Genomic DNA, 288,358 nt, shown 5'->3' on the forward strand with positions numbered 1-288,358 from the left:
CCTAAACTCACTTATATTTCTGGGTTCAGGCCATTATGCCGCCCCTGTTGTAGGCCCAGACCTGAAAACTGGACCAAATTACAGAGACAGCCAGGGGCCTCTACCAGTGAGAATGGCAGCTGGTTTCAAGGCCTCCTGGTCGCTGTCCAAGAACAGGCCTTGGTATAAGATATCCGTGACCCCCTCAATCACCTGTCCAAACTATCTTCAGCAGCACAGTGTCTACCTCCTCTGCACTCTGAATACTTCTGTGCTGATAATTCACTAGTTGTAGAGGTGCAAATGACAGCAAGGAGATGAATTCCCATGAGGGTTATTCCAATCTTTTTTGCCATAACTTTGACGGCACAACCGTGGAAACCCTAGGAAAACAGCGTAGATGCTGTTTACACCATTTTTCCGGGGTTTCCACTGAAGTTATGATGGATGAACAGGAGAACCCCCACAGAAATTCACCCTTTAAATGCTGGCACCTGGTATAGTAGTGGCAGTTGTATGAATGTCTTTTGGTGCAGTGTGTGATGGAATTGTGCCCTGGAGTTTGGCCGGTTTGTGGAAAAAACACAAGATTGGATAATATTTCATTACAAAAGTGCAGTGTACTGGTAGTGTTCAACTACTGCGCACACGTATATTATTGCCATAAAGAAGCCCAATTCTTAATACAGAATACACTTCTTATCAAGTGACATTGTCACTGGCAAGTACACTCATTTTGACTTCTATCATCCTTCTCCAGACTTTCCATTTCAAACAGTTCCATGACAGCTTCTACAGGGAGTATCAAAGCTTTGATCTCCTGTTCCCCACCATCGGTAGTATTGTGTTCCTGACAATTGAAAGTTAGATTTTGTTTGGTTTTCTTCTTTTATAATGACATCGCTTCCTGCCTTCCTCCCACCGTCAGATGGTGAATATGATATTGACCAAGCTGGTGATCTTCTTTCAGACTTGCCCTTCTTGTATGTAGATTGGGGGCGGGAGGGGCAGGGGGTGTGCACCAGAGCTTAAGATTAAAATCTTCCTGACCAGTACTTCTTACACAATCAAATTCATGACTGTAGCAATGAAATGTGCCTTTCTCGTTCACTTTCAATCGTGGATCTAAAATTTTGCTCAGCACGCCTGTACTGGCAAAAAGTTCATTTCCTGTGGGTGTCAACGGATTCATTTTCTGTTTGTTAAGGTGTTAAATTGTAATAATCACTAATATGCTGTGATTGTTTTAAAGCTGTTCGCTAAACTTGATGATCAGAGAGCTGAGAGGAAACTTTAGCATTCCTACCTGCTCCTAAATTCTTCATGGTTGATGATAATAGGTCAGTTAAAGACTCAAATCTCTGTCATGTGGCATTTCCCTTCCAATCTGCAAAATAAAGTAGACCCTGAGGAACTCATATGGACCAACAAATGACCAGATCTAAATCTGAGATCAGAAAAGATCTTGGTGAAAAGGTGTTATACGAGATATAATACATTCTAACATAGAAGGCTCCTAGATCCTGAAGAATTTAATAAGATTGAAGAAGCTTCATGGAATGGAAATCCTCAGGAATGAAACTTGCAAAAGTCTCTCTCAGAGTTGAGGACCACCAAGTAAAACTTCCTTCCCTGTTATCTTGTTAGCTGGTTCTGTTGCTCCACTTCATTCATTTCCACAGAATGAAACTGGCTTCTCAGCCAAGACAATATTGATGAACTCCTCGTGGGTACTACTTGTCAAGATGGATGTTGAAAGAACCTGCTTGGACTTGTCCAACTCTGCGAATCTTATTACTGAAGACCTAGCTAGAGGATACCTAGAGAAGACTCTTGACATATAATCTTGTACAGAATTTTCTCCACTGTTAGTCAGTCAGTCATTGGTCATATCTAAGTGGACTACAGATGTCACAGGACCTCACAATCTCATTCACACTTCTACTACCTTCCACAGTTACCCTTTGCTATTATTCCATTTAAGGCTTTTCATGTGCAGTCGCACCATCTCAGAATTGGCTTTCCCTTGGTACTTTTCACAGCCACTATTGTAAACAAATTGAAAAATAAGCGAATTATTTATTTATTTAAAAAGAGAGTTACTGGAGCCAAAATTCCACAGGGATATTTATCTGATGGTTATTTGGGAATCAAACCCACATTGATCTTGCTGGGTATGCAGGAGGTAATTTCATTTGCATGAGGCTGGCGGGCATCCGTGCCAATCTCAGGCACCTACCTGCCGCAGGAGGTCTCAAAATGTAGCATTGGTGGCTGGGCCTGTCAGGGCTTTCTTGGAAACACCAGCCTATGCCCCTAGTAGCCCCGGTGCCAAGAAGGCCATTCTAGCAATTTTCCGCTTACCTCTTCTAAAGAGATCCAGCCCATAATCCCAGCCTGGACCCCCAGTTGGGGCCTACTTCTGCCCTTCAGGCAGCTAGTACACCACTTCTTACTTGGCATATCAACTTCCAAATTTAAAACAGGTTTCTGTGAGGCCAAGGATGCAGAAACTCGCATCTTAGGGAGATCTCACCCATGGCCCTGTCCCTTCCATGTCAGTGGCATTGTTTAGGGTAGGAAGGAGCTCTGCCCCCAGACAAAGCCACAGGAAACTCCTGCACAAGTCCAGGACCCAGTTTGCAAGTGGACTTCCAATGGATTTACAGCAGGAGAACGGCTAAGCAATTTCGGCTCCAAAGGTTCTAAGGATCTAGACTACTAATTTTTTGATTTTTAAAATTTTTCTTTGAAATTTGAAATCAAGAAAATGGTTTTAGTTATTCAGAGTTAATCCAGACTACATTAGCAGAGGACCTGATCTAAAAGATAAATGCTACAAACAATGGGTAATGCTGGAAATCTGAATTAAGTGATCAGACAGTCAGATTGTCCAATTCCATATAACTTGAGTCACTGTTATTTGATACCATGGATGGATTGCACTGTTTCGACATTATGAATTATTTTTAAAGATGATTTCTGTTCCTTAGATAGTCATTTAACAGAAAGTGCTAAATCTTTAAACTCCAACAGCTGTTTCCATGTGCTGCAGAAAATTGCATACTAAACAAATCTTTCCTTGGCAACCACAGTAACATCCATCAACAAGATAGTCAAGATAATTTAACCAATTAAAATAGTCCCTGCAGTCGCAGCCAGATCAAGAATGACAAAATCAATGCTTTTAAAGCCACTTTGGGATTAATTTATGTTTCATGAAAGCACTACATATCATGGCATCTTAAAATCTACCTCTGATATAAGTTGTAAAACAAATTATTTGTACCCATTTCAGTTTGTACTAAGGGTTTAAAACAACCCAAAAAGTCAGAAACCTGTTGGATACGGTAATTTTCTAAGAGATTGACCATAGGTCATAACCCAACAAAAGTAATTTTGTTGTTTCTATGTTATTTGGTTGGATAATGGATCTGTGAAGCATATGCTCTATTTATGACACTCAAGCAGAGACAAAAATTATATTTCCATTGAAATGATGTCACAATGACAAATCAATACCACAAAATAAATTCAAGTGATTTGCTGAAGCTCTTTCAATGGGGTTTGATTTTCAAATTGCTGCCAGGATATAAAACTGGCGAAGAGGATCAGCCACCCGTTATAGAAACAATGGAAATGAAAATCAGGCAGTTTCTATAATGGGCGGCTGGCATGCAATGCCAGTTTGACATTTGGGCGGCAACTTGAAAATCTACCCCAATATCACCACTTGTCACTTTGTCATTTGTGAGTTATTTGGCCAGCTTTGCCAACTTATATCATGCTGTTGGTTATGATATGTCCCTTATATACATCTAATAGTTAGAACTGGTCTATTATAAAGTGCTGCTACAGATACATGTAAAACATTATGGTACTTGAGCCAAAACCTTTAATGGCGTATCATATAATGGTTATGATAGATTTATATGTTCTTATAGATGGCTATAATACTCCTGTGATTTTATAGATGCAATGATGCGCCTAAATGATCAGGACCCTTGTTTGTGCAAAACTCAGAAAACATGCACGTAACTACCTTAAATGCAAATTCTTAGTCAGAAAGCATTCTTCTCCATGGTAACTGTCATTAGGTTATAACACTCAAGAAAGCATATAAAACATTTTATTCTCATTTTTTAAATAATCATATTCAGGTTTGAGGGTTCAGCTTCAATCAGTTTCACAGCAGTTGTGTTTTACATCTGCATTGTTTTAACATTTATTTTTTCCTATTGCTTTACTGTTATATATAAGGGAATTTATACAATTGTACATGGAGGTACTTACTTTTGCATTAGAGTATTTATGACTATTTCCTTGGGCTACAAAAGTTCAATTAAAATTCATTTTTCATATTAGAAGCATACTTCAATTGCTTTGCTCAAAAATTACATGCAGGAGTCCCGCTCATCAAAGTGATGTGATAAATATTTTCACAGTCCAGGCTAAACTGGGCTACTCATTGGTGACAAGGTCAAGCATGGATTATGGTCACATTACAGTTGAAGATATTTATCACATTATAAGGTTGGACATGGCATAATATCCTATTTATGAATTAAAATTGAAAAAACCTGAAATGCAAATAGCTTAGAATTATAGGCCATGAATTTCCTGGGATTGAGGAAAGTGCAATCCTGGCAGATTTTGGATAATATACATGGGATGAAATCCTGACAGAACTGGATTCTGACCTAAATTCTGTTCCTTCTTGGGCAATCCACCCAGTTTAAGCCCTGGTGCCTGGTCAGAAGTGATGGAGCAGACCAGCATCTGATTCATACTTTGACAGATGCTGAAGTCAAGGTGATTGTCATGTTTCAGGATTTTTTGACCATTTTTCCACAGAAAGGATTGTGGGAAAAGGAGTTACATTTAAGGGTTATGTTTTAAAGCAAAGTGTATTTTCACAGTAAAAAAAAAGAAACTGAGATGAATGATGGAAAGAATGCTAATGAGCTATGTTTTGATGTTGTTTCCCCAAAGACTGTAAACGATAGATAATTCATTAGTCCATCTCAGCAGTAGATGAATAGCTACACCAATTGTGTTTGCAGGGCCCAGGCATTCAGCAGGAGTTGTCTTGTGCAGACTCTCCTTTTAGGTTGTGAACACAGAAAGATAAAAATTCAAAGATGGAGACACAGAGCAGAAAGCTGTGAGGGCAAACTTTGGCCAGCTTCAGAAGGAGCTGCAAGAGGGTAGTGACGATTTATTTTACTTAAGTTAAACAAGATGATCCACTGACGTGAGGAAACATAGTGTGTTCATTATTTTTGTTATATTATATGAAGACAAGTTGTACTGATTGAATTAAGTGAATCCAACCATAACTGTTGCTCTGTCTGTTCACTTGCTGTGAAATAAAGCAACTTAATGGATCGTATCTGGGCTATCTTATGAGGTGTTTTCTCAATCACCTTTCAAAAAGATTGCGGCAGCACATAGAAACATGTGAAAGACACAAATATTTGTTGCGTATCACAATGGGATACCATTGTTATGCCCTTGTGTTCATTATTGTGTAAGGAGGGATTGTACAATATCAGTCGATCTGGCTGGGATCCAAATTATTATTTTTTATTCATTCATGGGATATGGGCATCACTGGCAAGGACAGCATTTATTGCCCATCCCTAATTGCCCTTGAGAAGGTGGTGGTGAGCCACCTTCTTGAACCGCTGCAGTCCATTTGGTGAAGGTACTCCCATAGTGCTGTTAGGTAGGGAGTTCCAGGATTTTGACCCAGTGACGCTGAAGGAACGGCGATATATTTTCAAGTCAGGATGGTGTGTGACTTGGAGGGGAACGTGCAGGTGGTGGTGTTCCCATGTACCTGATGCCATGCAGATGCAATACAATATTGGAAAATGTGAGGTTATGCACTTTGGCAGGAACAATCAGAGAGCAGGTTATTATCTTAATGGCGAGAAACTGGAAAGTACTGCAGTACAAAGGGATCTGGGGGTCCTAGTGCAAGAAAATCAAAAAGTTAGTATGCAGGTGCAGCAGGTGATCAAGAAGGCCAACGGAATGTTGGCTTTTATTGCTAGGGGGATAGAATATAAAAACAGGGAGGTATTGCTGCAGTTATATAAGGTATTGGTGAGACCGCACCTGGAATACTGCATACAGTTTTGGTCTCCATACTTAAGAAAAGACATACTTGCTCTCGAGGCAGTACAAAGAAGGTTCACTCGGTTAATCCCGGGGATGAGGGGGTGGACATATGAGGAGAGGTTGAGTAGATTGGGACTCTACTCATTGGAGTTCAGAAGAATGAGAGGCGATCTTATTGAAACATATAAGATTGTGAAGGGGCTTGATCGGGTGGATGCGGTAAGGATGTTCCCAAGGATGGGTGAAACTAGAACTAGGGGGCATAATCTTAGAATAAGGAGCTGCTCTTTCAAAACTGAGATGAGGAGAAACTTCTTCACTCAGAGGGTGGTGGGTCTGTGGAATTTGCTGCCCCAGGAAGCTGTGGAAGCGACATCATTAAATAAATTTAAAACAGAAATCGACAGTTTTCTAGAAGTAAAGGGAATTAGGGGTTACGGGGAGCGGGCAGGAAATTGGACATGAATTTAGATTTGAGATTAGGATCAGATCAGCCATGATCTTATTGAATGGCGGAGCAGGCTCGAGGGGCCGATTGGCCTACTCCTGCTCCTATTTCTTATGTTTTTATGTTCTTATGCCCTTGTCCTTTTGGGTGGTAGAGGTCCCAGGTTTGGGAGGTATTGTCGAAGAAGCCTTGGCGAGTTGCTGCAGTGCATCTTGTAGATGGTAAACATTGCAGTCACGGTGCGCCAATGGTGAAGGAAGTGAATGTTTGAGGTAGTGGATGGGGTACCAATCAAGCGGGCTGCTTTGTCCTGGATGGTGTCGCGCTTCTTGAGTGTTGTTGGAGTTGCACTCATCCAGGCAAGTGGAGAGTATTCCATCATACTCCTGACTTGTGCCTTATAGATGGTGGAAAGGCTTTGGGGAGTCAGCAGGTGAGTCACTTGCTACAGAATACCCTGCATCAGTCCTGCTCTTGTAACCACAGTATTTATGTGGTTGGCCCAGTTAAGTTTGCGGTCAATGGTGACCCCCAGGATATTGATGGTGGGAGATTTGGCGATGGTAATGCCGTTGAATGTCAAGGGGAGGTGGTTAGACTCTCTCTTGTTGGAGATGGTCATTGCCTGGCACTTGTCTGGCACGAATGTTAATGCCACTTATGAGCCCAAGCCTGGATGTTGTCCAGGTCTTGCTGCATGAGGCCATGGACTGCTTCATTATCTGAGGAATTGCGAATGGAACTGAACACTGTGCAATCATCAGCGAACGTCCCAACTTTTGACCTTATGATGGAGGGAAGGTCATTGATGAAGCAGCTGAAGATGGTTGGGCCTAGGACACTGCCCTGAGGAACTCCTGCAGCGATGTCCTGGGGCTGAGATGATTGGCCTCCAACAACCACTACCATCTTCCTTTGTGCTAGGTATGACTCCAGCCACTGGAGAGTTTTCCCCCTGATTCCCATTGACTTCAATGACAGGAGCTACTGATGTCACTGAACCTGAGAAGACATCTAGCGCAGTGGTACTGCATGAGTTGGCTATGAGGAGAGTTGCTCTCTGTGCTACTCTGTGGCACCATTCCCATAGGATCACATTGCAAGGAGGTGGAGCCAAACCTCAGGCCACAACTGACTGCTACTGGGTGTCCCACCCCTATGCTGCACGGTAGCCGTAGGTATCCTTGCAGCAGAGAGCATAGGTCTAGGTCTCTGCTGTTGTGGATCCTGTGAAGATGTTTCTCTACATTCATAGGTGTCTCATGACCTGTGGAAATGAGTGGCGGCATTTTGGTAGAGATATTCTGACTATTGGGCAGCCTGGCACGCCTCCTTTCATGCAGTGTTACTGATAGCATGATGTACTGTGATTGGGGTGCTTCTAAGGAATCATCCAATGTTATGTTTAGTGAGGCATTCACATAACTTAGTGGTACCGTTGGATCTGCTGCACCGGCTTCTTTTGGGAAAAGGAACCTTTGCATCCACTAATCACCTTCCAAAGCAAAGTTTGGCTTCCTCTGTCTATAGATTCAGGTGTAAGAGTCCTGATGGGTGTGCCCGAAGCACCTCTTGTGCAGCCTGACCTCCATGGCATTCCTCTGTGGCCTCATTTTTTTCCAAACACATCAAATAGGAGGATTCCCATTGGGAAACCTATTTGTGCCAGTAGTTGTGCTGTGGAGAACAATTGGCACAAAGGCTCAAGAATAAAAAAAATTATGAAAACAGCTAAAGTTATCTGAAGTATTAATGATTAAAGTTAGTAACCTGGGACCTTTAAAGCAACTGCCACCATAGCTAGTGCAGTAACGTTCTTGGATACATGTTTCCAATGGGCGCTCTTAGACTTGCCATCTTGCGTACCTGAATGTCAGGAGACATTCCCATCCCCAGATACTAATATTGATGAAGCTCCCACTTGATTGAGGTGGGCCCTTCCAATGCTACTGCTCATCACCCTGTAGAAAGTTTGTTGCGGTGAAAACTGGAACCCCTTCCCTTTTTCTGATATTAGTTGCCTGATTAATGGCACTACAATGGGCAGCTCTAAATATAAAACCCAGGCTGTAGATTTTATTGTGTTTCTAATTGTTGATTTGTGATTATTTTATCCCTCCTGCACACAGCTATGTGTTTGTCTAGCATATTGAGTTCCACATTTCTCCAGTGATCAAACATATTACTCCTTGTCAAGTGGCGTGACTGCAAAAGTTTAAACTGATAAAAAGTGGGGGTGGAGGGCGAAGGGCAAGCCTGGTAATATCAATACATTCCTGCAGGAGAGCTTACCACAGCCAACAGAAAGAAATTAGTCACCAGCCTTGACCCGCTTTAATTTCAAAATGCTGAATGTCATCAAAAATAAATCTTCTCAAGGGCTTGCACAGTAACATGGTACAATGCTGCTTCAATGTGCTGTGACAGGGATTGGTAGATTGCAGATCTGTGCCCGCGATTCCTCATGAGAAAGAATTTCTGAGTGCAGGCTATTCTCATGTACCTCATAGAGCTTGAACAAAAGAATCATTGCCAGAGGTCTGAGAGAAAGTCACCTTCCTGACCCCTGGCAAGGGAATAGTGGCTGTAGTAGGGAGACCTAAAGAGGAAGAAAATAACATAGAATAACATTAAAAATTAGGCAAAATAATGATCATCTTGGTTTAGGAAATGCAGGGAGAAATGAGTAATGAATGAGCTTTAGCTAACAGAATATTCCTCTGTTTAACTTACAGTCCATTTATATACAATAGATAAGTTAATATCTTTTTCACATTATTATATCTTTACTAAACTAAGCATTTGTTTAAACATTTGATGTTGACTTACCCTGGTGGAATTTTACTGTGCTAGACAGATATAAAGTTTGCATCTAATGTATGCAGTGCGTGTATATACTTTAATGCACTGCTACTGCAATATTTTCATTGCATGTAGGTACATTTTTAATGCTTTGAAGAGACTTTTTATAGCAAGCGAACTTCACAGTGACTTAAGCTGAAGTCATATTACACTACTGGTCTGAGATTGGTAGCTGTAGTGAAAAGGAAGCATGAGTTGTATTGTGGGCTTCATCTGCCTGTGACTTGCATTCTGTGCTCCAAAAGAGAACTATACACAAGGATGCTTATACAAAAGCTCGTCAGCTGTTTTTTAATGATAGGAGAGAGCAAACAGCAGCTTCTACTTTCTCATAACATTAAAAAGAGTAATTAATAAGAATATTCTCTGAGTTGTTCCTGCTCTGTCACTATACCTTCGCTGGAAGTGCAATAGAAACTCTGTTTACTTTCCACCACATTTCCGGCGAAGTTATAGCAATGGAGCGGAAGCAACCCCAAGGAAATTCCCAGCCTATAAAGTGCCCAGGTGGTCCAAGAGACCATCTGCGCACTTCTTAAAGCCAGCCTTCACACTGCAAAGTTTAAACAGTGTGAGATGGCCTTAATATGCTCAGGGATCATACTGAGACCTGACTTGAGTTGTCCTATCATTTTTTGCACCAATGCAAAAAGGCAATATAACTGCAGCCTTAAAGTGAGCCCATGTAAACAATTGCAAAAAAAGTGATAAAATGAAATTCTTTAAAATGACTAGCATAAAAGACTGTTAAAAGTAAAAAAAGTTTAAAAAGAAATGTGAAAAATCTTTATATATTACAAATACATGTGCGGTAGCTAACGTTTATGGTTTCATCTAAATTATTTGATTACATTGCAAACAATACATCCATCTCTCATATATCTGTTACTTTATGTGAGTGATCTATTTCTATATTTTTGAATATGACTCTGATTTATCACCCATTTTCCCCTCTTTCTATTCTCCCCAATCCATGTGCTTCCTGCAACTAATATGACAATTATCACAACCTATTAACAACATTGTTCTTAATTTGATGCTAAGAGGTGTGTGAAAGCAGTCCATTGATGACCCATCATCTAATTTTATTTTCCTCTTCCCAATTGGGAAATTCCTGGCCTCCACTTGGCATCAGGCAAGCAGCAGAATGGGAGGAATGAAAGTTACATCCAATCATTTTCTGGCATTATTTGTTGGCGTTCCAACACAAGGCACGAGTATTTCTTCCCTATATTTTTATTTCAGAGCAAAAATGTTCCTGCTGCCCTGAGTAACAATAGTTACTCCACTTTGCTGTGGGAAGCCCTGAGGACATGTTGCAATAAATGCAAGGTTTATTTTTCCAATTTGACTGTTCCAATGGGCAGTGCTTCTGATGTAATTTGCGCATGGGAAGCTGCTAGAACCTATAGATGACTGTGGTGTGAATGGCCTTACATTCAGCAGTAAGATTCAGGAATGAACATCTCACAAAAATCATTTTAAAATTAAGCACTTTGTAGCAAAAGCAAATAACATTTTGTCAATTTAGACAATTTATAACACTTTTATTTTTCATGATCCTTAAAAGTATTTATTAAATACTAAAGGTAATAGTTTGCTGCCTAATATACTTTCTGCGGGAACAAAATGTAGTATTCAAATAAAATTATGTAATTGAAATGGCTTGAGACACATCATTTATCACAGCATTCTTTTTGAAGGCTCTGCTATAAGTACAAAAAGGATGAAGTATGTTGACGATATGAGAGGGAAAGCTCCTCAATATCACAAAGGTTGAATGAGTGTGCTGACTACATGAACCATAAGTGATGGAAACAAGTGAATTGTGTCAGTGGTCAGGAATTGAGTATTTCTGGTGCCCAAAGTTCTGATGGGCTGGCTCTGCTGGTTGAAATGTAGCAGAATGGAACTGCTGATGTGGGTAACTCAGTCCCTGCAGCACATTGAGGGGGAAAGATAATTTGAATAGTCGAAGCGGGCAACCTATGCCCGGAACAACACATGAGCAGCTCCCACCTGGATCTACTGTTGGAGAGTAGAGTGCCCCAATACTGCCTTGCTAAGGGATTCCAAGGCCTTCCAGTGATAAAGATTGCAAAAAGTAAATAAATTTTCAGCTCATAAAAGGGCTTATAGGTGTAAAAGCAAAGGTAATTGATCCTCTCTAGGATCACTTATATTAGTTTAGGCAAAGTCTGGGGCCTCCACAGAACTCTCAACTGCTGCCAGCCTTATTAGGACGTACCAGGTGGAATTCCTGGGGCACCCTGGGAATTCCCCCTTTGACATGGGGGAAGGACAGAAGACTCAGTTAACTCCCCCTACCACCCCTGCCCCGTCCCTCACCACGCCCCTCCCCACCACACTGGAATTTAAGATGGGACCTCAACAGAAGATCTGCCCTCTCTCTACCATTGGACCCGATTGGGATTTCGGGGCTTTGGTCTTCAACACTTCATATTCTAATGTTACAACATTCCTGCCACAGTGCACTTTTTGTTTTCAATGTGAGTATCCAGCACTCTGTGATCTGGTCAGCCGTGCTCCTATGTTATAATACATTGCTCGCATCTAGTCTGTTTACGCTATTTCTCCAAGGGATCCGCCAATCTCCCATCGACGTTATGGCGTGAGATCAGGAGAATTCTCATACAATTTCCAGGCCTTCTTGCTGTTGTAAAGCAGAATCACTTTGTATCAATATTACTGTAGTAGTGTACAGGAAACATTATAGAATAAAACATGATGTGCTGTTGTATCGTGTGACTCAAACTGGAACAATACTGTACCATTTGATTTGAACTGCAGTGACATCTGAAATTATTTTACTATGTTACAGGGGAATGTATGTTATCTCTACATAGAATAATACAACCCCCAATTCATAAATCCATTTTGTAAGTTCTTTCCAGCCCAGATAGAAATTACAAGTGAGGAAGAAGCTGAAGACAAGTCTCAATGTTAGAAGTTCCTGAAGTGTGATGACATCATGCAACCTGTGCTGGCCCTTCCTGATTCGTTGCACTCAAAATGACAGACCTAGTAACGTAAGGTGAGGAGTTGTGTGAATTTTGTTAAAACGTTATTACAAACATAGCATCAGCCATATTAAGAGGGACACTAGTGAATTAATCTTATGAGTTGCTTCCAAAAATGCAAGTCTATTTTTGTGAATCTTATTCTCAAATACAAGTATAACTTTTAAATTATTTTTAGAATCCATAAATTATCCATTTATTTTGAGCTTGAATATACATATAAAATTGTAACTTTGTACTTTCGATTCTAATTCAATTTAAAGTAAAAATTGTAGACGACTCAGCATTTTCATTGCAAGAATTGCCCACAATAAAGGATGTAAACGGTTTGAAGCGGTAATGTCACCATTACCATTGATACACCATTGTTGTCACAATATACACAATTGTGATGACAACATTTTCCTTATGTAACGATGTATTTCAACTGAAATTATGTAATTTTGTTGTGTGACAAACACATGAAAAACGTTTTGACAAACATTTTTAGAGGATGATTTCCCTTTAACACAAACAATGGGCTCTATTTTCGTACCCGCGATCGGGTGCGTTCGTGGCGGGGGGGCTGCGAAAATCCCGGAGTCCCGGGGCGGGTCCGGAGCCTGGCTCCAACCCACCCCATTTCAGGGTTCCCCAGTGACGCGCTCACATGCGTGCGTAGCCCCCGCATGTGGGACTCCCGCCGGCAATTAAAGCCAGCGGGGTGCCACTTAAAGTACTCGAACAGGTACTTCAGGTTGTTTACATACCTGATTGACCTGATATCTTAGGAGGGATCGGATTTTGCAATTAACTGAGACTGTTTCCCGTACTGGGGGAAACACTCCCAGTTGAAATGGACGTGTTGCAGCCACCAGCCTGTGGCAGCTGCAAAGGTCCATTTGACAGGTGGGGAGGGGAGACCCTCACTCATTGCAAGAGGCCACTCTGTCACTTTGGACAAAGTTTGGCCTCCACCACCCCCCTCCTAACAATAAAATGCATAAACTTGCACACTTACCCCGGTGCCCAGACACATTTACCTACCTTGCGGATCCCCTCAAATGTACATCTTCCGGACGGGGGCTGCCATAGCTGCAGTCATGACCTCCTCGGAGGGTGAACAGCATCACCAGCCTCGCCGGCCACGCCGTCCACCTCTGACACGTGGAGCTCCACAACACAGTGCTGTGACACATCCACCTGCACAGCAGGAGGGAGGGCAACCGCAGAGAGAGATGCTTCGCAAAGGGCACTACCCTCGCCACAGGGTCCACAGACCGAGGCTCAGCTTCCGTGGACATGTAGTCGTGGACATCTGCAGCCTCCTTCATGCCGAACTGCTCCCGGCTGGTCTGAGCACTACCTGCTTACCTGTCGCCGTCAAAGTCACCACTGCCCTCAACAACTTCTCCTCCGCATCCTTCCAAGGTGCCACCGGGGACATCGCCGACGTCTCTCAGTCGTCTGCACAAAAGAGCCCTACAAATACGCCTACACCCATTCTTCAGTGACACAATGGGTGGTATGAGTTGTGGGTCTTCATAGTGATCCTCAGGAAAGGGCATTATTGCACAAACCAGACAAGATTTGAAAAGACGTGGCAGCAGTGGTGAAAATATAATATGTTATGTGAGTTGATCAGAAATCAAATATAGGTAAACATCATGACAAACCCTCAAACACCCTTCATGCTCACAGCTCGTTTGCCTTACGCTTCCTACTGCACATAAGTGATGTATGCCCTGTGGCTGCAGCACAGATAGTGGCAGGTTGAGTGAGGCTGACTGTGAAAGAGATGCATGAGAGGGTGAGTATGAGATAAAGCCATGAGATTGTATGAGGATTGGGTTGAGTGGTAGTGGTGGGATGAGTACTGGCAAGGTGAGTAAGTGCAGGTAAGATGAGGATGACCTTTGATTGGGTGTGAGGGGTGATGTGATAGAATAGTGTTGGCAGTACAGAAGGAGATGTGGGGTGGGGGCGGTGATGTGACAGACGGAGTGTAGGGGAATGAGTAAGTGTACTCACTTCTGCTGACCTACTTACGTGATTGCAGCGCCTCCTGCACTGTATGCAGGTGGGCGATATGTTGGTGGTGCTGGTGACCTCCTCTGCCACCTTGAGCCAGGCCTTCTTGGTGGCAGAGGCAGGCCACTTCCTCCCGCCCGCCGGGGGGAAGATCTCTGTCCTCCCCCCACTCCTCACCCCATCCAATGATACCTGGAGTGATGATGTGGAGATGCCGGTGATGGACTGGGGTGGACAAATGTAAGGAATCTTACAACACCAGGTTATAGTCCAACAAATTTATTTTAAAATCACAAGCTTTCGGAGATTATCCCCTTCGTCAGATGAATGAGTGAAAAGGTTCTCAAATCGCATATCTTATACTAGGCTGGGACAGCATCACACCAATCAAAAGGTGTCGTTGTTATTCAAACAGGCCAGTCACGGAGAACAGCACGTCCCAGTACACTGGATATACATTGTGTCAATTACACAGACAGACAGAAAGAAACCCAAATGGCAGAGAGAGAGAGAGAGAATATTAAAAACATAACTTTTTTTTCCCCTTTTTGCTGGTGGGGTTATGTGTAGCGTGACATGAACCCAAGATCCCGGTTGAGGCCGTCCTCATGGGTGCGGAACTTGGCTATCAACTTCTGCTCGACTTGTCGATCGACAGTTCTGACGGGCCACAGCGAAGAATCACATAGACCTCCTCAGAAGACAAACACGGGACGCAACCAACAGAGTACCCTTCGTCGTCCAGTACTTCCCCGGAGCGGAGAAACTACACCATGTTCTCCGCAGCCTTCAACATGTCATCGATGACGACGAACACCTCGCTAAGGCCATCCCCACGCCTCCACTACTCGCCTTTAAACAGCCACCCAACCTCAAACAGACCATCGTTCGCAGCAAGTTACCCAGTTTTCAGGAGAACAGCGTCCACGACACCACACAACCCTGCCACGGTAACCTCTGCAAGACATGCCAGATCATCGACACAGATACCACCATCACACGAGAGGACACCACCCACCAGGTACATGGTTCATACTCCTGTGACTCGGCCAACGTTGTCTACCTCATACGTTGCAGGAAAGGATGCCCCGGAGCATGGTACATTGGCGAGACCATGCAGACACTGCGACAACGGATGAACGGACACCGCGCAACAATGGCCAGACTGGAGGGTTCCCTCCCAGTCGGGGAACACTTTAGCAGTCAAGGACATTCAGCCACCGATCTTCGGGTAAGCGTTCTCCAAGGTGGCCTTCGAGACACACGACAAGGCAAAATCGTCGAGCAGAAGTTGATAGCCAAGTTCCGCACCCATGAGGACGGCCTCAACCGGGATCTTGGGTTCATGTCACGCTACACGTAACCCCACCAGCAAAAAGGGGAAAAAAAGTTATGTTTTTAATATTCTCTCCCTCTCTCTCTCTGCCATTTGGGTTTCTTTCTGTCTGTCTGTGTAATTGACACAATGTATATCCAGTGTACTGGGACGTGCTGTTCTCCGTGACTGGCCTGTTTGAATAACAACGACACCTTTTGATTGGTGTGATGCTGTCCCAGCCTAGTATAAGATATGCGATTTGAGAACCTTTTCACTCATTCACCTGACGAAGGGGATAATCTCCGAAAGCTTGTGATTTTAAAATAAATTTGTTGGACTATAACCTGGAGTGAGGCATCATTAAACCTGGGAGCAGCCTTCCCCCTGGGCTGCTCCATGCTGTAACTTTTCCTATTTTCTGCAGCATCAGTCAGTGGAGGACTGCCCCTTTAAATAGGGCTCCTCCAGCTGACAGACCTTGCTGCGCATGCGCAGTCCGCCCACCGCACAGCTTACCAGCGGGAAACACGGAAGCACAGGTAAGCACCTTCAATTATCCTGTAATTGCGTGCGGAGCACCCCGATTTCACCGGGCACGTTACCCATAAGCCCAGTCGACCCCCCGCTGAGAACCCGCTGCCCTGCTAATATCGAGCCCAATGTGTTTTGTGGAATGAGGAAAAAATCGGGATGGAGTCTGATTCACTTTACCTTATAATCCCATTAAATTTAGTTTGAAACTTTGTAGTTCTGGGGCCATTTCATGAAGGAATAGTTCTTTAAAATAAATGTTCAGAAATGAAATCTTGTTAATGTGTAGAAATATATTATGGGCAATATAACATAACGAACATTATCTTTAAAATATTATGCAAAGAAACATTTTAAGAGTAAGACAAAGCCAATTTGAACAGAATAATCTATTTTTAAAAAATGGGAGAATATCAGTTTTTCTTATTAATTAAGGGGTCAATCCCGCTCAGTGATAGCACTCTTGCCCCTGAGTTTGAAGGCTGTGGGTTCAACCCCACTCCGGAGACATGAGCACGAATACCAGGCTGAGACTTTAGTGCAGCACTGAGGAATTACCGCACTTTCAGAGGAGCTATTTTTCACACGGGATGTCAAACTGAGGCCTGTTTTTCAGGTGAATGTAAAAGATTAAAAAAAGAGCTAGGGAGTTTTCCCAGTGCCCTAGCCAACATTTATCCTTCAACCAACATCACTAAAAAGAGATTATCTGGTCATTTATTGCTCTTTGCGGGACCTTGCTGTGTGGATAAGAACATAAGGAATAGGAACAGGAGTAGGCCTTATGGCCCCTCGAGCCTGCTCCACCTTTCAATAAGATCATGGCTGATCTTCGACCTCAGCTCCATTTCCCGCCCGATCCCCATATCCCTTGATTCCTTTAGAGTCCAAAAATGTATCAATCTCAGTCTTGAATATACTCAACGACTGAGCATCCACAGTTCTCTGGGGTAGAGAATTCCAAATATTCACGACTCTCTGAGTGTAGCAATTCCTCCTCATCTCAGTCCTAAATATCCGACCCCTTATCCTGAGACTATGCCCCCTAGTTCTACACTCTCCAGCCAGGGGAAACATCCTCTCAGCATCTACCCTGTCAAGCCCTCTTGGAATCTTATATGTTCCAATGAGATCACCTCTCATGCTTCTAAATTCCAGAGAGTAGAGTCCCAATCTGCTCGATCTTTCCTCATAGGACAACCCTCTCATCCCAGGAATCAATTTGGCTGTCACATTTCCCTACATTACAGTGACTACACTTCAAAAGTACTTCATTGGTTATGAAGCGCTTTTGGACGTTGCCAAGGGTGCTATATAAATGCAAGTTCTTTCTTTTAATGGCATGCTTAAAAAATTTAACTCTAAGAAATCCCATTTCAAATGCATGTTTCTCTGATTTTGTTAATGGGTTGTTAATTGCAGAGGAAAAGAAGCATTCAACAACAACAATGACAACTTGCATTTACATAGCATTTTTAAATTAGTGAAATGCCCCAAGGCGCTTCACAGGAGTGTAGACAAAAATTGACTCTGAGATATCAGGATGGGTGACTAAAAGCTTGGTCGAAGAAGTAAGTGTTAAGGAGCAAATTAAAGGAGGTGGGAGAAGTGGAGAGGCAGCAAGGTTAGGGAGGGAATTTCAGAGTTTAGGGCTTAGATGGCTAAAGGGGTGGCCGCCAGTGGTAGGGCGAATGAAGTGGGAGATGCACAAGAGGCCAGAGTTGGGGAATGCAGAGTTCTCAGAGGATTGTAGGGCTGGAGGAGGTTACAGAGATAGGGTGGGGTGAAGCCATGGATGGATTGAACACGAGGATGAAAATTTTAAAATCAAGGCATTAAGGAACCAGAAGTCAATGTAGGTCAATGAGCACGGGGTGATGGGTGAACGAGATTCAGTATGAGTTAGGATATGGCCAGCAGAGTTTTGGATAAGCTCAAGTTTATCGAAGGTGGAAGATGGGAGGCCGGCCAGGAGAGCATTGGAATGGTTGAGTATGAAGGTAACAAAATCACGGATGAGAATTTTAGCAGCAGATGAGCTGAGGCAGGGCCGGAGTTGGGCAATGTTATGTTGGTGGAAGTAGGCGGTCTTGTGATTGAGAGGATATGGGGTCGGATGCTCAATTCTGGGTCAAATGGGACACCGAGGTTGAGAACAGTTTGGTTCAGCCTGAGACAATGGCCAGAGAGAGAAGTGGAATTGGTGGCCAGGGAACGGAGTTTGTGGTGGGGCCAAAGACAATGACATTGGTCTTCCCAGTGTTTAATTGGAGGATATCGTGGCTCATCCAGGATTGGTTGTCGGACAAGCAATCTGGTAACACAGAGGCAGTGGAGGGATCGAGAGGTGGTGGCGAGGTAGAGCTGGGTGTCGTCAGTGTACATGTGGAACCTGACTCATGTCTTCCGATGATGTCACAGAGGGGCAGCACGTAGATGAGAAATAGGAAGGGCCAAGGAGAGATCGTTGGGGATTCCTGAGGTAATGGTCCTCCTATGTTTTTGTTGGAAGAGGAATTTTGAGCATATGCATGATATTATAAATATATATTGAGGTTCAGAGAACATGGGTAGACATCATATTTGCAGTAATGATATCATCTGACCCCCTATCTCCCACATATATTTATATAATGAAAGTTGTCCCATTGCTGGTGTATTACCATGTTTGGCAGGACCACTGGAAATCTGTCACATCAGCAACATTTATTGGACTGCATTGGTGGATAGTGTCAGGCCCTGCACCTATGGTCGACTGAGTACTTTGGAAAAAAAAAGTTTTTAAAAAAACTATCTGCAACAATAAAAGTGCTGATGCTTCATTGCTGTTGTGTTATTCACTCAGGTCACCAGTTCTAAACAATGGTATCAACTGACAGCCACCAGCTGTCCTCAGTACACACGTTAGAGGGCACACAGGATATTTGGATCCAAGGATGCTGCCACGATCGTCAATTATTTTTTTTATCCATACAAATGTCCCGATTGCTGATGAAACCTCTCGCTCTGTTATTTGCATAATCGATTACCATCACTGTTATCCTCCTTGTTTTATTCAAGCCTGACTTGTATCAGGGACTGGGCAGTCTGCTGACAGCGATTCTGGGCTATAAATCATGTGGCCGCCCCGATTGCATTATAGTTTTGTGAACGGATTGAAATGTAATTTTTTTTCCTGCCCGATGAGCTTCACTGACGTCAGGAATCGGGAGCCTCTGACTGGACCGGGGCTTGTGGATATATTAAAAAAAAACCTGTCCGGTCCACAGTGATCGCTGACTCTGCCGGACGTGCCCAACAATAACAGTTATTTCCTCGGCTATATAACAAGCACACGGGTGAAACTGACGAGGAGAGTAAAGTTCACCGCTTCGTATCCCTGGCTGCTGCTGCTGGATTTTACGCTCTCTGATCGGGGCAAAGAACCACAGCGGGTTCAGCTCACTTCTAGTTTCTTTGTTACTCGGGTCGAAAGAACTATGAATAAATCGCGTTGTTTGCTCCCCGCGTTTGCTAAGCTGCCGAGACAACATTGATCATGTAAGTTTCACACGCCGGTTCGGTAATGTGCAGTGGGGTGTGTTTTTTTTTTAGGTTCCGTTCCATTATATTCGGTGCAAAGTCAGGCTGGATAGATTGATCTCAGGAAAAGGCAGCACAAAGCCCCAAAGAGCTGCGTGCCGCGTATTGCACGGGAGATATTTTCAAGGCTGATGCTAGGCTGGGGCTGTTCATTGACTCTGTGTGTAACTTCTTACTTGTTTAGGTCGGTTCGTATCGTGGCTTTAGGGAACGAGAAAGCGGGCTTTGAAGATAGCCTACAGCAGCAGGATCTGATCACCACCTATTTCGGCAGACATGCCATTATTCGGCACATCGAAGAGAGGCGGTTGCTAAGCTTTGCCACCCACATCACATTTCCTGCCTTCGTCGAGTACCAAGCATATGTCTTCGGGAGAGTCCGAGTGCAGATTCACGACTGTCCCAGTTGGGTAAGGGAGCAGCACCAAGTTACATGATTCACGAATTCCCCCCTTTGGTCTTACAGAATGGGGCTCGATAAGGATCACCTGAAATTTAAGAACGCCATGTAATTTCTGTGCAGCCACCCTTATCAGATCACTTAAGATCAATAGTGTCCTTTTTCTGCTTTGGAAAAGCCAGTTGATGATCTACTTAACGGAAGTGACAGTGAGAATACTGGCTTTGAAGTTTGCAATTTCAAAGAATGCGATTTTATTAGAAGCTCGTTAATTGTGTAGAACAACAGAAATTCTCCCATTTGTCATACTTGTGAAACATTTATTTGCATAATTTCTCAAACATGTTGTTACATATTGTTATATATATGATATATAAGCCATGTGTCCAGCACATGGCCATGACGTCTCAAGTGTCACACCTAAGGCTGACACAAATAACACTACCATTTGTATTATTTTTAAAAGGGGAAGAAAGGCAGTCATTTCCTGCTGCTTCTTTTAACCTCAAGGCCCTCAATCCAGGATGTATAAGGAGCTGCCAATCTTCAGCAATTTCCCTCAACAATTAGTCTTTAATTGACCTTAGGAGGTGCCTATTTAGACCACTTGCTCCCCATGGAGTACCTGCACAGTTGTGTTAAAGGGACAGGCCAGGGTGAACCAAGCTCCATCTTACCAGATAAATATCACAACTGGGCTTCATGTCCCAAACTACCTGAGTGCAATGCATTATGTGGAGATGCCGGTGATTGACTGGGGTAGACAAATGTAAGGAGTCTTACAGCACCAGGTTATAGATTCCAAATAAAGCTGTTGGACTATAACCTGGTGTTGTAAGACTCCTTACATTCTTCACATTAACAAGATTTAAGTTCTGAACACTTATTTTAAAGGAATTTTCCTTCAGAAATGAGCTCCCAGAGATTGAAATTGCTAATAAACTATTTTCAAATTAACACCCAGAATTATTTTTAATATTCATAAATATTAAAGTTTTGACTAAAGCTATCAAAGATAATGGAAACAACATCGTTTCTTCCATGTATATTATATTTCCACATATTCAGGAGGGAACATTGTGCATTGCATGTTTCAGTAATTGTAGTACAGACAGTGTTTCTAAGTATGCAGATCACTTGTTCTTGGGTAGTGACTATTTAGAAGTAAATCAATCAGGATGTACTGTTTTAGGAATTGCTCGGGGCATCTATTATTAGCTTGTGTTAATGAAGTGCGAGTTTTATGTAACAAACTGCAGGATCATTTCAATAACAGTCATTGTGCGAGTGTGTTACCCTATTAGCAGCAAACATAGTTGGGGGAGTAGTGGTGTTCAAGCTTTATTGTGATGGCATAAAGGTCTTCCCGAAAAGGAAGAGTGTAAATGTTAGAGGCAGTATGTGAATGGAATATTACTTTTTTGATGCACTGCTAAGGCTTGGAAGCTGGCATGCAGGTGGCGATCAGGCCTGGTAACTGAGCATTCGGGATGATGAGCAGCACAGAATTCTGATCACATGAGCTTCCTTGGCAACAGCTTGGCCACGACACTTAGGAATGAAATGGGACGAGCTCTGCCTCAATGGAAACAACACCAATGTCACAGCATTTTAAAGACATGGTTGAGAGCTGTAAATATACAATTGAAATGTGAGGCAGCAGATGGTTGAGTAACAAACATTTTCAAGAATTGGACCAATAATTGCACCTTTACATTGTATTCAATGGCTAGTCACCATTTTCATATTATAGAAGAATGAATGGAAGTACTTTCAATGCATGCTGCTCCACTGTTAGTTTCTCTCTGCAAACTTTTTAAAAACCTTATCTGGTACAAAAATGGTTCGTTTCAATGTCCCCCTTAGGTTCATGGAGGAAAAGCTCAACTGAATTTCAAAAACAGTTGACACCTAATGGATTTCTTCCAACAGAAAAAATGATAGATCCTCAATGATTTAATGGAGCTGTTTGGAAGGAACTTAATTAAATGCATTTTAAAAATTTGAATAAATCAGTCACATTGGCCTTCAACGGCAAAGCTGTGATATCTTCATGAACATCTAGGAGGTTGCTAACTGATGTAAATGGTCATATAATATGGCCCCTGTCATGGTCTCAAAAATGTTCTCTCAACTAAACATGGAGCAAACTGATCAGTCATGTCCTAGACCATTCTTTACATTATTTTTAAACTAGACGTTAAGAAGGAGACTCTTTCAGTGAACACACTGAACAAAAAGGCATTCAACTTAGGTTGTGAACAGTATTAAACTACTTCATTTAATATTAGTGCAGCAATTATAGGTTGATTTGGCCGAGAGACAGATATTTCGAGCGCTTTGCTTACACTAAGTAACCATTTTAACTTTTTTTAATATATTTGTTCTCTGGATGTGGGTGACATTGGCAAGGCCACATATATAGCCCATCTCCAGTTACCCTGAGAAGATGGTGATAGGCCTTTTTTCTTATACCCTGTGCTACGCCTCTTCAGAGAAATAAAGTACTATTATTATCCCAGCCAGTCTGCAAAACACTGACAAATTCCAACAGTAAATTGTGCTTTGGTTTTTATATAAATATATGAAAGTCCAAGTGCAATCTCCACATCTGTTGATGAAAATATAAGAGTGCATAACATCAATTACAGTGATTTTTGGATGCCTGCATGCATTTTCAAATGCATTTTGAATGATTTCAAAAAATACATATTCAACACTTTATTAGAGGATTGGATTTCTTTCCTCTGTTTCCTATTTTACCTTCTCTTTCAGTATTTAGGCACTATATTTATTCATTCATTCTTTTCTACTTTTAATGTTTCCTCTTTTTCTGGTTGTTTGCCTGTTTGGAGCAGTTTTACTGGATTTACTTGATATGAACTATATTCTTGCAACTTCTGACCTTAAATCACTGTACTAAGCACCAATAAAAACAGATACTTTAATTTTCTCTGCAGTTATCAAACACTTTTTCATGTTGATGAGCTCCAAAAACTAGCAGTGTGACTACACTCTTAATGATCATGCTATATGTATTTGTCACATAGGGAAAATAGAATCCTAGAAAGCAGCATGGCATTGTTTCATGCACTTAAAAGCTCATGGCACCAGTCATCAGAAATAGTATATTCAGGCAGGAGAAACCTATTTACAACTCTAGAATAAAAGGAGGAGGGAAGAACAACAAAAGAACAGATGTGCTAACTACATTCACAGAGCGACAGCCAGAGGTTTTAATAGCCTGTAAGTTAATTTTAAAATGTTGAAAAATGATGTAAATTTCTGAAAGCTATACAGCGGTCATCTCAGGCATTTGAAAGCACATTGAAAAGACAGAGGGTGAATTAGATGTGGCTCCAAAATGGAAGGGAATGCAGCAGAATGTGATTTGAAAAATCCAGCAGGAAAATTGGGCAGGCAGTTAAGGTCTGAAATTATTGGAGTAATTTGAGCAAACTCACTGATCCCGAGCTGCCAGCGGGAACCTGTGCTTGAGGAGAACGTGGGTCAAAAATAGGCCTACAACCATATAGTATCGATTCTCTGATCTGCACTCCCCTTAAGAATGGTTCCCAGCTGAGGCGGTAGGATTGATGAATTTATCCTGAAGATCAGACCAGTGGGTTGAAGAATGTCAAAGAGGAAGATGAGTTGTTGATTCTGAAGTTTGTGTTGTGCTTAGTTGGAGCAGAATAGGAGGCCGAATGTGGAAAGGTCAGGGAGAGTATGGCAAAGGGTATTGAAATGATGAGCTACACGGAGGTCAAAATCATGTGTCCTTCTTAATTTGAGTTCTGGCTCTCTGTTCAATACAAAACGTAATTTCCTTTTGACGTTTTCTTATGGAAATTGATCTGACAAATTAAAATTAGATGCTAGTGCTAAATATAGAATTTATTTTTAAAATGAACTGCTTTGAAAAAACCTTGCATTTGAGAATTCATTAATTGAGTTTGAAAAGTCCACCAATGTTTACTATGTACATGTATTGTATATATCACCCCTGTGCTCGCTGACCTCCTCCAGCCCTACAACCCTCCGAGAACTCTGTGTTCCTCCATCTTTGGCCTTTTGTGTATCCCTCACTTCCTTCGCTCATTGGCTGCCATGCCTTCAGCTGCCAAGGTCCTAAACTCTGGAATTCCCTCCCCAAACCTCTTCGCCTCTACATCTCTCTCCTCCTTTTAAGACGCTGCTTAAAACCTCCCTCTTTGACCAAATGTTTGGACACGTTTCCAAAGTCTCCTTTCTTGACTCAATGTGAATGCTCCTGTGAAGTGTCTTGTGATGTTTTACTACGTTAATGGCACTATATAAATGCAAGTTGTTGTATGTGTTGCATATCTATTATATGTTTCACAAACTTCTGTGACGTGCATCTTTGGCTTTCACTCAGATATTACTACTGACAGATTGCTGTCTACTAAAGATTTTGAGAAAGTTAGCACCCCAATGGGAAATTTTGTTTTACAAATTAATGAAGTTCTTCCACAATGGGATCACACCTAGACCATTAGGAATCATTTGTTGTTTGATGGCATAGAATATTGGTTGACCAAAGTTAAGAGTTTTTATCCATGAAACAATGCTATACTGCTTTTTAAGATTCCATTTTTCCTATGTGGCAAGTACATATAGCATGCCTTCTAAGAGTGCAGTTTTACTGTTAGCTTCACCTCTATGCAAACCAGTTTTGGGAGCACATCAACACAAATGTAGTATAACTTGGAAGTCAGTTCCCAATCTGGCTTGTGAGTACACTAAAGCCCAGTTTGTGAGAAACAATCCAGCTGCCCATCTGTCAAACTTTGCAGCTCTGGAGTATTACAGTAGTCCACTGTGAAGCCAGTTTAAAAAGTACTAGGGCAAAGATTTTATAAATTTTAATATTGAATCTTTTTAATGTTATGAGAAAGTGAATGTTACCATATAGACTCTCCTAACTTTTTTTTAAAAAAAGCAGAACTCTCCCTTGTTCTGTGAGTCAGGGAAATACAATCTAGAACCATGTAAATTTTTAACTTTGGACTCGCAGATAACTGAGTCATCTCCCAGTACAGCCAACTCTGAGCATGCTGATAGTGTGCCATTGAGACTTTATGAAGTCTGTCAATAATGATTGTGCAAAAGGGATAATGATATTCGTTGTCCCGTTGAAAGGCATGGAGCAGATCAAGATATATTGATTCAGCTATTGCACTGCTGGATGAATGCTACGAGTTGAATGGCAGTACCATGCAAGGATTGATCATTGTGAAGTTTCTGTAATACTGGTGTAATTGACAGTTTGAAGATTTTAGGACAATAAAAAGGCAATTGCTATCTATTGACTATCCAAAGAATGGAAGAGGTCGTATGCCAACTTTTTTTGTAAAAAGCCAACTAAATATTGGTTGGCTTTTTACAAAAAGCCAACCAATATTTGGTTAAAAGCCAACCAAATATTGGTTGGCTTTTAACCAAATATAACATCATAACCAAATATTCATCAATGGCCAGGGTGTTTTGTAAGGTAGCATTGCAGTTTCCCTATTCTGTCTTCCTCAGGGTACAGGGGTTTATATTGGATATCATTGTTTTTTTTCCTGGGATAGGTTAGGAAAAGGAATATTTCAAAAAGTTGTGTCCATCATTCTTTTGTCGGGCCCCTGGAATTTAAATAACTCCGTTTAACAATCTCGTATGGCTGAATGCATTTGTGTGCAATTTCTAATCTTTCCCATGGGTGCTTAATAGGGGCAATGACTCAGCCCATTCCAGCCATCTAAGTTGATGGGTTTGCTTTGACCTTCTGTTTAAAAAAAACTTTGACCTGAAACGAGAAAAATTCCAAATGATGATGACTGGTGAAGGTGTTTACTTTTGTATTTCTTTAGCCTGAAGGTCCATAAGATCAGTATTTTAAACTGAGCATTAATTTCCTGTTCAGTGGTTTTCATAGATTGCTTACTGTGCTTTTTACAATATGAAGCATTGTAATTAATCTAGCTGAGAATTATCTTGAGTATCACATAATGTCACCTTCAAGGCTTCTGGGATATCATTATCTTTTTAGAACATCTTCATTTCTGCCTAGAGTGACTCGATCTTACTGCATGAAGGATTCATTCATATTTTACTTTGTGATCAGGGGATTCCAACCTATAGTCAGTTTATTCCATGTGGGATTGAAATTAGAAAGTGCTGTTGTGCTAATGTCAGCAGACACTAAGCTTCTACCAAGATGTTCTGCGTAGTCTTTAATTGAGAAATTGCTAGTAACGACACAGCCACACATCTCCTATCATTCTTACCCTCCACTTTGTAGATTTGTCAGTTATTGCGGATGAAGATAATTAAAAAATGTCAGCATGCAGGACTAACAAAAAGCCCAATCAAACCATTTAACTTCATCTGACATCTAGCACTTCCTTCCAAAACCAGATCTGCCACATTTCATCTTTTTTTCCAATCCAAAAGCATATTACTCTTCTTTTCCAATGGAAATGGAAATCTAGACCACTTACCTGAGCCACTATCAAATTGGCACAGGGTAAATCAGATCAGAGAGATGAATGCGTGGCTCAAAGATTGGTGTGGGAGAAGTGGATTTTGATTCATGGGGCACTGGCACCAGTACTGGGGAAAGAGAGAGCTGTTCCATTGGGACGGGCTACACCTGAACCATGTTGGGACCAGAGTTCTGGCAAACCGAATAACTAAGGCAGTAGAGAAGGCTTTAAACTAAATAAGTGGGGAGAAGTTTAGATCGATAGAGAAAAGACAAGGAAGTAGTACAGAAAAGTGATGGGGGTAAAGATAAACAGAGTGTGTCAGGAAGGGACAGAGCATACAAACATAAGAGTTTGCACTAGCAAATGGGGCCAGGGTAGGAAAGAATGGTAAAAAGACAAAATTAAAGGTTCTTTACCTGAATGCGCGCAGCATTCGTAATAAGATAGATGAATTGACGGCACAAATAAAAACAAATGGGTATGATCTCGTGGCCATTAGAGATGTGGTTGGGAGCTAAATATTAAGGGTTATTTAACATTTCGGAAGATTAGGAAAAAAGGTAAAGGTGGTGGGGTAGCTCTGTTAATAAAAGATGAAATTGGTATAATAGTGAGAAATGATCTTGGCTCAGAAGATCAAGATGTCGAATCAATTTGGGTGGAGGTAAGAAATAGCAAGGGAAAGAAATCACAGGGGGCCTATATACTACTCCCACCAAACAGTAGCTACATTGTAGGGCAAAATATTAATCAGGAAATGAGGGGGCTTGTATTAAAAAAAAAAGTAATGCAATAAACATGGGTGATTTTAACTTTCACATAGATTGGACAAATCAAATTGGCAAAAGTAGTCCTGAGGAGGACTTCATAGAGTGTATTAGGGACTGTTTCTTAGACCAATATGTCGGGGAACCAATCAGGGAACAGACCATTTTGGATCTGGTAATGGTTAACAAAACAGGCTTAATTAATGATCTCAAAGTAAAGGATCCTTTGGGAAGCAGTGCTCATAACATGATGGAATTTCACATCCAGTTTGAGAGCGAGGATCTTGAATCTGAAACTACTATATTAAACGTAAATAAGGGCAATTATAAAGGAATGAGGGCGGAATTGGCTAAAGTGGACTGGGTAAACAGATTAGATGGTATGATGGTGGATAAGCAGTGGCAAACATTTAAAAAGATATTTTATGACTCACAACAAAAATATATCCCTGTGAGGAGGAAAGACTCCACAAAAAGGGTGAACCAACCATGGCTAACTAAGGAAGTCAAGGATGGTAACAGGTTAAAAGAAAAAGCATACAACATGACAAAGATTACTGGTAAGCCCGAAGATTGGGAAAACTTTAAAAACCAGCAAAGGATGACTAAAAGAATAATAGAGGGAGAAAATAAATTGAGAGTAAACTAGCAAGAAATATAAAAACTGACAGTAAAAGCTTCTACAAATATAAAAAGGAAGAGGGTAGCTAAAGTAAACATTGGTCCCTTAGAGGATGAGACTGGGGAAATAATAATGGAAAACAAAGAAATGGCAGAGGAATTGAATAGATATTTTGTATCTGTCTTCACAGTAGAAGACACTAATAACATACCAATAATACTAGAAAATCAAGGGGCAAAGGGGAGGGAGGAACTAAAAGCAATCACCATCATTAGAGAAAAAAGTACCAGGTAAACTAATTGGTCTAAAGGCTGACAAGTCCCTTGGACCTGATGGCTTGCATCCGAGGGTCTTAAAGGAAGTGGCCACAGAGATAGTGGATGCATTAGTTGTAATCTTCCAGAATTCACTAGATTCTGGAAAGGTCCCTATTCAAGAAGGGAGTGAGACAGAAAGCAGGTAATCTGTCATTGGGAAAATGCTAGAATCCATTATTAAGGAAGTAGTAGCAGGACATTTGTAGACTCATAATACAATCAAGGAGCGTCAACATGGTTTTATGAAGGGGAAATCATGTCTGACAAATTTATTAGAGTTCTTTGGGGAAGTAACGGGCAGGGTGGATAAAGGGGAACCAATGGATGCAGTATATATGGATTTCCAAAAGGCATTCGATAAGGTGCCACATAAAACATTACTGCACAAGATAAGAGCTCATGGTGTTGGGGGTAATATACTGGCATAGATAGAGGATTGGCTAACTAACAGAAAACAAAGAGTCGGGATAAAAGGGTGATTTTCAAAATTGCAGTCTGTAACTAGTGGGGTGTCACAGGGATCAGTGCTGGGGCCTCAATTATTTACGATATATGTCAATGACTTGGATGAAGGAATAGAGTGTCTTGTGGCCAAATTTGCTGCTGATATAAAGACAGGTGGAAAAGCAAGTTGCAATGAGGACACAGTGTCTGCAAAGGGATATTGACAGGTTAAGCGAATGGGCAAAATTTTGGCAGATGGAATATAATGTAGGAAAATGTGAAGTCATCCACTTTGGGAGGAAAAATAAAAAAACAAAATATTATTTGAATGGAGAAATACAACAAAATGCTGCGGTACAGAGGGATCTGGGTGTCCTCGTACATGAAACACAAGAAGTCAACATACAGGTGCAGCAGGTAATCCGGAAGGCAAACGGAATATTGGCCTTTATTTCTAGGGGGATGGAGTATAAAAGCAGGGAAGTCATGCTACAACTGTACAGGGTGCTGGTGAGACCACACCAGGAGTACTGTGTACAGTTCTGGTGCCCTTATTTAAGGAATGACATACTTGCATTGGAGGCCGTTTGGAGAAGGTTCACTAGGTTGATTCCGGGTATGGAAGGGTTGTCTTATGAGGAAAGATTGAACAGGTTGGGTCTATACTCATTGGAGTTTCGAAGAATGAGAGGAGATCTCATTGAAACATATAAGATTCTGAGGGGACTTGATAGGGTAGATGCTGAGAGGATGTTACCCCTCATGGGGGAATCTAAAACGAGAGGACGTAGTCTCAGAATAAGGGGTCGCCTGTTTTAAGACGGAAATGAGGAGGAATTTCTTCTCCCAGAGGGTCATGAATCTTTGGAATTCTTTACCCCAAAAAGCTGTGGAGGCTGAGTCATTGAATACATTCAAGGCTGAGTTAGACAAATTTTTGATCAGCAAGGGAGTCCAAGGATATGGGGAAAAGGCGGGAAAGTGGAGTTGAGGCAAAAATCAGATCAGCCACGATCTCATTAAATGGCGGAGCAGGCTCGAGGGGCCGAATGGCCTACTCCTGCTCCTATCTCTTATGGTCTTAATTGGTGTCTTTTGATAGCTCAACAATTAGCAATTACTTGATTTGTTTTTCAAGTATATTTGCAAAGTTTGACAAGTCTAATATACATTTTGTAAACTAACCATTGCATGCTCCCAAAATTCACATATGGTCAAATGCTATCTCAATGAAAATCCGAAATTCAGATCAATTTAAAGTCCTGAGCCAAAGGGTGCACAGACTCAACACCAAAAAAATCTACGTGCCTGAAACATAGCTGTTGCTCCTTGTGCCTTCCTGTAGCTTGCTTATCTTTCCCTGCACACCATGGCCACTAGATGGGAACTGTCAGAAGAAATTGTAACTAAAACCAAAAAGTAATGAAAAAAAGGTTTCCCTATCACAAGCATGATGTAGAAGCAGACACGTTGTCCATTTGTCTGGCTAGCTATGAGACTGTTTATTGTCAATCCACTGGATAGTTTATTAATCTCAATAACCCTTCTGATAGCTGTTGATGTTTATTGTTTTAATTTAAGGAGTGTTAATAGACATTAAACAGGACATGAAACATTACATCGTTCTGATGAAAGGTCATCAACCTGAAAGGTTAACTGTTGTTTCTCTCTCCACAGATGCCGCCTGACCTGCTGAGTGTTTCCAGCATTTTCTGTTTTTATATTAAATCTTTCTTAATTGTTTTACCTTCAGCAGCAATAAAGAATTGTAATGCCAATCCATAGTTACTATACAAAGTTACATAAAGCAGCATCACCATTTACTAGTACCAAAAGTGCTCAGCTACCAGGTTGCCCTTTATTTTGCAGTATTGGGGATATGTTACTTCAATGCGTTATGAGTGCATTCTCCCATTAGATGATTGCCAGTGAATTGTACTGTGTGTGTATATTTTGGGGAGGGAGAATGACTAGCAGTGCAGACACTCAGCTGCTAAAAAGGATTCTGAAGGTAACATGATCAGGTGATGTTGGAATCATTCCTAATCCTGTGCATAATCAAGATGGCGGTGTTGTCTTGCAGTATATGCAATGGTTAAGAATGAAGAAATGTTTTGGGATATAACAATACATGGAAAGATTCTAATTATCCAAATCCATTTTGAATTCTCAATGCGACTGATTTCTTGTCATCTCTTTGTTAGGATTTATTCGACAATGACTGGTACAGATCACTGAACGTGGTTGGGCTGGCGGACATCATCATCCTCAAATATTCTGTCAATGACAAAACCTCATTTCAAGAAGTGAAGGATAACTATATGCCAATGATTAAGAGGATACTGAACCAGTGGACAGTTCCAGTAATAGTTGCTGCTGTTGGTACAAGACAAAATGGTGAGTAATGAAGGATTTGCACATATCTTTTAAATGCATAATAGGAAAAAATTGTATGATGGCATGAGTGATTGTTATAGGAAATACATTCTGCCAATGTGATATATTAAATTCATCAGTAATTGAAGAAAACAAGCCACATTCTGTTAATATTCTCTTCTGCTAATCTGTTCTACTAGGCCACTTTCCCAGTGTTTACAGTATTCAAATAGGTTTAAAGAAAACAGATACACTTCCCGCTGATGGCTCAGTAGACAAACGTAGCGCATAGTGTTGTACTAAGTCAAACAGACCAGGAAGGTCTCAGGTTTGATGAATTAGCTGATCTCAGCCTGTATGTGTGTGTGTTTATGTCATTTGAACTTTTCAGAGGCTGCCACTTGTCACAAACTATGCTATGCACTACAAATTAGTCAGTGTCGGTTCCAGGAAGAATCCTGGGAAATTGAGCCCAATTCAGAAGGATAGTTGGAAGTCAACATGCCGATAGTGTTTAAAGCTGCATTCACCATCGATATTTATTTCCTGAGGAAATCTATATTGCACCCAAAATGACAGGATACCTAAAATAATCATTACACAAACTCATTCGTCTTTAAAATTATCAAACACAAAAGTTTCAGATGGTTATATTATGGGGTGCACATTTGGCTGCGCAGCACCTGTGTTTCGGATGCTAAGCCTCCAACATGGTGGGCAGGAAGCACCACCTCCTTACAAGCAGGAAGTGTGCTGCCTGGCCTATTGGTAAAGGCCAAAATATCTATGTGCAGTGCCCACATCTGAAACAGTTGTTAGGCTCTTTGCATGTGCAAATAAGGGTCCTAATGCCTGTTTGAGGCACCTACTGCAAGATTGGTTTGCCCTGAGGATAGCTGGTGCCGGCACCAGCTGTTCTCAGGAAAACCAGGTCTACATGTGACCTTGCAGGAGGTCCTTTTTTAAAGGGACTGCCTGTTCGGCCGTATCCAACAAGATAAGTTTTTAAAAATCTACTTAGCTGAATATGGAGCCAGGAGGAGCATGAGTGCTCCGCCTGAACCCACATTCAAAGAACACAGGACGTTGTTGGTCATTTCCGCCACCCCCCCCCCTCCCCCCCCCCGACACTGATTGATTGCTTTCTTTCTTGCTTGCTTGCTTGCTTCCTTCCTTCCACCTCCCCACCAATAACCCCCCCCCCCCCCCCACAGAGCCCCTCACTTACCTGTGGGCCACAGTGATACCCGCAACGGCACAATCGTCATTCACACTTTGGGGGTGCTTCGGGCCTCACCATTCAGGTGTAGGGATTGCCCCCTGTGCCCCCCGCATGCCCAAAAATAGACACTCCCAAATATCTAGGCCTATATCTGTATGCTTACTAATAATAAGTGATGATGTACTATATCATCTTGTATATAGAATGTAAATTGAATTGCAATTTCATTTTTATTAAATGAATTTTATAAGAACTGTTCTTTTGAATTGTAAAATACAAGCTATGAGGAATATAATTTCATAAAGCAAATGTACAGCACCATTTTGATATCTAAGAATCCCTGGATTATTTACAAAATGTATGGTAGTGAAATGTAGGAATAATGACAGAGCATAAATTATCAATGTAATAATATATTGAAAGGCAGATCCAATAAATCATTGCATAAAATATCTTCAGAGCTTTTTGTTAACCCAGGGAAATGTATTTAATCTGTTCCTATCTGAGAATTTAAGATTGTAAGAATCCAAACTAAATCAGAAATAATTGTACAATGAAGGTAAGAAAAGGACTAAGTACAAAACTGGCAGCTTTTGAATGCTTTCTTCCATTAAATCCCTTCAGTGACACCAAACTAGATTAAGGTTTGACAAAATGTCTCCTGGATGGCATTAAGTTATATTTAGATTTACCCAACTGCTTTCCTTTTTATGCCATTAGTGAAATCTTACAAGAAGTGTAGTTTAATTTAAGACAAAATCACAATTATTTAAGGACAATAAAATAAGTGTTTAAAGGACCATGAGTGTTTAAATGCTACAGTGTTCAGATTGATACTTTTGTCTGAGGATCACACTGTTTCTTTCAGTACTATTGTGAGAATTACAGTGGACTTGCAGTCCAATACCACATTGGATAGCCTATGATTACTGGTAATGACATAAGCTTAACTAAGACTTAATCATAAACTTTTCCACCTGTAATTAGATGTAGCAAGGGATGTCCCACAAACAGCATATAGATGAATGGCCAGTTAATCTTTTTTTGGATGACGTAGGTTGAAAGAGGAATGTTGGCCAGAGTGCAAGGAGAACTTCTTGTTCTTCAAATAGTGATGGGATCTTTTCATGTATATCTGAACTAGTGGAATGGGCAGATGGGATCTTGGTTTATCTGAAGAACAGCACATCTGACAATGCAGTTTTCCTTCAGTGCTGCCTAGTAATGTCAATCTTGTTTATGAGCTCAAACTAATGGTACAGGAATTAAATTGACAACATTCTCACCGTATTGGGACAGTCCCTTTTAAGGGTTTCATGAATCACAATGGAGGAATATTGGGTGCTTTTCAACTTGGCTTTTCCCCGTGGCTTTTGTGAAAGTTGTTCGTTAGTATTCAGAACAAGCTGCATTTTAGCAGTGTCCTTTGTAGCCTTGTTTTTCAGCTGGTTCTCTGCTGTTGAGAAGATCTCCATTAATGTACTTTGTTCAACGTTATGCTTTTCTTTGTTTATGAATAAAGCACAATAGGGGTGAAATTGGTCTTTGGCAGTTGTGCAAAACAGGCGACAGTGAATCAGCATGGAAAATAAAATCAGGCAGGGTGTAAAACAGGCTGCTGATACGCTGTCACCGTCTTGTGCTACTGCTGTGAACCAATTCCACCCCCAGTGTTTTTAATCATTGGAGGACCCTGGAATCTCTCAAATCATCAGTTGTGTAAAAATATGTTTAAACGTAGCAAATCTTTAAGTGGCCGTATGGTATGTATAATTTCACAGTCTACAGCACAAAAAGTACAGCAAAAATAATTACTTTCATATTTGATGCAGCGATTTAAAAAAAAATAATCCTATTCTTCCCATGGGGGTGGGGGGTGTTCTAGGTTTAAATCCCAGTCTCAATTTGACATTTGAACTCTATTTTTCCAAACTGACAAGTTTCACTGATTCTTGGCCAGGCTGTTGGATGGACTTCCAGATCACATCCAACAAAGCACAATTCATACAGACTAATGAGATTGCACACAAGGAATCAAGACCAAATGTAGTCTTCAACTTAAGTGGGTTTATAGGCCGGGGATAATTGGACAGGGGCACACACGTGTGATTCAGTTGCCATTTTAAAATCATATATTCTACCCTTATTTATATTCCTGTTATATACTCTTATGTCCATATTTTCAATGGAAACTACCAGTGTAAACATGTAATTATATTCTTCTGCCAACTGGCAGGGGAGGGAAGGGGGAGGAGAGGGACCAGTTTGAGGGACAGTAAAGTGAGGAGCTGATGAATTTTCCTATTAAGATTCATTTTAATAATCAAAAAGATGTTGTTACATTAACATGGCATGCACTTCCATCCACTACGCTTGTCAATAAATGTGCACGAAAGCAAGCAAAGATGGCTAGAATGTGGGAAGGGGACAGGTTCAGGTCAAAATCCAAATTTAGTTTTTATTTTCAAAAGCGAGAGAATAAACAAGAAGGTGAAACATTCTATAAAAGGCACAAAATAAAAAAAATTACAATTAAACTAAAACAAAATTGCAAGAAAAAGGTCAAAACTTGAAACCAAAACTTGTCTACAGAAGAAATAATATGGTGACTGGAGGCTCTGAAAATATCCAGAGAGGGACTCTGAAGATACTCACAGACTGAGCACAAAGCCACTCAGCAGCCAAACAGTGTAATTACAGTGTTACGAGTTTAGCTGGGCAAAACCCATTAACCTCCCCACGACAGGCGAGAGACGGTTGGGCGGTGGTGGTGGGGGGGTGGTTAAAAATGAAAAATCGGGGAACTGGTCCCCGACCTCCTGTGTACGCGCTTGCCATTATTTTTACCTCCAGTGAGGTGTGCATGTATCCCAGAGAGCGGTTGGGAGCCTGATTTAAGTTTAACAGCTGCCGGCCAGGTTTCCCAGGGCTCGCAAAACCCAGCAGTGAAATAGAGTTGGGAGCAGCCGGCTCCAACAGGTAAGTGCTGTTTAGAGCACTCCTTGTGGGCCAGGAGGAGAAAAGGTGCTTCTCCCTCCCCCTCCACCCCCCCGCCCCACCCCGGACCCAGGCTATTTCCCTCCCTTCCTCCCTCCCTCCCATCACCATTATCGGGCTCTGAACCCCCACCTCTTCCTCCTATTTCCCCCGACTCCCCACTGCCCCCAAGCCCTGATATCTCCTGATTGTAATGGCTATCAGATTGTACAGACACATGGCTGCAAGATGACAAAAGCTGGAACCTGAATGTTCAAGGGTACTTGACATTTCGGAGGGACAGGAGCTAGGAAAAGGTGGAGGGGTAGCTCTAAGGATGACATGCGTATAATAGAGAGAAATGACCTTAGATTCTACATCTTGGTCTTCAGAACTGTTTGGGTAGAGAAAAGAAATAGTAAAGGCAAGAAGTCACTTGTGGGAGTAGTTTATAGGCCTCCTAACAGTAGCCACACTGTAGGACAAGGTATACAGGAAGAAATAATGGGGCCTTGAGAAAGGAGCAGTAATAATCATGGGTGATTTTAATCTTCATATAGATTGGAAGAATCTGATTGGCAAAGGTAGCCTGGAAGATGAGTTCATAAGAGTGCTTTCGGGACAGTTTCTTGGAGCAGCACGTTCTAGAGCCAACCAGAGAGCAGGCTCTTCTAGATCTGGTAATGTGTAACGAGACAGGATTAATTGATGACCTCATTGTAAAGGAGCCTCCAGGTAGCAGTGATCACAATATGATTGAATTTCGCATTCAGTTTGAGGGAGTGAAGAATAGGTCTAAGACTAGTGTTTTAAACTTAAATAAGGGCAATTATGAGGGCATGAAGACAGCTGGCTAAAGTGAACTGGGAACTTAGGTTAAGGGATATGTCAGTAGAGATGCAGTGGCAGACATTTAATGAGATATTTCATAAAACCCAGCAAAGATACATTCCAGTGAGAAATAAAGACTCTAGGAGAAGGACAAAGCATCAGTGGCTAACTTTTTTTTATTCGTTCATGGGATGTGGGCGTCGCTGGCGAGGCCAGCATGTATTGCCCACCCCAAATTGCCCTTGAGAAGGTGGTGGTGAGCTGCCTTCTTGAACCGCTGCAGTCCGTGTGGTGAAGGTTCTCCAACAGTGCTGTTAGGAAGGGAGTTCCAGGATTTTGACCCAGCGACTATAAAGGAACGGCGATATATTTCCAAGTCGGGATGGTGTGAGACTTGGAGGGGAACGTGCGGGTGGTGTTCCCATGTACCTGCCGCTCTTGTCCTTCTAGGTGGTAGAGGTTGCGGGTTTGGGAGGTGCTGTCGAAGAAGCCTTGGCGAGTTGCTGCAGTACATCCTGTAGATGGTACACACTGCAGCCACTGTGTGCCAGTGGTGAAGGGAGTGAATGTTTAGTGTGGTGGATGGGGTACCAATCAAGCGGGCTGCTTTGTCCTGGATGGTGTCGAGCTTCTTGAGTGTTGTTGGAGCTGCACTCATCCAAGCAAGTGGAGAGTATTCCATCACACTCCTGACTTGTGCCTTGTAGATGGTGGAAAGGCTTTGGGGAGTCAGGAGGTGAGTCACTCGCCGCAGAATACCCAGCCTCTGACCTGCTCTTGTAGCCACAGTATTTATATGGCTGGTCCAGTTAAGTTTCTGGTCAATGGTGACCCCCCAGGATGTTGATGATGGGGGATTCGGTGATGGTAATGCTGTTGAATGTCAAGGGGAGGTGGTTAGACTCTCTCTTGTTGGAGATGGTCATTGCCTGGCACTTGTCTGGCGCGAATGTTACTTGCCACTTATGAGCCCAAGCCTGGATGTTGTCCAGGTCTTGCTGCATGTGGGCTTGGACTGCTTCATTATCTGTGGGGTTGCGAATGGAACTGAACACTGTGCAATCATCTGCGAACATCCCCATTTCTCACCTTATGATGGAGGGAAGGTCATTGATGAAGCAGCTGAAGATGGTTGGGCCTAGGACACTGCCTTGAGGAACTCCTGGGGCTGAGATGATTGGCTTCCAACAAACACTACCATCTTCCTTTGTGCTAGGTATGACTCCAGCCACTGGAGAGCTTTCCCCCTGATTCCCATTGTCTTCAATTTTACTAGGGCTCCTTGGTGCCACACTCTGTCAAATGCTGCCTTGATGTCAAGGGCAGTCAGTCTCGTCTCACCTCTGGAATTCAGCTCTTTTGTCCATGTTTGGACCAAGGCTGTAATGAGGTCTGGAGCCGAGTGGTCCTGGCGGAACCCAAACTGAGCATCGGTGAGCAGGTTATTGGTGAGTAAGTGTCGCTTGATAGCACTGTCGACGACACCTTCCATCACTTTGCTGATTGAGAGTAGATTGATGGGGTGGTAATTGGCCGGATTGGATTTGTCCTGCTTTTTGTGGACAGGACATACCTGGGCAATTTTCCACATTGTCAGGTAGATGCCAGTGTTGTAGCTTGGCTAGATGCGCAGCTAATTCTGGAGCACAAGTCTTCAGCTCTGCAGCCAGGATGCTGTCTGGGCCCATAGCCTTTGCTGTATCCAGTGCACTCAGCCATTTCTTGATATCACGTGGAATGAATCAAATTGGCTGAAGACTGGCTTCTGTGATGGTGGGGATATCTGGAGGAGGCCGAGATGGATCATCCACTCGGCACTTCTGGCTGAAGATGGTTGCAAACACTTCAGCCTTGTCTTTTGCACTCACGTGCTGGACTCCGCCATCATTGAGGATGGGGATGTTTGCAGCGCCTCCTCCTCCCGTTAGTTGTTTAATTGTCCACTACCATTCACGACTGGATGTGGCAGGACTGCAGAGCTATGATCTGATCTGTTGTGGAATCGCTTAGCCCTGTCTATAGCATGTTGCTTCCGCTGTTTAGCATGCATATAGTCCTGAGTTGTAGCTTCACCAGGTTGGCACCTCATTTTTAGGTACGCCTGGTGGTGCTCCTGGCATGCTCTTCTACACTCCTCATTGAACCAGGGTTGATCCCCTGGCTTGTTGGTAATAGTAAAGTGAGGAATATGCCGGGCCATGAGGTTACAGATTGTGCTGGAATTCAATTCTGCTGTTGCTGATGGCCCACAGCGCCTCATGGATGCCCAGTTTTGAGCTGCTAGATCTATTCTGAACCTATCCCATTTAGCACAGTGGTAGTGCCACACAACATGTTGGATGGTGTCCTCAGTGCGAAGACGGGACTTCATCTCCACGAGGACTGTGCGGTGGTTAATCCTACCAATACTGTCATGGACAGATGCATTTGCGACAGGTAGATTGGTGAGGACGAGGTCAAGTAAGTTTTTCCCTCGTGTTGGTTCACTCACCACCTGTCGCAGGCCCAGTCTAGCAGCTATGTCCTTCAGGACTCGGTCAGCTCGGTCAGTAGTGGTGCTACCGAACCACTCTTGGTGATGGACGTTGAAGTCCCCCATCCAGAGTACATTCTGTGCCCTCACTACTCTCAGTGCTTCCTCCAAGGGTGTTCAACATGGAGGAGGACTGATTCATCAGCTGAGGGAGGGCGGTAGGTGTTAATCAGCAGGAGGTTTCCTTGCCCATTGTTGAGGACTCCCAGGGCCACTCCCTCCTGACTGTATAAAGAATCACTGGATTGGGGGTAATATTCTGGCATGGGTGGAGGATTGGTTATCTAACAGGAAGCAGAGAGTTGGGATAAATGGTACATTCTCGGACTGGCAACCTGTAGCCAGTGGTGTTCCACAGGGGTCGGTGCTGGGTCCCCAACTCTTTACAATCTATATTAACGATTTGGAGGTGGGGACCGAGTGTAACATATCAAAGTTTGCAGATGATACAAAGATGGGAGGGAAAGTAGAGAGTAAGGAGGACATAAAAAAACCTACAAGGGGATATAGACAGGCTGGGTGAGTGGGCAGAGATTTGGCAGATGCAATACAATATTGGAAAATGTGAGGTTATGCACTATGGCAGGAAAAATCAGAGAGCAAGTTATTATCTTAATGGCGAGCAACTGGAAAGTACTGCAGTACAAAGGGATCTGGGGGTCCTAGTGCAAGAAAATCAAAAAGTTAGTATGCAGGTGCAGCAGGTGATCAAGAAGGCCAACGGAATGTTGGCTTTTATTGCTAGGGGGATAGAATATAAAAACAGGGAGGTATTGCTGCAGTTATATAAGGTATTGGTGAGACCGCACCTGGAATACTGCATACAGTTTTGGTCTCCATACTTAAGAAAAGACATACTTGCTCTTGAGGCAGTACAAAGAAGGTTCACTCGGTTAATCCCGGGGATGAGGGGGTGGACATATGAGGAGAGGTTGAGTAGATTGGGACTCTACTCATTGGAGTTCAGAAGAATGAGAGGCGATCTTATTGAAACATATAAGATTGTGAAGGGCTTGATCGGGTGGATGCGGTAAGGATGTTCCCAAGGATGGGTGAAACTAGAACGAGGGGGCATAATCTTAGAATAAGGGGCTGCTCTTTCAAAACTGAGATGAGGAGAAACTTCTTCACTCAGAGGGTAGTAGGTCTGTGGAATTTGCTGCCCCAGGAAGCTGTGGAAGCTACATCATTAAATAAATTTAAAACAGAAATAGACAGTTTCCTAGAAGTAAAGGGAATTAGGGGTTACGGGGAGCGGGCAGGAAATTGGACATGAATTTAGATTTGAGGTTGGGATCAGATCCGCCATGATCTTATTGAATGGCGGAGCAGGCTCGAGGGGCCAATTGGCCTACTCCTGCTCCTATTTCTTATGTTCTTATATCGCTGTACCGTCACCTCTGGTGTGTCTGTCCTGCCAGTGGGACAGGACATACCCAGGGATGGTGATGGAAGAGTCTGGGCTGTTGGCTGAAAGGTATGATTCTGTAAGTATGGCTATGTCAGGCTGTTGCTTGACTCGTCTGTGGGACAGCTCTCCCAATTTTGGCACAAGTCCCCAGATGTTAGTGAGGAGGACTTTGCAGGGTCGACTGGGCTTGGTTTGCCTTTGTCGTCTCTGGTGCCTGGTGATCCGATGCTAGGTGGTCCGTCCAGTTTTATTCTCATTGTGACTTTTTTTCGCAAGATTTTACAACTGAGTGGCTTGCTCGGCCATTTCAGAGGGCAATTAAGAATCAACCAAATTGCTGTGGGTCTGGAGTCACATATAGGCCAACCAGGTAAGGACTGTAGGTTTCCTTCCTTGAAGGACATTAGTGAACCAGATGGGTTTTTACAACAATCCGGTAGCTTCATGGCCACCATTACTGATGCTAGTATTTTAATTCCAGATTTAATTTAATTAATTGAATTTAAATTCCACAGCTGCCGTGGTGGGATTTGAACTCATGACTACTGGATTACTAGTCCAGTAACATCATCACTATGCTACTGAAGTTAAAGGTAGTATCACATTGAAAGAGAGAGCATACAATTTGCGAAGATTGCTGGCAGGTCAGAAGATTGGTCAGAATATTAAAAAAAGCAAAGAATGACTAAAAGAATAATAAGGAGGGAGAAATTAGAGCACGAGAGAAAGCTAGCTAGAAATATAAAAACAGATAGTAAGAGTTTCTACAGGTATTTAAAAAGGAAAAGAGTAAGTAAAATGAGCATTGGTCCTCTAGAGAGTGAGTCTGGGGAATTAATAATGGAGAATAAGGAAGTGGCGGATGAATTGAACAGATATTTTGTGTCCATCTTCACTGTGGAGGATACAAATAACATGCCGGAAATAATTGTGACTCAAGAGGTGAAAGGGAGGGAGGAACTTAAAACATTTACAATCACCAGGGAAAGGGTTCTGATAAAATTATTAGAACTAAAAGCTGACAAGTCCCCAGGTCCTGACTGACTTCATCCCAGGGTCTTAAAAGAAGTGGGTGCCGAGATAGTAGATGCATTGGTATTAATTTTCCAAAATTCCCTAGATTCTGGAAGGGTCCCATCAGATTGGAAAATAGCGAATGTAACGCCTCTATTCAAGAAAGGAGGGAGACAGAAAGGAAACTACAGGCCAGTTAGCTTAACATCTGTCGTAGGAAAAATGCTGGACTATTATTAAGGAGGTTACAGCAGGGCACTTAAAAAATCTCAATGCAATCAGGCAGAGTCAACACGGCTTTGTGAAAGGGAAATCGTGTTTGATGAATTTATTAGAGTTCTTTGAGGAAGTAACAGGCAACGTGGATAAAGGGGATCCTGTGGATGTGGTGTACTTGGATTTCCAGAAGACTTTTGACAAGGTGCCACATCAAAAGCTACTACACAAAATAAGAGCTCGTGGTGTCGGGGGTAACATATTAGCATGCATAAAGGATTGGTCAGCTAACAGGAAACAAAGAGTAGGCACAAATGGGTCACTTTTGTCCATTTGGCAGGAGGAATAGAAAAGCAGTATGTTATTTAAACGGAGAGAGATTGCAGAACTCTGAGGTACAGAGGGATCTGGGTGTCCTAGTACATGAATCGCAAAAAGCTAGTATGCAGGTACAGCAAGTGATTTAGGAAGGTAAATGGAATGTTGTCATTTATTGCAAGAGGAATGGAATATAAAGGTAGAGATGTTTTGCTATAGTTGTACAGGGCATTGGTGAGACCACATCTAGAATACTGTGCGCAGTTTTGGTCTCCTTTATTTCAGAAAGGACACAATTGCTTTGGAGGCGGTTCAGAGAAGGTTCACTCGACTGATTCCTGGGATGAAGGGGTTATCTTGTGAAGAAAGGTTGGACAAGTTGGGCCTGTACACACTGCAATTTAGAAGAATGAGAGGTGATCTTATTGAAACATGTAAGATCCTGAGGGGACTAGAAGTGGTAGATGCTGAGAGGATGTTTCCCCTTGTGGGAGAGACTAGAACTAGGGGCCACAGTTTAAAAATAAGGGGTCTCCCATTTAAGAGTGAGATGAGGAGAAATTTTTTCTGAGGGTCATGAATCTGTGGAACTCCCTTCCCTGGGGAGCGGTGGAGGCAGGGTCATTGAATATTTTTAAGGCTGAGTTAGATTGACTCCCTTGAGAATCAGGAACTTAAGGTTTTAGTGGGTAGATGGAAAAGTAGGGTTGAGGTCACAATGAGATCAGCCATGATCTTATCAAATGGCAGAGCAGGCTCGAGGGGCTGAATGGCCTATTCCTGTTCTTAATTCGTATGTTCGTATGATTGCTGGAGGCCGACCTTGGCTGCAGCCTCCTGCCACCGGCTTACCCGCCCGGCTGCTATGCAAGAAACAGAAAAAGAAATGAGAATGATGTCCTGCCGAATTTAAAAGCAGGACTTCCACTTTCCCAGAGTTTCCGGTTCCCTGCCCCCAGCAAGAGCACTCCCCCGCCTCCTTGTAAATATTGGGGCCATTATAGACGTGGATGTAAGAATTTATAATGGGAAAAATTGATACAAAATATGTGACAACAAGAAATCAGGTGGTGCAGAGGCAGATAGGAAGTGTGCAGATTTTTAAAAAATATTTTGCTGATAGATTGGTATTGATAGTTAAGGAGTCTGCAATACTGTAAGTTAAAAACAGATTTTGATGACTAAACTCTAAATAACATAATGGGTTAAATTGGATAACTGCTGAAAACGGTATTGTGGTACGTGATTAACCCACGCCCTTTCATAGCGATGCAGGCAGCACATTACATTCATGCTGCCTGCTGTTTTAAATGATTGCTACGTGCAGCCATTGCTACCTGTGCTATTTATCGGCTGCACGCATCGACGGGGCCCGTTTTCGCGAGTGACTCGCTCTTCTTAAAGGCAGCCTGCATGTCTTAAAGGGGAGGTGCATGGTGGCTGCAAGAAGTGGTTGGAGTCATTTCAAAATTGAATCTATGCTGTGATACTTTGAGGAATGATTGCGCCTGGGAGAGGGCAGGCACCAAGGATCTTTGATGTACTGGAGGCCTTTTATGCAAGAGGTTGAGAGAAGGAGGAGCATCTTATATCCGCAGGGGGGGGGCAAGAGGTTCTCCAGACATATGCTCAAGAGGCAGCAGGAGGAAGTAGCGGATGAAGTAAATGCCAAGAACATGAATGCAGTGCAGGAAGAAATTATGGGTTGAATTGAGAAATAGGAAAGGATCTAAGACTATAGTGGGAGTTGTGTATAGGACCCCTGGCAGCAGCTCTAAAGTGCTAGATTGTATAAATGCAGAGATTAGACAAGCGTGTAACAAAGGCACAATGGTCTTAATGGGGGACTTTAACCTTCATAGATTGGGGAAAGCAGACTAGCAACTGTCAGAAAGGTAGTGAATTTCTTCAGTGTGAACGGGATAGTTTTCTACAGCAGTATGTACTAGAGGGCAAGCCATACTAGATGTAGTAATGAGTAATGAACCAGATTTAGTTAACAGCTTAACTGTGCGTGAACATCTATCCAATAGCGATCATAACATGATCGAGTTCAATGTAGTGTTTGAAAGGGGAAAAAGTGAATCAGTCGCTAAGATTCTAGACTTGGGTAAGGCCGACTTCAATGGGATGAGACCGAGACTGTCCACAGTAAACTGGGCAAATCTGTTAATGGGTAAAATGACTGATGATCAGTGGGAAATGTTTAAAGAAACATTTAATGAGATACAGAACCGGTTTATACCCCTTAGAGGCAAGAACTCTACTTGCCAAAAAAAACAGCCATGGACAACTAAAGAGGTAAAGGACAGTATAAGACATAAGGAAAGGACATACAAAAAATGGCACAGATCCTAGCTAATGGGAAAGATACAAAGATCAACAAAGGGTCACAAAACACATAGTAAGAGCTACAATAAGAGAGTATGAAAAGAAACTTGCAGGGGATATCAAAACCAATACGAAGGACTTTTACAGCTATCCCAAGAAAACTAATATTGAATCGGGGACAGGGACTTGATAAAATTAACGTAAGTAAAGCAACAGTAATGAAGAAAATAATAGCACTAAAGAGTGACAAATCCCCAGGACCAGATGGTTTCCATCCCAGGGTTTTAAAGGAAGTAGGTGAGCACATTGCAGATGCCCTAACTATAATCTTTCGAAGTTCTCTAGATTCAGGAACTGTCCCTTTAGATTGGAAAATTGCACATGTCACTCCGCTTTTTAAGAAAGGAGAGAGAGAGAGAGAGGGAAACCGGGGAATTATAGACCAGTTAGGCTAACATCTGTTGTGGGGAAAATGCTGGAGTCTATAATTAAGGATAGGGTGACTGAACACCTCGAGAATTTTCAGTTAATCAGAGAGAGCCAGCATGGATTTGTGAAAGTTAGGTCGTGCCTGACAAACCTGATTGAATTTTTTGAAGAGATGACTAAAGTAGTGGACAGGGGAATGTCAATGGATGTTATTTATATGGACTTCCAGAAGGCATTTGATAAGGTCCCGCATAAGAGACTGTTAGCTAAAATAGAAGCCCATGGAATTGAGAGGAAAGTACGGACTTGGTTAGGAAGTTGGCTGAGCGAAAGGCGACAGAGAGTAGGGATAATGAGTAGGTACTCACATTGGCAGGATGTGACTAGTGGTGTCCCACAGGGATCTATCTTGGGGCCTCAATTATTCACAATATTTATTAATGACTTAGATGAAGGCATAGAAAGTCTCATATCTAAGTTTGCCGATGACACAAAGATTGGTGGCATTGTAAGCAGTGTAGATGGAAACATAAAATTACAAAGCGATATTGATAGATTAGGTGAATGGGCAAAACTATGGCAAATGGAATTCAATGTAGACAAATGTGAGGTCATCCACTTTGGATCAAAAAAGGATAGAACAGGGTACTTTCTAAATGGTAAAAAGTTAGAAACAGTGGATGTCCAAAGGGACTTAGGGGTTCAGGTACATAGATCATTGAAGTGTCATGAACAGGTGCAGAAAATAATCAATAAGTCTAATGGAATGCTGGCCTTTATATCTAGAGTACAAGGGGGCAGAAGTTATGCTGCAGCTATACAAAACCCTGGTTAGGCCGCACCTGGAGTACTGTGAGCAGTTCTGGGCACCGCACCTTCGGAAGGACATATTGGCCATGGAGGGAGTGCAGCGTAGGTTTACTAGAATGATACCCGGACTTCAAGGGTTAAGTTACGAGGAGAGATTACACAAATTGGGGTTGTATTCTCTAGAATTTAGAAGGTTAAGGGTGATCTGATCGAAGTTTATAAGATATTAAGGGGAACGGATAGGGTGGATAGAGAGAAACTATTTCCACTGGTTGGGGCTTATAGGAGTAGGGGGCACAGTCTAAAAATTAGAGCCAGACCTTTCAGGAGTGAGATTAGAAAACATTTCTACACACAAAGGGTGGTAGAAGTTTGGAACTTGGCAATTGATACTAGCTCAGTTGCTAAATTTAAATGTGAGATAGATAGCTTTATGGCAACCAAAGGTATTAAGGGATATGGGCCAAAGGCAGGTATATGGAGTTAGATCACAGATCAGCCATGATCTTATCAAATGGCAGAGCAGGCACGAGGGGCTGAATGGCCTACTCCTGTTCCTATGTTCCTAATGATTTAACACGAGTTGTCAAGGTGAGTGAGTTCAAGTTTCAAGTGGCATATCATACCAACTGCACCCCTAGCCTCACCCACTGCTCACTTCACTACACCCCCATCACCCACCTCCCAACAATCTTTCAGTCAGTGCTCAACCTTTCAAATCATATCATATATCTTATCTCCCCCTCACACACTTAGCACTGTTTCAAGCCTCACACCCACAACTCACAGTTCACACACTGATACCTATTCTACCATGATAGCCACATCACCCAAACATCTTGCAGGACACTCACTGACACACTTCACTCTTTCTTGCAGGGGAAGGTGGCACATAACTGGAGACAGCAAGTGGCAGTGGCTCCATGGAACGTGAACCTGCTGTCCTCTCTCAAGATGCGAGCATTCCCACTCTGCCAGTGCCCTTGCTGTTGCCTGTCAGCGAGCCAGCCCACTCCCTGTACAGTATTGAAATTTTATTCAAGTATAGGAAACCTCCAGAAACATGTACAATTGCACCAGCAGCCAGAATAAATAATCCAGCAACTAACCTGTAACTCCTGTATGATTCCTTTTAAATAGTGCTGGGGGGGGGTCAGTGTCCTTCATGCCCTTTTACGACCTGTTCAGCTGTGCGACGTTAAGGCAGTGCATTGGATGGACTGTGACGATCCAAAACAGCAGTGGTCCCTTTAAATCAGCGTTGCACACTGATTTGTGTCATAATCTCCCTTTACTGCATGCTGCCAGCAGTTGTTAGATGTGCGCGTGCAAACCCCTTTACCAGGATGGCGTCCTGTGCACTTACCATCAGAAGTGTACGCGCGCATCTCAGACCCTATTTTTGAGATTTAGTTGGCCATGTAGCGCCTAAAAAAAGGGTGCTAAACGGTCCAATTTCACCCCCAATTTTTTAAGTTTAAAAAAAATTATACTTATTTTTCCTTTTTAAATATCACCTGTTTTTAATTGAGAAACCAAATTAAAATTGAAGGTTCATAGTGCAGTACCCCGATTGAAAAGCGGCGGAGAGGAGATAAGATAAATCCAGAAATAGTGGTTAGCTGACGCCAAGCTTTAGTTTTAAAAGACCAAAGATAAGGTATGCACAAGTTTTTGGTCTTAGTGGGCTCCCCTGTGAATATTGTGGAGTTACAGGAGCTGCATATGCAATCAATATTTCTGTTAATTTTCATATCTTAAACTGCAGATACAAACAGATCCTAGTGCAGTACTTGATTTCGGATTTATTCAGCCAAAAGGTGACCGTGCTAAAAACAGACCTTTTGTCACCTTCAGACCTGCAAAATTCAAAGGGGACAAACAAGCAAATAAGAAATAGTGCAAATTGGACTGAACTGCCTGGGCTTTGAAGGCCAGATTGCCATGGTTCAGGGGCTGCAGTTTGGACGTACTTGTAGATTAAAGGAGGAAGGGAAGAATGGAGGGGTAACGAAATCCAGTGTTTTGATATTCTAGGGAAAAGTGAATTAGAGAGAGTTAGCGCGATGCATCTGTCTCCAGTGAACCCAAAAGGAAACATTGTGATGTGCTGTTGCAAGCAATATTGGTAAAGAGAGAACTTGCATTTGTGTAGCTTCTCTTGTATCCTTGTGACATCTCAAAGCGTTTAATGGCCAATGGATTACTTTTACAGTGCAATCATTGTTGTTATGTAGGCATATATTGCAGTTAATTTGCACACAGCAAAGTTCAACAAAGAGCAAATGCATGATTGACCAGACAATCTGTTTTTGGTGGGGTTGATTGACAGATGAATATTGGCCAGGCCACCCTGCTCTTCTCCAAATAATGCTGCGAGATCGTACACATCCACCTGTGCAGGCAGAGAGGGCCCTGGTCTAATGTCTCATCTGAAAGGTGACACCTCTGAAAATGCAGCACTCCATCTCCATGCTGCACTGAAGTGTCAGTCTAGGTAGGTAAGAAAGGAGACTGTTTAATTTAGATTTTCATTGTTTCATAGGTAAAGTGGACAAATCAGAGATGATTGACAAAGAGGGATGAAAGCACAGAGACAAGAAATGACTGGAGGCTACTAGGGTGGATGTTTATATTCGAGTTAGTATTTAGTATACCATCAGATCTAAATAGTATTTTAGATGTTGGAGAACATTTCCTTTTTCATTGACCATTCTATAATTAGGTTTAGGACGATACCAGAGGTTAAGAGTAAAAATAATATGGGTCTTTAAGAGTTTAGATGAACAAACTTTGGGGCTGCAGGGAGGATCTAAAAAATGAGCTGCAGGGAGGATCTAAAAAATGAAAGAACAGGTCAAATAACAATTTTTTCAAAGACTATCTTAAGACACATAAGGATGAAATAGATCCTCACAAGGACAAAGGAGAAGGGTAGTGCAACCAAGACCATGTTAAATAAATAAGAATGGCAAAAATAACAAAGTATAAGAAGGAAAGATACAAAAATTAAAAGGAAGACTGGGAGTCATCCAAACATCTGTCAGGGACAGTTGAAATCAATATCAGAACAGAGTAAATTGCATCTTTTGTCAATATACAGCAGAAAGAGGGATTCAAAGAAATATTTTCAAGGGAGATAGGGCCGAATTTCCTTTTGGCAAAGTTCACATACAAACTGTTAATCTATTTATTTTAAATGCAGGAATGGAGTTATTGCCTGCAGACAAATAATGCACACTGAAGATCAATACGAGTGTGTTAAGCATTCAGTAATGAAATTTGACGATCGGATTTTCTACCCTAAGTGTTAAAGGCCACATAAACCCTTTAAGGGATAAAGTAGGTAGAAATTCTTTTAAAAGATCAGGAAATGACAGATGTATTAAAAGTAGAAAAACTCTTTTAGAAATCAACAGAAAGAGAATGAGCAACAAAACAGAAAAGATGGTTAAATTAATCTTAATTCTGCGAGCATTCATCAACCAATTTTCCATGAGATCTCTTGTCATTACCCAGTTCTGGTGCCCAGATAGAACAAACATCAATGAGGAAGCAATGGCAGAGGTTAAAATATTATTTGCTACCTATAATATAAGCTATTGTATGCTTCCAATTTTCTCCCAATCACTGGAACATAGATAATACACTGCATGATTTTCACTCTAGAGATAAAAGGAAAAAAACTGCAAATATGGAGAGAAAAAACTGGAAATACACAGGAGACTGTCAGCATCAGAAAAAGGAAAAGATAGATTAACGTGTCAGGTATGGACCCATTCGTAGAACGGAGTTCTGATGAAGGGTCACTACCCGAATTTTTAACCTGTCGTTTCGACTGTCACTCTTGCTGTTTAATACCATTTTCCCCTTAATTAAATGACTATCTCTTAGCCCATTCTCTCCCAACACATGTCCTGTGTGTATTTACTTCTCTTGGGTTGAAATTAGTGATTAACGCATTGATGGATTCGTATGAAACTCCTTTGTCTGCTGTTTTAATGAAGGTGTTAATCTGTTTATTTAACACGTTTGTTACTAATATCCCACATTGCAATTTCAACCCCTTAGTTTGTTAATATTAAACCCTGATCCATACTTTTATCACCTCGGGACTCAACTTCTCTGACTATCTCCTTGCCGTTCTTCCCACTTTTAAACCTCCACAAATTATAACTCATCCAGGATGCTGCAATCTGCATCCTCGCCTGCGCAAAGGCCTGCACTCCCACCACACCTGTTCTAGCCAAATTTCACTGGCTCCCTGTGCCCCAGCAAATCGATTTTTATCCTTGTCTTCAAATATCTCTGGCTTCATCCTGCCCTAGCTCAGCGATCTCGCCCATCTGCATGCCACTGCGTGCTCCGATGTCTTGTCACCTCCCTCCCTCCCTGGATTTCGAAGCCTCACAAAGACCCTTCTCTTTAACTGTATATACCCATCATTCCCTCTCTTCTTGCTACTAAGGTTATTACTTTTTAATCCTCTGCTCTGTAAAGCATGCTGAGAGGTTTCTTTCTACACCAGGAATGCTGTAGAAATACAAGCTGTTGGAACAGTTTGGGTGTAGCTACATGTTGAAAACCGTTCTACAACCTCTTTGATGGCTGGAAGCTTCATCACTGAACACGAATAAGAATTATACTTACAAAAATATACTGCACAATTAGTACAACACATTTTCATAACTGGATACATACAGAATCTAGCGAACAGGAAAATATCTATGACTATTTCCAAAAGGTTATTTCAGAAACCTGCCTCCTTTCCCCATCTAAGTTCAAGACCGGGTGCAGATAGTGAAAGTCAGAGTGTTGGGAAGTATTGTCTGTCATTTACACAAGGTCAATAGATTACCATTTTAAATATAGATAATAAGCTTCTTTGTGGTATACCTGACTTAATTCCAGAAATTCATTGTGCTAAGCTTCCTGACTATTTGTGACTAAATAATAAGCTGTTGTCATGCAGCCATTAAACAGAGTTCATCAAAATGTCTCAGTTTTACAGTGCTAAATTTCCTCTTAGCAAAGTGGAAAAAATTAGAGGCACCAAACATTTATTACCAGTTTATAGTGCATACCAGGCAATATGCTTCCATAAAAAACAATTTATTACCATAGTATGTGTCACATGATGCCAAGTACCATGAGCTTTTATCTATCATCCTTATTAGCCTTTCACCTACTTCATTCTTGCACTGAGCATGCTTGCAGCTTAATGGCAAAACAGTGTAAAAATTCTAGGACCATATTTCCCTCTCGTTGTTAATTTTAGCAAAAGAGAAGTTTTAAAAGTAGAAAATGCAAATGAACTATTTGACTGTGTTCAGTGCAGCTCTGAGTATTCCTACCCTCCCAAAAATGAATTATTAACAAAAACAAATTGTTTAGGCCTTGATAAGGTGATTAGTGAGAAACTTATGCAACATTCCAGTCAATATTTTACTCCTTTTGAGGCCTGATTTAGTGAGCTGAATGTTATAAGTCTTCCCATTCATTCAGCACAGAAATAACTTAATTGAATAATATACAGCAATTCTTTTAGCAGAGAACATGGGAGTAAGCAGCCTGTCACGTTTTTGGTTTTTACACTAGATAGTTCAGCATCATTGGCCACTCCCGTAAGTGAACCTCGAATCCCCTAAGATCTGGAGTGCCTTACTTTAGGAAGAACATGAAGACCGTACATAAGAGATTCGCTAAGATGATGTCAGGGATGAGGGGCCTCAGTTATGAGGAAATACTAGAGAACATCAGACTCTTTTCATTAGAATGAAGAAGACAAAAAGATAGAGATGTTCAAAATTATGAGGAGTTTTGATAAGGTAAACCCAGAAAAACTATTTCCACTAGTTGGTAACTCTAACTAAAGGGCATAAATTTAAGCTCATCACAAACAATGAAGGGGAATTTTATTTTTTTGCAGTTATTAGGGCATTGAATGCCCTACCAGAAACAATGGTGGAAGCTGAATCCATAACGACTTTTAATAACTAAGTGGATAAATATTTGTCATAGAAAAAAATTAAAGGGTTATGGGGAATGGCACTAAATAGATAGATCTTTCAGAGAGCTGGCACTGGCACAATGGGCAGAATGGCATCCTTCTGTGCTCTGCTGAGTGGTGCTGACTGTCTGCGCTGTGTGGTGCTGGCTGTGCCTGAAGTGTCAAGCTGAACAAATTGAAGCTCCTCTGGTTTGAATTTAGAGTGACTGGGTTCTCGTTGCTCTGTGAAAACAGAAAACTGTACATTCTGAGTAAACCAGCACTGCATTGTCATTACATTCGGTATTATGTGTTTGTGCATAATCACTATGTGCAGGCACGTTGCTTTAATGTATCTTGCGAATCACAGAATATATGAATAATATGGTGCACACCATAAGTTCTGCAATATCCTCAATTTCAGGAGGCCCCACACCTTCCAAACTTTCTCTCTCAAACAACTCAAGTTTTTTCTTCATGAGAGTGAGCTGATTCTTTTCTGGGGTTCTAGCACCTGTGGCTCTCTGTGACTACCATTTTATATGCAGGTTTAACCTTTTAAAGATAAGAGCAGTGGGGAATTGAGGGAGGCTGATTTAGCCCATGCCAATGCCTTCCTACATTTTTTTTACATCATGGCATTAATAGTACAACTGCTATTTTCATTTTACCACCTTGCTTTTACCACCTGACTAACAATGCTGCATGTGAATTTACCCATGTTCACATCCATCTTTAACAACTATTATTTTTAATTTCCACACATATCCTGATAATTCATAGTAATATTGTTGCCTTACATTTGTGCTTTGTTGCATTGTTGGGGCCACCCTCTGCCATTAAAGTTCTACTCAATGCACTCCATTACAGTGGTTACAAGTATGTCCAGGGCCTGGTCTGTAAATCAGGCTGTTCTCCACTGTCATTGAGCCATTTTGCTTAAATATTGTACATTCTACAGCTAGAATAACAAACTTCCCAATCTTCATTCCAGTTAACTGCTCATTAACTGCTTGAAAAGTGTGTTTCTAAATTTAAGTGTTCCTGTGAATTTGTTAATGGGCCATAAATGTTGATTATAGGAGCAATTTATAGGGGCACTATCATGATTCTGTTCTGCCAGTGTGGAGCCTTGCTAATGGTAATTGTGGTTTGGAGAATCTAGCTATCGTGTTATATCTTTGACCCAGCTATAGTGTTATAACCCTATCTTTGAGGTTCATGCATTTAACATTCTCTGTCTATGAAGCCTGGCACCAAATTTTATTAGTGGACGACTCTTTGGATCTAAAAAGATCATCCTGCTTTTCACTGAGCCTGGACAGTCAGTTCAAGATTCAAAAAGATAGGGTTGGCAAACAGTTTGCACAGCCATTGCTTGAGCATTCTGGCTGCACAGTTGTACATACAGAAATGCTGATTAAACAGTTTGTTAGCTGCTTGAGAAGTTTGAAACTTAACGTCAATGGAGCTTACGCACTGATTGTCCGGTTTCTGCAGGGCAAGATTATTGAATTCAGTGAGGCACAAATTTGACTGGAAGAAATCCAAATGCACCTGCCATTTTGATTGGCAGGGCCACCTTGCAGCTAAAAACGGATGAACTTTAAAAATGTTTTCAAATAAAAAAATACAGCTTGAAATATTAAACTGCTGTATAACACATTCCTGTGAGCTGCTTACAGTGAGTCAAAGGCTACCCTGAGGTATCTGAAGTATGACCGATAAAGTTTGATAGGAAGTAAGTGTTTGGCTTACAGAAAGCTCAGGCAATGTCCAGAATTTTTAATATATTGTAGATATGTTATTGCAATAACTATAGATAGAAAAATATATTATAGATTAAAAAAATCCTTAGGAAAGGTGCAGTATAGTGTATTATTTATATTATAAAATAATTTACAAATACAAACCAGTTTGGTAGCTTTAAAGACTATTAAGTAGGTAGATTGCTGGTAAATACAAATGAAAGATTGACTGGAAGGTGGTCATACATACAGAACCAAACTGCACTTAGCTCAATTGCGTCAGACTGGATGGATTGTTAACCTTTGGCCTTGAACATCCCTAAGGAGTATTTGATTTATTCCGACTGTGATTTTATGGAAAATTTTAGTCAAGCAAGCATCTTGGTATGGCTGTTTTGATTGGATTACTGAGTCTGGCTTGCTGTCGCTAATTTTTTTTTCATTCTTATTTGTATGCTAAAGATATTTATTTACTAATGAGAGATAAGATACTTGAAAAGCTATATAGCTGACTTGAAGTAAAAACCATGTAACGTGATGCAGTTTTGCCATCATTTTATACGTCACATTGGTTAAATATGTAATCTGGACACAAAGAGTGACTTAAAAGCCTGAAGACAGTACTAGTATTACTGTACCAACATCAACAACATAACTGCAAATTGTGAAGTATTAATCTACTGCCACTGTATAATATCCTGCTATGAAAATGGGGTATGGGGGGGGCGGGGGCGGTCACAGAACTCCATCAGGAGTCCAGCGAAAGGGCTGCAAATTAGGCCAGGACCAGGTCGCAGCCTTTCCCACCAGTTTTCAGGGGACCTTGTAAGGGTCTGAGCCTTCTCTACTCCAAACAATGTTAGTGGTGTAAGAAGGGGTGTGGCTGAGGGTGGGAAGTCCCATGTCAGGAATTCCAGCACCTATGGGCTGGTAGGATGAGTGGAAGCAGACTTACCAGCTCCATTGAATGGCAGAGGTGGGGCCCACCTGCAGGTTCCAGGTTTGAATCATGCCCCGGACCTCCAAAGTAGAAAAATAAATTCAGGTACATTTCAGGCCATTTACAAAGGGAGCCAAAGCGGCACTTCTGTTTTTCTTTCTGAGGAGGCCTTTGCGTCTGGCAGTTAAAATGACCGGGAAACTATGGCTGTGCCTTGGATTTGATTTTCAGGCGAGCCTGTCAATGGGCGCGCAGCACTCTCTCCCGAAACAGGCAGAAGGCTTCTTGCATATGTCAATCGGGGTCCTACTCCAGTTGCGGCCCACTGCCGGCTGCTGGGTGGGACACCCCTCGAAACAACAGTGACTACATTTCAAAAGCAATTGGCTGGTGAAGTTCTTTGGGAGATTCTGAGGACGTGAAAGGCACTCTAAATGAAAGGTCATTCTTTCTTTTCTTTGAAGTCAAACTACCACTTTAGCAAGCTATGTACTATGTACTGAGTCACATAGCCGAATGCAGAATACAACAGGCACAATTTAGTATGGCTGGATGGCACTTTGCCCCAGAAAATGCATCAGTGACTCACCAGGTTAAAAAAAGTGATAATAACAGGGATCCATTCTAATGAAGCTGCTATTCCCATAGGAAGGAGTTTTCTTCAAAAGTACAATCTGAGCTCCAAACAGCCTTAACATTTCTATAATTAACTGATATCAGAGGAAATGTTTGCTTTTCATTGAACCAAACCAATAGGCTGGTTCATGCATTTATTTTCTACAAAATTACACAGAATACCAACTTTTTAATGTAGTAGTTTTAATGTGAAATGCAAAATGTCTTTTATGAGAATTAACAGAGCCTTTGGGCCTGAAATTGCAGGAATCCTGTTCGATTGGCACAAGTGTGCTGGAGTGGGACTAACCTCTGCCCATGGACCTCAATGAAGACCCTGTCCCAATTTATGGGGATGGGGGTCAATTAAATCCTCGAGGCAGGCAGACCATGCCTGTAAGGGTGAGTAAGGCCGACCTGATGGCACTGGAGAATTGGAACAACGATTAAGGTCCTCAACAGACCTCACGCCAACTCTCAACTGGCCAGTTCATTTGGGCCTAGTAAGGTTGTACTGGGCAGAATTCCCGGGATAGCCCAAGCTAGAAGGACCAGCTGTTTTTTTCCTGTCTGATGTTTTTGTATGTAACTTCCCCCAGATACACTCCTTTGACATAGGAGGGTGGACTGAATAATCTCTCGTTCCCACCTGACCAAAATTTCTTGTGCAAATTAAAAGGGCAGAATTATGGCAGAGCCAGGTTCTGCTCTAAATTCTGATCCTTGGGAAGGTGACAGATCCACTCTGCAACTCCTGTTCTGAATTTCCATTGCACTTTGTGGTAGAAGATATATATTTATCTGTAAATGTTATTGTTGATGATACTGTATGTAATGGGCATAAAAATTTTGGGTGATTTACTGCAAATTATTTCTTGAGAAACCTGTAATACTGAGATCACTTTGTAAAAAAATTGAAGAATATATCAGAGTTTGCATCCACATTGATTTCCATTAACAATGACCATAAACATCAGGAAGTGATATTAAATCTAATTTGGGAATTCAGATGAACATTATATAATCACTCGACTGCTGCTGCTGCTACAAGTTGACATCTGCTGAATCTCACAATTAGATTCTTTATGATCACTCTTGTATCCACTGTTCTGAATATTATGATGCATAGGGCGCAGACAAATGAGAATGCAATAACATCTAAATTACAAAAGCCTATAAATTGCTGCTGGTGCTCTATTCCTGCATTATAAATGCAAGTACTTTCTTTACTTTATTAACTAGGCTGTTAAAAGGTTTCTGGGAGTAACAAAGCTTATTGACTTGTGCACAATTTTGTTGTTTTCAGTCTGTGGGCTAAAATGTGGGATATATCTCCAATACAGCAGACTAACCAATAAAAAGGGAGGAGCATTAATCCTCTGAATCAGCTGGAGCCAGTTAAGCAGCTGAACTAGTAGTATAACAGCAAGCGCAGAATTTTAATGAGCGAAATTGCTGTAAAATTAGGCATTACACAGTGACAGAAAACAGGACTACTGGCCAGGCACTGTGAGGCCTGCAGGGAGCCAGGCAGAGGAGGCACACTTAATGGCATTTATCGACATCCTCTCCTCCCAAAATCACCTGGTGTACCATGAATGGAAAGAGGTGGCAGAAAGTGGGCAGCACCAGCTAGCTATCACAAAGTTAGATATGGTTGACTCACAAGCTGCCATCCCCTTCAGCTGTGCGCAGCCGAAGAAGGTCTAAAGTTTGAGAAAGCTGTCAGTCAAACCCTACAGCCTCCTATTGCATATACTCCTTTTGCTGGGGAATCACTCAGATGATATTGTAGATTAGGTGTTAGACATCACAGTATGAAGGGGAAGCACCATTGCAAAACACACTGGCATCATTCAGATATCACTCAATGCATTCAGTAAATCTGATTCACATGATTATTACATTGTGTTGAGAAGGTTTCTGTGCTTCTGCGTTATAATTCAATATCGTAACAAAGAGGGGTATTGATTGTAGTAGAGGAAGTGCTGAGTGCAGTATTGTGGAAGGAATTTTGGGGCATATGGACAGGAAGGTTCATTAAAGGGGCAGCTCGGGCACTAAGCTAAATATTTTGTGTATTAGTGCCTGTTGCACCAGCCTTCTAGGCTGCACTAGTGTTTCAGGAGCTACTTCCTCATTGTTACTGCCTCCAGTACTTACATACCTCCAAGATTGTGCTTACCTTCCTCCATGGTTAGGCTTCTTTGCAGAGCAAAGCTATGGAGCATTCAATTCAGCACATGATGATGATGATGATTCTGGAGATCTTTGTGCGGGGGGTGTACCATAACATACCCTCTGCTCTATTCAGACATTTGAAGTGCTGCTTCAAAATGCCAATATTATGCTCAATAATGACTCTAGTGGACTTATTGTCTCAGCATTCAGGTTGCTGGGGGCTATCACAATAGTGTCATTAGCTAGGGTTGAATGATATAGCCTTGGAGCCATCCTTCCACTTTATATTCCCCTTCAAATAAGGCTAGCACGGATATTTATTGCAAAATAACTTCTTCTAGGGAACAACCAGGGAACTGTGCATTGGCCTGCATGGTTCTTTCCTGACAATTGCAGTTCGACACAGAGTAGAACCCCATAGCTGGCCTAGAAAGAACAATAAATATAAAAACTGAGGACTGGGGTGACCTTGATGACCACTGGAGTGTCTAGATTGCAGATGTTGTCTGGCGATTTTCTTATGGAAGCTATTAAAGCACAGAGCAGTCTGCTTGATCGGCATCCCATCACCAGCTTAAACATCCACCGGCATACCTTGGCTGCAATGTGTGCTTTCTACAGGATACAATGCAGCAAGTCACCAGGGCTGCTTCGGCAGCACCTCTCAAACCTGCGATCTCCACCACCTAGAAGGACATGGGCAACAGGTGCATGGGAGCACCATCGCCTCCAAGTCACACACCATTCTGACCTGGACACATATCGCTGTTCCTTCATATTCCTGGAACTCCCCTAACAGTTCAAGAAGGCAGCCTACCACCACTTTCTGAAGGGCAACTAGGGATGGGCAATAAATGCCTGCTTTGCTAGGGATGCCCATATCCCAAGAATGAATTTTTTAAAAGTTAATTTGTGTTCCTGTTTAGCCGCCTTTTCAGCCAGTCCCAGATGGTTGCGCCTGGAATAGTACACCCTATAGATAATATAGTTGTGGGTCCCGACAGTATATCTTTGCTATCACCTTGCATCTCTGTTAGCCCTTTCCTGCTAATTTGCCTAGGGCAAGTCGAGTGCTAAAGGAGTACTGACTCCCCAATATGTTTATACAAAGCAACAATATCTAACAATCCAAAAACAACTGTAGTTTGCTGCTCAATTTTCCCATTTCAATGATGCTGGTTCAGCTGCAACACCCAGATTATATGGGCAAAAAGAATGCAGAAGCTCTGCAAGATAGTTTATTGCCAGATCATTGCCAATTATGCCAGCATTATTGCCCCTTATTAAGCTAATGTATGCATTGTGCACTTTAGCACATAAAACCTTGCAATTATCTTCAGCTGTTTCATTAATGACCTTCCCTCCATCATAAGGTCCGAAATGGGGATGTTCGCTGATGATTGCAGTGTTCAGTTCCATTCACAACCCCTCAGATAACGAAGCGGTCCGTGCCCACATGCAGCAAGACCTGGACAATATCCAGGCTTGGGCTGATAAGTGGCAAGTAACTAGACAAGTGCCAGGCAATGACCATCTCCAACAAGAGAGAGTCTAACCACCTCCCCTTGACATTCAACGGCATTACCATCGCCGAATCCCCCATCATCAATATCCTGGGGGTCACCATTGACCAGAAACTTAACTGGACCAGCCATATAAATACTGTGGCTATGAGAGCAGGTCAGAGGCTGGGTATTCTGCGGCGAGTGACTCACCTCCTGACTCCCCAAAGCCTTTCCACCATCTACAAGGCACAAGTCAGGAGTGTGATGGAATACTCTCCATTTGCCTGGATGAGTGCAGCTCCAACAACACTCAAGAAGCTCGACACCATCCAAGATAAAGCAGCCCGCTTGATTGGCACCCCATCCACCACCCTAAACATTCACTCCCTTCACCACCGGCGCACAGTGGCTGCAGTGTGCACCATCTACAGGATGCACTGCAGCAACTCGCCAAGGCTTCTTCGACAGCACCTCCCAAACCCGCGACCTCTACCACCTAGAAGGATAAGGGCAGCAGGCACATGGGAACAACACCACCTACACGTTCCCCTGCAAGTCACACACCATTCCGACTTGGAAATATATTCCTTCATTGTCGCTGGGTCAAAATCCTGGAACTCCCTTCCTAACAGCACTGTGGGAGAACCTTCACCACACGGACTGCAGCGGTTCAAGAAGGCAGCTCACCACCACCTTCTCTAGGGCAATTAGGGATGGGTAATAAATGCTTGCCTTGCCAGCGACGCCCACATCCCATGAACAAATTTTTAAAAAAAAATCATGCCAGCAATATGGAATGGAGTAGAGATCATTTTGGAAATGTGTACTGTTTAGGGAATTCCTTATTTTGTGTGATTCTTGGACACTGGACGAATTGTCAAGCAAAGAAAGTCACCCTCGTGTAGTTTTGTTAATCAAAAGTTATTATTTAATGATATCATTTCATATGAGCATTCATGAAGCAAAATCAAACCATACAAATGATTTTCCTCTATAAAATCCCATTATACACTTAATAATTCGCAACATTATTATGTAATGACTTAACAGTTCATACACACATCAGGCAAATCATTAATACATATACAACCTTTAAACCAAGGATTTTGCTCATCGCACCTGAAGGTTGCTCAGCTCTTCACCACTCTAGGTCCTTTTCTTCTTGCGTGATGCTCAACTCTAGTGTGCGTTCCTTGTGACTGCCGGGTGGCAGTGGTGGTGAAGAGACTGTTCTTTTCTCAAAATCGTCTTTTTATATATTTTTTTGCCAATATGACGTAGGATTGGGGAGTGTCATTCTTATTGTCCAATCGCTCCCTGTGGCTATGCCTCAATCATTAACATACTTCAGTGATTGACAGTTTAGGCTTTGATCATGTGATTGGAGACCTTTTGATGTAGAAAAGACCGTGTGCTTGAATAATGGGTTGCAAAAGTCCCTTTTCCGTCTGTTTATGGCCTTTCATGTAGAGATAGCCCCTTACATTTCAATGCACAGATGTTTTTAATGTCTCCAATTTCGATTGCTTCAATGGCTTCAAATCCATTCCTTAGACCATTTTTTTTTTTTATATTCGTTCACTGGATGTGCGGGACGCTGGCGAGGCTGGCATTTATTGCCCATCCCTAATTGCCCTCGAGAAGGTGGTGGTGAGCCGCCTTCTTGAACTGCTGCAGTCCGTGTGGTGACGGTTCTCCCACAGTGCTGTTAGGAAGGGAGTTCCAGGATTTTGACCCAGTGACAATGAAGGAACGGCGATATATTTCCAAGTCGGGATGGTGTGTGACTTGGAGGGGAACGTGCAGGTGATGTTGTTCCCATGTGCCTGCTGCTCTTGTCCTTCTAGGTGGTAGAGGTCGCGGGTTTGGGAGGTGCTGTCGAAGAAGCCTTGGCGAGTTGCTGCAGTGCATCCTGTGGATGGTGCACACTGCAGCCACTGTGCGCCGGTGGTGAAGGGAGTGAATGTTTAGGGTGGTGGATGGGGTGCCAATCAAGCGGGCTGCTTTATCTTGGATGGTGTCGAGCTTCTTGAGTGTTGTTGGAGCTGCACTCATCCAAGCAAGTGGAGAGTATTCCATCACACTCCTGACTTGTGCCTTGTAGATGGTGGAAAGGCTTTGGGGAGTCAGGAGGTGAGTCACTCGCTGCAGAATACCCAGCCTCTGACCTGCTCTAGTAGCCACAGTATTTATATGGCTGGTCCAGTTAAGTTTCTGGTCAATGGTGACCCCCAGGATGTTGATGGTGGGGGATTCGGCGATGGTAATGCCGTTGAATGTCAAGGGGAGGTGGTTAGACTCTCTCTTGTTGGAGATGATCATTGCCTGGCACTTATCTGGCGCGAATGTTACTTGCCACTTATGAGCCCAAGCCTGGATGTTGTCCAGGTCTTGCTGCATGCGGGCTTGGACTGCTTCATTATTTGAGGGGTTGCGAATGGAACTGAACACTGTGCAGTCATCAGCAAACATCCCCATTTCTGACCGTATGATGCAGGGAAGGTCATTGATGAAGCAGCTGAAGATGGTTGGGCCTAAGACACTGCCCTGAGGAACTCCTGCAGCAATGTCCTGGGGCTGAGATGATTGGCCTCCAACAACCACTACCATCTTCCTTTGTGCTAGGTATGACTCCAGACATTGGAGAGTTTTCCCCCTGATTCCCATTGACTTCAATTTTACTAGGGCTCCTTGGTGCCACACTCTGTCAAATGCTGCCTTGATGTCATGGGCAGTCACTCTCACCTCACCTCTGGACTTCAGCTCTTTTGTCCATGTTTGGACCAAGGCTGTAATGAGGTCTGAAGCCGAGTGGTCCTGGCGGAACCCAAACTGAGCATCGGTGAGCAGGTTATTGGTGAGTAAGTGCTGCTTGATAGCACTGTCGACGACACGTTCCATCACTTTGCTGATGACCGTATGCTGGATGCAATACTATTTGATGTTTTACAAATCCCAGTTCTTTTGAACAGATTACCAGATAGGAATGAGAGGCCCATTTTTTTCCCCACCTATCACTGCTTTCCTGATCCGAATCCTTTGATGTATGTCTTTGTTGCCTTTTCTTACATTACTCCCTGCTGTGTTGAAAAGCTGGTGCTTCTAAAAGCCCATGTGTTTTGAAAGCCTGACAATGCTTTAAGCTCAATATTATCCATCCAGCTTATTTATTTAATAATCTAGATATCTATCCGCAGTACAATATCTTCGATCCCGAAACTCATAATTCTCCAATGCCATCAGTGTCAGTGAGGGGAAAAACAGGATTTGCGAGAACAATTCACCACATTACATTGTTTGCAGATTTTCAAATGTCTTTGTTTTAAAAGGGGTAGAGTTACCCTTTCCTTCAAATATCTTTTGTGAAAGGGGTTTTGAAGCCCACAACTGTGCTGCACTCTCAGGTTTACTGCCCCATTGCCCTGAATTGTAGCTGGCGTAATTCTTTGTGGGCAATAGCTTTTAGGCTGAAGTGTGAGTTTAACACGCTGAATTTTCTATTATTGATTTGGTGCAAAAATTTTACTGTAGTTCTGAAAAAATTTATGACCCTTGGCAGCTGTTCAATTGCTTCCTCGAATGAATACCGCTTGTCTGAGGAAACTGGTGGCATGAATATAAATGTAATGTGTTCTTAACTCTTAGTTGAGGACTTTGTCATAAAGCGTGACTTTCTCACGGGAAAGTTTTAAAAAAAAACTTGCTTCCTTACAAAACAGAACTAGTACAACATTTTTCTTTCAACCGATTCTCGCATAAAGATAGAATGAATCATCTCTGTAACCCTAATTGTACATGTTTTTTTTCCCAGCCCATCCAGGAAAGAATTTATATTAAAATGTTAATTATTTACTTACACCTTCTACTATGAAGATGTACAGCATCTCTTTTTGTATGTTTTACATTAGTAATGTTTTAATTCCTTCTGTACTGGTAACTATTTGAAAGGTGAGTCTTATTTTCTATTCAGTTGAATAGATGACTCAAAATCCAATCCCCATTTGTTATTGTAATCTCTCCAAACTCATCCATCCAGAAAAAATCCTGCTGTTCCCCAATCATGGCATCCAGCTGTTCCATCCAAATCACGTGGCCTCCCTATTCCCATGGTCTCGATCATGGTCAAGGCCATCTCCAATCATTTCCTGTACCCCTCAACACCTACACTGGTGCTACCCTCCTCCAACCCCACTTCCTTCTACATTAATCACTGAAAGGGGAAAAAAAATCCCCCAAGTCACTTACAATTGCACTTTCAAGTTGCCAACTGCCTAGCTTTTTGCTTATATTCACTGAGCTACTTCTGCAGCTGTTGATCTGCTCAACCTCTCCCTCTCTTCTACCTTTTTTGATGCCCTTGCCCCCAGAGAAATCTTTACTCTCTCCCATTCAGGTCATTCACCTCGAGATGGCCCACACCTTTTCTCCCTCAAGTCCAAGGGCTGTAGACGTGAGTGTATCTGGCGAGAACTGGTTTAGCCAGCTATCATCAGACCTGGCTGCATCACATCAAGTGCTAATGGGTCTCATTCTCCTCTGCCAAAATCACTCACTGCTCCAGGATCATCCTGGAATGCATCTTTTCTCCAATACCAACAGTTTTCTTAAACACCTCTCCCCTGCCTCGGTCCACACTACCCTCCAACAACATGCATGAGCAACTCATGGACTTTTTTTTATCACTAAGACTGTGTCCATCCATTCAGCTGCCTCTACTGCTTCCCCAATTTCCTTTTGCCCACCAAACCAAACCAAACCTCCCTCTGGTCTGCCCCCCACCTTAGCCTTGATCCCACATCTTTCTTTAGTTTCATAGTATTGTAATAGGAGGCCATTCAGCCCATCATGCCTGTGCCGGCTCTTTGAAAGAGCTATCCAATTAGTCCCATTCCCCTGCTCTTTTCCCATAGCCTTGTAAATTTTTTTCCTTCAAGTATTTATCCAATCCCCTTTTGAAATTACTATTGAATCTGCTTCAACCACCCTTTCAGGCAGTACATTCCAAATCATTACAACTCACTGCATTAAAAAAATGTTTCTTCATGTCGCCTCTGGCTCTTTTGCCGATCACCTTAAATCTGTATCTTTTGGTTACCAACCCTTGTGCCACTGCAAACAGTTTCTGCTTATTTACTCTGTCAAAACCATTCATGATTTTGAACATCTCTATCAAATCTCCCCTTAACCTTCTCTGTCCTATGGAGAACAACCCCAGCTTCTCCAGTCTCTCCACATAACTGAAGTCCCTCATCCCTGGTTCATTCTAGTAAATCTCTTCTGCACCCTCTCTAAGGCCTTGATATGCTTTGTAAAGTGTGGTGCCCAGAATTGAACACAATAATCCAGTTGAGGCCCAACCAATGTTTTATAAAGGTTTAGCATAACTTCATTGCTTTTGTACTTTATGGGGGCTAAATTGGGCTGTGTAGTGCCCGTTGTGTAGGTGCTATGCAGACTCCTAAGCACGAAAATGGTGTCCGAGATGCGCGCGCACACTTTCGGTGTGATGTGTGCAGGACGCCATATTGGTAAAGGCGTTTGCGCATACGCACTTAACGAATGCCGGCAGCATGTAAATTAGGGAAATTATGCAGTAGATCAGTGTGCAAAGCTGAAGTAAAGGCTCCAGGCAATTCGCTGTCTTAACCTTGCATGGCTGAACAGGTCTTAAACGGCATTGAGGACCTCCCGCCAGTGCTATTTAAAGGGATTATGCAGGGATGAGGGACTTTAGTTACGTGGCCAAACTGGAGAAGCTGGGGTCGTTCTCCTTGGAGCAGAGAAGGTTGAGAGGAGATTTGATAGACTTATTTAAAATCATGAAGGGTCTAGACAGAATAGATAGAGAGAAACTGTTCCCACTGGCGAAGGGTCAAGAACCAGAGGACATAGATTTAAGGTGATTGGCAAAAGAACCAAACGTGACATGAGGAAAATCTTTTTTACGCAGTGGTGGTGAAAGGGTGGTGGAGGCAAATTCAATCATGGCTTTCAAAAGGGACTCAATGGGCCGAATGGCCTCCTTCCGTGCTGTAACCTTTCTATGATTCTAGAATATACAGGTTCATTGCTGGATTATTGCTTCTGCCTGCCGATGCATTTATAACTATTTTTGGAGGTCTCCTATACTTGAATACTAGGATGAGGGGACATAGCCTAAAAATTAGTGCCAGGACTTTCAGGAGTGAAGTTAGGAAATGCTTCTACATGCAAAGGGTGATAGAAGTTTGGAACTCTCTTCCACAAAGGGCAGTTGATGCTAGCTCAATTGTTAATTTTAAATCCGGGAATGATAGATTTTTGTTAGCCCCATATCCCTTAATACCTTTGGTTAAGGCAGGTATATGGAGTTAGGTCACAGGTCAGCCATGATTTCATTGAATGGCGGAACAGGCTCAAGGGGCTAAATGTCCTTACCCTGTTCCTATAATAAAGTTTCAATACTCTACAGGGAATGGGCTAGCTAGCTTACAGGCAACAGCAAAGGCACTGGCGGAGTGGTAGGTGTGGGACAGGAATGCTGTCATCCTGAGAGGACAGCAGGTTCTTGTTCCATGGAGCCAGTGTCACTTGCTGCCTCCTGTTATGCGCTACCTTCTCCTCCTGCAAGAAAGTGGGACTTGTATTGGTGAGTGTCCTGCAAGATGTTTGGGTGATGTGGCTGTCATGGTTGAATACCTGCCAGTGTGTGTGACCTGAGTTATGGGGGTGCAGCTTGCAAGAGTAGTAATGTGTGAGGGTGAGATGAAGCATCTGATTTGAAGAGTTGCATCCTGATTGAAAGAGTTTGTTGGTAGGTGGGTGATGGGGGAGGGGGTGTAGTGTGTGGAGCAGTGGATGTGGCTAGTGGTGCAGTTGGTAGGATATGCCACTTGACAGTTGAAGTCACACACCTTGACCACTCGTGTCAAATCATTGAACTTCTTCCTGCACTGCATCCATGTTCGTGATGCTGTGGGCCTGGCATTGACCTCGTCCCCTACTGCCTCCCATTTCATTGGGAACATATGTCTGGAGGGCCTCTTGCCCCTCTGCGGAAAGAGGATGCCCCTCCTTCTGTCCATCTCTAGTGCATCAACGGAGAACGTTAGTGCATGCTCTCACAGGCCCGGTACAAACTCAGATCGTCAGATTGGTGAGGTCTGGTGTGCAGATTGGAGGACACGGGATGTAGTTATGAGCAACCTTTATTCAATGCTTTGAAAGAACTCAACAGTTTGTAATCATAAGGGCGGAACCTGCATCTATGCTTTACGTGTGTGATTTCTGCTCACTGTTCAGACTCCATTCGGACCCAGGTCTTAATTTTTAAAATTAAGAGTCCTGCAAACTTTGAGCAGCCAAGTTGTTGCTCATTAAAAATTCCAGAGTTCCCATCATCACCATGCCTTACTATATTTCAGCACAAATTGACTTCCACCACTCCCTGCAGCCACAGCACATCTCCCCTTTAAGAGGTGCAGGCTGCCTTTTAAATGGTGCTAGCCACTTGCGATATCGGGGCCCCTGCTGTTGAACAGCCACTCAACAGTGCAGGTAATGCTGCCTGCACGCAGCAATCATGTAAAACAGCAAGCAGCGCCAATGTTACGTGCTGCGTGCATCTCAACGACTGGGTGCGGGCTAATTGCACACTGCGATCCCAGCGCCTGTTTTCAGGGGTTAACCAATTTAATCCCCTATGCCTCTATTAATGAAGCCCAGGATCCCATATGCTTTTTTAACAGCCTTCTCAACTTGATCTGCCACCTTCAAAGTATGCAGATGACACGAGACTCGGAAATGTAATAAACAATGTGGAGGATGGTAACAAACTTCAGGAGGACATAGACTGGTGAAATGGGCAGAGACATGGCAGATTAAATTTAATGCAGTGTGTGAAGTGATACATTTTCGTCGAAGAAGGAGGAGAGGCAATATAAACTAAATGGTACAATTTTAAAGGGGGTGCACATACACAAATCTTTGAAGGTGGCAGGACAAGTTGAGAAGGCTGTTTAAAAAAGCATATGGGATCCTGGGCTTTATTAATAGAGGAATAGAGTACAGAAGCAAGGAAGTTATGCCAAACCTTTATAAAACACTGGTTAGGCCTCAGCTGGAGCATGGTGTTCTTGACATTTTGGAAGGACAGGAAGCTAGGAAAAGGTGGAAGGGTAGCTCTGTTAATTAATGATGACATGAGTATAATAGAGAGAAATGACCTTAGACTTTGAAGGTGGCAGATCAAGTTGAGAAGGCTGTAAAAAAAAAGCATAGGGGATTAAATTGGTTAACCCCTGAAAACAGGCGCTGGGATCGCAGTGTGCGATTAACGCGCACCCAGTCGTTGACATGCAGGCAGTACGTAACATTGGTGCTGCTTGCTGTTTTACATGATTGCTGCGTGCAGGCAGCATTACCTGCACTTTTATAGTGGCTGTTCAACAGCAGGGGCCCCGATATCGCAAGTGGCTAGCACCATTTAAAAGGCAGCCTGCACTTCTTAAAGGGGAGATGTGCTGTGGCTGCAGGGAGTAGTAGAATCAGTATGGGCAGAGATAAGAAACAGTAAAGGCATGAAGTCATTTGTGGGAGTAGTTTATAGGCCTCCTAACAGTAACCACACTGTAGGATAGGATATACAGGAAGAAATAATGGGGGCTTGTGAGAAACGAACAGCAATGATCATGGGTGATTTTAATCTACATGTAGATTGGAAGAATCTGATTGGCAAAGGTAGCCTGGAAGATGAGTTCATAGAGTGCTTTCGGGACAGTTTCTTAGAGCGGCACATTCTAGAGCCAACCAGAGAGCCACTATTCTAGATCTGGTAATGTGTAATGAGATGAGATTAATTAATGACCTCATTGTAAAGGAGCCTCTAGGTAGCAGTGATCACAATATGATTGAATTTTGCATTCAGTTTGAGGGAAAGAGTAGGTCTAAGACTAGTGTTTTAAACTTAAATAAAGGCAATTAAAAGGGCATGAAGACAGAGCTGGCTAAAGTGAACTGGGAACTTAGGTGAAGGGATATGTCAGTAGAGATGCAGTGGCAGACATTTAATGAGATATTTCATAACACTCAGCAAAGATACATTCCAGTGAGAAATAAAGACTCTAGGGGAAGGACGTACCATCCGTGGCTAACTGAGGAAGTTAAAGATAGTATCAAATTGAAAGAAAAAGCATACAATTCCACAAAGATTAGTGGCAGGTTGGAAGATTGGTCAAAATATAAAAAGCAGCAAAGAATGACTAAAAGAATAATAAGGAGGGAGAAATTAGAGCACGAGAGAAAGCTAGCTAGAAATATAAAAACAGATAGTAAGAGTTTCTACAGGTATTTAAAAAGGAAAAGAGTAAGTAAAATGAGCATTGGTCCTCTAGAGAGTGAGTCTGGGGAATTAATAATGGAGAATAAGGAAATGGCAGATGAATTGAACAGATATTTTGCATCTGTCTTCTCTGTAGAGGATACAAATAACATGCCAGAAATAATTGTGAATCAAGAATTCAGCAAAAAAGGACCAAGAGAGGGGAAAAATAGCGTATGAGAGTAAACTTGCAAGGAACATAAAAGTGGACTGTAAAAGCTTCTACAAGTATGTAAAAAGAAAAAGATTAGTGCAGACAAATGTAGGTCCCTTACAGTCAGAAACGGGAGAATTTATAATGGGGAACAGGTTTAATTGCTCTGCCGTTTCCAAATACTTTGGTTCTGACTTCACGGAAGAGGACACAAATAACTTCCCAGAAATGCTAGGGAACCAAGGGACTAGTGAGAAGGAGGAATTAAAGGAAATTAGTAATAGTTTAAAAAAAAGTGCTGGGGAAATTATTGGGACTGAAAGCCGATAAATCCCCAGGGCCTGATAATCTGCATCCCAGAATACTAAAAGAGGTAGCCGTGGAAATAGTGGATGCATTGGTGGTCATCTTCCAAAATTCTATAGATTATGGAACAGTTCCTGCAGATTGGAGGGTGGCAAATGTAACCCCACTATTTAAAAAAGGAGGGAGAGAGAAAACGGGGAACTACAGACCGGTTAGCCTAACATCAGTAGTGGGGGAAATGCTAGAGTCTATTATAAAGGATGTGATAACAGGACACTTAGGAAAATATCAATGGGATTGGACAAAGTCAACATGGATTTATGAAAGGGAAATCATGTTTGACGAACCTACTGGAGTTTGTTGAGGATGTAACTGGTAGAATAGATAAGGGAAAACCAGTGGATGTGGTTTATTTGGATTTTCAGAAGGCCTTTGATAAAGTCCCACATAAGAGGTTAGTGTGCAAAATGAAAGCACATGGGATTGGCGGTAATATACTGGCATGGATTGAAAATTGGTTAACGGACAGGAAACAGAGTAGGAATAAATGGGTCTTTTTCGGGGTGGCAGGCAGTGACTAGTGGGGTACCGCAGGGATCAGTGCTTGGGCCTCAGCCATTCACAATATATATCATTGATTTGGATGAGGGAACCAAATGTAATATTTCCAAGTTTGCTGACAACACAAAACTAGGTGGGATCGTGAGTTGTGAGGAGGATGCAAAGAGGCTTCAAGGCGATTTAGACAAGTTGAGTGAGTGGGCAAATAAGTGGCAGATGCAGAATAATGTGGATAAATGTGAAGTTATCCACTTCGGAAGGAAAAACAGAAAGGCAGAGTATTATTTGAATGGTGATAGATTGGGGAATGTTGATGTACAAAGGGTGTCCTTGTACACCAGTCACTGAAAGCAAACATGCAGGTGCAGCAAGCAGTTGGGAAGGCAAATGGTATGTTGGCCTTCATTGCAAGAGGATTTGAGTATAGGAGCAAGGATGTCTTACCATCCAAGATAAAGCAGCCCGCTTGATTGGCACCCCATCCACCACCCTAAACATTCACTCCCTTCACCACCGGCGCACTGTAGCTGCAGTGTGTACCATCCACAGGATGCACTGCAGCAACTCGCCAAGGCTTCTTCGACAGCACCTCCCAAACCCGCGAACTCTACCACCTAGAAGGACAAGAGCAGCAGGCACATGGGAACAACACCACCTGCACGTTCCCCTCCAAGTCACACACCATCCCGACTTGGAAATATATCGTCGTTCCTTCATTGTCGCTGGGTCAAAATCCTGGAACTCCCTTCCTAACAGCATTGTGGGAGAACCGTCACCACACGGACTGCAGCGGTTCAAGGCGGCGGCTCACCACCACCTTCTCGAGGGCAATTAGGGATGGGCAATAAAAGCTGGCCTCGCCAGCGACGCCCACATCCTGTGAACGAATTTTTAAAAAAGTTATACAGGGCCTTGTTGAGACCACACCTGGAGTATTGTGTGCAGTTTTGGTCTCCTTCCCATGAAAGGATTTACTTGCCATAGAGGGAGTGCAGCGAAGGTTCACCAGACTGATCCCTGGGCTGGCAGGACTGTCGTATGAGGAGATTGGGTCGACTCGGCCTGTATTCACTGGAGTTTAGAAGAATGAGAGGGGATCTCATTGAAACGTATAAAATTCTGACACGGCTAGACAGACTGGATGCAGGGAGGATATTTCCCCTGGCTGGGGGGGTCTAGAACGAGGGGTCACAGTCTCAAGATACGGGGTAGGACATTTAGGACTGAGATGAGGAGAAATTTCTTCACTCAGAGGGTGGTGAACCTGTGGAATTCTCTACCACAGAAGGCTGTGGAGGCCAAGTCACTGAATATATTTTAAGAAGGAGCTAGATAGGTTTCTGGACACAAAAGGCATCAAGGTGTATGGGGAGAGAGCAGGAATATGATATTGAGATAGAGGATCAGCCGTGATCATATTGAATGGCGCAGCAGGCTCGTAGGGCTGAATGGCCTACTCCTGCTCCTATTTTCTATGTTTCTAAGAGGTGAAAGGGAGGGAGGAACTTAAAACATTTACAATCACCAGGGAAAGAGTTTTGAAAAAAATATTAGAACTAAAAGCTGACTAGTCATTAGGTCCTGACAGACTTCATCCTGGGGTATTAAAAGAAGTGGCTGCAGGGATAGTAGATGCATTGGTATTAATTTTCCAAAATTCCCTAGATTCTGGAAGGGTCCCATCAGATTGGAAAATAGTGAATGTAATTCCTCTATTCAAGAAAGGAGGGAGACAGAAGGCAGGAAACTGCAGGCCAGTTAGCTTAACATCTGTCATAGGGAAAATGCCGGAATCTATTATTAAGGAGGTTACAGCAGGGCACTTAGCAAATCTCAATGCAATCAGGCAGAGTCAACATGGCTTTGTGAAAAGGAAATCGTGTTTGACTAATTTATTAGAGTTCTTTTGAGGAAGTAACAAGCAACGTGGATAAAGGGGATCCTGTGGATGTGGTGACCTTGGATTTCCAGAAGGCTTTTAACAAGGTGCCACATCAAAGGCTATTACGCAAAATAAGAGCTCATGGTGTAAGGGGTAACATATTAGCATGGATAAAGGATTGGTTAGCTAACAGGAAACTGAGAATAGGTGTAAATGGGTCATTTTCAGGTTGGCAAGATGTAACGAGTGGAGTGCCACAAGGATCAGTGCTTGGGCCTCAACTATTTACAATCTATATCAATGACTTGGATGAAGGGACCGAATGTACGGTTGCTAAATTTGCTGATGACACAAAGGTAGGTAGGAAAGCAAGTTGTGAAGAGGACGTAAGGAGTCTGCTAAGGGATATCGATAGGTTAAGTGAGTAGGCAAAAATTTGGCACATGGGAAAATGTGAACTTGTCCACATTTTGGCAGGAGGAATAGAAATGCAGTTTATTATTTAAATGGAGAGAGATTGCAGAACTCTGACGTACAGAGGGATCTGGGCGTCCTAGTACACGAATCACAAAAAGTTAGTATGCAGGTACAGTAAGTGATTAGGAAGGCAAATGAAATGTTGTCATTTAATGAAAGGGGAATGGAATATAAAGGTAGAGATGTTTTGCTACAGTTGTACAGGGCATTGGTGAGACCTCATCTAGAATATTGTGTGCAGTTTTGGCTTCCTTACTTAAGAAAAGACAGAATTGCTTTGGAGGCGGTTCAGAGAAGGTTCACTCGACAGATTCCTGGGATGACGCGGTTATCTTATGAGGAAAGGTTGGACAAGGGCCTGTATACACTGGAGTTTAGAAGAATGAGAGGTGAACTTATTGAAACATATAAGATCCTGAGGGGACTTGAAGGGGTAGATGCTGAGAGGATGATTCCCCTTGTGGGAGAGACTAGAACTAGGTGCCAGAGTTTTAAAAATATGGGTCTCCCATTTAAGATGGAGATGAGAATTTTTTTCTCTGAGGGTCATGAAACTCCCTTGGGGAGTGGTGGAGGCAGGGTCATTGAATATTTTTAAAGCTGAGTTAGATAGATTCCTGATTAACAAGGGAGTCAAAGGTTATAGTAGGTAGACGAGAAAGTAGGGTTGAGGTCGCAATCAGATCAGCCATGATCTTATCAAATGTAAGAGCAGGATCGATGGGCCGAATGGCCTACTCCTGCTCTTAATTCGTATGTTCAATTCTGGGCACCACACTTTTTAGGAAGACTTTCAAGGACTTAGGGAGGGTGCAGAATAGATTTACTAGAATGGTACCAAGGTGAGGAACTTCAGTTGTGTGGACAGATTGGAGAAGCTGGGGTTGTTCTCCTTCGAATGGAGATTTGAGAGAGGTATTCAAAATCATGAACGATATTGATAAATAAGGAGAAACTGCTTCCTGTGGCAGAAGGGTCACCGATTTAAGGTGATCGGCAAATGAGCCAGATGCGACCTGAGGAACCACTTTTTTTGCAACTATCTGTATCACACTGTCTGATATGTAGTGGAAGCAGATTGAATAGTAACTTTCAAAAGGTAATTGGATAAATACTTGGAGAAAATTTAGAGAGCTATGGAGAAAGAATAGGGGAATGGAACTGATTGGATAGCTCTTTCAAAGTGCTGGCACAGGCATGATGGGCCAAATAGCCTCCTCCTATGCTGTACCTAACATGATGCTATGATACTACGATTAGGTGGTCAGCCATTCATAGGATTCAAGAGTGTTTGCCTACATAAATGCAGTTGCCACTTACAGTAGGGTTCAAAAACATCTCAGCCTGCCCGCATCCAATCAAGATATAAAGCTGACTATTGAATAGAAAGACACCCAAACAGTTAGGTGTCAAGAAATGCTGCTTAGGAATAACATGTCCTACCCATTCGAATCTTCTTGTAGTAATACACCCTGTTCCACATTAATTCAGTGTTGGTTATTATGTCCTCCCAGCTGAAACAGTGTCATCAGGTACAATGTGTTCCAGAAGTATCAGGGTCCAGCTCATAGCCCCATACAGAAATGTCAGTTAAATACTAGCCTCCTACACTACTCTTTTTGATTACTCTTCATCGACAGTAATTCATAGTCTTTCAAAAATATTTCCAGCTAGAGCAACACATTTCTTCATCTCATTTCTATTTAGAAAAAATACATAAACAGCAATAAATGAATCCTGTATCACTGAACTTGAATGTGATTTATTGAGTAACTGTAATATTAGAATTCTTCAGTTTGTGCTAAGCAGTTAACATCATATTTCAGGCTGATATTTTTCAGAGAGGAAGCGAGGCAGCAAGCCAACAGAATTTGATACTGAGGAAGTTGGTGCGTACATTTGACTAACATGACATGGATAGTGTCATGATAGCAGTCAGTTCTCTGAGTTGATGTTTCATGACATTGAACTCGACCATTATGAAGGATGCCATTTGGCCCATTGCACTGGTGCCAGCTCTTGAAAGAGCATTCCACTTCGGCCTATTCCACATAAACTTTTTAAATGTCTTTCTTTTCAAATATTTATCTGCATCCCGTTTAAAAGCTATTATGGATTCTGCTTCTACCACTGTTTCTGATATGTTCTAAAAACCCTCAGTGTAAAAACGAATTCTCCTGACCTCTACCTTCATTCTTTTGGGTGATAATCTTAAAAATTTATGCCCTCTAATTACCGATACACCAACCTTTTCAAAACCCTTCATTATTTAGAACATCTCTATCAGACCTCCTCTTAACCTCTGTTCTAGTGAAAAGATCCTCGCGTCTCTCTTAATAACTGAAGCCTCTCATCCCTGGTATCATCTTAGGAAATCTCTGCTGTACCCGCTCCATTGATTTGACATTCTTCCTCTGCTCAAAACTTGATACAATATTCTAGCTGCAGCCTAATCAATGATTTGTATAGGTTTAATATTACCCCTGTTTTTGTACGCTATGCCTTTATTTATAAAACTTAGGGCCCCATATGCTTTTCTTATAGCTTTGTCAACTTTTCTTCCTACTGTTAAAGATTTGTGTATCTGAACTCCTAAGTCATTCTCTCTGGACCTTTTAAAAGCTATATGTAGGATTATTTTTGTCAAAACATTCAAACAAAAGATATTGAATGCCACTAATACTACAGTAAATTGGCACTTTAAAATGCAAACAATAAGCCAAAAAGAATTGTTAAAAGACTGATGTCACATTGCATTTACTTAATGCAAATGGAAGTTCCCAGCAGCTACTACTTGGTTATACCAATTTGATCTAGTGTTCCTGCTGTACTTTGTGCACTGAATTCTCGACTCTGCAATTGTTAATATCCATTTGCTTGAAACAATTATTAGTCGCCTTCCAAATGTTAAGTGGTGAAACCATTAGCATGGCAACTGCTGTGGAGGGCTCTCTCGAGCTTTTAACAAACATCGGGACGCAAAGACGCTAAAGATACAAATACAGGCATAAGAACAGAAAAAAGGTCACAGGCAAGAGCTGTGACTATTATTATAAGTGAGTAAATCGGGTGCAGTGGGACAGCTTTGCTCCAGGAGGATTCCTGCAATCCTAATGCTAAAATAGGGCAGAGTTTCATCGTGACCCAATAAGCTTAAATTGGGAGAGGTAGTACTCCAATTGGCATCTTAGAGGTTTAAAAAGTAAAGCACAGGCAAAAGAAAGCTTAACAGACAAATCAAAGTTTATAGGGATCAATAGAGGAGCAATTATGCTGCTGGGTGTATACTATAGACCATCAAATAGTGGGCAGGAGATACAGGAGTAAATTTGCAGGCAAATTACAGGAAGATGCAAAAACTATAGAGTAGTGATAATGAGATTGGTACAGTAACAGTGTAAAGGGCAAAGAGGGGAAGGAATTCCTGAAATGTGTAGAAGAGAACTTTCTTGAACATTGTGTTTCCAGCCCAACGAGGAAGGAAGCAGTGCTGGATTTAGTTCTGGGGAATGAAGTGAGACAAGTGGAGTATGTTTCAGGGGGGTAGCATTTGGGAAACAGTGATCATAATATCATTAGGTTTAGAATAGTTATGGAAAAGGACAAGGAACAATCAAATGTGAAAATACTTAACTAGAGGAGGCCTAATTTCAGTGAGTAAAAAAAGGGATCGTGCCCAGGTGGATTGGAATCAAAAATTGAGGCAAAACAGTAACTGAACAATGGGAAGCTTTCAAGGAGGAGATGGTTTGGATACAGAGTAGACACATTCCCACGAGGGGAAAGGAAGGGCATCCAAAGCTAGAGCTCCTTGGAAGACTAAAGGTATAGAGATTGAAATGAAACAGGTAAAGGAGGCTTATGACAAATGTGCAGTTTATAATACGGTAGAGAACCAAGCTGAATACAAAAAGTACAGGGGAGATCTAAAAAATGGGAATAAGAAGGGCAAAGTGAGAGCTGCTAGTCTATTCTCATACTAACATAAAAGGGAACCCAAAGTCTTTTATAAACATATAAATAGTAAAAGGGTAGTCAAAGGAGGGGGGGGTGGGGGGAACCAATTAAGGACAAAAATGGAGATCTTCCTGTGAAGGCAGAGGACGTAGCTCTGGTACTAAATTAATACTTTGCCTCTATCTTCATTAGAGAAGAGGATGCTGCCAATGTAGCAATAAAGGAGGAGGTAGTAGAGATATTGGATAGGATAAAAATAGATAAAGAGGAGATACTTAAAAGATTGGCAGTACACTAAAGTAGAAAAGTTACCCGGCCTAGATGGGACGCATCCTAGGATACTGAGGGAAGTAAGGGTGGAAATTGCGGAGGCTCTGGCCCCAATCTTCCTTAGGTATCGGGGTGGTGCCAGAGGACTGGAGGATTGCAAATGTTACAGCCTTATTCAAAAAAGGGGCGAGTGATCAACCCAGCAATTAGAAGCCAATCAGCCTATCGTTGGTGGTGGGGAAAATTTGAGACAATAATCCGGGACAAAATTAATTGGCATTTAGAAAAGTATGGGTTAATAAATGAAAGTCACCAGGGATTTGTTAAAGGAAAATCATGTTTGACTAACTTGATTGAGTTCTTTGATAAAGTAACAGAGAGGGTTGATGAGGGTAGTGCAGTTGATGTTGTGTATATGGGCTTTCAAAAGGCATTTGATAAAGTACCAAATAATAGACTTGTTAGCAAAATTTAAAGCCCATGTGATTAAAGGGACTGTGGTAGCGTGGATACAAAATTGTCTAAGGAACAGAAAACAGAGAATAGTGGTGACCGGTTGTTTTTCAGACTGGAGGGAAGTATACAGTGGTGTTCCCCAGGGGTCAGTATTAGGACCACTGCTCTTTTTGATATATATTAATGACCTGGACTTGGGTATAGAGGGTATAATTTCAAAGTTTGCAGATGGCATGAAACTCATAAATGTAGTAAACCATGTGGAGGATAGTAACAGACTCCAGGAGGACATAGACAGACTGGTAAAAATGGGCAGACACATGGCAGATGAAATTTAAGGCAGAGAAGTGTGAAGTGATACATTTTTATAGAAGAATGAGGAGAGGCAATATAAATGAAATGGTACAATTTTAAAGAGGGTGCAGGAACAGAGAGACCTGCAGGTCTATGTACACAAATCTTTGAAGGTGGCCAAACAAGTTGAGAAGGCTGTTTTTAAAAAGAAAAAGCCTATGGGATCCTGGGCTTTATTAATCGAGGCATAGAGTACAAAGCGAGGAAGTTATGCTAAACCTTTATAAAACACTGGTTAGGCCTCAGCTGCAGTATTTGTTCAGTTCTGGGCACTGCACTTTTTAGGTAAGATGTCAAGGCCTTAGAGAGAGTGCCGAAGAGATTTACTAGAATGGTACCAGGGATGAGGGACTTATGTGGAGAAACAGGTGAAGCTGGGGTTGTTCTCCTTACAGCAGAGACGGTTAAGAGGAGATTTGATAGAGGTGTTAAAAATCATGAACAGTTTTAATAGAGTAAGTAAGGAAATTGTTTCCAGTGACAGAAGGGTCGGTAACCAGAGGACATGGATTTAAGGTGATCGGCAAAAGAGTGAGAGGCAGCATGAGGAAACATTATTTTACGCAGCGAGTTTTAATGATCTGGAAAGCACTGCCTGAAAGAGTGGTGGGAGCAGATTCAATAGTAACATTCAATGGGAATTAGATAAATATTTGAAGGGAAAAAATTTACAGGGCTATGGGGAAAGAGCAGGGGAGTGGGACTAATTGGATAGCTCTTTCAAAGAGCTGGCACAGGCACGATGGTCCGAATGGCCTCCTTCTGTGCTGTACCTACTATGATATTATGATTGGCAAATGAATAGGCCATTCAGAAAAATTAAATCGAAAGGGGAGCATCAGGGATAGGAGCCGGGGACTAGTATACTCGGGGACAGGGGTGCCAGAAAATAGAGACAAGGGGGAAAGACTTTTGGGTTGGTTCCCGAATGGACATATTAACGGTGCCTCCCCAAGCAGGCAGGTGGATGGCCCTAACCACTTTTTGGCTCGGGCTTCATTAACCGCTTCCTAGCAAGCTACAGGCATTAAACGGGTACCCCCCACTGCGGCTTGTCGATCTGCTGAGAAGGAAAATCAGCCTGCTACTGGGGGACAAAAATGATGAGGATTTCTGTAGGGCCCAGAAGAGCAGAGCTGAAGATCAGAGTCTAGAAACCTCAATTTCCGATTTTCTCAATCATTGTTAACATGACTCTTCGGCTTGTGTATTATACCATGAAAATGTGCATGCCCACCATGTTTGGAAAACTTGGCTTTTTCGGCCTTCTGAAGCTGCAGCTTAAATAAGTCAAAACTAATCGTACTTTCCAACCAACAACAGCTTCAAATTTTACTCTATTGTGGTATTCCAGTGAGTTTGTGCAGAAATCATGGGTGATATTTTCATTAGAATTTCTTCGACACAGCTTTTACAGTGACGTTTTGGTGGGCAGTTTGAGTCTTATTTTGCCCACAGAAGTAATAATGGCTTAACATCCTACTGGATGTTTCATATAAATTTGATGGTAATTTGGTGCTGGGTGCCACTGATTCACAATCTTCGGGTCTGGATTGAAGAGCAGTGTTAAGGGAAAATCAAAATTGCTATGAATGGCTGGCATGTTGCCTTCGCATTCCAGCTGTGTCAGAAAACATTTGATGAAATACCTCCAGCCCATGTCTTTTGTACCAATGGTATTTTTGTCACACACTGAATACTGAAATAAACCAAAGAGACTGTGATTCATTTCTGTAGACAATGAGGTCTTATTCCACCCACTTAAAAATGGGTCCAATATCACACATCTATTGTGTGATATATCAACATTCGAATCAGTTTGATCAACTGTACAGTCAAACATTTAATCTGCAATATTTAGATTTGCAATGGAACTATTGAAAATAAACTGGGATCATATTTTTTCATGCAAACCTGAATAAATTTGGTGAGATAATCTAGTTTGCATATTGAACAAGTCAGATTGTAAGAAGATTATAGAGCCAATTTTCCTGGACTCCCTTTGCTCAGGCATTAAACAGGAGCATTGCACCACACGTACACTGTATTTATCTAGTCCCGGTCAATTAAATGGTACAGCCCTGATGCAGTCCCACATCCTGGCAAGGCCTTGTGCTGGTATTACGGCTTGCAAAATCAGAAGCCTCTTCGGCCTGCAAATACCTCTCTCTCTCCTCAGTGATCGGGACCTCCTGGCTGCTGATAGAGATTCAAATTTGGACTTTTGGAGGGAACCTTGAAATTTTGTTTGTCCCTCAACTAATATCAGCAAAAAACAGATTAATTGGTTGTTCATCTCATTGCTGTGAGCAGGATTTTGCAGTGTGCAAAATGGCTGTTGTATTTGTTCACAGACCCCGCGTTTAAATAAATAATTCATTGTAGTGAAGTGCTTTGATCAGGTGCTCAGTAAATGCAAATCTTTCTTTCAAATTCCACTATCCACTAGAGGTGAGGCAAGATCCTCTCGTGTCAAATAATAAAGGTTCCACTGTATTCAAAACTCCAAAATCCATTCAATCTACCATTACTCTTGACTTCGCAAATAGTATGTACATCTAATTTGTGAGCTTTATGTAAAGTATTTTGAGGCATATTTTACATGTAATTCATGAAATTTAAATCTTTTCAACAGAGGATGGGCCACCTTGCTCTTGCCCGCTGTGTACATCAGATAAAGGGAGCTGTGTTCCTTTCTATGAGGGAATTGAACTGTCAAAAGAAATTGGAGCAGCCTACCTGGAACTTCACAGTCTCAATGACTTCTATGTGGGGAAATACTTCGGAGGAGTGGTGAGCAAAATTGTAATGTTGTTTTCATTGGGTGGTTTTCCATAACATGAAATTTTAAGATATTATCTATTTTCTTCATATTCTACTGCTAGGTAAAATGATTACAGAAAGAATCATTTTGGAAAGGTTGTTAATGTGCTCTTTAGCCTTTAGCTGCATTGTATTTGCTATTGAAAAAGATAGTGGGGCTGAAATCTATTGGGATCATTCACATGGAACCTCCACCATTAACCCCCCCCCAAAGTTTGCAGAGTTGGAGGGGTCCCTTGTTTAACACATTACGTGTGCATCCAGGGCACAAGCCATGTATTTTGCCACCCTTTGTAAGGATGCTGCTTTAGAAATGTAAAAAAAAATGCCACTTGCCTGAGATCTTTGGAGGTCCAGGCTACAATCTTCTGCCTGGATGCATAAGTATGGCCCGTTCACCATTCAGAGGCCATGTATGATTGGCCTCACCAGGCATACAGCTGCTGATAATTCACCGGATCCCTGTGATGCCAGTGACGCAAGAACTCCCAGTGTATCCATCTCCTGACCTAATTTCTAGTCTTCCCTGGCGAACTTCCATTGGAGTTACAACAGGAATGCATCGGAAGGACTCTGGATTTTCATCCCCGATAGAAATTATTGACTGTGTAAAAGGTTATGGCTGTAATTAAGTTCAAGTTGTTTTGACCTTACAAATAATTCAGTGATCCTGGAGTGTTGATATTTAACATTAGAGATAAAAAGAAAAAATGAAAATTTTCCAATAGGCCTTTCAACAACTGATACGAGAAAAGATTGTTAAAGCTTTATTCCCTCAAACATTTACCTAAGGGTTGCACCTAAAATGTTAACATGCCTTTTCTCTTTTCAGATAATGACAGAGCAGCTACTTGTAGTTTAGCATTTTAAAAATATAATTAGAGGATCAAAATAGAGCAAAAATTACAAATCAATTTTTGGAACCCATTTAGACACTAGAAACGAGTAGCTTTGTTTGCCAGTCAATTCATATTAACTTGTCACTTCAATATCTTAATATATAGAACAGTGCACTTGTGCTCCAACATGCTGTGCAGTGGAGATTTAAGATGCATCTTCATGCCTAAGACTCCTGGCTAGTTGTGAGGAGAAGCAAAACAGAAGTTTGGCACTTCCCCACAGATTGGGGGACAAAGCAGAATTACCCTTGACTCTCTTGCATACTTTCTAACTGCTACTTATTGAGTGGCGCTGACAGAAAGCTGGCAGTCGATCACTTGCTTGCATACTTGTTCAGGATGGTGTGCGATGTGAGGAGATCAAGCAGAGGTAAAGGAAATGAAAAAATAGCCTTAAAAGCATTTAATGAAATTGTATGTAACTTCCCCTTGCACTAATTGGATTTAATCAGAAAATATTGATGTGTTTCTGAAAAAACAGTCACCTCAGTAATTTAATCAAATTACCAGGAGATTGGGACAATCTGGAGGATTGGTGAGCACAAAATGCAACATTTTCATTGGGTTTCCAGTGGTGCTGTCCCTGGATAACTTCATATCTGTTTAGACTCCTTTGAAAAATAAATGTTTAAGAGAAACCTAAAAATACATTTGTGTGTCTGAACAGTAATTACTTACCTCTATCATTTCAAAATATTTCATTAAGCTTTCATGAACCTTGATTCCTTCTCTTCAGAAATTGAATTGATGTAGCATGTGTTCTCTGTATGCATTAATTTGCCACATTAGCAGTTTAAAAACATTTTGTGGTATTTTCGCTAAACTTAAGTGACTTCCTGGCTGGGATTTTCCACTTTGTCGTAATGCTGGCAGAAATGCAGCAAAGTGGGGAAGGGGCCCCTTCTGGATGGCAGGCAGCCAATTTCACAGAAGATGAGCTTGAGGTTTTCCTGCAGACGATGAGGCAGCAGAGGGACAGCCTGTTTGAGGTGTGGGGCAGGAGGACATCGAGTAGTGGCTGGAGCCCAGTGAAAGGATGTGGTACTGGTGGTAAATGCCACCTCCATTACTCCCCTCTCCACCCCCGTACGTCTGTGCAATGCCTAAGGAAGTTTTTAATGACCTTACAATGGCCCCTTTGCTTCAAGCATTGCATCACCCATTACCTGTGACACCTCACTGCCAACCACCAGTCCAGAAACAATTGCTCGGGATTTTAGATAACGAGCGTGAAGAGATCGCACAGGGTCACGCACCGAGCATGAGTTGGCAGTAGGAGGTGAAAAATGAGGTCTCTGATGTTTGCGTGAAGGGTCAAGAGATGTCAGCATTGGCTGATGAAACAATGGACCTTGATCTCATGGGTCCTGCTTTTAAAGGAAAGATCATTGCAGAACATCACATCTATGTGCATGCACTAGGGAAAGTCTCATAGAATCATAGAAGTTACAACATGGAAACAGGCCCTTCGGCCCAACATGTCCATGTCGCCCAGTTTATACCACTAAGCTAGTCCCAATTTCCTGCACTTGGCCCATATCCCTCTATACCCATCTTACCCAAGTAACTGTCCAAATGCTTTTTAAAAGACAAAATTGTACCCGCCTCTACTACTGCCTCTGGCAGCTCGTTCCAGACACTCACCACCCTTTGAGTGAAAAAATTGCCCCTCTGGACCCTTTTGTATCTCTCCCCTCTCACCTTAAATCTATGCCCCCTCGTTATAGACTCCCCTACCTTTGGGAAAAGATTTTGACTATCTACCTTATCTATGCCCCTCATTATTTTATAGACTTCTATAAGATCACCCCTTAACCTCCTACTCTCCAGGGAAAAAAGTCCCAGTCTGTCTAACCTCTCCCTGTAAGTCAAACCATCAAGTCCCGGTAGCATCCTAGTAAATCTTTTCTGCACTCTTTCTAGTTTAATAATATCATAAGAACATAAGAACATAAGAACATAAGAAATTGGAGCAGGAGTAGGCCAATCGGCCCCTCGAGCCTGCTCCGCCATTTAATAAGATCATGGCTGATCTGATCCCAACCACAAATCTAAAGAACACAAGAAGTCGGAGCAGGACCCGGCCACATAGCCCCTGGGCCCTCTCCGCCACCCACAGGGCATTGACCGATCCGAACTCAGCTTCATGTCCAATTTCCTGCCCGCTCCCCATAACCCCTAATTCCCTTTACTTCGAGGAAACTGTCTATTTCTGTTTTAAATTTATCTAATGATGTAGCTTCCACAGCTTCCTGGGGCAGCATATTCCACAGACCTACCACCCTCTGAGTGAAGAAGTTTCTCCTCATCTCAGTTTTGAAAGAGCAGCCCCTTATTCTAAGATTATGCCCCCTAGTTCTAGTTTCACCCATCTTTGGGAACATCCTTACTGCATCCACCCGATCAAGACCCCTCACAATCTTATATGTTTCAATAAGATCGCCTCTCATTCTTCTGAACTCCAATGAGTAGAGTCCCAATCTACTCAACCTCTCCTCATATGTGCGCCCCCTCATCCCCGGGATTAACCGAGTGAACCTTCTTTGTACTGCCTCGAGAGCAAGTATGTCTTTTCTTAAGTATGGAGACCAAAACTGTATGCAGTATTCCAGGTGCGGTCTCACCAATACCTTATATAACTGCAGCAATACCTCCCTGTTTTTATATTCTATCCCCCTAGCAATAAAAGCCAACATTCCGTTGGCTTTCTTGATCACCTGCTGCACCTGCATACCAACTTTTTGATTTTCTTGCACTAGGACCCCCAGATCCCTTTGTACTGCAGTACTTTCCAGTCTCTCGCCATTAAGAAAATAACTTGCTCTCTGATTTTTCCTGCCAAAGTGCATAACCTCACATTTTCCAATATTATATTGCATCTGCCAAATCTCCGCCCACTCACCCAGCCTGTCTATATCCCCTTGCAGGTTTTTTATGTCCTCCTCACTCTCTACTTTCCCTCCCATCTTTGTATCATCTGCAAATTTTGATATGTTGCACTCGGTCCCCTCCTCCAAATCGTTAATATAGATTGTAAAGAGTTGGGGACCCAGCACCGACCCCTGTGGAACACCACTGGTTACTGGTTGCCAGTCCGAAAATGAACCATTTATCCCAACTCTCTGCTTCCTGTTTGATAACCAATCCTCCACCCATGCCAGAATATTACCCCCAATCCCGTGATTTTTTATCTTAAGTAATATATCCTTTCTATAATAGGGTGACCAGAACTGTACACAGTACTCCAAGTGTGGCCTCACCAATGCCCTGTACAACTTCAACAAGACATCCCAACTCCTGTATTCAATGTTCTGACCAATGAAACCAAGCATGCTGAATGCCTTCTTCACCACCCTATCCACCTGTGACTCCACTTTCAAGGAGCTATGAACCTGTACTCCTAGATCTCTTTGTTCTATAACTCTCCCCAACGCCCTACCATTAACGGAGTAGGTCCTGGCCCGATTCGATCTCACAAAATGCATCACCTCGCATTTCTCTAAATTAAACTCCATCTGCCATTCATCGGCCCACTGGCCCAATTTATCAAGATCCCGTTGCAATCCTAGATAACCTTCTTCACTGTCCACAATGCCACCAATCTTGGTGTCATCTGCAAACTTACTAACCATGCCTCCTAAATTCTCATCCAAATCATTAATATAAATAACAAATAACAGTGGACCCAGCACCGATCCCTGAGGCACACCGCTGGACACCGGCATCCAGTTTGAAAAACAACCCTCTACAACCACCCTCTGTCTTCTGTCGTCAAGCCAATTTTGTATCCAATTGGCTACCTCACCTTGGATCCCATGAGATTTAACCTTATGCAACAACCTACCATGCGGTACCTTGTCAAAGGCTTTGCTGAAGTCCATGTAGACCACGTCTACTGCACAGCCCTCATCTATCTTCTTGGTTACCCCTTCAAAAAACGTAATCAAATTCGTGAGACATGATTTTCCTCTCACAAAACCATGCTGACTGTTCCTAATCAGTCCCTGCCTCTCCAAATGCCTGTAGATCCTGTCCCTCAGAAAACCCTCTAACAACTTACCCACTACAGATGTCAGGCTCACCGGTCTGTAGTTCCCAGGCTTTTCCCTGCCGCCCTTCTTAAACAAAGGCACAACATTTGCTACCCTCCAATCTTCAGGCACCTCACCTGTAGCGGTGGATGATTCAAATATCTCTGCTAGGGGACCCGCAATTTCCTCCCTAACCTCCCATAACGTCCTGGGATACATTTCATCAGGTCCCGGAGATTTATCTACCTTGATGCGCGTTAAGACTTCCAGCACCTCCCTCTCTGTAATATGTACACTCCTCAAGACACTCCTGGAATGTGCAGCACCAGTCTAGCCAACTGATGGAGCCCATGGCTAGCATGTGCAGCACCAAGTGGGGTAAATTGCTTTTCAACTTGGAAGTGTGGTGACTGCCTTTTAATATAAAGGAATTGTGGAGGATGGTAAGAAAACGACTATTGGCATGCATGATGCATGACAAGCTGGGCTTTGATGGAGTGGTAGCCTTTCCTGTTGATTTAAGTGATCAGACTGATGAGGGAAGCATGAATGACTATGTGGGTGCCATCTATGGCCAACCACTTGATAAAATTGCATGGCCATCTCATGCTGATGCCAGACCTCCTTAAGGAAACTGTTGAACTGGCTTACTCGAGCAAACAAAGCAGCAGTGACCTGTCTGATGTATCTGTGGAAGCTGCATTAAAATTTTAGAAATATCCCACGAAGTAGCTGGAATTTATCTGTGGCATAAATGTTCCAGTGCAGTGCATATGCTGGCTTCCCTTGTGAAAAGAAGCCTCTTCATGTACAGTTCCTGAGTGAGATGCAGGTAGGAACAGCGGTGTCTGTAAATTCCGGTGTCTGGATACACCCGGGTGGGTTGTTGTGAGACTCCTCCTGTGCCACCTGACCCACTTGCATTCCCTCTGCTCTTTCTCCTGCTCCCTAAGACAGACTGGGATATTCCAAAGGCAATGTTATAGTGCCCAGGGTGGAATGGGTAAGGGTCTGTGAATTTGGAAGTCAGTCAACTGAAGACCCCTAATATTGATGTTTAGCAGGCAGAAAATACCCAAAAAGATCTGAAAGAAATAATTGAGATACAGCAATTTGCCAGTATTTTTAACATGTACATATTGTGACACATTAAGGGCACTTCCAACTTGACCCTTGCACCTTAGCAAGGGGATACATCTGTTTTATACAGACGTTCTTTACGTCAGGTGAAAATGAAGGTGAAATGACAGAAAATGTCTTCATTTAAATACTTGTGTTGCATACGCTTCTGGTGGAAAATCAATTGCATACAAAAGTGGATAGAAACCCAGAGAATGGGCCACAGGCCCATCCCTGAGCCCACCCACCTCAGTTTGCTGCTAGATTGGCATACCAAGAGCAGAAAATGCTGCCCCCATCTGAAACTCATATTTCCTGTTCTAAATTAAAGTGCTACTGAGGTCATAAATATGTCTGAACTGGTGTGTACAAGCACAACCCAGTTTCTTGGGGTTTGGAACAGTTTTAGTAGGTGCAGTAAATATGCAATGAACTCCCCCTGACCCCCCCCCCCCCTGCCATTTATTTTTAGAAATCTCATTCAGTCAGAAGACCTTCTGCATCCCCTACCCCCTACCCCCTCCCCCCTACAAAATATAAAAATCTGATGTTGTGAATCTAAATGCAAGCTTGGAAAAATAAAACCTTTCATGAAGAGAGTCAAGGGAGCCTCCTCAGATATGTCAGGAACATAAATGGTTCATAATCCTACCGACCCAGCACGAGGGAATCATAATTACTTAATTGACAGTGAAATGACGTACAAACTATAAAAACTTAATGTAAAAAAATTTTGTGTGTAAACTACCCGCAGCTGTTGAAATCAGCAGAAATGTACGGAAATGTCAAATATTTTCTTTCAATACTGTTAACAAAGGTCTGCAGCTGCAGAACAATCAGAATATCCTGCTGTGCCTGTCATCAGAATATAAATGATCTGACTTGGATTTTTTCTAATTTGGTCACATCCCCCAATTTGATTACTGCAATTTTAAATCTGATAGCTCCTCTCAGCAGTAGATTGTTAAAACTAGATTATAGTGAATTATTTGTTGCAATTCAGATATATTAGCATAACAACAGGGAAGATATGAAATATGATCAAGTTCACCTAAATATACAAAGCGAATGAAAGAGGACATGCCATACAAATAAAGTATGAGAAGGACAAAGATGATCAAGGGAGGAATGCCAGGAATATCAGAGCCAGATTGCCTGCACCCTCCATAATTCAACAAGTGCACCTGCAGACCACTGTCAGATACTTGACAATAACCAAAGGGATTTTTTTTTTTCTGGCTTCAGGTCAGCAGGGTGACCGTTGCAGAGATGTGCACTGAGACATGTGCCAACCTTCACAGTAGAGTTGGCACCATCAGTGGCAGTCAAGATCACATCCTCCCTCAACCTTTCTGTGTTCATTACGTCTCCTAGCATAAAGATCAGCTGCAGTATCACCCAATTTGCTTCCCACAATGATTTGGCTGATGCATTGTTCGGCAGGGACAGCATTTTCATCATCTTGCCTGCTGAAACGTTTTACTACGTTAAAGGTGCTATAGAAATGCAAAGTTGTTGCTGTTGAATAGCAATAGCACCTTAACACAGCTGCCCAATCTCACCACACTGCTGCATTTCACAGTGCAGGGGGATCACTCTGTATACACGTGGCCATCCCATACCCCAACCTGTAACTGATCACACAGCATGCAACTGGGGCATGCAAAGCATCATTAAGATTCCCATGTGATAAAAGTTTCAAATGTAAGTTGCAGCTTGTAAGTGTGCCATGCTGCTCTATGGCCATGAATGTTGACCATTCAAAGGGCTGTAAATTTCTATAAAAGTTTTGGAGGAATGAGCAGTACAAGAGTATCTTACTCTGAGGACACACTTTACCACATGCATATTTGAGCCAGATACTTGTGAAAGCAGTCTGCTGGATAGCATTATCTTGGCAGTTTTCCTTAGATCTGCCATCTTTTTCCACATTTGTAGCTAGGTCCACTAGGTATTACAGAAAGCAATGACCATTTCAGCTATCTCCTGACAGCCATTTTGGCCATTCTTTGGAGAGATGCTCTCCTTTGCCTCACTACATAAACCAGCACCTCAAGGGCACCATCAGCTCTTGTGCTTTCTGGAATTCTCCATTGGTAAGAAATAGTGTGAATCTTTAAATCTCTTCCTCTCAGTACATGTGAAATGGAAGTTTAATTAAGAGGTTAATTCTCTAATGTCCTTCAGGGAGGGACCTACCACTCCTATCCGGTCTGCCCTGCACATGTTTCCAATCCCACACCACGTGGTTGAATCTTAATACCCTCAGGACATCTAGGGATGGGCAATAAATCCTGCCTTGTCGGTGTCGCCCACATCCACCAAGAACAAATAAAATAACTTATTGACTTGAAGTTGTAAATGCTTCCTTTGTTTCTTTAATCAATGTATCTTTGTAGCTCATGAGGGAAAACCTTCAATAAGATTTTTTTCTACAGTTTGCTCACTAACTGTTTTTCAAACCTACATTGTCATACAAATCTCAGACATAAAAGGATCCTGCTTTTGCAAGTGATTTAAAGCAATTGAAAGATGCTGAACACTCAGCATCATTACATTACCTTAGTACACTGTGTTTGTGATTTGTCACTCTTTAATATAACAAAACTTTATGAATTACATAGTTACATAGAATCTACAGCACAGAAACATGCCATTCGGCCCAACTTGTCTCTGCTGGTGTTTATGCTATACATGAGTCTCCACCCAACCCTCTTCAGCTAACCCTGTCAGTGTATCCTTTTATTCCTTTCTCTCTCATGTGCTTATCTAGCTTCCCCTTAAATGCATCTATGCAATTTGCCTCAACTATTCCTTGTGGTAGTGAGTTCCACATTCTAACCACTCTTTAGGAGAGGTTTCTCCTGAATTCCCTACAGGATTTATTAGTAACTATCTTATATTTATGGCCTGTACTTTTGGACACCCCCTCAAGTGGGAACATTTTCTCTATGGCTACCCTATCAAACCCTTTCATTACCTTTTAAAGATCTCTATCAGGTCACACCTCAGCTGTCTCTTCTCTAGAGAAAAGAGCCCCAACCTGTTCAGCCTTTCCTGATAAGTATATCCTATCATCCTTAAGAATTTTTTTTGCACCTTTTTATAATATAGAGACCAGAACTGTGTACAATACTCCCAAGTGTGGTTTAACTAAGGTTCTATACAAGTTTAATATAACTTAACTGCTGTTCAATTCTATCCCTCTAGAAATGAACCCCAGTGCCTGGTTTGCTTTTTTTATGGCCTTATTAACCTGCATCGCTCCTTTTAGTGATTTGTGTATCTGTTCCCCTACATCCCTTTGCTCCTCTACCTCATTTAGACTCTTATTATTCAAGCAGTAAGTGGCCCCCTTATTCTTCCAAAATGCACCACCTCACACTTATCTATATTGAAATTCATTTGCCAATTACATGCCCATTCTGCAAGTTTATTAATGTCTTCCTGTATTTTGTCACATTTGTATTAACTACACCCCCCAATTTCGTGTCGTTCCCAAATTTTGAAATTGTACTTCTGATTCCCAAATCCAAATCATTAATGTAAATTGTGAACAGTGTTCCCAGCACGGATCCCTGTGGAACACCACTTCCCGCCTTTTGCCAGTCTGAGTGGCTACCCTTAACCCCTACTCTCTTTCTGTTTTGTAGCCAGCTTGCTATCCATTCTGCTACCTATCCTTTGACTCCACATGCTCTGACCTTAGTCAGGAGTCTACTGTATGGTACCTTATCAAAGGCCTTTTGAAAATCCAAATACATTACATCTACTGCATTACTCTTGTCCACCCTTTCTGTTACTTCTTCAAAGGATTCAACAAGGTTGGTCAAGTATGACCTTCCCTTTTGAAATCTGTGCTGACTGCTCTTTATTATATTTTCAGTTTCTAGATGTTTTTCTTTTACATCTTTGATTAAAGTTTCCATTATCTTTCCTACCACTGACATTAGGCTAACTGGACTTGTTCTATCCCCTTCTTAAATTTGGGAATAACATTATCTGTCTGCCAGTCCTCTGGTATGTATGTATGTATGTAGCTGGTCTTATCCTCTCTAAGTTTGATTAGTTTATCAATTATCTCCCCCCTTTCTATCTTAAATGTCTTTATATCTTTTTTGATCTCTTCTTCTAATGTCATACTCACCTTGTTAAATACGGAGGCAAAGCAACTATTCAATATTTCTTACATTTCACTGTCTTTACCTGTGAGTTTATCTTATGTATTCCTTAGTGGCCCTATCCCTATCCTGATTTTTCTTTTGTTATTTATGTGTCTGTAGAATACTTTACTATTCCTTTTTATATTCTTCGATAATTTAATTTCGAAGTTCCTCTTTGCTTTCCTAATTGTCTTTTTGACTTCCTTCCTAACTTCCTCATATTCCCTTTTGTCATCCTCTCCTTTATTGACTATGTACTTAGTGTATGCCTAAGCCGTTTACCTGAGGCATTCTGTCATACCTGTCACTACTCAGACCACATTTATGGACCCCTCCACATGTACTGAGACATGACATAGGAAACCAGATTGTTTTGCTGTTGTACCATCTGCTGCAGGATGAGCTATGAACAGCATCTGGAACAAGAACAACTTTTCCTGTAGAAATGAACATTACCATAGCACAAACTGTTCATGCTATTGATCTGTCTAAGCCACCTACCGGACAGTGCACTTTTGTATCAAATAGATGACACCCCTTTCTCCATGAAAAGCAGGCAATGTTTGAATGGGGGTGCGTGAGTTCCCATTTTAGGTTTGTAACTGCTTGATAGGCCCCACAAGAATTAATGCAAAGTATGCTGACCTTTGCCTTCCCTCTGATACCAGCAAACTTCTTCATTTCCAGCCAGGTGCGAGGGACTTGGATGATTGTATAGATCCATCGACAACCTCCCTTGCAGTACTTTTACAGGAGGATAGTCTTCGGCCCAACGCAGGGCCACCCTCCTTTGGCGCACATTCTTCAGCATCAATAGGAGCAGTGTTGCCCACGTGTCTCCAGTTCGCCATTGTGATCAATTACCCCACGTGTCTCCAGTTCGCCATTGTGATCAATTACCCCACGTGTCTTCAGTTCGCCATTGTGATCAATTACCCCACGTGTCTTCAGTTCGCCATTGTGATCAATTACCCCACGTGTCTTCAGTTCGCCATTGTGATCAATTACCCCACGTGTCTCCAGTTCGCCATTGTGATCAATTACCCCACGTGTCTTCAGTTCGCCATTGTGATCAATTACCCCACGTGTCTCCAGTTCGCCATTGTGATCAATTACCCCACGTGTCTTCAGTTCGCCATTGTGATCAATTACCCCACGTGTCTTCAGTTTGCCATTGTGATCAATTACCCCACGTGTCTCCAGTTCGCCATTGTGATCAATTACCCCACGTGTCTCCAGTTCGCCATTGTGATCAATTACCCCACGTGTCTTCAGTTCGCCATTGTGATCAATTACCCCACGTGTCTCCAGTTCGCCATTGTGATCAATTACCCCACGTGTCTCCAGTTCGCCATTGTGATCAATTACCCCACGTGTCTTCAGTTCGCCATTGTGATCAATTACCCCACGTGTCTTCAGTTCGCCATTGTGATCAATTACCCCACGTGTCTCCAGTTCGCCATTGTGATCAATTACCCCACGTGTCTTCAGTTCGCCATTGTGATCAATTACCCCACGTGTCTCCAGTTCGCCATTGTGATCAATTACCCCACGTGTCTTCAGTTCGCCATTGTGATCAATTGCCCCACGTGTCTCCAGTTCGCCATTGTGATCAATTACCCCACGTGTCTCCAGTTTGCCATTATGATCAATTACCCCACGTGTCTTCAGTTCGCCATTGTGATCAATTACCCCACGTGTCTTCAGTTCGCCATTGTGATCAATTACCCCATGTTTCTATTCCTATCACAACGTCCCGATTAATGGCTAGCTACAGCCCATTATAACAACTTCTTCTCTATGTAAAGTATATATAGCTGAAGTATATCGTCAAAATTACATAATACACAATAAACTGAAACTGTATCACAATGGGGTACACTGTAGCAGGTCACCAGAAGAATCAATGCAGTTTTAAAATGTCCGAGGTTCTTTCTGAATCTGATGAAGTCAACAGCCCCATCAGGCATTGCTCTGTCATTTTTTCCCTTGTTGTTTTGGTTATCTCAAATTGAAGGGTGATAATATTCCAAATTCTAATGTTGCAATTGTTGGTCTTTTTTAACACTTCAGCACATCTACAAGCATTAGTCTTTATCAACATGCACTTTACTTAATGACAATATTGACCTTTATCACTAGTTTGATAAATGTCATAGAGATAAATACTTTGCAGTTTGCCCTTAAAAATATTGATCTATCTTAGGCAAAAGGAGCTATTTTACATAGAGAAGAAGTTGCTGTAGTACTGAAGATCTGAGTTCCAGAACTAGCTGCACCTCTAGCTAAGCTGTTGCAGTACAGCTGCAACACTGGCATCTACCTGACAATGTGGAAAATTGCCCAGTTATATCCTGGCCACAAAAAGGAGGACACATCCAACCTGGCCAATTATCATCCCTTCAGCCTACTCCCACTCGTCAACAACTGTGCTAGCAAGCAGCACTTACTCACCAATAACCTGCTCACCAATGCTCAGTTTAGGTTCCACTAGGACACTCAGCTCCAGACATCATTACAGCCTTGGTTCAAACATGGACCTAGAGCTGAATTGCAGAGGTGAGATGAGAGTGACTACCTTGATCACGGTAGCATTTGACCACGTATGGTACCAATGAGCCCTAGTAAAATTGAAGTCATTGAGGATCGGGGTGGGGGCAGGGGGAACTGTCCAGTGGCTGGAGTCACAAAGCTAGCAAAAAGGAAGATGGTTGTGGTCGTCAGAGGCCAATCATCTCAGCCTGAGAATATTGCTGCCCCAACTATCTTCAGCTGCTTCACCAATGACCTTTCCTCCATCATAAGATCAGAAGTGGGGCTGTTTGCTAATGATTGCATAATGTTCAGCTCCATTTGCAAGTCCTCAGATAATTAAGTAGTCCATGCCTGCAAGCAGCAAGACCTGGTCATCATCCAGCCTCTGGCTGATCAGTGGTCAGTAACAAGTGCCAAACAATGACCATCTCCAACAATTGTAAACAATTTTACAACACCAAGTTATAGTCCAACGATTTTATTTGAAATCTACAAGCTTTCGGAGGCTTCCTCCTTCCTCAGGTAAATGACATTTACCTGAGGAAGGAGGAAGCCTCCGAAAGCTTGTAGATTTCAAATAAAATCGTTGGACTATAACTTGGTGTTGTAAAATTGTTTACAATTGTCAACCCTAGTCCATCACCGGCATCTCCACATCATCATCTCCAACAAGAGAGAGCCTAACCACGTCCCCTTGACATTCAATGGCATTACCATCACTGGGTCCCCCACCATCAACAGCCTGGGACTTATCACTGACCAGAAATTAACTGGGTCAGCCACATACATGCCGTGGCTATTAGAGCAGGTAGCGGCTGGGTATTCTGCAGTGAGTGGCTCACTTCCTGACTCCCCAAATCCCCTCATATACAAGGCACAGGTCAGGAGTGTGATTGAATACTCTCCACTTGCCTGGATGAGTGCAGCTCCAACAACACTCAAGAAGTTCAACACCATCCAAGACAAAGCAGCCCGCTTGTTCGGCACTTCATCCACTCGCCTAAATGTCTACCTTCTCTACCACCGGCATACTGTGGTAGTGGTGCATCCTATCTACAGGATGCACTGCAGCAACTCTACAAGACATCTTTGACAGCACCAACCAAACCCATGACCACCACCACCGAGAAAGTCAAGGGCAGCAAATGCATACGACACCACCAGCTTCAAGTCACACATCATCCCGACTTGGGCATATGTCGCCGTTCTTTCATTGTCTCTGGGTCAAAGTCCTGGAACTCCCTACCCAATAGCATTGTGGGAGCACCTTCACCACATGCACTGTTAACGGTTCAAGAAGACCACCACCTTCTCGGGGCAACTAGGGATGGGCAATAAATGCAGACCTGGTCTGTGCCACCCATATCCCAAGAATGAATTAAAAAAACAAACGGCTGCTGCTTGCCATTAAAGGGGAAGTTGTGATGGGGATAGAAATGTGGCATAATTAAACATGTCAGCAACAGTACTCCCTTTGATGCTGAAGGCATCCTGCTGTAAGAGGTACACCAAAGGAGGATGACCCTATTTTGGGCTCAAAACCACCCTCCTGTAGAAGTACAGGTGCAAACTGCATGGTTTCTTACTCATGAAAATCAAGTTGGTCTGACTTTCAGCTATTTTCAATAATTTTAGTAAAAGTATCTAACTAATCCTGTTTTTTGCATGAGCTGTTACTGGGCTGACAATACAGTCAATTAACATTAATAGGTTAATCCCATTCTCAGCCAGATCCATTTGATGCTTTTCAGGCTTATTTTAAGAGTAATATTTCACATACTTAAATGATTCTCCAACAAACACTGATGTCTACACCAGTGGTTAGTTGCCAGTGTTCCTGCTTCTGGAATATAATGTTGTAACTTCACTATACCTGAAGAGTTTCAGCTAATACAGACATGGGACATTGAACTTTTGAAAGGATCATCCTGTTACAAAATGGGCCATAATGAATCGGCAGCCCGATCTTCTTTTCCAAGACTTAATTGGAAAAGAAAATCGACGGTGTGTAAAACAAGTTTTTGACTCGTTATGGTCACAGACACATTTCCTACTCCATCCAGGGATGACTGCTTTGATGTTGAAATCATTTCCCAGAAGAGAGATGAGCTCTTAAAAGTGCAGAAAATTCATTAATTCTGAGGAAAGTACTATATTAAGCTTTAAATAATGGTATGGCATGGGAAGACTTTTCCCAATGACTTTGCATGAAAGGACAGTGAAGTGCTGAATTCTGAATCCTATCTAAAATTGCCAAATGTGAAGAGCAATAGCGAAGTGCTCTTGTTTTTTGGTGCTGGGAAACAACAGGATAAACTCAACAGTTATGCAACATATTCAGTTCTCCCACTGTCTATGAAAACTGTACCTGTATCACTTACAATTTTTTTTCACTTATGTGTGAACTTCATTCTCCAGTTGTCTGGATTGTTGTGATTCTGATTCTTGTGCTTATTCTGTGCACAATTTTGCAGTTGGAATACTTTATCATCCAATGTTTAAAGCAGAAGTCCTCGCAGAAGAAAAATAAAAGGAGTACCAGACCCCAGATAATCCCGCCGCCTAGACTGCGAGAGCCGGGTAAGAGCAGGGAAGGAGAGTGCTTGTACAAATTCAGCTTATGTGATGGGAATGTGGAAAATGGAAAAATTCTGTTAATTGTCATATACTCCAAGAAAACTTGTCATTTTTATATCATCAAAGATTCTGTCACTAATAGTATTCCATAATTAAAAATTAATGAAGTCACCTCAGAATAAGAGTCAGCCATGGGAATAGGTGGCACAGTGGATTAGAACACTACCTATTTCTGGAAGTTGGCTGTAAATCCAGTCCATACCGATAGGATAAAACTTTCCTTTTTCAACTGGCTGTAAGGGCCCGAATGAAATACGTAAGCCAGTCTCAAATTAGTTCTTACTGGGTTTAGGTCCAGAGCACAAAGCTGCCCATTATTTGGCACTTAGGGATTTAACAATGTATTTTGTAAACACACTGGTTAACGTGTTTGCATAAAATTCCATTGTTTTAATGCAGTATTGCTCAGTAAAACCAAAAGGATGGCTGGTGTGGCAGGTGGTCCAGTAGGAGGTGGTTTCCTAAGGTTGGGACTAAGCCATATTGGGGTGGAGTTTCTCCTGTCAATAATTTTAGGAAAAAATATCAATTAGAGCACAGAATGAGAAATCCTAATTTGTGGTCATGCCAACTTTTTTGCTCAAATTATTGACACAAGGAATTTTGCCCTCATTATAGGGGAGGTTAAAAGAGCTTAGGCCTCAGCAGCGGCTGAAGTATCTGGAGTGGAACAGGCTCAGCACCTGCTCAGCTCTGCAATGTCCAATTTCCTGGAGGGGGCCTAAAACAGGCATTAACCCCTTCATTTACATATGTAAGGAGCCTAACGCCTGTTTTAAAAGGCTGCCAGGGATGTCTGAAAAATGACCTGATCCATTATCGGGTCCGACGTCTTTCAGGCATCTTTTAGCATGGGATGTTGGTCCCCAAAATTGGCCCTTGTTGCGCCCATTTTAAGTCCAAATTTCTACCCTAAGAAATCTGACTTGCAAATTAAAATGAAAGTCCATCTTTCTTTTTCAAAACTCTAATGAAGACTTAAATAAAATTACTGTACACAATTTATTGGGTGGAGATTTTAACATGCAATGGTGGCAAGTCATCAAGCTGGGGTTTTTTTATATAAAAGGAACATACGTAGTGATACTGGGGCTTAAAATGATATATCTACTAGGTGTTTCACTTATCATTTAATCAATGAACAGAAAATCTTACCAGGTTTCTGTTACATGCATAATTTTGGTTTTGTACACAAGTAGGTTATTGGCTCACTGTTGTCTTTTCCTTCTAGTCAAACTACCCTGTTTAAAGATTGAAGAGTCCCGGTACCATCGTGACTTGCTGAACCTATTCTACAGCTCTCCATGTACAGATGTGGTGTTTTCTTCGAAGGATGGACAAGACGTGGCCAGAGCTCACAGAGTTGTGCTGTGCACAGCAAGCCCTGTCTTCATGTTACTGTTTGGTGTGGAGAGTGCCAGTGAACCTGGTGAATTACCTCGGAAGATTGCTCGCAATCTGTTTGTAATAGACCAAAAGGACATTGCGTTGAACTCCAGCCAAGCTTTACTTCATAACAGCCAGCCAGTAAGGGTCATCATTTTAGACTCACTGCTCTGTGCCTGCTACTCAGAGGTCTTGAAGTTCATTTACGCAGGTATAGAACCTGTACCGCTGAGGACTTAAGAAGCAGTGTTACCGTCCTGGGAAGTTATAGATATATTGAATACATGATTTTCTCAAATAGCCATTTTGGAGCAGCTTGTATGTAGTCCCTAAAGTCAGAGGTTCAAATTCTGGTAAAATGATTAAATTGTGATGATAGATGAATCGGGAAACAGCAATGGGTTAGAATTCTAATCCTTCACCTTTGGGACTCAATCAATTCCAAACTAATGGGATAAAAGTCATTCCACTAATGTGTAGCACAGGGTCAGCTTCCTTTTGTGTGCTGCTGATACCCAGCCTTATCTCTTGCCACTACCCTTGCCTTCATGATTATTGCTGAGCTGTTGTACTGCACGTTGGCAAAATTTCTTCCAGCTTATCAAAGCCATCCTGTTCAGTTTCTACTAGAAATTTTGGACCTTAGCACCTGATTCTATCCCCCTTCCAAGCTGCTCGCTCAGGCTGAACTCAACAGTGCACAACTTTAGAGCTTTTGCTTGACCTTGAGCTGAGCTTCAAAGTCCACACCCAGTCAATCAGCAAGAGGGACGATTTCTACCTTTTGAAATATATTCCACCTGTATTCCTACCTTATCCCCAAGGTTGCTGAAGCCCTCATTTACATCTTTGCCACCCTCTGGCTTGACTTCACCAATACTCTCCTTACCATTAGCCATCATCATCTGCATTCTAGAATTCTCTTCCTAAACTCATCCATCTTGCTACACCTCTCCCCATTTTCAAAATCTCCTCAAAACCTACCTCTTTAACTGTGTCTTGTGCTGGCTCTCCTTTTCCTCAGTGTCCATTCTCCATGTCTTGCGAAGTATTATATAAGGTTAAGGTGTTGATGTGATGACTGTAATAGTCCCAAATGAGATTAATTGGTGCAGTCTCAATGCTGCCCCCAGCTGGCAAGAGTTTGCAGAATGCACTTTTTTTACTGTGGTACCATTGGGTGAAATCATGCTGTGCAATATTAGCATAAAAACATTTTAAAATAATGTTAAAATAGTAACCAGATGAATTTCATATGAAGATGTTAATGAATTTGAATGCTAATATTCTATAGCAAGATTTGACCTCACATATGTTTTCCTGTTTTCAGTAAATTGTTGAATTAAGAGAATTTCTTGCGATCGAATGCCTTGGGTGGGTGCCTGCGCCACTAAAGGTGCGTCGGGGACGTCCACCTGCCCCGAGAAGCTATATCTTAAGTGGAAGTGTGCCGGGCTGCAGGACGTTATTAGCCCCCACCCCGGAAAGCAGTCAACACTGCACCTTGTCCTCCTTTTTACAGAGGCTGATATGAAGAAAAAAACTACCTGCTGTTTTGAGAGTCCAGGCCGTGACCCAAACATGGTGACCCACCCACTTCCACCAATTGAGCTGCCAGTATGTTTGGTCTCATTTGGTGTACCAGCCACCTGCCGTCAATCCAGTGCATGATCGGCTGAGGACATGGGAACTCCCTGCCTGGGGAAGCATTCCTTAATATGTATTTAATATAAAATCACTGCTTGCTCTTAATTCCAGAAAATGTTCTTGCAATGGCAGGGCTAATGTACAATTTGTCAGCAGCTTAAATTATATTAAGAATCACTAGATTGCGGTGTTTTAGAATAACTTAAAAATACATTTTGCCTTAAAAGTTTTATTTTCACCTACCAGAGTTGCAGAAAACTTAATATATTTGTCATGTAGGTGAATTGGAGAGTATTTAAATTGTTTGAGCTTTAAGTGTTCCCTTTGTGGCAGTGAGAAGTTGGAAGTATTTTAAAATCGAAAAATTGCCTGACTCAAGTAATAGAAAATAATGCTTTAAGTGGTTGTCTCTTGATTACTGAAGGATCAACTACTTAGAATACGTTTCAAGTCATCAGAAGCTTTAAAAAGTTACAGGAAAAAACATAGGAGGATATTTTCCCTACTTTATACTCATGCCAATGATTTTAATAATAGTTAACGGAGGGAAATATATCCCTTCATTTTATAAAGTAATTTAGAATCTGATCAAAAATAATGCTTTAAAGTTTACAATTTTGTAAATAAGGTATGACAATAAATTACAAAAAAAAATGAATTTGATCTGTCACTAGGCACTCACTGCTGGGATGAACTAAAAACAGTCCTCTGGAAGAAGCTGACAAATCTAGAACAAGTCAGGAACGTGCTGGAAACAGTCAAACTGCTCTTCAGATGCAGTGCTAAGGTATGTAGCCAATTTATATTATGCCAAGAGCAGTAGCACGAAAGTCAAGAATTTTATAATTAAATGCATAGCCAGGAAGTAGAAAGTCTCATTTGTATTCTACTTATCTATTCTTTAAATATAGGGAGGGCAGTCTGGTGGTATAACTCCACAGAGTAGCATGTGCTGCATCGTGGAGTGTTTTATATAGGTTCATATTCCAGATTTATTATATGTTGAACTCTTGATTTATTTCTTTCAGGGAAGAGGTGAGTGGGAGAATGGTGCTTTAATATAGAGATAGGGAAAATCAGTGGATGAATCAATCTAAGCCACCCTTCGTCACCTACGTCCCGATATTTGCGGGGAGGGTGCGGGAGAGGCCGAAAACGGTCGAAGAACCCGTGACGCGGAGGTCCTGCCGAACGTAACCGCAGGACCTAGTTACCATTTTTTTGTTCCATTTCCTGCCCAGCAGCCGGCCAAATTGACAGCTGGGTGGGAATACTAACTGCAGGAGGCCGCAGCCAGGGACCCTTAGGGATGGTTCCCCTCAATCGGGGGGGGGGGGGGGGGGAGGTCTGCAAATGGGCTGGGCGGGTTGGTTGCTGATTGGGAGGGGGGAAGAGATAGGCCACGATAGGCGGGGGAAGAGAGAGAGGCCGCGATCGGCAGGCCGAGGCTTCCTTGAGAGGCTGGGGAGAGCACTCCTGCTCCCCCTGGCTCAGAAGGAGTGCTGAAAAAGGCACTTACCTTGTGGAGCCAGTTGCTTCCGTCTCCCGTTCACTGCCGGGTTTTTCCAACCCCTGGGAAACCCACGCAGCAGCAGTAAATTTTAAATCGGGCTCCCAATTCCATTGTGGGAGCTTAATTTAAATATATTACTTAAGTGTCTCGCCTGTCCACGCCCCGATATCCGCCCCCGTAAAAAAAGGGGCGGGCGTGTGCGCGCCGTGTTGGGGATGTGTTCCCCGTATTTAAGTCTTTAACTTCCCCCACGAACCTCTCCTACCCATCGTGGGATGGTTAATATCGAGGCCCTAATGTGAGGTCATCCACTTTGGACCTAAGAAAGATAAATCGGAGTATTTTGTAAATGGTGAGAAACTGGGAACTGTAGAGGATCAAAGAGATTTGGGAATCCAAGCACACAAATCATTTAAAGCTAGTAGACAGACACAAAATGTAACCAAAAACCCAAATGGAATGTGTGCCCGGGTACAGTCCCTGGGAAATCTCCTCTAGCATTTTTCAATGTTTTTATTTTTTTGTTGAAACATTGGTTGCCATTTTACATTCATAAATCATTTTAGGTCTAAAATTATTTCTTCAGTTAAATGAAAAAAGCATTTCCTGACGTAATTTTATTCGTGAATTTGCAATATATGCGATTGCCTTCTCACAATGTTAAAGCAATTTATAAGAACATAAGAAATAGGAGCAGGAGTAGGCCAATCGGCCCCTCGAGCCTGCTTCGCCATTCAATAAGATCATGGCTGATCTGATCCTAACCTCAAATCTAAATTCATGTCCAATTTCCTGCCCACTCCCCGTAACCCCTAATTCCCTTTACTTCTAGGAAACTGTCTATTTCTGTTTTAAATTTATTTAATGATGTAGCTTCCACAGCTTCCTGGGGCAGCAAATTCCACAGACCTACTACCCTCTGAGTGAAGAAGTTTCTCCTCATCTCAGTTTTGAAAGAGCAGCCCCTTATTCTAAGATTATGCCCCCTCGTTCTAGTTTCACCCATCCTTGGGAACATCCTTACCGCATCCACCCGATCAAGCCCCTTCACAATCTTATATGTTTCAATAAGATCGCCTTTCGTTCTTCTGAACTCCAATGAGTAGAGTCCCAATCTACTCATCCTCTCCTCATATGTCCACCCCCTCATCCCCGGGATTAGCCGAGTGAACCTTCTTTGTACTGCCTCGAGAGCAAGTATGTCTTTTCTTAAGTATGGACACCAAAACTGTATGCAGTATTCCAGGTGTGGTCTCACCAATATCTCCCTGTTTTTATATTCTATCCCCCTAGCAATAAAAGCCAACATTTCGTTGGCCTTCTTGATCACCTGCTGCACCTGCATACTAACTTTTTGATTTTCTTGCACTAGGACCCCCAGATCCCTTTGTACTGCAGTACTTTCCAGTTTTTCGCCATTAAGATAATAACTTGCTCTCTGATTTTTCCTGCCAAAGTGCATAACATCACATTTTCCAATATTGTATTGCATCTGCCAAATCTCCGCCCACTCACCCAGCCTGTCTATATCCCCTTGTAGGTTTTTTATGTCCTCCTCACTCTACTTTCCCTCCCATCTTTGTATCATCTGCAAACTTTGATATGTTACACTCGGTCCCCTCCTCCAAATCGTTAATATAGATTGTAAAGAGTTGGGGAGCCAGCACCGACCCCTGCAGAACACCACTGGCTACTGGTTGCCAGTCCAAGAATGAACCATTTATCCCAACTCTCTGCTTCCTGTTAGATAACCAATCCTCCACCCATGCCAGAATATTACCCCCAATCCAGTGATTCTTTATCTTGAGCAATAATCTTTTATGTGGCACCTTGTCGAATGCCTTCTGGAAGTCTAAATACACTACGTCCACTGGTTCCCCTTTATCCACCCTGTACGTTATGTCCTCAAAGAACTCAAGCAAATTTGTCAGACATGACTTCCCCTTCATAAAGCCATGCTGACTTTGTCCTATTAAATTATGTTTATCCAAATGTTCCGCTACTGTCTCCTTAGTAGTTGTTCTTAAGCTAATTTAAGGGTTAAGTCATGGCAGGAGATCCCAGCGCCGTGTCATGTTCCTCTTGTGGGATGTGGGAATTCAGGGCTCCTTCCTGTATCCCTGATTCCTTCACCTGCGGGAAGTGTGTCCAGCTGCAGCTATTGTTTGACCGCTTGACGGCTCTGGAGCTGCGGATGGACTCACTTTGGAGCATCCGCGATGCTGAGAAAGTCGTGGATAGCACGTTCAGTGAGTTGGTCACACCGCAGATAAAAATTACTGAGGGAGATCGTGAATGGGTGACCAACAGACAGAGGAAGAGTAGGAAGGCAGTGCAGGGGTCCCCTGCGGTCATCTCCCTCCAAAACAGGTATACCGTTTTGGATACTGTTGGCGGAGATGGCTCACCAGGGGAAGGTGGCAGTGGCCAGGTTCATGGCACCGTGGCTGGCTCTGCTGCACAGGAGGGCAGGAAAAAGAGTGGCAGAGCTATAGTGATAGGGGACTCGATTGTAAGGGGAATAGACAGGCGTTTCTGCGGACGCAACCGAGACTCCAGGATGGTATGTTGCCTCCCTGGTGCAAGGGTCAAGGATGTCTCGGAGCGGCTGCAGGACATTCTGGAGGGGGAGGGTGAACAGCCAGTTGTCGTGGTGCATATAGGCACCAACGATATAGGTAAAAAACAGGATGAGGTCCTACAAGCTGAATTTAGGGAGTTAGGAGTTAAACTAAAGAGTAGGACCTCAAAGGTAGTAATCTCAGGATTGCTACCAGTGCCACGGGCTAGTCAGAGTAGGAATGACAGGATAGCTAAGATGAATACGTGGCTTGAGAGATGGTGCAAGAGGGAGGGATTCAAATTCCTGGGCCATTGGAACCGGTTCTGGGGGAGGTGGGACCAGTACAAATTGGACGGTCTGCATCTGGGCAGGACTGGAACCAATGTCCTAGGGGGAGTGTTTGCTAGTGCTGTTGGGGAGGGTTTAAACTAATGTGGCAGGGGGATGGGAACCGATGCAGGAAGTCAGTGGGAAATAAAGTGGTGACAGAAACAAAAGGCAGTAAGGGAGAGTGTACAGAACATGACCGGACAGATGGTCTGAGAAAGCAGGGCAAAGACCAAGGGAAGACTAGATTAAACTGCATTTATTTCAATGCAAGAAGTCTGATGGGCAAGGCAGATGAACTCAGGGCATGGATGGGTACATGGGACTGGGATGTTATAGCTATTACTGAAACATGGCTAAGGGAGGGGCAGGACTGGCAGCTCAATGTTCCAGGGTACAGATGCTATAGGAAAGATAGAGCAGGAGGTAAGAGAGGAGGGGGAGTTGCGTTCTTGATTAGGGAGAACATCACAGCAGTAGTGAGAGGGGATATATCCGAGGGTTCGCCCACTGAGTCCATATGGGTAGAACTGAAAAATAAGAAGGGAGAGATCACTTTGATAGGATTGTACTACAGACCCCCAAATAGTCAACGGGAAATTGAGGAGCAAATATGTAAGGAGATTACAGACAGCTGCAAGAAAAATAGGGTGGTAATAGTAGGGGACTTTAACTTTCCCAACATTGACTGGGACAGCCATAGCATTAGGGGCTTGGATGGAGAGAAATTTGTTGAGTGTATTCAGGAGGAATTTCTCATTCAGTATGTGGATGGCCCGACTAGAGAGGGGGCAAAACTTGACCTCCTCTTGGGAAATAAGGAAGGGCAGGTGACAGAAGTGTTAGTGAGGGATCACTTTGGGACCAGTGATCATAATTCCATTAGTTTTAAGATAGCTATGGAGAAGGATAGGTCTGGCCCAAAAGTTAAAATTCTAAATTGGGGAAAGGCCAATTTTGATGGTATTAGACAGGAACTTTCAGAAGTTGATTGGGAGAGTCTGTTGGCAGGCAAAGGGACGTCTGGTAAGTGGGACGCTTTCAAAAGTGTGTTAACCAGGGTTCAGTGTAAGCACATTCCTTATAAAGTGAAGGGCAAGGCTGGTAGAAGTAGGGAACCTTGGATGACTCGGGAGATTGAGGCACTAGTCAAAAATAAGAAGGAGGCATATGACATGCATAGGCAGCTGGGATCAAGTGGATCCCTTGAAGAGTATAGAGATTGCCGGAGTAGAGTTAAGAGAGAAATCAGGAGGGCAAAAAGGGGATATGAGATTGCTTTGGCAGATCAGGCAAAGGTGAATCCAAAGAGCTTCTACAAATACATAAAGGGCAAAAGGGTAACTAGGGAGAGAGTAGGGCCTCTTAAGGATCAACAAGGTCATCTATGTGCGGAACCACAAGAGATGGGTGAGATCCTGAATGAATATTTCACATCGGTATTTACGGTTGAGAAAGGCATGGATGTTAGGGAACTTGGGGAAATAAATAGTGATGTCTTGAGGAGTGTACATATTACAGAGAGGGAGGTGCTGGAAGTCTTAACGCGCATCAAGGTAGATAAATCTCCGGGACCTGATGAAATGTATCCCAGGACGTTATGGGAGGTTAGGGAGGAAATTGCGGGTCCCCTAGCAGAGATATTTGAATCATCCACCGCTACAGGTGAGGTGCCTGAAGATTGGAGGGTAGCAAATGTTGTGCCTTTGTTTAAGAAGGGCGGCAGGGAAAAGCCTGGGAACTACAGACCAGTGAGCCTGACATCTGTAGTGGGTAAGTTGTTAGAGGGTATTCTGAGGGACAGGATCTACAGGCATTTGGAGAGGCAGGGACTAATTAGGAACAGTCAGCATGGTTTTGTGAGAGGAAAATCATGTCTCACGAATTTGATTGAGTTTTTTGAAGGGGTAACCAAGAAGATAGATGAGGGCTGTGCAGTAGACGTGGTCTACATGGACTTCAGCAAAGCATTTGACAAGGTACCGCATGGTAGGTTGTTACATAAGGTTAAATCTCATGGGATCCAAGGTGAGGTAGCCAATTGGATACAAAATTGGCTTGACGACAGAAGACAGAGGGTGGTTGTCGAGGGTTGTTTTTCAAACTGGATGCCTGTGTCCAGCGGTGTGCCTCAGGGATCGGTGCTGGGTCCGCTGTTATTTGTTATTTATATTAATGATTTGGATGAGAATTTAGGAGGCATGGTTAGTAAGTTTGCAGATGACACCAAGATTGGTGGCATTGTGGACAGTGAAGAAGGTTATCTAGGATTGCAACGGGATCTTGATAAATTGGGCCAGTGGGCCGATGAATGGCAGATGGAGTTTAATTTAGATAAATGTGAGGTGATGCATTTTGGTAGATCGAATCGGGCCAGGACCTACTCCGTTAATGGTAGGGCGTTGGGGAGAGTTATAGAACAAAGAGATCTAGGAGTACAGATTCATAGCTCCTTGAAAGTGGAGTCACAGGTGGATAGGGTGGTGAAGAAGGCATTCAGCATGCTTGGTTTCATTGGTCAGAACATTGAATGCAGGAGTTGGGATGTCTTGTTGAAGTTGTACAGGGCATTGGTGAGGCCACACTTGGAGTACTGTGTACAGTTCTGGTCACCCTATTATAGAAAGGATATTATTAAACTAGAAAGAGTGCAGAAAAGATTTACTAGGATGCTACCGGGACTTGATGGTTTGACTTACAGGGAGAGGTTAGACAGACTGGGACTTTATTCCCTGGAGAGTAGGAGGTTAAGGGGTGATCTTATAGAAGTCTATAAAATAATGAGGGGCATAGATAAGGTCGATAGTCAAAATCTTTTCCCAAAGGTAGGGGAGTCTATAACGAGGGGGCACAGATTTAAGGTGAGAGGGGAGAGATACAAAAGGATCCAGAGGGGCAATTTTTTCACTCAAAGGGTGGTGAGTGTCTGGAACGAGCTGCCAGAGGCAGTAGTAGAGGCGGGTACAATTTTGTCTTTTAAAAAGCATTTGGACAGTTACATGGGGAAGATGGGTATCGAGGGATATGGGCCAAGTGCAGGCAATTGGGACTAGCTTAGTGGTATAAACTGGGCGACATGGACATGTTGGGCCGAAGGGCCTGTTTCCATGTTGTAACTTCTATGATTCTATGATTCTATAATAATAGACTCCAAAATTTTACCCACCACAGATGTTAGGCTAACTGGTCTATAATTTCCAGCCTTCTGCCTACTACCCTTTTTAAATAAGGGTGTTACATTAACAGTTTTCCAATCTGCTGGGACCTTTGCCGAGTCCAGAGAATTTTGGAAAATTCATTTTCATTTATGACTGTTTTAAGTTTTCAATTTAAGGGAATCTTGGCTTAATGAAAGTATTTGGCAAAGTTTTCTCATTTGTTTGCAAGTACATAATGTAACGACACATTGTAAATCACACTGAGACTTACTGTGCACAATGATGTCAGAAGCAAATTACACAGTGATGAGTCTCTGTGATTTACAGTGAAAGTTACACTTGGCTCTTTTGGTTCTTCTCCCTCCCCAAACAAAAAAATTATGCCAAACTCTTTTTTTTAAATGAAGGTTGCCCCTTAAAGTCTTTTTTAAATTCGTTCATGGGATGTGGGCATCGCTGGCGAGGCCAGCATTTATTGCCCATCCCTAATTGCCCTTGAGAAGGTGGTGGTGAGCCGCCGCCTTGAACCGCTGCAGTCCGTGTGGTGAAGGTTCTCCCACAGTGCTGTTAGGAAGGGAGTTCCAGTCTGGAGGTTCATCAAAAAGTACTAGTAATGTTTTTCACTTTCAGTTCTGTAAACTCTCACAAGATGATAGGCACTGTTGTATCTCTACAATGTGGGAACTTACAAACAGTGCCTCATAATCACAGACAATGTTGAACCAACATCAAAAAGTGTATCTAATGTGCCCATTTAAAAAAAATACATCTTTGTCATTATACATCAATAGGTTTAAAAATAACTGCACTAATTATAGTGATTGTCAAACTTCGAATTTGACAGAAAATTTCTACCCATTGAAGTATTGGCCCAGATATTTTCCTCTGTGCGTTCGTTCTAGTGGATTAAAGGTTGTCAAGAAGGATGGGGGAGCATTCTTTCATTAACGCTGCATTGGTGGAATGGATGAACAGTTACAAAGTTCACCTCATCCAAAGAGACATTTCTTGGAAAAATATTAGAAATGTCTCTTAAAAAGTAAGAATGTGTCACCTTTCCTCACCAAACACAGTCTGGGACCCTCAATGGACAAGCAGCCAAACAGATCAGTGGAAGCAAAATTAATCAACATTTTGCAGCAGCACATTCATGGAAATTATCTGTAATTCCCAGTTCTACGCTTGCGGTATTTTGCTGGAATCCCTAAAAATGAAAAAAAATACTGATTTTCGAAAATCAAAATGACCAAGTTAAGAGCTGTTTGAGAAAGCACACATGGTTAAATCTAGTTATCCAATGTTCCCTTTTATATCTTATAGACATTTTGTTCCAGTGATGTCAACAATCAAAGAGCAAAAAGTAGAGGGCAGTCTCAAAGTTGCTGCTGTTCTTTAAGCCTTTTCCTCAAAAATCCTGATTTGGCTGATGTCATCTTTAAAGTACAAGGTACAAAGTTCATTGTTCACTGAAGAAGTAAAATGGCCAGCCTCTGTGGAACTGAACTTGTTATTCTTGGCTTGTGAATGCTCTTAACATTGTGCTTTATTGTAGTGGAGAAATTCTTCTAATCACAGCAATCTTATCCAATGAAACATCAAATAATTCAACTAAATTTCTTTAGACTACCTTAAGCAGGCACATTCCTAATAACAAGCTGGGAATAAAGTAAAACAGATGCAAACACCAATGGTTTAATCATGAACAGCATTTCTGTGGGGAAAAAATAAGAATTAGTTTATTGTGTTGCGGATGGTGAATGTCTTTTGTTTTTTTTAATTTCTCATCTTTCTAGAAACAATTTGTCACCATCAGAAACACTAAATTTGTTCCACTGAAGTGTTCTTTAGAGTGGTTATTTCTCCTTTATCTTGGAGAACTTTATAATGAATAATGCCAGTGTGGCTAGTGTGTGGGGGGGGTGGGGGGGTCGGGTCATGTAATGTTTGTGGTCAGTTATTCATCGTTTTGTGATGGTGGGAGTAAGTAGGGGCAGTTTGCAGTTACATGTAGTAGGGTTTTTTGCATCAATCCACAAGTCCACACTTGTGATTTTACAATTTTGTACATGTTCAGGGAAATTTGAGCAAAATACATCATTACAATTGTTTACAAATGTACAAAAATGCAAATTAATTTTCAAATTTGAAAGATGTAAGGATTGAAGCCTTTAGTTTACTTATTGACATAATTTTTATCCCCTGCTGTAGATTCCCTGCTAGATTCTTTTGTCCCCTTTTGGGAGCTGTCTCACATCAGTTCAGCACTTCCCCGACAGAGTTTTGTTTTCATAAAATATGCTACATATACTGCACCTCGCTGTAAAGTGTTACACCTCACACTTTTTATTTGTAAGCACTTGTACCCAGGAACTTCACCTGTCTTGAGCAGTTTAAATCCAGAGAAAGAACACTACATACTCCTGAGATGTGCCTTTTTATGTAGAAAAACAGCGTAAAATATAAAGCATGTAAGAAGGTACTTCTTGCAAATAAGTTATGCAAAAAACAATCTTGCATAGGGTGATATGTTTTTGAAAATTATGTCCTTGGTCTTTTTGTTGCTCTGATGATACGGTTTCATTGTCTTTATCCATGAAAACAACAGAATGATTTGGTTCATTTGCATCATCAATCCTGAATGAGTTCACATTCTCTCTCTCTCTCTTAAGGTACATCCGTATGTGCTCATAGAGCAGTATTGGTGGCTCGTTGTGAGGTAATGGCTGCAATGTTTAGCGGAAACTATGCTGAAACAAAAGCATGTCAGGTTCCTATTCATGGTGTTTCCAAGGAAACCTTCCTCTCTTTCTTGGAGTATCTGTATACTGATGCCTGCTGTACAGGTAAGGAATCAATTCTGCAGAGATGGAGGGAGCAATTTGGCATAAAAATAACACAGTAACAATTCTATAATCCAAGCTTCACCATTCATTTATAAAAAATCATTTTTAGAAAGAGGTATTCATATCAGCCTGTAGATCAGCAGTTTAGAAATTAGATTGACTGGGTTTCTAAATATAATTAATGTAATTATGGATTTTTTTTTTTTACAATGTGACCTAGATGAGCTGACATAATTCCCAATTTGGCTGTTCAGCCTTCACCTTATTTTCAAGTCAGATTCTAAGCAGGCTCTCAAAATCCAAGCTTGGTGTCACATAGGCCTGCATTTTATCCCCAAAACTGCTTGACTTCAGGCGGTACATGGGTGGTAAACAAAGGAAACTGGAGTGGGAGGCCTTCCAAGCCCATTCTACCCCACCATATCGCACCAACAACAACAACTCGCATTTACATAGCACCTTTAGCGTAGTAAAACGTCCCAAGACACTTCACAGGAGCCATTTTCAAAATAAATTTGACACCGAGCCACATAAGGAGATATTAGGACAGGTGACCAAAAGTTTGGTCAAAGAGGTAGGTTTTAAGGAACGTCTTAAAGGAGGAGAGAGAGGTGGAGAGGTTTAGGGAGGACATTCCAGAACTTAGGGCCTAGACGGCTGAAGGCACGGCCGCCAATGGTGGTGCATTAAAATCGGGGATGCACAAGAGGCAAGGATTGGAGGAGTGCAGAGACCTCGGAGGGTTGTAGGGCTGGAGGAGATTACATTAGAAATAGGAGCAGGAGTAGGCCATTTGGCCCTTCGAGCCTGCTCCGCCATTAAGTGAGATCATGGCTGATCTGATTCTGGCCTCAACTTCACTTTCCTGCCTGTTCCCCATATCCTTTTACTCCCTTACTGATCAAAAATTTGTCTAACTTAGTCTCCACCGCTCTTTGGGGCAAAGAATTCCAAAGGTTCACAACCCCGAGAGAAGAAATTTCTCCTCATCTCCGTCTTAAATGGGCGACCCCTTATTCTGAGACTGTGCCCCTTAGTTCTAGATTCCCCTATGGGGTAAACATCCTCTCAGCATTTACCCTGTCAAGCCCCCTCAGAATCTTATATGTTTCAATAAAATCTCTTCTCATTCTTCTAAACTCCAGTGAGTATAGGCCCAACCTGCTCAATCTTTCCTCATAAGAAAACCCTTCCTTACCCCAAATGAACCTAGTGAACCTTTTCTGAACCACCTCCAATGCAAGCATATCCTTCCTTAAATAAGGGGACCAAAACTGTACGCAGTACTCTAGGTGTGGTCTCACCAGCACCCTGTATAGTTGTAGCAAGACTTCCCTGCTTTTATACTCCATCCCCCTTGAAATAAAGGTCAATATTCCATTTGCCTTCCCAATTACCTGCTGCACCTGTATGCTAATTTTTTGTGTTTCATGTACAAAGACACCCAAATCCCTCTGTACTGCAGCATTCTGTAGTCTTTCTCCATTTATATATTTTGCTTTTTTATTCTTCCTACCAAAGTGGATGACTTCACATTTTCCCACATTATACTCTATCTGTTACAGAGATAGGGAGGGACAAGTCCATGGAGGGCTTTGAAAACAGGGATGAGAATTTTAAAATCGAGGCATTCCCGGACCGGGAACCAATGTAGGTCGGCAAGCACAGGGGTGATGGGTGAACGGGACTTGGTATGAGTTAGGATATGCGCAGCAGAGTTTTGGATGAGCTCAAGTTTATGGAGGGTAGAAGATGGGAGGCTGGCATTGGAATAGTCAAGTCTAGAGGTAACAAAGGCATGGATGAGGGTTTCAGCAGCAGATGAGCTGAGGTAGGGGCAGTGATGGAATTAGGCAGTCTTGGTGATGGAGCGAATATGCAGTCGGAAGCTCATCTCAGGATCCAATAGGACGCCGAAATTGAGAGTGGTCTGGTTCAGCCCCAGACAGTGGCTAGGGAGAGGGATGGAGTCGGTTGCTAGGGAACGGAGTTTGTGGCGGGGACTGAAGACAATGGCTTAGGTCTTCCCGATGTTTAGTTGGAGGAAATTTTTTCTCATCCAGTACCAGATGTCAGAGAAGCAGTGTGACAAATCAGGGACAGTGGAGGGGTTGAGGGAGGTGGTGGTGAGGTAGAGCTGGGTGTCATCAGTATATATGTGGAACCTGATGTCGTGTTTTAGGATGATGTCACCAAGGGGCAGCATGTCGATGAGAACTAAGAGGGGGCCAAGGGTAGATCCTAGGGGGAACTCCAGAGGCAACGGTGCGGGAGCAGGAAGAGAAGCCATTGCAGGTGATTCTCTGGCTACAATTGGATTGGTAAGAATGGAACCAGGCAAGCACAGTCCCACCCAGCTGGACGACAGAGGAGAGGCGCTGGAGGAGGATGCTGTGGTCAATCATGTCAAAGGCTGCAGACAGGTTGAGAAGGATGAGCAGTTGGGCATGGCCTCATTCTCCCTGGTATTTTCCTCTGTTACCATCCCTTTCCTGCCCCCATAAAACATTGTCACACCATAAAGGTGGCAATGTCAGGACTAGTATTATGTCCCAGATGTAGAAAACACAGTAGAGACCATTGCTCAAACTTTGCTGCAAACTTGTAGGTTTTTAAAAGGCTGTATTGGACTGGGAATAACTGAGCCTGTTAATATCTTTGATATTAAAGTTACTTGCAAGATTCCAGTAATTAAACATTTCTATAAATCTTTGGGAAGTTATATAATTCCCGCTTGGAATTCCTTTGTTCCTCGGTATTGAGGAAGAGGAAAACAAGGATATGGAGGAGAGGATGGAAACCAGGAATGTCTGGCATCATGGATGCCATCAAAACCCTTGTCCAAGGGCCTACAGACCAAAGAGGTCATACTTGATTTCTCACACAGGCAGTGGGTGAGGGGGTTTGTGCTTCCTATTGAATGCATTGCATGAATTATGGCAGCTGTTGCTACAGACTTTCAGCTTCTTTTCACCGGACCTCCTCAGTTAGCAGTTCAGATGACTATAGCTCTGATTTTTTTATGTTAGCAATTCATTCCAGGCAGCCTCAGGTCACCTAAGTCACATTAGTCAATCTTCAGTACACCATTGCATTAAATAGGTGACAGATCCCTGTTTGGTGGGCATCTCATTTTATATCCTTCCTGCAGACCTACTAAAGCAGAGAGAGCGAGCACTCAATTTTTAATCAAGTGGCAAGTTTCTCCCCAGTCCAGGGTGCCATTGATGGGATCCATATGGTGTTAAAGGCTCTGTGTTGTTAGAGTACAGGTTCTTATTTAGAATTTACTCCATAAATCAATAAGGTTCTAAACATTGGAAATCATGCATCACAGATTTATTAAGTATACAGCACATGCAATAGTAAATAAGCATACACTTAAAAGGTAATACTTAACAACCAGGCCTAATGATGGTTGGTTGGGAATTCAGTTCTGAGCTCAATATCTTAGGTCTTTATGAATCCAATTACTCATTACAAACAGCCAGTTTTATAAATTTCTCTTACTCCCTCTCTGTGACAATCCACACAATTCTGCATTGCATAATTATATAAAAGTTAAAATACAATTCCATACAAGGAGAGTGTAATTGACTCATCCCTTATCAATAACTTTAGTTTTTCTTACTTAACTAGCTCTTTTTCTCCGTAGAGCAGTACAACTCCCTTACTTTATGTTATCGATAGTTTCATTCTTGTTGCATATAATTGCTATTTTACCAAGTGAAACTTTTAATTATAAATCTGCATTTGATTCAGTACCAGTCAATCTCCTGCTTCTACAGAAACCCCAATTAAAAAGGATGATGTACACCCAGAGGTTTTCCTTTGCAGAACTAACTGTTTTTCTACACTGTTATCAAATGATTCAATGGCAGACTTTAATTAAGCCTCTCATTATTTTATCCTGAAACTGACTATTGGAATCTAGGGGAATCGAGGGATATGGGGATTGGGCGGGAAAGTGGAGTTAAGGTCGAAGATCAGCCATGATTGAATGGCAGAGCAGGCTCGAGGGGCCATATGGTCTACTCCTGCTCTTATTTCTTATGTTCTTAAATAGGGTCAACCCTGGCTTAATAGCCCAGTGGTACTTTAAATTGACTTAAAGTTCCCCACTTAACAGGCAAAGGCTAAAGTTTAACATTACTACAATATAAAGATAAAATCAATAGTAGTATAATATTAGTAGAGGTAAGGACAGTCCGATGATCTCTTTCCTTACAATGTCACCACCACCTCAATTACAAGGGAAGGGTTTTCATTCCCTAAATTTGCAGCTTGTGTGTGAATGCATGCTACACTGGAAGTGCTGCAACTATTTTGTTCTATGGCAATCAATGATACTTGCATTATTCAGCCAGAGCAACTCTTCCGGGTGGTTGCTTGGAGACCAGGGATACCCTCTTCAAGCATAGCTGATGACCCAATGTTGGGAGTTTCCACATCTCTGGCCCTTAAGAGAGACCCAGCATAGCAATGGTGGCAGTACGCCTGGTGGGACAGGGTGCACCAGGCCACCAATGGGTGCATGTGGGCCTCACCTGGGGTCGAGGCTGGGATCCTGGAGCTGGCACCGATCACTTCAGTATGCGTTCTCTGGGGCAAGGCGGGTACCCTACATGTGTCCATAAAGGTGCAGCTGCCTGCCACTGATGCGTAAATGAGGGAACTTCTTTCTCCTTGACCTCAAAGTCTCCTAATCTCAGAAAGTGACCCGGGGTCAGTGATGGAGATTCACAGCTCATGCAATCCTAGCATAATTGCCAGGATTGCAAGCCTGTGCATTTTCAGGGCCATAATCTATTCAGTGGTTAAAAACAGACCTTTATCTTTATACCAAAAGTGTGCGAGAAAATAAACATACTTGCGTTAATTTGCTTTAAATCTGCACACCTTTGTGAGGTGGCTTTCACCTTTCACCAAAGGTGTATCGACATCATAGGCAAGGATTTCTTTTTTGAGCAATGTGTAACAAAATTATGAACCCTGTTCTTTACAAACAGGTTTGCGATTTGGTTACAATTAATGCACAAAGGAAATCACCCCTTATTGTAGTAGTTCCTTAATGACAACTGAACTTAGGAGTTAGAGGCAAATAGTAAAAATAGCTGTTTTGCATTTTCAACTCTGTGACTCATTTGTACTTGGTAGTTTAAACCCTCGACATGATCAAGGTCAGAACTAGCTGACAAAAGTGTCAAGGCAATGAAGGATATCTTACAAAGCTGTCAAACTTTTGTACCATGATTATTGACATTTTTAGCAAAATGTGGTTTATTTCTCTAACTTTTGTTTCTCTAGCCAGCATTCTGCAAGCCATGGCTCTGTTAATTTGTGCAGAAATGTATCAAGTACACAGACTACAGCAGATATGCGAATCATACATTGTCACGCAGTTACAGAGCATGCCCAGTAGAGAACTGGTATCAACCAACCTCAGCATTGTCAACTTGTTTAACAAGGCCAAGGTAAGCCTGTATGTTCAGGTAACTGAAATGTGTCTCAGCCACTTACAGTAGCATTATATCTTTGAAAAAGAAATACTGAAGTAACTCTTTAAAATAGGGTTTGATCTCCTAGAAACCTAACAGCATATAAATTTTGCAGGTGAATCCAGACAGAACACACAATTTGTTCTTTTGGTTGAATGATAAGTAAAGCAGTTAAAAAACATGCACTGAACTGAATCTATCAATTGTACCAACTATTTGTAATGAGGCTAATGATGGCATAAAAGACCGGCATCTGTAGTACAATCTATTCTTGATAATTCAAAGTTACTTTCATGCTAAAGATTGTGAATTATCCAATAATTTGATTTAAACAACAAAGAGCACAGAAAGTTGGGAATTTTGTGTTGACAGAATTTGAAATAGTGAGGCAGAAATTCGACTTGGATGGGATGCAAAGCAGGCAGTATTGCATCTGCCGCCCGTTACATGCCCCACTCGAAATTTAGCTCCATTGAAGTCGATGGAACTGAATATCGGATGGAACCGAATATAGGATGGAACCAATAACGGGCAGCAGATGCGATACCGCCCACTTTGCCCCTTCCAAGTCGAATTTCACCCCCAGTGGCTTTGAACTCAGAGCAGTAGACTGTATTCACTTTACATCAATAAATTGAGTAGTAGCAGTAGTTTGCGACTAGCAGCATGCAGGCTGTAGGCGTTTGACACCAGGTCACCGAAATATCTGCTGATAAGATGACCCCTCATATTCTTCCACTTTTCTTAACATTATTTTCAAAATGTTACTAATACAAACAATCAAAAAAAGAAGAAAGTGCATATACAGCTATGTACGATCATTCAGGTAAATTACAAAAGAACAAACACTGAGTATTTCGTCCAATAAGTTGATAAGAATCCATCAAGCAGGAACAGGATCCAGCCAAAGGACTGTACAGGGACAGACCACCTGGATATGGAACCAAAGTGGGGATCAAAAAACATTCCTATCTTTGGTGCCCATCTTTAACACTTGTCCCTTCGCATCCCCACTCCGAAGAATCAGCTGGATTGTTGTGCGGGAATTTCCTCAGGAAGTCTCCCGATTGGCTGTTGTTAAGGAGATCCCAGGAATAAACCACGTACAGTTTAGAACCAAAGTAATAAATACTTGCCAACACCCCACCTAAAGCACATAACAGAATTACTTAAGCTGCTGCTTTGACGGATGACTCAGCACAACTGCACATTATACAAGCCACAAAATAGAAATATAGAATAACAGAAGAGTTACAGAGCAATAATCTAATCAGAGTTCAAATGATCTCATAAACAATGAGAGCGAAACCTCAGATTTACACCTAAATATTAGTTATCCTACATATGTAGGAGCATATTATAAGAATGTAACAGGTTAGGAGATTTAGTAACAGCAAGAGAGAGTAAAGGTCAAGTGATTTATGATCATTATTCATGATAAGTTACAGCTTTGGACTATACTGCTACTTGTAAAGTCCATTTAATACAGACAAGACCTGCCAGAGCTTTATCTATTTTATGGATATCACAGTAGCAGAACATTTGGCTGAAGACCTTAGTATTTGGCAGATACTGAGAAAGACTGAAGGGGTCATTTTAAAGATTTACACTCTTGGCACAGAGCTTTGCCTTCAGGAATGCATATTAGGAATTTTGTCATGTGCCTCCCACAATAGATGGAAAACAGGAGAGGAACACACCAGAATTCACTATATATGATCCCGGTGGGGGATGCTCCACATTAGGAACACATTCATAAAAATCCTTAAAAATTGGAGGCAGCCTGAGGACAAAGCAGAGGAATATGTCAACTATTATCATAGAATCATAGAAGTTACAACATGGAAACAGGCCCTTCGGCCCAACATGTCCATGTCGCCCAGTTTATACCACTAAGCTAGTCCCAATTGCCTGCACTTGGCCCATATCCCTCTATACCCATCTTACCCATGTAAATGTCCAAATGCTTTTTAAAAGACAAAATTGTACCCGCCTCTACTACTGCCTCTGGCAGCTCGTTCCAGACACTCACCACCCTTTGAGTGAAAAAATTGCCCCTCTGGACCCTTTTGTATCTCTCCCCTCTCACCTTAAATCTATGCCCCCTCGTTATAGACTCCCCTACCTTTGGGAAAAGATTTTGACTATCTACCTTATCTATGCCCCTCATTATTTTATAGACTTCTATAAGATCACCCCTTAACCTCCTACTCTCCAGGGAAAAAAGTCCCAGTCTGTCTAACCTCTCCCTGTAAGTCAAACCATCAAGTCCCGGTAGCATCCTAGTAAATCTTTTCTGCACTCTTTCTAGTTTAATAATATCCTTTCTATAATAGGGTGACCAGAACTGTACACAGTACTCCAAGTGTGGCCTCACCAATACCCTGTACAACTTCAACAAGACATCCCAACTCCTGCATTCAATGTTCTGACCAATGAAACCAAGCATGCCGAATGCCTTCTTCACCACCCTATCCACCTGTGACTCCACTTTCAAGGAGCTATGAATCTGTACTCCTAGATCTCTTTGTTCTATAACTCTCCCCAACGCCCTACCATTAACGGAGTAGGTCCTGGCCCAATTCGATCTACCAAAATGCATCACCTCACATTTATCTAAATTAAACTCCATCTGCCATTCATCGGCCCACTGGCCCAATTGATCAAGATCCCGTTGCAATCCTAGATAACCTTCTTCACTGTCCACAATGCCACCAATCTTGGTGTCATCTGCAAACTTACTAACCATGCCTCCTAAATTCTCATCCAAATCATTAATATAAATAACAAATAACAGCGGACCCAGCACCGATCCCTGAGGCACACCGCTGGACACAGGCATCCAGTTTGAAAAACAACCCTCTACAACCACCCTCTGTCTTCTGTCGTCAAGCCAATTTTGTATCCAATTGGCTACCTCACCTTGGATCCCATGAGATTTAACCTTATGTAACAACCTACCATGCGGTACCTTGTCAAATGCTTTGCTGAAGTCCATGTAGACCACGTCTACTGCACAGCCCTCATCTATCTTCTTGGTTACCCCTTCAAAAAACTCAATCAAATTCGTGAGACATGATTTTCCTCTCACAAAACCATGCTGACTGTTCCTAATTAGTCCCTGCCTCTCCAAATGCCTGTAGATCCTGTCCCTCAGAATACCCTCTAACAACTTACCCACTACAGATGACAGGCTCACTGGTCTGTAGTTCCCAGGCTTTTCCCTGCCGCCCTTCTTAAACAAAGGCACAACATTTGCTACCCTCCAATCTTCAGGCACCTCACCTGTAGCGGTGGATGATTCAAATATCTCTGCTAGGGGACCCGCAATTTCCTCCCTAACCTACCATAACGTCCTGGGATACATTTCATCAGGTCCCGGAGATTTATCTACCTTGATGCGCGTTAAGACTTCCAGCACCTCCCTCTCTGTAATATGTACACTCCTCAAGACATCACTATTTATTTCCCCAAGTTCCCTAACATCCATGCCTTTCTCAACCGTAAATACCGATGTGAAATATTCATTCAGGATCTCACCCATTTCTTGTGGTTCCGCACATAGATGACCTTGTTGATCCTTAAGAGGCCCTACTCTCTCCCTAGTTACCCTTTTGCCCTTTATGTATTTGTAGAAGCTCTTTGGATTCACCTTTGCCTGATCTGCCAAAGCAATCTCATATCCCCTTTTTGCCCTCCTGATTTCTCTCTTAACTCTACTCCGGCAATCTCTATACTCTTCAAGGGATCCACTTGATCCCAGCTGCCTATGCATGTCATATGCCTCCTTCTTCTTTTTGACTAGGGCCTCAATCTCCCGAGTCATCCAAGGTTCCCTACTTCTACCAGCCTTGCCCTTCACTTTATAAGGAATGTGCTTACCCTGAACCCTGGTTAACACACTTTTGAAAGCCTCCCACTGACCAGACGTCCCTTTGCCTGCCAACAGACTCTCCCAATCAACTTCTGAAAGTTCCTGTCTAATACCATCAAAATTGGCCTTTCCCCAATTTAGAATTTTAACTTTTGGGCCAGACCTATCCTTCTCCATAGCTATCTTAAAACTAATGGAATTATGATCACTTGTCCCAAAGTGATCCCTCACTAACACTTCTGTCACCTGCCCTTCCTTATTTCCCAAGAGGAGGTCAAGTTTTGCCCCCTCTCTAGTCGGGCCATCCACATACTGAATGAGAAATTCCTCCTGAATACACTCAACAAATTTCTCTCCATCCAAGCCCCTAATGCTATGGCTGTCCCTTATTGCTGTGTTGTTACATAATATGTATGATGCGGAGATGCCGGTGATGGACTGGGGTGGACAAATGTAAGGAGTCGCACAACACCAGGTTATAGTCCAACAGCTTTATTTGAAATCACAAGCTTTCGGAGCTTTGCTCCTTCGTCGGGTGAAGTCACTTCACCTGACGAAGGAGAAAAGCTCCGAAAGCTTGTGATTTCAAATAAAGCTGTTGGACTATAACCTGGTGTTGTGCGACTCCTTATATTTACATAACATGTAACATGGTTTGCACTGGGACATTCTACACTCGTAGCTTGATACCAGCAATAAAAAGTGAAGCTACAAATGCTGGAAATGTGAAATAAAAACAGGAGCTGCTGGAGTGATCATTTAGCATCTGAGAGAGAAAGATACATTAATGTTTCAGGTGAGACCATTCATCAGATGTTCTCTGACATAAAGTGCATTTAAGAAAGAGCTAGGTACTGTAATGGGAAGATTGTAGGGTTCGTATTCTGGAAAGATGAGATCAAACATCAACTTCAATGTAAAGGAAAATTTGGGTGGGATGTATAACGGGCAGCTGATCCAATACCACCAGTTTTGTGCCCCCACTGAAGTTGAAAGTTGCGTCCGTACCTCTTCCAAAACTGTGTGACAAACTTACATCCCTCCATAGTAAGAAATTTAGGACAAATGTGTGTTCATCAAGCACTGTTAAGTGAAAAATTATCTTTGTGGAGCAGGAGGAGCAGGAATACGCTTCCAGGCTCCACAAGAATAATGTGGATCGCTGCTACCCCGGGCATACATCCACTGAGATTGGTTCCCCTCCCCTGGCCTGCCTACCTGCCAGCCGGGTCGGCTCTGTGCTGCCTGGTATTGTGCTACCTGGAGCTGGGGAGCAGCAGCGGGATGGCCGTTTGCTGCCCGCAGCTCGCTAGAGGCATGGTAATGAGGCCTGAATACAAATTTGGTTTTGGCCCGACGTCGGCATGAATTATCAGGCATTGCGGCCACACCATCAACTTTGTGCTACTTTGGGCGGAAGTGGAATTTCTCTTCCAGCCAGTCTTAGCATGCCCTATGAATTGCCTGTCTTGCTGTGAATCATTTAAACTAATTACTGGGAGTTGGTGGCTGAAATGCATGCTGTGAGCTGTAGCCTACTTTGTTGACTCTCTTCAACTAGGAGTGATGGCTCCAGGATCCCTATTGGACTGGCATCCCAGGTACATGTGGAGGAGTCTACAACTGCAGATCCCAAGGTGACGACGGGCACATTGAAAACATCTCTGGTGTCAATGCACCTGCATTTGTTGACCCCACATGAACACCTCTTCCTCATTTAAATCATGGCATATGATCAAAACCCTTCCAAAGAACTACCCATCCTCATCACTTTATATGGTGCAATTTAAATGGCAGCAGCAACCAAGAATAATGGCAAAGTATTGATAGAAAAAAATCCATACCGCAAGTCTGCATCTTCAGAACCTGCATGAGGCACTTACATGCTGTTTCCATGTATTGATCATTGTTGTGATAGCCTGGGGCTGAATTATAAATGTGGCTGGCTGGAAAGCAAAGCAGTAACATAGCAGAGAATTTTCACCACTTAGTTACTTTCAGACAGGAAGCTTATACCAATAATTTTAGTAGTGAATAGAACCAAGATCAGTGTCTCCTACCACAGTATAATACAAGGCTAATGTCTCCTTTAGGGCACTTTAGTCCCAAGTCAAAAATATAGTAAATGGTGCCTATCTTTAAAATTTACTGGGGTAGGTTTTCAACTTGCCAGATGGGTGTAAAAGTGGCGTTGTGGATCGATTAGCCGTTATAGGTACAGCCTGAAATGAAAATTGGACGATCCACAACATCAGTTTTACGTTGGGGCAGCAAATTGAAAATCTTCTCTAGTGTGTACTTCTCCTTTGTTTTCGAAGTTTCCTTGAGTACATTATGTCCTTAGCCAGCAGTTTGATCACTGTAGTGTACATAAAGTTCTTAATTTGCAATTTTTACTGATTTTTAAAATTTTTCCCAATTTTCATAAATATTGAAGAAGTGAATTCAATCTATTTGTTGTCCTTGATGCAGAAGAATAGGAATATTAGGAAGGTGCAAAAGGAGAAAAAGAGATTTGTGGTAGTTGGTATAAACCATTTTAATTGTAATGCTCATTAAAAGGCAAAGTAGATCACCAGAACCAGGCTGAGATAGAGGCTTAAATTTTAACTTTGAAAATACCTTAAAAGACACATGACATAATCAAAGTTATGGAATGAAAGCAGAAAGATTAAGACATTATTAAATTGCATGCATTTATGTAGTGTGCAGCAGTAAAGGACACATGATTTACTGGGTCAAGAGTTAGAATAAAAGTGAATATATGTGAGGTACAGCTATGAATTTTATTTGCACTTGTGCATGTATTTTTCAGGTCATTCGGGTTTGTTTGAGACATTTAATAATTTTATATGCAGGCTAAATACATATGAGACACAATAATAGTCTATTTTGACCCATAGAGCAAAATGTTAATGGTAGTCCTGTATTAAATTGTTTGTGTCTTTATGAGCAATATTATTGAGACTGGAACATAGAAAGGATGGTTTCAGAGAAGACGAGCTTAGAGTATGTTAACCCAAATTTGAAAATTATACACACAGCCACATAATAGAAGGGTAAATTCCTTGCTCCCAGCAGGAAGCTAAGGGAGAGCAGGTCAACAAATTAGTGCTACAGTGTTGTACCCCTATCTTTGACCTGGGATCCCTTCGGAGCATAGGACCAATCGATTTACCCTGTAGTTCACAATGCAACAATATGGCCAAAAAAGCAGAAAATAGAAAGCACCCAATTTTCATTGATTTCAGGAAAATCAGGTGGTTTCTATAATGAGCCAATCCAGTGTCTTTTTACTCCTGGATAGCAAGTTAAAATCTACCCCCTGATTTCCTGGATGTGCTTTGCAATGGCATCTGCAGATTAGGAAATTGTATACAGGAGGGCCCTGACCCCATTTCCATATTTTAATGGAACACCTGCCTGTTTCAGATGGGAGTTTCTGCCAGGTGTTTCTATGCCAATTGCAAACTTGTAGAGCACAGAATAGATGAAGATCAGTCCGGACTGATTGCTGCCAAATTTCACACTAACTCCCTTGCTGTGTCCATTTCAGGAGGGTAATAGAGACTATTGGTGGTGTGTGCATTTTAATCTGGAATACTTTTATTTTCAGTTCCACAATGCTGCTCGATTGTCTACCTGGTTACTGCATTTCATTGCCAGCAACTATCTCATCTTCAGTCAGAAGTTGGAATTTCAGGAGCTTTCTGGTAAGGCTTTATTTATTAATATGTACACTTTAAATGCTGCTCTTTCATGAATTACATCCTTGCATTGACTTATGTGGAGAATATGTGACTTGTGACTAGGGTGAGTTTCCTAGGAGGACATGCGATCGTACCAGGCTAACAAAATGTTTATCACCGTGCAATGAATACCAAGATGTAGCCACAAGGCAAACAAACAATTTTTCATCTGTGTTAAGTTTCACACTCAGTTTCTCCCAACCAGTTGAGGTAAGTCAACTTTTTTCTTGGCATGGTGCTGCTGCTATTAAAGGCCACAGCCGCCTCTTAACACATCCTACATCATGTATCCACTACTTTCAAGATCATCCCTCCATGATGGGGAAACAGTGCTTCCCTCATTTCTTTCACTTCCTGCAACAGCCGCTCAATTGCCTTGTCATTCAAAGCACCGTGCCCTTTCTGCGACCTACCCTCTTCACTGGCATTCTGTATAATTTGACCCTGCCTTTCCCACTTCTTCCATTTGACAGCACCACTTGTAAAACGACTTGCTGGCACAAAATTTCACCGAAGCAATCCAACGTATTTCCTTACAATTTGATGGCTTGAAAAATATTCACCCAGGCTCTGGTTCACTGTTTCTTCCACAGGCTTTCCCCCAAAACCCTTTAACACTTGGCAGCTTCACTTTATTTTGATTTTTTTTTGCCAGAGACAAAATCCAGGAGCACACTACTGACATCAGGCGCAGCGCTACTTTTGTGCACTGGCCGTGTGATGCACCGACATCTATGGGCTCTAGGAAAATCAGCCCATTTGGCTCAGCTGAATTTTTCTTTAGTACCTGTGTGAGAAAGCACTGCATGAACTGTCAGCAGCCCTGTTTAGATTGAGAATTCACTGCATGAGGAAACCAAGTGTGAACTGGCATCCCACCGCTCTAGTGCAGTGAATTACACTAAAGATTGGCACAGATTCAGGATTCTATTTAATCTGTGGGATTATGAATAAAATAGGTTACTACTAAAATCAGTTTATAACCTGGGCAAACCCTACTATCTTTCACAGCTGCTGCAACTTGATGTTAGTAAGGGTTCAGGTGTTTCAAGAACTAGCAAGGTGAGACATGCATAATTATGAGCAGTGGTTTAACAGAAGCTAGAACAAGCAAAACCAGGCCCAATATCAATACACAGTTGCACATCAAATTTCTTTACTATGTTTACAATTAAAGTTTTACTGTTTAACGTTTTTTTAAAAAAAATGTTAGTTATTAACCTGCTTACTTCTGGTGTGAGACATCAGAAGCTCATTGTGCAAATGCCTCTAATCGTTAGCCACAATAGACACAGGCCAGTAAGAGCAAGAAATGGGGCCAGATCAGGATGGATATTCAGTGAGTGGTGTGAAAGTCTGGAATAGTGGGAAAGAGAGGTTTTAAAGATGACATTTTTCTGGCAGTTTGCCATTATCTGGAGAACTATAGAAAAGTTACAGCACGGAAGGAGGCCATTCGGCCCATCAAGTCCGCACTGGCTCTATGCAAGAGCAATCCAGCCAGTCCCACACCCCTGCCCTATCCCTGTAGCCCTGCAATTTTTTTCCTTTCAAGTACTTATCCAGTTCCCTTTTGAAGGCCATGATTGAATCTGCCTCCACCACCCCCTCCGGCAGTGCATTCCAGATCATAACCACTTGCTGTGTAAAAAAGTTTTTTCCCTCATGTCACCTTTGGTTCTTTTGCCAATCACCGTAAATCCCTGTCCTCTGGTTCTTTACCTTTCCACCAATGGGCAGTTTCTCTCTATCTATCTATTCTGTCTGGACCCTTCATGATTTTGAATACCTCTATCAAATCTCCTCGCAACCTTCTCTGTTCCAAAGAGAACAACCTCAGCTTCTCCAGTCTGTCCACATAACTAAAGAACCTCATCCCTGGAATCATTCTAGTAGATCTCTTCTGCACTCTCTCTAAGCCCATCACATCTTTCCTAAAGTGCGGTGCCCAGAACTGGACACAATACTCCAGTTGTGGCCGAACCAGTGTTTTATAAAGGTTCATCATGACTTCCTTGCTTTTGTACTGTATGTCTCTATTTATAAAGCCCAGGATCTCTAATGCTTTTTTAACCACTTTCTCAACCTGCCCTGCTACCTTCAACGATTTGTGCACATATACCCCCCAGATCTCAATTGTGCCTTCTAGTTTATATTGCCCCTCCTTGTTCTTCCTACCGAAATGTATCACTTTGCATTTTTCTGCGTTAAATTTCATCTGCCACGTGTCCGCCCATGCCACCAGCCTGTCCATATCCTCTTTAAATCTATCACTATCCTTCTCACTGTTTACTACCCTTCCAAGTTTTGTGTCATCTGCAAATTTGGAAATTGTACCCTGTACATCAAGTCCAAGTAATTTATATATTAAGAAAAGCAGCGGTCCCAGCACTGACCCCTGGGGACCACCACTATATACCTCCCTCCAGTCCGAAAAACAACCATTCCACTCTACTCTCTGTTTCCTGTCACTCAGCCGATTTTGTATATATAGGAGCTCTCTATAGGAGTGGGATACAGTGTGGATAACATAATACACTAAGGAGCACAGATTTTCCTGCTCCCACTACCCCAGTGTTAGTCCAGCTCCAGAAATCAGTTGGATTTCTTGCCCTTAGTCATTTGAAATGTTACATTAATGGAGGGAGTTCCAGGAAACATAACATCTTATTACAGGGATCGACAAACCTTTCATTTATTTAATTAGATAATTCTTGTAGAACCAGGCTTCACTGGCTGTTTTAAACAGTTCCAAATGGTAGTTGCATCCGCCAGGACGTCAGATGGTGTAGCAAAACATAAACATCCAACAGCTCGTTGAAATAAGTCTGCAGTGACAATAGCATTATTGATTTCAATCTTTTTATTACATTTATATGCAGAGGAAGAGCAAGCATTTGTGGAAAATCACAGATGGCCCTCAAGTTCCTACTTGCAGGAGCTGACTGAATACAGGCATCACATTCACTCCGGGAGATCTCGGTGTACTCTCATGTAACAGTTCGTCAACCAGTCCTTGGATACCTATTGAGGCTGAAAGATTGGACATTTAGAAAACTTTGTGCCACATTAGAAAAAGAAAAAGAGGGACAGAAGTAAACTGCAGCAGTTTTCAATATTGAAAAGGAATCTGCATCTTCAGCTCAATGGACACAAGTAAGCTTGAAGAAACTTCTGAGTGTGAACACCCTGAATTCATATTCACTACAATATTCGGTTTGTTCTGTTGGCATGCAGTTCCCATGACAAGCCTAACCACATCTTGGATTAAGTTCTGGAATACCTTGCCCTTCTGACATAAAGACAGACAGCTCTACAGTCTTATTTCAGTGGCAAATTTATGGGTCATGCCCATAAAATGTTAAGAATGGTATAAATATATACCTTCTTATCCGTTTTGCTGGTAGGGTTTAGTTTTTGTCAAACAGATCTTAGAAATAAATAGTGATACATATCATAAACATAGCTGATTCTGACTACTTAGACACCATCTCCAAGTCAGATACTGTGATCGATGTGGTAAGTAGTCCATCCACACTGGTCATTGCACCATATGTTGCCTAGGAACTGGGCCAGGCAACAGGTGGCAGGAATACTCAGCTTCAGTTTCCTCATTGAAAATGACACTGTTGTTTTTTTGACATTGTTAGAATCATAGTAAGGACACTATCATATCAAGGTGCAACACTCCTTACAATTGCAATAATGAATATCTGCAATGTTTTACAGAAGTCTGCTTGGGCTGGACAGACTTCCTCTTTAGTTCAGCTAATATAAACCAATAACTATAGAATGCCCTCAAGTCTACATCGTGTGTTATTAAGCCAGCTAGTATGACAATGGTAATTTAGTGTTTACACTTTGATTATTACATCCTTTCTATAGGAGTGTGAAGCCATTGTCGCAATAAAGCAAACCCAATTCTGTTTATATTATGAATAATTAACATTAGACAATAAAATAGAAAATACTGGAAATACACAGATCAGTCAGCATTTGTAAAGAGAAAAATATAGGTTAATGTTTCAGGTATGGACCCTTTGTTAGACCTTACAGGGACTACACCCAAAACATTAACCTACCACAGAGGGACTACACCCAAAGCATTAAACTATCTTCTTTCATTGAGATGGTGACAGACCTGATGTGTATTGCTAGCATTTTCAGCTTTTAATTAAAATTTCTGGAATTTGTCGTCATTTTATCTCTGTCATTAATATAATGCATTTAGCTATCAGAACATCAACAGACTGAATTGGGAAAGACTATTTTCTATACTGAGGGTGTCTACAATGAGGGGTCATCAATTTAAAATGATCAGAGTGAGGAGCGTGTTTAGGAGAAATTTATTTAAAACGTGCAATGGGCTCTGCCTCAACTACTCCCTATAGCAATGCATTCCACTGTTATGCTTTGCTACAGGGAATGCTTGAGGCAAAACAGAATGAATCTTAAGGAAAAATTGGATCTAATATTAGAAGCAGAAGATGCAGGGCAATGGGAAGAAAGCAAAGAAGTGGGATTACCCTTATCCTTACCTTCCACCCCATCAGCCTCCACATTTAACGAATCACCCTCGCCCATTTCTGCCACCTCCAGCATGATGCCGCCACAAAAACATCTTCCCCCTCCCAGTATTCCGAAAGGACTGTTTGCTCCGCGACACTGTGGTCCACTCTTCCATCACCCCCAACGCCCGCACCTCTTCCCACAGAACCGTCCTGTGCAAGCACAGGAGATGCAACACCTGCCCTTTCACCTCCTCCCTTCCCATCATCCAGGCCCCCAAACGCTCCTTCCAGGTGAAACAGTGATTTACTTGTACTTCTTTCAATTTAGTATACTGTATTCACTGCTCACAATGCAGTCTCCTCTAGATTGGGTGATCGCTTTGCTGAACACCTCTGCGCAGTCCGAAAGCATGACTTTGACCTTCCGGTCGCATGCCATTTTAACTCTCTGTCCCACTCTTCCTCTGACCTCGGCCTCTTATGTTCCAATGAAGCCCAAAGGAAGCTTGAGGAATAGCACCTAATTTTTCGATTAGGCACTTCGGACTCACTGAAATCAATAATTTCAGATCAGAACCAGTGCTCCCATTTTTCCAGACAGCAGGTGCTGGTAATGGTTCTGCTGTTGCCATTTACAGCTCCTCTAGTCCCACCTTGTTTCTTTACTTAGAATCGTAGAAAGGTTACAGCATGGAAGGAGGCCAGTCGGCCCATTGAGTCCGTGCCGGCTCTATACAAGAGCAATCCAGCGAGTCCCACTCCCCTGCCCTATCCCCATAGCCCTGCAAATTTTTTCCTTTCAAGAATTTATCTAGTTCTGTTTCGAAAGCAACGATTGAATCTGCCTCCCCCACCCCATCAGTGCATTACAGATCCTAACCACTCGCTGCATAAAAAAGTTTTTCCTCATGTCACCTTTGGTTCTTTTGTCAATCACCTTAAATCTACGTCCTTTGGTTTTTGATCCTTCTGCAATGGGAACAGTTTCTCTCTATCTAGACTCTTCAAGATTTTGAATACCTCTATCAAATCTCCTCGCAACCTTCTCTGTTCCAGCTTCTCCAGTTTATCCACGTAACTGAAGTCCCTCAACCTTGCAATCATTCCAATAAATTTTTTCTGCACCCTCTCTAAGGCTTTCACATCCTTCCTAAAGTGCAGAGCTGGACACAATACTCCAGCTGTGGTTGAACCAGTGTTTTATAAAGGTTCATGATAACTTCCTTGCTTTTGTACTGTATGTCTCTATTTATAAAGCCCAGGATCCCATATGCTTTTTTTAGAACATAAGAACATAAGAAATAGGAGCAGGAGTAGGCCAATCGGCCCCTCGAGCCTGCTCCGCCATTCAATAAGATCATGGCTGATCTGATCCTAACCTCAAATCTAAAGAACACAAGAAGTAGGAGCAGGACCCGGCCACTCAGCCCCTGGGCCCGCTCCGCCACCCACAGGGCCTTGACCGATCCGAACTCAGCTTCATGTCCAATTTCCTGCCCGCTCCCCGTAACCCCTAATTCCCTTTACTTCTAGGAAACTGTCTATTTCTGTTTTAAATTTATTTAATGATGTAGCTTCCACAGCTTCCTGGGGCAGCAAATTCCACAGACCTACTACCCTCTGAGTGAAGAAGTTTCTCCTCATCTCAGTTTTGAAAGAGCAGCCCCTTATTCTAAGATTATGCCCCCTAGTTCTAGTTTCACCCATCCTTGGGAACATCCTTACCGCATCCACCCGATCAAGCCCCTTCACAATCTTATATGTTTCAATAAGATCGCCTCTCATTCTTCTGAACTGCAATGAGGAGAGTCCCAATCTACTCAACCTCTCCTCATATGTCCACCCCCTCATCCCCGGGATTAGCCGAGTGAACCTTCTTTGTACTGCCTCGAGAGCAAGTATGTCTTTTCTTAAGTATGGAGACCAAAACTGTATGCAGTATTCCAGGTGCGGTCTCACCAATACCTTATATAACTGCAGCACTACCTCCCTGTTTTTATATTCTATTCCCCTAGCAATAAAAGCCAACATTTATCCCAACTCTCTGCTTCCAGTTAGATAACCAATCCTCCACCCATGCCAGAATATCACCCCCAATCCAGTGATTCTTTATCTTGAGCAATAATCTTTTATGTGGCACCTTGTCGAAAGCCTTCTGGAAGTCTAAATACACTACGTCCACTGGTTCCCCTTTATCCACCCTGTACGTTATGTCCTCAAAGAACTCAAGCAAATTTGTCAGACATGACTTCCCCTTCATAAAGCCATGCTGACTTTATCCTATTAAATTATGTTTATCCAAATGTTCCGCTACTGTCTCCTTAATAATAGACTCCAAAATTTTACCCACCACAGATGTTAGGCTAACTGGTCTATAATTTCCAGCCTTCTGCCTACTACCCTTTTTAAATAAGGGTGTTACATTAGCAGTTTTCCAATCTGCCGGGACCTTTGCTGAGTCCAGAGAATTTTGGAAAATTATTACCAAAGCATCCACAATCCCTACTGCCACTTCCCTCAAGACCCTGGGATGTAAGCCATCAGGTCCAGGGGATTTATCCGCCTTGAGTCCCATTATTTTACTGAGTACCAATTCGTTAGTGATTTTAATCGTATTTAGCTCCTCCCCCCCACCCCCCCCTAGAACCCCCTGTTTTTCCAGTGTTGGGATATTCTTTGTGTCCTCTACCGTAAAGACTGAAACAAAATATTTGTTCAGCATTTTTGCCATCTCCATGTTTCCCACCATTAATTTCCTGGTCTCATCCTCTAAGGGACCTAACGTTTGCCTTAGCCACCCTTTATCTTTTTATATAACTGTAGAAACTCTTGCTATCTGTTTTTATATTTTTTGCTAATTTATTTTCATAATCTATCTTCCCTTTCTTAAATCAATCCTTTAGTTACTTTTTGCTGCCTTTTGAAGACTTCCCAATCTTCTATCCTCCCACTAAGTTTGGCTACCTTATATGTCCTTGTTTTTAGTCGGATACTATCCTTAATTTCTTTACTTAGCCACGGATGGCTGTCATTTCTTTTACACCCTTTTTCCTCAATGGAATATATTTTTTTGAAAGTTGTAAAATAACTCCTGAAATGAACACCACTACTCATGTACCGTCTTACCCTTTAATCTATTTTCTCAGTCCACTTTAGTCAATTCCGCTCTCATACCATCATAGTCTCCTTTATTCAAGCTCAGTACGCTTGTTTGAGAACCAACCTTCTCACCCTCTACTTGGATATGGAATGTAACCATGTTATGGTCACTCATTCCAAGGGTTTCCTTAACTAGGACATTATTAATTAATCCTGGCTCATTACACAGGACCAGGTCCAAGGTTGCTTTCCCCCTTGTAGGATCAGTTACATACTGCTCAAGAAATCCATCCCTAATACACTCAATAAACTCTTCCTCAAGGCTGCCCTGCCCAATTTGATTTGTCCAGTTAATATAATAGTTAAAATCCCCCATAATTATAGCTGTTCCCTTATTACATGCCCTGACTATTTCCTGATTCATACTTCTTCCAGCAGAGTTGCAACTATTAGGAGGCCTATATACTACGCCCACGAGTGTTTTTTCCCCCCTTATTATTCCTCATCTCTACCCAAACTTTCATTATCCTGATCCTTTGTCCCAATATCATTTCTCTGTATTACAGTGATTCCTTCCTTTATTAACATAGCCACCCCATCTCCCCTTCCTTCCTGCCTGTCCTTCCTGATTGTTAAATACCCTGGCATATTTAATTCCCAGTCGTTGTCACCCTGCAGCCATGTTTTTGTAATGGCCATAAGATCATACCCACACGTAGTTATTTGTGCCATTAACTCGTCCATTTTGTTACGAATGCTACGTGCATTCAGATAAAGAACTTTCAAATATGTTTTATGACACTTAGTTCCTGCTTTTTCCTTTTTTAACACTTTACCTTTTACTCCATACCTTCTGTCCCTTCCTGTTACGCTTTCCTCTCACTCCCTGCTCAGGTTCCCAACCCCCTGCCACTTTAGTTTAAACCCTCCCCAACAGCACTAGCAAACACTTTTTAAACTGTTTTCTCAACCTGCCCTGTCACCTTCAATAATTTGTGCACGCATACCCCCAGATCTCTCCATGTACCCCTTTTACAATTGTGCCCTCTAGTTTATATTGCCCCTCCTCATTCTTCCTACCAAAATGCATGACTTCGCATTTTTCTGCGTTAAATTTCATCTGCCACGTGTCCACCCCTGCCACCAGCCTGTCTATATCCTCTTGAAGTCGATCACTATCCCCCTCACTGTTCACTACACTTACAAGTATTGTGTCATCTGCAAATTTGAAAATTGTGCCCTGTACACCCAAGTCCAAGTTATTAATATGTATCAAGAAAAGCAGTGGTCCTAGTACCGACCCCTGGGGAACATCACTGAACACTTCTGTTCAGTCTGAAAACAACCATTCAGCACTACTCTGTTTCCTGTTACTTAGCTAATTCTGTATCCATGCTGCTATTGCCCCCTTTATTCCATGGGCTTCAATCTTGATGACAAGCCTATTATGGGGCACTTTATCAAACACCTTTTGAAAGTCCGTATACACCACATCAACCCTCTGTTATCTCATCAATAAACTCTATCAGGTTAGTTATATACAATTTGCCTTTAACAAATCCATGCTGGCTTTCCCTAATCAATCCACACTTGTCCAAATGACTACTAATTCTGTCCTGGATTATATTTTTAAAAAGTTTCCCCACCCCCGTGGTTAAGTTGACTGGTCTGTAGTTGCTGTGTTTATCCTTACACTGTTTTTTGGACAAGGGTGCAACATTTGCAATTCTCCAGTCCTCTGGCACCACCCCCGTATCAAAGGATGTTTGGAAGATTATGGCCAGTACCTCCGCAATTTCTACCCTTACTTCCCTCAGCAACCCAGTGTGTATCCCATCTGGTCCGAGTGACTTGCCTACTTTAAGTACAGCCAGCCTATCTAATACCTCCTTTATCAATTTTTAGCTCAACTACATCTTCCTTTACTGAGACTCTGGCAGTATCTTCTTCCTTGGTAAAGACAGATGCAAAGTACATACGAACATATGAATTCACAGCAGGAGAAGGCCATTAGGCCCCTCGAGCCTGCACTGCCATTTGATAAGATCATGGCTGATCTGATTGTGACTTCAACCCTACTTCCCGTCTACCTACTATAACCTTTGACTCCCTTGTTAATCAGGAATCTATCTAACTCAGCCTTAAAAATATTCAATGACCCTGCCTCCACCGCTATCTGGGGAAGGGAGTTCCACAGACTCACGATCCTCTGAGAAAAAATTTCTCCTCATCTCTGTCTTAAATGGGGGGGGGCCCTTATTTTTTTTTAAAAACAGTGGCCCCTAGTTCTAGTCTCTCCCACAAGACTATCCATTCTAGTCCCCTCAGGATCTTATGCTTTGCGCCAGGCAATGACCATCTCCAACAAGAGAGAGTCTAACCACCTCCCCATAACATTCAACGGCATTACCATCAACATCCTGGGGGTCACCACTGACCAGAAACTTAACTGGACCAGCCATATAAATACTGTGGCTACAAGAGCAGGTCAGAGGCTGGATATTCTGCAGCGAGTGACTCACCTCCTGCCTCCTCAAAGTCTTTCCACCATCTACAAAGCAAAAGTCAGGAGTGTGATGGAATATGTTCCACTTGCCTGGATGAGTGCAGCTCCAACAACACTTAAGAAGCTCAACACCATTTAGGACAAAGCAGCCCACTTGATTGGCACCCCATCCACCACCCTAAACATTCACTCCTTCACCACTGGCGCACCATGACTGCAGTGTGTACCATCTACAGGGTGCACTGCAGCAACTCGCCAAGGCTTCTCTGACATCACCTCCCAAACCCGTGACCTCTACCACCTAGAAAGAGAAGGGCAGCAGGCAGATGGGAACAACACCACCTGCACGTTCCCCTCCAAGTCACACACCATCCCGACTTGGAAATATATCGCTGTTCCTTCAACGTCCCTGGGTCAAAATCCTGGAATTCCCTACCCAACAGCAGTGTGGGAGAACCCTCACACAGGCTGCAGTGGTTCAAGAAGGCAGCTCTCCACCACCTTCTCAAGGGCAATTAGGGATGGGCAATAAATGCTGGCCTTGCCAGCGACACCGACATCCCATGAATGAATAAAAAGAAAATAAGATCACCTCTCATTCTTCTAAACTCTAGTGTATACAGGCCCTTGTACAACCCTTCCTCATAAGATAATTCCCTCATCCCAGGAATCAATTGAGTGAACCTTCTCTGCACCGCCTCCAAAGCAATTCTGTCCTTTCTTAAATAAAGGAGACCAAAACTGCACACAGTATTCTAGATGTGGTCTCACCAATGCCCTGTACATCTCTACTTTTATATTCCATTCCCCTTGCAATAAATGACAACATTCCATTTGCCTTCCTAATCACTTGCTGTACCTGCATACTAACTTTTTGTGATTCATGTACTAGGACACCCAGACCCCTCTGTACCTCAGAGTTCTGCAATCTCTCTCCTTTTAATTAATATACTGCTTTTCTAATCCTCCTGCCAAAGTGGACAAGTTCACATTTTCACACATTATACTCCATCTGCCAAATTTTTGCCCACTCACCTAACCTATCTATATCCCTTTGCAGACTCCTTATGTCCTCTTCACAATTTACTTTCCTACCTACCTTTGTGCCATCAGCAAATTTAGCAACCATACATTTGGTCCCTTCATCCAAATCATTGATATAGATTGTAAATAGTTGAGGCCCAAGCACTGATCCCTTTGGCACTCCACTTGTTACATCTTGCCAACCTGAAAATGACCCATTTATGCCTATTCTCTGTTTCCTGTTAGCTAACCAATTCTTTATCCATGCTAATATGTTACCCACTACACAATGAGCTCCTGTTTTGTGTAGTAGCTCTGGCTTTAGTTGGCCTATCTTCATCCCTCATGGGAATGTACCTAGGCTGTACGTGAACTATCTCCTTAAAAGCCGCCTATTGTTCAATTACAGTTTTGCCTGCCAAGCTTTGATTCCAATTTATCTAGGCCAGATCTGTTCTCATCCCACTAAAATTGTCCCTCTTCCAATTGAGTATTTTTACTTTAGAGTGGTCCATGCCCTTTTCCATAGCTATTCTAAACCTTATGATACTATGATCGCTGTTCCCTACACTGACACTTGCTCCACTTGGCCCGCCTCATTCCCCATGAAAGGTCATTGACTTGAAACGTTAACTGTTTCTTTCTCCACAGAAGCTGCCTGACTTGCTGAGTATTTCCAGCAGTCTCACCTTTTATTTCAGATTTCCAACATCTGCAGTATTTTGCTCGATATTATTTTGGATTGGTCTAGCAAAGAACCAGCATGTACAATATGTCCAATCTGTGCTATAGACTTCTATGGTTCTACAATCTGAATAAAAATTTTTTAATCAAAATATCCATTTCAATTAGCAAAAGTAAGCTATAAAAATATTTTTGTTGTGCCTGAGTGTATTGCTGAAGCATAAGTAATGATTTTCAGCTATGTGCTTGTACAACAATGAGACCAAGAGCTTCTTTGAGTGTTATTGCAAGCACAAACCTACCACTCCATGGTGCTGCTCACTCCTGCATCAGTGCACACCATCATCTGGCTGCCCATGTAAAAGTTTTAAGACTACTTATTTTTATTTGGCAATTGTGAAGGGCAATTTAACATATTAATCTGTTTCTCTCTCTCTCTTCCTCCTGTGTGTGTACGCTCACATTCACACTGTGTGAATTTAAAATGATGTAACAGCTAATCACAATTTACCCTCGTCACATTACAATTTGTAGTGAGTGATCACAACACTGCTGGGAGACTATTCTGCTTGGTAATGTAGGGGTGTTTTTTTGTTTTGAAAAGGTGGCTATATTTTTTTTAATTAAGTAAAATAATTTTCTGAGGGTCTTCTATTCGTTAATGGCTTTCTTCATTTTCTGGCACCAGACTCCTGTATAACATGCAACACAGAGGCCACCTGGAGGTTATAGACTACTGCTACACTGTATACTCAACACGTTCCTGTGTCAGTTCATCTTACCTGGGATTATATGGCACCAATGGCACTCAGCTTGTCTTTCAGCTCTCCGTTTTTTTCCAGCTGCTCAACATCTGAACCACCTCCTACACATTTAGTCCCAATAAACACACGAGGCACCTACAATGGAATCAGTACTGTTACTTTTAGATCAGAAAGGACAACTCTCAGTTTACATTATTAATACCGTTCCTTAACTCTGTTTAGCTCCACCGATAAGCAAGCAATTGGGTTCAGATTGATAGTTTCTATTATTGCAAAAGAAGTAGAGATTGGAATGAGTGACCCAGGTCTAGATGATATCCACTTAAGGGTGATTAGAGATATGGGACAGGTGTTCTGTGAGACCCTTACCCATATCTTCAATAGATTAAGGGATAGTTCCCTTAAATTGGAAGGTAGCTCCGGTAGTTGCATTTTCAAAAAAAGGGGACAAATCAGAGCCAGGAAACTACAGCCCCATCAGCCTGACATCCATCATGTAGGGATCCCAAGATATGCTCCTTATGATCATTGGGAAAGAGAAGGGGCTATTACTTCTCAGCCAAACTCAACACAGCTTCCAGAAAAGGTTGTCTCTTACAAAGTTGATTTGAGTTGTTTGAAGAAGTCACTGGTTTAGCAGATGAGGGAAATCTGGTAGACATGGTCTACCTGGACCTTCAGAAAGCCTTTGATAGTAACCTAGTATGAGGTACTTCACAAGATACAATATGTTAAGTGACATAGAATCTTGTGGTATCAGTGGGAATTTGATATGCTGGATAAGGAATTGGCTCCAATTCCACAGCCAAAGAGTTGTGGTTAACAGGTGAGGACCACCCTGGAACGCGTTGCTGGCTGGTATGGTGTGTGCTGATCTCTGCATACCTTCAAGGAGGGAGCTGGACTGGTTCTTCACTGGGGCAGAGATCACATCATATAGAAGATAAGTGGATTATTGGTTTCGATCGCCTGAGGGAGCCAGAGAGGAATTTTCCAGATTATTTCCCCCCCTCCCATTATTGGCCCTGGGTTTTTCGCCCCTCCCAGGAGATTAGATGGCTGCATGGGCAGGGAGAGAAAGTGTCTAGTTATGATGCTCCAGCCATCATGAGTGTGCAGCAGGCTTGATGGATCAGCTGGTATATTCCTGCCCGTCATTTTCATATGTTCGTACAATTAGAAGTCATAATGAGACTCGAGCTGCTTTTATATTGCATTAAATGGAGTTTTTAATAGCCCAGTGGCTCCTGCCAGATGAGTCATCGGTGGGAACTCCCATACAAACTTTCCGAATTTGCTAAGGCAGCCACCTGGAAGACCCAGTAAAAACAATGGCCCAGATTTACCTGCAACAACGAGATCGGCAATGCACCGTGTAAATTTTGCCGATTAATGCGCCAAGAAGTTGATAACTTTTCTGCATTTCTAATTAGAATATGCCGCAGCGAGCATGGCGGTGAATCAGAAGCAATGCAGCCACTGGCCGTTGTACTTCCCGTCACTCCACAGACAATTCCTGATATCTTCATTTAAAACTGTCCTGCTGATGCCACGGATTAAACATTTGTACACCTATCAACACGCAAATGTTGAACTGTCTTTTTTAAGGCATTTATTTATTCTTTGAGACACTTTTAGCTAAACAAAAGTTGTGAAGTAGCAGATTAGCAACAAAGCTAAAGAAAACCTTATAAAAGACTTTAAAATAAAACACTGTTCGATTGGCATGACAATGTAATGTTTAAGAATCTTTCAACAAGTCCCGATCAGCAAACAATAGCATGTCATATTCCAAATCAGCAAAATGCATTATCAGTTAGCACATCATTTAGATGCAATCAGAGAATGCATCTAGAGTCAATTATTCACATCAATACCAGGTCTCCAGTGCCGTTATTTTTAAGTCTAAGTGGCAGCGGCTTGAAAACTGGCACAAATACGGCAAAATTGCAAATAGCGTTGATTTTAATAGAGGGCAGAGCTATGATAATTACATAACAGTTTTTGGCGAGGTAACACCAGAAAAGCCCCAGGCAAAGATGGAGTGGCATAATTAATGGTATAAGTCACTTACTCTCAAATTTCCTCTTTCTATTATGTTGATCAAGAGTCCCTATGCCATAGATGGCACAAGCCCCCAGGAAAATCTGGGCCAAAATAAAAGCAGCTTTAATGTAGTGGAGGGATGAGTATTGATGGGCAAAACGGTCTTTTCTCATTTCAAAATTATGTTCTAATTGACATTAGTGACTAGAATCATAATGTGATTCTGCAAACAATCTTCCAACTAACAATTTTCAAACGTGTTTTGAATTAGATTATCACTCCAACTACCTTGTCAGGCCTACCACTATTACAACAGTCAGAATGAACAGACTGCAGCTTTATATTCCAGGCAAACTATAGCCAGAACCTATTTCAGGAGAGGTTAACCAATGGCTCATGAGCTACATGTAGCTTTTCTAAAGCCCGACTCTTTGGTCTGCATTCAAATTATCAGTAGTGCAGCTACCCCTCACTGATTACTTGAGCTGGCATAAGCATGGCCTCTTACTCATTAACAGTCACATCAGGTGTATGTGTAGCACTGAGGTGCATAGGCAGGAACAGGGAGAAGGAGCATCCAGAGAGGAGCGGAAAAGAATTGGAAGCAACTTCCATACAGGAGCATCAAATGGGAAATGGTAGGAAAGAAATGGTGAGGCTGTGTTGAGTGGTGAACAAACGGATGAGTCAGGACTATACAAAGCAACTATGTAAAGCAATGAAACTTTCATTGTCAAGAATTTGAACAATAAAATGCAGAACTGTTCCTAGAGGATGATAGAAGGGGAAGACTGAAAAAACATGAGTGCAAGTCCCAGGCAAAATTACTCAAGTGTTTCAAGTGAGAATCTTTTTCGAAAACCTTCAATTTTCTTGTCAGCATAGAGATTCTCAAGTAGAGTGCCCTCCCTACTAGGCTCTCTGATGTGCTCAAGAGTTGCTCCATTGCATTATAGAGCCACCAGAATTGGGAAAGTGTGCCATAGGCTAGAATATGCAAGACACTTCTACCTTGATGGAATATCAATCACAGATTCAGTCCTTGCCCACCATCACCAATGACGTCAATAGAAGTGGCTGTCACACACAATTTCATTTTCTACCGTGTCAGATTTGAAAGGTTAGCCACCACTGACCCAATCTATGGGCTGCCAATTGAGTGTAACAGACAATAGGGCCAGTTTTATGAATGCACACTTCTGGCTCAGGCAGTGTCCTAGACCCAACCATCTTCAGCTGCTTCATCAGTGACCTTCCCTCCATCATAAGGTCAGAAATGGGGATGTTCGCTGATGATTGCACAGTGTTCAGTTCCATTCGCAACCCCTCAAATATTGAAGCAGTCCGAGCCCGCATGCAGCAAGATCTGGGCAACATCCAGGCTTGGGCTGATAAGTGCCAAGTAACATTTGCGCCAGACAAGTGCCAGGCAATGGCCATTCCAACAAGAGAGAGTCTAACCACCTCCCCTTGACATTCAACAGCATTACCGTCGCCGAATTTCCCACCATCAACATCCTGGGGGTCACCATTGACCAGAAACTTAACTGCACCAGCCATATAAATAATGTGGCTACAAGAGCAGGTCAGAGGCTGGGTATTCTGCAGCGAGTGACTCACCTCCTGACTCCAGCCTTTCCACCATCTACAAGGCACAAGTCAGGAGTGTGATGGAATACTCTCCACTTGCCTGGATGAGTGCAGCTCCAACAACATTCAAGAAGCTCAACACCATCCAGGACAAAGCAGCCCGCTTGATTGGCACCCCATCCACCACCCTAAACATTCACTCCCTTCACCACCGGTGCACAATGGCTGCAGTGTGTACCATCCACAGGATGCACTGCAGCAACTCGCCAAGGCATCTTCGACAGCACCTCCCAAACCCGCGACCTCTACCACCTAGAAGGACAAGAGCAGCAGGCACGTGGGAACACCACCACCTGCACGTTGCCCTCTAAGTCACACACCATCCCGACTTGGAAATATATCGCCGTTCCTCCATCGTCGCTGGGTCAAAATCCTGGAACTCCCTAACAACACTGTGGGAGAACCTTCACCACACGGACTGCAGCGGTTCAAGGCGGCGGCTCACGGGCAATTAGGGATGGGCTATAAATGCTGGCCTCGCCAGCGACACCCACATCCCATGAACAAATTTTTTTTAAAGTGCATAGTGGGGAAAAAGTGGGTCTGCTTTGGGTAGCTTGTGTATAATTTCCTGATATATACTCCCGGGAGTATATGCTTTGTGCTAAAATAGCAATTTCATAAAATTGGTCCTAATGTGACTGTCAGTCCATCTGATCTGCAGCAAGATGAAACCAAATGCATACGTGACTATTAAGTGCCAGGGAAACAAATAATTTTTTTGTTGCACAGATAAGAGTGATCTGTGACCGGTAGGATCCCAGTTTTGCAGTGTGTTCAGTTGCAAATGGAATTCCAGCTCAATGAGCAGATCCTTCTTGTTGTGAGGAGCACATCCAGAGGATAACAATGAAAAGTGGAAGCCAAATAGTTGGGAAGATATTAGACTCCATTTCATGCCAAAACCTATGTAAGTTATACCACTTTCTGCTGTTTAAAATACGGACGAATGTTACTTCATCCAACTCAAAGCAGAATTTTTATTTCATGCCAGTCATACTATCCTCAGCTTTTTAGGAGGTAGGGGAGGGAAGAAAGATAAGCATTTGAATGCAACATTCTTCTTGCCGATATTCTCTCTCTCCGGACTTCTTGCTGGGGTACAATTCCATAGGCATCCTTTGGTATTTTACCCACATTATTCACGTGAAATCTGACAAGAGTGTTAGCTGCCTACTGGGCCACAGCCATGCCAAATCTATCATCCCATGCCCACACATTTCCAACAGGATCACTGGACAGCAATCAGGTTGGCAACCCTAGATGATTTTCCCTTCTACTGCTATCCACCTGATATCAGCTAACTCAGCACATACTGGGGATTAAACAGGGGACCCTCCTCGTTTCTCAGAATTTGACTCAGTTGGACCACACTTCAAGCCCCCCCAAATCCACACTTGAATGCATAATCAAGGCTGGCTCTCTAGTAATATGCTACATTACAACAGTGACTACACTTCAAAAGTACTTCATTGGCTGTAAAGCACTTTGGGACATCCTAAGATAGTGAAAGGCGCTATATAAATGCAAATCTTTCTTCCTTATTGAGAAAGTGCTACATTATTGAAGGTGCTGTCCTGCGGATGAAACATAGCCTTTCAAGCAAGTTGGAGATGGGGCAAAAGTTTGAAAGGGAGTGATGGAAAGGTCCAGAATAATTATATACGGATTCAGTGGCACAGAAACGGAAACTTAAATGACTTACAATTTAGGTACTAAGCCAGCAACATCAAAGTAAACTTGCCAGATTTACTAAGGCCGGAAGACCAGTTTTTAAAAATTGAAGAAATTTCATTTTGGCTAATTCGCAGTACCCAGGATCGCTTTAACTTTTAGACCAGTGTGGGTGGATTTTTGAGCTAATCGAGTATATCGTGGGATCTTTCATCAAACGCTCAAATATCCAGAATGATAAAACATCTATGATTTGTTTAAAGCACAGTGTACAGCTCATTTAACCAAAGGTAAAATATAACCCATTGCATTCGCTTTCAAAGCGACTCCGACATTCATAAAAGCGACAAAGCTTCGGTTGATTTTTTGGGGATGGGTCGAGCCTCAGACACACAAGAGACGTCACTTCCTTCACTGGGTCATGTGTTGTTAATGTAGCGACTGCTTCAAAATGATAATATAATGAGAGAGAGAGAGAGAGAGAGAGAAGCCCAGGCAAAATATTTTCATATTGGTCTTCGATCTTTCAGGCTTCTTCTTTACTTACACTGGTAAAAGAGCATGAGATAGAGACAGTAAGAACAGGGAGGGGAACAATTAGAGTGTGAATGGCTACAATGTGACACCGCTAAACCGATACAATCCCATCAGAGGGAGGGAGCTGGCGCCGCTCCGATTCCTTCTGCAGGGCCCCCAACTCGACAATAGCTTAAATCGGTAAAGATAGCAGGGAGCAGTGACCAGGAGCAATGATATACCACCACCCAGGGCTCTACGTTCAGCGCGTATTCAGAATCTAAAATACAAAGTGGTGGTGGGGAGGAGCTCGACTCGGCCATGAGGAACTCAGCAATTTAACAGTTTCCTTTATGAAGAACTCTTCCTCCTCCCTCCACTGCATCAATGGCAGCGTGATTCGACCCGTTTAGTTCTGGATGGCTTAACTTTGAGCTATTTTCCCCCTTCTCCTGTGTTCCTCTTGGGACGTTAAAAGCGCTATTTAAATGCAAGTTGTTTTTAAGATATTGCATGAGTTCGGAATATTAAAAGACCCACCCCGCTAATAAAGCGCCGGCGGGATGGTATTTCATTGCTCCTTGTCAGTGACAACCTTCTTTTCCCCACCGGGTTTCCCGACTCCCTTCAAATGGAAATTCGCTATTTTAAGTAATGACATTACATTCATCCTATACTGAACCCATACAGCATTTTTAACAGTTTCGTTTAAACATCTAAAATTAGATTAGAATCATAACTTCCAGGATTCACACGACCAGAGAGAAAATGTTCCTTAGAACGAGCCCCAAGGTAAATAAACTCACTGTCCTGGCTCCGGTTCTTTTTTGTAAGTAATCTTGGATAGCTTTCATTTCGGAATGGTTGGTAATGTCGTAGATCTGTAGGCTGTTTTGATTGAACTTGTATTTTTTCAGCACATTCTGCGCTAATACACAGTAAGGACAGGACGCTTTCATGAAAAGAACCACTTTATCTGCTTGGATTTTACTGTCTACATAATCCTGAGCCATAGTCTTTCTCTTCGTTTTCCAGTCACCTCGATGACTCAGCACTGAACACAAGCGTCTCTTCTGCTCGTGTCTTTATAACAACTGGGAGGAGTTTTAAGTTAACTGCGTTTTTTGAAATCATTTTGGCACAGCCGGGTACACTGCAAGCAGGAAAGGGGAAGATTGTTTTTTTTTAAGATTTGGTTACTTCCTTTATTTGTTTTCCAATCCTGTTTAAATTATCAAGAAAAATAATCAAAAAATTATAGAAGGTTGTTCTACAATCCATTTTCCTTACAAAAAAACCCATATGCAATGAAATTATCCGTGATCCTAGTACTTCAATGGAAAAGTAAATCGGACAGGATGTAAAACCGGCTGCCGATTCGTTCTCGTCGGTTTTGTGCTTCCCTCAAAGACCAATTTCACTCCCAATAGTCTCCAACCTGGCTCGCTCTATTCCAAAACCAAAATACTAGGGATGCTGGAAACACTCAGGAGGTCTGGTAGCATCTGTGGGGAGAGAAATAGAGTTGACATTTCAGATCAATGACCTTTCATCCGAACTAGAAGATATTGCTATATTGCAGTCTTGTTTTTCTCTTGTGTTAGCCAAACTACTATGGTCAGTCTTCCTCTAAACTTTCATCTCTTGTTCCTCCTAAGGCCAAATATGCTACCCTATGTGCCCATCTCCCCCTGACATTCCCACTGTATTGAAATTATGGACAGGAATTTTTTCCAGTTTTCCACAGAGTATTTCCAGCTTTTTCTGTTTTTCTTTTCAGATTTCCAGCATATGCAATATTTTGCTTTTTGTTCCTCTGTTACCATCCCTGGTTATGTCCAGTCCTCCGGGTACAAGTAGTCAGGTGGGCATCATACTTTCCATGGTTCTTTGCACACTCTCAAAAAAAACCTCCACAAATTGATGGTGCTCAGAAACCAGCCATCTTTTGTGGGCAGTTCCTGGGTGGCACCAATACAAGAACTCAGCACCTGATAAGGGGCCTGTAGCTGGTGCTCTGGCCAATTTCTTTGTGTTCCTTTGCTGCCAACTGCACTTGCTCCCTCATACTCGGTCTGTGTGTTTTACCCTGGGCCTCCCTCTCTAAATCTTACTCTATGTCTTCCTCCAAAGTGGATATTCCTGGGTTGATGCTTGTTGCAGGTTGGGTGATTGGCACTGTGTCTCAAAGTGGACGGGCCAATGAGCTGCTGCTCCACAAGCGGCAATACAGAATAGTGGGGAAGAGCAAATATTGCAATACGTAAGACACTCCCTGTAACACATTTTGGTAGCCAGCACATGCCATGTTATGATGGTGTGGCACCTGGAAAATTGCCTTGTGATAGAATGTTTAAGAAACAAATTAATTGAGGGAAGCATAAGGTGCAAGAATGGTACTAGTCCACAGATGCAGTTTGGCCATCCGCGTGCCCATCTCTAGTAGACTTCATGATGCGTTGGCCGGCTATATCCAGAGTGCTCTCCTCCAGGCAGCTTCAGGCATTCAGGTTGGCGGCTTGTCCCTTCTGTTGTGAGCTTTTTTTTCCTGCAGTCATGAACAGGTTGATGAGTTGCTGACTGCTTCACGCCATAGCTATGCAAGTGACAAATGTGTTTCCCAAAAGAATGCAGGAATGTGCAGCATACAAGTGGGTGTTGGATGAGTCTTTAAAGGCCCCAAATACCATTAGTGAGAGGTTTCTTGTGTGCATAAATATAGGTTGCCTTGTGCTAGTGTTAGAGAACCAAAGGGATCCTCAACAATAGGAAGAATCCCATGTGAGTTTGCAGCTGGTTGAAGTGAAGGTGTGTGCAATATGAGAACACTTCAAAGAAATAACATCAACAGACATCTTCAAGATGTTGAACTTTTTCCTCATCTGGTACTAGGACTACCTAACAGATGCCACCTCTTCCTAAGCATCCCTGACAGGTGGCTTTTGAGGAGGATGTCCCTCATGGCCAAAAGTGGTAACACGATCTTGCTTCACCTCAGCATAATTTCTAGGGCTCCCTTTGAAAAGGGAACTGTTCTTCCCTCCTCCTTGGGCACTCGCAGGCGCCTGGCTCATCCTTCAATCTTTGCACGAAAGCAAGGCAACAAAAATGTCACCCACAAGAAGTGCAGCTGCCTCTTTAACAATCTGTACATACAGTTTTAATCCCCTGCTCTGGATTTCCTGCTTCTCTGGCCTCTACATTCCCAGCAGTTGACTCAGTCAGTGCTGGGAGTACACCATCTTTAAAAATCCCAGGAGACCCCCTCCCCAATCCCATCATGCAGGATGCTCTAGCACACCTCCGATTGCATCATCATTAAGGTTCCAGCAGAAAATCAGCACCATGATTTCTCATGTGAAGCTGGTTTTTAACTTTTTATGTACTGTGACAAACTTAAAGGAGCTGATAACAAGCTAAAACATGGATAAAAATACTTCATTTTTGTCATAGACTTCACTTAAAGGTAAGTGAAGGGAGCAAAAATTGCTGGCTTCTTTCAAAGGGCTCAAAATGAATTTGTAATACTTTGCCAAGACCAAAAGGGAGAGAGGGGGAACAGGGCCGGGGAAAAGATTAAGTGAAAGGAAACCTGATAAAATGGCACAAATGGAGTCTGCAGGCAAACAATGGAGTAGTGCAACACCTGACTCCCTGTTCCACGACTGGTGAAATAGATATGCTGCTGCATGAGGTCATTGTGAGGAAGGATGCCCTTTTTGGCTCTCCAGAGGCCCCTTCCCATAGGATGGCAGTGCACCTTGACTGGCAGGAGGTGGTGGCCATGGGAACAAATGCAGGAGAAGATAGCGCACTTTAAAGAATCTGGAAAGGTAAAATTCCATGTATTGGGTAGATGGCCCAAAATTGCATGCTACGAAGTGTTAGTGCCAACTTGATCCACATTTACTGCTCAAGCTCTTACACAAGCATACAGCTCTTTCATTGCATCTGATACATACCCATATCTCAGCAGGGTATAAGTGAGAGCTTTGCCATACTCAATTCTTCCAAGAGCATCACACTTCAAATCATTGTAACACAACTTAGCTGCATGATACAACTGACAGTCGTGTGTCCAAACATCAGTTTAGCCATATGACTGTCACTGTGCTTTGTGTTCCTTCAACGTACAGCATATCTGCTTGTACAAGATGACATATAATTAAAGGGCACAATCCTGACCTGGAGAAAGGCCTCCCTGATGAAGCATAACTCCCTTGATATGCCCAAGTAGACCTGGCAGGTCTATAGACCCACATACTTGGGCAACAGTGGTTTATTCAGACCACTTAAGATGCAGGTAGATCATCCCTTTGCGACTCCTCATCCTCAATGTCAGTGAGACGAGGCATTCTTCAAGGGATGCACGGTGTAACTCTACAAGGTGCTTCTCCGAAATGCTTCAATTCAAAAAAAGCAAATGAAAAATCAAAATCAGAAGAATAAACAATTTAATTCTTCTTTTGTTTTTGGGATGTGGGCAATGTCGGCAAGGCCTCATTTATTGCCCATCCCTCGTTGCCCTGAGAAGATGGAGGTGGACCCTCTCTTTTAACCTCTGCAGTCCCTCTGCTGATGGTATGGATATTTCTCTTTTGATTTTGTTCTGCAGGAGTTGTTTTACAACTGAATGGTTTTAATAATCAACCACATATTGTGAGACTGGGGTCACAAGAGGGCCAGACCAGGTAGGGGTGGATAGATTCTCTTTCCTCTCAGACATTATTTAACTAGTTGGATTTTTACAACAATCTGGCAGCTTTGATGATCATTTTTCCTGTTGCTAGCCCATAATTTACCAGATTTATTAATTTCAGTGTCTCAATATGCCACGGTGGCCGTTGAACTCGTGACCTCTGGGTTGCTAGTCGAGCACCATAACACCTACACTACCAAACCCATCAAAATGTTAAAAAAGGAACAAAAAAGAAAAAAAATGCAAATATGTGAAATTCCAGCATAATACAGCTATAAGGAAGAAAGTCAAAGGTCAATAAAGGCTTTCTACTGTGACTCCTGTGGCCTAGGTAGTTGCCTTTGCATTTCATGAGAAAACCATGGGAAACCATTGGCCAGCTATATCCATTATTTTTGTAGCCTTAATGAGGCTTTCACTTGCCCGGAGCACAGAGCTGTTTCATCACAGCCTCATGACCTGCCTTAAGTATTAAATGCTTGTTATGGCAGGTTCATTGTAATTAGCTGGCTTCAGCGTGTCCACAGTGACATATGTTTTATGTGAGAATGTCCCCATACAGAAACAGTGCGCAATACCAACATTAGTAGCAGCTACTTATCTGCTTAAAGAGGGCAATTAAAACTTAGGAAGAGCATATCAGGGGCACAGGGGTTGTTTTCTTTTTAACCCTAAATTTGTATTGTTTGGTGAATATTTTGTGTTGCTCATGATGAATGATGCTAATGCTGATTAATAGAATACTATTTCACTTTTAACATCAATGTGTCAGTATCAACCACTCTCAGATCAGGTGAGCTACAACATGAGAAGGCACAATGTAAAGTTCCCTCTATCCTTCTCCAACAATGTGCTTTCATCCCAATGTTAAGAAAACTCCCTTTACAGCATCAGTGATTTTTTTTGTTGCCTACACCAGTCATCCTAATGGCCTTTTTCAGTAAGATCAAAAATGTAGTATTACTACTGCTAAATTGAGACCAGTTTGACCTAGTCCACTAAGAATTGAGCAAGCTCACTTCATATGGGACCTCAACACTGTTAGAAAAAGAGAACATTCCACTTAACTGTACTAGCCTGAGATGTGTTGAAACCCAAGCCCCAGGGTGCAGTGTACTAACCTACTGCCTCCTGCCAGTTCTAGATTACATTAATGTCTACACCTCCATGGTACCTGAATTCCCAACCCTTTAAATCTTTTAATTGTTTGGAAGCCTGGTATCTATGATTCGGGTGTAAATTCAGATTTTAAGATATGTAAGGGAGCATCTGGTGGCTGGCGCTGACAAGGAATGATAGAAAGTGACAACTCACTGAGCAGCAGAACAGCAAACCAAGATTAGAATTCACAATATCCTAGGATCAACATTGGAACTTAGAATAGAAAGATAGGTAAGAACATAGGAACAGGAGTAGGCCATTCAGCCCCTCGTGCCTGCTCCGCCATTTGATAAGATCATGGCTGATCTGTGATCTAGCTCCATATACCTGCCTTTGGCCCATATCCCTTAATACCTTTGGTTGCCAAAATGATTTCTATCGCAGATTTAAATTTAGCAATTGAGCTGCATCAATTGCCGTTTGTGGAAGAGAATTCCAAACTTCTACCACTCTTTGTGTGTAGAAATGTTTTCTAATCTCACTCCTGAAAGATCTGGCTCTAATTTTTAGACTGTGCCCCCTACTCCTAGAATCCCCAACCAACGGAAATAGTATCTCTCTATGCACTCTATCTGTTCCCCTTAATATCTTATAAACTTCGATCAGATCACCCCTTAACCTTCTAAACTCTAGAGTATACAACCCCAATTTGTGTAATCTCTCCTCGTAACTTAACCCTTGAAGTCCGGGTATCATTCTAATAAACCTACGCTGCACTCCCTCCACGGCCAATATGTCCTTCCGAAGGTGCGGTGCCCAGAGCTGCTCACAGTACTCCAGGTGCGGTCTAACCAGGGTTTTGTATAGCTGCAGCATAACTTCTGCCCCCTTGTACTCCGGTCCTCGAGATATAAAGGCCAGCATTCCATTAGCCTTATTGATTATTTTCTGCACCTGTTTATGACACTTCAATGATCTATGTACCTGTACCCCTAAGTCCCTTTGGACATCCACTGTTTTTAACTTTTTATCATTTAGAAAGTACCCTGTTTTATCCTTTTTTGATCCAAAGTGGATGACCTTACATTTGTCTACATTGAATTCCATTTGCCACAGTTTTGCCCATTCACCTAATCTATCAATATCGCTTTGTAATTTTATGTTTTCATCTACACTGCTTACAATGCCACCAATCTTTGTGTCATCGGCAAACTTAGATATGAGACTTTCTATGCCTTCATTTAAGTCGTTAATAAATATTGTGAATAATTGAGGCCCCAAGACAGATCCCTGCAGGACTCCACTAGTCACATCCTGCCAATGTGAGTACCTACCCATTATCTCTACTCTCTGTCAACTTCCTAACCAAGTCCATACTTTTCCCTCGATTCCATGGGCTTCTATCTTCAGCTAACAATCTCTTATGTGGGACTTTATCAAATGCCTTCTGGAAGTCCATATAAATAACATCCATTGACATTCCCCTGTCCACTACTTTAGTCACCTCTTCAAAAAATACAATCAGGTTTGTCAGGCACGACCTACCTTTCACAAATCCATGCTGGCTCTCTCTGATTAACTGAAAATTCTCGAGGTGTTCAGTCACCCTATCCTTAATTATAGACGCCAGCATTTTCCCCACAACAGATGTTAGGCTAACTGGTCTATAATTCCCTGGTTTCCCTCTCTTCTTTCTTAAAAAGCGGAGTGACATGTGTAATTTTCCAATCTAGAGGGACAGTTCCTGAATCTAGAGAACTTTGAACATCCTCTAAAAAGGGAAATAGACTGTGTTATAGCTATATCAGTGGAGAGACCAAAAGTCAGCAGAAACAATGTACCTGAGTGCAATACATTTTTCCCTCTGACTTTCTGCATCTACCTCTTTTTCTGTAGGTAGTGGCTAATTCTAGGATATGCTTCCATTGCACCTCCAGAATACGACCAACCAGTGTTTGCAACCTTTATTGATCTGACCAAAGCACATAATTCAGTTGGGAGAGAAGACCTGTGGAGGGTTTTTTAACACTATGGCATACTGCTGAAGAACCCGTATAATGGTGTGTGGTGGTGTGTAAAGTATGAAGGAAAGGTCAGTGAATGGTTGAACATCAGGAATGGAATCAGACAAGAACATTACAAGTTCCCAACCATGTTTAACATTTTCATGAACTGCGTCATGAAAATTATAGAGAACACAACAGAATGAGGGGGGAGAAGAATGAGAAAGTATGGGAGACAAGAGGATAGTGAAAAAGTCTGGCACACTAACATAAAAGGATGGAGACCGTTAGGAAGGCACCAGGTAGAACCAAGTAAGAAAGTACAAAACTAAAGTAAATGGAGAGCTGCTGTGAATAAGTCTCATGCTATCATGCAGTGGTCAGAAGGTAAACCTAAGTAAACCAATAACGTTAGGGAATAATCCATGACAAAACACATCACTTTATCCTTGTGCCAAGAACTGCTCATAATCATGGTAGCACAAAACCTAGGCAAACAACAATCAGGGTAAGTAGTGTCTTGTGTTCAACTGAAGTAACTCAATTCCATTCAGCTGCGCAGTGTATGGCATCCACAATAAAAAAAAATCACCTAGGAAGCATTTTCATAGACTCAGGTAAGCTAACAATATGGATATTATTTCTATGGAACTAGTTAGTACTTGAAATCATACATCTTTTAGCCAGTTACCTGAGATTCAGGCTCCACTCAATCTCTTGCCTTTCCAGTACCACAATGTGACTTTCAGAGACCAAAGCACGCAGCTCCACCTCTGTCACCTTCTGCAAGATGGAGGAAAATTCATCATGAATCCTACAACAGTCAGTGTGCTTGTTGATATCAAAGGACATAAACCTTTTATCATCTTGAAACACAAATTTGTTCACCATTAAAAACAGTGGATGTCCAAAGGGACTTAGGGGTTCAGGTACATAGATCATTGAAGTGTTATGAACAGGTACTGAAAATAATCAATAAGGCTAATGGAATGCTGGCCTTTATATCTAGAGGACTAGAATACAAGGGGGCAGAAGTTATGCTGCAGCTATACAAAACCCTGGTTAGACCACACCTGGAGTACTGTGAGCAGTTCTGGGCACCGCACCTTCGGAAGGACATATTGGCCTTGGAGGGAGTGCAGCGTAGGTTTACTAGAATGATACTAGAACGGACTTCAAGGGTTAAGTTACGAGGAGAGATTACACAAATTGGGGTTGTATTCTCGAGAGTTTAGAAGGTTAAGGGGTGATCTGATCGAAGTTTATAAGATATTAAGAGGAACAGATAGAGTGGATAGAGAGAAACTATTTCCGCTGGTTGGGGATTCTAGGAGTAGGGGGCACAGTCTAAAAATTAAAGCCAAACCTTTCAGGAGTGAGATTAGAAAACATTTCTACACACAAAGGGTGGTAGAAGTTTGGAACTCTCTTCCGCAAACGGCAATTGATACTAGCTCAAATTTAAATGTGAGATAGATAGCTTTTTGGCAACCAAAGGTATTAAGGGATATGGGCCAAAGGCAGGTATATGGAGTTAGATCACAGTTCAATCATGATCTTATCAAATGGCAGAGCAGGCACGAGGGGCTGAACGGCCTACTCCTGTTCCTATGTTCCTATTTTTCCTGAATATTCATGCCACCAGTGTTCCAGAAGTGCTCTATTAAAAAAAAGGTAATGGAGCCAATAATGTCTCCACATAATGGAATAAAATTAAAGACTTACATTTATGTAGCTCTCTTCACATCCTCACGGCATCCCAAAGTGCTTCACAGCCGTTGGATTATCTTTGAAGTGTAGTCACTGATATAATGTAGGCAAATGTGGCGGCCAATTTGCACACAGCAAAGTCCCACAAACAATAGGGAGAATGATCAGTTAATCTGATTTGGTTCGGGGATAAATGTTGGCAAAGACACCAGGAGAACTCCCCTTTTCTTCAAATAGTTCCATGATATCTTTTACATCCAGTTGAACAGGCAGTCTGGGTCTCAGCTTTAATATCCCATTTACTTTAGTTTTGTGCTTTCTTGCTTCTGCTATAGTCATTCCATCTGAAGGACAGCACTTCTGACTACCTCAGTACAACAGTACAGCCTATACTTTCTGGAGTTTAGAAGAATGAGAGGTGATCTAATTGAAACATATAAGATTATGAGGGGGTTTGATAGGGCAGATGCTGAGAGATTGTTTCCCCTGGCTGGAGAGTCTAGAACTAGGGGGCATAGTCGCAGGATAAAGGGTCGGCCATTTAAGACTGAGATGAGGAGGAATTTCTTCATTCAGAGGGTTGTAAATCTTTGGAATTCTCTACCCCAGAGGGCTGTGGATGCTGAGTCATTGAATATATTCAAGGCTGAGATACATAGATTATTGGACTCTAGGGGAATCAAAGGATATGGGGATTGGGTGGGAAAGTGGAGTTGAGGTCAAAGATCAGCCACGATCTGATTGAATGGCGGAGCAGGTTCGAAGGGCTATATGGCCTACTCCTGCTCCTATTTCTTATGATCTTATGAGCACTCAAGAGTCAGCCTAAGTCCTGGAAGGGACGCAACCAACAGAGTACCCTTCGTCGTCCAGTACTTCCCCGGAGCGGAGAAATTACTCCATGTTCTCCGCAGCCTTCAACATGTCATCAATGATGACGAACACCTCGCTATGGCCATCCCCACACCTCCACTACTCGCCTTTAAACAGCCACCCAACCTCAAACAAACCATCGTTCGCAGCAAATTACCCAGCCTTCAGGAGAACAGCGTCCACGACACCACACAACCCTGCCACGGTAACCTCTGCAAGACATGCCAGATCATTGACACAGATACCACCATCACACGAGAGGACACCACCCACCAGGTGCACGGTTCATACTCCTGTGACTCGGCCAACGTTGTCTACCTCATACGTTGCAGGAAAGGATGCCCCAGAGCATGGTACATTGGCGAGACCATGCAGACGCTGCGACAACGGATGAACGGACACTGCACAACAATCGCCAAACAGGAGGGTTCTCTCCCTGTCGGGGAACACTTCAGCAGTCATGGACATTCAGCCACCGACCTTCGGGTAAGCATACTCCAAGGCGGCCTTCGAGACACACGACAACGCAAAATCGTCGAGCAGAAATTGATAGCCAAGTTCCGCACCCATGAGGACGGCCTCAACCGGGATCTTGGGTTCATGTCACACTACACGTAACCCCACCAGCGAACAAATGTTATCTGTTTTTAATATAACAGGTCATTGACTGTCTTCCTTCTCTCTCTCTCTCTTTTTTTTGGGGGGTTTGTATATTCGGTGGCCTTTTAGGTGACACCTTTCTGTCTGCTCACTGTGATTGCCTTGGCAACGGGCAGTAATCACCAGGCATTGTTCTGTGATTTTCAAATGCGAAGGATTCGAAAATGTCATTTCAATACCGTTCACCTGAGGAGGGAGGAAGCCACCGAAAGCTTGTGGAATTTAAAATAAATTTATTGGACTATAACTTGGTGTTGTAAAATTGTTTACAACAAAAAATCTAGGCCATGAAGCTGCTTACTTTTCAGTGTGAGATACATTGTATGCTTTTAAACCACAATAAATAAATCTTACTCCAAACAAGGGAAAGTTGAGAAGATTTCTTTTGACTGCAAGATAGTCGAGCTGGATTATAAGTGGAAATTAATTTCATAATTGCCAAATCATTCACTGCTGATAAACAGGATTGTAAACAATTTTACAACACCAAGTTATAGTCCAGCAATTTTATTTTAAATTCACAAGCTTTCGGAGGCTTCCTCCTTCCTCAGGTAAATGTTCAGGAGCTCCTCGAAGCCTACGCATTTATACATATAGAACAATACATGGTGTTTACAGAATGCCCCTGCAACTGCCCGTTGCCAAGGCAATCACCGTGTTCAGACAGAGAGGTGTCACCTGCAGAACCCCCGAATACACATTCAACAAAAAAAAAACAGGAAAAAAAACAGAGAGAGGCAGAAACATCCGGAAGGCAGAGAAAGCCAGCAAAGGAGGAAGCCTCTGAAAGCTTGTGAATTTAAAATAAAATTGCTGGACTATAACTTGGTGTTGTAAAATTGTTTACAATTGTCAACCCCAGTCCATCACCGGCATCTCCACATCATGATAAACAGGATGCCAGCAGAGGGCACCAAATACTCATTAAATATTACTCTTGGTAAGGCAACATGAGAATAAATGTCTAGTGTGAAAATGCTTCTTGAAAATTTGTTCTGTACTTTATATAAACTTTGAGTTGACATGGTGACTTTTTAAAACAGAATAAAAACCGAGACATTTTTGGGTCCCAATTAAAGTGGTACTTGCTGAAATTTATCCCAAAAGGGAAAGCTTCTACATGCTATTATTTAGAAAGAACTAGGACTCAAATTTATAAAGGGTTTATCTTCTATTCAGCTAAAAGAAAAACTTGCATTTATATAGTGCCTTTCCTCAAGCTTGCCGCTTTTTCTGGCAATTTTATATTACTCCTCTTTGGATCTAATACTATCCCTAATTTCTTTTGTAAGCCACGGTTGAGCCAACCTTTCCTGTTTTATTTTTGCGCCAGACAGGAATGAATAATTGTTGTTATTCCTGCACATGTTCTTTAAATATTAGCCATCGCCTATCCACCGTCATCCTTTTTAGTAAAGTTCCCCGATCTATCCTAGCCAACTCACACCTCATACTTTCATAATTTCCTTTATTTAGATTCAGGACCCTAGTTTCGGATTCAACTACTTCACTCTCCATCTTAATGAGGAATTCTATCATGTTATGGTTGCTCTTCTCTGAGGGACCCCGCACAACAAGATTGTTAATTAATCCCTTCTCATTGCACAATACCCAGTCTAGGATCGCCTGTTCTCTAGTTGGTTCCTCAACATATTGGTCTAGAAAACCATCACGTTCACACTCCAGGAATTCCTCCCCCACGGTATTATTGCTAATTTGGTTTGACCAATCTATATGTAAATTAAAGTCACCCATGATTATTGTTGTACCCTTCTTGCATGCGTCTCTAATTTCCTGTTTAATGCCCTTCCCTACATCTCCACTACTGTTTGGGGGCCTATAGACAACCCCCACCAATGTTTTCTGCCCCTTGGTGTTTCTTAGCTCAACCCATACAGATTTCACATCGTGATTTTCCGAGCCAATATCCTTCCTCACTATTGCATTGATTTCCTCCTTTACTAACAACGCTACCCCACCTCCTTTCCCTTTTTGCCTGTCCTTCCTAAATATTGAATACCCTTGGATGTTCAGTTCCCATCCTTGGTCACCCTGCAGCCATGTCTCCGTAATCACAACTATATCATACCCATTAATATCTATCTGCGCTGTTAATTCATCTACCTTATTGCGAATGCTCTGCGCATTAAGACACAATGCCTTTAGATTTGTCTTGTTAAGATTGCTAGTCATCTTAGGGCCATAGTGCAAAATAATACTATTTGTTTTTCGTCCTAGCTTTCTCTGCCTTCCACTGTGGCCTAACCAGTATAAAACACTGGTTAGGCCACAGCTGGAGTACTGTGTGCAGTTCTGGTCGCCACACTACAGGAAGGATGTGATCGCTTTGGAGAGGGTGCAGAGGAGATTCACCAGGATGTTACCAGGGCTGGAGCGCTTCAGCTATGAAGAGACTGGGAAGATTGGGTTTGTTTTCCTTGGAGCAGAGGAGGCTGAGGGGGGACATGATTGAGGTGTACAAAATTATGAGGGGCACAGATAGGATGGATACTAAGGAGCTTTTTCCCTTCGTTGAGGGTACTATAACAAGGGGACATAGATTCAAGGTCAAAGGCGGGAGGTTTAGAGGGGATTTGAGAAAGAACTTTTTCACCCAGAGGGTGGTTGGAGTCTGGAACTCACTGCCTGAAAGGGTTGTGGAGGCAGGAACCCTCACAACATTCAAGAAGCATTTGGATGAGCACTTGAAATGCCATAGCATACAAGGCTACGGACCAAATGCTGGAATATGGGATTAGAGTAGACAGGGCTGATGGCCGGCGCGGACACGATGGGCCGAAGGGCCTCTATCCGTGCTGTATAACTCTATGACTCTATGACTCTATTGCTTCTTCCCTTTCTGTCTTTTGTTTCTATCCTTATTTCCCCCTCCTCTGTCTCCCTGCTCAGGTTCCCATCCCCTGTCATTCTAGTTTAGACTTTCCCCAACAGCAGTAGCAAACACCCCCGCGAAGACATTGGTCCTGGTCCTTCTCAGGTATAACCCATCCCGCTTGTACAGGTTCCACCTTCCCCAGAACCGGTCCCAATGTCCCAGGAATCTAAATCCCTCCCTCCTACATCATCGCTGCAGCCATGCATTCATCCTGTCTATTCTCCTGTTCCTATACTCACTGGCACGTGGCACTGGTAGTAATCCTGAGATCACTACCTTTGAGGTCCGGCTTTTTAATTTATCTCCTACTCCTTAAATTCATCTTGCAGGACCTCATCCCTTTTTTTTAAGCTATGTCGTTGGTACCGATATGGACCACGACTACTAGCTGTTCACCCACCCCCTCCAGAATGCCCTGCAGCCGCTCCGTGACATCCTTGACCCTAGCACCAGGGAGGCAACATACCATCCTGGAGTCACGTTTGCGGCCGCAGAAACGCCGATCTGTTCCCCTTACAATTGAATCCCCTATTACTATAGCCCTGCCACTCTTCTTCCTCTCCTCCTGTGCAGCAGAGCCACCCGTGGTGCCCCGAACTTGGCTCTTGCTGCTTTCCCCTGATAAGCCATCTCCCCCAACAGTATCCAAAGCGATATATCTGTTTGAGAGAGAGATGGCCTCAGGGAATTCCTGCTCTACCTGCCTAGTCCTTTTGTTCTGCCTGGCGGTCACCCATTTCCTTTCTGCCTGCCTAATCTTTACTTGCGGTGTGACCACCTCACTGAATTTGCTATCCACGATAGTCTCAGCATCGCGGATGCTCCACAGTGAGTCCACCCGCAGCTCCAGCTCCGAAATACGGTTAGTCAGTAGCTGCAGCTGGACACACTTCCTGCACACACGGTCGCCAGGGACACTGGTAGTGTCCATGACTTCCCACATAGTGCAGGAGGAGCATATCACGGGTGCGAGCTGTGCTGCCATGACTTGCCTTAGATTTACACTGCGTTCACCTCTCAGACTCTCCTCCCGCTCTCGGACTCTCCTCACCTGTGACGTCGCACAGTAGTTTTCTCTTGTTGCAGGTCTGCTGCTGCTTTTATCCCCGTTCTCGGTCTTCTGCTGCTCAGGTCCGCCGCTGCTCTGTGGAAAAAGTTAGGAAAAGCAAGGCAAAGCAGCACCTCCTTCCCCCGCTTCACAGAACTCCCACACTCACCAAACGCTCAGCTGTTCACTCTGTGCTCCGTTGCACCTGGAAAACATCTTTCGAGACCTGAAAGTTCATCTCCAGAACAAAACAATGTCTATTGTAAATTATGTGTTTTTAATTCAAAGATAAAATCAACACACAATGTCTTCCATAATATGTATACTGGTGATGTTTATAAATTTCAGCTATAATGTCCAATGGCAACAATTGTTTGCTGTGTTTCAAATTAATGAGTAAATATCGGATCTCTGTTTTCTGGGATTCTTATTGTAGAAACATCGGCAGTTCAAGCATAGTTTAAAGTCTTCGTCAACTCAAGTTGCTCCAAGAAAGGTGCACATAATCTGCTTTCCAGAGGGAGAGTACACCCTGACTACTCCAGATGGAGGGTCCAGCATCTGCAACGACTTTATGGCTTAGTGCTGAAAGGATCACACATCAGTAGCAAGATCCTACTATGGAGGCCAGAGACCAGTGCAGACTGCTTTCAGGATACATAATTCCTCAACTGACAGGTGCTAGCCTTTCAACATCCCCTCCTTCCATCCAAAACACACTAAAGGGCACTGAACTGCTTTATCAGACAATTTAATATTCTAATGGCACTGCGTAGTCTGGTAAAACCCAGCTGCATGATATTGCAATTTGTCTGGAGATGGTTGGCTGAGGAGGTTGTTGCTCCAGTTCAACTGCTCACCACACTGGTGAGAAAACAGCAACCTGCCTTTTCGAAGTGTGGAATGCAGCAATTCAGAGATCCTTCAAGTCCCATGAATGACATTCTGTGAAGGTTTGCAGGGCCAGCATTCAGTTCTCTGACACATTAACAGGAATACCTGTTTATTTGCAGTGTTTCTGTTCACTCTTCGACATTCATACAGCCTCCACATTCTTTCTATTTCACACAGGAAAATCACTACAGGATGCTGTTCCATTTCAATTTTCAGTTTGAATCTTATGATTTTCCCATCAGCTCTGATAACTCAACTTCACTGACCAGATCCTTACTTTTTCTGCTATGAATCCCATAGAAACATACACTGTTTAGTTCCCAAGTAAAGATTTTGTAATTTTTCAGTGCTTTTGATAACCAGAATTGGATTTCCTTCAGATCCCAAAGTTACGATAGCCACCCTACCTAAATTTTTAATTTTCAAGATAACCAGCTGGCACCATTGCTTTTTTTCCAGGCCTATCAGGTTCTTTGAACCAGTGTTTTACACCAATTTCCTTTAGATTCCTCAGATGGTTTATATCAACATCTAGTTTGAAAACATGATTAGAGTGCCACTGAATCTTCCTGCTATCAGATATCCATGGCTTCTGTTGCCAATCCCATCAACTTGCATTTCAGCACATAGCAGAGTTGCTCAATTTAGGGCTTGCAAAAATTATTCCCAATAATTGTCATATTGTTGAAACTAAACATACGTCAGTGCAGATCAACCTCAGGCAGGTTCCAGTTCCACAAGACCAACTCCAACCCTCAGCTCAGAGAGAGTACTAGTCAGAATGCTCAGCGAAGTAAATCTTTAGGGTACACCGTTTGAGACCTATTCCGTAGGAGCTCATGTGGCTGAGGAAAGAGGGCTTTAGAGCTTCACAAAGCCCTCCAGCATTGGTCACTGTGGTATGACCCAAAATGCTGGGTTGACCTTGAACAATACCATTTTCAAGTGTCACATAACAAAGCACAGCCAGTTTTTTCAGCTAGCCTCTGGACCAGCACCTATGTTAGCATCGTCCAAGTGACAAAGATGTTGATCAACACCCAGGCAGTATCTTGGCTCCCAATGTCTATCAACAAATTTGACCTGGCATATATCAGCATGCTTGGATAAAGAAACAGAGCTCTTAATTTTTGTAGTACCTGTCCATTGAGGTCAGCATTTGTCCAATATGCATGATTGTTTTTTTTATAAAAAGCACAAATTGGACCCTTCCTTCCTGGGTAGACCATTGAACATATTGTTCACAGGAAAGACAAGAATATATGAAGTCTTATGGAGAAACATTATTTCTAAGAAGCTTCATTTTTACACAGAATTTCATAAAGGTTCCCTCAAATATAATCGTAGGACTGTATTATACCTGTCAAGAGTTCAGTTTATGTGCTGGTGTGAACGAGAAACTAATACCCAATCTTCAGAGGGTCAGGGACAGTTACTTTGTCATTGTGATGTCTATCCAAGGTAGGACTCATTAATCTTGAATATGAAGGAGTGTTTCTAAATATAATGAGCTTCTCTCAACTTTAACCAACTGCTATTGGTGGGCACATTTTGCTAATTTATAGCAAAATGTGCCCACCATCACTGAGAAAGGTATCTGGCAATATATATATTTTCCAGGTTAATGAAGGGGATAGATATGTTAGTAGCTATGTTTTATATCTAGCCATACTCTCCCTACACTGTGATTATTTTTATTTTTTGGAAGCAATTCAGGTTTCTGAGATCAATAATGAATCTGAAATACTTTTGACTTTAGGGACTATTAAACAATGTTAGTTGGACATGTGCCACAACTACTAATTTCAAAAAGTGAAAGAGAAAACATCAATGGCATTTTCTCTGAAACAAAGTGCTGCTTTGCTATGGTTTCTTATCCAGAATGGCAATTTATATCCACTAACTTGTTATTGGATCAGATCTGCACACCACCCCTTTCCTGGGATTCCCTGACTCTTAGATTGGCTAACACAATTGCATGAACCCTCCTAAATTTCACCATGATACTGGAAACATTCTTTAAATTTCCTTGCAGGTTTTGGGAAAATGTAAAGTTAACAATTGACTATCTAAATGGCCATTCAACAGAGAGCAAAGTTGATTCTGCCAAGCTCTACAAATATTATATTGTCATATTACATGGGATTCAAAAATGAGTTGCGTGGCAGGAAAGGAAACCCTCAAAAGGACAGTGCTATGGTTAGACTGATATTACCGATGCTACTTGAATCTTTCCATATCAACCAAAATGCTACAAACTAAACTACAAACACTGGCATCTACCCGACAATGTAGAAAATTGCCCAGAAATGTCCTGTCCACAAAAAGCAGGACAAATCCATTCCGGCCAATTACTGCCCCATCAGTTTACTCCCAATCATCAGCAAAGTGACGGAAGGTGTCGTCGACAGTGCTATCAAGCGGCACTTACTCACCAATAACCTGCTCACCAATGCTCAGTTTGGGTTCCGCCAGGACCACTCGGCTCCAGACCTCATTACAGCCTTGGTTCAAACATGGACAAAAGAGCTGAATTCCAGAGGTGAGGTGAGAGTGACTGCCCTTGACATAAAGGCAGCATTTGGCCAAGTGTGGCACCAAGGAGCCCTAGTAAAATTGAAGTCAATGGGAATCAGGGGGAAAACGGTCCAGTGCCTGGAGTCATACCTAGCACAAAGGAAGATGGTAGTGGTTGTTGGAGGCCAATCATCTCAGCCCTTGGACATTGCTGCAGGTGTTTCTCAGGGCAGTGTCCAAGGCCCAACCATCTTCAACTGCTTCATCAATGACCTTCCCTCCATCACAAGGTCAGAAATGGGGATGTTCGCTGATAATTGCACAGTGTTCAGTTCCATTCACAACCCCTCAGATAATGAAGCAGTCCGTGCCCACATGCAGCAAGATCTGGACAACATCCAGGCTTGGGCTGATAAGTGGCAAATAACCATTCGTCCCAGACAAGTGCCAGGCAATGACCATCAACAAGAGAGAGTCTAACCACCTCCCCTTGACATTCAACGGCATTACCATCGCCGAATCCCCCACCATCAACATCCTGGGGGTCACCATTGACCAGACACTTAACTGGACCAGCCACATAAATACTGTGGCTGCAAGAGCAGGTCAGAGGCTGGGTATTCTGCAGTGAGTGATTCACCACCTGACTCCCAAAACCTTTCCACCATCTACAAGGCACAAGTCAGGAGTGTGATGGAATACTCTCCACTTGCCTGGATGAGTGCAGCTCCAACAACACTCAAGAAGCTCGACACCATCCAGGATAAAGCAGCCCGATTGATTGGCACCACACTAAACATTCACTCCCTTCACCACCAGCGCACCGTAGCTGCAGTGTGTACCATCCACAGGATGGACTGCAGCAACTCGCCAAGGCTTCTTCGACAGCACCTCTCAAACCCACGATCTCTACCATCTAGAGGGACAAGGGCAGCAGGCACATAGGAACACCACCACCTGCATGTTCCGCTCCAAGTCACACACCATCCCGACTTGGAAATATATCGCCGTTCCTTCATCGTCGCTGGGTCAAAATCCTGGAACTCCCTACCTAACAGCACAGTGGGAGAACCTTCACCAGAAGGACTGCAGCGGTTCAAGAAGGCTGCTCACTACCACCTTCTCAAGGGCAATAAATTCTGGCCTTGCCAGTGACGCCCACATCCCTTCAACGAATAAAAAAAATTGTACATTTACTTACTAAAGTTACTTAATTTTTAATGTGAAAAGATTTTGCATTTAGGAGTATCTCAATTTTGAGTCTCTTGTGTAATCAGATTGCAGTGAACCAGCGACCTAGTGGAAAGGATAAATAGGGTGGTCACAAGGAATTTAAACTGGTAAATTGTGGAGTGGGGGGTGGGCTCAGGTGGAAAAGGTAGTATAAATAATCATTCTAAAACAAACGAAAAGGAAGAGAGGAGAATGATAGTCAAGAATTATGCTTTGGGCACTACAGGTAAAGGGAAAACAAAAAGATGTAAAGTAATCAAATTAGGAGTGAGAAATAAGAAATGAGACACAAACATTATTAAAGGAGGACAGGTTAGGGTGTGTGGCCCAAATAAGCGTTCTTTATACAAATACATGGAGTATAAGGAACCAATTGAATGAATTGCAGGTGCAACTTCAACTTAGAGGGTATGACACGGTAGGCATTACTGAGACATGGCTGCAAGACAGTCAGGACTGGGAACTGAATGTACCAGGTTATAAGGTCTGTAGGAAGGAAAGGGAAATAGGTAGAGGGGGAGGAATAACCTTAATAATTAAGGATGAAATTACTTCAATGATGAGAGAATATAACAAGAGGTAAGCAGGCATTGGAGACTTTATGGGTAGAATTAAGAAATAGAAAAGGATTTAAGACTGGGAGTTGTGTATAGGCCCCCTAGTAGCAGCTGTGAAGTGGCAGAATGTATAAATGCAGAGACTCGACAAGCATGTAGCAAAGGCAGAGTGGTTTTAATGGGGGATTTTAACTTTCATATTGATTGAGATAAGCAGACAAGCTCACATCAGAAAGGTGCTGAATCTCTTGTGTGTTCAGGACAGCTTTCTGCAACAAGATGTCCTAGAACCAATAAGGTGGCAGGCCATATTTGATTTAATGAGCCAGATTCAGATAACAGCCTAATGATGAGTGAACATTTATGTAATAGCGATCATTATATGATCGAGTTCAACATTGTATTTGAAAAGGAGAAACCCGTAACAGTTATTAAGGTTCTAAATTTAGGTATGGCTGACTTCAACTTGATGAGACAGACACTGTCCACAGTAAACTGGATAAATCTGTTAATGGGTAAAACGACAGAAGATCAGCGGGAGGTGTTCAAAAAAGAATTTAACGTGATACAGAACCAGTTTATAGCCTTAAGGGGCAAAAGATCTACTTGCCAAAAAAAACAGCCATGGACACCAAGAGGTAAGGGACAACATAAAACTAAGAGAAAAAGCACACAAAAATGCAAAAACAAAAGCAGAGATTCTGGTGACTGGGAGAGATAAAGAACAGCAAAGGGTAACAAAACAGATAGTAAGAGCTACAAAAAGGGAGTATGAAAAGAAACTTGCAAGGGATATCAAAATTAACAAAAATTTTTTACAATTAGATTAGGAAAAAAAAGAGGGTGGTCAAAAGCCATGTGGGCCCCCTAATGGTGATATTGTAAATGAAAATAAGGAAATGGCAGACATGTTAAATAATTACTTTGCGTCAGTATTTACAATAGAGGAAGAGGATAGCATGCTGAACATCCTAAGGAAACTAATTTTGAATCAGGGATGGGGACTCACCATAATTAACGTAAGCAAATTAACAGTAATGAAGAAAACAATGGTACTAAAGAATGACAAGTCCCCAGGACCAGATGATCTCCATCCAGGTGTTTTAAAGGAAGTAGGTGAGCACATTGCAGATGCCCTAACTATAATCTTCCAAAGTTCTCTCGATTCAGGAACCATTCCTTTAGATTGGAAAGTTGCACATGTCACTCTGCTATTTAAGAAAGGTGAGAATGAAACCAAGGAATTATAGACCAGTTAACCTAACATCTGTTGTCAGGAAATTACTGTAGTCTATAATTAAGGATAGAGTGACTGAACACCTTGAAAATTTTCCGCTGATGAGAGTGCCAGCATGGATTTGTAAAGGGTAGGTTATGCCTCACGAGCCGGATTGAATTTTGTGAAGGGATGACTAAAGTAGTGGACAGGGGAATGTCAATGGATGTTTTTACATGGACTTCCAGAAGACATTCGATAAAGTCCTTCATAAGAGACTGTTAGCTAAAGTTGAAACTCATGGAATTGAGGGCAAATTATTGACCTGGTTAGGAAATTGGCTGATTGGCAGGAGGCAGAGTAGGGATAATGGGCAGGTATTCAAATTTCCAGGATATGACCAGTGGTGTTCCACAGGGATGTGTGTTGGGGCTTCAACTATTCACTGTATTTATTAACGACTTAGATGACAGGATAGAGAGCCACATATCCAAGTTTGTTGATGACACAAAGATAGGTAGCATTGTAAGCAGTGTAGATGGAAGCATAAAATTACAGAGAGATATTAATAGATTAAGTGAATGGGCAAAACTGTGGCAAATGGATTTCAATGTAGGCAAGTGTGAGGTCATCCACTTTGGACCTAAAAAGGATAGATCAGAGTACTTTCTCAATGGTGGAAAGCTCAAAATAGTGGAGATCCAAAGAGACTTAGGTGTCCATGTACATAGATCATTAAAATGTCATGGACAGGTACAGAAAATAATTAAAAAGGATAATGGAATGCTGGCCTTTATATCTAGAGGACTAGAACACAAGGAGGTAGAAGTTATGCTACAACTATACAAAGCCCTGGTTAGACCACACCTGGAGTACAGTGTTCAGTTCTGGACACTGCACCTTAGGAAGGATATGTTGGCCTTGGAGGGAGTGCAGCGTAGATTTACTAGAATACCACCTGGACTCCCAGGGGTTAAATTACAAGGAGATTACACAAACTAGGGTTGTATTCCCTGGAACTTCGAAGATTAAGGGGTGATTTGATCAAAGTTTTCAAGATATTAACGGGAATGGATAGGATTGATAGAGAGAAACTATTTCTGCTGTTTGGGGATTAGGGGATATAGCCTAAAAATTAGAACCAGGACTTTCAATAGTGAAGTTAGGGAACACTTCTACACGCAAAAGGTGATAGAAGTTTGGATGGAACTCTCTTCTGCGAACAGCAGTTGATGCTAGCTCAGTTGTTAATTTTAAATCTGAGATTGATAGATTTTTGTTAACGAAAAGGTATTAAGGAATATGAGGCTAAGACAGGTATATGGAGTTAGGTCACAGATTAGCCATGACCTCATTGAATGGTGGAACAGGCTCAAGGGCTAAATGGCCTACTCCCGTCCTTAAGTTCCTAAAACTATTTTTCCAGTATGCTGGAGACACTTATAAAATATTAACAGTTGGACATAATTTGCTGTCAGAAACATATCAAGTCATCTTGCTTTTTAAATGCTGACATGCACGTTTCCAGCATTTGCTATTTTTATTTCACAATTCTAGTATGTGCAGTTTTTCTTTCCATCTCTGTTCGCTTATTTGATCCAGACCTCCTAGATATAGGAAAGTAGTTAGTTTTTAACGAGACATACAGACCATCGACCTAGGACACAAATGTTAAATCTGAGTTCACTGACCTACATTGGCTCCCAGTCCAGCAATGCCACAAAATCCTTGTGTTCAAATCCCTTCTTATCTCTGTAACTTCCCCGATTTTCTTCGCCCTAGCATTAGCGGCCGTGTGTTCAGCCGTCTAAGCCTTAAGCTCTGGAATTCCCTCCCTGAACCTCCCCACCCCTCTCTCCTCCTTTCAGGATGCTCCTTAAAACCTACCTCTTTGACCAAGCTTTTGGTCACCTGTCCTTTAGTGGCTTGGTGTCAAATTTTGTCTCAATGCTCCCTGAAATGCCTTGGGATGATGTTTTACTAAATTAAAGGAGCTATATAAGTGCGAATTGTTGTTGAGAAGAATGGACAGCTCGATAGCGCTTCTGGAATTCCAAAACAAACCAATTTCACCATTTTTCTGCTGGCCTGTATGATAGACTACTTTACAACAAGGCAATTCAAGTAACTAGAAGTTCCAACCAATAAATGCACAGATCCTGCTGATTGGTTTCACAGCACCATGAAAAAGTGCACTCTCCCAGAAAGAAAATGTTGTAGGACACAGAAGATGGGTTGTGGGGGGAGGGGAATGTTTCCTTTATGTTCTCTCTAAATATGGGTTAATATGGTCTTGAGTTTCATGGTGTTATTAAAACTGTAAAATACTAGTTACTGTACAGAATTTACAAGACTTAATAAAACACAAGACTTCTCTTATGCAAAGTTGACATTTTAATGTAATTTTTTTTAAATAAACAGCTTACATTACATGTGGAATGGAGGCATTGTGGCTCAAATATTATGTTGTATTTTATCAGCGAAAACACTCCTGCGGCATTTCCAGTTTCAATGGTCCAAACTAGATGGTAAAGATTTACTGTGTCATTCAGAAATCAAAAGACAATCACAACTGCTATAAGAGGCTATTGAGAATCTAACACATTCCAGTTATGTTTTTAATTTCTTCCATTCTTTATGTCATCTGTAGTGTTGAATACTATTCCATATCCTTCCAAAACAGTTCGAACTGCTGGCTTCAACTGCACCCATCAGGGACACACGAGGAAGAGATACAATTAAATTAGCAATTTGAAGACTTCAAAGTATTGAGGCGAAGATCTATCCAACTGGTACACATTAATACAGAGATTATAGAAAAAAAGACATTAAAGGGCAACGACACAAGAATGGAGAGAGAAAAATATCACTTTCCCAAACAAGACAAATACTGTTTTACAAGGAATGAAATTTCACTTTACTAGTAATCCAATAAAAACATCCGAAGCTGCTAGCAAATGAATTAACATCTCAGAATTTAATACTGTGATACATTTATACTAAGACTAGTATTTGTTACTCTGTTTTTGGAGTAGCTATCAATAGTTTTGAACAGGAGAGTAACTGTTGTTAAATGCAAAGTATTTTCTGGATTAATTTGCATCTTTTGCAACTGAATATTCTAGTAAGAATGAGTATTAAACATTTTTATTTAGGGGGTGCATATGTTGCCACAGTACCACTGATTGTTGAAAACAGCTGCACTTGGATTAAACTGATCACAAATTGTCATCCATTTCTTTAATCATTTTAAGTCAGGATTGGGCTTTTTTCTGGAAGAATGATTTCCATTTGCCAGTTAAATGGACAACTTTGATTGTATTCGTTTACATTTTATGTAGTGATCAGAACCAGTCAGTTTTTATAGATAACAATGTATAAAGCTGGACCTCTGATTGCAGCATCTTCAATGAATGCAACACCTTGGCTATAAACCAGATACTTGCAACAGTAAATGTTTGCTTCAACAAAGCTCTGAGTACACCATTTTTACAGTACAACTGACATCCTTCCAATAATTACATGGATCAGATAGTATAAAAAAATAGTATGACAAATCTTCATGCCACTGCACTGCTAGTTATTAAAGAACTGATCACTAAGCATACAAAACTGAATATTTAAGGAAGATTTTTACTATGTTCTTGTTCAAAGTATCAACACAGCAGGTGTTTGCACAGCACATTTTAAATGAATGTAGGCAGCTTTGGTGTAAACAGTGTTTGCAAATTAAATCAACTTCTTTAAAATTTGCTATAACTACTCTGAAATGGCTTCCTAAAATTCTACTTGCTGATAGGCATTTATGCAGTGGGAATATTAAAGCTAATTGTCTACTTATTCTGAAGTCAAAGTTTAGTGTAGTGTGGTTACTAAGGAATAAGTGTTCCAGTACTTTCTGGCTTCAGGTTTGAAAGTGGCTTTGGTCCAAAACTTGAATCCTCTAAATACAAAGTCAAAATTTTAAGACTATGCTAAAAAGGAAAATGGCTTTCCTTAAGCCACCATATATTAGGATGTATATTTAGTGTGCCAGGTCATGTTCCTTGGCTTTACAGAATAATTTTACTTACACTAAAGGAGAATAGATAAGGTTTTGACTTTATGGCCACTCTTCAGTATTGGTGGATCTGGTGAAATAAGTTTCAAGTATGAAAAGGATCTGGGTTACAAGATAAACCTGCAACTATAAACCAGTCTCTTCCCCATCTCAAGCAAACTACCACAGATTTGACAAATACATTCCTACTGTGAGACCACACTTTGTCTCCACTAGGTTACTATGAAATAGCAAAAAAAAGGCAACTCAGTAGTAGATTACTATTCTACTTAAAAAGTGATAGGCACCTTCAAAAATTCAAATTTTTCCAAAAGGGCTCCATTCGTGATTTGGCACTTATCTCTAGTGACTACATTATAAATACTTGTGAATGTGTGTCAATTGAAGTTGAGTTTTTATTTTGCGCAAGGAGTCAAAATTAGATACTGTTTCAGCGTTTGTACCTGAGTAACTTTATAGATATTAAAGGAGGCATGAACACTGCTAATAATGATGAATGCACATCAAAATTAATCTTCAGCTACGTGCTAATTGTGAAATGGGATGGTTTTGAAGTGGACATATATCCAACAGTAACTGCAACATGGGAAATCACAAAAGCCTTACTGTGGACATTAAGTACAATTAAGCTGATTTATATTTTTACAATTATCACAACTCTAGATCAGATGGTTTCATGGCTTTCCAGAAAGCCTGAAAAGTTATGGTGATCCAGTAGGTTGATATTTTGTTGCACCCAAGAATATACAAATGTATCACTAATTGAATGCTTTTAAGACTGGATGAGGTATACAATGCAACATGCCATAACTGGAATCTAATTTATGTAACAATTACATTGCTGGTGTCAAAACACCATCTCCTATCATTGATGCACAGAATTTACCAGTGCAGACAGATCCCAAGTCAGGAGGAGATTTTTTTTAAAACCTAAACTCCTCTAAAAAGTGAAATGCTTTAAAAACTGGCTTCTTGTAGTTAAGGGATCCACAAATTATCAATACAAATGTCATTACTGTAATAATTCTGCATATTTGACGAATAAGACAATTTTGGCTTCATCATGAATGAAATAAAGAACTTTAATTAAGATGGGAATAACCGGTAAAGCACTAATACAAAATGATTGTGAAGTGTGAAGCAAGTTTATAGTCCTTGGTGGATCTCATTCTACTGATTAGTACTGTAAATATACCATGAATAATGCATCGCATTTGGACTCTCCCTCTGACACCTAAACTACAATATTCAAAGTTAGTCTTTGAGATAGGAAGAGCAAGTTTCATGGTTTACAGCATGGCTGAAGATACCAGAATTTGGAGTGAAGCTGGAGACACAGAAATTTATTAAAGATTCAACCAAACAATTTGGCAAACTTTCCAACACTCATTTGTAAACATTATGCTTCCCTTTTCAATTGGCAGCACTTTGAAAAGACAAAAAAATTATATAGAATATTATTCTTAATATTTATCCAAAACCTTGCATCTTCCAACCAAATAATTTAATGTTCCCACATGATAAATTAACTACCATATCAATAGGCATTATACCAACTGAAATGCAATGCACTGGTTTAAGTACAGAGATACTTTATAAATTCAAATGATCTTTGTGCTGTTTGATGGTCACAGTATTATAATTAAATACATCTGTTTTCAGTTATATTCCTGGCACGCAGGAGAACAAATCTTAAATAAACTAGTACATGCAGGTGACTGCTTCTTTGTATATAATTTGTTTTCAAAAATACTTTAAAGTAGTATACAAATAAGTCTCCTACATGAAGGTTAATTTCTTAATTTCCCCAAAACTATAGATCTCTTTCAAATTTTGCACAGTAGCAACATTTCCTTGTTAATAAAGCTGATAAATCACTTGAAATGGAAAGGCTTTAATTTCCATGGAGGAAGTAGTACATTTATAGGAAAATACCTACAACACTCATCAGTTGTTTTGTCCTGAGCATTTGGCTACAGAGAGCAGCTTACTCTCTTCCCCCTCAAGAAGTACATTACAGTTACACACACACATACAGACACTCACTCTCTCTCACACATGCTCATACTAGGTAGGCCACAGTTAGCTTCCCAATTGTATGGGATAGAAGGAAGCTATGTGTAGCTAATGGTCACTATACTAAGTGTACATAAGCAAACACCTTAAGGCAAGGGGCATAGGGGCTGACTTTGTTGTTTGCATTTTTAGCATATGGTTTGAAATTGCAGCACAGTGTAAAGAATTCTAGGCAGTTCATAGTGCTTATCATACTTTTCATTCTCTAAACCCTTTAAAATTTCTATGAATACTTTTTGAAAACGATCTGTGCAAATTGCCTTAGGAACCTTCAACCACTTAAGGCAAAGTGTTTAAATTAACAGAATGTAGAAAGTACCACATACCTTTGTTTATCCAACAATGGATTTGTTGTTAGTGCTATCAATTGTTAATGTACAAATCAAAGACTACAGGAGAGTCCAAGTACTCAGTCTCATGTGATCAGTTTGGATAAACAAAAACATATTGGTAGAAGAGTAAAAAGGAAGATGGAGGTTCATAAAGCAAACAGCATCGATTTATAGGAAACCTGGGGCCGGGGTGGGGGAGGAGGGAGCACAGCATAGGTGCTTCAGGGAAGTAACAGAACTCAAATCATCAAACTTCTGAAAGCTTTCAGAAATCTGAAACCATTCCTAGAATAATGTTTTTCAAAATAAATTAGCTTTTTTTTGTTATTACACATCTCCTTCTGATCATAGCACAATATTGCAAACTGTCCAGTGGGTTCTAATGCCATGATTGTAGCTGTTGCTTGTCATAATCTGCTATTAGTCTCTTAATGTGAGCCAGTTTGTTATGCAGGTATTCACATCTATGTTTCTCTTCATGGTAATTGGGACTATTCTGTAGACACAAAGGAATAAGTGGTGAACTTTATGTAAAATACTTGAATCCTTTATCCTATTTGAATTTATAATCTGTGGCATGGAAAAATATAAACAGTATTACCTATCACAATCAAATACTTAAAATGTCTAATCAATTCACATGGCCATGATGTACTAATTAAAATTTATCGTTACAACAATGGTGGCTAGAGGATAATTTTTCAAGAATTGCATAAAAACATAGGCAGGAACGATACAATGCAACTCATTCCTTACGACTTTAGTACTCCTACCCACAATAAAAACCTAAACAAAATTACTTTGCCTCGGTCAAACACTCCTTAGTTTGAGAATGTATGGAATGACTATTGACTGATATAGTCAGCAGTAGAAACTTGCTGGAAATTTCTATACATATTCCAGGGGATCTGTGCACATAAATGGAATGCACATCATTCCCACCACTTTTCCTACATTCTTTTTAAATATGTTTAATTAATCCTGATCAATTTCTGGCCAGTGATTTTTTTAAATATAAATCTTCATCACAGGCTGTCATTTTCCTTTCACTTTACTTCAAAGCACATGAAAAGTTTATTTGTGTTTTTCTTTTTTTCTTTTAAACAATTGCTGCTGTTATTGATCACAGATAGTAATCATTTTGAAGCCCTGGGCCATTGTGAAAAAGATAGAAGTAACAACATGCAGAAACAAAAATACAATTGTTGTAAGTTACTTAGTATTTTTGGTACTTGAATTTTTGCGTACCTAAAGACCTGACTGTTACCTTGCGGTTTAGCTCACCCTCCAATATTCACTAATTACAGCAATCAAAATCTGCACAAAACTGTAAATGGAGTGACCAAGCAGACCTCTTATGGCATATTTACATTTGAAAATCGTTCTACTTTCAAGATTGCCATAATATCTGTCTATGTGCAGCAAATTGCCATTTGTGATTTCTTGCAGAGGGCCACCAGTTCCCTCCTCCTCCCCTGACCCCATCAGAATGGCTGGTAAGATAATGTACAGGTCAGTACAGGGAGAAAAACACCTCAATGACCTGTAAGTGGTGGGTGTGAGTGTTCAATGATGATAACTTAGAACCCTCTCTGCACTGCACAGGAGTGCCATCCTGTTTCAGGTGTTCAAATCCTGGAGTGGGGCTTGAACCCATAACTTTGACTCAGAGGAGAGACTGTTACCAAGGAGCAAGCTGACTTAAGTACTAACTAGTTCATATGAAATGTTCGAGAAAAATATCTAGTACAAAATTGAACAGAATATGGCAATGCTTTTTAACTCCAATCTAATACAAAACTGGAAGGGACAATAAGCAGGATTCCTGTGAAGAGACTGTACCATTCCAAAACTAATCACTAACCTTTGTAATTTTCCAGTACTCTTGCAAAACTTCCTCATCGATAATCTGCAAACAAGTGGAGATCTGTTACATGAGTCAAAATGATGTCAGGGTAAGACATTACACAGTACTTTTCTCCAAGTTTTAATGCCTCATTGTTTAACATAATAGAAAGTGCAAAAATAACAATGGATAGACCTCTTTTACATTTTCTAAGCACTCTGACTTGCAAATCAATGCACATAAATTACCAGAAGGATGCACACAAAAAGAAACATTTAACTAAGGCAAGCTCTGAATATCTGCTGATTTATTAGAAGATCAGCCGTGATAATTTTGAATGGCGGAGCAGGCCCAAAGGGCCGATTGGCCTACTCTTGCTCCTATTTTCTATGTTTCTATCTGACCTGTAATTTAGTAACAGCCAGTTTACAATTTTAGTGGGATCAGGAATTAAAAACACATGAACTAGAATAACCATAAAACTTGAAAAGAATGTATAACTTTGGAATTTAGGTGGGAGAAAATGTCACAGATTTACTTAATTGGATTGACAAAAATATAGCAAGGATAGAGTAGGCAGACCAGAAACAAGGCTAGAAGGTGGAAATATACTATGTCTCCTCACTGAAGTCGCAGTATTGCCATCCTAGATTCCAGAATATGCATTAAAATGACTTTTTGAGCCAGCATGTAGAAAGTCCTACAAGAGAGGGGGCGGTACTGGACCTAATTCTAGGGAATGTGGCCGGCCAAGTGGAAGAAGTGCTAGTAGGTGAGCACTTTGGTGACAGTGACCATAATTCGGTGAGATTTAAGGTGGTCATGGAAAAGGACAGGGAGGGGCCGGAAATAAAGGTTCTAAATTGGGGGAAGGCCGATTTTAATAGGATAAGGCAGGATCTGGCCAAAATGGACTGGGATCAGCTGCTTGTAGGAAAATCCGCATCGGAGCAATGGGAGTCTTTCAGAAGGGAGATTGAGACCATACAATGGCAACATGTTCCCGTAAAGGTCAAGGGTGGTTCCAAGAACTCCAGGGAACCTTGGATGTCAGGGGATATACGAGAATGGATCAGGAAAAAAAGGAGGGCTTTTGGCAAATACAAAAGGCTAAAGACGGAGGAAGCCCTAGAGGAGTACAAAAAGTGCAGGGGGATACTTAAAAAAGAAATTAGGAGATCAAGGAGGGGCCATGAAATAACACTGGCGAGCAAAATAAAGGAAAATCCTAAGATGTTTTATAAGTATATTAAGGATAAGAGGATGACTACGGAAAAAATAGAGCCCATTAGGGACAAAAATGGCAATCTGTGTGTGGAGCCGGCAGATGTAGGAGGGGTTCTAAATGAATTTTTTGCATCTGTTTTCACTATGGAGAAGGACGATGTAGACATAGAAATACGGCAGGGGGACTGTGATATACTCGAACATATTAACATCGAGCGGGAGGAGGTATTGGCGGTTTTAGCAGGCCTAAAAATGGATAAATCCCAGGCGCGGACGAAATGTATCCCAGGCTTCTGTGTGAGGCAAAGGAGGAGATTGCGGGGGCTCTAACACATATATTCAGAACCTCTCTGGCCACAGGGGATGTGCCAGAGGACTGGAGAACCGCTAATGTAGTACCATTATTCAAGAAGGGGAGTAGGGAAAAACCGGGGAACTACAGGCCAGTGAGCCTAACATCAGTGGTAGGAAAATTATTGGAAAAAATTCTGAAGGACAAAATTAGTCTCCACTTGGAGAAGCAAGGATTAATCAGGGATAGTCAACATGGCTTTGTCAAGGGAAGATCATGTCTGACTAATTTGATTGAATTTTTTGAGGGGGTGACTAGGCGTGTGGATGAGGGTAACGCAGTGGATGTGGTATACATGGATTTCAGTAAGGCCTTCGATAAAGTCCCGCACAGGAGACTGGTCAAGAAGGTACGAGCCCATGGAATCCAGGGTGCCTTGGCACTTTGGATACAAAACTGGCTTAGTGGCAGAAGGCAGAGGGTGATGGTCGAAGGTTGTTTTTGTGACTGGAAGCCTGTGGCCAGTGGGGTACCACAGGGATCGGTGCTGGGTCCCTTGCTGTTTGTGGTCTACATTAACGACTTGGATATGAATGTAAAAGGTATGATCAGTAAGTTCGCTGATGATACAAAGATTGGTAGGGTGGTAAATAGCGAGGAGGATAGCCTCAGTCTGCAGGACGATATAGATGGGTTGGTCAGATGGGCGGAACAGTGGCAAATGGAATTTAACCCGGAAAAGTGCGAGGTGATGCACTTTGGAGGGACTAACAAGGCAAGGGAATACACAATGAATGGGAGGACCCTAGGCAAGACAGAGGGTCAGAGGGATCTTGGTGTGCAAGTTCACAGATCCCTGAAGGCGGCGGAACAGGTAGATAAGGTGGTAAAGAAGGCATATGGGATACTTGCCTTTATTAGCCGAGGCATAGAATATAAGAGCAAGGAGGTTATGATGGAGCTGTATAAAACACTGGTTAGGCCACAGCTGGAGTACTGTGTGCAGTTCTGGTCGCCACACTACAGGAAGGATGTGATCGCTTTGGAGAGGGTGCAGAGGAGATTCACCAGGATGTTACCAGGGCTGGAGCGCTTCAGCTATGAAGAGAGACTGGGAAGATTGGGTTTGTTTTCCTTGGAGCAGAGGAGGCTGAGGGGGGACATGATTGAGGTGTACAAAATTATGAGGGGCACAGATAGGATGGATACTGAGGAGCTTTTTCCCTTCGTTGAGGGTACTATAACAAGGGGACATAGATTCAAGGTAAAAGGCGGGAGGTTTAGAGGGGATTTGAGAAAGAACTTTTTCACCCAGAGGGTGGTTGGAGTCTGGAACTCACTGCCTGAAAGGGTTGTGGAGGCAGGAACCCTCACAACATTCAAGAAGCATTTGGATGAGCACTTGAAATGCCATAGCATACAAGGCTACGGACCAAATGCTGGAATATGGGATTAGAGTAGACAGGGCTTGATGGCCGGCGCGGACACGATGGGCCGAAGGGCCTCTATCCGCGCTGTATAACTCTATGACTCTATGACAAGTTGTTTTCATGACTTATCCAATGTAAAATTAATCAATAAAATCATTTAAATTAATTGATAGTGTAGCTGGTATTATTGTGACTGGGATGTTCAATGTGCTTTTTGAGGGGAGGGGGATTTTTTTGTGTTTTAAAAAAAACAGTATTTTGAGTCCATACCAGCCAATTTCAAATTAACTTACCTAGTCCTTACATGACTGAAATTTAACGTGTGTACAAAAATGTCAGTTGCTTTTTATTGGAAGTAGATGGATATTCCAAATTAAGCCTGGGCATCCTACATAAAGCAGAGTCATCTTTTTATCACTGTAATTACATCTAGAATCAATTGTAAGTTTTTAAACACCCAAAGATATAAAACCAGAATAAAAATTTCAACTTCTTAATTAAGCACAATGCAACTGGCAAATAGTTGTACACAATTTACACTTCCAGTCACTAAATGATTTTATTGACCATTTCAGTAGGCATAGATATTCTGATCATTGTCTTCTCTCCATGCTGTCGTCAACTAGGCCATAGACAAGAGGCAATGCTCCCAGCTGCAAACTGCGCAAGAACTGCCCGACAACAACGTGCCTTCCCACCATCAAATAAAGCTGCTTGGTTTCAGCACCAACCCGCAGCTCCAAGATGCAGAATGAGATTTCAAACTGCTTTCTTCTACTTCCTGGTAACACAAAACTTTGCTTTCTAATGGAAGCTCCAATACATCGTGGTGGGGAGATAGCAGCACAGGTTTGTTCCTGTGAATTCCTACATCCCAGCTGTGCCATTACGGGCAGCACTCAGCAGAATGCAGGTACTTGCTTCGAAAGAATGAAAGCTTGTGACAACATAAACCAGGGCTATTTTTACATTTGAGAGATTTTTATAAAAGTGTAGAAAGACGCTCAAGAGCAGTCACCTGCTTGGCTCCTCAGTTGGGGTTAGGAACCATTGCGAGATGACTAACAGAACAAGTAACAAAAGAAAATAAAAACACCTTAAAAGCTTTGTCTCTTCAGCTGAGCAAGAGTTATAATGCTATGGGAGTTGCAGCTACCTTCTACAATAAACTCATTTGTAACTGTGAACCAGTCTATAAAGTGTTTCACACTTAAAATGAGTACAATATCCCTCCCATAACAAATGTGAGTCTACCTCATCACTAGACGGGGGAGCAAGAGTGTGATAGTTAAAACTGAAGAAACAGTGCAAACGTTTGGGTGTACTCTTTCCCACCCCCACAAATTATGTTGCTTGGTGAAATATACCAGTATAACATTTAATGGTATAAACATTGAACCCTACAAGAATCAAATACACAACAGAATAAATTCAGTTAGGCTGCACTCCCAGCATTAAGACTTGCTGAATCGGAATGAGGCCGTGTACCTGGAGCATAACCTCATTAAATTTACCTTCACGTGTAAAGCCAAACAACATGGAAAGACTATTAAACAATTCAGATTTTTAACTACACATTGAACAGCTGGAAATGTTTCTGCCAATACCTTATACTCTTCAGAGTCAGGAGAAAGACGTTTGCGCTCTGCATCCAGCTGCAAAAATCGCTTGGTTACCCTCTCTAACCTGGCATGCAGGTTCCGGTATTCACCATACTCTGCATTAAAGTCATCTTTGTAGTTTTGTCTCTGCTCATGTGACATAATGGCTGCATATTTGCTGTTGATCAAAAAAGTGGTAATACTAACATTACACATCAAAAATGTACGCCATTACGTTTATCAGCTACAATACAAAAGGATTGTTTTTCAGTAATAAGGATAGATAATTTAAAGCGGACAACAAGCAAGGTTTAAAAAAAAAGAAATGATCAATTTGCATTCCAGATGGTTTCACTGTTTTTTGAAGAAAATTTTTTGCTATCTAACTGAAGAATGACACTGCCAAGGAGACGCATTAAAACATCAACCTGCAGTTGATTGTTACAATTCATTCCTCATACTTGAGTTTCTGATCTATGCTGTGCTGCTAGGAGGAGATGGAAAGGAGACGACGACTTAAGTGGGGAGGTGAATCGTTACCAGATAACTATTACAATATTTGTAGCTCCCAGCACAAGAGCAACATGACAGAAGCAAGGCACAAGACAGGAGTCTAATGAAATACTCTCCACTTGTCTGGATAGGTGCAGCCGCAACACTCAAGAAGCTCAACACCATCCAGGACAAAGCAGTCCACTTCACTGGCATCTCATCCACTAGCCTGGGAAACATCTACCCCCCACCACCATCGGTGTACCATGGCTGCATGTGTACTGTCGACAGGATGCACTGCAGCAACTTGCCATTGCTTCTTCGGCAGCACCTCCCAAACCTATAACATCCATAGGGATAGAGCAAATGGACAGAAAACAGAGTAGGGATAAATGGGTCAGTCTCAAGTTGGCAGGCTGTAACTAGTGGAGTGCCACAAGGATCAGTGTTAGGGCCTCAGCTATTTACAATCTATATTAATGGCTTAGGTGAAGGGACAGAGTGTAATGTATCCAAGTTTGCTGACTATACAAAGCTAGGTGGGAAAGTAAGCTGTGAGGAGAACACAGAATCTGCATAGAGATATAGACAGGTTAAGTGAATGGGCAAGAAGGTGGCAGAAGGAGTATAATGTGGAGAAATGTGAGGTTATTCAAGTTGATAGGAAGAATAGAAAAACGGAATATTTTTTAAAATGGTGAGAAACTATTAAATGTTGCTGGTCAGAGAGATTTGGGTGTCCTCGTACAAGAAACAAAAAGTTAGCATGCAGGTACAGCAAGCAATTAGGAAGGCAAATGGCATGTTGGCCTTTATTGCAAGGGGGTTGGAGTACAAGATTAAGGAAGTCTTACTGCAATTGTACAGGGCTTTGGTGAGACCTCACTTGGAGCATTGTGTACAATTTTGGTCCCCTAATCTAAGGAAGGATATACTTGCCTGAGAGGCAGTGCAATGAAGGTTCACCAGATTCATTCCAGGAATGAGAGGGTTGTCATATGAGGAGAGGTTGAGTAGAATGGGCCCATACCCTCTGGAGTTTAAAAGAATGAGGGGTGATCTCGTTGAAACATCTAAGATTCTGACAGGCTATATGTTGTTTCTCCTGCCTGGAGAGTCTAGTACTATGGGGCATAGTCTCAAGATAAGGGGTCAGCCATTTAGGACTGAGATGAGGAGGAATTTCTTTACTCAGAGGGTTGTGAATCTTTGGAATTCTCTACCCTCAAAGGGATGTGGATGCTGAGTCATTGAGTACATTCAAGGCTAAGAGCGATAGATTTTTGGACTCTAAGGGAATTAAGGGATATGGGGATCGGGCGGGAAAGTGGAGTTGAGGTCGAAGATCAGCCATGATCTTATTGAATGGCAGAGCAGGCTTGATGGACCGTATGGCCTATTCCTGCTGCTATTTCTTATGTTCTCCGGACTGCTTCCAGCACCGGAATCTCTCTCTCTATTCTTTACGACCAGAACTGAACGCAGTATTCAACGTGTGGTCTGACCAAAGCACTATGCAGTTTGATCATTATCTCCTCTGACTTCTATTGTACTGTTTTAACTATGTAAATCAACATTCTACTGACTTTGTTTGCTGCTCTGCATTGGTTGGATAGGTTTAGTGTCAAATTTAAGACCCATAGTCTCTTTCTGCTTCATTCAGATATTTCAACACCTTTCATAGAGTACATGAGTTGTCTATTTTCTATCCTATGCGCAATATAGGCACATTGGTGTCAATGCAATTTGTCCACTATAAATGGTGGACGGTGTAGCCAACAAATTTAAAATCAGTATTGTACTTTTTTTTAACACTAGTTTTGGGAGAATCCCTTGGTGACTGCTTTATCTTAATTTATATACTGTGGTGCAAGAGTATTCCCCTCCTTCCAAATGTAAATTCTGTGCGAGAGCATCAGGGCCGGGGTCCTCGAATACTGCAACTGATGGTCGAGATTCTGGAGCTGGTGGACAACAAAAAGTTGCGAATCACCCCTTCCCCCCAGTCCGAAAGGGGAAATAGTTAACCAGAACGTGGGGAAGTGATTTACCAAAAGCAGAAAAGTTTAGTAAAAAGGGAAATAATCAAATTTTTACATTTAAAAAAAACGCCTGGCGTTCAGAGCAGAGTTTTCATAGCCTTCACAAAGCTGACAATTTTGCAAGTTGCAAAATTAAGAGTGGACTTCTGCAAAAAAAACAGCGGAATGACTGCCCATTCATTACTTTAAAACTACAATGATTCTTTTTAATAGATCCAGGAACAGAGAAATTAAAGCTGATTGTTGCAGCTGATTGAAGCTGCTTGAACGGACTGAAATAGCCGGCCCGCTTAATGCGGTGCCTTTGTAATTGATGCCTATGGCAATAGCAAATGGTTAGCGCCATTTGCCCAACAAAGGTGGCTGTCTGGGATAACGGTGGACAATGTAAGTGGTGGGGACTGTACTTCACACGTGTCAGTCTTAAATTTCATCTGACATTGTTCTGTCATCTTACGTATTTTGTCCGAATCATTCTGCAATTTCTGAGCTGCCCCTCCTAATTTGGCATCATCAGCAAATTTGACCATTTTGGATTGAGTATCTGAATCCAGGTTATTTGTGTAAATTAGAAACCGTTGTGGTCCTAACATCAAGTCCCGAGTCACCCTACTCAGTACTTACCCGCCACATACTCCCATGAGTACCAATTGTTTTCTACCCAGCTTCTTATCCTTGACAAGGTTTACCTTGAATCCCTACAGCTTAGAGTTTAATTAATAGCCTCTTGTGTGGAACATTACCATAAAAACCTTTTGGAAGTCAAGGTACATCATATAAAAACAGGTAACCATAGTCCACTTGGGTTGTCAATTCCTCAGTCATTGAGGAGGTTGGTCAGGATCTTTTCCTTCTGACTCCATATTGACTGTTTGCTAGATTATTGTGCAGATAATCTTCAGATTTGGTCCTGATAATGGATTCCATTATTTTACATGGAATGAAAGTAAGACTAATGGATCTGGAGTTGCCTTGTCTGTCTGGTCATCCTTTTTTGAATATGGACACCAAATTAGCCCGTCTCCGCCCCGCCTCATCTCATCTGCACCTTTGTTACCTCTGGACTCTACTCTTCTAATGCTCTCCTGACCAGCCTCCCACCTTGTACTCTCTGTAAACTTGAGCTCATCCAAAACTGCTGCCCATATCCTAACTCACACCAAGTCCCATTCATCCATCACCCCCGTGCTCGCTGACCTACATTGGCTCCCGGTCCGGCAATGCCTCTATTTAAAAATTCTCATCCTTGTTTTCAAATCCCCCCTTGGCCTCGCCCCTCCCCATCTCTGCAACCTCCTACAGCCCTACAACCCTCCGAGATCTCTCTACTCCTCCAATTCTGGCTTCTTGCGCATCCACGATTTTCACTGTTCCACCATTGGCAGTCGTGCCTTCAGCTGCCTAGGCTCTAAACTCTGGAATTCCCTTCCATAATCTCTCCGCCTCTCTACCCCTCTGTCTTCCTTTAAGACGCTCCTTAAAACCTACCTCTTTGACCAAGCTTTTGGTCACCTGTCCTAATATCTTTTGTGGCTTGGTGTCAAATTTTGTTTGATAACAACTTTCTGGACTCAATGATTTCAATAACTTCAGATCATAACCACTGCTCCCCTTTTTTTCTGGGCAGTAAGTGCTACTAATCGTTCTGATGTTGCCATTTACAGCTCCTCTAGACCCATCTTTTGTTTCTCTACTTGTCCCATTACCACCCTCCTTGCCTTGCACCATCATCCCTTTTGTCATTTAATCACTCCTACCCTCCATCCTATCAGAGACCTTCCTTTTTGTTCTTTCTTCCCCTGGCTATGCACTTGCTTAAAAACTGTTTATCTTCAATTTTTTTCCAGTTCTGACGAAGAGTCAACAACCTGAAACGTTAAATCTGTTTCTTTCTCTACAGATGCTGCCTGACTTGCTGAGTATTTCCTGCATTTTCTGTTTTTATTAGCGTAATGGAACATAATCGTTTATTTCTTTCCGTTCCATTAAAAAGTATTCCTTGATGTGTCTAAGAGTGGTAAACGGGTGCAGTTTTATTAATACAGTTGAAAATGGGTTTATCACCAAAAATAAGCATTTTCAATAAGTGTCCAGTCTTCCACCTGAGTAATCTGATTTAAAATCACTGAAAATGATTTTTAAAAAAAACTATATTGAACCATTTAATAGTTTCATTGGTGTACACTAGTCAGTTACTTAGTAAATTAAATATTTTTTGAACTGAAATTTTTAGAAAAATTGTGCCTACTAGTGTCTGTGCATCTAAGAAAATGAGCGCAATTTGAAGAGCCTTCCTGAACCAGCGCAATCGGCGGAATCTCAATTTTGTGGGCGGGGCCTGATCCGGGAAAACTGAATCTTAAACCAGCATAAAAGATCAGGGAAAACACGAATTTAGGTGTTTTTGGGCATAACTCACATTTAAAATTCCACAATCTTTTGCGCTGGTTCAGTCAATTTCACTCGCATTGCACTGATATTACTGGCATAAACAAACAGAAACTCTACCCCCTAATTTGAAGCCTGTTTTTATATATGACCTACAAAGACAATTATAAGGGGGTCCGTTGTAGGTCATTCATTACTTGTAAGATGTCACCATCTGTCGATCTGCATTACTAAACAAATGTTATAACTTATCATTATTGGTTGCTAAGTCAATGATTCCCTTAAGAGTTTGTTCTGACCGCTTACAACCATGTACTTATGCCAATTTTATAGTAACATTTAAAATGTAACTTTGCTTTTAAAACCAATTTTTAAAAAAGGGAAACAGTTAATCTGTAATTACAGGCCAGTTAATTTAATTTCCTGTGGTAGGGAAAAGTTTAGAATCTTTTTAATTAAGGATGAAATAACCACATACCTAGGTAGAGAGAAAATATTTAGAAGTAGCCAAAATTGAATTTTAATGGACAGTCATGTTTGATAAACCTCTGAATTCTTTGAGGTAATAGACATGGCAGATGGGGAAAATGCAGTGGATATAGTTTACACAGACTTTACAAAAGCTTTTGACAAAGCACCACTCAGGAGAACATTAGGGAAGATTAAGGGGTATGGAATTTGGGAGAAGATAGGAAACTGGATTAAAAATGTTAGAAATGAGAAAAGAGAGCAGGAGTTGAGGGCAGCTTTTTTCAGAGTGATTGGAAGTGGGTAGTGGTGTCTCAGGGTTCAGCTCTGGGGCCAGTTCTGTTCACTGTTTATAACAATGATTTGGATACAGGCCTAGAGGGAGTAGTGTCAAAATTTGTAGATGATACCAAATTGGAGGTACAAGTTCTTCAGAGGTTCAAAGATGGCCTACAGTCTAGGGTTCTAAAAGAGGTGGCTGCAGAGATAGTGGATGCATTGGTTATGATCTTTCAAAATTCTCTAAATTCTGGGACGGTCCTAGTGGACCAGAAGGTAGCAAATGTTACCCTGCTGTTCAAGAAGGGAGGGAGAGAAAAACAGGGAACTACAGGCCAGTTATATGATTAGGCAGAGTCAACATGGTTTTAGGGCAATTGTTTTTGACAAATTTATTAGTCTTTTGAGGATGTAACTAGCAGGGTAGATAAAGGGGAACCAGTGGATGTAATATATTTAGATTTTCAAAAGGCATTCGATAAGGTGCTACAAAAGGTTGTTACACACGATAAGGGCTCATGGGGTTGGGGGTGATATATTAGCATGGTTCAAGGACAGAAAACAGAGTAGGGATAAAAAGATCATTCTCAAGTTGGCAGGCTGTAACTAGTGGGATGTCACAAGGATCGGTGCTTGGTCCTCAGCTATTTACAATCTAGATTAATGACTTAGATAAAAGGACTGAGTGTAATGTATCCAAGTTTGCTGAGGATACAAAGCTAAGAGGGGAAAGTAAGCTGTGAGGAGAACACAGTCTGCAAAGGGATATAGACAGGTTAAGTGAGTGGGCAAGAAGGTGGCAGATGGAGTATAATGTGGGGAAATGTGAGGTTATTCACTTTGGTAGGAAGAATAGAAAAACAGAATATTTTTTAAATGGTGAGAAACTATTAAATGTTGTTGTTCAGAGAAACGTGGGTGTCCTCGTACAAGAAACACAAAAAGTTAATGTGCAGGTACAGCAGACAGTTAGGAAAGCAAATGGCATGTTGGCCTTTATTGCAAGGGGGTTGAATACAAGAGTAAGGAAGTCTTACTACTATTGTTCATGGCTTTAGTGAGACCTCACCTGGAGTACTGTGTACAGTTTTGGTCTCCTTATCTAAGGAAGGATATACTCGCCTTGGAGGCAGTGCAACGAAGGTACACTAGATTAATTCCTGGATGATGGGGTTGTCCTGTGAGGAGAGGTTGAGTAGAATGGGCCTATACTCAGGCGTCTAGAAGAATGTGAGCTGATCGCATTGAAACATATAAAATTGAGGGGGCTTGACAGGGCAGATGCTGAGATTGTTTCCCCTGGCCAGAGTCTAGAACTACTGGGCATAGTCGCAGGATAAGGGGGCGACCATTCAAGACTGAGATGAGGAGGAATTTCTTCACGCAGAGGGTTGTGAATCTTTGGAATTCTCTACCCCAGAAGGCTGTGGGTGCTGAGTCATTGAATATATTCAAGGCTGAGATGCATAGTTTTTTGGACTCGAGGGGAATCGAGGGATATGGGGATCGGGCGGGAAAGTGGAGTTGAGGTCGCAGATCAGCCATGACCTGATTGAATGGCGGAGCAGGCTCGAGGGGCCGCATAGCTTACTCCTGCTCCTATTTCTTATGTTCTTATGTAAGTTGCAAAGCAATATTGATAAGATGAGGGAAATGGGTATAAAGTGGCAGATGGAATTCAATGTCAGTAAGTGAGGTGATGCAATTTGGTCAAAAATCAACAATAGTAACCACTCTCAATGAAAGTAGGTTTGGTGCTCTGAAATTTGGTTTTGGGAGAAGGGGGGGGTGCAGTAAAGGTTCACAGGATATTCAAGGCAGCACTTCAATTTGATAAGGCCATAAAAAAAGCTAATGGAATTCTAGGTTTTAATCACAAGTAGTATAGAATATGAAAGCTAAGAGGTAATGATGAGCCTATATAAAACCTCAATAAGACATCAGATTTTTTTTTAAACTAATTCGTTCATGGGATGTGGGCGCCACTGGCAATGCCAGCATTTATTGCCCATCCCTAAATGCCCTTGAGAAGGTGGTGGTGGTGAGCCGCCTTCTTGAACCGTTGCAGTCCGTGTGATGAAGGTTCTCCCACAGTGCTGTTAGGAAGGGAGTTCCAGGATTTTGACCCAGCGACAATGAAGGAACGGCGATATATTTCCAAGTCGGGATGGTGTGTGACTTGGATGGGAATGTGCAGGTGGCGTTGTTCCCATGCGCCTGCTGCCCTTGTCCTTCTAGGTGGTAGAGGTCATGGGTTTGGGAGGTGCTGTCGAAGAAGCCTTGACGAGTTGCCGCAGTGCATCCTGTGGATGGTACACACTGCAGCCACGGTGTGCCGGTGGTGAAGGGAGTGAATGTTTAGGGTGATGGATGGGGTGCCAATCAAGCGGGCTGCTTTGTCCTGGATTGTGTCGAGCTTCTTGAATGTTGTTGGAGCTGCTCTCATCCAAACAAGTGGAGAGTATTCCACCACACTCCTGACTTGTGCCTTGTAGATGGTGGATAGGCTTTGGGAGTCAGGAGGTGAATTACTCACTGCAGAATACCCAGCCTCTGACCTGCTCTTGTAGCCACAGTATTTATGTGGCTGGTCCAGTTAAGTTTCTGGTCAATAGTGACTCCCAGGATGTTGATGGTTGGGGATTCGGCGATGATAATGCCTTTGAATGTCAAGGGGAGGTGGTTAGACTCTCTCTCTTGTTGGAAATGGTCATTGCCTGGCACGAATGTTACCTGCCACTTATCAGCCCAAGTCTGGATGTTGTCCAGGTCTTGCTGCATGCGGGCACGGACTGCATCATTATCTGAGGGGTTACGAATGGAACTGAACACACTGCAATCATCAGCGAACATCCCCATTTTTTGACTTTATGATGGAGGGGAGGTCATTGATGAAGCAGCTGAAGATGGTTGGACCTAGGACACTGCCCTGAGGAACTCCTGCAGCAATGTCTGGGGCTGAGATGATTGGCCTCCAACAACCACTACCATCTTCCTATGTGCTAGGTATGACTCCAGGCACTGGAGAGTTTCCCCCGATTCCCATTGACTTCAATATTACTAGGGCTCCTTGGTGCCGCACTCAGCCAAATGCTGCCTTGATGTCAAGGGCAGTCACTCTGACCTCACCTCTGGAATTCAGCTCTTTTGTCCATGTTTGGACCAAGGCTGTAATGAGGTCTGGAGCAGAGTGCTCCTGGTAGAACCCAAACTGAGCATCAGTGAGCAGGTCATTCGTAAGTAAGTGCCGCTTGATAGCACTGTCGACGACATCTTCCATCACTTTGCTGATGTTTGAGAGTAGACTGATGGGGCGGTAATTGGCCGGATTGAATTTGACCTGCTTTTTGTGGACAGGACATACCTGGGCAATTTTCCATATTGTCGCGTAGATGCCAGTGTTGTAGCTGTACTGGAACAGCTTGGCTGGAGGCACGGCTAGTTCTGGAGCACAAGTTAGAATGCTGTGTGCGTTTAGGCTCCACACTATAGGAAGGTTATTGAAGCTTTAGATAGGGTACAATTCAGCTTTACTTCAATGCTGTCTGGTAAGAGGAAATACGAAGAAAGATTTGAAAAATTGGGTCTCTTTTCATTAGATCAATGTGGATTACGGGGCGATATGAAAGAAGTGTTTATAATTAAGAAAAAATGGGACAGGACTGGTAGAAGCAGACCCTTTACAGCAGTTGAGGGGGTCTGGAATGAGAGGCCATAGACAAGATTAAATGCAAGAGATTTAGAACAGAGAACAAAAGAAACTTCTTTACACACAGAGTTGTGATTCCTTGGAATTCACCTCCAGGGATAGTATTTGAAGCAGAAATTATGACAACATTCCAGATTAGATTGGATAGGTGGATTCAGGAAAAGGGGAACAGGGTGGGAAAATGTGATTAGGATATTTGCTCAGGGTGAAGGGTAAATGCCTACATGGACGTCGCTGAATGGCATGTTTCGATGTTGTAACATCTATGTATTTCTATGTAAAATCTGAATCTCAAATACAGATGGGCATTGTTATTTGTACTTTCCTATGTCCATTTACAATATCTTTTCTTCCCCCACAGCATTTATTTGATGGGTAGCAATGTATTGCAAGGCAGTAATTCAATAGATCAGTTAGAACAATGATAATCTATGAATATTTATAATCAGAACTCAGATTGAATTACTGCATTTGCAATAGTAGTAAAGTGAAGATAAATTGTATTAGTGGTACTAAAATATCACAAAATACCACTGGTAGAATACAACAAAGTAACTTGCCAGCACAATCAGAACTTTTACGTGAAAAGGACTTCTGCCAGTATCTTATCCTGGTTACACAAGCACCAGTTTCACTTCTAGCTTCATTTCACTTTTCAGCTTGAAATCAGCTCAAATTTCTGAAATCTGCACAGATTTCAGAAATATGAGCCAGTCATATTGTTCTTGGAAGGTTTGCAAAATCATATTGCACATGTGCACAACCCCAGAATGTGTCTTGCAACAGTTTAAGGAAATCATACAAATCATTCCACAGTGCATCAGGGGTGTATAAGCCAGCACCAACTTGGCTGGATAATGTCGGGGAAACCTTGTGTTGGTTTCTATTCCAGTTTAAGCAAGTTTGTAACCAGGGATGAGGTTTCAACACATTTTAAGGTAATCAGAATATAAAGACATTTGTTCTGAATACTTACAAATAACATTTTCAAAATCTTTTATTTAAAACTTTAATATATTAATTGCTCAAGTTGAGATAACAGATTGGCCATGATCTGACTAAATGTCAGAACAGGGTCCTAAGTTGTACCCTAGCCACAATAAAAACACAAAAGATGGCTAAGCTTTTTCCACACAGTGCCCCAGTTTTACAGTAGGTTGAAACCTTAGAGTAGTTTTGGTAATTGCACACAGAGAACAGTGACTTGCCGTCTTTGTGATGTCATACACAAATAACCCAACATGATAAATGTCAACCTTGGTTTAGAGGTAGCACTCTCGTTTCCAAGTCATAATGTTGTGGGTTCTAGCCCCACGCCATAGACTTGAGCACATAATCTAGGCCAACACTTCAGTGCAGTACTGATAGAGTGCTACATTGTCAGGTGCCATCTTTTGGATGAGACATTAAACCGAGGCCCTGTCTGTCCTCAGATGGAAACAAAATATGAAATTATCCACTTTGGTAGTAAGAATAGAAAAGCAAATTTTTTTTTTAAAAAGAGAGAGACTAAGAAATGTTGATATTCAGAGAGATTTGGGTGTCCTTGTACACGAATCACAAAGTTAACACAGGTACAGCAAGCAATTAGGAAAGCAAATGGTATGTTATACTCCAGCCCCCTTGCAATAAAGGCTAAGAATAAGGAAATCTTGCTGCAATTATATAGGGTTTTGGTGAGACCACATCTGGAGTACTGTATACAGTTTTGGTTTCCTTATCCAAGGAAGGATATACTTGCCTTAGAGGGAGTGCAACGAAGATTCACTAGATTGATTTCTGGGATGAGAGGGTTGTCCTATGAGGATAGATTGAGTAGCATGGACCTATATTCTCTGCAGTTTAGAAGAATGAGTGGTGATCTCATTGAAGTGTACAAAATTCTTAGAGGGCTAGACAGGGTAAATGCTGAGAGGCTGTTTCCCCTGGCTGGAGTGTCCTAAATGGCCGACCCCTATTCCTGAGATTGAGAGGAGGGGGAATTCCTTCACTTCGAGGGTTGTGAATCTTTGGAATTATCTACCCTGGAGGGCTGTGGATGCTCAGTCATTGAATATATTCATAACTGAGATTGATAGATATTTGGACACTAAGGCACTCAAGGGATATGGCGATTGGGTGGGAAAGTAGAGTTGAGGTCGAAGATCAGCCATGGTCTTATTGAATGGCGGAGCAGGCTCAGGGGCCATATGGCATACTCCTGCTCCTATTTCTTATGTTCTTATGGCACCTTTCAAAGAGCAGAGGTATTTTCTGAGTGTCCTGGTCAACAGTTTCACCTCAAAAAGAGATGATCTTGTCATTAATCTAATTTCGGTTTGTGGGACCTTGCTGTGCGCAGATAGGGTGCCACGTTTCCCTACATTACAACAATGATCATACGTCAAAAGTATTGCATTGGCTGTGAAGCACTTTGTAACATCCTGAGATTGTGAAAGGTGTTTTCTTTTTATACAAATTCAGAAACTGAGCACAAGCAGCTCTTTTACAAAGTCCCATTTTCACCTTTTTATTTTCAAGAAATTATTCAGTACATTTTTTTGAATGCTGTCACTATCAATCATCACTTGTGTCAAAGCTTTCATATTTGATAACTCTACATGGAACCATTTATGTATTTAGAGCTTGTAGTAAGATCATACTCTTGGGTTCAATTTATCTACCAATGAAAATAATGTATTTATGTTTACCTAATTTTCTCAATCAATTTCTCAAGTTGTAATTTATCAAACACTTTCTGAAAATCCATGTAAACTATATCTACTGTGTCCCCTTGCCTATACTTTATCCTCAAATGAATTATCAGCCAAGTCAAACATGATCTATCCTTCTGACAAATGAAGGAAAACAGAATAAAGATTTGGGAAACACTATAGTGTTTGAAAGTCGATTAAAAATAGTTTTCAATACTTCGTTTTTTCAAATTATAAAGAAATCTCAACTTGAACGAATCAAATAACGACTGCCCGTTAAAATATTTAATTTTTTGGGAGGAGGGAAGAGTGTGAAATACAGAAATGCTCAAAATAAGCATGTTTACTCACATCAAGTAGTCAGGCTTTTTGGTTGGTAATGTAGCATTGCTGGAACCAGTGCACTTCCTATTCATTCCTGCAAAAGAATAGAGGCTTCTGTATATCTGTTGACGTACAGCAGAAGGTACAGAAAATAACAGCAAACTTTTGACCTTTGCCACACTGCAGCTAAAACTTGTGGGAAGATTTTAATGCCTTTGCTTCTGTATTACATTTTTCAATGCACTAGTTTTCAACTCTACAAACTGCAAACAGCAGCAGCCATATGGTCAGCTCAGTCACTACCAATAACAGGCCTTGAATCCGTAACGGCAATAACTGAATTACCCACACAATAGAGGTCAAAGCACTAAGATCTCCACCCAGGGTCAGTCTCCTACTGTTTTCAAATCCTGCAGACAAGGGACCATTCAGGAATTAATTTATTGAAAGCAGCAGATGTGGCTATAATGTTGAAGAATGCAATTTTAGAACCTTTCCCACCCTATGTGTTGTGGGAATCAAGAATGACAACATAGCACGGTTATTAACTAAAACTAGGTTCGAGTACACAGGTCTCATTCTGACACCTGAATTTTCCTTCTGTCGCTGTAAAATCTGAACAGTCTGCAATGTTAGTTGCAGCACCATGTGATAGCAAGCCACGTAGCAAATTCTGTCTTTTTTGGAACCATACTATCAACAACTTCAAAATCACCCAATTCAAAATTGTGCATTTCTCAATATTCAAAGCAGATAAGAGACATTTTACAGTGGAATATATTTAATGCCGACATTATTTTGATTACTGGGCCATTAACAATTAACTATTTAAGTTCTGTATTAGCATTAGTTGCCCAAAAGTTCTCTCTTTAACTTTTAGTTAAAAGAATACAGCATATTTATAGCCTAGGATTACAATTTATTGTATTTTAAGAGTTTATAACATTCACACATATATTTAAGAAGTCTTTGCACATTTTGATTAAACAATGTTTGTGGGAGGAGTACATAGATGCATTGCAGGGTTGCACTCAAACTGGCAGCAATGTGGATTTAAGGGTTAAAGCAATTTATTTCTCGTTGGTCCCTGGGATTCAGAAATGTTAGGGAATGTGGGGTCCTGTCTACTGGTATTCCTACTGGTTGAGATCACTGTCCAATTACAATTTCTCTTCCTATATTTTATAGGAAGAGATATTTACACATTGGAGATGTTAGTGAAAAATCAGCAGAATTTGATAAATAATCATTATTTAATGGTTAAAGGGTTAATAATTTAAACTGTCTCAAGGCTGATGAGTATTCAAAATATTTACAGAAAAAGATTGGTTCATGGCAAAAATCGCAAGAGATAAATCATCTACCTTTATATATGCTCAATCACTCTGATGCTCTTGCCCCAGTAAAACCTTTACTCTATCCTGGTCATTCCCCCTGGTATGGCTCCCATCTTTGTTCCATCAAATCCAAGGAATGCACAACTGGTTTAGCTATCCATCACCACATCTGGCTAGACCATATCAAGTAGTTTGCTGACCACCCAAATTCCTTTCTCCCCCCTATGCTAACCGACATTTAAATGGTTTCCTCTCCTCGGGTACTGTCCCCCTCTCTTTCAAAACAGCCATCATTATCCCTCTCCTAAAAACCCATCCTCAACCCTCTGTCTTTGAAACGATCACTCCTTCTCCATTCTCCCTTTCTTTCCCAAAGTCTTTGAAAGTGCTATCACTTCCCAAATCCATACCCATCTTTCCCTCAAATCCATGTTTGAATATCTCCAATGAGGTTTCTGCCACTGTCACAGCATTGAAACGGTCCTAATCCAAGTCACAAACAATATCCTCTGTGACTGACAGTACTGCATTTTCTCTCTTCCTCCTTGACCTCTCTGCAGCCTTTTGACATGGTTGACTACACCATCCAATGCTTCTCTTCCATTGTCCAGGGATTGTCCTTGCTTGGTCCCACTCATACCTATCCAACCATAGCCACAGCATCTCCAGCAATGGCATCTCCTCTTGCCCTTGCACCATTACCTCTGGAGTCTTCCAAGGATCAACGCCTGGCCCCCTCCCCTTCCTTGTCTACATGCTGCCCCTTGGAGACATCTTCTGAGAACATGGGGTCAGCTTCCACATGCACGCCAATGACATTCAGCTCTAGCTCTCCACCATCTCTTTTGACCCCTCCACTATCTTGGTTTATCCAGTCTTGAATGAGCAGCAATTTCCTTAAGTTAAACATTGGGAAGACTGAAGTTATCGTGATCGGCCCCTGCCACAAACTCTATACACTTGACATTGAGTCCATCCCCCCTCCCTAGTCAATCTCTGGCTGAAGACTTGCAATTTTTTCATTATATTCTGGTTTCTAGAGATCAGAATTTCTGACAAGTACCAGGCAAGTTCTAGTATGGAATCTGAAAGCTTGGATTGGCCAACAGTGGTTGAGATTGCTTTTGTCCAAATGTGGACACGCACACACACAATATATATATATATATTTATTAACTCTGACTTGCATGAGTATAAGTACATGAGTGTTCTGCCAAGTAGTTTTACCAGGGACATCAGCATTTGGGGCAGCACTGGAAAGAGGCCTGGAGTCTCAGTCTAACTGCATTTCAAGGAGGGGTACCAAGATTTGGGAGCATGGGAAGAAGGCTCCTAGGATCAGAGAGATGATGAAAGCATGGTTTCATCCCAGTCCTGGGATTAAAGAGCACTGGAAATGTAATCTAGGGGTTTGTGACCACTATGGTGGTGGCGGCTGGAGTTTGGGAGTAGGGGTAGAAATTTGGGGAGTGTGATCCTGGGGAACAGTAGGTAAGATTGTGGTTCAGAGCACTGAGAGAAGTCACAATCTAGTAGAATTGGGGTACTGTTGCAATCTGGCAGTATGGGGGAGGAGAGCCCAGGAAAATGGGACCCAATATGTCCTTGGCCCCTTTAAGCTCAGGTAACCCCCACCCACTGCCTTATTTCTGCCTGTTGGCCTCCTGATCAGATCCATCTGTAGTCCCTTTTGTGCCCTCAGATATCCCTCCAGTTCCTGACTTAAAGCATTCAAGAGTAAATTTTCTATTTCAGTATTCCTGAAGTAGGCTAGATTAATCATGGGCTGGAGGTGTGCAATTTCCTAATATGCACTTGTAGCAAACAACGTAAGCACAGAAGTAGAAAAGTTATCTTTTAGTGCACGATTAGTGAGCTGCCAATTTTTACAGTCTTTATTAAGCATAAATTTCCATAAACAAAAAGTAACTCAAATGCTCAGCGGGTCATCATACAGTTTTCAACTTTTAATAACAAAATCCTGAAGCCTCAAAAATGGCGAGTTTTCAAATTTAATTTTCAAGTGAAACTAAACTAAAAAGGAAATACATTCTTGATGAACAATCTGTTTTGTTTTCTAATACAGTAGAGAACCAAGGTAAACAGAGAGTACAGAGATCTAAAAAAAGGGAATTAAGAGAGGCAAAGAGAGATTATTAGAATAGATTAGCAGCTAACATAAAAGGGAGCCCAAAAGTATTTTATAAATATATAAACAGTAAAAGGGTAATCAAAGGAAGGGTGGAACTGATTAGGGACAAAGAGATTTTTTGTGGAGCAAAGGACATGGTTCAGACACTAAATTAATACTCTGCATCCGTCTACACTAGAGAGGAGGATGCTGCCATAGTAGCAGTAAAGCAGCAGGTAGTATCAATATTGGATAGGATAAAAAGAGATAAAGGAGGTATTTAAAAGATTGGCAGTACTCAAAGAAGAAAAGTCACTTGGTCCAGATGGAATGCATCCTAGGTTAGTGAGGGAAGTAAGAGTGGAAATTGCAGAGGCTCTGGCCACAATCTTCCAATCCTACTTAGATATGGGGATGGTGCAAGAGGACTGGGGGATTGCAAATGTTATACCCCTGTTCAAAAAAAGAGTGAGGGATAAACCCGGCAATTATAGGCCAGTCAGCCCAACGTTGGTGGTGGCAAAACTTTGAGACACAATAATTCGGGACAAAATTAATTGGCACTTGGAAAAGTATGGGTTAATAAATGAAAGTCAGCATGGGGTTGTTAAAGGAAAATTGTGTTTGACTAACTTGTTTAAGTTCTTTGATGAAGTAACGGAGAGGGTTGATGAGGGTAGTGCGGTTGATGTTGTGTATAAGAACTTTCGAAAGGTATTTGATAAAGTACCAAATAATAGACTTGTTAGCAAAATTAAAGCCCTTGGGATTAAAGGGACAGTGGTAGTGTAGATACAAAATTGTCTAAGGGACAGAAAGCAGAGAGTAGTGAATGGTTGTTTTTCAGACTGGAGGGAAGTATACAGTGGTGTTCCCCAAGGGTCAGTATTAGGACCACTGCTCTTTTTGATATATATTAATGACCTGGACTTGGGTATAAATTCAAAGTTTGCAGATGACACGAAACTCAAATATAGTAAAGAATGTGGAGGATAGTAACAGACTTTGGGAGGACAATAGCAGACTGGTGAACTGGGCAGACACATGGCAGATGAAATTTAACATAGAAGTATGAAGTGATACATTTTGGTAGGAAAAATGAGAGGCAATATAAACTAAATGGCACAATTTTAAAGGGGGTGCAGGAACAGGGAGACCTGGGGGTGCACACACACAAATCTTTGAAGATGGCAGGACAAGTTGAGAAGGCTGTTAAAACAGCATATGGGATCCTGGGCTTTATTAATAGAGGCATAGAGTACAAAAGCAAGGAAATTATGCTAAATCTTTGTAAAACACCATTTAGGCCTCAGCTGGAGTATTGTGTTCAATTCTGGGCATCACACCTCAGGAAGGATGTTAAGGACTTAGAGAGAGTGCAGAAGAAATTTACTAGAATGGTGCCAGGGATGAGGGATTTCAGTTATGTGGAGAGCCCAAAGAAGCTGGGGTTGATCTCCTTAGAACAGAGAAGGTTAAGGGGAGATTTGATAGAGGTGTTCAAAACCATGAATGGTTTTGACAGAGTAAATAAGGAGGAACTGTTTCCATTGGCAGAAGGGTCAGTAACCAGAGGACACAGATTTAAGGTGATTGGCAAAAGAGCCAGAAGTGACATGAGGCAAAATTTTTTTTTTTTACACAGCAAATTGTAATGATTTGGCATGCACTGCCAGAAAGGGTGGTGGAAGCAGATTCAATAGTAACTTTCAAAAGGGAACTGGATAAACACGTGAAGGGAAAAGATTTACAGGCTATGGGGAAAGAGCAGGGGAATTGGATTAATTGGATAGCTCTTTTAAAGAGCCTGCATATGCATGATGGGCCAAATGGCCTCTTCCTGTGCTGTACCTACTGCGATACTATGAATCACACCCGCTTGGATATGTTGTGAAGTTTGCAGAATTTGACATGCTCAGAGTAAAAACTTTAAGGGAAGCATCAAAAGACATACAAATCAATGGGTAAAGTTAATCATGTTATTGTGAAATATGTAATTTTTTTGTTTATATTTGTATATTGATAATTTTAGTTAGAGAAAACTGGAAGACCCTCCCCATCACCACCAAAAGCACTGAGCGATAGAATGATAAACCAATTCACTCCCTTTTTAATTTAAAAAATATATAATTGCTGACCGATCAGGAGAACCTACCAAACAGTGACTGAAATGTCTATGTTTAACTAGAGTTTCTGCATTACAACTGTTTATATAAGTGCCTTCCATTGTAAAATTTTAAACATAAAAAACATTACAGGAAGTAATGTTTGTGGACAGGAAGTGCATGTCACTCAAGTTTTTTTAATGCAGAGTTCCTTAAAATTTTCTTTGGGAAGGGATGGAAAGGACCTCCAGTAATGTTATGCCTCCACAATAATGAGTAGCTAATTTTTCAAATCCTAGGATTAGATTATGATTGCTGATATTATATTCTTGTGGTACTATTATTTCATTAGAAATTATGAACATGTGCCCATGTCTTTATTAAACCAATTGCTCGGTTAGTTTGTCTATGCCTACCAGCCAAGTGCATCCAAATCAGCTTATCACTAAAATAAATCAGGTTTGCATGCATAAGTTAGATGAAAACCAAACGTGTGAGATGAGAAGTAATTTTGCAACACATTACTCTTCACCTCCACCCACAGCAATGGTTACAAAACATGCAGGGGTTTAAAAAAAAATATATTATATATGTTGAAGAAATGCAAAGTAAGACCTGGTATTCATAAACAACTAAGTCCCAATTGAGTTTAAAAAATATATTTCCTTATATTCTACTCCTTTTCCCATTATCCTATTAAAAAAAAGTTGCTTATGAATACCAGGTCTTACTCTGCATTCCACAATATGTCCTGGAACAATACCTGCTAATTCACATCTTCCACATTTTTCACAAAACTACATCTCACATTTACATTCATTGTAGCCACTTGGTCATACACAAAACTTTGGAGTTTTCTTTTTATTGTGCTTAAGCGCTAATATCTAATCATGTCTAACTTCATTACGTACCTGAATCAGAATTGGCATCTTTATCTTTAATGGGGCTTTTTTGTTCCTCAATTTCATTTCTGTATTCTTCGCAATCCTCATCATTCCTCTCTTTGTTCTTTTTCTCCTTTTCTCTTTCCTTGTCTTTGTGTTTTTTAGCTTTCTTTTTTGATTTTCCATGAGAGGAACAGTCTTTGCTAATGACTTTTGAGCACTCCAGTTGGTGTGGTGGGCTTTCCACTGTAGTCCTAGAGGTAAGCTTTTCTTGCTGGTCCTCATAACCCTCACCAGTTTGACCAATAGCATCAACTGGCATATCTTGAGTTCCCCTTCCTTCAGGTGTGCACGGGGAATTATAGTTAGAATTCACAGTGTGAGCAATAGAAACTGGAAGTGGCACAGGTGGTGGTGCAGGGGGAGGAGGAGGTGGAAGGGGAGGAGGAGGATGAGGATGAGTGACTGGGACAGTAGCAACAACAGTTTTCTCACTGGAGGGATTTAAATGACCATTAAGGGTTGGCTGCACACGATTGGTAAGGTGCGATATTCTGGGCTTCTTGCTTGCTAGTGGGTCAATGAAATCTGCAGGCAGAGATCGCTTCTGTAAAACATTGAAGGTAATATTAAGCTCTGCTCAATAAGTTTTTGAAAAGAAATGTTTTCTAAGTTGAGTACTGTACCCACCTTCTTGGTAACTAACCTAGATCAAATTGCAAGTATCAAGCTAATTTTCTGAAAATTATGCCACAGCATGCATACTTTGCTGTACCTTTTCCTTTACCTGCGGACACTAGTTATAGCTACATCAAAATACTATTCCCGGAATGGGCTAGTACACTATCCTTTCATGTCTGGGACCTGAGTTTGAATTCAGCCCAGATTGATGGGATAAAAATCTTCTGGCTAAGTCACACTAATGCTATCGAAGCTGTTCTTCTGAAATTGAGATAAAGACATTACTAGCACAGTGCAGAAGGGAGTCTTAATCTCCAATACTGACATTGCATATCTGAAGTGGAAAGAGTTTTTTTTTATTATTCGTTCATGGGATGTGGGCGTCGCTGGCAAGGCCAGCATTTATTGCTCATCCCTAATTGCCCTTGAGAAGGTGGTAGTGAGCCGCTGCCTTGATCCACTGCAGTCCATGTGGTGAAGGTTCTCCCACAGTGCTGTTAGGAAGGGAGTTCCAGGATTTTGACCCAGCAACAATGAAGGAACGGCGATATATTTCCAAGTCGGGAGGGAGAGAGACTTGGAGGGGAACGGGCAGGTGGTGTTGTTCCCATGTGCCTGCTGCCCTTGTCCTTGTCGGAGCTGCACTCATCCAAGCAAGTGGAGAGTAATCCATCACACTCCTGACTTGTGCCTTGTAGATGGTGAAAAGGCTTCGGGGAGTCAGGAGGTGAGTCATTCGCCACAGAGTACCCATCCTCCGACCTGCTCTTGTAGCCACAGTATTTATGTGGCTGGTCCAGTTAAGTTTCTGGTCAATGGTGACCCCCAGGATGTTTAAGGTGGGGGATTCGGCGATGGTAATGCCATTGAATGTCAAGGGGAGGTGGTTAGACTCTCTCGTTGGAGATGGTCATTGCCTGACGCGAATGTTACTAGTCACTTATCAGCCCAAGTCTGGATGTTGTCCAGGTCATGCTGCATGCCGGCACGGACTGTTTCATTATCTGAGGGGTTGCGAATGGAACTGAACATTCTGCAATAATCAACGAGCATCCCCATTTCTGACCTTATGGAGGGAAGGTCATTGATGAAGCAGCTGAAGATGGTTGGGCCTAGGACACTACCCTGAGGAACTCCTGCAGCAATATCCTGGGCTGAGTTGATTGACTCCAACAAACACTACCATCTTCCTTTGTGCTAGGTATGACTCCAGCCATTGGAGAGCTTTTCCCCGATTCCCATTGACTTCAATTTTATTAGGGCTCCTCGGTGCCACACTCAGTCAAATGCTGCCTTGATGTCAAGGGCAGTCTGGCTAGTTCTGGAGCACAAGTCTTCAGCGCTACAGACGGGATGTTGTCAGGTCCCATAGCCTTTGCTGTATCCAGTGCACTCAGCTGTCACTTGATATCACGTGGAGTGAATTGAATTGGCTGAAGACTGGCTTCTGTGATGGTGGGGATATTGGGAGGAGGCAGAGATGGATCATCCACTCGGCACTTCTGGCTGAAGATGGTTGCAAACGCTTCAGCCTTGTCTTTTGCACTCATGTGCTGGACTCCGCCATCATTGAGGATGGAGATGTTCACGGAACTTCCTCCTCCCGTTAGTTGTTTAATTGTCCACTACCATTCACGACGGGATGTGGCAGGACTGCAGAGCTTTGATCTGATCCATTGGTTCTGGAATCACTTAGCTCTGTCGCATGTTGCTACTGCTGTTTAGCATGCATGTAGTCCTGTGTTGTAGCTTCACTAGGTTGGCACCTCATTTTTAGGTACGCCTGTTGCTGGTCCTGGCATGCTCTTCTACACTCCTCATTGAACCAGGGTTGATCCCCTGGCTTGTTGGTAATGGTGGAGTGAGGAATATGCCGGGCCATGAGGTTACAGATTGTGTTGGAATACAATTCTCTCTGATGCTGCTGATGGCCCATCGCGCCATCTGATTCTATCCCATTTAGCATGGTGGAAGTGCCACACAACACGTTGGACGGTGTCCTCAGTGTGAAGACGGGACTTCATCTCCACAAGGACTGTGCAGTGGTCACTCCTACCAATACTGTCATGGACAGATGCATCTGCGACAGGTAAATTGGTGAGGACGAGGTGAAGTAGGTTTTTCCCTTGTGTTGGTTCGCTCACCACTTGCCGCAGGCCTAGTCTGGCAGCTATGTCCTTCAGGACTCGGCTAGCTCGGTCAGTAGTGGTGCTACCGAGTCACTCTTGGTGATGGACATTGAAGTCCCCCACCCAGGGTACATTCTGTGCCCTTGTTACCCTCAGTGCTTCCTCCAAGTTGAGCACCAATAGTTTCATTTCCTAGCACCAATGACTTGCACTTATGACTTGCACATCTTTAATATAGAAAATGTCCCATGGTACTTTACAGGGAATGGGGAAAAGAGGGGAAAAAAGATAGATGGGATAAAGGATTCAATGCTGAGTTATGGTGGGACAGATAGAGATGACCAAAATCTTGTTCGAAAAAGGGTTCGAGAAGGTTTTTGAAATAGAGAGGCAGAGGAGTTGAGGGAAGGGATTACAGAGATTTAGAGCCAAGGCAACTGAAGGTTCTGTCACCAAGGATGGAGTGAAAGTGGAGAATTGCATAAAAGGCCAGTCAAAGGAGCAAAGGGTATGGGAGTGAACTTAAGGTTGGAGGAGGCAACAAGGTAAGGGTGGGAAAAGCCATGCCTGGATTTGGGAGAATAACTTTAAATTCAATGGATTGTAGAACAGTGAGCTAGTGTATGGGGCTGATGGATGAGCTGGACAGGATATGGGCAGCTGAGTTTGGAACAAGTTGTAGTTTATGGAGTATGCAGGAAATTTTGACTCATTCAAGATTTGTCAAACAGGCAATCTGACAGCACAGAGGTAGTGATGGGGTCAAGGGAAGTGGTAGAGAGGAGGAGCTGGGTGTTATCAGAATGCAAATGGAAACTGACCCCCATGTGTACAAATAATATCACAGAGACCCATCATGTAAATGAGGAAAGGGGGGGGGAATGGAGCATAGATCTTTTGGAGACTTTAAAAGTGATTGTAGGGGGTGGGAAGAGAAGCCATTGCTGAAGCTGTGCCGGGCCATATTTGGACATGCAGGAGTGGAATCAGAGAAGGGCAGTCCACAGAGTTAATGGCATGGTTGACCGTGTCAAATACTGCAGGGAGGTTGGAGGACAGAGAGGGATAATGCACCATAGCTATAATGTAAGTTATTCACACCTGAGCAGAGCAAAAGCTGGACTGATTGCAATAGGAAGTTTTGGGGGAGATGGGCAATAAGCTGGGAGGCAAAGATATGTTCAAAAACCTTAGAGTAAATGGAGGTTACAGACGTGGTGGCAGTTGCAGAGGACAGATGGATTGATGGTGGACTTCGAGGAGGGTGGCAATAACAGTGGTTTTGAAAGGGATAGGGAAAGTGCTTAGGCAAATAGAGCCATTAACAATTGGGTAATGTACAGACTTCCATCAGAAGTCTTTCATGGCCCAATGACCCAGTTTTGAGACACCTCTGAACAGGCAGGATCCTGGAAATCTCCCTGAATCAAATGAACCTGAAGGACACTACCAAACTATACTGACCCCCAAAGCACACTGTTCTTAGCTTGCTCTTAACTTTACTGACTGCAATGTGCCATTACCCTCAAAAGTATAAAAGCTGTATAGCGACCTCACAAATTGCATTTCCCGATTTTTAGAATAAATAAAATACAAGTTAAAAAGTAATGCCAGCAAGCAGGAAGGTTTGGGGGAGGGGAAAGAGGGGGGAGGAGTTCAATGGCAGTTCATTGAGGAGGGATTTGAAGGAGCAAGGGGTGGGTCTCATAGAAGAGATGAGCTTAGATAGGATGGAGGAAAAACGGGAGAAACTGTAGAGTGATGGCAGACTGGAAATATGGTGGATAGAAATTGCAAGGAGAAGATAATGGCAGAGATAGTTGCATGGGCTCTCAGTCGAAAGAGGCAAAGAAATCCACGAGCTCTTTGCACTTGATATAGGAGGGAAAGGGGCTGGGTGGGGGAGGCGCTTTGGGGTTTGAGCAGGCAGTTTGTCATGAAGAAAAATTGTTGTCCTTGCCCTCTGAGGTAATCCTAGATTAATAGGAAGATTTGGCAAAGGAAAGAAAGACACAGTAATGCTTTACATAGTCAAGCCAGATTCACCACTCGCCAAGAGTGCTGCCCTTAGACTTGAAGTGAAGATGGGGAATGTACTAGGGGAACGGCAGGGATGGGAGATGTTGAGTGAGTTAGTAGGAATGAGGGCATCTAAGGTAAATGTAAGAGAAGGGAGTTGTTCAGTTCAGCAGTGGCAAAAGTATTGTGAGGGGTGAAGCGCCAGAGAAGAGGAAGCTGTGAGTTCGAGAGTGAATTAGTGAGGGAACTGGAGTTTTTTCCAGGGATGGAGACCGAGGAGTCTGGGTGGTAAGGAAGACAAGGAAGTGGTCAGTGATCAAAATATCAGAAGTGAAAAGACCTAGAGAGAAGGCAAAATCAAGGGAGTGACTATAGTTGTGGATAGGAGTTTGTCAAGGGTGAGACTGAATGAGGATAAGATAGCAGAGAAGCTGGAGGAGAGGGGTCTAGGAGTTTAGGTGTCGATTGAAATTTTAAGAGTGTTACTAAAGCAGTGGCTAAGGTAAGAAATTGGCGTGAGCATAACAGGGGCAGTACACAACAGTAGAATTTTAAATGATAGATGGAAGATGGCGAGAGGCCGGAAGCAGGTGAGGAGGGAGTAGGGAATAGCAGGGATGAAAAAAAAGTAGTTTCTGCCTCACTGAGGAATACAAAACCTATATATCTATATGGGTATATCGTCTATACTGTCCCCAGCGCATGATAATTAAAACTCAGTATATATTATTTCCAAACACTGTCAGATTCTAAATTTAGGCTTTGGATTCTCATGAACTGTTCTCTTATGTAAAAAAAATTGCACTGACATTTCAGTGTGATGTTCCTAAATCTCTACAACGACACCATGTAAATGGGTACAGTAGTGTAGTCATTCTGTTACTGGACTAGTAATCCAGAGGCCCGGACTAATAATCCAGAGAACGCAAGTTCAAATCCCACATGGCAGTTTGAGAATTTGAATTCAGTTTTAAAAAAATTACTGGAGATAAAAAGCTGAAGGGTCTAGCAAGCCACTCAGTTGTATCAAACCACTACAAAGAATTGCAGTAGTTCAAGATGACTCACCACCACCTTCTCAGGGCAATTAGGGATGTGCTATAAATGCCAGCCTTGCCAGCTACACCCACATTCAGAGAATGAGAAAAAAAAAACAGTGACTAAAGTGAGGGATCTGGAGAACTAATTTTTTTCCAGTGGCAGATTGCAAGGGCATTGGGTGGTAAGGAAGACAAGGAAATGGTCAGAGATAGCCTTATCAATGTTCAAAATCTCAGAAGCAGAGACGAAGGAACAGGGTGGGTAAATGTGATTGGAACTTGCGTGGAGGGTGAATGCCGATATAGACTGATTGGGAGAAATAGCCTGTTTCCATGTTGGAATTTCTTGTTATTTCTATATAAGAAACAAAACTGAGGAAGAGGTGCAGTAGAGAATACACCAGTCGATTACAGTTCAGAAGCAAGGAAGAATTGGAACAACAAATTTGATTTCAAGAAGCTGGGCTACACCAGTTACAAATAATCTACCTTTCTTCATTGAATACCTGGGTTATAGTGTTGAGGCAGCCTGCTAAGCTGTTGCCAGAGAATTACTGATCCCGAATGCACCCAAATGTTACCCCCCCAAAAATGTGTACATGTATGAGGATGGGTCTACATTACTACCTTGCAGATGTTCTCTATAAACCATCCAAAAGCTAATCAACATCATGGCTGTAGATCTTGTGGAACAACTTCTAATCTTGAATAGTGGGTTTTATTTGCTGCTATCAGTCATGTGGCCATCTGTTACTTAGAAACAGGTCAACACAAGTGTTGGCCCAAGAAAAAAAAGTTAGCCTTGATAATTTTTGCCCTGTCCACACAAAATTGTGCTGTAGACTAACAACAAATTGGATTTATATAGCACTTTTAACGTAGTAAAACGTCCCAAGTCGCTTCACAGGAGTGTTACCAAACAAAATTTGACACCAAGCCACACAAGGATATATTAGGACAGGTGACCAAAAGCTTGGTAGGTTTTAAAGGAGCATCTTGAAGAAGAGATAGAGGGGTTTAGGGAAGGAACTTCAGAGCTTAGGGCCTAAGCCTATGGTGGGGCGACAAAAATCAGGGATTCACAAGAGGCCAGAACTGGAGGAGCACAGAGATCTCGGAGGGTTGTAGGGCTGCAGGAGGTTACAGAGATAGGGAGGGGTGAGGCCATGGAGGGATTTGAAAACAAGGATGAGAATTTTAAAATTGAGGCAATGCCAGACCAGGAGCCAATGTAGGTCAGTGAGCACGGGGGTGATGGATAAATGGGGCTTGGTGTGAGTTAGGATATAGGCAGCAGAGTTTACGGAGGGTGCAGTTCAAACCTGTTGACCCAAAGGAAATTTGAGAAACTATGGGTCTTCAAACCACTGTCTCAGTGCCAGGTGAGGTAAGCAGCATCCTGCCAAGGCATACATTTTTCTGCTCTTCCTAAAATTCACAAGTCCCATTTGCACAACTGACATACTTGCCCAGCCAGGGGTTGGGCGGTTGGAAGAAGAACAGCACATCATCCTTTCAACAGCACTCTGCCAGCCAAAATTCAGGAACTTTCCATATGGAGAACAGTGAATGCAAACTTTTACTACTTCTGTGTGCAGGTTCATGCATCAGTAGACTGTACTATTCAAATGCTATGCTTTATAGATGCAAGAACAGCCATACTCTTAGCAGATTTGGCCAATCATCCTCTGCTCAATAACCAGCTAAGAATGGAAAGTGCAAGAATCCCCTTTTCACCTGGAAGAATGTACTCCTTGTATGATGTGGCCAAAGGGTATTAGATCAAGGAATCAAAATACACAAGACCATTTGGTTGCTTTCATGAGGATTCAACCTAGCTTCTCATGTTCTACGTAGAGAACAAAAATGTGAGAAGATGGATAAAACAGGCACCTTCACACAGCCACCAAGGGGATAAGCCCTTCAGGGCTAGACCCGGTTAGGAATTTTTTAAAAATGTATAAAATTTTGAGTTGCTTGCCATAATGAACAGATGAACTCAAATGCAATCTCTGGAAGAGTGTAATTTTGTGATTAGGAAGTCTAACAATGTTTGCCAACAAAACATTAGTTAATCTGCCAAGAGCTTGAACCATGAGTGTTAATAGGTTATTTGGCCCCAGGGAGGCCTCAATAGTGCCAAAGTCCACATGCATGCACTTCTAGTAGGCATCACTAAATAGCAATCAGAAGTTGGAATCTGGGCTGATTTTTCCCTTCACTAGTCCATGTCCACCAAGGCCAATTGTAGCTGCTGTTAGTTTAAAAAATCCAATTCAGCACAGACTAGAATGCAAGCATGCGACAGCTACATACTGAATAATCTTACTGAGCTGTTAAGAGTAAAAGTTAGCAGTTCTGTTTTAAATAAAACAAAGCAAAACATAGTGCTACGAGTGATACTCTCAAATGGGAGTAGTAAAAAAAAATGCTGATATTGACAACACAAAAGAAAGAGCGATCATAGTATCATGGAATGGTACAGCACAGGAGGCGGCCCATCGTGCCTGCTCTTTGAAAGAGCTATCCAATTAGCCCCATTCCCTTGCTCTTACCCCATAGCCGTGTAAATCTTTTCCCTTCAAGTATTTATCCAATTCCCTTTTGAAAGTTACTACTGAATCTGCTTCCACCAGCCTTTCAGGCAGTGCATTCCAGATCCTATCAACTCGCTGTGTAAAAAAATGTTTCCTCATGTTGCCTTTGGTTCTTTTGCCAATCACCTTAAATCTGTGTCCTCTGGTTACAGACCGTTGTGCCATTAGAATGATTCTCCCTATTTACTCTATCAAAACAGTTCATGATTTTGAACACCTCTATCAAATTGCCTCTAAACCTTCTCTGCTCTAAGGAGAACAAACCGAGCTTCTCCACATAACTGAAGTCCCTCATCCCTGGTTCCATTCTAGTAAATCTCTCTGCACCCTCTCTAAGGCCTTGACATCCTTCCGAAAGTGTGGTGCCCAGAACTGAACACAATACTCCAGCTGAGGCCTAACGAGTGTTTTATAAAGGTTTAGCATAACTGCCTTGCTTTTGTACTCTATGCCTCTATTAATAAAGCCCAGAATGTCATATGCTTTTTCCAACAGCCTTCTCAACTTGTCCTACCACCTTCAAAGATTTGAGTACATACATCACCAAGGGTCTCTGTTCCTGCACTCCCTGTAAAATTGTTCGTTAGTTTGTATTGCCTCTCATTCTTCCTACCATAATGGATCATTTCACACTTCTCTGCCCATATCTTCCTGAAGTCTGTTACTATCCTCCACATTGTTTACTACATTTGAGCTTTGTGTCATCTACAAACTTTGAAATTATAATATGTATACCAAAGTCCAGGTCATGAATATGTATCAAAAAGAGCAGTGGTCCTAATACCAACCCCTGATGAATACCACTGTATACTTCCCTCAAGTCTGAAAAACAACCATTCACTACTCTCTGCTTTCTGTACCTTAGACAATTTTGTATCCAAGCTGCCACTGTCCCTTTAATCCCATGGGCTTTAATTTTGCTAACAAGTCTATCATATGGTACTTTATCAAATGCCTTTTGAAAGTCCATATACACATCAACTGCACTACCCTCATCAATCCTCTCCGTTACTTCATCAAAGAATTGAATCAAGTTAATCAAACAAGATTTTCCTTTGACAGATCCGTGCTGACTTTCATTTATTAGCCCATACATTTCCAAGCGCCAGTTAATTTTGTCCCAGATTATCATTTCAAAGTTTCCCCATCACCGTTAGGCCGACTGGCCTGTAACTGCCAGGTTTATCCCTCTCCTCTTTTTTGAACAGGGATGTAACATTTGCAATCTTCCAGTCCTCAGGCACTGCCCCTATGCCAAAGGAGGATTGGAAGATTGTGGTCAGAATTTCCACCCTTACTTCCCTCAGTAACCAAGGATGCATCCTGTCTGGACCAGGTGACTTTTCTACTTTGAGTACTGCCAACCTTTTAAGTACTTCCTCTATTTTTAATCCTATCCAATATCACTCCGACCTCTTCCTTTACTGCTACATTGGCAGCATCCTCTTCTCTAGTGAAGACAGATGTAAAGTATTCATTTAGTACCTCAGCCATACCCTCTGCCTCCACAAGATCTCCTTTTTTGTCCCGAGTTGGCCCCACCCTTCCACTATTTACGTTTATAAAAGACTTTTTTGTTCCCTTTTACGTTGGCTGCTAATCTATTCTCATACTCCCTCTGCCCCTCTTATTTCCCTTTTTTAAGATCGCCTCTGTACTTTCTGTATTGATTGTTTTTCTACTGAATTATGAACCTTATGTTTGTCATAAGTGTCCTTTTTCTGTTTCATTTTAATCCATATCTTTAGTCATCCAGGGAGCTCTAGCTTTAGATGGCCTTCCATTCCCCCTCGTGGGAATGTGTCTACTTTGTACCCAAACCATCTCCTCCTTGAAGGCCTCCCATTGTTCAATTACTGTGTTACCTACCAATTTTTGATTCCAATCCACCTGGGCAAAATCCCTTTTTAACTCACTGAAGTTAGCCCTCCTCCAGTTAAGTATTTTTACACTTGATTGTTCCTTGTCCATTTCCATAACTATTCTAAACCTGATATTACGATAACTGTTCCCCAAATGTTCACCCACTGAAACATGCTCCACCTGCCCCACTTCATAGAATCATAGAAAGGTTACAGCACGGAAGGCGGCCATTCAGCCCATAGAGTCCACACCGGCTCTATGCAAGAGCAATCCAGCTAGTCCCACTCCCCTGCCCTTTCCCCGTAGCCCTGCAAATTTTTTCCGTTCAAGTACTTATTCAGTTCCCTTTTGAAGGCCATGATTGAATCTGCCTCCACCACCCCCTCGGGCAGTGCATTCCAGATCCTAACCACTTGCAGAACTAGACAGAGTACCTTTCCCTTCCTGGTTGGGCTGGAAACACATGTTCCAGAAAGTTCTTGAACACATTTCAGAAATTCCTCCCTCTCTTTGCCCTTTACACGGTTACTGTCCCAGCATAAACTGGGATAATTGAAGTCCTCCATTATCACTACTCTACAGAGGGAGGGATTCAAATTCCTGGGCCATTGGAACTGGTTCTGGGGGAGGTGGGACCAGTACAAATTGGATGGTCTGCATCTGGGCAGGACTGGAACCAATGTCCTAGGGGGAGTGTTTGCTAGTGCTGTTGGGGAGGGTTTAAACTAATGTGGCAGGGGGATGGGAACCGATGCAGGAAGTCAGTGGGAAGTAAAGTGGTTACAGAAACAAAAGGCAGTAAGGGAGAGTGTACAAAACATGACCGGACAGATGGTCTGAGAAAGCAGGGCAAAGACCAAGGGAAGTCTACATTAAACTGCATTTATTTCAATGCAAGAAGTCTGATGGGCAAGGCAGATGAACTCAGGGCATGGATGGGTACATGGGACTGGGATGTTATAGCTATTACTGAAACATGGCTAAGGGAGGGGCAGGACGGGCAGCTCAATGTTCCAGGGTACAGATGCTATAGGAAAAATAGAGCAGGAGGTAAGGGAGGAGGGAGAGTTGCGTTCTTGATTATGGAGAACATCACGGCAGTAGTGAGAGGGGATATATCCGAGGGTTCGCCCACTGAGTCTATATGGGTAGAACTGAAAAATAAGAAGGGAGAGATCACTTTGATAGGATTGTACTACAGACCCCCAAATAGTCAACAGGAAATTGAGGAGCAAATATGTAAGGAGATTACAGACAGCTGCAAGAAAAATAGGGTGGTAATAGTGGGGGACTTTAACTTTCCCAACATTGACTGGGACAGCCATAGCATTAGGAGCTTGGATGGAGAGAAATTTGTTGAGTGTATTCAGGAGGAATTTTTCATTCAGTATGTGGATGGCCCGACTAGAGAGGGGGCAAAACTTGACCTCCTCTTGGGAAATAAGGAAGGGCAGGTGACAGAAGTGTTGGTGAGGGATCACTTTGGGACCAGTGATCATAATTCCATTAGTTTTAAGATAGCTATGGAGAATGATAGGTCTGGCCCAAAAGTTAAAATTCTAAATTGGAGAAAGGCCAATTTTGGTGGTATTAGACAGGAACCTTCAGAAGTTGATTGGGAGAGTCTGTTGGCAGGCAAAGGGACGTCTGGTAAGTGGGAGGCTTTCAAAAGTGTGTTAACCAGAGTTCAGGGTAAGCACATTCCTTATAAAGTGAAGGGCAAGGCTGGTAGAAGTAGGGAACCTTGGATGACTCGGGAGATTGAGGCCCTAGTCAAAAAGAAGGAGGCATATGACATGCATAGGCAGCTGGGATCAAGTGGATCCCTTGAAGAGTATAGAGATTGCCGGAGTAGAGTTAAGAGAGAAATCAGGAGGGCAAAAAGGGGACATGAGATTGCTTTGGCAGATAAGGCAAAGGAGAATCCAAAGAGCTTCTACAAATACATAAAGGGCAAAAGAGTAACTAGGGAGAGAGTAGAGCCTCTTAAGGATCAACAAAGTCATCTATGTGCGGAACCACAAGAGATGGATGAGATCCTAAAGGAATATTTCACATCGGTATTTACGGTTGAGAAAGGCATGGATGTTAGGGAACTTGGGGAAATAAATAGTGATGTCTTGAGGAGTGTACATATTACAGAGAGGGAGGTACTGGAAGTCTTAACGCGCATACAAGGTAGATAAATCTCCGGGACCTGATGAAATGTATCCCAGGACGTTATGGGAGGTTAGGGAGGAAATTGCGGGTCCCCTAGCAGAGATATTTGAATCATCCACCGCTACAGGTCAGGTGCCTGAAGATTGGAGGGTGGCAAATGTTGTGCCTTTGTTTAAGAAGGGCGGCAGGGAAAAGCCTGGGAACTACAGACCGGTGAGCCTGACATCTGTAGTGGGTAAGTTGTTAGAGGGTATTCTCAGAGACAGGATCTACAGGCATTTGGAGAGGCAGGGACTGATTAGGAACAGTCAGCATGGTTTTGTGAGAGGAAAATCATGTCTCACGAATTTGATTAAGTTTTTTGAAGGGGTAACCAAGATAGATGCGGGCTGTGCAGTAGACGTGGTCTACATGGACTTTAGCAAAGCCTTTGACAAGGTACCGCATGGTAGGTTGTTACGTAAGGTTAAATCTCACGGGATCCAAGGTGAGGTAGCCAATTGGATACAAAATTGGATTGACAACAGAAGACAGAGGGTGGTTGTAGAGGGTTGTTTTTCAAACTGGAGGCCTGTGTCCAGCGGTGTGCCTCAGGGATCGATGCTGGGTCCGCTGTTATTTGTTATTTATATTAATGATTTGGATGAGAATTTAGGAGGCATGGTTAGTAAGTTTGCAGATGACACCAAGATTGGTGGCATTGTGGACAGTGAAGAAGGTTATCTAGGATTGCAACGGGATCTTGATAAATTGGGCCAGTGGGCCGATGAATGGCAGATGGAGTTTAATTTAGATAAATGTGAGGTGATGCATTTTGGGAGATCGAATCGGGCCAGGACCTACTCCGTTAATGGTAGGGCGTTGGGGAGAGTTATAGAACAAAGAGATCTAGGAGTACAGGTTCATAGCTCCTTGAAAGTGGAGTCACAGGTGGATAGGGTGGTGAAGAAGGCATTCGGCATGCTTGGTTTCATTGGTCAGAACATTGAATACAGGAGTTGGGATGTCTTGTTGAAGTTGTACAAGACATTAGTAAGGCCACACTTGGAGTACTGTGTACAGTTCTGGTCACCCTATTATAGAAAGGATATTATTAAACTAGAAAGAGTGCAGAAAAGATTTACTAGGATGCTACCGGGACTTGATGGTTTGACTTATAGGGAGAGGTTGGATAGACTGAGACTTTTTTCCCTGGAGAGTAGTAGGTTTAGGGGTGATCTTATAGAAGTCTATAAAATAATGAGGGGCATAGATAAGGTAGATAGTCAAAATCTTTTCCCAAAGGTAGGGGAGTCTATAACGAGAGGGCATAGATTTAAGGTGAGAGGGGAGAGATACAAAAGGGTCCAGAGGGGCAATTTTTTCACTCAAAGGGTGGTGAGTGTCTGGAACGAGCTGCCAGAGGCAGTAGTGGAGGCGGGTACAATTTTGTCTTTTAGAAAGCATTTGGACAGTTACATGGGTAAGATGGGTATAGAGGGATATGGGCCAAGTGCAGGCAATTGGGACTAGCTTAGTGGTATAAACTGGGTGACATGGACATGTTGGGCCGAAGGGCCTGTTTCCGTGTTGTAAACTTCTATGATTCTATTCTTGCATCTTTCTATAATTTGTCCACAAATTTGTTCTTCTACCTCCTTTCCACTATTTGGTGGCCTATAGTATACACCCACTAGCATAATTGCTCCTCTATGGTTCCTTAATTCTAACCAAATAGATTCTGTCTTTGACCCCTCAACTACATCATCCTTTTCCAGTGCTATAATAGTTTCTTTGATCAATACTGCCATCCCCTCTCCTTTCTTTCCTTCCCATCTTTCCTGAATACATTGTAGCCAGGAACATTAAGTCCCTAATCCTCCCGTTCTTTGAGCCAAGTCTCTGTTATTGCCACTATATCATAGTCCCACGTAGCGACTTGTGCCTGCAGATCACCAACCTTATTTACCATGCTATGTGCAGTTACACACATGCACTTAAAACTCATCTTAGACTGCCTCACATTTGCCCCCTGTCTGATCTCTATTTCTGAACTATTCTTTACTCTAATGCTATTTGTCTCTCTCAGTCTCTTCTCTATTTCAACCTGGTGCTCATCTAACAGCCAAATTAGTTTAATTAGTTTAGCATTAGCTATGATGAGGGTTACTTGGGATTACGATTAAGGGAGTTGGAAAACAGCTATGGTTATAAACATAGAAGTTTACAAAATGGAAGGCAGCCATTCAGCCCACTGTCTGGGTCAGCTCTTTGCTAGAACAATCTTCTCTCCCAGCCCTATATCTTCCTCTGCTTCAAATGTTTTATCCTACCATCCCTTAAAAGATATACTGATCTCTACCTAAACTACTTGATGTGCCAAATCATACTACACTCAATAACTGTGTAAACAAATTTCTCCTAACCCCTCTCCTCACTTTGAAACAATTTTAAATTGATGACCCTTGATAGTTGACAGTCCAACTAGAGAATTTAGTCTTTCCATAGTCATCCTATGAATTCCCGTCACAATTTTAAAAACCTCTTAAATCTCCTCTTAGCCTTCTCTGTTCCAATAAAAATAGGCCCAGTTTTTCAAATCGTCTCTCCATCACAAGATGGAATAGTGTAATGGGGAAATAAATAAAAGGTACCCAAAGAAACTCTTCTCATGTGATGTTAATGTAAATGCTGTATCAATAAAGATTCACGTATTCCATTTACCATAAAAATCAATTTCCCATTCATCTATCAAGAGCTATTTTCTGCTTAACAGTGTGGAACTCAAATGTTGAAAATAGACTGGCAGAAGCACAAGGTTGAAAATTGTTATTTTTCAGTGTTACTCTTACAGCACCCAGCCAGACCACAGAATGTATCTCTTTGTAAAGCAGGAAACTAATTGCAATGAGGTTTGCTGCCTTTGGTACACTAACAGAAGACATTTAAGGCCTGCTCCTTAGAAACCCCAAAGTCAGCTACAAATTTATCTTTCAGCCACTACAAGTATATTCTATTTAAGACCTTATCTGTGGCAGACATTCAAAACATTAACAGATGATGCTTCACGTGGTTTCTTTATTTCTGAGAACACCACCAACATATAGTTTACCAATTTGTAATGCAACACAAACCTGTCAGTTCGGGTCTATCAATTATACGAGCACATTATCAGCTGTAACAATCATTGTACACTTGGCAAGTGATTTTACTTACCTCTGGCGGAGATGCAGATCCTCTATCTTTAGGAGAGCTTGATGGAACTGGATCTGCTTGATGGCTGTTGGAATTCTGCAGCTGAGATAATTTTCTGTTGCAGAGATTCAGAGAACAAAAAGAGTCTGATGCATCTTCTCATCTTGGAACCATGCACAGTTATGTCTACTGTTTTCATTACATCCATGTAAAGGCAGAATTCTGCGTCTGCCAGAAACAAAATTACTGCAATATGCATTGGGTGCAACATCTACTGTAGACTGAAATCTATAAAACTAGTAAAAGGAAAAACATCAGACATTAAGATGATAAGAAATAGCAGGAGTAGGAGTAGGCCATACTGCCCCTTGAGCCTGCTCCGCCATTCAATAAGATCCCATGGCTGATCTTCGACCTCAACTCCACTATCCCGCCCAACCCCCAGATCATCCAAAAATCTATCCATCTCAGCCTTGACTATACTCAATGACTGACTATCCACAATCCTCAGTGAAGAAATTTGTCATCTCAGACCTAAATGGCCGGCCCCTTATCTAGAGATTATGTCCCCTAGTACTAGACTCTCCAGTCAGGAGAAACAGCCTCTCAGCATCTACCCTGTCAAGCCCTCTCAGAATCTTAGATATTTCAATGATTTCATCTCTAATTCTTCTAAACTCGAGAGTATAGGCCCATTCTACTCAACTTCTTTTCTTAGGACAACACTCTGATCCCAGGAATCAATCTAGTGAACCTTTGTTGCACTGCCTCTAAGGAAAGTATATCCTTCCTTAGGTAAGGAGACCAAAACTGCACACAATACTCCAGGTGTGGTCTCACCAAAGCCCTGTACAATTGCAGCAAGACTTCCTTACTCTTGTACTCCAACCCCCTGCAATAAAGGCCAACATACTATTTGCCTTCCTAATTGCTTGCTGTACCTACATTTTAACTTTGTGTTTCATGCACAAGGACACCCAAATCTCTGACAAACATTTAATAGTTTCTCACCATTTTAAAAATATTCTGTTTTTCTATTCTTCCTACCAAAGTGAATAACTTCACATTCCCCCACATTATACTCCATCTGCCACCTTCTTGCCCACTCACTTAACCTGTCGATATTCCTTTGCAGACTGTCACAGCTTACTTTCCCACCTAGCTTTGTATCAGTAAACTTAGATGAAGGGACCAAGTGTAATGTATCCAAGTCATTAATATAGATTGTAAATAGCTGAGGTCCAAGCACTGATCCTTGTGGTACCCCACTAGTTACAGCCTGCCAACCTGAAAATGACCCGTTTATTCCTATTCTCTGTTTCCTGTCCATTAACCAATGCTTTATCCATGCTAATATAGTCCCCCAATCCCATGAGCCCTTATCTTGTGTAACAGCCTTTTGTTTTCTCTTCCTTTTTACAGCTCTTACAATCTGTTTTTATATTTCTTGCTAGTTTACTCTCATTCAATTTTCTCCCTCGGTTAACTTTATGGTCATCTTTTGCTGATTTCTAAACCCCCCCCCCCCCCCCCACCACAATCCTCAGGCTTACTACTCTTTTTGGCAACATTGTAAGCCTCTTCTTTTAACCTAATACTATCCTTAACTTCTCTAGTTAGCCACAGTTGGATCACTTTTCCCATGGAGTTTTTATTCCTCAAGGGAATGTATATTCATTGAGAATTATGAATTATTTCTTTAAATGTTCGTTATTGCTTATCTACCGTCATATCTTTTAATCTAAATTCCCAATCTACCGTAACAAACTTGCCCCTCATACCTATGTAATTGGCTTTGTTTAAATTTAAGACCCTAGTTTTGGACTTAAATTTAAACAAAGCCCCCTCAACTACTTTGCCTGTAATGAACTGATACAATAAACCTAATATTGAACAAAGGCTTTAAAAGAGACCAGTTTTGGGCACTGCAACTTTATCATGCCATCAATTTGTGACAAAAGTTTTGCCTTAAATATTTTCTCTAGAAGCTGATTCATACCGATATACTTGATGTTAAAACATTACACCCTTGTATTTTACAGCTTAAAAAAAATTAGCAAAAGCAATAAAAGCTATGTTTATATTGCACAAGACCCACACACCGCGGTGCCACCAGCTCCCAATGTGCAGGTTTTACATAATCAGCGGTAACCGCAAAGTAAACTTGCTGGATTCGGTAAGAGTGGCTTCGGGGAAGACCTGGTTAAATAAAAGTCTTCCTGGCCGTTGGCCGTCGCAAATCCAGAAAGTTTACTTTGGGGTTGCCATTGTCTGTGTAGCATGGGCTGGCAGCACCAGCATGGCACTTATATTTGACAATAGCTTATGTTAACAAAGTCAGATTAACATTAGCTCTTTATTGAGAATTCTATTATAACCATAGATTAGGCTTCATTCATTTAGTTTCTTAGTAATAATTGTCACAATGCACGAGACATATTGAATACTTCAAAAAGAATTATCAGGCTCAGTGTACACACATCCACCATGGGAAGTGTTCCAACAGTGCACTAGCATCAAGGTGATATAACAGTAGTTTACAATAATCAGTAGAAAATTTGGGTTATCTGGGTAACAAGATCCTGAGAATTAATACTGCTTGCAGAACCATGCAACGAAAACCATGAGAATGAAGATATCTTCACTTTCAAGAACACCTCTTAAATTAGACTTTACATATTCACTTGCTTTTTACTATATTGACTTGCTTCCTCATATGACAAAGCATCTTTACATCCTTCATATTTTAAATACAAGTCAAATTAAATTCTAGAACAAGAGTGGTATCCTAATGTATTTGGAATTAGCATCTACTCTGCTCTAGTAAGCGCACGTGAAAGGGCAAGAGCAAAGCTTTTAAGTAGAACACATTAGGGTGTGTGGTAGGAGATGGTGCGAGCGCTTCACTTGAACCTTTCACAACTCAAATTTTAAACTGCACTACAAAAAAAGGTCCCATTACGTCCCCTTTTCATTACTTATGAGTTCTGATGAAAGCTCTACATCCACTTTCAAACTTTAATTTGCTGTTTCTCTTTTCAGATGCTGATAGATATCTGTATTATTTGTATTTTTTGTTTTTATTTCAGATTTCTAACATTTACAGTTTTTTTTCTTTTAAATCATGCCTAGTCTTCCTCCAAACTGTTTAATTGTGCACTCTACCCAATAGGCTCCTTTTCTCTTTCTACTATCTGTTGTGAAAGAACATGCTTAACCAGTGGATCTGAATTTTTTATTCTTATTTTTTTACAGGATAGATTATGAATTATTTACCATATTATATATTCTTCAGCTAAACCATAGTTTTTCCATGAAGTTTAAGCACATTCATTTTTTCCAGGTCAAACCTTTAACATTTACCCAAGAACACAAAACAAAATACATCAACATAGCTGTAAGAAAACAAAAAAAGCAACTGGACAGTATTATAAAACAAACCTATGTTAAAATTAATGGGGGGAAAAAACTAGCATGGCAATATAAAGTGGTAGATTTTGTTTTTAAAATATTTCATCTAACCGAAGGGGTCAAGGTTTGAAGGGGAAAAAAAGTAGGCCAAGATGTGATGCAAAATCCCCTGCTCTTCTGTAGTGCCATGGGGTCTTTTACATCCACCTTAGAGAGCATACAGGGTTTTGGTTTAACATCTCATCTGAAGGACAGCACCTCCGGCAGTGCAGCACTCTCTCAGTACTGAGCCAAAGTCATTGGAGTAGGACTTGACCCCATGACTTTCTAACTCAGAGGTGAGATTACCAACACTGAGCCAAGGCTCAGGTTCTGACATGAAGAGTAGCTAAAAATGGCAAGTGAACTGTATCCTTAGTTGCTGATCACATCTAGCAGGAGGACAAAGTAATCTGTGTCCCTCTACTGGTGCTGGAGTTTCAACTCGTAAGAAATTAAGACTCTTTCTTCATGTGAATATGTCAACAGCCTCTTTTAAGATATATGTGCCATTTGGCACAGCAAAGCTCATCCCTCCAGTACTCTTAACTCACCCAGCCTAGTATTCCACTGCATTCTGAATCTCTAATGTCTTTGGCGCTACCACTTTGAATACCAAATTATTCCAAAGATTTAACCCCCATTTAAGTGAAGACATTTTTCTAATAAATACAAGTTTTAAATTTGTTTCCCCTAATTTACATTTGAGTCTTCTGCTCCCACTGGCCTGATTTATTTTGAAGCAACACTATGGGTTTTCTTTATCTTTACCTTTATCTTTTAATTGTTTATATATCTCAGAGGTCAATCATTAACCTTTTCTCCAGAAAATAGTTTAAACTTCTCTAACCATTCCTTGCAGTTCACTCCTGTTGCTGTTCTCCGCATCCTTGCCAATGTGTTCATGTCCCTTTAAAAGCATGGTGACCAAAACAGCACACAGGACTTAGGAAACATAGGAATATAGGAACAGAAGTAGACCATTCAGCCCCTCGTGTCTGCTCCGCCATTTGATAAGATCATGGCTGATCTGTGATCTAACCCCATATACCTGCCTTTGGCCCATATCCCTTAATACCTTTGGTTGCCAAAAAGCTATCCACCTCAAATCTAAATTTAGCAATTGAGCTAGTATCAATTGCCGTTTGCGGAAGAGAGTTCCAAACTTCTACCACCCTTTGTGTGGAGAAATGTTTTCTAATCTCACTCCTGAAAGGTCTGGCTCTAATTTTTAGACTGTGCCCCTACTCCTAAAATCCCCAACCAGCAGAAATAGTTTCTCTCTATCCACCCTATCTGTTCCCCTTAATATCTTATAAATTTCGATCAGATCACCCCTTAACCTTCTAAACTCTAGAGAATGCAACCCCAATTTGTGTAATCTCTCCTCGTAACTTAATCGTAAACAATTTTACAACACCAAGTTATAGTCCAGCAATTTTATTTTAAAATTTAAAATAAAATTGCTGGACTATAACTTGGTGTTGTAAAATTGTTTACAATTGTCAACCCCAGTCCATCACCGGCATCTCCACATCGTAACTTAATCCTTTAAGTCCGGGTATGATTCTAGTAAACCTATGCTGCACTCCCGCCAAGGCCAATATGTCCTTCCGAAGGTGCGGTGCCCAGAACTGCTCACAGTACTCCAGGTGCGGTCTAACCAGGGTTTTGTATAGCTGCAGCATAACTTCTGCCCCCTTGTACTCTAATCCTCTAGATAAAAAGCCAGAATTCCATTAGCCTTATTGATTATTTTCTGCATCTGTTCATGACACTTCAATGATCTATGTACCTGTACCCCTAAGTCCCTTTGGACATCCACTGTTTTTAAACTTTTTACCATTTAGAAAGTACCCTGTTCTACCTTTTTTTGATCTAAAGTGGATGACCTCACATTTGCCTACACTGAATTCCATTTGCCACAGTTTTGCCCATTCACCTAATCTATCAATATCGCTTTGTAATTTTATGTTTTCATCTACACTGCTTACAATGCCACCAATCTTTGTGTCATCGGCAAACTTAGATATGAGACTTTCTATGCCTTCATTTAAGTCGTTAATAAATATTGTGAATAATTGAGGCCCCAAGACAGATCCCTGCAGGACTCCACTAGTCACATCCTGCCAATGTGAGTACCTACCCATTATCCCTACTGTTTGTCGCCTTTCGCTCAGCCAACTTCCTAACCAAGTCCGTACTTTTCCCTCGATTCCATGGGCTTCTATCTTAGCTAACAGTCTCTTATGTGGGACTTTATCAAATGCCTTCTGGAAGTCCATATCAATAACTTCCATTGACATTCCCCTGTCCACTACTTTAGTCACCTCTTCAAAAAATTCAATCAGGTTTGTCAGGCATGACCTACCTTTCACAAATCTGTGCTGGCTCTCTCTGATTAACTGAAAATTCGAGGTGTTCAGTCACCCTATCCTTAATTATAGACTCCAGCATTTTCCCCACAACAGATGTTAGGCTAACTAGACTTCAAGTGTGGTACACTGTAAACGCTCTGTATAGCCTTGTAAACTTATGGTTCACAGTTCTCACTGTGTATCTTACATTCTATTTGCTTTCATTGCTTCTCCACATTGGCTCAATGTTTAAATGATTATTTCCAGATCCCATTCTAATTTTCATTGTTCTAATCCTACCCCCTTCATTGTATGCCCAAGTCACTTTCAAAAACAACTCAAAATGAAATATCAGTTAAGAAATCAAGCAATGTACAGATGAACAATGAATTGGTTGCAGGGAGCACACAGGGCAAGGCTTTCAAAGTTGTTGAGAAGCTATGACCTAATGAGAAGAATGCTGGTTGCCTTTAAGCATACTGTGGCAAGGAGACTGGCCTGTAGATAGCCTAATTTAGATCAGTCTTAAGAAAGTTCCAATTGATATCCCTGAACTTTTTTTTTCGAAGGATGGCCTCTCACCAGAAAGTTGTGCAGGTACCTTGCTCAGTATCTGTGATAACATGTTTGTAAAAACCTCAGGTTGAGGTTTAACAAAACACTTCCATAGGAAACTTTTAAAACTAGAACATGACTTTTTTTTGGGATAGTCCTGGAATAGTAATTCTACTTAGACAAAAAGTGGAAACTCCTCCACAATAGTTTGGTGAATCAAAGACTAATTTGTTAGTTTCGCTTGCATAAGCATAACTATTTGGAAAATATTTTAAATGAAACTGTGCCTTTGAAACAATAGAGCCTGGATGTTCACCTTTATCCTATCCATGTCTGTAAATATTTTCAATACTTTAAGGGAATTGCTTTGTGTTGAAACCAGATGACAGGGCAGGTGTTGTACAGCAAACAAAGCTCCATCTTAGACTCTTTAAACAAAGATTTCTGTCCTCATGCATGGAGCTAATAGCCAGCTATATACATCTGTCCGACTGATAGCACAGTTGGATTGTGAATGAAGGAAGCCCCAGTATCTAATCAACTGATCAACAGTTTGAAATTCTGAAAATGTTCTGCACAGCATCCACGTTGGGACATTGTGTGCTTGCTTTGGTACTTTAACATCGACAAAAGGACGTTGGCCAAGGCATTGAACTGGAACCACCTGATGGGTGTGGAAACAGGAAAAAAATTTTGGCTGCCTTTGCATGCTTGGCATTGTTGCCCCAGCAACTTCCATCAATTCTTCCAGGCACTGAAACTAATTTTTTTTTTGACGTCCCTTGGAATACATTAGCTATGGAATACATTAGCTATGGAGTCTTGGGCAATTACAGAACTGGATCAAATGCACTGTCCAGTACAATGCCACACCAACCAACTAGACAAGATGCTTGTTTATATGGGAGGCTTTTGAAGAATGATAATGGTTAATTTTCTTCTAGAATGCAGTGTGACTGGCTCTTGTCAAATGATTCATATGGGTGATATGATTAAAAGTGATCAATTAAAGTGAATTATTGAAGCCGAGGTTGTGAAGTGGTGATCCAATACACAAGTAGCAGTCATGATAGTTAAAGGAAAATGCTTCCTGTTAACAGATTTTAAAACCAGAACAGAGCATAAATTGAAAAACCTTTAATTGGAACTAAAATAAAGTAAATATTAAATTGAATTCAGTCTTAGCGAGAATACTGTAATGATATTTGAGAGACAAAAGATTCAACCTCAGAAGCAGTAAATACAAGCAGTTAAAAGCAATCCTTCATCCCTCCCGATAAAGATGCAGAGATGTTGACTGTCAGGATAATAAAGAGGAAGTATCATACAGGGCTGGTGCCCTGAATTGTCTCCCCTGCTGGTTGCTTTCTGTGCACGAAGGATAATAAAATTCAATTGTCCCAGTCAAACTAGAAAATAGTTTCTGTGGACCATTTTTCACATAGCTTTTTAGAATACCTTCCAGAATTCTAATCATTAGCTCCTCCAGTTGCAAAGATTAGAGTGTATATCTTTACTTTGTTTAAAAGAAAAAGGATACTTAACTAAAACAAAATTAAGTTGATTTACCTGGAAACCACTCTGTCAAACAGCTGCCGATCCTCTTCTGAGTAACCAGGCCAGTCCCGCTGAACCTCCTTATACACAAAATCCTTCACAGTATAGGAGTTATCCTTTGGGTTTATATTAGCCACCTATTAAGAAAGCAAGCAAACTTTTTATACCAATGAGAACTGTGATCCTAGATTAACTGTACCTAACAAATTAAACGTAGGGCTGTGCTATTACAACAGGATATTGAACTACAAACGAGGCACTCTGATTTAGGCCTTGTTTAATAAAGTATTGTAAAGAGTGGTATAAGCACAGGTATCTCTGCATTAAATACTTTTTTTTCCAATACACTGAATATTTCCAACCAGTAAACCCAACAGTTAATATAAAATACTTTCCCTAAAAATCAAGGGTCTTCAGCAATTAAAAAACTGGATCAAATGTGCAGTTCAGTATTATGCCATAACAGCTGATTCAAGAAGATGCATGATTTATATGGAACACTTCTGAGCAGCAGCAGTGGTTAAGTTTAATGTGACTAGTGAAAATATAAGTAACAGAATAAAAGGCTATTAAAATAATTACTGACAATGAGGCTATGAAAATAACACCATAACAATCAGCTGCATGCAAACTACTTTCCCCCCAGGGCAATACACAAGTGCCTAACTCTGTGCCCTGATCAAGGCCCTCAAACTCAAGGTAGGGCTTTGTTGGAAACACAAGGGTACACTGTAGGCCGCATCGTTAATTTAAGACCTGTGCCTCTTCAAAGACATGTTCAATTAAATTGCTCTGACCAATAGTAAAGGCGTATCACACAGACAAATGTAACAGAAGCAAGAGATGCTATTCTTACTTTGTGGCATAGGGAGGAGGAGGCCAAGGAAGAGTAGGTTTTCAATAAAGTCTCTACATAGGGGAAACAGTTGTGTCAGTCCAGAAGACTGAAGAGCCAAGACAGTAGCTGGTGTATAAAAATGGCCTGGGGTGGCTCAACCACCTCCTTTTGCTCACACATCCCTCAGTCTCAATCTTTTGTCTCTGGTTCCATTAAATATAACTTTCTCTGAAATAGTCAGTGTTTTTTGGAATAAAGTTCCAGACTAAACAGCTGAAAAAGTTTAGTCTTACTTCATCAACCTCTTCCTCAAAAAAACCTACCCTTAACCCCTCTATCCTTGCAAACTACTGCCCCCATCTCCAATTTCACTTTCCAAAGTTCTTTAACATCCTCCCAAATCCATGTCCAGTTTTCCCACACCTCCATATATGCATCTCACCAGTTTTCAGCTCCTACCACAAGACTGAAAAGGCATTAACCAAAATCAGAAATGGCATCCTTTGTGGCCATGGTGCATTATCCCTCCTCACCCTCTCTGCAGCCCTTGATATGATCAGCAGTACAATCCTCCTCCAACTTCTGTCCTCCCAATGTCCAGCTCAATAGGACTGCCCTCATTTGATTCCACCCATGCCTATTGATTGCAGTCAGCACATCTCCAGCATTGGCTTCTCTTCCCATCCCCACACAGTTAGGGGTCACAGTCTCAGGATACGGAGTATGCCATTTAGAACAGAGATTGAGGAGAAATTTCTTCACTCAGAGGGTGGTGAACCTGTGGAATTCTCTACCACAGAAGGCAGTGGAGGCCAAGTCATTAGATGTATTCAAGAAGGAGATATATATTTCTTAATGCTAAAGGGACCAAGGGATATGGGGAAAAAGCGGGAACAGAGTTCTGAGTTAGACGATCAGCCATGATCATTTTGAATGTCGGAGCAGACCCAAAGGGCCGATTGGCCTACTCTTGCTCCTATTTTCTATGTTTCTGTCACCCAAGATGTACCCTTGGCTTCTTCCCCATCTACAATACTATGCTTTGGCGACATCTTCCGAAGACATAGGGGCATATTTCACATGTATGCTAGTGAAACCCAGCTCTGTCGCTTCATCACCTCAGGGTTGTCTGATTGCTGGTCTGACATCCAGTCTTGAATGAGCTGCAATTTCCTTCAGCTAAAGCACTGGAGGACTGAAGATATCATTTTCGGCCCCTGCCACAAACTCCGTACCCTTGACATAGATTCCACCCTACATGGCTACTGCCTTCGGTTGAACCAGATTGCTCGCAACCTCAACATCCCATTCTACTCAGATGAGTTTCCAACCCCATATTCTCTCCATCACAAAGAACTATAGCTCATCGGTTTTAAGATTTCCAATTTTGGGCCAGCTGCCTCACTGGCAATGGCCCTCAGGTAGGTTGTGGGGGGTGGGAAAAGGGGGTTAAAATGGGATTGCAGACAGTTCAGGAGTTCTGTAGAGACAGGAGCAGCAGTCCAGATACAACTTTTAAAAAACGCATCCATTTATTGGCAACCGCTGGTTAGTCCACAGCAGATGCTAGAAAAATGCAACATTTGTCCTTTTTGCCCCACAGTTTCCGCCCTCTAATCAGTGGGGAGAAATTGCCCCTTGTTGCACCCATTTTCCACCTGGAAATTAGGCGCAATGAGGACCAATTTCTCCCCCGTTGATTGTACAAGCACAAATGTCATGGAAGGACACCTGCTCCAGAATATCTTGTAGCCGATATCAACTTATGCCCAATTTAATGCAAGGTAGAAGGGCACCTTTTCTGAATCTTTGAAAAAAATACACAGAAGGGATTAATTGTAGGTACTTTAGACCAGTACTTCCAATTTCTAGAAAGAAATTTTTTTATCCAATACTCAATTTTGCAAACATTTGGAGCAGTGCGCAGGTGAGCAAGCCATAGAGGAGGCCAGAAAAGAGAGCCAAATAGACAGTGAATGAGTGGAAGGATAAACAAGCAAGGGAGAAAGACAGAAAATGAGAGAAAGAGATCAGAGAGACGAGGGAGAGAGTTAAAAACACAGCATATGCTATGTGCGCTAGAATAAAAAGGATGGGTGGGGGGGGGGGGAAGAGAGAGAGAGAGAGAGAGAGAGAGAGAGAGAGAGAGAGAGAGAGAGAGAGAGAGAGAGAGAGAGAGAGAAAAAACCTTCAGAAACAGTAAATGTGAATGAATGATTCAAGAATCTCCACAGTAGAAAATAAGTGGGGAGAGAAATACAACCCCTATTGCTCTTGGGTACTCATATAATGGCAAGTCAGAAATTCAAATTGTCAGCTTGATACAGCTAGTAGCACCCTTACTGCAAAGAACAAAGGTAGTGGGATCAAGCGCCACTTCAAGAATTGAGCATATAACCTAGGCTGACAGTCCAGTGCAGTACGGAGCGAGTGCTGCATTGTGGTTAAAGCAAAATCCCATGTATCTGTCCAATGGTTCAGGTAGATGTTATGAAGCTATGTGAAGAATAAGGAGTTTTCTCCACGTTGCAGCTATTTTCTTCCCTCAATTACCATGACCAAAAATAGACTAACTTACGATTCACCTCATTGCTGTTCATGAGATCTCTCATGTCTCCTTATGTAATAGTCACAGTATTTCAAATGTGTGAAGGGCTTTGAGATGTGCTAAGGTGCTATATAAAAGGCAAGTTTTTGTTTAAGGGAATTTTTTTTTTAAATGAAATAAGTTAGAGTTGGACTAGTTCTAATGCTTTTAATCTTAAAGCCTTCTCCTAGCAATTATAAAATTACTGGGGAGGGAACTTTTTAAAACTTGAGAAATAGTAAACCGTAGACTTTTTATCATTACAGAAAATCTCAACAGCAAATTGGTCCTGCTCGAGTATATATGTTGCACCAACAAATACATATCATTTAGGAATTAATTTTTAAAAAACTCTTCCCCATAGCAATAAATGACGGGAAAGTTTGTTTTAAAAATCCCTACTAGCGAACAAAGGATCGGAATTTAGGTTTATGTCTGCATGCCTCAAGTCCCTTATTTATCAGCTTCTTTTAAATTAAAGTTAAAAAATGAAGTTAAATTTTAAAATAAGAATTCTCCCTCTTTCACTTTTAAAATCTTATTTAAAAAAAAATTCCAAGCGACAGAGTGAATTCAAACTCGTAAGAGTTCAGTCCCTTTGCTACTATGGGATTTTTGAAAAGCTTTCTTTCGCTCCTTTGCCTTTTCATCCTTAACATTAATGGACCAGACGTGTGAAACAAGATTCTAAGGAACTATCAAGATTGCAAACGGTCAATTATAAAAAGAGGCAACACTCAAGACTTAAGATAAAATTATGCAAGTTGGCAGTATTGTTAAGAGTTACCTTTTCTTTTAAGGTAACTTTCTTTTAAAAAAAAATGTATAATCTAGAGATTGACAACAGATATTACAATATGATCTTGACAATAACTGATATTATTTAACCCAATGAGGATCAAGAATATTTTTTAAAAAGCAGAGTTTCTCAAATATTACATTATGTGGCACAAAAGTGTAATAGTCCTACAATTTATACCACATTCAGACATCTGCAATAAATGTTTATTTCAAAGACAATCCTGCAGGGAAACAGGCATCAGTGAATTAACTAGAACCACTTCACAATCTATTAAATAATTTAGTATACATTTAGTACTAAATGTTATAGGTAATTTATTTTACTTGCTTAGAAAAAAAGACAGTCAAGGTTCCCTGCTGGAAAGTGACAAGTGTGGATATTAGATAACAGCAAGATCAGACTCAGCTGTGGCACTCCCAAGGTTCAATCGCCCATGAAAACTCACTGACTAAACAGATACATAAAAATGGCCAGTTGAGAGAGGTACTGGAGTACTTGCTGGTGCCATAGAACTGTTCCCCTGTTACAGGGAAGTGGGGTTTAAACAAGCTGAAAATCTTTGTATTTATATGTTAGTTTTCATAGTACACTTGGGGAAGGGGCAGCAGAAGTAATAGAAAAGACCACTTTATTTTAGAAATAAAGTCTACTAAACACATAGCAGCAAGGAGAGAGAGAAGGATAAACCAGGTAACTATGGTCTAGCATCAGCTGTGGGCAAAGTCTTATAATCCATAATTTGAGACAATATTAGTGAGCATTCAGAAATATGTGGGTTAATCAAAAGACAGCCAGCACGAATTTGTTAAAAGCAAGTCTTGTTTGACAAATTTAATAAGTTTTTTTTTGTGACTGACTGAATAGACGATGGGAATGTAGCAGATACAGTGTATGTGCATTTTCAGAAAATGTTCGATAAAGTGTCGCACAAGAGGCTTGTTAGAAAAATATAGGCGAATGGTACGAGAAAATGTAGCAGGATGGATAAAAAGTGAATTGATGTACAGGAAACAAAGTTAGAGTAAATGGGTGTTGCTCAGGCTAGAAGCTGTGGAACTCAGGAGGCAGTGCTGGGTCTACTTTTATTTTTGGTATAGGTATATGATTTGGACTTGGGTATAGGTAACACAATCTTGAGAAATGCTGATGACACAAAACATGAGGGTTTGGAAAATAGCAAGGACGACTATAAAAGCCATCAAGACGACATAGGTTAGCAGAATGGGCAGACAGATGACAGATGCAATTTAATTTGGATTAAGTGTGTGGTAATATATTTTGGGAGGAAAAGCAAGGAATGAGTGTACATACTAATGGAAAGGCACCAAAGGATGTGGATAAACAGACACACCTAGAAGTTCAAATAAATATATAATTTCCTGAAAGTGCAAGTGCTGGTAAAAGGCCAACAACATTTTGGGTTTTATAAATGGGAACATAGGGCGCCATTTTAGCACCCGCTATCGGGTGCGTTCCTGGCAGGGGGGCTCCGAAAATCGGAGAATCCCGAAGTGGGTCGGGAGCCCGACTCCAACCCGCCCACTTCCGGGTTCCCCACTGACACGCCGGCATGCGCGCGCATCCCCCGCTGGTGGGAATCCCGCAGGCAATTAAAGCCAGCAGGATGCCACTTGAAGCTATTTATTTTGCTTGTTCAGGTCATTAACTGACCTGATTAAGGGATTATGTGAGGAGGGGTGCGATTTTAAAGCAAACTGGGACTGTTTCCCACACTGGGGGAAACACTCCCAGTTCAAATGGACCTGTTGCAGCTGTCAGCCTGTGGCAGCTGCAAAGGTCCATTTGACCGGGGGGGGGGGGGGGGGGGGGGAAGAGAGACCCTCACTCATTGCAGGAGGCCACTATGTCACTTGGGACAAAGTTTGGCCTCCACCACCCTCCTCCTGACAATCAAAGTCACCAACTTGCACACTTACCCCGGAATCCAGAGACATGTACCTACCTTGCGGACCCCCTCAGATGTACATCTTCCGGATGGGGGCCGCCGTAGCTGCAGTCATGACCTCCTCGGAGGGCGAACAGCATTACTAGCCTCACCATCCACGCCGTCCACCTCTGACACGTGGAGCTCCACAACAGAGCGCTGTGACACATCCACCTGTACAGCAGGAGGGAGGGCTACCGCAGAGAGAGATGCGTCGCAGAAGGCACTACCCTCGCCACAACGTCCGCAGACCAAGGCTCAGTTTCCTGGACCTCTCTGAGCAGCAGTGCACACGGAGGCTCAGAGTCACTCGACATGTAGTCGTGGACATCTGCAGCCTCCTTCATGCCAAGCTGCTCCTGGCTGGCCCAAGCACCATCTTCTTACCTGTCGTGGGTGACAGGCTGGGTGAGTGGGCGGAGATTTAGCAGATGCAATACAATATTGGAAAATGTGAGGTTATGCACTTTGGCAGGAAAAATCAGAGAGCAAGTTATTATCTTAATGGCGAGAAACTGGAAAGTACTGCACTACAAAGGGATCTGGGGGTCCTAGTGGAAGAAAATCAAAAAGTTAGTATGCAGGTGCAGCAGGTGATCAAGGCGGCCAACGGAATGTTGGCTTTTATTGCTGGGGGATAGAATATAAAAACAGAGAGATATTGCTGCAGTTATATAAGGTATTGGTGAGACCGTATCTGGAATACTGCATACAGTTTTGGTCTCCATACTTAAGACATACTTGCTCTCGAGGCAGTACAAAGAAGGTTCACTCGGTTAATCCCGGGGATGAGGGGGTGGACATATGAGGAGAGGATGAGTAGATTGGGACTCTACTCATTGGAGTTCAGAAGAACAAGAGGCGATCTTATTGAAACATATAAGATTGTGAAGGGGCTTGATCAGGTGGATGTGGTGAGGATGTTCCCAAGGATGGGTGAAACTAGAACGAGGGGGCATAATAAGGGGCTGCTCTTTCAAAACTGAGATGAGGAGAAACTTCTTCACTCAGAGGGTGGTCGGTCTGTGGAATTTGCTGCCCCAGGAAGCTGTGGAAGCTACATCATTAAATAAATTTAAAACAGAAATAGACAGTTTCCTAGAAGTAAAGGGAATTGGGGGTTACGGGGAGCGGGCAGGAAATTGGACATGAATTTAGATTTGAGGTTAGGATCAGATCAGCCATGATCTTATTGAATGGCGGAGCAGGCTCGAGGGGCCGATTGGCCTTCTCCTGCTCCTATTTCTTATGTTCTTATGGTGCATGCTAGGAATTTCTGCAAACTGCATATGCTCAGAATACACCAATGTAGATGGTAATGCCCTTCAACTGTTCTCGGGGGAAAAAATATCCATCCAAAGCCTAAGCTGTGGAGACAGGCTGAGCCCTTGAAGTAGAAACTTCAAAGATGGTATTAAAAGACATTGCAATGGTTGTTCAGAATTGGTTGTTTTCCCAAGTCCTTTGCAGTTTCTCATTGGTAGCATTCTAGGCCACTATATCCATACTTTCCCTGCCTCTTCTGTTCGGATTTGTTGCGATTTTACTTTGATTAACAAAGTGCGACAGCGAACATTCAACGCATGCTATGTGCAAAACTTTTAGTACATAGGTAAACATATTTTACAAAAGAGTACAGTAGTTTCATCTGAGCCAGAGTGTTTCTTTACACTTAATATTTCACCATTTTTTAATTCTTGCAAAGCTACTATGAAACCATATCTATGCTGTTGACAATATTTTCCACTGCCATTTCATTTAATTTTGTTCAATTGCCATGCCCCAATACAGGGACAAAAATACTGTATTTAATTTTAATGCACTCATTAAATTACAATTTTTTTTGCCTTTAAAACCCAATACAGTGCCTGTCCATGCACAATTCTGCAGTCCCTACAGTAAAGGCTCAGCTGTTCATAACCAGCTATTACAAGCAACATACTGCATTTTTGAGTTTAGTACAATTTATATAATGTGGTTGTAATCCTATCATCTTGTTAAGTGATAAAAGGAGGCAATAGTCAACCCAAACCATAATTTTGCTTAGACTATAAAATACCTGAACTAGTAGCTCTGGGTCAACACAAGTGTAAATGTGTGTCTGGTAGATATCATGTTGATTTAGACATGAGATTACCAATATAAACTGACAACAGGACCTGCAAACACAAATTATGGGCACTTCTCATCTGTCCTTCCCATACCAACTATCAACAGTTTTGAAAAATTTTACAAGAAAACTTTACTATACGTATTTAGTGGAGTAGCCAAACTATTAGAAGGGTACACATGCATATCAATGAGGACATTGTGTGGGTAATTTTCAACTTCACTACCTGGGTGATAACCTGGTGGAGCAGATAGTCTGCCCTTTATGGAACATGCCCGATTTTCATTCCATTGATTTCAATTAAATTAAAATTTGGGTGGGTTCAACAGGCAGGTTAATGCCCTAGCAGCAAAGCTGAAAATTACCCCCGTGTCTCAGTATTAATGAGGTATGGTTTTAAATCTGCTGTATTCTTGACTTTGTAGTCCTTTTTTCAGCATTATGATACAGCATTAGCTTGCATAAATTGTCTTGTTTATAAACAGTACAAAGAAGCTTTAAAAGTAATCACTGATTGATTAAGATCAGGGGGGTTAAATTGAATAAAGCCCAAATCCGGGCATGGGCATCGCGGTGAGTGATTAACCTGCACCCGATGGCCCCAATGCAGGCAGCACGAGACATTCTTGCTGCCTGGTCACTTACCTCGTCGAAGCACCATTATCCACATAGCAACAAACTCTTTCCGTCAGTATTCAACACTTCCAATCAGATGCTTCCTCTCATCACACATTACTGTTGCAAGCCACACACCCGCAACTCAAAACGTCACACACACTGGCAGATATTCAACCACGACAGGCACATCACCCAGACATCCTGCAGGATACTTACTGACACACTTCTCACTTTCTTGCAGGAGAAGGTGGCGCATAACAGGAGGCAGCAAGTGGCAGTGGCATTTAGCCCCTCAAGCCTGTTCCGCAATTCAAGATCATATTTGATCTGTGACCTAATTCCATATACCCGCCTTAGCCCCTTATCTCTTAATACCCTTGGTTCACAGAAATCGTTCAATCTCAGATTTAACGAGTGTGCTAGCACCAACTGCCGTTTGCAGAAGAGTGTTCCAAACTTCTCCCACCCTTTGCATGTAGAAGTGTTTCCTAACTTCACTCCTGCAAGTTCTGGCTCTAAATGTTAGGCTTTGTCCCCTCGTCCTAGTATTCAAGTATAGGAGACCTCCAAAAACAGGTATGAATGCATCTGCAGCCAAAAGCAATGATCCATCAACTAGCCTGTAAATCCTGCATGGTCCCTTTAGATAGCGCTGGAGTGGGGGGGGGGTCCTTCAGGCCATCTAAGACATGTTCAGGTGTACGTGGTTAAGACAATGCGTTGAGTGGAGCGTTGTGCCAAAATGGTGTCTTTAAATCAGCAATGCATACTGACCTAATGCATATTCTCCCTATTTTACATGCTGCCGGCATTCGTTACCTGCGCATGCGTGAAACCCTTTAGCAAGATGGCGACCAGCGACGTTATGCTAGAAGTGTGAGCGCGCATCCCGGACGCCATTTTGGAACTTCGGGAGGTCAGGTAGCGCCGAAACAACACAGCCGAATTTATAGCCCCAGTTCTTTTTAAAAATGAATAAGCTAATTGACCAAAACCATGGACTTTAACCAGATAAATACCCAAAATGAAATAACATCCCTTTGACACAGAACTTATTGCAAGAAAAGGCAGAAGAACTGCGATGGTTCAGGATTGTCCTGGAGTTGCCAGGCATTGAAGATTAATCTCCAGGACAATGCTACATGTATCCCATGGGGAAAAATCATTGGGATATTAAGAGAGAGAATTTTTCATTTTCTTTCAACATTAGTTATAAAAATATTGGAGCCGGGTATATCAAACTGCTCTGGCTATAAATAACCTGCATAAAATACTTGTAACAGTATGTTGACCTCGCCTTAAGCAGTAGCAGCATATGGGACAGTTGTTCTGAAATCAGAAAAGGCTACACTACATTGTAGTTTCCAAATCCTCTCCTCCAACACTTCCAAACATAGCCAAAACCGGGTCTGTTGGCATTACAAGTTTATTGGATATATAGTTACACTATAACAGCTATGACTCTGCAAATGTTGTACAAAATTTACATCACATCCCTAGTAGGGAAGGCAAAATTAGAGATAAGATTTTAATCATAATCTGTTTAATTTTATGAGCTGTACTCCAGCACTTTGCAGTATTTCCCCCTATAATATTTTAAGTTAGAGTTTCAAAAGTAAGGAGCTATTAAAGTATCAATGTAGTATTGGAGCAATAGTTACACAGCAAAACAGTAACAAAAATTTTTATGTACAATATTTAGCTATTGAAAGGAAACGTTAGGCTGCATATAATAAACATAAAACCGGATCATGCTGAACAAGTAAACAGCTAGAATTCGATGGTGCACAAAGATACCGAAACAGAACATGCATACTATAATGTCTTATCGGTACTCCATGTGGTAAATTTCCAATGTCTGCAAGCATACCAGCAAGTTTGGGCTAAGCATCAGATTTAGGATTTTGATGCTCCAATTTAAAAAAATCTTAACCACCCTTAACTTGTAGAATAATTTAGATCTGGAATTTAAAAAATACATTTTACATCCATTGGAGATAGTGGATCAGTGCATCCTCATTCACAATGTGAAGTTTATGCTGAATGGAAAGATTATGCAGAAGACCATCATCATTTGGCACACTTTAGGTTACTTAGACAGTTAATATATTCCTTGCAATTTTTGCTGATGCTTTTGATTCTTGTCTTCAGTTGGGGGATATATACATATATTAACTGTCTAAGTGAGCAAGTAAGAATCTCAGTGACCAGATGTATTGGCCACTGCCCATCTTCATTAACGGAATTTGACCCTCCCCCAGCAAGATTTTGGCACCTAATCCTCCGCTGAGCAAGAAAGCCCTGGTGAAAAAACAGAAGGTGAAAAGCGTTTAATGGATGGAATTGCTGAGGCTGAGTAAACAGATCTCCACCCATCTGTTGATTGGTAAAGCCACCACATTCCCCCATCCCCACTGAGCAACTTTACAGTCAGGTTCTCCCCCCCCCACAACTCCCCCATAACAAATATCAGGAATCCACCCCAGAAAAAGAAGAAATGGAGCACCCTCAACAATTCTTGGAGGACAATGGTTGGAAGACAGTGAGTCTAAGAATCCCTGAAGCACCAGTAAAGTCCCAGTATCTGAGTGAAATGATCAGCAAAATAAAATGTGAAAAATACAAGCTTCCTGTTCCCCCCCGCCCCCACACAGAGAAGGAACTATCCCTACCATCCCCTGAACCTACACCTGCCCCTCCCTCTGGCTGAACAAGAATCAGGAACCCCTCCACCCCCACTGAGCAGCAAGTTCTGGTTTGCATGCATTCTTCCCAAAGGCCAAAATCACCTTTTGTTCGCTGCTGGTTGAAACACCTCTTCCACCTCCTCCGTCCCTCCCACTCCCGCTGGCTGCATTTCCTGTTCCAATCCACTTGCTGGCTGCCAATCCCTTCCCCCAACCTCTAGTTGTAGATTTCCCCTCTCAGACTACCCTCACCCTATTTCATTTCTCCTTTTACAGTAACTCTTCCCCACCAGATGGCATTTCCTATCCACAGCACCCTCCACCTTTCCCTTTTAGGTGATCTAAATAAAATGGTAAAAAAAATCTGTAACTAAGAATGTTCCTGAAAACTGAATACAGCAGCCGAGTGTATCCCTAATCAAACAATTTTCTACAAGTGATCACGTTGAGCATAAAGAATTTGAAATTCAGAATGCTATGACTCAGCAAAAGCAAAGGGATTTAGGTGTCCAAGTACACAAATCACTAAAAGCTAGTGGCACTGGTTAAAAAAGATAATCTAAAAGGGAATGATACCAGGGCTTAAAAGCCTAAATTACAAGGATCGGTTTCATAAGCCTCGCATTTATCCCTTGAGTTTAGAAGGTCGAGGTCTGATCTAAATCAAGGTATTTAAAATGATTGAGGGATTCTTTAGTTACTCTGTATCTACCCTATTTCTTCTGGTGGGGGAATCCAGAACAAGGGCAATAATCTTAATATTAAGAGCTAGGCCATATAGAAGTGAAATCAGGAAGTAATTTTTCCTCACAAAAGGTAGTGAAAATCTGGAATTCTCTCTCAACTGGCTGTAGAGGCTAGAGTCAAAACGGAGATCGATAAGATTTTTTTTGTTAGGTAAGGGTATCAAGGGATATGGTGCAAAGGCGGGTAAATGGAGTTAAGGTACAGATCAGACACTATCTAATTGAATGGCAGAACAGGCTCGAGGGGCTGAATGGCCTACTCCTGCTCCTGAAGTTTTGGAGTAAGTTCGCAACAGGAAGATCAGGGCACAAAATTGAGTCATTCGTGGCGCAAGTCACAGATCACGCCGTTCCAGGAAATTCTGGGCCATAGTTATATGAAAAGGTACCAAGAAAACTTCTTGTAACTACGCTGACAATATTCACAGAACCAAATTTTAATAGTCCATTGTACAACATTAATAAATGCATATGGCTTTGCAGCCTATTGTTACAAACTATTTAGTGCAAAGATCATTGGAGAATAGCCTGTTGTTTTTCAACGTTTATCCTGTGTTCATAACATTCATAAAGCTGCAATTAAAATAAGGCTGAAATTTAACAGCAACTGATTATTTACAATTACCGAGATCAGGTTATCGAGAAAATTTAGTTTTGATTTGAATAGCTGGCTTCATTAGATTTTAACTATTTACTCACTACAATTACCAAGTGAATTGGATCAAAGGATGAAATGATACACAAGTTTGGATTGAAAAATGAACTTACATTTGTGTGTGGAACCATTGTTTAGATAAGCCAGATTTACTAGCTAGAATATTTGCATGCAAGTTTTAAATTTCTACAATTAACACAAAGCATAAGGTGACACGTTTAGAAAAATAGGGTGGGGGAAATAGAAGAGAACGAGTTAGTCAAACTGTAACCTTCTGTATTCCTACTGCTAAGAACTAGATTGAAGAGTGATGAATGAAAACCACGTCTGCCACTACTGACCTGTTGTAGAATTGGTCCAAGAGAGTTCTTGTCTTTCTGACTAACACCATCTTTCTGTAATCGGGCCAGAAGCTCTGGTTTCTTGAAGGGTTTTAGTACCAATAAGTGGATCACCCTATCCCTATAAGATCGTTGGAAAACACTGTTGTTTGTATTGCACTTCCTTATTGTACTTGCAGGATTAACGGGGGTTGACCTTTTCCGTTCAGGTACAGCATCTGGGATGCCTGGCGCTGGTTTACGAATCTGCACTCGCTTACCTAGAAATGGTACAAAAACAACTTCTAAATTGAAGGAAAATCAAGTTACAAGAAAAGCAAATTATATATTTACACTAAACTAAAAATTATTTACTTTGTGTTCCATTTAAATTACAAAGAAAAACTGCGTGGACAATGTCTTTTCAGCGATGTTTGATGACTTCAATATAAATGGTTCTACATTGTAGTTAATAGTGAACAAACATGGAAACCACATCCATGATTCCACTTAGTTAAATCGTACCAAGTGAACTTTCTCCATGCAGAATTGATGTTTCAGTTCACCTTCCTTCTTCCAAGTTGAAGTCCATGTCCACTTAGCTATAGAGTTTGCAGTTAAGTGAAATAAATTAAAGTATAGTCTCCATTGGGTAAGTGTGTTGAAAAATAATTAGAAAGGGGAGAATGAGAGTCTATTCTACAAAATTGTTACAATCTTAAATGCTTTAGAAGACTTACCAGCATCCATCTAGTCTTACTACATTTTATGCTAAATGCAAAACTCTGCAAATGAACATCATGAATGCAAATAGTGAATTGAGGCAACACTTTGATAGGTCATGTCAGTGATAGTACTACGCATAACCCTGATTTTGGGAGTACGGCAAAAATGGGCTTGAAGCTACCCAGTGACATAAGCTAGTCTCTGCGGGTAGCTCAAGGAACAGACTAAAGTCAATTTTGCAATGGCACAAGGAAAGTTTGTCCAGAGCTCACTTAGTTAAGGAGTGTAAAATCTGGCAAGGCAGCAACTCTTAAAAAGGTCTGTAGCCTGCCATTGAGTGGAAATTGTAATAACAGAAAAGCTGACAAATTGTTCACAGTACTAAAGCAGAAACATGTGGGCAGTACTGCTACTTTTGATGGAGTTGGAGACCCTGCAGCATCAAAGTAGGGTGTCCCCATTTGGGCTAAAGACCAATCCCCAGTAAATGCACAACAACTTGCATTTATATATCACCTTTAATGTAGAAAAACACTAAGACACTTCAAAGAAGCATAATCAGTCAAAGACACCGAGCCAAAGAAGGTGACCAAAAGATCAAAGAAGTAGGTCTGAAAGAACGAGAGGTGGAGGTTTAGGGGAGGGAATTCCAGAGTTTAGAACCTAGACTGCTGAATGCGCAGCCACCATATGTCGTGTGACAGAAATGGGAGATCCACAAGAGGTCAGAGTTAGGAGAACACAGAGTTCTCAGAGATAGGCAAGAGCAAGGCCGTGAAGGGATTTGAACATGAGGATGTGGATTTTAAATTGGAGGTGTTCAGGGACTGGGAATCAACGTAAGTCAGTGAGCATAGGGGTGATGGGTGAGTGGGACTAGGTGCGGGTTAGAATACAGGCAGAAGAGTTTTGGATAAGCTGAAGTTGAGAGCCAGAGGACACAGATTTAAGGTGATGGCAAAAGAACCAAAGGCAACATGAGGAAAAACTTTAAGCAGTGAGTGGTAATGATTTGGAGCGCGCTGCCTGAAAGGGTGGTGGAAGCAGATTCAATTGTGGCTTTCAAAAAGGAATTGGATAAATACTTGAAGGGAAAAAATTTGTAGGGCTATGGGGAAAGAGTGGGGAATGGGACTAACAGGATTGCTCTTACAAAGTGCCAGCACGGGCTCGGTGGACCAAATGGCCTCCTTCTGTGCTGTAACCATTCTATGATTCTACGGACTGTTTCAGTAGCAGGGTTGAGGTAGGGATGGAGACAGGCAATGTTAGAGATGGAAGTAGCCGGTCTTTGTGATGGACAGGACATGGACTCAGAAGCTCAGCTGGAGAGCAAATTAGACGCTGTGGTTGTAAACAGTCAGCTTCAACTGGAGACAGTGGCTGGGGAGAGGGATGGAATCGGCGGTGAGGGATACGAAGACAATGGCTGTGGTCATTCCAGTGTTTGATTGGAGGAAATTGCAGAAAATCCAGGACTGTACGTCAGACAAACAGGCAGACAACACAGAAGCAGTGGATAGGTAGAGTTAGGTGTTGCCAGCGTACATATGGAACCTGATGCTATGTCTTCAGATGATGTCACCGAGAGGCAACATTTAGATAAGGACTAGGAGGGGGCCAAGGATAGATCCTCAGGGGACTCCACAGGTAATTGTGCAGGAGCAGGGAGAAGCCATTACTGGAGATGCTCTGGCTGAGATTGGATACATAAGAACGGAACCAAACGAGGGCAATTTCATTAAGCTGGACAACGGAGGACAGGCGTTGGAGGAGAATGGTGTGCTTGACAGTGTCAAAGGCTGCAAAGATGTCGAGAAGGACGAGGAGAAATAATGCACCACGATCATAGTCACAGAGAATGTTATTTGTAACTTTGATTAGAACCATTTTAGTACTGTGGCAGGGGCGGAAACCTGATTGGAGAGATTCAAACATGGAGTTGCGGGAAAGATGGGCATGGATTTGGGAGGTGGCAACAAGTGAGCACTACATGGAAGGAGGTCACAATAAGAGTCAATGCTGTCAACCAGATCCATCATACCTGACTGCAAATAAGGAAGGGAAGTTAACAGGTATAAAAGAGAACACAAAAGGTAAAATGGTGTTCCTTAATTTTGCACAGATTTTATGGGGCCCCATCATGCATGGCACAAACCCAAGTTACGAACTCCTGAACCCCCTGGGAGGTATCATTTCAAGCATTGTCTTTTTGCACATACACTTTCATTGTAACAAACCTGGATGCCACACTCATTTTTCAGCTGGAGACAGCAATTCAGGAATGCTGGTCTGCTATTAGGGGATCTCTCAAGTAGGGTCAGCAGAGGTTAGCCCTGGTCTCAAGGGCATTCTCTCAAATATTTTTTCTTTTTCCAAAAATGCAGGTTCTGTGCACTGCTGCATAATGGAGTGACTGCCCTTTGGAGTACAGATATTACATATATAACATATTTGTGGTCAGATACCTCCTGCACAGTAATTGAGCGCAAACCCTGTGTAGCTATGAGGTTGATTTGAGGATCCATCATGCCCATATGGGTGCCATCTTCAACACCTTGCACTTAGGAACCCTGCCAACCCATGCAGACATACCTTATCAAACTAATGTCTCCTTTCCAGAGAAAGGTGACAAAGTTATTCTTCTCATGCAAACATAGCATGTGTCACTTGCTGGTACATGTGTGCACTGCTGACTGCCTGATGTGGCAGATGTTCCCTGGGCAATTTGGGTGGATCCAGTAGCATGAAAACTCCATGTTGTGGAAACCCATAGGAGAGCTGTCTGTTGCAGATCCAGTTTGCAAGTTTTCCAGAAGATGGTACAACTCTTATGTTTTGAAACAGAGATGGAGCGTGCACCCAGTGACATCTCCAGATAGGTGTAATGGGGTCTTTAAGTCCTGAGGTAGCAACGGTGTGGATAACAAATCTCTGGTCATTGTATCTGTATTTATTAGTCAATCACAAATTCCTCTTCCTCATCTTAATCCTGCAGCACATTGGAACCTTTTTAAAAAAAAAGTCACCACTTTGCATGGTATAATTTACCTGCCAATGGCAACTAAGAAAAATGGATACTTGTGACGGGGGTGAAAACAAACATAAAAATGCAAAAAATGGAGGAACACCCAGCAAAGTATAGCAGGACGTAACCAAAAAAAGTTTTTTAAATTTTCAAAATTTCCTGCAACAAAAAGCCTTCAAGAAACATACTTGCAGGTCAGGTTCAACGGACCATTGAACTTATCGGAAAGGAAAATCAGGCAGGGCATATATCTGACGGCGATCTGCAACCGCCCATTTTACATCCCCACTGAAATTGAAAGTTCCACCCAGTAGTGAGAGCAGAACAAAGATAAAAATTAAAAGCCCACATTGAGGCACAATATAAGGTCGAAATAGTCTACAAACTGGCACAATTTCACAAATGTTGAATATTTGAACACACTATTTAAGATCTTTGGCCATGAAATTATACTGTGAGATAATAGAAAAGGAATGCATGGCATGTTCGTCTGAAATTCTTAGTTCAGACATTAACTGCATTAAAGTAAATGAGCTACTGCATCTGATTAAACAAAGGAATTTTCAGCAAACCCTTAAAAGACTTCCAAGGTTTTAATCCCACAATGTAATTTCACAGCTTCTGTAAATTCTCAGTTGTAACGTCCTTACTAATGCCTTGGCTGAAATTAGCTAAATTAACTAACTCAGCAGGGATTGAAACTTGGGCCTTTCTGATCTCTATGTGCCAGTTACTTATTGCTTTAACCAGCTAGGAATTTTAAAAATGGAAACTTCATTTTGGCTTATTCCATAGATTATTACAATACAGAAACAGGCGATTTGGGACTATAAGTCTGTGCTGATGTTTTTCTCCACAAGAAAAGTCAAACTAGACGAATCCCATTTTCCTGTTCTCTCCCCAGACCTGTTAATATTTATTTTTCAAGCAACTAATTTCTTTTTGAAAGAAAATATGAACTGTTTGAGGCAGAAATTTCTACATTCTAACCATCTTCCAAAGATTTTTTTTCAAAAAACCTTGCTTTATCCACTTTTCTGATCCCTGACCAATTAAAAACAGCTGAACAATAACAAGTTTCTAATTACTATTATGCTGATAAAAGTACCCAAAGCCCACTATTGACAAACAAGATTCAAAAAAGGTAGGTACTTGATTAATGAACACAAAAATATTTCAGAACAGGGAATGGCCATTATGTGCAACAAGTCCATCCCTTTCTCAGATTTTCCTACCCACCCACCTTCTCATCAGATCCCTCAATCCCTCCAGAAACAGACATTTAATTGTCTCAAACTATTACGTACTCTATTATTTTGTTGCAAAGGTGCAGGTGAACTTTAATGGGGAGAAAAGATCAATAATTGCTATTAGTAAGAGAATGCCATTCTTAATTTAATAATTTAGAATGTAACCAGATTGCTACTTTAATTCCTAATGTTTATTTGGCTCTGGCTGTCAGAGCAGGGTGGCAACCAATCAAAAAAATTTTGTTATATAAATGAAGTAGTTTAATTCTTTAAAGGACTACTCTAAAAATTGTTTTTACCCAAACAATTCAATATATCAATGAATATTTATGTGTAAACTGATGTACATTGCAGATTGCAGCCACATGTACAAACAGCCACATTTTTAAGATTTACTTAATTTTACTCATTTAATGCTGCAATGCCCATACAGAAACACATCTATCAACTTTAATCTTGTGGCTAATTCCCAGTTTATTTGCCTCCAAGCCTACCTAAAATTGAGCAGGTGTTTGGTTTACAACAGATGCATGTTTGAACTGATGTGTCAATGTTGCATTGTCAAGCAAGTCTGTCCTTTCTTAATCTACTGGTATGCCTTCAGAGTAGTGTTTGATCAGAAATTCATCTCTGCCTTTGAGAAAGGAAATTTCCTAAGGATAGCCAAGCTTCTGTGCCCAAAGATTAAATGTTACAACTATGCTGTGCTCCCCGCCCTACCACAGGGGTTTGTTGCCACAGAAATGCGGGTCTTGGACAGACTGCTGTGCTTCACATCCTGACCATAGGCTGAAATTCTGCCAAAAATCAAGACTCATTGCTCCGGCTATACCATTATCCCCCCCCTCCACCCACCCTTGGGACACAAATCCGGTCTTGAGCCTACTGCTATGATCCCCACTTGTTATCAAGCCGAAATGTCTCTGCAAATTGGGGCCTGGACCTACTGCTGTTAGCTCACACTCTGCCACCCCTACCAGTCTTTTGTTTTCAAATTAATTTCTACCATGATTAATTTTCATAGTTTGGGGCTTATTCATAGCCCATTCCTCATGAAATGTCCATTGCTACAATTCAATCAATTTCAAGCCAGCCATATTCAGCATACTGCTGTTATTTAAATACATCTGGGCCACGTCTATTTCCTAATTTAGCTAATACATTTTGGAAAACTGTTCCCTGCTTTTAATACATTTTAATTGAACAAAGTTTGATTTCCTCGTTTTTAATTAATTTTGGGTTAAGTCTGTTCGATTTCCTTTAATTAATGCATTTTGTGGCATTTTGCACCAACCACATTCAATACCCACTACTTCAATTTAAAAAGTTTCAGAGAGGACCAATAAATAACCACAACTTATCTTTACTTAATAAATGTTTGCAGGTAAAGCCATCTTACTTTCCAATGTGACTGGAGATTCTCCAGTTTTTAAAGTAAATTATCCAACCTTCATTTTATCTGAAGAAAGGTTCTGCAAAGTCACGTGCATGACAAGGCTACTGCTAACTAAGGACAAGCCAAATATGTGGCCTTATCTACAGATCACCCGACCAAAATGCATATGCTTGGAATGAATTTATTAGAGACAGCGGGGATGATTTTCTGCAGGAGTTGTCCGGCTTGTCTGCTGTAACTTCAGCAGAAAAGCCCCAGGGAAACGACAAACAGCATTTATGCAATTTTTTTAGGATCTCAGCTTGTTTGCCGGGGTTATTACAGACAATTGGGAAAAGCCCCGCAGAAATTCACCCACAGTGTATTACGGTATTGTCCTCTGAAGAGATGTGAGCAAGAGCGAGCCGAGAGCCAAACAAATCACAGATTTATAAGAATACAAGAAATAGGAGCAGGAGTAGGCCATATAGTCCCTTGAGCCTGCTCCACCATTCAATAAGATCAGGGCTGATCTTCAACCTCAACTCCATTTTCCTGCCCGATCCCCATATCCCCCGATTCTCTTAAAAGTCCAAAAATCTATCAATCTCAGCCTTGAATATACTCAATGACTGAGCATCCACAGCCCTCTGGGGTAGAAAATTCCAAATATTCATAACCCTGAGTGAAGAAATTTCTCATCAGTCCTAAATAGCCAACCCCTTATTCTGCGACTATGCCCCCAGTTCTAGACTCTCCAGCCAGGGGAAACAGCCTCTCGTCATCTAGCTTCTCAAGCCCTCTCAGAATCGTATATGTTTCAATGAGATCACCTTTCGTTCTTCTAAACTCGAGAGTATAGACCCATTCTACTCAATCTCTCCTCATAGAACAACCCTCTCATCCCAGGAATCAATCTAGTGGACCTTTGTTGCACCTCCTCTAAAGGCAAATATATCTTTAGGTGAGGAGACCAAAACTGTACACAATACTCAAGTTGTGGTCTCACCAAAGCCCTGTATAATTGCAGGAAGACTTCCCTACTCTTGTACTCCAACCCCCTTGCAATAAAGGCTGATGTACTATTTTCCTTCCTAATTGCTTGCTGTACCTGCATGTTGACTCTGTGATTCGTGTACAAGGACACCCAAATCCCTCTGAACACCAACATTTAATAGTTTCTCACCCTTCAAAAATATTCTGTTTTTCTATTCTATTCAAAGTGAATAACCTCACATTTCTCCACCTGCCACCTTCTTGCTCACTCACTTAATCTGTCTATATCCCTTTGCAGACTCTTTGCGTTCTCCTCACAGCTTACTTTCCCACCTAGCTTTGTATCATCAGCAAACTTGGATACATTACATTCAGTCCCTTCATCTAAGTCATTAATATAAAAAGTGAGAGAATTTGCATTTATATAGTGACTTATGTCCTCAAAATATCCCAAAGTGCTACATAGCCATTATTGAGGATTCAATCACAACAGTGATTAGCTGAAGAGTCATTGAGTTTTTAAAAATTCATTAGTGGGATGTGGGCGTCGCTGGCGAGGCCGGCATTTATTGCCCATCCCTAACTGCCCTTAAGGTGGTGGTGATGATGAGCTGCTTTCTTGGACCGCTGCAGTCTGTGTGGTGAAGGTTCTCCCACAGTGCTGTTAGGAAGGGAGTTCCAGGATTTTGACCCAGTGACGATGAAGGAACAGAGATATATTTCCAAGTCAGGATGGTGTGTGACTTGGAGGGGAGCGTGCAGGTGGTGGTGTTCCCATGTGCCTGCTGCTCTTGTCCTTCTAGGTGGTAGAGGTCGCGGGTTTGGGAGGAGCTGTCGAAGAAGCTTTGGCAAGTTGCTGCAGTGCGTCCTGTGGATGGTACACACTGCAGCCACTGTGCGCCGGTGGTGAAGGGAGTGAATGTTTAGGGTGGTGGATGGGTTGTAGCCACAGTATTTATGTGGCTGGTCCAGTTAAATTTCTGGTCAATGGTGACTCCCACGATGTTGATGGTGGGGGATTCGGCGATGATAATGCCATTGAAAGTCAAGGGGAGGTGGTTAGACTCTTTCTCTTGTTGAAGATGGTTAGATGGAGTGGAGAATCAATTCTTGACTTACTGTCTTTCAGCTTAATTGAGTGTACCTTTGTTGCGATTATGAGGTTGCAATAGGAAGAATTGAACCACATTAAAATAACTGAAGTTTAAAAGGTTCAACCAAAAATAATGCAATCCATTAAGATTTTTAAATTTGTTGCAAAAGATTTAATTGTGCTATCAATTCTTGGATACCAATTTCTTGATCAGCTTGGCTCAGTACCACAAGCACTGGAGTCAGAAGCAAATGAATCTTGTTTGACACCTAGTAGTGAGGGAGTATTGTATAGTCACAGCTGCTATCTGCCTGTTGAGATATGATTCAAAGAAGAGCAGGAACTTGTCCCAATATCCTGGGCACCTCAACTAACACCATTAAAAACTTACTGCTGCTTGTGGAACTTTGCTGCAAGCAAATTAACTGCCACTTTAACCTATATAGCAAGTGACTTAATTTGTATGTGAAGTGTTTTCAAACATGTTGAAATGCAATATGGTGCTTTGTAAATTGAAATTCTCTCCTCTTCTTCCTTCAAGACAATAAAAATCAGCTCTGCAAAAGTTATGCCATTCCAATTTGTACACAGTAAGCACGTGACAAGTCTTAAATTTTACTTACAAAGTGTAAAGATCGTTAGAACATATTGTGTGAAATGCAATTTTAAGTTGTCACACTGTAGTTTTAAACTCGTACAGCTGAAGGAGTTTCTAGAGCAGCACAGCACAAATTAATTCTAGAAGCACGACAAAACACAGCTGAAAGCAAATGCAGAGATCTCCTGCTTTCGGCCACAATTGGAAATACAAATGACCCAATCTACCTTGTACTAATGACAGAATACACTTTTTCATGGGTCTCCTGATCTCCTATTAACTTTGTGTTACATCAATGTTCTGAACCAGTTTGGTGCTATAGTGTGCTTGTGTCATGACACGAAACAGGGTCATGACGTGCAGAGCGATGCCAGCTCAATATCAAATTCCCTGGGCAGCCTGCTGTATAGAATGTCATATGGCTATCTTCCGAGACACAGAGACCAGAATAAATCAGCAGCATAAATAGGGTAACACAGTGCATGTAAGTTGCACTCCTTAGGGCTACACAAAGGAAACAGCAGAGTATAAATGTACGTTAAATAACAGTACACATCTGGTCAACCTGATCACTTTACGATACCTTTATTGTACAACACTGTCACTGATGATAGCATTGACTTCGGTGGTCACATAGTAAATAGAGCGCTGGGGATCACAGACTTATGAAAAGAGGTGTTTTTTTTGCAGATGCCGCTGGAATATAACCACTGCTATCAGATATTGCGGCAGTCATGTTTTCTAGCCTGTTTGGAGATTTCTCAGCTATTGGAAAGCATAACAGCCAGAAATAAAGTTGAGAGCCACGATTTTGAAAAAAAAATGCAGACATAATCCCTATACTTTTGTTTTCAGCTGTTAGCCTGCTGGGCAATACAAACATGGCATTATTCATAGATGGTTTTCCTCGAGTTCACATACTTTCCATGAAAAAAAAATTTGCTCTTACCTACATATCGTCCACCAGGTTTAATAACTTTGGTACTTCGACTACGGGTTTCTTCCTCTGCTTGAGTCATCCGTTCTCGTGTTATCTGATAAGAATCATTTGTTGCACATATTGTAATTTTATCCTGTATACTTCCAAAGCAGTCCTGTTCTGCAACTCCATTGCTAGAGAGAGAGATTGGATGTTAAATTATGTAAAAAGATAAAATTAACTTCAATGTTCCATCACCTTCATAACATTAACAAATTTAAGCTATATTTGAATAAAAGTTGCTTTTATTAAAAATGGTTATGTTGAATTGTATATTATACTGCACAATTGACCACTTTATACATCTTTTATTCCATTCCCAAATTTGTTATAATTAAATAATAACGTTTCTCAATGCATGTAATCAGATAGAATTCAACAGTAACTCTGGATATACACCTACAGCTGGAACAATCCATTTGGGGAGAGGTGCAGAAAGATACGAGTTCACAAACTAGCAGTTAAAAGATTTACTATTATTTTTGCAATTTTGGTTTAGCCATTAACTTCCCAATTCTGTATCATCTGATCACCTTTAAATTATTCACTCTTTCAGTTCCTCCTCCTCCAAGTGGACTCATAACAGTAGTCGGAGGCCAGTACATATATATTAGTCTGTTGGGCTACGTTGTCCTCTATTTACTAATGTTACTAACAAAATCAATGAGTACGAAGTGTGGGAACTTTATATTGTTAATACTCATGCTGACTTTTTATTTGCTTAACATTAGTGAATGGAAAAATATATACCCCTTAATGTTGTGCATCACATAACAATACAGCTCAGAAACAAACATATTTGGGTTAAGTACCTCTAACCAATCTTAAAAGTTGTACAAGATGTATTAATTCATTAACAGCAGGTCTACTGCATACTTCAATATGAAATTAAATATAAAATTTGATCTAAAAAATACCTGCCAGAAACACCATTGCATACTAATGGTATTTTTCAATGGTATATTTCAACAACATCCTGGCCACTTGGGGCTTTTAAGTGACATGTTTTTAAAATATCTGCCGTTTATTATCCTTTGTAAACAATTTTACAACACCAAGTTATAGTCCAACAAATTTATTTTAAATTCCACAAGCTTTCGGAGGCTTCCTCCTTCGTCAGGTGAACGGTGTGGAAAAATGTGTGAAAAATTTTTCCACACCGTTCACCTGACGAAGGAGGAAGCCTCCGAAAGCTTGTGGAATTTAAAATAAATTTGTTGGACTATAACTTGGTGTTGTAAAATTGTTTACAATTGTCAACCCCAGTCCATCACCGGCATCTCCACATCATGTTTATTATCCTCCTATTGAACTTACTGGTTACGTTGTCTTGACATAATTTTCTAACTGCTTTAGTAATTCCAAATGATTTATTCCCTAGTTCATTAATACTAATTTAGTTTCTTTTTATCCAACTACATGCCTTTCAATCCCTTTTTGTGGCCATCACATTGAGGGATGTCAGTGCTGAACAATGGAATATTTTCCCACTTTAGGGCAACCACATGTGGAACAAAATTCCCTTTCTGCCACAACCATAAGCCTTACCCCCAGAACACCCCCCAATACTGCAAGATTCTTCTACCCCCTTCCCATTTCCTGCTGTGGCCATACTTATAACCTTTGAGTAAGATGCATTAGTTTAGTTCCAATTTATGTAGAAATTGTGTGCTGTGGACCCATATGTACTATGAAATGGGTTGAAACCACCCAAATTAATTTTGTATGGGACTCTTACAGTCAGTAGAGATAGCAGCCAATCATTCCATCAGTCCAAGCTCAATTTAAAGCCACATCCTAGAGGTGAAACGTGTGTGTTAACCCATTGCGCCATCCTTGCCTTCTAGACCGGTCATTACTCTTTTAGATAATCGTTTAAAGCATTGCCAGTGCTTGCCAATTTGCACACAAGTGTTTTCACAAATTGGAGTAATGGAGTAGGTTGTTTGCTTCACTTACTTATACCCATTGTTTTGTAGCAGTAAAATTGCAGAAATGGCAGTATTTTAAAATCATAAAATGAGATTGGATAAGCAAGATGGAGATTCTTGAACTGTTCCATATAACCATCAGAATTCTTGGTTTCTTGAAATCACGGAGTATGATTGTACCCCATAATATTTTAATCCCATACATGTGCAATCATTGAATGATTTATGTGACCTGCCGGATTCACCAACAGTTTCTGCAAATTCCTACAACCTGCCACATTCTACCATGCATTTTCTTTTAGATCAAAACACTGTCATAATGTGACTTCTTATATAAAAGCAAACAGGATACAAACAAATGATCTAACATTTGGAACAAACAGGTTGACTTAGGCATTCTTTGATCAAGTTAGCTCGTTGAATAAACATTCAATAGGGTCCAATGTATATACTGTAATTGTTTTTTTTTTAAAACTTGGGAGTCATCCACAATACTATAAATAAAAACACTGGTTTACAGTACCTGGAGATATACTGCTGGACACAGTCAAAGCTTCCCTGAGGGTTATCTTTTCCAACATTGGATACATAAAAGTCAAAATTTCGCACTTCGTTGCGGGCATCTGTTCTTGGAATCTTTATCAACTATGGAGAAATGAAAATAAATGCTAGCAATTGAAAGAAAAAAGTCCTTTTCTTTTAAAGAAAGAGAAAACCGATCTGCAGCAGGTTATCCTTGGATAAATTAATCAATATAACCTTTTCAGCATAGTGCTTAGAGAACAATGCAACCGAAGGGGGGGAAAAAGTATCTCTAGCAACAGGTTTTCACACAACCTGAAGGACTGAATGAAAAGAGAAGTTAGCTATCACTACTGGCCGAGTTTCCATACAGTCTTTCCTAGCAATGGAGTTTCCATTTCAGGAGAAATTGAAATATCAACTTCATTTACAAGACATTTGTTGGAAGATCATATCTTAGCACACATTTAATTGGCATTTGTCTTTATAATATTTCCAACAGATTACCCAAAGTACAAAGTGGAATAGAGGTCATAGAAACATCAGTGCCCACGCGTAAGAAAGCATTTATTAGTATTCATTGATCATGCTGAAGCTTTTAATTTGGACAGCCAAGTGAAGTATGAGATGTTATTTGTTTTCCCTGAAGAACCATAGAAGTTTACTTAGAGCACCAAAACTAATCCCACTGCCTCACAATGTCCCCATAGCATTATGTTTTCTCAGCTTCAAATATTTTCCCAATTTTCCCTTAAATGATGCAATGGCATCTGACTCAGCCACTTCCAGTGCCAAAGCATACCATGCACTAACAACCCTTTACATAAATAAATTTCTCCTAACCTCTCTTCTTGCTGTTAGCAACAATTTAAGAAGTGCAGTAGCGTAGTGGTCACCACCTCCCCTATCAAAAGGCCCATCATCTACCATTCCGTCCACTATGCAATAGCCCATCTCCAACCTCCCTTTCCTCTCAGGGTCCTTGAATGGGAACACAGGAACAGGTGTAGGCCATTCAGGCTCTTGAACCTGTTCCATCATTCTATTAGATCATGGGAGATCTGTACCTCAACTCCATTTACCCACCTTGATATCCCTTGATACCCTTACCCAACAAAAATCTATTAATCGTCTTGAAAATTTCAATTGACCCACCCAACATCCACAGCAGTTTGAGAGAGTTCCAGATTTCCACTAATCTGTGTGGAAAAAAGTGCTTTCCAATTTCACTCCTAAATGGCCTAGCTCTAATTTTAAGAATATGCAGCACAGGAAATTGTTTCTCTGTATCTACCCCATCGTATTCCTTTACCTTTCTAATTACCTTGATTAGATTAACCCTCAACCTTCTAAACTCAAAGATAAACAAGCCAAGTTTATGCAACCTGTCCTCATACTTTAATCCTTTAAGCCCTGGTCTCATTCTGAATCTGCACTGTATATATCTTTCCTGAGGCTCGGTGCCTAAAACTGAATGCCGTACTCCAGGTGGGGTCTTACCAAGGTTCTGCACACTTTTGAATTCCAACTCCATTGAGATAAAGGTCAACATTGCATTAGCCTTTTTGATTACTTTTTGTACCTGTGCACTAGCTTTAATGATTTGTGTATATTGACACCCGTTGCTCATCCATAGCTCCTAGTCTTTCACCATAATGAAAATATTCAGATTTTTATTTCTCAGATCCAAAGCGAATGACCCCAGTCCACTTCAGTGATGTGTAGGGAATGACAGATTGAAAAGTGAAGAAGATATTGTGATAGTTCTATTGTATAGATAATAAGCAACATATTGTGTGCATAAAATTGCATATATCAATCTAGCTAGGATAAGTCCTATGATTAGTGGACTGAGGTCACAAAGCGAAGGGCTGTTCATGAATTATCTGGTGTTTTACCATGGTATTAAGCAGTTTGATCAGATGATCTGTCAAGAATCTGAAATCATCTAGGCATCCTGCAGCAAGGCCAAATTGATACTCTAATATTAAAATAGGTCTTTATTTTATACAAGACAAGGCAAAAGTAGTAATCTTGCTCCTGTGAGTTTACCCACCAATGTAACCAACAAGAAAATCTGCTCATCACTCACCCACTATTAGAGTCCCATCACTGGGAATGTCAAGAGTTTTTGGATATCACGTGTAACATTATGACAGCTGCCAAAATGTTTGACGTCATTTTAGAGGCTGAAGGCTTCTATTGACTGCAGGTGATCAAATAGAGCAAACTTTTGTTCTTGCCAATCAAAACACTTGCTTTGTTACTCAAACATATTAGTTAGTCCAACTGTGTAAGTTTGAGTGAAAAAGCATGTATCTTGATTGGCAAGAACAAAAGTTTGCTCTATTTGCAATGTCCCTGTGACCTAATATACCCAAGTGCCCAAGCAGCAGCACTGGCACTAACCACCAATGTTGAGTGCCCAATCAAAATTAAGAGTAAACTATGAAATCTTTCAATATGGGAAACGGGTTTAATAATTTTGGGATGTAACCCTTACAAAACAATATTTAAAAAGGATAACATCCATGGAGTTTAAGGGAAAGAAATCTGTAGTATGTAGTGACTGACCAAGATTTTCATTTTTGATCAGAGGCAAGGTTTCCAGAGGGAACTGGAAAAAAAAATTGTCAAAAAGGAAACTTTTAAGAAAACACACAAAATTACCCTTTGACAGTTTATCAATTAATATGAACTTAAAATGTATCTTTTTTCTTTATAGTTCCAAAAAAACTTTTAAAAAAATGAAAATGGATGTTTAAAACATTAATGGAGAGCCAAAGGTTAGTTGGCTCTCTACCAATATCGAATTTTAAACTGATTCAAAAGCTGGGAGTGGATCTTTGTGCATGTAAGCAGTTTTCCTGGCCATAAAGTCTGCCAGCCCCATGTTGCTCAATGGAGGATCTGGTCTTAAACTGGCACCTGTAGTATTCATAATACATACTGGGACTGTTGGCAACACACTTCTTTACCTACAGCCTGCTGCAGACCTGTTGTTCTGTATATCTCTGGCCCTCCATTCAGGGCTGGTATGCTAATCATGCTGGGATTTAATGCTTTTGTTTCTTCTCTCCCTTCCATTTAGACACGTAAGGGAAAAGGCTCCAGAAGGATTATTGGCCCTTGGGGATGTCTGTCTCCACTCAGCAACTGTCCTTATGACACACAGAACCAGCTCACTACATGGGACAGCACCTCTTCATCAAGACAATGTTCTAGAGTACAGCCACTGAAAACATTTGCAAGTGCCTCTCCGGTGAGAGTTTGAAGAGCATCATTCTTTCACAAAACGTGCGGTAAGATTTATAGATGGCAAAAGTGTTTTTGGTAAGATTGTAAAGTTGACTACCATGCAGTCTACACATTCCTTCTTTACAAGTGGACAAAGACTTCAATTTCTGAATAGAACATCACAAATTGTAACATGGTACAATGTCAGGGAGGTTGACCTTGAGGAAACCGTAACTTGTTAAAATGCCATGGACCATTACAAAATTTCCCTGGCTGGATTCAGCATTGAAGCAACTGCAATTGTTAAATATTAGGAGAGGGTTGTAATTCCTAGCAGACATCTTTCAAAGATTCCTGGTGATGGTGAATAAGGATATTTAACAACTGCAGCACAAATTCTTGGATTAGAACATAAGAACATAAGAAATAGGAGCAGGAGTAGGCCACATGGCCTCTCGAGCCTGTTCTGTCAATCAGATCATGGCTGATCTTCGACTTCAACTCCACTTTCCCGCCCGATCCCCATAACCTTCGATTCCCCTAGAGTCCAAAAATCTATCAGTCTTGAACATATTCAACGACTCAGTATCCACAGCTCTCTGAGGTAGAGAATTCCAAAGATTCACAACCCTCTGTGTGAAGAAATGCCTCATCTCAGTCTTGAATGGCCAACCCCTTATCCTGCAACTATGTCCCCTAATTCTTGACTTTCCAGCCATGGGAAACAACCTCTCAGCATCTATCCTGTCAAGCCCCCTCAGAATCTTATACATTTCAATGAGATCACCTCCCATTCTTCTAAACACCAGAGAGTATAGGCCCATTCTACTCAACCTCTCCTCATTGGACAATCCTCTCATCCCAGGAATTAATCTAGTTGCACTGCCTCTAAGGCAAGTATGTCCTCCTTTAGATAAGGAGATTAAAACTGTACTCAGTACTCCAGGTGAGGTCCTGTACAATTGTAGTAAGACTTCCTTACTCTTGTACTCCAAACCCCCTTGCAATAAAGGCCAACATGCCATTGCTTTCCTAATTGCTTGCTGTACTTGCATGCTAATTTTGCGTTTCTTGTACCAGGACACCCAAGTCTCTCTGAACACCAACATTTAATAGTTTCTCACCATTTAAAAAATATTCTGTTTTTCTGTTCTTCCTACCAAAGTGAACATCACATTTCCCCACATTATACTCCATCTGCCACTTCCTTGCCCACTCACTTAACATGTCTATATCCCTTTGCAGACTCTGTCCTCCTCACAGCTTGCTTTCCCACCTAGCTTTGTATCAGCAAACTTGGATACATTATACTTGGTCCCTTCATCTAAGTCATTAATATAGATTGTAAATAGCTGAGACCCAACCACCGATCCTTGCAGCACCCCAGTAAGTTACAGCCTGCCAACCTGAAAATGACCAGTTTATCCCTACTGTTTTCTGTCCATTAACCAATCCTCTATCCATGCTATGTTACCCCCATCCCAGTGAGCCCTTATCTTGTGTAACAACCTTTTATGTGGCACCTTATCGAATGCCTTTTGAAAATCCAAATATACAACATCCACTGGTTCCCCTTTATCTACCCTACCTTAGAGGATGCTGATTCTACTTTGCCTCACCTGACTCTTGAAAGCAACTGCATTAGGAAAGTGGAAGGACAAAATGTAGTTTGAGATTTCAGAAATTAGTCCTGATGAGCTGTGGGATATAAATTGTACTCCCTCATCATCTATCACATTTATTACACCTTAGGGAATTCAAGTTAGTTGGATGCAGATATTACTTTTAAAAGCAAATTACATTAGATGAACTGGGTCTAATGACATGATACCCCTTATTCTCATGGTGAATTATGGCATCAAGGAAAGGTAAAAAATATTTTATGGAGAGTTAATAATTTGGTAAACTGTAACTAAACAATAGTTTTTGGCCTTAATGCATGTTGAACCAAAGCCAATACCACCCTTTGGGCGTCTATGTTTGATAAACAATTTCAGGCTACCAGGATTAAAAATTTTCATATCTTGATATAAATGACGCAAAATTTAGCAGCGTGATATAATACAATATATATCTCTACAGTGGCTGAAAAAGATTGGTATCCAGCATCATACCAACGGCTTAACTTCTACCCACATTATTTTAGCGTCGAAAACATCCCCAAATATAAGCACTGATTTCAGCAGAAATGTAGATTAAATGCCTTGTATTGAGTGGAGTAGTCCATACCATTAACTGCCAATGAGTTCAATCATTACACTACTAATATGCCACTGTACACTAATGAAAGCAGTGCAGCAAATAGGTTTCAAAATGTTTAAAGAATCTGGTTACCAGATTTATTATTCTATTAAAAATGGCAGGAATGAACAACCCATTATCCAGGCAAATGCTATTTTCAAACTAAATATTTAAAACATTACAAAAGAAAAACCTGAAAACTGAAGTATGAGAGTATTGAGTAAAATAAAAAAGTAAACAAATTAACCCTAATTTAGGGGTACAGTAGTCATTATGTTACTGGACTAGTAATCCAGAGACCTTAACTAATAATCCAGAGAATGAGAATTCAAACCCTACTATGGCAGTTTGAAAATTTGAATCCAGTTGAATTGAATCTGGAAATAAAAAGCAGGCATCAGTAAAAGTGACCATGAAGCTGTCTGAATGAGGTAAAAACCCAAATTGTTTACTAATGTCCTTTAGGGAAGGCAACCTGCTGTCCTTATCCGGTCTTGCCTATATGTGACTCCAGTCCCATGCCAACACGGTTGAATATTAACTGTCCTTTGAAGTAGCCAACAAGCCACTCAGCTGTATCAAGGACTTCAAGGGTTAAGTTACGAGGAGATTACACAAATTGGGGTTGTATTCTCTGGAGTTTCGAAGGTTAAGGAGTGATCTGATCGAAGTTTATAAGATATTAAGGGGAACAGATAGGGTGGATAGAGAGAAACTATTTCCGCTGGTTGGGGATTCTAGGAGTAGGGGGCACAGTCTAAAAATTAGAGCCAGACCTTTCAGGAGCGAGATTACAAAACATTTCTACACACAAAGGGTTGTAGAAGTTTGGAACTCTCTTCCGTAAACGGCAATTGATACTAGCTTAATTACTAAATTTAAATCTGAGATAGATAGCTTTTTGGCAACCAAAGGTATTAAGGGATATGGGCCAAAGGCAGGTATACGGAGTTAGATCACAGATCAGCCATGATCTTATCAAATGGCGGAGCAGGCACGAGGGGCTGAATGGCCTACTCCTGTTCCTAAGTTCCTATCAAACTGTAGCATCGTGGGAGCACAGTCACTTGGACTACAACCGTTCAAGGCAGCAGCCCACCACCTTCTCAGGGCAACTATGGATGGGCAATAAATGGTGGCCTTTCCAGTAACATTCAGAGAATGAATAACAAAAATTTTACTTGCATCCTACTAACTTGGGGTACTTGGAAACTTCAAAGCTGTATTTTCCAAAGTTAACTAAGACCTTGGAAGTATTTTTCTCTGCACTATTGAATTTTCCTGTTCTATTGGACAAGGATTCAGAACACTTGCCAATGGTCTGCTTTCTATTTAATACGAATGAAAAAATAACCAAGGCCAAGTTTCAATACCTAAAAAATATTCCAGGGCAAATCTTGATGTGGCCTTCTAGAATTTAAACGTTAAAAACAAATGAAGTCTTGTAGTTCAGTTGTTTTTTTTTTGGAGAGGTAGGAAGAAACGAAAAAAAAATATCCAATTCCATTTCTTTTCATATTGTTCCTGCAGTCAAAGGCCATTTGACAATTTGCCAACAGCATAATGCCATGTGCTTCTTAAAAACTCAAGATCGCTATTTTATTCCACTGCCATATTTGTTTTCCCTTAAATGTTCCAGCCCTCCTTCTAGGCATCTCTGGGCCAGCACCCATTCTACGATACAAAATCAGGTTACCTATTCATAAGTTTCTTCAAGCCCCACTGTTGAGCTGGCCTTTATGAGAGTGTACAGGAGGCTTGTTAGAAAAATTCAGGCATATGTTGCAAAAGGAAATACTGCATGAATAAAACGTTGATAAAGGAAAGGAAACAAAAAGGTTAGGGTTCATGGGTGTTGCTCAGCATGGAGAAGTTGTAAATGGTATACTCTGGATCAGTGCTGTGTGCACTTTTGTTCTTTGTATATATAAATAATTTCAATTGGGGCATAGAAAGCAAGAATTCAAAATTTGCTGACAATGCAAAAGTAGGGTTTGGCAAGGGGGAAGATGCCAAGACTTTAGGAAGATAGACAGGTTACCAGAATGGGCAGACAGACAGCAGATGCAACTTTAGAAAAATGAGGTTTGGGAGGAAAAACAAGAAGTTAGTGGAAAAACAAGGAATGGAAGCACATACTGAATGAAAAGATGTTAATGGATAGGAAAGAAAGATCTAGGGATTCAAATACATAATTTCCTGCAAGTGCAGATAGATAAAGCCAAAAAAAAACAAAGCATTTTGGGTTTTATAAATAGGGGCATAGAGTACAAGAGTAAAGTAACAGCAATTTTATACAAAACATTAGTTAGGCCACAGTTGGAGTACAATGTGCAGCTTTGAGCACCCCATTATATAAAGGGCTTTAAAAGTCAGACAGCATAGATTCACCAGGATACCAAGGATAAGAAAGTATAGTTACAAGGAGAGACGGGAGATACCATGATTATTTCCACTGGAGCAAAAAAAGGCCAGTAGGAAATTTGATACTGGTTTTTAAAATTATGACGGATTTTGACAGGGGATAGGGAAAGGCTATTTCCTCTGGTTGGAGAGTTAATGACCAGGGGTCATCAATTTAAAATTGTCACCAAGACTGAGGAGAGGTTAGGAGAAATTACATTGACACATGGAGCATGGAATACTTTGCAATAGGGAAGCAGAGACCAGTGTATGTTTCAATGGAAAAGTGGATAAATATTTAAAGCAGAGGAAAATACAGGGATATGGGGAGAGAGCAGGGCAGTAGAATTAATTCTGGATTGTTCCAGCAAAGAACTAGCACAGACAGTGCACCGAATGGGCTCCTTCTATAAATTTCCATAGTTCCAAACGCAGCCCAGCAAGGATCTTTTAATTTCCTATCTCCTATTGCAGAACTTTTTTTTATTTCAAAATATGCTTTGTTTCATAAAATTTAAAAAAGGTACACACATTTCAAATATAGGGCACAAAATGCAGCACAGCAGTTCAAAGCAATAGAGTACAGATCGTATACACCATGATCTCACTGTTACAATTTTAAAAACAGTACATATTTTCTAATACATTCTGTACAAGGTGGGGTGGCTTTAGACGGTGGCCTTTCCCCATAGGACCTTTGCGTAGGTCACACCTCGCTTCAGTGTGTCCCGTAGAATGTATTCCTGGACCTTGGAGTGTGCCAGTCAGCAACACACTGTTGTGGACAGCTCCTTCAGCTGGAAGACCAGCAGGTTTCGGGCGGACCAAGTTGATTGTCTTCCAGCCGCAGGTAATATCTGTCTCGGCGTGCGTCCCTGGAAACAGCCCATAGAGCAGAGTGTCCTGTGATACCAACGCATATCTCTCCACACCCTCTGCGCAAAGGCGCAGTCCATCAAGAGATGGACGACGATCTCCTCCCTGCCGCAGCCTCGAGGACGGCTCGGGTGGCAGAGATTCTGTGTGTGTAGGAAGGACCGCGCTGGGAGGGCCTTTCTCATCACCATCCAGGCTACATCCTGGTGCCTGTTTGTCTCGTCACCGGAACTGACCTTCTGCCAAATGGCATCAATCATCTGATCCAGGAAAAGCCTGATCGAGTCCACCCTTTTCTTGCAGGACTCTCAGGACGTTTGTGTCAATCACTGTCTGATGGCCTTGTGGTCGAAGGGGTACCTCCTCAGGAACTTCTCCACCTGGGACAGGTGGGGAGGAGTGGGGGGGCGCAGTCCAGCTGGACGGGATGTCCTGCGCCTGTTCGGCCAGCGTGGCCAAACCCAGCCTTCTCAGTGTGTTGGATAGATAGAAACTTAGCACGTAGTAAAACTTTGTGTTTGTGTACTGGGGCTCCACACACGTTCTGAGGCAGCCACACACAAAAGGTGGCCATCAGGACCAGAGCGGCATTGGAGACGCTCTTTCCTCCTTGGAGTGGGGCTTGTACATGGTGACCCTGCAGACGTGTTCCACCTTGGTCCTCCAGACAAAGTGGAAGATAGTTCTTGTGACTGTGACGGCGGAGTTGTGGGGAATGGGCCAGACCCTGGCCATGTAGAGCACACCACGAGTACCTCACACCTTATCACTAGGTTCCTGCCAGTTATGGAGAGGGATGGGCCCACCCACATACCAAGCTTCTGTTTGGCCTTGGAGATCCACTCCTCCCAGTTCTTTGTGCAGGCCAGGGGTCCCCCTGAACCAGATCTTCAGCACCTTCAGGTAGTCAGACCTGACGGTGAAGGGGACAAAGGATCAGGTCTCCCACCTGCCAAAGAACATGGCCTCGCTCTTACTCCGGTTCACTCTGGCCCTCGAGGCCAGCTCGAAACGGTTGCAGATGCCCATCAGTGTGTGGACCGACTAGTGATCGGAGCAGAAAACGGTGACATCGTCCACGTACAGGGAGGCCTTAACCTGACAGCCTCCGCTGGGATTGTCACTCCCGATACCTCGGTCCTTCCTGATGGATGCGGCAAAATTGCTTGATATGACATACGAACAAGACCGCAGAGAGGGGACAGCCCTGCCTGACTCCAGATCTGATTGGAAAGCTCTGACTCCCACCCACTGAGTCAGATCCAATCACTGATTCCCTCCCCAAAACCCATTTTGGAGAGCATGTCCATCATGTATGTGTGGATATTCTGTCGATGACCACCTCCTGGTCCAGGCTGATTAGGCAGGTGTTCACCCCCATCCTGCACGTAGGCAACTGTATCAGAGCAATGCAAGACTATCAGAGATCTTCCTGCCGGGTACAGTACAGGTCTGATCCGGGTGGATCACCCGCTCCAGAGCAGACTTGAGCCTGTTGGCGATGGCTTTAGACAGAATCTTGTAATCGACATTTAGCAAGGAGATGGGTTGCCAATTTTTGATTTCTTCCCTCTCCCCCTTCAGCTTGTAGATGAGGGTGATTATGCCTTTTCCTCGTGGACTCTAGACGCGCTGCCTGCTCTTGTACACTTCCAGTAGGTCTGGGCCTATCCCGTCCCACAGAGCAGAATACAACTCGACTGGTAAGCTGTCGCTTCCAGGAGTTTTACTCTTCTCAAAAGACCAGACGGCCTTAGTCAGCTCGTTCAAGGTCAGTGGCCGGTCCATGCTCTCCCGCTCGCTGTCCTTTAAGACTTCTGTGATAGAGGACAGGAGCAACTGGGAGGCAGTGTTGTCTGTAGGCTTCACGTCGTACAGCCCGGCATGAAAGGATTTGCTGATCCTCGGTACGTCAGCCTGCGAAAAGGTCCTATTGGAGAATTAACGGCCTTCCACTTAGCACTCTCCCTTAATAGTATAACCTAAATTGAGGACTCTGCTGGGAAACAGATCTAATTACACTTCAGCATAGTACTGCCCAAAATGCTAACTGGTTCTATCAGTATCGACTCCTACATTAGTCACAGCTCACATCAGGGTACATTACAAGCATGCATCAGAACAAAAAAGTTAAGATTCATTTTCAAGATGGCCAAGATGTGCAACATACATTTTATTAAAGATAAAACACGCTTAATATGGAAACATAGGCCTCTACTTTTCTAGTCACCCTGGTTAAGAGGTTCACTATCCGACAAAACCAGTTAAAAGACTCAAAAAGTGAATGAATGTACACGAACATTTTAGACCCATTTACAGCCTTACCAAGGGTACAGGCACCACTTATTTGTTTTGAGCAGTACTGAAGCAAACAGAAAAAAGGCTGGTCTTTCCATTGATGTGATATTACTATTCCATGCAGACAAACTTATACATCCATTAAATCTATTAGAAAAATGTAAATGAATTTAAACAGCACTCTTCTGAATCACATTTCATGGACGTATAAAACTGCAACTTGAAAGGCAAGCAATGCTCAGACATTCCTTTAAAAAAAACACCAACTCTTGAAGAGCTTTGGGAAATCATTGGGGAAACTTTCCCAACAGGTTAAGAGGTACAAAGGTCACTAAATTGGAAAACTTTATTTTTTAAAGTGACAACGCAAAACAGAGATATCAGCTAGAAATACTTATTGATAGAAAATTACCAGGATATTGCCAGGACTGGAGAATTTTAGCTATGAGGAAAGATTGGATAGGCTGCAGTTGTTTTCTTTGGAACAGAGGCAGCTGGGGGGAGATTTAATTGAGGTGTATAAAATTATGAGGGGCCTAGAAACAGTGGATAGGAAAGACCTATTTCCTTTAGCAGGGGTCAATAACCAGGGGGCATAGATTTAAAGTAATTGGTGGAAGGTTTAGAGGAGAGTTGAGGAGAATTTTTTTCACCCAGAGCATGATAGGGGTCTGGAACTCACTGCCTGAAAGGGTGGTCGAGGCAGAAACTCTCATCACATTTAAAAAGTACTTGGATATGCACTTGAAATGCCGTAACCTACAAGGATACAGACCAAGTGCTGGAAAGTGGGATTAGGTTGGATAGCTATTTTTCGGCTGGCACAGACACGATGGGCCCCCTTCTGTGCCGTAAATTTCTATTACCACCTTACTTTAATGCTTTAAAGTCTGTTCGATTTGATTTTAGTGTTATGAAAAATAATTTTCATGTTTTGTTATTTCATTAATTACGCTCATCTGGTGCACTAACATTAAAATATTTAAATGTAACTATTACTATAACTTAATGGCTTTCTAGATTATGTTGTGTCAAAGTAATCTACTTTCCAAATAGAACAATGTTGCCTAATAGAAATCGTTGACGAGTCACAGACCTGACTATGGTGACACTGTTTTAACCACAAGCACTAATATTCAGTAGAAAAAAACATTACATACAATACAGGTAAATGTACTTCCTGTGTATATTTATTTAACAAACATCTACCACCATTCAGTGTGAAACTTTGCAACCATTTTCTTTCATCAAAGTTTGGAATTCTGGCATAGTACATCTTCGTGCAGCTTCTAGGCTTTTATCCAGCAGTCGTGAGTGGTACTTTGACTTGAGTGATTGCTGAGAGATTATTGAGAATGTTGACTCTCAAGACACGCCAGACCTGCCCCTGCTCTCCATCCAGAGTGCAGTTGGTGCTGCTTGCTCTTTGCCATGACATGCCCTGTAGGAGCGACTAGTTATTGGTTGCACTTGCTTTCTACTACTGGCCTGGTGCAGTTATTCGGATTGATCAAGCTGACCTCGTTGACTGCTACCCTCTCCATACAATGTTGCTGGTGTTGCCATAATGCTGAAGTCCAGAGTTTTCACCCACATTACACACCATTTTAGCAAATAACCAATAAGCAGTAACCAAGGAAGTAAACCACACACACACTGCTTTTTGTCTTAACTTTTTAAAAAATTCGTTCATGGGCGTCGCTGGCAAGGCCAGCAATTATTGCCCATCCCTAAGTGCCCTCGAGAAGGTGGTGGTGAGCCGCTGCAGTCCGTGTGGTGGAAGTTCTCCCACAGTGCTGTTAGGAAGGGAGTTCCAGAATTTTGACCCAGCAACGATGAAGGAATGGCGATATATTTCCAAGTTGGGATGGTGTGACTTGGAGGGGAACGTGCAGGTGGTGTTGTTCCCATGTGCCTGCTGCCCTTGTCCTTCTGGGTGGTAGAGGTCGCGGGTTTGGGAGGTGCTGTCGAAGAAGCCTTGGCGAGTTCCTGCAGTGCATCCTGTAGATAGTACACACTGCAGCCACAGTGCGCCAGTGAAGGCAGTGAATCTTTAGGGTGATGGATGGGGTACCAAACAGGCTGCTTTGACCTGGATGATGTCGAGCTTCAAGTGTTGTTGGAGCTGCACTCATCCAGGCAAGTGGAGAGTATTCCATCACACTCCTGTCTTGTGCCTTATAGATGGTGGAAACGCTTTGTGGAGTCAGGAGGGGAGTCATTCCCCACAGAATACCCAACCTCTGACCTGCTCTTGTAGCCACAGTATTTATGTGGCTGGTCCAGTTAAGTTTCTGGTCAATGGTGATCCCCAGGATGTTGACGGTGGGAAATTCGGTGATGGTAATGCCATTGAATGTCAAGGGGAGGTGGTTAGACTCTCTGATTGGAGATGGTCATTGCCCGTCACTTGTAAGGTGCGAATGTTACTTGCCACTTATCAGCTCAAGCCTGGATGTTGTCCAGGTCTTGCTGCATGCGGGCACGGACTGCATTATCTGAGGGGTTGCGAATGGAACTGAACACTCTGCAATCAGCAAACATCCCCATTTCTGACCTTATGATGGCGGGAAGGTCATTGATGAAGCAGCTGAAGATGGTTGGGCCTAGGACACTGCCCTGAGGAACTCCTGCAGCAATGTTCTGGGGCTGAGATGATTGGCCTCCAACAACCACTACCATCTTCCTTTGTGTTAGGTATGACTCCAGCCACTGGAAAGTTTTCCCCAATTCCCATTGACTTCAATTTTGCTAAGGCCCCTTGGTGCCACACTCGGTCAAATGCTGCCTCGATATCAAGGGCAGTCACTCTCACCTCTAGAATTCAGCTCTTTTGTCCATGTTTGGACCAAGGCTGATGAGCAGGTTATTGGTGAATAAGTGCCGCTTGACAGCACTGTCGACAACACCTTCCATCACTTTGCTGATGATTGGGAGTAGACTGATGGGGCGGTAATTGGCTGGATTGAATTTGTCCTGCTTTTTGTGGACAGGACATACCTGGGAAATTTTCCACATTGTCAGGTAGATCCAGTGTTGTAGCTGTACTGGAACAGCTTGGCTGGAGGCGTGGCTAGTTCTGGAGCATAAGTCTTCAGCACTACAGCTGGGATGTTGTCGGGGCCCATAGCCTTTGTTGTATCCTGTGCACTTCGCCATTTCTTGATATCACGTGGAGTGAATCAAATTGGCTGAAGACGGGCTTCTGTGATGGTGGGGATGTCGGGAGGAAGCTGAGCTGGATCATCCACTCGGCACTTCTGGCTGAAGACGGTTGCAAACGCTTCAGCCTTGTCTTTTGCACTCACGTGCTGGACTTTGCCATCATTGAGGATGGGGATGTTTATAGAACCTCCTCCTCCCATTAATTCTTTAATTGTCCACCACCACTCATGACTGGATGTAGCAGGACTGCCGAGCTTTGATCTGATCCGTCCGTTGTGGAATCACTTAGCTCTGTCTATAGTATGTTGTTTCCGCTGTTTAGCATGCGTGTAGTCCTGTGTCACCAAGTAAAACACAAAAGGGCTGAGGTACACATTCACACGCCGTGTGAATGAGTATAGAGATCGCATGCCCAGTGACTGCTTATTCATTTTTATTTACTAATCAAAACGCAATTAGCCACCTCTGAATTCCCAATTAGCCACGTTTGGCTAGTGTTTAACATATTGGACAACACTGAAATAGAAAAACCTACTGTGCGAGGTTAAGAGGGACTTGAAAGGTTAAGTTTAATTTAAGTTAGATCAAAAGATTCAAAGTATTCAGTGAAATTGCTCCAATTCTAGGAGGTATTTATGGATACCTATCAGACCTTTGTGAAAATGAATGAGCACAAATTGATGATAGAAGTCACTTGTGCTTGCATACCTAATATTTGAGTAAATAATCCTGTACAATAATGTTCAAAAAAAATTGAAGAAAGTTTGAGAACAATCCAAAAAAGGAGTTTTAAATTGCTAAATGAAGCAGCAGTGTTCAGTCAGGAACCAGATCTGTGCTCAACATGAAGTACTTAAAAAAAAACATTTGCTGAGAGGTTGCACCAGTATTAAAAAAGTTAACTAATTAAGGTGTAAGTTTTGAGAGACAATGTGAAGGACAGCGTAATGTCACAAATACAACTTTAGTTTATTGAATCAAGTAAGTTTTGATCATTGCCATTATTTTGCTCCCTTTATTAACAAAAAACTACTGCAAGTATAAAAGTCAGAACATTATAAACTGCATCAGCAAACTGACTCCTGACTGCACTGAAAGCATGAGGTACAAGGCCATCTCCAGGAGGTAGTTTCAGATCACTACGATGCTACAACTACAATCTGGTGCAAAATCATGTTTAAGTTCCCAGGCAGCTCAACGGAACATCTGGGAACTTTTAACATTCAATTTTAACGTGAGCAGAGAACAAACAGTCCCTGCCAACTCTCTGCCAGCATTAAAATTTAACACTTATTTGGAAGCCAGTGAATGGAGCTCTGTGCATGCATACATATTTGCACAGATCTCTGCTGTCTCTGGGCAGAAAATGACAGAAGGACTTCGCAGTCTAGAGCAGGTCTACCAGCTCCACTAAAAGTACCACGACCAGTGAGATTGGATGAACTGACTCCTTAGAAACTTTTCACAGAAAATAAATTCCTGTATTTGGAAGAGTAACTTTATGTGGGCAAATATTGTAGAATGGAAAAAACGGAGCACACTTGTGTAAATAATCTGGTCAATGTTTTTACATACATTGATAGCTATTTTTGAAAAAGTTTTCCAAAGCATTAACAGGACTGGTAACCAGACTTTTCACGTACATTTTAACTACCCAAAACATGCATGCTAGCTTTTGGCATTTAACAAATGGCATTGCAGACAGTTTAGTGCTGTTCAGAACCTTTATATATCTTACATTCCTCTCCAAGTGCAGATTGATACTTTTGTTACTTATACCCACTACTTTTTCAATTAAAGCAACTATTAGGACTTGGTCCTTTAGCATAGGCCGTGAATTTGTTGAAAAAATAATGGCACGCTGTCATTAATGTGCAAAATGGGCCAGCAATTGGTGGCAAGGAAGAGATACCCCATGAATTGCGAATCACCATGATGCTGGCTGATTTGCTTTGTGAAAACGGCAGCTCGCCCTTTACCTCCCAGTGATTTTCATGAAGTTGCTACATTTGCCTATTAAATTCGCCACAGGACATTAAGTCTAGCAATTAACAGCACAAGTACCCTTTTAACTATTTGATAATTGTTAATGACCGTCAATCAACATCTCTTGTCTAGAAAGTGAACAATTAAGAGTGTGGAGTCTCATTCCTTCAGACTGTGAATTGTTGGGAGATTTTTAAAATGTCAAATTTTAAAATTTTAATTTTTTCCCTTACTTTTCCTTTGTCTCTTTCTTTCCTTCTCTATTTCTCTTTCTGTACCTGATTTGACATTGAATTCATCCACTTTAATTCACCCTCCTTCTTAGTCCTTCCTCTGTTTATTTCTCAATCCTTAAATCTCATTGGTTAAGGAGATACACTTTGTTCCATTCACCAAGATCCCAGATGCCCTCACCATACTATTATCAGCTCACACATCCAGCAATTTTGTGGGCAAAAAGTTTGAGAGTTGAAGGGTGCACAAACAAGTCTAACTAACAGGGCATGCTGTGAGATGCCCTGCTCCAGCAAATTCTGGGCCATTTGTCTCTTCAGTGAAACAGCATCATACTTCTCACATTTGACTCATACCATCAGTTTGGACTTCTACATGAATGACCCCTCCACTTAATTCAAGCAAATTTTAGTCTCTGGTGCTGCATAAACTTTGCTTCACTTTCTCCCCCATAGTGACAGCTGGGTTTCTGGTGGCAGTGGCAGCCACTGTATTGGTTAAGCAGAATGTGGGCTAGAAGAAAACAATATAATTCTATTGCCAATATGCACTGAAGACCACAGCCGACTGAGGCTAACAGATACCAATTAGAAGTACTACAAAAGCCCGATGTTGGAATCCAAGAAACAAAAGCCCAATTCAGTTGATTTAGTCATTGAAATTTCTCAAGATTGGTACAAGCCCTCTAGAAAAGTTCAACATCTTCTACTAAAGAAGATTGTCACTTAAAATTAACATTCCGGCTTCTTCCCTCAACATCATATGTCAAACTAAAAAAGCAGCTATCTTGGAATCTGTTAAAAAGGATTTTACATGTCATAAGTCATGGAGGAGGCTCCTGTGTAGCATAATCATTGGCATGGACCAGTTGGGGCAAATGGCCAGTTTCTGCACTGTACATTCTATGTAGTTTTATGTAATCTAGGTTGACACTTCAGTACAGCACTGAAGAAGCACTGCACTGAGGTGCTTTCTTCCGGATGAGATGTTAAACTGAAGCTCTGCCCACTCAGCTGGTCACTATTCGAAGAACAGGGAAGTTCTCCAGGTGTCTTGGCAGACATTTCTCCCTCAATCAACACCAAACCAGATTATCGGGTTATTTACCTCACTGCTGCTTGTGGGACCCTGCTGTGCGCAAATTGGCTGCTGCCTTTGCCTACATTACAACATTTGTAAACAATTTTACAACACCAAGTTATAGTCCAGCAATTTTATTTTAAATTCACAAGCTTTCGGAGGCTTCCTCCTTCGTCAGGTGAACGATGTGAAAATCGTTTTCACATCGTTCACCTGACGAAGGAGGAAGCCTCCGAAAGCTTGTGAATTTAAAATAAAATTGCTGGACTATAACTTGGTGTTGTAAAATTGTTTACAATTGTCAACCCCAGTCCATCACCGGCATCTCCACATCATACATTACAACAGTGACTACAAAAAGTAATCCATTGACTGTGAAGCACTTTAGGATGTCTGGAAGACGTGAAAGAAGTTATATAAATGCACTTACTTTCTTTTATTTTTCTTTTAATATGTGATCAAAACCAGTTTGTATAAATAGTTGTACAACTGATTTTGCATTTGAACATTTAAAGATGAAAAGGTTATCTATTTAAGCATTTGACTTTTACAATGACAATACAACAGCCTTTATGACAACTTGAAATTTTGCTTTTTAAAAATAAGTTTATGGTGAACATCTGGGTTTTAAAGAATTAGGTAACAAGAAAGCTATACTGGGTTACAATCTTGATCCAGTCTACTCCTGCTAATTTGAAGTAGTTTTTTTTGCTAAAACAATTGAACTATCCAATAATTTTGAATTAAACGGCGTAAATAACACGGCAAAGTGGGAATTTAGTGCTTAAAAATGAAAATCAGATCATTTGAATTAAGCAAGTTTGAATTAAGACTATACAGCTCCTACCACTTATAGTGGACATGTTGGTGTAAACAGATTTGCCCGTTATAAGTGGTGGACAATATAATTGGTATTTCTAAACGTAAAGAAAAATGTACATATGATAGGAAAAAAAACCCGAAAAGTAATTTTAACATATGAATAGTGGCTAGATGCAACGGAAGAGTTTGTTTTGAAGGAAATGGCACCAAAATTATAAGAGCTTCACGTTCAAGCCATTAAATATCTATTTTTAGGTTTGACATACCTCTTCAGAGTTTGAAAGCCCATAGCTAAATACAGGTATAAGTCATATATGTGTAATCAGAACCAGAAGAACAAAAAAAGAGTTTGCTTTGCAGAGCTTTTAAAGTGGTAAATACAGGATTACGGTAATTATACTTTAACTAGATGCGAAGAGTTTAATGAACAGCTGAGTCTGCCCGAAATGTTTTAAGTGGCGCCTTTGTAATTGACTTCTATGATTATGGAAATGGTCATCATTAATTGCCCAATATAAATCGATGCCTGTCATAAGCTTGAGCAGTACAAGTGTTGGGACCACACATTTATTATATTGTCTGGATATATTTCAATAAGTTTTAAATCAGTTATTGTTCCATTTTACTAACTTACTGGTGCAAGCCCTGGCAACAGAAGAAAATAGGAAATGCAGAGGAACATTTTTTTAAACTAAAAAGGGTGGAAATTATGTGGAACAAATTACTGGCACAGGTGGTGAAACAAGAAACCTTACTGGGTTTCAAGAAGGAACTAAACAGATTCTGGTCAACAAATGAGATGCAGAACTATTAGAAATGCACCATGGATAGTGGGTGAGATGCACTGACTGTCATCTCCTGTCTGAAACAGTTACTATATTACAAAGTGGAAGCACAGGGTACAGCTGTGGTGCTGGCCAGGTTCTATTTGGCATTACTCATCCACATCATGGAACAGCACCACTATTAATGTGTTATCCACGTGCATGCACTGTAGTGGTGGTGATAGTGCTCTACTATTTAGAGGAAACCAAAGGGTTCGGTGTCTGTAGCTAATGTTACCAGTGTTGCACAACGTAATTGATGCACATTACGATGTTATGGCTGCAATGGATTCGAGGCCAATGCCACCAGATAAATGTCATTAGGTATATTTTATAAGGATGGTGATTATTCAGCTATCAGGTTTCTTCAAAAAGCTTAGCCTACCTTTGTCCATTATCAAAACAGATAAAATTACCTCAGAACTAAAAAGCAAATATGTGCTCCTAATGGTGTCAGCACACCGCACAGCTACTCATGTACCAATGATGTAATTACAACATCAAATGCTTCTCACAATTCCACTTTCTGTTGTTATTCCCTTTTCATGAGAATACCCAACAGGCAAAGAACACGAAGATACTCAACTCAACATTGTTTACTCCATAATCCATGCTTTAGCATCAGGCCACAGTGATTTAGAGACAGAACATCTCCCAGCTCAGGCTTTGCACTTGTGTTCCTTTTAAGCAGTTGATCAGATGTCTTGCTCACATTTCAATCCCTCCCCCACAACAAATGGGAACATCGGAACAGGAGGAAGAGAATGGATGGGATGATTAGAAATACTTAATACCGCTGTCTTGGATCTCTTCTGGTGTATTATCTGGCTTGTTCATAATTTTTACCAGAACTAACTAAGGGGAAAAGCGATCCATAACAAGCACAACAATGCTACTGTTTCCAACAGAAGAGTCTTCCTGGAAATTTTAATGTCAAAATTTGGCAAAAATGTTTACTAATTTCACTTAAAAATCCAGAAGAGCTGAAATTATAACTAATAAGCCTCACACCAACAGGCTACAAATACGCTATAACAGGTATCTTTGCTTGCAAGAATAGACCCAATGCAATGGAGATTATTAAAAACAAAATGAGAGATTGCATAAAGATACACAATTCACATTATGATGGAATGAGAGATTTCTCTTCGATTGCCACCACAGGTTGTATGAGAATGATTTAAGAACATAAGAACATAAGAAATAGGAGCAGGAGTAGGCCAATCGGCCCCTCGAGCCTGCTCCGCCATTCAATAAGATCATGGCTGATCTGGTCCAAACCTCAAATCTAAATTCATGTCCAATTTCCTGCCCGCTCCCCGTAACCCCTAATTCCCTTTACTTCTAGGAAACTGTCTATTTCTGTTTTAAATTTATTTAATGATGTAGCTTCCACAGCTTCCTGGGGCAGCAAATTCCACAGACCGACCACCCTCTGAGTGAAGAAGTTTCTCCTCATCTCAGTTTTGAAAGAGCAGCCCCTTATTCTAAGATTATGCCCCCTAGTTCTAGTTTCACCCATCCTTGGGAACATCCTTACCACATCCACCCGATCAAGCCCCTTCACAATCTTATATGTTTCAATAAGATCGCCTCTCATTCTTCTGAACTCCAATGAGTAGAGTCCCAATCTACTCAACCTCTCCTCATATGTCCGCCCCCTCATCCCCGGGATTAACCGAGTGAACCTTCTTTGTACTGCCTCGAGAGCAATTATGTCTTTTCTTAAGTATGGACACCAAAACTGTATGCAGTATTCCAGGTGCGGTCTCACTAATACCTTATATAACTGCAGCAATACCTCCCTGTTTTTATATTCTATCCCCCGAGCAATAAAAGCCAACATTCCGTTGGCCGCCTTGATCACCTGCTGCACCTGCATACTAACCTTTTGATTTTCTTGCACTAGGACCCCCAGATCCCTTTGTACTGCAGTACTTTCCAGTTTCTCGCCATTGAGATAATAACTTGCTCTCCGATTTTTCCTGCTAAAGTGCATAACCTCACATTTTCCAACATTGTATTGCATCTGCCAAATCTCCGCCCACTCACCCAGCCTGTCTATATCCCCTTGTAGGTTTTTTATGTCCTCCTCACCCTACTTTCCCTCCCATCTTTGTATCATCTGCAAACTTTGATATGTTACACTCGGGCCCCTCCTCCAAATCGTTAATATAGATTGTAAAGAGTTGGGGACCCAGCACCGACCCCTGCGGAACACCACTGGCTACAGGTTGCCAGTCCGAGAATGTACCATTTATCCCAACTCTCTGCTTCCTGTTAGATAACCAATCCTCCACCCATGCCAGAATATTACCCCCAATCCAGTGATTCTTTATCTTGAGCAATAATCTTTTATGTGGCACCTTGTCGAATGCCTTCTGGAAGTCTAAATACACTACATCCACTGGTTCCCCTTTATCCACTCTGTACGTTATATCCTCAAAGAATTCAAGCAAATTTGTCAGACATGACTTCCCCTTCGTAAAGCCATGGTGACTTTGTCCTATTAAATTATGTTTATCCAAATGTTCCGCTACTGTCTCCTTAATAATAGACTCCAAAATTTTACCCACCGCAGATGTTAGGCTAACTGGTCTATAATTTCCAGCCTTCTGCCTACTACCCTTTTTAAATAAGGGTGTTACATTAGCAGTTTTCCAATCTGCCGGGACCTTTTCCGAGTCCAGAGAATTTTGGAAAATTATTACCAAAGCATCCACAATCCCTACTGCCACTTCCCTCAAGACCCTGGGATGGAAGCCATCAGGTCCAGGGGATTTATCCGCCTTGAGTCCCATTAATTTACTGAGTACCAATTCGTTAGTGATTTTAATCGTATTTAGCTCCTCCCCCCCTAGAGCCCCCCGTTTGTCCACTGTTGGGATATTCTTTGTGTCCTCTACCGTAAAGACTGAAACAAAATATTTGTTCAGCATTTTTGCCATCTCCATGTTTCCCACCATTAATTTCCCGGTCTCATCCTCTAAGGGACCTACGTTTGCCTTAGCCACCCTTTTTCTTTTTATATAACTGTAGAAACTCTTGCTATCTGTTTTTATATTTTTTGCTAATTTATTTTCATAATCTATCTTCCCTTTCTTAATCAATCCTTTAGTTACTTTTTGCTGCCTTTTGAAGACTTCCGAATCTTCTATCCTCCCACTAAGTTTGGCTACCTTAAATGTCCTTGTTTTTAGTCGGATACTATCCTTAATTTCTTTACTTAGCCACGGATGGCTGTCATTTCTTTTACACCCTTTTTTCCTCAGTGGAATATATATTTTTTGAAAGTTGTAGAATAACTCCTGAAATGAACACCACTGCTCATGTACCGTCTTACCCTTTAAACTATTTTCCCAGTCCACTTTAATCAATTCCGCTCTCATACCATCATAGTCTCCTTTATTCAAGCTCAGTACGCTTGTTTGAGAACCAACCTTCTCACCCTCTAATTGGATATGGAATGTAACCATGATATGGTCACTCATTCCAAGGGGATCCTTAACTAGGACATTATTAATTAATCCTGGCTCATTACACAGGACCAGGTCCAAGGTTGCCTGCCCCCTTGTAGGATCAGTTACATACTGCTCAAGAAATCCATCCCTAATACACTCAATAAACTCCTCAAGGCTGCCCTGCCCAATTTGATTTGTGCAGTTAATATGATAGTTAAAATCCCCCATAATTATAGCTGTTTCTTCTCACACTGTTGACAGTAAACAGATGTCACCAGTAACAATGGATGCAGTATGCCATTAGCTGAAATGCAGATTATAACATTGCCTAAAAGTCACAATTGTGATTTTTGAACAATTCCACATGCAAGTTCAACACTCCCACTCTCCAGATCTTCAACACATAAATTGAAGGCAGTGCAGTACTGAGAGTGCACTGCAGTCCTTTGGATGGCATGTTAAACTGAGGTCCTGTTAGCCTATTCCAGTGATTCAGGTGTACAAACATTCCATGCCACTATTTCAATACTCCAGCGTTCTGACCAACATTCCTCCTTCAACCAACAAGAGTAACTAGTAATCTCATTGCTGCGTGCAAAATTGCTGCCACTTTTGCTTGCAGAACAAATATGTTATTGCACTGCAAAGTAATTCATTATATACAAATCTGGAGTCAGGTGCTAACTCCACTCCACTTTGCTCCAGAATAAGATTGGACTTGGACTACAAACTTCCACTGTAACTTCTTGCATCAATGCAAAGTGAAGCCGCTTCGCAATGACGCTACAGTTGCAGCATAACTTCAGTCTAAATTGCTTCTGCTTCACAAAGGAAATAAAGTACTACTTGAAATACCTCCTGGCTAAATTTATCTTAATTTGTTTTAATGTCCTCATTCATTACCTTAGAATGTTGCAACAGATTCTGCACTATACTCACAATTTAGTGTTTTCCATGAAAAACTAAATAACTGGCAGCTTTTATTTCCTTTAAGTAAAGTTATCCAAATTAGTTCAATTACCTGTAGAAACTTGTATTAACATGTACCCAGAATTCTTGCTTCTGTAGGATCTATAAAGAAGGGAGTGAATTACAGAGCAGCAATCTATCAATATAGATGACTTTGCCTTCATGGCTTATGAATGTTATGTGAGCCTCCAAGATGGAATTACTATTTTGTACCTCACTCCTAGGTATTTATTTTTCCACAGTACTTTGAGTAGGTATGTTGCTGCTGCTTGTGAGATGATAGATCAATGCTAAACATTATAGGGCAGAAATTGCTTGCGAAATAACGGTGACCTCAACAGCGCTCTCCGTTGTTAGTGGCGAAATGGGAGAGCGAGTTCCAACATTTGCACATGCACAGTGAAACATGGAAATACAGAACTTGCTCCTGCTGGTTCGCCAGCATTATGAAAGCTTCGAATTAAAGATATATCACACGCTGTAATCAGGAAAATCATTTAAGAAGTGAAAACTTGCTTAACTGCCCAGCTGAAAAGTAACTAATTGCGCCGCAGAACAGGTACACTTAAAAATACCAGGTCTAAACTAAATTTTTTAACAGCGCAGTAAGTCCTAATGATTGCCAAGCAACTAAAAATTAACTTTTATAAATGTGGAATCTCATTACACATTTTAATAGTTTTTGGTCATTAAAAAAAAATTAAATTAATAAAACATTTTTACTTTTTCCTTCTGTCTCTTATTTAATTCAATTATTTCTTACCCTCTTGTTTTTTTTTGCTGTCTAACTGTTTTTACAAAGATTTTAAATGTTGTACCTTTCACTTCCTTGTTTTAACGTTGGAAGCCTGCAGAGACTTCGGCAGCCTGTCAAAAATGCTGCGATCTGATTGGTCGAGGGGAGAGAGAGTGCTCTTCTCACTTCTCCCAGGGTCCTAGCTTCGCTTGAACTGCTGCCGGGCTCTTCTCCGCTTCCTATTAGAGGGAGTGCCCGAGGAAAAGACTGCGGCAAGTTAGTGGATTAGTATAAATCTATGGAACGGTGAGCACTGTTTGTTCGCCGCTCCGAGCAATTTCTGCCCCAATAGAGCATCTGGAGATGGTGGTGCAATTTGGAAATTAGTGATCAGAAATTGAAAACAAGGCCTGAAGGGAGAAATAATGGAGTAAAAGAGACAAAAAAAAGGGGAAAAAAACTATTACGGTTGCTTTGATGTGAGGTTGCCGATAGCATGACGGGTTTTTTTTAATATAAAAAGTGCTGAAATGACAGGTATTTTTCAGATAAACAAACATCAACAATAAGTTGCTGTATACAATTTTTCTATGTGGTTTATTCACTTACATGTACAGTTTACATTATAGCTGTATACTGTTTCGGTAATCCACTGCAGATGTGGCAATGGAATCAAAAAGACCTTTAATACATTTTGGCTAACACTGCACTACATAACTGTCAGCTTATCCTAGAAATGGATAGCTTTATATTTGAAGAGGAGGGGGGGGGGAAAAAAAAAATCAGTATTCACTCACTGTTCAGGAGGAAATAGTTATCCAAGCTTCTATCAAGTTTTTCTTATGAAGGGCAGAATTTTAATCCAACACAAGTTGAAGAAAAAAAATCATAGTAAATTCTGTAAGTTTCGTGCCTGAAACGGAACAGTCGCTCGACAGAAGCGTAGATCAGAGAATCAGGCACTGGGGTCAACGCGCCGAATATAGCGGTGTGCCCAATTATTCGGTGATTAATCTGATTTTCTGAACTGCACTCCTGCTAAGCAGGACTGTGCCAGGACTGGAGTCTCTTGAAATTTACATTAATGTTCACAGTTTACTTGCCTCATAACACCTAATGCCATTAGTTGAAACTGAAATGCAAAAACAAAGCTTTGTACAGAATACATTAATGTTTCCAGTACTTATTTTGGGATTCAGGATATGATACAGCTGCTATTCTACATATATGCAACCGGTCAAACAATGGCCCAGAACTATCTGTAGCCAGTCAATGCCATTAGTTAGACTTGTCCTTGCCCGTTTAATTTCCATGAGATTTTGCACTGGACGTCGCTGGAAATGTCAGATGGAAATGGGGCATCTGGGATCTGAGTGAACAGGGCAAGCAACTGTGTATCTCCTTAACCAGATTGAAGGATTGTGAAATTAACAGCACAAGGACTGGAAGGAAGTGTAAATTAGAGTGGGTGAATTCAAGATCAAATCAGGTACAGAAAGAGAAATAAAATGAGGGAAAGAAAGATTGGATTGAGAGAGACAAAGTTTAAAAAAAAATCTCCAACAATTAAAACCTGAAGGAATGGGACTCCACACTGAGTTAATTTTCAGTGCCAGAGAGGTTGACTGGCAGTAATTAACACTCATCACGCCGTTAAAAGGGTACTCAAGACTGAAACGGACAAGCCCTATCTTTCTGTGGCGAGTTTAGTTCATCTCTACAGCAACTTCATGTCATTCAATGCACTCCAATGGTGAGTCAAACAGCGAGATGCCGTTTTCGCAAGCTAACGGCGGAGTGGCACATCTCGGACAGCAGCTTCTGGATTTTCACGTCTAACCGCGCATCTGCCCTTGCTCGAAATTGCTGTGCAATTTGCGCATAAATAACGGTGAGCACTGTTAGCCTCACGGTTATTTTCACAGCAAATTCTGGCCCAATGTCACTTCCAATTTTAAAACCACTAAGTTCAACATTTTAGCCAATGTGATCATTTGACATTATCAAATGTTTTGATTGGGAGCAGGGTAATAATTCAGAATATTTCAAAATCTTAATCTATAGAATGTACATTTTAAATTAAGACAGCAAGCCAGTGCCTCATTTCAATAGACGTCTCTTGACATCACAACTGTTTGCTGAAAACAAGTTCAAACAAATGCTTGACGTACACCAGGAAGTTCAACCCACACACAGCAATTACAAAACTCAAGGTACACAATGAGGTGTTTACCTATTGAATTTATAATTGCAGGCTATTTTGCACTTTGACATTAATGTGAAGTCAAAAAGGAACCAGAAGACTCAACATAAAAACACTTACATTTAACTATCAACTTTCACATCAAAATGTTTAAAGTACTTTACAATAACTTGCATTTATTTAGCACCTTCAACATAGAAAAACATCTCACTGTGCTTCACAGAAGCATGATTAGACAAAAATCGACATGGAGCCGAAGGAGAAGATATTAAATGAGGTGATTAAAAGTTTGGTCAAAGAGGTTGGTTTTAAAAGATGGTCTTAAAGGAACAGAGGGAGATGGAGAGGTGGTGAAGTTTAGGAAGGGAATTCCAAAGCATGGGTGAAGGGAGATGGCTGAAGATACAGCCGCCAATGGTGAGGTGAAGGGGGCGGGGGAGGATGCACAAGAGGCCAGAATTGGAGAAACAGAATTTTGCTGGGGTTGTAGGGCTGGAAGAGGTTACAAAGGTAGGGAGGAAATAGACCATGAAGGGATTTAAACATGAGGATGAGAATTTTAAATTGGAGGCGTTAAGGGACTGGGAACCAATGTAGGTCAGCAAAGACATATGATGGATGAGCGGAACTTGATGCAGGATAGGACATAGACAACCGATTTTTGGGATGAGTAGAAATTTATGACCGGTGGAGGATGGGAGGCTGACCAGGAGAGCATTGAGACAGTCGAGTCAAAGTGACAAAGGTATGACTGAGCAGCAAATGGGCTGAGGCAGGAATGGAGGCAAACAATGTTATGCAATTAGTTTTTTTTTGAAGTGCAGTGACTTATGCAGGCAAATGTTCAACATCTGCATTTGTAAATGAAAGGTATTAGAAACACTTCCTATAGCATTAGGATGTCTTCTTAAAATATTCAGCTGGAAACATCTCGTGAAAAATATTTTTAAAACAAAGCTTACTTCTAGAAAACAGACAGAAGTTTGGATAAAATGAGTAAAAACAACCCAGAAGGCTCAGCAAATATATCAAGTAAGTCACTGAGCATGTAGACCAGGAAGGTCCCAGGTTCAATATCCGCTTTGTGCAGTGTTAGCTGATCTCAGTCAGGGAAGAGACTACCCCAAAAGGGATAAACAACTGGAGAGAATGCAAATTATCAACTCACAATTGAGTTAAGCAGCCATGTGGATCAGTCCAGGTGGTAACTGTAGATATTGAATCAGGACCTCCAGGTTTGCCCATGAAGTAGAAATGGACTTTGCGGAATGCTTCTTTAAACAAGTCCAAACATTTCCTACCTACCAGTGGACAACAGAGAATGTATTGTACCAGTTGTTTAGCCAGCTTCTATTCGAAGTTGGCCTTACCCATAACTCAAAGACCACAGGTTATTAAAAAGTGAAAGGCAGGGACGGACTGGCCATATGAGAAATTGGGAGATTTCCCCCGAGTGCCCCAATTGCTGTATTATCACCATCACTTTTTCCTGAGAATCACAAAGAATCCTGCATCTTTTCAGGGGAGCCAGTCGGCCCTGGTGACAGAACTGGCAAAAAGACCTAGTACTTTCCCAATGAAGCCTCAAGCTCTCAAGTATTTACATAATGAAACTTAGATTGATGAAATGGCAGATAAAAAAGGATACGATAACAAAATCCTAACACAGATGAAAGTGCAAAATCAACTTCAGTAGGATCCCAACAATGAGCCCCAAGTGTTCCTCAATTCTTTTGTCGGATTAAATTGGGCTGTTCAACAATCAGCGCCTGGAGCTTGCTGCCTAATCTGCCAGAAACCAGCTACTAGAAATGCACATTTCCACAATAAGAATCTTAACTTAAGAATTAAAAAGCTCAAAGGGAGGATACCCAAGGTTACAAAGAACTAATTTAAAATCTCAGAGCACCAATGCCAATATAAAGAGTTGATTTCAACAAGTTTTTTTTAAAAACAGAACAAGAATGGTAACCAAATGAGTTATATACTTGAATAGCATTCAGCTTCAAAAGGTGTTGGATATTTACAAGTGTTAGCTTGGCTCAGTGGTAGCTCTCTCACCTCAATCAGAAGTTTGTGCTTTTAACCCCCACTCCAGGATTTGAGCAAAATGTAGTGTGGTGCTTTAGTACAGTACTGAGGGAATGCTGCAATATCAGAAGCACCATCTATACGACTAAAACAAGTCAGAGGAAGTAATAATCAAAATGTATAGTGCACTAGACAGACCACACTTTGAGCACCGTATCCAGTTCTGGTCACCAAGATTCAAGAGAGGCATTAAAGCATTGAAGACAGTGCAGAGAAAAACCACAAGGCTGGTCCATATGTGAAAGATCTGAGATGGGAGGAAAGACCATATAAATGAGTTTTTTAAACTGTGAAAGGGGGTTTCTGAGAGATGACCTTACAGAGGTACACAAGATAGTTAATGGTATGGAAACGATAAATTTGAAAAATTATTTTCAACTAAATTGCAAGAGTAGGACATGGCGATACAGGTTCAAATTAGTAAATGATAAATTTACGAATGATACTGGGAAGTTTCTCTTCACACAAATACAAGGAATGGACTTCCAGATAAAAGTAATGGACACAAACACCCTGGAATAATTTAAAACACAATTAGATGCTACAACTGACGGGTGGGGGAGCTTTAGGGTCTTTCTGGATGGATGAAAGATGATGTGCGGAATGGCCTTCCTCATCTTTAATTCAGACAGAAGAATCACTTTGTTATACAATATACCAGATGATTGTTGTATTGCCTATCCAAAGAGGCACACTACCCTGCACCAGAGTCTGGTTCAGCATCATGTGGACTCCGCTGCAACATAACTTTCCAAGATCCCTAGATATGAGCTCTCTCAACCAGTGCCAATGAAACAGGAAGCAGCAGGGCAACCGCCTCAAAGTTTTCCTTTCACAACCAGCAGATGCTGAGCTGACACAATGTATTTCCAACAACAAAGACTTATGGCAAAGCAGACATAACTAAAAAGCTCATAAAGTAGTCTTGCATCAAGCCTAGAATAATGTTTGCTCCAATGAGAATGATCCTGTGAAACTTGTTAACAGGCAATATAAGCCCTCAAAAGTTGCTGAAATTGTCTGGGTCAAATCTTCCTACTAAACGCTGAAGAACTCTTTCAATCTTGCCCTGATTTGGGTCTGTGAAGTATTGCAGTTAAGTAACAAGGCTAATTAAAAGCTAAAAGGACTTACTAGACTACTGCCCAAGTTACATCTCAGACATGCAAGAGACCCATCATCATAAGAATGATTAGATAAGCATGTGCTACAGCAACAGGCACTTAGTGAATACACACAACTCAACTGAACCGGCATCAAATGGCTGATTGGCTACATGAAAGTAAGCTGTCCAGGCAATATCTTGGGCAAACTTGTCTGAAAGACCTGATGCTGTTACTATCTTGAACATCACCTTATTGAGAAATGTGTGCTAAAGTCCACGGTTTAGGAGAGCACAGAACCTTCCCTATTTTGGGGAACCACAGAATTGTGAGGGGAATTTACTCCATTCACCATTGCTAGAAATCTTTTCTGTGACTACCACTGCTAGCAAATTGCCAATCTTAGTCAACACCACAATCAACTCAGTGTCCTGGTTGATCAATCTAAACGATAATCCTGAATCACAAAAGCACCACTTGAAATGTAAGGGATAATGTGTGTTGACAGTTTCCCTGACCAAGAATCTGATGATATTTCCATAAAAAAAGCAGTGGTACACCCTAAAGTAAAGGATTTGATAATTAGGGCAGAGCCAGCAGAAACATGGGGTTTAGAATAACCCCAAGCTTAGGTAACAAAGATCCTGATATGGGACACTCTCAGCTTCCTCCAGGCTTCCAGAGGGCTGGCAAGTTGGTCTTGGTCTGCAGGCATGAAAACATGTGTGCCGAGATACCATATCTGGAATAGCCTATGGGCTTTGCTAATAGCATTTGAAAACCTCAAGCAGATCTTCTACTTGTTCCCCACAAAGACCTTTTCCATGAAAATCATCAAGCTGCAACTCTTGTGGGAGGGCCAAATGCAAATCCAAGAATGAAGCCACAGCTGTATCTCCTGGACAATAGACCAGGATCCTAGTTCTAGGTTTATCAGGTTGGGTAGAGCACCAGAAATAGCAACTCTTACTGAGCTTGAGGGCCTGGATTCTAGGCACTGCAGTTAGTTCTGACCATTGTGACTTTTTTCCATTAGGAAAGGGGTCAGGTAAGCTTACTTCTATAGTCTACAGAGGATGCAAGGTAAGAAAAATCAAATTTGGATCATAACAGATTACAAACCAATCATGTAAACACAACATTGAATATGAAGTACTTATTTTTAGCATTTTCCCCTACATGGTGACAATCCCAGTTTTAATATTCTACTTAATATTATAACATTAGTTATTAAATAGAGATGCCATTATCCAGAAATGTGAGCAGTAAGATACAAGGAATTGCCACACAGACCGTAAACCAATTTAAGCAAATCAAGCTATGTTTTTTTTAAATTGATAAAAATGTAACTTCTTTTGATTTACAAGTCAAAGTGATTGTCATTTGACTGGCCGTGATTCTCAATAGATCTGCTTATAACCAGAAGAGCATAATAGCATGGAACAGACATCTCCACTGGTTATTTTAGTCTCAACTTTCTTAAAGTAAAAGCTACCATGATCTGTTCCTGGACAGGAATTAACCTGCTACCACGTCAGGCTCATTTAGCTGCTTAACTGAACAAAAAACTTATTCAAGGTGGTCAAATTACATCCAAGTTGGTGATTCAAACTTGGGACCCTTGCAACATTTTATGATCAAATTACTAGTACTCTGGCAGAATCCAATTAGCATATAGACTTTTTAAGTTCAATACTGCAGACATCCTTTTCTGATTATATAAAGTACAACTTGGACAGAAGATGAAAATAGTTGTGAGCACAGCAACATCAGTAATTTCTACATATTACTTTAGCACCACTCAATGATTTCTATCTAGTGACTCCTGTTGGAAATATGTATGAGCAAATGCCAGGTGAAGACATGATTAGTCAAAGAGGCCATCACATCTGAGCCAGTTAGCCTGCCAACAGTGCTAAGGCATAAGTAACAGCCACTTGGTCAAGACACCAGACGTGTCCAGTGCCTTTAGAATCATAAACTCCACATCATTTAGAATCATAGCCTTCAAAAAGTCAAAAGATACAAGAGGAAGAAAATTAGAGAAAAAAAACATGAAGCTAAAAAAAATACCATCTAGCAAAGGTCAAAATTCTCATCAAAAGTTAGAGCCTTAAATATTTGGAGAATATTTGTCCAAGTTGTACTTTATATAATCAGTAAAGGATGTCTCCAGTATTTTATTGAACTTAAAAAGTCTATATGCTAATTGGAGTCTGCCAGAGTATTAGTATTTTGATAATTTGATCATAAAATGTTTCAAGGGCCCCAAGTTTGAAGCACCAACTTGGATGTTAAATAGGAACGTGTAGTGCTATACATTTTACAAATGGTTGCAGTAGTTCTTTTGACGGATTCAGTACACTAATCCAAAACAGATTTACAGCAAAACCAAACTGCTTCAGTTAGGCTTTTAAATTTTAAGTAAATCATACTGTTGGTCCAAAAAAGCCTAAAACTGAATTGTGCTATTTTCTTAAAATACTAAAGTAAGGACAGCGTTCAGAAAAATAACTAGTCTACCAAGCAAAGACAGTAAAACAAATAATGACTACGCTTGCGCTCTGTACTGCGATCGTAACTGATAGTTACTAACTGGTTTTAAACAATCTTATGGGATTAGCCAGCAGTTTTGTAATATACAAGTTAAGAAGTTTCCAAAAGGATTACAACTTTGGCTTGTCAATTGGATATATACTTCCAACTTTTGTACTGAAGTTTGGTTCAGTCCTTGTAACAACCTAAATTTGCAGGAAACTGCTCAAATGTTATACAGAACCATTTTAAACAGAATTCAAGGCTGCTGCTGGCAACAGCACTGTATGGTCACTGTTCTCCAAGTTTGTAAGAGCGCTCTTCTTCATTTCAAAGCCTTTGAAACTTTTTAAAAACATTAGTTGAAAAGTTAGCAATTATGGAGATGGTGCTTGCCATCTCCATAAAAGATGAATGTGCCGACCAACTCCAATATGCTAATTATCAAAAGGAAAAATGATAGAAGCTAAAAATAAAAATTACCTGTGATGTCTGGTAAAGACGCACTGTATCCTCATTAAGTTATTAAAGCAACAGTGTATAAACAAAGCAGAAAGATAAATTTGACATTGATCCCCAATACTTTAAGCAGTGAAGAAAATTGACTTGTGCAAACTAGCACCTGACAAAACTCATCACCTGCAAGTATTTGGGGATACTAGCTGATGCCAGAACTCAGACCTGCAGTTACCTCAAAAATTTCCAGCAAAATATTTTAAAAATAGAGTTTGGTTATTCAAAATAAAAACACATTTTCCTTACCCCCTGAAGTCCCTGGAACTGGATTGTTGGTTGAGAGATAGATGAATTCTGGAAAGAAAGCACAATAATCAGTTGCAAAATAAAATCTATTCATTTCCACTTGTAAGGTATTTTACAACTAAAAAGGTAACTAAAGTTGCAAATATATGTCTTACAAGCTAACAACTTGCATTTATATAGCACCAAGGCACTTCACAGAGGCGTTTTCAAAATGGATTTGACACTGAGCCACATAAATTTAGGGCAGGGATAGGTTTTAAGCAGCATCTTAAAAAGGAAGAGAGGTAGAGAGGCAGAAAAGTTTAGGCAGGGAATAACATAACAGGGCCTAGGCAGCTGAAGGCACACCCGCCAATGGTGGGGCGATAGAAATCAGGGATATGCAAAAGGCAAGAATTGGATGAGCACAGAGATCTTGGAGGGCTGTAAAGCTGGAGGTGGTTAGAGATAGGGAGGGACGAGGCCATGAAGGGATTTGAACTCAAGAAGGAGATTTTAAATTTGAGGCATTGCCAGATTGGGAGCCAATGTAGGTCAGTGCGCACATGTTTGATGAGTGAATGGGACTTGGTGCGAGTTAGGATACGGGCAGCAGTTTTGGATGAGCTGAAGTTTACGGAGGGTGGAAGGTGGAAGGCTGGCCAAGAGAGCATTGGAAGAGTCGAGTTTGGAGGTAACAAAGGTGTGGATGAAGGTTTCAGCAGCTGATGGGCTGTGGCAGGGGAAGAGACGGGCAATATTACGGAGATGGAAGCAGGTAGTCTTGGTGATGGAGAGGATATGGGGTTGGAAGCTCAGCGTCAAATAGGACACAGACACTGCAGACAGACAGTGGCCAGGGCGGAAGATGGAGTCGGTGGCTAGGAAATGGAGTATTTGGCAAGGGCTGAAGACAATGGCTACAGTCTTCCCAATATTTAATTGGAGGAAATTTCTGCTCATCCAATATTGGATGTTGGATTATCATCGTGACAAATCAGGGGCAGTGGAGGGTTGAGAGAGAGGTGGTAATGAGGTAGAGCTGGGTGTCGTCAGCATACGTGTGGAACCTGGCGTCGTGTTTTGGGATGATGTTGCCAAGGGTCAGCATGTAGATGAAAAATTGGAGGGGCGAAGGATAGATCCTTGGGGGACTTCAAAAGGTAATGGTGTGGGAGCGGGAAGAGAAGCCATTGCAAGAGAGTCTCTGGCTATGAATGGACAGATAGAAATGGAATGAGGCAAGGGCAGTCCCACCCAGCTGGACAACGGAGGAGGATGGTGTGGCCACCCGTGTCATAGGCTGCAGGCAGGTTGATAACGATGAGGAGGAATAGTGCACTGTGGTCACAGGCACATAGGATGCAGGTTGTGACTTTGATAAGGGCCGTCTCAGTGCTGTGATAGGGGCAGAAACCTGATTGGAGGATCACATGCACACGCAATTTTTAAAGTTGATTATAATCAGGCACATGAACAGAAATACTGGCTTTTACAGATACAAAATTGGTAAACATCAGCATATATTATGAACAATTCTCATCAGATTTATATGCAAACTGATTTAACTATATGCTTGAGTACTAAATTTCCTTAGTACCTAAACATCAACGTAGCTTCCACCTCACTGAACCTACAAAATATCCTTCTAGCCAATTTTATCTTATGTCCTTTTATCCTACTGGCCTGGATGACCTCAACATTCTAAATTTACCTTGCCTGTGCCATTTACTACTTGTGTATCTATGCATGTATTATATACACACACATCTCAATGAAGTAATCATTAAATCTGGTCTTGTCTCAAGTGTACAATGCAAGCTTCTCACATCTTTCCTCATAACTCACCCCCTTTAGACTTGGGATGACTCTTGTTTGCTATTTCTGCACCTTTTCCAATGCACATTGTGGCCCTTGGAATACTGTGTGAAGCTCTGGTTGCCATATTTCAAAGTGAAATCTGATCATTTCATTATATGGCCTCAAAATAAATTTTCTGTAGACTTATAATCCATTGTTTTAAGTATCCAAAAATTCTATTTCATTTTTAATTACTTGTCCATATTGCCTCATCATTGAAAATATCAATCTCAGTGCTAAAGTCTCCATATTCCCTTCAATACATGTTGCTTGTTCTTCCAATATGTAATACTTTGTATGCCATTATTAAATTTCATTTGCCACTGTCTTCCCAATTACATAACAAATCTAAACCTTTCCAGAGAACCTCAAATGTATTCTCAAGACACAGCTACACTCCCAATTTTAGTTTTCTCTACAAATGTAAGAAGCTTACAGTTAGTTTCAGCATTAATTTCATTAATGTAGATAGGAATCAACAGTCGAAGCACTTAGCACCTGTACTAGTCTGACATTAGTCAAGATGCTACCGTATGCCATGAAACCAAGTTGTGTAAATTCACGAGTGTACATTTTAAAGGAATTATAAAATCCAGTGATCTGCAATCTATGCATGGATACATAATTTAGAATTTGTTAGCTGGCGTGTAACAATTGCTAGCAAAAGAAAAAGTCCGATACACGATCATACACGTGCGATAGATTGCATGTATTTTGCCACACCACTACATTCAAGTCTGTGTGGGAATTCCAGTCACTAATTCTACACAAAACAAACCTGGCTACATTAAACCAGCCTATGAAGTCTACTTTTATTTATTCATCTGTGTTGCAATAGTCAATTTGCACTCTGACCAATAAAAACATATTTGCATATATGCTCCAGTCCAAACAGGACACAGACTAATCATGTTTGTGACATTATATTCAAGTCAAATATATCCAAGTGCTTTAAAAAAAGTCCCATTAGCCTATAAAGTTTACTTTGACCTCAGATTTTGTAAAACTTTGCATGAGTCATGTTAACAACTCACCATATTTGCCTAAGCAAACATCCTATCAGAGCAGGGTTCCTCTGATTTAAAAATTATTTTAATAGATAAAAATCAAAACTGTAAGCTTTCTTATCCAGTGAATCATTCCCATATTTAAGTCAATTAGGAAACAAATCTTCTACAACTTGGTTACCAAGTATTGTGCTTTGAAGGTGAATAAAAAATACCATAAATAACTAATATATGGCTTAACTTTTATTTTGGTCTAGGCTTAGTTTTTTTGTTTCATTTTGCCAAGGGTTGTTGGATAGCATTAAAGTATGATGTCCCATATCATTTCAAAGATTACAGAATCACTAAAAATACTATAAAATAAAGTTAATTTTTTTCCCCTTCCCATCAACCAAAAGGTATTAATGAAAACAATGCCAACGAGGTCAAAATTTCTCCTTCCAACCCTGTCACATCCCTTCTCCCCACCCCCCCCCCACTTCCCCCAAAGGGAAAAAAGCCGACAAGTCACTCCCAGGATACAGTAGTCATGGAGAAATGTACCCTTGCTTCAAAGGAACAAAGATTATAATACCTCCAAAAACTCCCCATCTCTTACTTAGTTAGACTGAACATTACAAATAGCCTTATTCCTTCTGGAATGAGAAAAGGCAAAATGGCTCCATTGCTATATTTACGACTGTGGCACGGTACTTGTTCCTTGTGCCAAAGGTTTTGAAATCAGCAGCCATGGTTCTTCAGCATCCACCATTTCTCTTTTCTTCCTTTCTACCCTTGTTTGCTCTAATTTATTTTATTCTGCACTCCTTTAATCATTCGCCTTCATTTATTTAATTTCTTGCCAACCTGCTCAGTGATTCTCCCCACTTTCATCAAAAAAAATTAAGAATTGTTGCATAAAGCCAAGAAGGCATAAAATAGAAAGTTAAAAAAATTTAGTGAAGAATCTTAAGAAAAGAGCAAAACAAACAGAAGGTAAGAAACAAGATACAAAGATATTAACAAAAAACTTACAACTCAATTTTTGTAACCACCTCAATTTTCTACTGAGCAATGCCACTGAAGATCTGCTAGCAGAGTAACTAGAAATAGTTAAGAGCATTGCATTAGGAAGTCTATTAGATTTTAATTTGTTACATGAAACAACCTGATACAAATGCAGCAGAAGGGCTGTTGTCTCAATCCTGCCACTCTATAAAATTCTCAATTAGAATTACAATACTGCACAGAAATAGCCGATATTTGTAGTTAAAAGCCACAGACAGACGGAGCCCCAGGCAAAACAGCAACCTTGAGACTTAATGCTTGTAAAAAATGCTCAGCAATTTTTTATAATAGTATTGTTTATACTATGCCTAATTTAACAATCGTATTTTCATTGCATGGAACAGAAATATTTTCTCTCATCAATCTGATTCACACAGAATGTAGGAAACAATGTCAATTCAGTTAATAAGCAGATTGTGGAATTGATTAATACTGTACTCCACAAAGAATAATGAGAAGTGATAAAAGTTAGTGACCATGTATCTGACCCAACAGCAAAGACGTTGGAATCATCTGAACTTTGAACAAAATACATTTTAAATTGTGTTTTTAAATGATAGAATTCAAATACATGATTGACAGCTTTATTTTCTTAAAGTTGCAGCTGAACTAAGTATAAGCTTGCCTCAAAAACTGGGCTAACTGCCATGTAGAAACTAAGATATGAGTAGAACACTGTGTTCTTACAAAATTAGACAAATGGTGAAGTCAAGCAAATAATTTCCATTAGTGACCTTTACATAATAGACTATGAAAAGCCAACTGTTAACAGCTGCAAACAGCACAAAACATCTTAATTAATTTTTATACCTGGGTAGTTGGTACTAAAAATAACTGACCTTGAGCTGATTGTGGTCAGAATTTCCTTTTATTTGGGGTACATTTGCATACAGTAAATTAACCGAAGTATCTAACTATCACATGCAATACCTACTTTCATTTATATAGCTTTTAATATAAAGAAACAACCCAAGGCACTTCACTGTGCCCATTTCTTTACACTTATCAAAGGCAAGAGAAAGACTAGAGATTATAAACAAGTACGCCCGCATTTCAGTTGTCAAGAATGTACCAAAGCAGAATCTTATGTTTAAATGCTACCCAGGTGATATATTCCAGACAAGTAAGGAAGTACGGCATGTTCTGACGAACGGTCTTCGACCTGAAACGTTAATTCTGTTTCTTTCGCCACAGATGCTGGCTAACTTGCTAAGCTTCTCTAGCATTTTCTGTTTTAATTTCAGATTTCTAGCATCTGCAGTATTTTGCTTTAGATATGGCATGATCTTTCTATTTTATGTTCCACAATGGAGTTTAGTTATAACTGCAAGGAAAGGATTTTAAATGCAAAAATACACTGTCTATCCATAAAAAAGATCTTCTTTGGAATACAAGTTTCAAAAGTCTACTCTTCCCTTCATTCTTTTTCTCTCCCACCCTCTTTATAAGGTTAACTACTGAAGCACAGAGCTGGAATCGCAAAGAGAGTGGATCGTGAACAGAGTGGAAACTTAAAAATTTGGTGAGTGGAACTCTGGTAAAGTAATGGGTGAATTGAAGTTAAAATTTAGTTTAAGATTTAACTTCGAACTTTAACAGAAACTGCAAGTCAGTGGCAGTTAACAGTCAGTCAATCAGCTGTAAGTGATTGCCTGAATAGAGGACAAATACTGTGAGCTAGAAGCTAATTGAGCAGATGTAACTACTGTTCTCAAAAGGTGTATAAAGTAGAAGGTTATCTGCTGAAGCACAGAGCGGGCATCGCAAAGAGAGTGAGTTGTGAACAGAGTTGAGAATTGAGAGAGTGGGAATTAGGTGCTAATTTTTTTTTTAAAAAGCGAAAGTCAAAACTAATTATTTATAAATAAATATAGACTAAGATATGGCAGAACAGGTTGTGTATCTATACTGCAGTATGTGGGAGTTTGTGGACATCGAGACCGTTCCGAGCAAACATATCTGCAGTAGATATGTTCTGCACCTCGAATCTCTCCCGTTCAGAGTCATTGAACTGGAGTGCGAGTTAGAGATACTCCACATACAAGGGAGGGGGAGGAGTATCTGGACAGTTTGCTCCAGACCTTGGTCACACTTCGTAGCAAGGTACAGGATCAGAACAGGATTGGTGTGACCGATAGTGTACAGAGTAAGGGGAACCCAGGTGAGGTAGAGAATGAGGATCTGCAGAAATGGATCTGATCAAACAGTTACAATGTACTTCCTACCTGTGAGGATAAGGATAAAGATTGTTGGAAGGACAGCCAGAATGCTGACCATGGCACCCTGGAGAGGCTACCAAAGGAGGAGGAGGAGGCGAAGCGTGATGTGGTAGTTATAGGGGATTCAACAATTAGGGGGACAGATAGCATTCTTTGTAAGCTGAATCGAGAGTCCCACGTGGTATGTTGCCTAACTGGTGCCAGGGTGAGGGACATCTCGAACCGGCTTGACAGGATATTGGAGGGGATGGGGGAGGAGCCAGTCGTCGTGGTCCATGTTGGAATCAACAACATAAGAAAGAGTAGGCAAGAGATCCTGATTCAGAGAGTACCAGGAGCTAGGAGCTAAATTTTAAAAAACAGGACCTCAACAGTTATAATCTCTGGCTTATTACCCGAGCCATGTGCAAATTGGTGTAGGGATAAGCAGATTAGGGAGGTGAACACGTAGCTGAAGGAGTGGTGTGGGAAAGAGGAGTTCCATTTCATGGGACACTGGCACCAGTACTGGGACAGGAAGGCACTGTACCATTGGGATGGGCTCCGCCTGAACCGGGCTGGGACCAGGATCCTAACAGAAAGGATCAATAGGGCAGGCACAAGGACGTTAAACTAGTAAATTTGGGGGTGCTCAGGTGGAAAGGTAGTAGAAATAATCATTCTAAAACAAACAAAAAGGAAGAGTAGAGTAATAGTCAGGAATTATGCTTTAGGTACTACAGGTAGAGGGAAAACAAAAAGATGTAAAGTAATTAAATTAGAAGTGAGAAATAAGAAATGTGAGAAAAACAAAAGAAGGACAGGTTAGAGTGTGTGGCCCAAATAAGCATTCTTTATACAAATACACGGAGTATAAGGAACCAATTGAATGAATTGCAGGTACAACGTGGTAGGCATTACTGAGATATAGCTGCAAGACGGTCAGGACTGGGAATTGAATATACCAGGTTATAAATTCAATAGGAAGGATAGGGAAACTGGTAGAGGGGGAGGAGAAGCCTTAGTGATTAAGGATGAAATTACTTCAATGATGAGAGGATATAATGATAGGTAAGCAGGCAGTGGAGATTTTATGGGTAGAATTGAGATAGAAAAAGGATTTAAGACTGTAGTGGGAGTTGTACATAGGCCTCCTGGTAGCAGCTGTGAAGTGGCAGAATGTATAAATGCAGAAATTAGACAAACATGTAGCAAAAACAGAGTGGTTTTAATGGGGATTTTAACTTTCATATTGATTGGGATAAGCAGATGAGCTCATGTCAGAAAGGTAGCGAATTTCTTGTGTGTTCAGGACAGCTTTCTGCAACAATATGTCCTAGAACCAACAAGGGGGCAGACCATAATAGATTTAATAATGAGTAATGAGCCAGATTTAGTTAACAGCCTAACGGTACGTGAATATTTATCTAATAGTGATCATAATATAATCGAGTTGAACATTGTGTTTGAAAGGGAGAAACCCATAACAGCTACTAAGATTCTAAATTTAGGTAAGGCCGACTTAAACAGGATGAGACAGAGACCTTCCACAGTAAACTGGGCAAATCAACAGAAGATCAGTGGGAGGTGTTCAAAAAAGAATTTAACATGATACATAACCAGTTTATACCCCTAAAGGGCAAGAGCATCACTTGCCAAAAAGAAGCCATGGACAACAAGAGGTAAGGAACAACATGATACTAAGAAAAAGCATACAAAAATAGCAGATTCTGGCAACTGGGAGAGGTACAAAGAACAGCAAAGGGTGACAAAACAGATAGTAAGAAGGGAGTATGAAAAGAAACTTGCAAGGGAAATCAAAATCAACACAAAATTTTACAATTATATTAGGAAAACAAGGGTGGTCAAGAGCAATATGGGCCCCTTAACAATGGATAATGGTGATACTGTAAACCAGCCTTTCACAAACTATTTTGGCTGCCACTCCACGGTAGTGAAGTGTCTCTCTCTCTCTCTCTCCGCCCCCACTATTAATGTAAGCATCAGATATTTGTTGATAACTTACAAAACATAAAACAAAGTTCAATAAATCACAAGTATAAAAATAAAACACTGTTTTCCTAATGGTACTGGCTCCTACCTACAGCTCTTTACAGTAAAGCAGCATTTCCCAAACTGGGGGGGCATGCAAAAGTGTTCACTTTGGGGCACACCTCAACATAGTTTTTTTTCTGAAAATATCTTTTTTTCCCCCCGACTTCTTCGCGCGCGCCCCCCCCCAACCCCCCACTTTGGGCCTTTCGCGCCCCCAGTTTGGGAAACGCTGTTGTAAACGAAAAAGGAAATGGCGAACATGTTAAATAATTACGTTGTATCAGTATTTACAGTAGAAGAGGAAACTAATTTTGAATCAGGGATGGGGACTCACCATAATTAACAAACAAGTTAACAATAATGAAGAAAACAATGGTACTAAAGAGTGACAAGTCCTGAGGACCAGATGGTTTCCATCCTGGGGTTTTAAAGGAAGTAGGTGAAATCATTGCAGATGCCCCAACTATCATCTTCCAAAGTTCTCTCAATTCAGGAACCATTCCTTTAGATTGGAAAGTTACACATGTCACTCTGCTATTTAAGAAAGGTGAGAGGGAAACCAGAGAATTATAAACCAGATAGCCTAACATCTGTTGCCAGGAAATTACTGTAGTCTATAATTAAGGATAGAGAGACTGAACACCTTAAATTTTCAGCTGATCAGAGAGAGCCATCATGGATTTGTAAAGGTTAGGTCATGTCTGACAAACCTGACTGAATTTTGTGAAGGGATGACTAAAGTAGTGGTCAGGGGAATGTCAATGGATGTTGTTTTTATAGACTTCCAGAAGGTATTCAATAAAGTCCCTCATAAGAGACTGTTAGCTAAAGTTGAAGCTCATGAAATTGAGGGCAAATTATATGGTTAGGAAATTGGCTGAGTGGCAGGAGACAGATTAGGGATAATAGGCAGGTACTCAAATTTCCAGGATATGACAAGTAGTGCCCCACAGGGATCTGTGTTGGGGCCTCAACTATTCACTGTATTTATTAACGACTTAGATGACGGGATAGAGAGCCACATATCCAAGTTTGCCGATGACACAAAGATAGGTAGCATTGTAAGCAGTGTAGATGGAAGCACAAAATTAGAGAGATATTAACAGATTAAGTGAATGGGCAAAACTGTGGCAAATGGATTTCAATGTAGGCAAGTGTGAGGTCATCCACTTTGGACCTAAAAAGGATAGATCAGAGTACTTTCTAAAATGGTGAAAAGCTTAAAACAGTGGAGGTCCAAAGAGACTTAGGTGTCCATGTACATAGATTAAAATGTCATGGACAGGTATAGAAAATAATCAAAAAGGCTAATGGAATGCTGGCCTTTATATCTAGAGGACTAGAACACAAGGGGGTAGAAGTTATGTTACAGATATACAAAGCCCTGGTTAGACCACACCTGGAGTACGGTGTTCAGTTCTGAGCACCGCACCTTAGGAAGAATATATTGGCCTTGGAGGAAGTTCAAAGTAGATTTACTAGAATGATACCTGAACTACCAAGGGTTGAATTACAAACCAGGGTTGTATTCCCTAGAATTTGGAAGATTAAGGGGTGATTTGATCGAAGATATTAAGGGGAACTGATATGGTAGATAGAGAGAAACTATTTCTGCTGGTTGGAGTGTCCAGGACTAGGGAACATAGCCTAAAAATTAGAGCCAGGATTTGCAGGAATGAAGTTAGGAAACACTTCTACACACAAAGGGTGGTAGAAGTTTGGAATTCTCTTCTGCAAATGGCAGTTGATGCTAGCTCAATTGTTAATTTTAAATCTGAGATGGATAGATTTTTGTTAACCGAAGGTATTAAGGGATATGGGCTAAGGCGGATTTGTGGAGTTAGATCACAGATTAGCCATGATCTCATTCAATGGTGGAACAGGCTCAAGCGGCTAAATGGCCTACTCCTGTTCCCATAACTTTCTAGCATTTAAAATGAGTCATGCCAAGAGCAAACATCTGCCTAAACAGTAATCTACAACCTAACTAATTTGTCCTTTCTTTTCCCCAAAAGTAACATTCAAAAGAGTTAGATTAAGATTCAAATAACAAAAAACAGGGGCATCAGTATTTGGGGTGTAGATTTTCCCTAATCTGGAGGTGAGATCAGGTTAATAGACTCTTACAAGATGCATCTATACTTTTTGGCACTGGCAGTCACCATAAAGGACATACAGTGCGAAAGTTATAATCTATTAGGCAGAATGATTGAAAATAGCACTCTGTACTTACGCATATATTCCTGGCAAATTATTGCATCACCAGTACCGTGCAATGCTCTGCAAGTAATGACACAGATACTAGTGTTAAATAGTAAGTTCTGAGTATTTGAAAGAGAGCAGGAAGGTAAAGAGTTTTAAGAAGCAACTGTGCCAAGTTCAATTTATGTTGCTAAATTCATTTAGCACCATCATTAACTAGCTTCAGTTTGAAAGACTCCTGGGCTAGTGATAATTCATCATATAGCATTACAAATCTACATGATTTTCACTTACATGGAGTACAGGAAATGTACCCCATCAGTTTCAGTGAATAAAATACACTTCAAGATAACTGGTAATGGGCCAAAGCTGGTAAAGACACCAGCTCAGACTCAAACCAAAACGGGGCAGGGGGCATCCCCAGATTCAATTTCTGCTTTGTGCTGCAGTTGGCTGCAGCAACCCGGTTAGGGAAGGAAAAAAAAAATCAACCAGGTTTCCCACCCCCAATTGCTACATGGTAACCCCTGTTTGAAATGTACATGAATGGACACCAGGATAGCCTGCCAACACTCACTGTTGGGCTCATACATGAATAATGACGTGGATGAGGTACCAGATGACAACCATACTCCATAAAAGGAAGTCAACTGCTTTCAAATTCAATGACAACTAAAACTACATAAATGATAAATATTAACAGAATGGATAAAATTACTCTATAACTAGCTAATATTTCTATCAAAAGTTATATCATACAAAATAACTACATTAGACATTTCAATTTACTCAAGAAAATTCACTAAGCTGCAGTACGCAAAGTGCGTAAATGTAGCAAGGCTGAAATCAACATTGATCTTTAAATATTAAAACAAAGTATATTGTGCTGGATTTGATTATGCATGAACAGCTTCTCAGTTGCAATTCTAAATCACATTTTATTAATAGTTCTAGTCATTAGCTCATACTTGCTTCATATTTAGGCAACAAGCTATAAACTAATTAGATTTCCCATTTTCAGACAGCTTTCCAAATAGACCAATGTGTTACTTCGAAGACAATCTATTTGTACATTTTATATCCAGAAGGTTAATAGCAATCTAACCAAATGCAGACCCAACATGAACATACATGGAAAGTTGTATTTGTTTATGATGCTCTCCATACTTCATTCTTTAAATTCAACACCCTAACCCCACATATTCAGCCTAAATACAATCTTAACACTTCAATAGAAGTTTTAACAGCATTTCTCCACAGTAACTTGTCTATAATGGTGGGGTTCAAAATAATTCAAGCAATAGAATTGAAATCTGGAAGATATAACAAAGCACACTAGAATCATTGCCGCATTTACATGCTGCCCCTTGGCGACATCATCCAAAGACGTGCGATCAGCTTCCACTCACACGCAGATGACACCCATCTCCAATTCTCCACCCTCCATTGCCTCGCTGTTGTCAGACTGCTTGTCCAGCATCCAACCTATGTCTTCTGACCCCACCACAATCTCCATACCCTTGCCACCAATTCTATCCCCCTTTTCTGGCTACTGTGTCAGGTTGAACCAAAATGTTCACAACCTCAGCACCCTACACAACCCCGAGCTGTACTTCCGACCCCATTCTTCATCATAAAGATCACCTATTTCCACTACTGTAACAATACCCGCCTCCGCCCATCTGCAGCTGAAACAGGCAGCCATGCTTTTGTCACCTCCAGACTCGACTATTCCAATGCTCTCCTGGTTGGCCTCCTATACTTCACCTCAACTAAAACTGGGAAAAGGAAGGGAGGGATGCACAATTGGCCAATATCAGTAATGGAAATTTTGAGGTGGGCATGGCGCAGCAATGTGCAGGAGGTAGGTCTATTGTACGAGATGAGCTCCGAGAGGGCACTTGGGGTTGGGGGGTGAGAGGGAGTGAGGGACCAAAAATGCACTCCCATTACATCGTTCTAACGCATATCCTCAGCTTTCTGAATGAAACTACATTGTTGTATTTGCACTGTAGACTCATCGTGTGGCAAGTTAACACTTCACTACATTGAAAAGATTTCTTGCCAGAACTCGATTCAAACAGTTTCTAGCTATTCAACCTATTTTGTTACCCAGCCCCCTAATACCACATCCTACCACTGCAGGCAATATCCTGGTAAATAAATACCTTGTGACACATTGGATGTTTAAAGTATACTGAATTCTAAGCCAATTTTCACATCCCTTCCCAAGGAGCAGACACTCATGAAGAACAACTATGATAATTGAAACATAAACTGCTCAGTGAATACATACTATATAGCTGTGCAGAATTCATATTCAACTGCTGTGCGATAAGGAATATGCACTTTAGAATCAAAGTATTTGGAGGTGTCTGTATATTGACAAAGCAGCCGACCAATGAAACACATACAATGTTAACTTGATTTACAGAAAACAAAAGGCTACACTTCAAATAAAATCAGATCTCATGCACTTATCTCTGTACATGCAACACATTACTTTTAATGGACACATTGTAAAGGTTCATCTGTACACAGTACATAGTTCACCAAAGTTAACAAGATACCACTGACACTCAAATTAAATATGTTTAAAATCACAAATACAAATCTCATTAACTTTTGGAAAGTTGCTGACAAAGGGAGGCATGTCAGTCATAGAAATCTTACCACACCAGCAGTGTAATTTCTACATTTCAAGATTCTAACTTTGCATCAATGCTATAGTTATATTGTGAACGTACCTCAATTTAACCAGGGTTTAGAAAACTCTGCTAATTTTCGCATCTCAAAATTTGTTTTGGATTTTTGAAAGCTAAACCTAGATTCAAAGATACAAACCTAAAACTGCCAGCAAGGGCTAAGTGGTCACTTTGCATTAGAAAATTTTAAAAGTTCATATCACATTATTTTAGGACACTATTTAGTAGGGAGCTAAAGCTTAGCTCCATATAAACAGTATGGTAGCTATTTCTAGGGATTATTAAATAAATCAGTTTTTAAAACCAACTTCCATTTATCAATCCCCAGGATTTTTCAAGTGGTAACCAATTTTCTCCTGATTTGAG

General features: G+C 41.5%; 3 protein-coding genes across 4 annotated transcripts in view; 1 reads left to right on the plus strand and 2 right to left on the minus strand.

The window, feature by feature from the left end:
* The first annotated feature begins 19,539 nt into the window (after positions 1 to 19,539).
* rhobtb3 (Rho related BTB domain containing 3) lies at positions 19,540 to 125,128 on the plus strand. 2 transcript variants are annotated; one of them, XR_010962669.1, is made up of 13 exons: positions 19,540 to 19,855; positions 20,082 to 20,307; positions 31,149 to 31,341; positions 78,800 to 78,957; positions 94,209 to 94,314; positions 95,603 to 95,968; positions 98,079 to 98,191; positions 106,286 to 106,412; positions 107,635 to 107,808; positions 113,116 to 113,282; positions 120,797 to 120,893; positions 120,993 to 121,139; positions 123,812 to 123,897. XR_010962669.1 is itself a non-coding variant. In XM_067982862.1 (12 exons), coding segments are annotated over exons 1-12 (1,845 nt in total). In that variant the 5' UTR covers positions 19,543 to 19,853; the 3' UTR covers positions 123,928 to 125,128. The 2 variants fall into 2 exon arrangements, 1 of the variants encoding a protein (XP_067838963.1); XM_067982862.1 differs by lacking the exon at positions 120,993 to 121,139 and having other exon boundaries at positions 19,543 to 19,855; positions 123,812 to 125,128.
* Positions 123,775 to 140,512, minus strand: glrx (glutaredoxin (thioltransferase)). Its single transcript, XM_067982864.1, has 3 exons — positions 140,209 to 140,512; positions 133,535 to 133,651; positions 123,775 to 123,962 (listed from the first exon to the last, which is right to left on the minus strand). The coding sequence occupies exons 1-2, from the start codon at positions 140,413 to 140,415 to the stop codon at positions 133,541 to 133,543; spliced, it is 318 nt and encodes a 105-aa protein (XP_067838965.1). The 5' UTR covers positions 140,416 to 140,512; the 3' UTR covers positions 123,775 to 123,962; positions 133,535 to 133,540.
* A 22,668-nt stretch (positions 140,513 to 163,180) lies between these two features.
* The window catches only part of ell2 (elongation factor for RNA polymerase II 2), a 133,647-nt gene continuing 8,469 nt past the window's right edge, over positions 163,181 to 288,358 (minus strand). The window contains exons 2-12 of the mRNA XM_067982865.1: positions 274,940 to 274,987; positions 241,915 to 242,036; positions 239,431 to 239,594; positions 229,437 to 229,696; positions 216,120 to 216,244; positions 208,210 to 208,303; positions 192,553 to 193,132; positions 186,096 to 186,162; positions 173,680 to 173,851; positions 169,142 to 169,186; positions 163,181 to 167,773 (exon numbers count right to left, since the gene is read on the minus strand). Coding sequence (XP_067838966.1) covers positions 167,657 to 167,773; positions 169,142 to 169,186; positions 173,680 to 173,851; positions 186,096 to 186,162; positions 192,553 to 193,132; positions 208,210 to 208,303; positions 216,120 to 216,244; positions 229,437 to 229,696; positions 239,431 to 239,594; positions 241,915 to 242,036; positions 274,940 to 274,987 — 1,794 coding nt within the window. The 3' untranslated portion in view covers positions 163,181 to 167,656. The remainder of the gene's footprint in view (positions 167,774 to 169,141; positions 169,187 to 173,679; positions 173,852 to 186,095; positions 186,163 to 192,552; positions 193,133 to 208,209; positions 208,304 to 216,119; positions 216,245 to 229,436; positions 229,697 to 239,430; positions 239,595 to 241,914; positions 242,037 to 274,939; positions 274,988 to 288,358) is intronic.

Source organism: Heptranchias perlo, chromosome 4 (assembly GCF_035084215.1).
Source record: "Heptranchias perlo isolate sHepPer1 chromosome 4, sHepPer1.hap1, whole genome shotgun sequence".
Lineage (NCBI taxonomy): Eukaryota > Metazoa > Chordata > Chondrichthyes > Hexanchiformes > Hexanchidae > Heptranchias > Heptranchias perlo.

Bases quoted from the DNA above. Each gene is read 5' to 3' on its own strand.
- glrx (XM_067982864.1), bottom strand. From the start codon at position 140,415: ATGGCTCAGGATTATGTAGACAGTAAAATCCAAGCAGATAAAGTGGTT. The intron at 133,652-140,208 runs GTGAGTTTATTT...ATTCCATTGTAG, and splicing joins AAAGAACCGGAGCCAGGACA to GTGCCTCGTGTGTTTATTGG.
- rhobtb3 (XM_067982862.1), top strand. The intron at 31,342-78,799 runs GTGAGTAATGAA...TCTTTTCAACAG, and splicing joins TGTTGGTACAAGACAAAATG to AGGATGGGCCACCTTGCTCT. The intron at 120,894-123,811 runs GTAAGGCTTTAT...ATTTATATGCAG, and splicing joins GGAATTTCAGGAGCTTTCTG to AGGAAGAGCAAGCATTTGTG.